General features: G+C 41.7%; 10 protein-coding genes and 1 long non-coding RNA gene across 23 annotated transcripts; 6 read left to right on the forward strand and 5 right to left on the reverse strand.

Annotated features, from left to right (window-relative positions):
• The first annotated feature begins 1,942 nt into the window (after nucleotides 1-1,942).
• On the forward strand, nucleotides 1,943-4,251 carry LOC149304917 (cytoplasmic tRNA 2-thiolation protein 1-like). The gene is made up of 2 exons (XM_089479209.1): nucleotides 1,943-2,484; nucleotides 3,218-4,251. Exons 1-2 carry the CDS (start codon nucleotides 1,980-1,982, stop codon nucleotides 3,775-3,777), a joined length of 1,065 nt encoding a protein of 354 aa, XP_089335335.1. The 5' UTR covers nucleotides 1,943-1,979; the 3' UTR covers nucleotides 3,778-4,251.
• Nucleotides 4,252-5,094: 843 nt separating this feature from the next.
• LOC149304918 (cationic trypsin-3-like) lies at nucleotides 5,095-15,050 on the reverse strand. 2 transcript variants are annotated; one of them, XM_089479093.1, is made up of 5 exons: nucleotides 14,891-15,050; nucleotides 12,126-12,282; nucleotides 9,644-9,897; nucleotides 7,580-7,716; nucleotides 5,095-5,268 (listed from the first exon to the last, which is right to left on the reverse strand). In XM_089479093.1, the coding sequence occupies exons 1-5, from the start codon at nucleotides 14,931-14,933 to the stop codon at nucleotides 5,116-5,118; spliced, it is 744 nt and encodes a 247-aa protein (XP_089335219.1). In that variant the 5' UTR covers nucleotides 14,934-15,050; the 3' UTR covers nucleotides 5,095-5,115. The 2 variants fall into 2 exon arrangements, with proteins under 2 accessions (XP_089335219.1, XP_089335220.1); XM_089479094.1 differs by lacking the exon at nucleotides 14,891-15,050 and adding an exon at nucleotides 13,214-13,291.
• A 1,830-nt stretch (nucleotides 15,051-16,880) lies between these two features.
• On the forward strand, nucleotides 16,881-43,200 carry RLF (RLF zinc finger). The gene is made up of 8 exons (XM_089478309.1): nucleotides 16,881-17,162; nucleotides 26,196-26,350; nucleotides 27,754-27,835; nucleotides 31,942-32,074; nucleotides 32,921-33,123; nucleotides 35,168-35,304; nucleotides 36,194-36,335; nucleotides 37,500-43,200. The coding sequence occupies exons 1-8, from the start codon at nucleotides 17,010-17,012 to the stop codon at nucleotides 42,270-42,272; spliced, it is 5,778 nt and encodes a 1,925-aa protein (XP_089334435.1). The 5' UTR covers nucleotides 16,881-17,009; the 3' UTR covers nucleotides 42,273-43,200.
• An 8,683-nt stretch (nucleotides 43,201-51,883) lies between these two features.
• On the forward strand, nucleotides 51,884-64,516 carry ZMPSTE24 (zinc metallopeptidase STE24). Its single transcript, XM_089478332.1, has 10 exons — nucleotides 51,884-52,093; nucleotides 55,427-55,573; nucleotides 56,549-56,635; nucleotides 58,205-58,321; nucleotides 58,714-58,866; nucleotides 59,535-59,676; nucleotides 60,127-60,314; nucleotides 60,545-60,649; nucleotides 62,261-62,404; nucleotides 63,613-64,516. The coding sequence occupies exons 1-10, from the start codon at nucleotides 51,962-51,964 to the stop codon at nucleotides 63,835-63,837; spliced, it is 1,440 nt and encodes a 479-aa protein (XP_089334458.1). The 5' UTR covers nucleotides 51,884-51,961; the 3' UTR covers nucleotides 63,838-64,516.
• A 1,764-nt stretch (nucleotides 64,517-66,280) lies between these two features.
• Nucleotides 66,281-94,740, forward strand: LOC149304921 (lysine-specific histone demethylase 1A). The gene is made up of 20 exons (XM_089479391.1): nucleotides 66,281-66,691; nucleotides 68,703-68,868; nucleotides 74,791-74,850; nucleotides 77,985-78,118; nucleotides 80,001-80,079; nucleotides 80,461-80,553; nucleotides 81,006-81,112; nucleotides 82,686-82,767; nucleotides 83,517-83,611; nucleotides 84,589-84,731; nucleotides 85,690-85,780; nucleotides 86,512-86,646; nucleotides 86,944-87,017; nucleotides 88,002-88,113; nucleotides 89,512-89,644; nucleotides 90,513-90,700; nucleotides 91,296-91,410; nucleotides 92,251-92,378; nucleotides 93,105-93,251; nucleotides 94,026-94,740. The coding sequence occupies exons 1-20, from the start codon at nucleotides 66,314-66,316 to the stop codon at nucleotides 94,209-94,211; spliced, it is 2,646 nt and encodes an 881-aa protein (XP_089335517.1). The 5' UTR covers nucleotides 66,281-66,313; the 3' UTR covers nucleotides 94,212-94,740.
• Nucleotides 94,741-96,267: 1,527 nt separating this feature from the next.
• LUZP1 (leucine zipper protein 1) lies at nucleotides 96,268-129,647 on the reverse strand. The gene is made up of 5 exons (XM_089479390.1): nucleotides 129,545-129,647; nucleotides 108,504-111,748; nucleotides 103,481-103,675; nucleotides 101,915-103,189; nucleotides 96,268-96,600 (listed from the first exon to the last, which is right to left on the reverse strand). Exons 2-3 carry the CDS (start codon nucleotides 111,660-111,662, stop codon nucleotides 103,511-103,513), a joined length of 3,324 nt encoding a protein of 1,107 aa, XP_089335516.1. The 5' UTR covers nucleotides 111,663-111,748; nucleotides 129,545-129,647; the 3' UTR covers nucleotides 96,268-96,600; nucleotides 101,915-103,189; nucleotides 103,481-103,510.
• Nucleotides 129,648-140,135: 10,488 nt separating this feature from the next.
• LOC149304923 (heterogeneous nuclear ribonucleoprotein R) lies at nucleotides 140,136-177,299 on the reverse strand. 11 transcript variants are annotated; one of them, XR_016271905.1, is made up of 16 exons: nucleotides 177,199-177,299; nucleotides 166,881-167,049; nucleotides 164,650-164,768; nucleotides 164,144-164,251; nucleotides 162,261-162,374; nucleotides 160,672-160,848; nucleotides 160,032-160,167; nucleotides 158,902-159,107; nucleotides 158,123-158,272; nucleotides 156,705-156,826; nucleotides 155,999-156,540; nucleotides 151,563-151,654; nucleotides 143,609-143,647; nucleotides 141,458-141,591; nucleotides 140,572-140,688; nucleotides 140,136-140,413 (listed from the first exon to the last, which is right to left on the reverse strand). XR_016271905.1 is itself a non-coding variant. In XM_089479396.1 (12 exons), exons 3-12 carry the CDS (start codon nucleotides 167,035-167,037, stop codon nucleotides 155,931-155,933), a joined length of 1,899 nt encoding a protein of 632 aa, XP_089335522.1. In that variant the 5' UTR covers nucleotides 167,038-167,046; nucleotides 167,433-167,545; nucleotides 177,199-177,285; the 3' UTR covers nucleotides 155,271-155,930. The 11 variants fall into 11 exon arrangements, 9 of the variants coding, with proteins under 9 accessions (XP_089335522.1, XP_089335524.1, XP_089335520.1 ...); XR_016271904.1 differs by having other exon boundaries at nucleotides 140,136-140,688; XM_089479396.1 differs by lacking the exons at nucleotides 140,136-140,413; nucleotides 140,572-140,688; nucleotides 141,458-141,591; nucleotides 143,609-143,647; nucleotides 151,563-151,654 and adding an exon at nucleotides 167,433-167,545 and having other exon boundaries at nucleotides 155,271-156,540; nucleotides 166,881-167,046; nucleotides 177,199-177,285.
• A 1,821-nt stretch (nucleotides 177,300-179,120) lies between these two features.
• On the reverse strand, nucleotides 179,121-181,263 carry LOC149304924 (uncharacterized). Its single transcript, XM_089478811.1, has 3 exons — nucleotides 181,114-181,263; nucleotides 180,915-181,000; nucleotides 179,121-179,374 (listed from the first exon to the last, which is right to left on the reverse strand). Exons 1-3 carry the CDS (start codon nucleotides 181,216-181,218, stop codon nucleotides 179,233-179,235), a joined length of 333 nt encoding a protein of 110 aa, XP_089334937.1. The 5' UTR covers nucleotides 181,219-181,263; the 3' UTR covers nucleotides 179,121-179,232.
• Nucleotides 181,264-182,529: 1,266 nt separating this feature from the next.
• On the forward strand, nucleotides 182,530-194,442 carry LOC149304925 (dnaJ homolog subfamily C member 8). The gene is made up of 9 exons (XM_089478546.1): nucleotides 182,530-182,634; nucleotides 183,614-183,715; nucleotides 185,232-185,288; nucleotides 186,521-186,587; nucleotides 186,782-186,876; nucleotides 188,602-188,673; nucleotides 190,217-190,308; nucleotides 193,185-193,260; nucleotides 193,695-194,442. Exons 1-9 carry the CDS (start codon nucleotides 182,566-182,568, stop codon nucleotides 193,815-193,817), a joined length of 753 nt encoding a protein of 250 aa, XP_089334672.1. The 5' UTR covers nucleotides 182,530-182,565; the 3' UTR covers nucleotides 193,818-194,442.
• A 6,193-nt stretch (nucleotides 194,443-200,635) lies between these two features.
• LOC149304926 (uncharacterized) lies at nucleotides 200,636-211,086 on the reverse strand. Of its 2 annotated transcripts, none has more exons than XR_016271828.1 (3): nucleotides 210,473-211,086; nucleotides 204,051-204,177; nucleotides 200,636-200,771 (listed from the first exon to the last, which is right to left on the reverse strand). It is a non-coding gene; the product is annotated as an uncharacterized LOC149304926 (long non-coding RNA). The 2 variants fall into 2 exon arrangements; XR_016271827.1 differs by lacking the exon at nucleotides 200,636-200,771 and adding an exon at nucleotides 203,681-203,943.
• Nucleotides 204,684-210,352, forward strand: LOC149304927 (platelet-activating factor receptor-like). The gene is made up of 2 exons (XM_089478984.1): nucleotides 204,684-204,803; nucleotides 208,961-210,352. Exon 2 carries the CDS (start codon nucleotides 209,005-209,007, stop codon nucleotides 210,109-210,111), a length of 1,107 nt encoding a protein of 368 aa, XP_089335110.1. The 5' UTR covers nucleotides 204,684-204,803; nucleotides 208,961-209,004; the 3' UTR covers nucleotides 210,112-210,352.
• Nucleotides 211,087-211,932: the final 846 nt, after the last annotated feature.

Consider the following 211,932-nt stretch of genomic DNA (forward strand, 5'->3'; position numbering starts at 1 on the left):
CACCAAATTAGGACAGGATCAAAATCCGTCAGATTCCAGCATAATCAAAATCCATCACGCACAAAAATTAAACAACAGCCTACCTTCCACAACCTTTTGCTCTCCAGAGGTGTTCAGCCCAGTTATAGACAGTGGTAATAGACATATGTGGGCAAAGCATCTGATCAGGTTGGAAAACTTAAAAACACTATCCAGTGCCATGCTAGCAAAAATTGGAGATGCTGGCTAGGGAATTCTGAGATTTGTAGTAACAATAAATAAATAATGGACATAAACATTGAACTGCCTTCTGTCATCTTCTCAGTTTATCATACTCTCTCAGTCCTAAAATTAAGAGTTGAGATTGCCCTCTAGTGACAGAATTCCTTTCTCTATTTTCATTAACCTTGTTGGGTCAAAGAGGATCTGTAGATGAAAGACCTTCCAGTCTCCTCTCCTGATGCATGTGTCCCACTTCTTCTCCCTGATTGTGGTGGTCTAGGCTGCTTGTAAGGATGCAGTAAATCCTAAATATTTAAATACAATATTTCAAAGCATGGGTGAGGGCAGACTTCAGGTCTTGAGCCATCCACTGGGCCAAGTGCTATTCAATGTCTTTACCAACAACTTGGATGAATGAATAGAGGGCATGCTTGTGAAATTTGTAGATGACACCAAATTAGGACAGGATCGAAATTCAAAATGATTTTAATAGATTAGAAAGCTGGGCCGAAACTCACAAACTTAATTTTAACACGGAGAAATGTAAGGTACAGTCGTCCCTTCAAATCTGCGGCGATCCATTCCGGACACCCCAGCAGACGGCAAGAAATGCAGGACCTCAACTCCCATTGTTTCCCAAGGTAGTGTGACGTGTGCACAACCACTTGTGTGGCTGCATGCACACGTCGGATAAAAACAACAGGGCTTGCCATCCGGGAAAGCTCAAATCAATGAAGGGATGTCATATTGAGGATGGAGCAAGCTTGTTTTCTGCTGCTCCAGGGAATAGGATCCAGAACAATGGGTGCAAGCTACAGGAAAAGAGATTCCACCTCAACATTAGGAAACAATTTCACAGCATGTGCAACTTCAATTGCTCTACGACAGATCACACAATGGCCAAGCGGTGTTTTGCGGCACCTTGTTTTTTTGTGTTTTTGAGAACTTATCATCTTTGTTATTGTCCCAGCCGGACCCGGGGTGCAAGCTCTCTGACGCTTGAGCTTATTTTTCTTCCTAGCTGCTGGAGTCTTCTCTGTTGGAGGTCTTTAAACAGGGACTGGATGGCCATCTGTGGCGGGTGTGTTAATAGTGAGTTCCTGCATGGAACCCTTGGGGCCTCTCCCAACTCTATGGTTCTCTGGCCCAAAACAGACCAAGCCGAAGTGAAGCCAGTACTATAATACACTTGTCCCTCCATATTGGCTAGGGTTAGGAGTACAAGACCCCTGTGAATATGGTAAATGCGCAAATAACAAAAACACCATGTTTTTAACCTGAGAGAACACCCCTCTAGGGATATCTAGGTCCTCCAGGGCAACTCTGTGGTCAACGTCTGACAAGCAGACCATAGAGTTGCACTGGAGGAGATACAAATGCCTAGTAGAGTATCCTCTCTAGGAATCTCTAGATTCTCCAGTGCAGCTCTGTGGCCATTGTTCGACAGACCCTGACCATAGAGTTGCGCTGGAGGAGCTTCAAAGGCCTAGTGGAGTGTCCTCTCTAGGAATCTTTTCAGTGCAACTCTGTGGTCAACGTCTGACAAACACTGACCATAGAGTTGCACTGGAGGACCTAGAGATTCCTAGAGAGGACATATTAATCAAAGCCCCAAATATGGAGGGATGAGTGTAATTCCCAATGCCCCGCGCCTTGGCCAGTTCCTTTCCCTCCATTCCCGCCCTTTTCCTTCCCGAGGCGTCACCCTCTTCGACCCGGAAGAACTTGGGGGCGCGAGGCATGCTGGGACAGGGATCCGAGGCCCTTCCGGCGGAGCCATGCCTGGCCCGGCGGCGCTTTGCTCCGGCTGCGGGGTCCGTCGGGCGGCGCTGCGTCGCCCCAGGAGCGGCGAGGCCTTGTGCCGCGAGTGCTTCGTGGCGGCCTTCGAGGCGGAGGCGCACGGCGGGATCGCGTCGGCGCGGCTCTTCGAGGCGGGCGAGACGGTGGCCATCGCGGCCTCGGGCGGCAAGGACTCGACGGTGCTGGCTCACCTGCTGCGGGTGCTGAACGAGCGCCACGGCTACGGCCTCCGCCTCCTGCTCCTCTCCGTCGACGAAGGCATCGCCGGCTACCGGGACGAGTCCCTGGCCGCCGTGCGACGCAACCAGGCCCGGCTGGGGCTCCCGCTCCACGTCGTCTCCTACCAGCAGCTCTACGGCTGGAGCATGGACCGCATCGCCAGGCACCTCGGCCCCAGGAACCACTGCACCTTCTGCGGCGTCTTCCGAAGGCAGGCCCTCGACCGCGGAGCCGCCTTCGTCGGGGCAGACAAGATCGCCACGGGTCGGTGGGCCATGGATTGATCTAACTCTGTCTGGCTCAAGGCTATGGAATTCTGGGAGTTGGAGTTTGTTGTGGGCCCCACAACAAACTCCAACTCCCAGAATTCCATAGCAGTGGGGCAGACAAAGAGTTAAGCCTTGAGCCAGAACAGGTGCCAAACCGGGTTATTTCTCTAGTGTAGACGCATCAGTGTAAAAAAGCTGATGGATTCACATTGTGGGGCGCTGATTATTCTATGCTTCGGAGATGGCCCTGCTCCATTCACCCCAATGGTGGCATGTGCACATGGCTGCGCCACCGCAGCAGCACAGATGGTGCGGCTCTGTGAAAAGCAATGGGGCTTGAGGTCCCACGGATTTTGGCATCTATGAGATGTGTGTGTGGGTCTGGAATGGAAGCCCTATGGATAAGAAGGGCCAATTGTATTAAGTTGAAATAAAAATTTGCTGTTGGAATATAGAAGATGAGTTTATTTAAGGGAAGGGAGTGGGCAGTTCCCGACATCTTGTCACCTTTCTATGATCCTTCGCCATTGGCCAGGCCAGGTGTGCCAGTGGGAATTAGTGTCCAACAACACTGTTCCCCATATAGATCCCGATCCACTGTTAGCTCCTTACCCATAACCCAACCTTTGATGCAAGGACTGAATTTCCTGCCTGCGCATTCTGGTGGGAAACAGGGAAGGCATGTGCTCCATATGAATCATTCTGCTGTTGTCTGATTTGCTTCCTAGGTCACAATGCAGATGATGTTGCTGAGACTGTGCTGATGAATTTCCTGCGGGGGGATGTAGGACGGCTCCGGCGCTGCACAGAGATCCTGACAGGTAGTGAGGGGACACTGCCACGCTGCAAGCCATTGAAGCATGCCTATGAAAAGGAGATTGTACTCTATGCATATTTCCAGGGCTTGGACTACTTCAGCACTGAATGCATTTATGCCCCCAACGCTTACCGTGGCCATGCCCGGAACTTGCTCAAAGACCTGGAGGCCACACGTTCCAGCACAGTGGCTGATTTGGTGCACTCGGGTGAGCGACTGGCCATCCGTGAGGACGTTCGCATGCCCATCCAGGGCACTTGCCAGCGCTGTGGCTATCTGTGCAGCCAGCCCCTCTGTAAAGCTTGTGTGCTGCTTGAAGGACTCAATCGAGGTCTTCCCAGGTTGGGTATTGGCAAGCCTAGCTACCTCCAGAAGGCTTTGTTGGTGTGTGAGAAGAAAGCAGAAGTCAGCTTACAACAAGAAGAAGGCGCTCGGCAGAGAAGCCAAGGCCCAAACACAATAGATTTCTGAGACTGACCTCTGTATAGCCTTTCCTGCTGAGAAAGGCTTGTATTCTCTTGGAAGGTAAACAGTTGCCTGTTTGATGGCTGTATTGATGAATTGTGTAGATCAGGGACGGGGAATCTGTCCTTCCAGCCATTGTTGGACTGCATCTCCCATCAGTGTCTGCTGGCATTGACATTGGTGAGGGATTCTGGGAGTTATTATCCAACAGTATCTGGAGGGACATGCTCTAGATGGTTGTTGAACTGCAGCTGCCATCATCCTTTATCTCATGTAGCCATTTAGAGACTCACATGTTACCAACACCTGCTTTATACAGAAGAAACAGTTCTCTGACCTATGAAGCTGACACATCTACAACAGATCTGAACATCTGTGTTGTATAATGGCTATTCTCAGATGTAATGGATCAGCCAGGATTTTTCTGTTTTTGAAATGATTATTTTAAATAACATTAAACCTGAGTTTTGACAACCTGTATTTTATCTTCCTTTCTTGTCTAGACACTTGAATTTAGGGAAAAGATGAAGCTGCTTTATACCAGACCAGATTGTTTATATAACTCACCCAGTATTGCCTACTCAAACTGGCAGTGGATCACCAGAGTAAAGAACTGAAGTTTGTTGGACTCTAGATCCTATTAGCCCCTGCTAGCAAGGCCACACAGTTCAGGGATAGTGAGGAGTTGTATTCAAACATCTTGAGAGGTATATGTTCCCCATCTCTTTAAATCAGCACCGGGCAATGCCTAATTCTCCAGATGTTGGCCAGATGTTCACACCAGCTATGCTTGCTGGTAAGTGGTAGGATTTTAATGTTAAAAGTTATTTTGGAGGTAATTAATTCAATTCTCTGCTCAAGGCAGGACCTCTATAGTGTAGCTACACCATCCCTAATGGATGGCTTTCTTGCTTATATCTTCACTGTGTAGTGTAGTGTCTGAGTGTTATACTTTGTTCGGGTCCCTGCTCAGCCATGGAAACCCACTGGATGACGTTGGGCAAATCACATTCTCTGAGCCTTGGAATAAGTCACTGACAAAACCTGCAAGAAATTCTACTTCCCAAAGTGCCAGCATAGTTAAACATTTCTGCATCTTGCCAAAGTAGTGGTCATCATTTTGTACTGAGCACATTTTCAAATGAGTATCTTCTGGTTCTTCATGACATCTGTAGCCATCTTCTCTTGAGAAGGGTGGAGGGTAACTGTTCCATCACCCATTGACAAGTGCTCCTGTCTCTGTCCCCATGTGAGAAAATAGGACAAAGAGGCAAACCCAGAAAATACATTGATTTTACAGATTTATTAGGTAATATCCACCCTTTGATCAATAGTACTTTTGTGTCAGTTTAGACGCATGGTTTCTTCAATCCACTTCTGGAATTTGCATATCTCTGTATAAGCAGCAGGTTTGTTCTTCTCTCCACACTTCCGAGGACCCCATGACACCAAACCATGAAGGATCTCATTGCAAACCAAAGAACTTCCAGAATCACCCTGTAAATTCACCAGAGCAAAATTGTCAGCAGGATGATTCTTACTATTATTGGTTTCTGGGGTGTGTTTGCATACAAATTGTTTCCTAAAAAATATTTTGTCAAAGAAAGCAGAGGCTTCAGAGTTGTGGTTAAGCAACGCTACTTTTATGCAGACAAAGCCCCATATATATATATAGAGAGAGAGAGAGAGTGTGTGTGTGTGTGTGTATATATATATAATTTTGGGCAAATTTTACAGCAGAAACTAAGTTTTGTATCACCTGCAAGATGAACAATTTTTATTTGGCATAAGATTTGTGAACTGAAATATACTTCTTCAGAAACTAACCCCAGAATAAAATGGGGCTTACTATCAAGTAAATTTGGATTAAATGTACCTCAAGGTTACAGCCTTAATACAGCGTTTTGCAGTGCAAAATCAAAGGAAACATATTGTACAACATGGATATATTAAGAAAAGTATTTTTCAGGGATATGGTAATGTGTGCTTTTCTCAGCCAAACGGCCATTTTACAAGCAGAATTACCTCATGAATATTTCAGGAAAAAGTGTCTCTCAGTGGTCACTTCCAACTCCTAAATGGTCTAATTTCTATCTGTGCTAATGCTTCTCAAAACTAGAGTTTGGAAAGTTATTTGTTAAAAGTATTCGTTTCAACATTCCCCAGTAGTAGTAGTAACGGTAATAATCATCGTGTTCATTATGATGTCCTGTCCTATATCATAAGACTTTAACTTCTAATCATTTAAATACATTAAAACATGTTTAAAATAGTTTGAAACCATGTACATAAGTATTTTGGAAAAAAATCAATTAGGCCCAAAGGCTTTACCTGGCCCTTAAAAACTAGTGTTGGTGTGGTTCAGGAATCCAGGGAAAGAGCATTCCATGGCTGGTGTGCCAAAGCTGTTATGTCCAGGCTTCAGCAGAAGGCTCTCCTTATCCTCAGAGCCTCTTGAATCTGCTACCACACTCCTTGTTGGAAGATTTTTGCAGTCTCTTTCCCACTCGTTAGATAGGGATTTCCTGTATGCAATCTCTCCCTCATATTCAAGCTAACCCTTGGGACTAACAGACATTCTCTCTCAAAGATTTTCAGCTTAACTGTTGGGTCCTCCATCTTCCATCTCCTTCAACTTTCTTTGGAAAGATGGTGAGATAAAGATTTCTTTTCACCTGAACTATTTGCTAGCTAGGTTAGGATATAGCCTCTATGTATATATAGATTAAAGCCATTAGTAAACTTTTGTTTAAGCTACAAGCTACTTGTGTTGTTTTTAGAATCAGTCTCAGGTCCTAGGGAAGCATAACTAGACAAAGGCACATTCTGCTACTCTGCTGTCTGTTCACTGGTCTTCTCCAAATGACTCCAAATGATGATGGTTCTCTCCCTCTGATCCTAGAGCCACCATAGCCAATGGTGAGAAATGGTGGGAGTTGTAATGCCAAATACTGCATCTGGAGAGCCCCTGCCAGCTTCTCTTTCGGATTTCTCCTAGCTGTGTGTGGTGCCACCTGGCACAGAGACAGATGAAAGGCCCTCCTCCAATCCATCTGCCACTGCCCTGTACAGAACTGTCTGTATCTGTTGGACTAGATCCCCTTCCCCGCTGCGATTCCTTTTGTTTCATGCCATGTCTTTTTTAGATTGTAAGCCTGAGGATAGCAAATTGTCTTATTAACAATTTGTAAGCTGCTCTGATAGCCTTTGTGGCACAAGGGTGAGGTATAAATACTCTAAATGAAATGCCAGGGGCCCCATATACAAGGCATGTGTGTTTGTCACTGAACTATAGATTTATATTAAGAGAGGAACCCTAACCTGCAGACCCACTGGTTGCAGGGATTACGATAAACAGAAAGTACTCCAGCACTCACAAAGAGGAATGTTTTGGTGTGTACATAAAGAGATCCCTGGTTTACCCACAAGTATAGCTCTACAAATGGCAACATTTCTACTAGCATTAGGCCATCTAATTGGGGGTGGTGGGCGGTTATGGGCATACTATTGATAGCCTTAATTTCTACTTGATCCAAAATCCCTCTGGTCACCTGCTTCATCTATGACCTTGTTACCTGTTTGACACAAAATCCCTCTTTTCCTAAAGGCCTCAAGATTTGATCATTATCCATGCCAACCTAGAATGGATGAGGGGAAGAAAGTGCCAGGGAAATCTTGGGGGATTGTTTTTAGAAGCTGGGAAGGACATCTACCACTCCGGGCTGCACCCTCCCATAGGATTGTTCTGCCTGCTATTCTTGTGTGAAAACAATTCATGTAATCTATATTCAGTGTTTTTGTCACTCACCCGACATGAATCTTTGCCTCCTTCTATTGCTCCAGCACAAATATGGTTGTCATTAAAGAGGGTTCCATATGTAGTGTTGCATATATCTTTTGACACGATGCTGATTTCTAAACACTGCAGGCGATAGGCATACTTTACTGCAAGATGAATCCTTGAGTGAGTGGATTATGCACAGGCTCTTTGGGGCTTAGCTTACTCAACTGGTTTACATGAGGTTGCTTCCTCCCAAGCACTACAGTATCAGCCATCCCCCCTAAATCTCAAAATAATTTGAATAAATTACATTGCCTTGTACAAGGGATGGGGAATGAAGACCTCCAATTATTGGACTCCCAAATCCTGGTCGCTCCGGAGCATGGTTAATAGTACTCATCAGTACTCAGGCTAGGGGTTTTCCCCCCTTTCTTTTGCTGCTTCAGCAAATCACTGATTATACCCCAAGCCACATCCTTGCTACAAACAGAATTCTTTTCCTGACAGTCTAGTCCTATTGATTCTAACTCCAGATATTTGTAATCATGCTCTCTAGGGTCCTTTTAGCAGGGAATGTCTTGAATCTGAAACCTTCTGAATGTAAAGCTTATCCTCTATTGCTGAGCAAAGAGACCTTCCTAATGGTTTCCAAAGATCTGGTTCCTTCTTTCCCTCAGGCAAGTATACCTTACAGTGTGCAGACCACTGAGCCACAGTTCTGGTGGCATGGTTGCTTCTAGTTATATTGTGTGTATGTGAATGTATGCATGCATGCATGCACATAAAAAACCCTTCCATTTCATCAGGAACCATATCTTGGAGCACACAGCAGCTGTAGGCAGAACTGAAGCCAACAGTGGGTGAAGGCTGGCAACCTCCCTGCTTTTTCTCTCACTGCCACCCTTTTCCTTCTCTCCCTCCCCATTTTTAACCACCTAGCATGCTGATTGAGATTGGACAGATTGTTCTTGCAGATGCCTGAGCTGATCAGTATGAAACCAGTATTTTTGAAGGTGTCCTCAGTCCCCTTCTACAGAGTTGAGGGACCTGTGGTCATCCATGTGTTGCTGGACTACAGCCATGCTATCATTCTTGGGCATTGGCTATGCTGACAACAATAGGAATCCAATATCACCTGGAGAGTTTGATTTTCTCCACCCAGAGGTGGGTGAGCTTTGGTGTTCCAGGCTCTAATTTCCACCCATCCCAGGACCTGCAAGAGCCATACCAAACCCCTAAAACACAACTGGGTTTTGCTGGAAGCACACTTCCACTTCTGCAAAAACCTCTTTGTGGAGCAAAATGGACAGCAAGGGAGATGAACCTTATTTTAAACCTAGTTCTGGAAGTTCCTAGAAGCAATTCTCTATTTCTTTTCTCTTTTTCCCTGATGGTTTTATTTTTCAAAGGAGAGTTCCAGAGGAAAGGGCCAGGATAGATTTTATAAAACACAAATGACACATGTAGTCCATCTGTTGCTAATTCTTAGTCTAGCCAAATATGTTTAAAACAATAACAACCTTAAGAACTTAATTAAATATTGACCTTGTAGTAATGGGAGTGTGTACTTTACACCAGTGGTGTCATTAGAGTTGGTGTCATCCAATGCAGTAACTCATGGTTCACTCCCCTATTGACGTTCTCCCATACCACACCATAGAGAACCCTTAGTAATGTTTTTGTACTAATTTACTTATAAATCATAATTTCCATATATCCCTGAATGTATAATAGTTGTGACATAAACAACTAGCAAAATTAAAAGTATACCTTTAAATTACAATATCATGCACACAGAATAAATATGCTTACATATACATAGTTTCATGTGGTTAAAGTTAAAATTTGGTAAAATGTGATGTTTTTAACAGGACTCTCCTTTCTCCTCCCACTGAGCCTCACCCCACTCACCCCATCTCTTCAACATTTTAAATAGATACAGATGTCAGAAGGAGCAGTGGTAACACTAGGGTGTCATCTAGTGCGGTATGCACCTTCCTAGTGGTGCCACTGCTTTACACCTCTCTCTCCCTCTCTCTAACACAATTTCTGCTTCAAGGTGAATGAGAAACTCTTAGTCATTTCCCTTACCTGCAGGGAAAGTAGTGGTGCCCCAGCCAGACACCACACACTTTGTTCCAACAGACACACATTCTTTAGCCACAGGAATTGTCTTAACTTTATCCCCAAGGAGGGCAGGGGAAGCCAGGCGCACAAGCATGAGATCATTTTTAAGGGTACTAGCCTCATACTTAGGGTGGCGGATGAGCTTGGCTACTTTGGAAAACTGTTCCCCGTCATCATGCTTACGCAGGTCATGCTCGCCAATATGGACTGTGAGGTCCCTGTAAAGTAGACAATAGTCAAGAGTCAGACATCTTTACAACAGACTAGGCCAGCCCTCTTCCTCCTTGCTTTTTATCACCAAGTAAAGAACTTTTTATTTGGCCAGGCTTTTGGTAAATAAGCCATATAGAAAGGTCTTTAATGGCGCTTTAAGTGTTCTTGTTATGTACCTAAACTGAATTTGCATTACTGATGTTTTAATATTGTAATATAGTGAATGTAATTAGGTTTTTAAAAACTTTTTTATTATTCATGCATCTTGTTTTAATTCACGTTCTGTTTGGCTAGGTCCCATTTTGGGGAAAGGCAGGATTAATATTAAATATTATTTTATTTTATGTATATCCCTCCTTTCCCCTCAAATAGGACTCAAGGTGGCTCATGCCTAAGTTAAAACAAGGTACGTTTATTAAAAATTGGTAGTAAAAAAATTAAAATGTAATTAAATAAGATACATATTAATACATAAATACTTCAAAACAATTTAAAATGAGGAAATCATGCCTTTGAGTGCTCTGCCATAGCAAAGGTTTTCTTGCCTCTGAAAAGCTAGTCCAAGTCAGTAGGGTTTGACCAATTATGGTTTGAAGGGTATGTTTTCTCCTCTCTAAATTAAAACAAAATAGAGTCATAGTACAAAAATGCACTATAACACTATAACTCTAAAAAAATTAAAAATAGTAGAGAAGGAATATATTTTTTCAGTATGACTTGGAATTAATAATAAACTCAATTAAAATATTGTTGCTAGTGTCACGAGGTGACAGAAAATAGTTTTAATATTTTTAATAAAGAAACTAGAACAAACTAAAACTATTAAGTTCAACCATCTGGCCCATCTGGCGGAACCCTAAATGCAATACCACTTGGGAAAGCTAGCAACATATTATTTCTCCAAAGCTTGTCTGTCATCCTGAAGAAGGCAGATTTTCCTGCTTGTAATTCTATGCATAACTGGATTTATTCCATCCCACCCTATTTGCCAGTCAGAGCAGGGTGTTCCTGGGCTGCCAGAATTGCTGGAAACATCTTGCCAATTCCTACCACGTAAGCAGGAAAAGGAGAGAAAGAGGAACGTGGTTGAAGTGGGTCTAATCATATGGCCTTAACATAGCAAGAAAAGTATTTGGTGCCACTGCTTCCCCTTCCCTCTTCCTACTATGGCCAGGAGTGTGCAGAGTTAGAGCCTGTGCAAACCGGCCATTAAGGCTGGCCTGGGGGCTGAGTCGGGGCATGGTGTCTACACGATGCATGGCCCAACTCTACGCCTATGGTGGTGTGACGCTGCATGCCACACCACACAGTGCGCGGCATCATGGTGCTCCTCTGGTGTTGCATTTAGATGAGGCAGTGCCAAAGGATCACTGTAAAGCTGCAGTGGCGGCGGCTACGGTGCAAAGGGCACTTTCTGCAGGTCCTTTTTTGCACTGCGAAAAGGCTAGATTGGGGCTGCGGTGTGCAGCTGCCATGGCCCCGATCCGGCAAAGACAGAGGCGGCTGCAGGCCATCCCTTTAGGGGCAGTCTGTACAGCCCCTTAGAGGGGGATGTATGTTTGAATATAAGTGTTCATAGTGTGTACTAAGGAGGGCCCCTTACTGGCAATTGGGACACTGGGAAAATGCAGGGAAAAGAAAGATACTGTAATGTAAATATGGAGTGAAATGGATAAGGGGAGTAGTATACAGAATTATACGTTATTTTATACTATGCAGCAATCTTGTTGAATGGAAACATTAGGCAACTGAACCAAGACAAAACGTGCAACAAAATGCACAACTAAATCTACATGCACCCCATGCACATTCAAGTGCAATAGTAATGTATGCACGACTCCCCTTCTATATCTTATTTGAATATGACTGTCCACATTAGGCAAAAATGTCCACTTGCTTCTGTAGGGGAACATGTGTGCTTTCAACCTGCTTTCCACTTATGGCAACCCTAAGGCCAAATTGTGGAGTTTTCTTTGCAAGATTTGTTCAAAGTAGGTTTGCCTTTGCCTCCTTCTGAGGCTGAGAGAATATGACTCATGGCTAAGAATATGACTCCGTGGCTAAGAAGGGATTTGAAACCTGGTTTCCAACATTATAGTCCAACACTCAAACCACTAAACCATGCTGGCTCTCTTGGGGAAACGTAACATGTGTATAAGCAGAATTCTAGCTTTTGCCTGTGGGCTCCCATAATGTTGACGCTGCCCTTTCCCTGAAGACTCCACCAACTTGCCTTCCCCAACAGTGTCCAGCTGTAAGCACCCAGAAGGTATCGATCAAGACTCCTCCGCATCGAGACAGCTTGGTGTTATACATAAAGACTTGCCAGGGCTGAGAGTGGGCTGGACATTCAGATCCACCGATGATGCGCTCACCAGTCTGAGATAACACTGTGAGACAAATGCAGTGGTGTAATGGTCCATGTCAACATGCAGATATTCACCATGAAACACATCATACTTACAACCCCAAGTTTTGTGAAACATTTAGCGCACTGTCAGAGAGCTCTGGTGTCACAATAAGCTACAACTCCCAGTATTCCCTAGCATCGAGCTAGGGCAGTTAAAGTGGTCTCAAATTGGATTATTTCTGCACTGAGTTTTGGACCAATGTCTAGGACTCCCTCTTCTCTGTCCTGGTAGTTATTGGTACAGTGGACCCTTGTTATACGCTGGGGTTTGGTTCCAAGATCTCCCGTGTATAACAAAATCCGTGTATGCTCAAGTCCCATTAAATATAATGACATAGCAAAATGGTGTCCCTTATAAAAAATGGAAAATCAAGGTAAAAGTATACTTTTTTGTAACATTTTCAAACCGTGTATGCTTGAATCCGTGTATAAAAAATCCGTGTATAAGTAGGGCCGACTGTATTGTGACCATGAGAGCTTTTGGTTAGAATGGAGGATAGCTAACTGTTCCATGCTAGTGGGTCTTGCAAATGCTCATTGGAAAAAGTTCAAAGCACAGGTGCAGGCCTGAATGTCCTGTTTTATGAGAACAAGGAGCTGCTCAAAGCCTGAAAACATTAAAACCACATATTGTCCTTTCCCTCAGGGCACAATACTGTACACATGGCTTTTCTGTGCCAGGTGTGCACTTTTTTGCACTTTTCCAGTACAGAAATAAAATTAGAACCCAGATTTTTTTCTGTCTAGCCTTATGTTCAGAAAGCAGTTCCTCAGGCTTGCTCATTTCTCCTCTCCGTCTTTTAAGCCCCTTTTTACACATATAACTACTAAAGAAGGTATACAGATCCTTCAAGCCAATACAGTGTTTACAGTTATAATATCTATTTATGGGTCATAGCACTGTTACTTACCCAAAGTAAAATAAAGCTAAAACTGTGATCATCCTAAATACATCCTGGGTAGCTTTGTTAGCCATATAGCATAGCCAGTAACATCAAAAATAAAGGGATACATTTACTGGGCCAGCCAAAATGCATAATATACATGTTGCAAGCTTTCAAAGCTCCACTAGCTTCTTCAACAGGCAAGGTGTTAAAAACCATACAGGAGAAAAAATTGACGATGTTAGTCATAGACAAGAACAAAAACAGCGACATGCAGGTCTGTGACTAACACCGTCTCCTGTTTTTAACACCTTGCCTGATGAAGAAGCCAAAGGAGCTTCGAAAGCTTGGAACATGTATATTGTGCATTTTGGTTGGGCCAATAAAGGTATCACTGTCTGGTGGATTTTTGATGTGATTGGATTCCTGAATACAATTGCAGAGCAGTTTCAACATGGTTCTCCCTGCACAGTGGCATCGCTAGGGTTAGTGTAACTCTGTTTACCTCCCCTCACTATCACACCATACAATATCCTTAATTTTGGCCCCATACAGACAGGCCAAAATAAAGCTGCTTCAGGTCACTTTGGAGGTATGGTGTTTCAATGATGCATGCGTCCTAAGAGTCTGGAAGCTGCACCAAAGCTGCACTCCAGTCCTTAGGACTGGAGCGTGGCTTTGGTGCAGCTTCCGGACTCTTAGGACGCATGTATCATTTAAACAGCATACAGTACTTGCAAAGTGACTCGAAGCAGCTTTGTTTTGGCTTGCCTGTATCAGGCCAATGTTTCGTGTACTAACGGTACTCATAAATCGTAATTTCCCATGTATCATCGAATGTAATGGTAATAATTGTGGCATAAACAGCTAGCAAAATGAAAATTAGACCTTTAAATTACAATACCATGCACGCAGTCACACATGTATTTACACGTACACAATTTCATGCGATTAAACTGAAAAGATGTGATATTTAATTTAAAAGAAGTTTAAAAATAACATTTGTAAAATTAATTAATTAATTAATTGCATTTTAAAAGGTAATTAAAAAAACCTGGGGTCTCCCCTTCCTCCTTCCACTGAGACCCATCACATTCACACTGTATCTCCAGCATTTTAGAAGTACGCTGCAAGCCTGCAAGTGAACACTGCAGCCTGTTTCTGTCAAAGGCACTGTCCTTAGGATGTCACCTCCCCTAATGATCCCCTTTCCCTACCTGGCCATTAAGGGATGACCTGCCTTCACGAAACAGAAACCATTGATCAGACACGGCAGGCAAATTTCCCATCACATTTAACTGCAATGTTGTTCATTGGAGGCAGCTCATCATGCTGTGACTGAGTTACCATGCTTTCAGTGGGTGAAGATGCACAGAAGGATGTCCAGACAACTGGACAAAAGGAAACATTAAGAGACAGGTTGGAGCACTTCAGAAACTGTTGTGTTAATAGAGTTAAAAATAAAAAAGTGTCCCAAAACTGCAACTGTAAAATAGGATCTTTTATTCAAATAAAAGCAAGTTTTAAAAAATCCTAATTGTTGCTGATTAAAACTGACCTATTCTGACAAATCTATGGCAATGTCATACTGCGAATACTCTAACACAAAAATATAGTACTGATGCTTCACTTATATGAGTGGCACATAAACATTATCTCTCTGCCCACAAGGACCTATACCTAAATAAGCAACTATTCTCTTACCTGTGGAAGCCAGAAATAGTGCCATGCTTAGGACTTGCTCCATGATTCTAAGGCAAGAGGACTAGGAGATAGATAATTTTATACTCACAGAGATAACTTAAAGTAAATAATTGACAAAGACATTAAGGTGCTCTTATGTTCACTCCCCTCCAAGGCTTCAGTTTTGCCAAAGCTTCTTAGCCAGACACCTGCTGTGAGGCTAGCTTTGAAAAATGGAGTGGGCACCGAGTGAGAGATGTTGCGGGGTGATGAGACGGAGGCTGATGTGAAAAGGACATTTAGTCAGTGCAAATAAAGAAAGCGACATCTGTTAATTTTGGTTCGGTGTGGGATTCGTGACAGAGGTGGTTAATTTTTAGACCATTTACAAAGGGTGTTTCAGTTAAAAGATACACGTGGAGCTACCTAACAGCAAAAATGGCAGATCATAAGGCAAAGAGGAGGAGAGATAGTGGATCCTTTGCAGCTATGGCTGCTAACATCAGATTGAAAGTGTAAGCACTTTAGAAATTATCACACCTGTTTGCCCTTCTGAATCGAGGGGGAATCGAATCCAAGGCAAGTCACGTGATGCGGATTCACGCAAAGCGGAGTGAGTGCAAAGTGTATTGCCACACTGGTGGGATTCGACAATTAGAATCGGCACCCTTGCGCATGCTCAGTGGGGGTCGGAACACATCGTGACTTTGTACCTTTCCGGGGTGAAAAGGGGCACATGTTCCCCGTTTCGTGTAATTGCGTGAATATTTGCCTCGTGAATATTTCTGTGTCTCCTTCATCCCCCTTTTTTATTTTCCCTTCCATTTCAGCAATTTCAACACACACATAGATAGATAGATAGATAGATAGATAGATAGATAGATAGATAGATATCTGTATATTCACATTCCCAAAAAATGAAAGTGGAATTACCACTGAAAGGAAATGGGGGGGAAATGTAGCACCGCATCATGGGAAATTTGCAACCTGGGAGGGGGTTGCGGTGGTGTTCCAGAGCAGAAGCAAAGTTGCATTCCCCGCACCAGACCAATTCGGAGTGAAACCGAAGTGAGCTTGGGAGCGAATTCTGTGAGGAGGGGTCACTTTGGATTCACTGCGGAAGCACCATGGAAGGAGCCCCCACAGAAAGGAATCGCGTGTGATAATAACACATTCACGTTATGGAGTGAATTTGCATCGTTGGACCTAAAACCTCCATGTGATAAGGCTCTAAGTCTTTCCCCAATCTATATGTCAAGTTTAGAAGGTACAGCTCTGGATTTATTTGGAATGTCTTTCTTAAAATATTCATTATAGCTGTATGTTTCGTATTCCAAAAGAGTTTCACCTTTTTTGGCGACACGGCCATTCTGCGTGTTTTGTTTTTTTACACTTCCAGCATGTCTTATTTACATTTTTTAATCAATTATAAAAGAAACTATGATTATTAAACGGAGTCAAATCATGCCACGTAATATAAATGTAAAAGAATGGGGCGGCGGGTGGTTCTAACACCATCTAAGCTAGTAAAATAATAATAATAATAATAATAATAATAATAATAATAATTTCTAACATTTAAAAACAAAACAAAAAAACAACCTCCAAAATTGTTTCCTTTCCAATAAAAAAAATACATTCAATTAAAAAAAAAGTTCTAAGGCTCAAGAGAAATTAGGGAGACTTTAGGGCTTGAAATAAATAATGATAAATAATAATATGTTTATTATTGAATAAATAATAATAATAATAAGTCGTAATAAAAACGCTAAAAATATGAGGATCGTGTGAGTCCTTGTCGCTGCAGCATCACGCCTAGAGCGCTTTTTGTTTGTTTCTCTTCAACCGTCGACGTCATCCTCCCAAAGAGGCCCCGCCCCAGCGCCCCATTGGCCCTCGCGAGGGAAAAGAGGAAGCAAGTCCCGCCCAGCGCGGTGTGTTGACGTCATCACGCCTTAAAGGGCCAGGCAACCAATAGGAGCTGCTGGAGGGAGCGGAAGTGCGCGCGGGGCGGGAGCTGAGGGAGGGAGGTCACGTGACGCCGTCCCGCTCCGATGACGTCGTCGGGCGCGCGCGGGGGGGAAAGAGAAGAGAGGTCACGTGATCCGCTGCTGCCTACGCGCGGAGGGGCCGGGTGCAGATGGCGGACGCCGAGGCTGACGCGGCCCTGCGGCCGGAGACGCCGCGCTTGGCGGCTGCCCTCCGCTCCCGCCTCGGTCAGCTGCAGGAGGAGCTGAGCGGCAGCGCCGGGGCCCAGGCCTCCTCGGGCGCCTTCTGCCGGGAGTTCTGTCAGGTGAGGAGGAGGAGGAGGAGGAGGAGGCCCAGGCCTCCGCGAGGGGAGTGGAGCGGAGCGGAGGGCCCGCGCGCTGCTTCCTTCTTGAGGGAGATGGGCGCTGCTATGGCGGGGCTGAGAGGGATCCTCCCCGGGGGACATCGGAGCCAGGCTTCTTCGATGAGGGCCGCTGTTCGTGCCGCCTTTTATGTTCGTGGCAGTTGCAGCCTCGCAACAAGGAGCCTCACGCACGCGCCGCCCCTTGAGCCTCAGGCTGCGTCCACACTGCAGAGATAACCCGGTTTGGAACCGCTTCAACTTGTTGTTTGGCTCACCGCTATGGCATTCTGGGAGTTGGAGTTTGCTGTGTGTTTGCGTGTGTGGAGGAAACAGTGCTCTCAGTAGTCCCTTGTAGGACTGACCCAGGGCAGTTAAGTGGCCTCGAACTGGGTTGTTTCGGAGCTATGGCTTTTGAGTGTGGGATCTATATGGATGGCTTAGAAGCTAGTCCCTGAAGGGTCTCTTCAGATCAGCTTACTTTGTACTGATAGAGAACTGCTTGGAAGTAGTCAAGAAACCTGCTATTAATGCCTTGTGAGGATCTGTGTGTCTTCATATCAGAGAGTATTGTTTTCCAAATGGCATGGTCACAGGTTACATGGGGCTGATATGGGAACGGCGCATGCAACCCTTTGGGCCACCCAGTTGCATCCCCTGAGGAACCCACTATCCCTATGCCTTTGGTACATGCAAGGAGACAAACTGGCCAGTCTTCTTTTCATGCTCCTTCATGTTCAACCCACCCTGAACAAAGCTGTCAATGAACCCAGAAAAGGAACCAGGAGTGACAATCTTGTCTGCTTGCCTTCAGTGATTCCAGAGCATGCTTACCCTTATGATAAGGCCATAAACATTTGAATTCTTCATCTAAATGCTGTTTTAGCGCCGTCTCCGTATTATGTGCTGTTGTTTATATTGCGTCATTTAAATCATATGATGGTTTAGAAATAGCTACATGGCAAGTTTTTGCACATATGAAGGGTTATAGTCTAGAACAGTGGTTCCCAACCTTCCTAATACCTTGACCCTTTAATACAGTTCCTCATGTTGTGGTGACCCAAACCCATGAAATTATTTTCATTGCTACTTCATAACTGTAATTAAATAGGTGTTTTCCAGTGGTCTTAGACGACCCCCATGAAAGGGTCATTTGACCCCCAAAGGGGTCCCGACCCACAGGTTGGGAACCACTGGTCCAGAACAATGATGGTGAACCTATGGCACGCGTGCCAGAGGTGGCACTCAGAGCCCTGTCTGTGGGCACATGTAGTTTGCCAGAGTATGTTACTAGAAAGCCAGAGGGATATGGCACTTTGCAATAAATAAGTGGGTTTTGGGTTCTCGTCCTCTTAAAAGGTTCACCATCACTGGTCTAGAAATAGATGTAGGATAGGGAAATGTGAGAGCCAACATGGTGTAGCGGTTGAACATTGAACTAGTGTGGCCCTTCAGTGCAACTCTGTTGTCAACATCTGCCAGTTGTGTTGGAGGAGCTATAAATGCCAAGAATGCTCTCTTCAGGAAGCTCTAGGTTCTCCATAACTTCTGGCGTAAGTTGACCATAGATTCACAGTGGAGGATCAGACATTCCTAGAGACATGTCTGTGAACATTCAAAGCCATAAATGTGGAGGGCAAGAAGGTACTACTCTGGAGATCAGGGTTCAATCTCAGCTCAGCCTTGGAAACCCAGCGAGTGACTATGGGCAAATCCCACTTGCTCAGCCTCAGAGAAAGGCACAGGCAGAAAGCCCCTCTGAACAAATCTTACCAAGAATACTTCAAGATAGAAGTTGGAAACAACTTGAAGGTACACAAATTATTTGACACAACAACGCCTTGACACAAGGAGTGGTACACAACAACAACTGGAAATGTAACTGGGGTAAGCAGGAAATGAATAGTTATTAAATAATGAGATATTTGGATACCATGGGTGGAATATAAGTAAAAATAAAATGAATGCATTCCACCTTTTAAAAAATTAATTCAAGGTGGTCTAAATGCTTTGTGGCTTTGCAAGTTTGTTTTCATAAGAGAGAACTTAGAGGTGGGTCAGGCTGAAAAGGAACGATGCAGTTCTTTTGCACTAGATTACTGGGATTAGCTTGTTCACATAGAGATTGTAGTTGTATACATAGATGCTTGGTATAGTAAAAGCACACTTTATTCATACAAAATCTGCAAATAGAATTTATTTTTAAATTTATTAAAAATCATTAAAATGGTATTGCAAGTACAATAGTAAGTAATTTATTTGGTTGTTGTGCATGTTTACGAGGCGAAGAGAAAAGATTAAAAATAAAATGAACAGAAGCTATCAGCATAAGTCAAATACATAAAATCGTTATGTCCCTATAGTCTTCCTCTGGGTCTTTAGTCCTCCATAGTGTCAAGCAGATAGAAAATACTCATGCATATAGAGAGACTTGAGAAAAGAAAATCAAGGCCACGATTGCATTGATTTAATATTGTGCATAGCCACACATAAATTTTATGTGATGATTAGGAATAGTATTGAAGGCATAAATATATGAACAACTTCAGCAATTTATTAATGCTAAAAACAAAATTATCTATAACCCATTTTTCCCAATTTGCAAGCTAGGAAGGGTTTCAGAAATATATTATTTTTTCCTGATTTTTTCCTATCTTTTTGGGGGGGTGGAGGGACTTCACATCTGTAGTTCACATGTGAACTGTCACATTGCAGATTTGCTAAAAAGAATCACTGGCCTCAGATTGCCCAAAAGGCTGATCTGGGGGCACATGATGCACACCCCCGGATCACTCGGAGGCCGCCTTGGGGCTGCCTAACATGGCCAAAAACCAACTGCAAAAGGAGTGGTTTCTTATCACTTACTTTTTGTAGCTTGTTGAGGACTGTGGCAGCGGGTGGCATCTCATTGCCACGGTCCCAGGGCTATCGGGGCTGGAGCAGCCTCTGTCCGCTTCTACTGCCCTGTCTGTTTAAGCCCATAGAATCATTGAGTAGGGCGAGACCACAAGGGCCATCGGGTCCAACCCCTTGCCATACAGCAACACAGAATCAAAGTACCCCCGACAGATGACCATCCGTCCTCTATTTCAAAACCTCCAAAGAAAGAGACTCCACCACACTTGGAGGCAGTGTGCTTCATTGCCAAACAGCTCTTACTGTCAGGAAGTTCTTCCTAATGTTGAGGTAGACTCTCTTTCCCTATATTTGGATCCATTGCTCCGGGTTGTAGTCTCTGGAGCAGCAGATAACAAGCTTCCTCAGTCTTCAATATGACACCCCTTCAAATATTTGAATAAGGCTATCATAACTCTTCTCCAGGCTAAACATCCCTAGTTTCCAATGTTGCTCTTCATAGGGCATGGTTTCCAGACATTTTGCCATTTTGGTTGCCCTCCTTGGACATGCGCCAACTTCTCAGCATGCTTTTTGGTTTGAGGACTGCGACAACGGGCGCAGCCCTGGTGACGCAGTGGTTAAATGCTTGCACTGTAGCCACTCACTCACAAACTACATGGTTGTGAGTTCAATACCAGCCAACGGCTCAAGCTCGAGTCAGGCTTTCATCCTACCAAGGTCTCTAAAATGAGTACCCAGCTTGTTGGGGGAAATTAGCTTACAATTGTAAACTGCTTAGGGAGTGCTTAAGTGCCCTGATAAGTGGTATAGAAATGTACTTGCTATTGCTATTGCTTGCTAATTGTGGTACCCAGAACTGGATGCAGTATTGCAGGTGAGGCCTGACCAAGCAGAATAGAGTGGCACTGTTATTTCCCTCAATCTAGACACTATGCTTCCAGTGATGAAGCCTAGAATTGTATTGGCTTTTTTTAGCTATCGCATCACACTATTGATTCAGGTTCAACTTGTGGTCTATAGGATTCCTAGATCTCTTTCACATGTATTCTTGTTATGCCGGGTGTCCCCCATCCTGTATTGCAGCAATTCTAGTTTAAGTTGAATTATGGTTTATTATTCCATGTCCTTTTCAGCTCTAGTGATTAAATGTAGTCTGAAGATATACATTTTACAGGCTACTTTTGATTCCCTATTTCAGTTGTTTTTGTGTGCCTTCAAGTCACTTCTAACTTATGGCAACCCAAAGGCAAACCTATAGTGGGGTTTTCTTGTCAGGATTTGTTCAGAGGAGGTTTGCCTTTTCTTTCCCTTGAGACCGAGAGCATATGACTTTCCAATGTCACCAAGTGGCTTTTGTAGCCAAGCTGAGAATTGAGCCTTGGTCTCCAGTGTCATAGTACAACACTCAAACCACTACCATTTCTGATCACATAAATTTGTTTTTATGTGATCGTTGGTACTGATTTTACATATTGCATAGTGTAAGTCTTGTTCCCTTTTCTTTTAAGATCCCAGTTCAGATTTATAGCATGTGTAGAGTTACTGAGAGAGCCAGTGTTGTGTAGTGGTTTGAGTGTTGGAAAACAACTCTGGAGACCAGGATTCGAATATTTTACCATAGTCCTATGGTGGCTTTTGGGTCATACAGATGGCTAAGGCTGATGAAGATGCAGCCAGATGGATCTGAGTGTACACCGATGTTGAGGGGTGTTCAAAAGCACACAAGGCCTGGAGAGCCTTGAGATAGGAAGAGTCATTTTTGTGGGCTTACGTTAGAATGGCCTTGCAATGTACACAAGGGGCAACATTATGAGACTCTTCTAAGCAAAGAAGGCAGGAATCTGGGATTTTGGCACCACATGTGTTGCATTTCTTAAACTAGCTAGTTGAGGACATAGCTATTCATGAAGGGAGCCTTTAAAAAAGGGCAAAGCTTACTGGGCTGTAGAAGAAGTGAAGTCAGGAAGCTGAAGTAAACCAAGGAATAGGGTTGCCTAATAGTAGTTGACTACAGCCAGAGTTCTCTACCTCTAACTCTAGGTTCTGAATGAGTGCAGGCATAGATAACCCATTTCTGTGAGTCACAGAGACCACAAAGAAGTAGCAGGAAGTTGGAATAAACGATTAGTTCTTGCAAAGAAGGGGAAAGAGCAGTGTACTGGAACCAGTGGTTTTTAGTTGGTCATAAATGATCTTGAGTTGGATAAGTAGCAAGGTGGCCAAGTATGCTCACAATGCTCAATTATTTAGAAGACTCTATTTAGATAGATTTTCCTGCATGCAGATCTTGCTTTCTCGCCTCATACAAACATCCCATGTGCTCCTACTGAACCACAGGGCAATAACTTTGTAAATTGGTGGACAAACCATGTGTTTCAGGTCAGTCCCCTTTTTGGGAAGTTCTCTCTCATACAAAGATTTTCTTCTTTACCTGAACTATTCATTAGCTAGGTTAGGATATAGCCTCTGAGCATATGTAGATTCAAGCCATTAGTAAACTTTTGTTTAAATTGCAAGCTACTTGCCTTGTTTTTGAGTCAGTCTTAGTTCATGGAGAAGCATAGTAAGACAAGGACACATTTCTACTGGTTTAAAGCTAGATCTTAACAGGCTTAGCTTTGATATTTTTGCAAATGGTGCTGAGTATGTTTCAGCAAAGGCAGCATGTTATTGTTGTTATTATTATTATTATTATTATTATTATTATTAAGCTTTATTTATATAGCGCTGTAAATTTACACAGTACTGTACATAAAATCATTTAATTAGACGTTTCCCTGCCTTCATGCTTACAATCTAAGACCCGACACAGAAGGAGAAGGGAATGGTTGAGGGGAAGGGGATCAGGTCCAGCATTCTTCTCTCCCTCTGAGTCCTGGACCAAGGCAGATGGACAGATGGAGGGATCTGTATCTTAAGGATAGGCCTGATGGCATTGGCCTACCTTCTTTCCCCCTCTGAGGCCAAGATGGAGTTGGATGCCTTCAGGGAGGGCGCAGTTCCTTTCCATTTTAAATAGCAAATAGTTATGGTCAAAGTTCTCTATTTAGCTCTTCAAAGTTCCAAGTGAAGCACTGTGCAGATGCAGATAACTCATTTGTGGGAGTTCACAGATAATCACTTGAAGAACCTGTCTTTCCCATTCTTTAACCACTTTTTGATCCATATGAGAGGTTTCTCTTCAAAATGTATCTGGTTAATTATGGGATGAAACCCAGTTGTAGCTCCATCATGTGTCGATTTTGGACTAGAAGATGTTTCTGTCAGTGTTTGTAGAAAGGTTTATTGATTAGCCCTTCGGCCATTTCAAAATAACACTAAAACAAGTAAAACACACTATAAAATCCTATAGAAATTCTATAGCAATTAGAAGAGAGCCAAAATGTAATAACACAGAATCTGAAATGTATATAGAGTACCAAATGGATGTCATATAACAAGAAGATGTTTCTGCCAGTGGAATGGGAAAGTAGTGGTAAAGGAATGTGGGGAGTGTTTATAGCAATAGCAAGTACATTTCAAAGGCTTTGAAGGCCTCTGTTATTGCTAACAATTGCAATGAGCACAACTAAGCTAAGCCTTTCGGGAAAGAAGAAGATTCAACCAAATGAGCAATTGTTTTGAGACTGATGTAATGTTTAATCTGCCAATTTTATGGGATTGTGTTAATGCCTTTCAAATGCTTTTATTAGCTATGTGTGTGTCCTTGTTTCTTCAGTTCTGTCCAAAGATGCCTTACTACCTGGTTCTTCCTTGTCTATTCATTAAAGCTTTCTGATAATCCACAGAAGCCTGGTTGAGTCTGAGACACTTTCCCTAGCTCTGACAAGTAGTTGCTTTGTGTGAGTTTGCGGATGCCCACTAGGTTTTTGACTTCAGAAAAATTCCTGAGCGGACTCATAAGTGTGGTGTGAACCCCTGGCTTGTTTGCCATGTGAAACCAAAAGTCCAGTGTCCTTTTAAATATGGAGATGTGGCAGTTAAAAACTGTTAATTACCTGTGCAGTGTTGTAATGCTTGTAGTTGTTCAGTATATAATACTGATACAGTATATGGGTATTAGAAGAAATGGGAATAGAATAGGAATAAGAAATTAGAAGAAATAGAAATAGAATATGAGTAAAGCTTGCTGAGAAGCCAAGTCATATCATCAGCATTTTGGACATTTTGGTTAGAAGCAGCCATTGGGTGGGTAGTAGAAGGAGGAGCCACTAACTTAACTGTTTTCCTAACCTAACCCCTCCCCAAGATGCAGTTAGCAACAGAAAGATGGCAAAACAGGTCTGTTACAGGTGCCACATATGTATTAGAAAGCTTGATCAACCATGTTTTAATGCTTTCTAACACTAACGCTTCAAGGTTATTAGGCTTTGATATGACTTATGTCTTTCAATAAAACACAATTTTTTACTGCTTATTATTCCTATTAAATCTGAATATTTGTAGACTATACATACCGTAATAAAGCATACTGGTGTAACAATGAACAATTGCCAATAAAGTGTTAAAGTTAAGATGTTTAAATTCATACAATCATTCTTTCAATAGGAGACTTGGAAAATAATAATAATAGCCAGACTCTTTAAAAATATGAATAATCCATTTTTAAAAACTAGGAGGGTTTTTTTTTAAGTTGTTTTGTTTTAATTAAACCAAGGTTTAAGCCCACTTTGTTTAAACCAGCCAACCCTGGGTCATTTGTATCCAACATAGGTTGGCTCTATGTTGCCTTTGCATATATACCATGTGGAGCTCAATTCTGTGGAGTCCAGCTGTGTTTGGGAGAAGCCCTGCTTAGATTGTGTCATTTGTTCTGAAAGTACAGATGCCATGTGTTCTTTCAGCAAAATTGGTCTTTTCAAACAACATGTGGGCTGGATGCAATCCTCTGCACATCATACAGCCCTGTCCTCTGTAACTGTGAAAAAAGCAACCGTTCACCTTTAGCAATGCCATTAAAAAATTAAAAACAATGCGTGTGATCTGTATGCATCTGGTTTACAAGCAAATTCATACCCCTGGAAGCCTCCCAGAAGTCTTTTTGGGAGCATGTGCCTTGTTTTAAAAGGGGGGGGGGGGAGATACGCATTAAAATTAAGACACAACCATTGTTTTGTCGCAGATCTGGCAGTATTGGGATGTGCATGTGGCCCTTGGTAGTTCAGGTGAATAAGTAGTCTTTTAGAAATTGCTCATGCCTTCTCAACAAAGTAATATCCCAATTCCCATATGGAAAAGCTTAGATGAGTGATAGAATCCACACTTTTAAAACATTACTTTATGTGAATTTTCATGGTGGATTGTAACTTTGGCCTGTAGAGATTGTTTGAGTTCAGTATTGTGGCTACAATACACTGGTAAACAGAGCTTCCAGTCCATGGCGGTATTCCATTTTTGTGGCACTAAAACCCTTTAATGAACAGTATTAATTAATATTAGTTTTTTAATAATATTAATATTAATTAATGGGGATTTCCTTTTGATAATTATTGATTTAAATGTAATCTTTTGTGTTATTCTTTGTTATTATTGAATTGTTGTGAAATTATTATTACTATTATGATTTATTATGTATTGCTATGTTATATTTTATTATTTTCATGTTTATTGTTATTGCTTTGTATTATCCCCAATGTTGTAAGCCGCCCGGATTCCCAGTGATTGGGCAGGATATAAATAAAAATCCTATTATTAATAGGGTCCAAATAGACAGGCCAAAATAATGCTGCTTCGGGTCACTTTGGAGGTATGTTGTTTAAATGATACATGCATCCTAAGAGGGCAGAAGCCATGCCAAAGCCATGCTCCAGTCCTAAGAACTAGAGCACAGCTTTGGCGCTGCTTCTGGCCTCTTAAGATGTGTGTCATTTAAACAGCATACCACCAAAGTGTCCCGAAGCAGCTTTATTTTGGCCTGTCTGTTCGGGCCCCATACAATAGTATTAATTAATATTAGTAGCTCTAATTTAGGAGGAGACACAAAGTATAAAGTGACAATCTGCTACTTAGTCTTTTCTTCTGAGACAAGCTGCAAAGTTTAATTTCCTCAGCATTTAATTATACCATTGCTTTCAATGGTTTTTCTTTTCTTTTTGGAGTTTATGAAAAAATTACCCTATTATTTGTTTCCTTTTTTAGATATTGCTGCAGTATGCTGGCAATCGGGGTGCTTCTGAGCACATTTTGCCTTTCCTGGAAGTTTATCGAGTTGCCATTCAAAGCTTTGCCAGTGCCCGACCGTACTTGACTACAGAATGTGAAGATGTTCTTCTAGTACTTGGCAGGCTAGTGCTGTAAGTATAATTTGAGCCATTCAGTTTTAATGAAGAAATGTGGCATCTAGGAGAGCTTTGAAAACTGTCATGTCTACCTGTCTCTGAGCACCAGTGTGGTGTAGAGGTGGACTATGACTCTGGAGACCAGGGTTCAAATCCCTTCTCAACCATGGAACCCACTGTGGGTGACCTTGGGCTAGTTGTAAATGATTGGAGAGCAGGGAAGGACGTGGCTGGAGTATGCAGTCCATCCTCCTCCCCAGTTTGTCCTTGGCGAACAGCTATGAAATTTATCTGGCTTTGCTTTGATTTTTTGTGGCTGATTTCACTTACAGTTTGAATGAAATAGAAGTTTGTCTAATCGCTGACATCCTTAAAATTTGCTTCACACTGATTTAGATGGGAAGTGGACCAAATCCAGCAAATTTTGGCAACTGTAAGAAAAAATGTGGGTTTAAGTAGCATGACTGATGAACACTTTACACTAGCATATATACATGATATAACTGGCAAGATTGCTAAACTTGCATAAGGGAGTTAGTTCTTTCAAACACAATATCAGCTAAAAAGATATACACAGTCAGTAATTTAAGTAACTATTATGTACCTGAGTGATTTTCTTAGGTAGAATATGTTTTTGAGAGCTTGCTGCTGTTAACATGCCATGCTGTATGCCAACATCTATCTATCTATCTGTCTATATAATTGATATGTTTCCTGCCTTTCTGCTGGCATGGAAACAGATCAGCAGACAGTGAATCCGTTTCAACAAGAGAGTTACTGTATGTGTTCCTTATAGCCAGCTTTTGTCAGTAGTCTGGCTGCAGCATCTGTATCCACTGAAGTTTCCAAGCAGTTTACAAAGGAAACCTCACTTAGAGAGTGTCACAGTAATTCATATAGGATGTAATTAAGGCATGCGTCACTCTAGTTGGATCTGACATGTGCAGCTAGCACAATAGTGTTAGCTGTGCAAATGCACTTAGCAGCTGCCAAAACATGGGCATCCTGGCTCAGATTTGTATGCCCAAGCTGCCAGCAGAATTCCAGAAGAATTCCAGAGTAATTGTAACAATACCCTGGACATGCTGAATCCTTGTTCCCCCATCTTTCATCTGATCTGGAGCTCCTATGTTTTGTCTGGATTGAGTTTCAATTTGTTTGCCCTTATCCATTCCATTAACGACAGCAGACACCTGTTTGTCATTGAACCAGCTTACTTGGATTTAGATGAAATGTAGAGAGAGAGAGTTGAGTGTCCTAAGAGGAAGCATCTGAGGACATAGGCCCAAGTCTACAAAAGCTCATTCTAATAACTTCTATCTTTCAGTTAATCAAAAAGGTGCTGCAAGATCCCTTTACATCAGAATACTAGTGAGACTGAATCCCAAAAAGTTTATTTCTGTAACTTTTTATTTCAGGAGTTGTTTTGAACTACTTCTTTCTGTGCCTGAAAGCGAAGAACAGTCTGAACCATTGTTAAAGTTGTTTCAGTCCATACAGGCAAGTATATTTCATTTCTGTTCTGCTTTCGACTTTGTTTTACCTAGAAACTCTGTCTTTTCAAATTGTAATTATAGAAACTGAGTTTTTAGAAAATACATTTGACAACTTTAATTGGTCTTTTTTATTGAAGGTAATGTGTGAAATGAATTTTGGAGAAAATATTGATAGGATTCAGGAAATTTACTCTCACCAAAAAGCAAAATGGTTAATGAATGGGACCCTCACAGAATCTAAACTAGAGACAGGCACCAGACAAGTGTGCCCTTCGTCATTGCTGTTCATTTGGCTTTGGAAATTCTAAATAGGTATATGAATAAAGAAAAGGGAATAAGGGCAATTAAAATCAGGAAAGAGGAATTTAAGCTCAAGGAATTTGCTGGTGACCTGGTTATAACTATGGAAAACTCTGGAGAAAATAAACAGATTTGGTAAATATGCCAGTTTTAAGGTAAATAATGACAAAATTTTTAATAAAGAGTATAGATTCAGTAGAAAGGGACAAATTATTTAGGCAAACTGGATTTGAAATTGTTAATAAGATAAATATTTTGGAATAATTGTATCAGATAAGAATCAACAATTATTGTTTGGATAGTGTTAGCAAAGATTTAAGAAGATGACAGAATATCGGTTTGTCCATGTTAGGTTAGGGAAAATTTCAGCAATTAAAATTATTTGGTCTTATTTCAAACCATCCCAATAATTTTTTTCCAAATGATTTATTTACAATATAGCAGAAAGCTTTTAAAGGTAACTTGAAACTGTATTTGAAGCCTCGTGTTTGTCCTAATGAAAACAGTAGATTGTATTAGAGAGGAAAAGAGAATTAGATTTGGAAGATCATGAATGGGACGGCATAGCTATTTGTGGTATGGGAAAACCAAAATAAATGCAGAATTTAAAAATTAACAACTTATATGGAGAAACTGATTTTAGCAAGATACTGGAAGACTAATAACATTTTGACTTGTGCAGAGTGGCTAGAGAAGATGATGCAGTTAGCTCATTTATACAAGTTAACAGATTTAATACCTATAGGATTTGATGGTGGTTAAATAGGGCCAACTCAGGCTAAGCCTATGTACATGAAACATAGCTAAATCATAGATAATAATCAGCTTTGACTAGGAAGAAAGTGGAGTGAAGACTCAAGGTGTAGATAGGTAATAGTTTTATGGAGACACGGGAAGCCTTTTTAATAGAGGAAAAGGAGGGTGGTGAGAATGGAAGATGTTATAAACTAAAACTGTCCATATATTTTTGTATTCTGTTTTACGTGTGTGTGTGTGTGTGTGTGTGTGTGTGACTTTCACCTCCTTTTTTTCCTTGAAACGCCAAATAAAAACTATTAAATTATAAACAGTTTGGGGTTTTGTGCATCAGAGTGCATGAAATGAAATGTGAAGACTTGTCATAGTAAGGCTTTGAGTAATGGTGAAAGCAAGAAGTTGGAAATATAATTGGAAGTAACACATTATGATGATTGAAATATCAGTTATGATCAATTATATTATCAGTTATGAAATACCAGTTATGATGGTTAATATTATAATGATTGAAAGTGCATGTTTTAACTGATTACAGTGTATGAGTATCTTTAGACAACATGGTGTCCTCCAGACTTGTTCTGTAAGACTACTGCATCTATAAAGACCAGCCAGATAGGCTCATAATAAAGATGTTGCAGTCAGAATTTCTGGAGGCATCACATTTCCCATTCCTTGTTTGCTATTTTAGTTCTTCTTCATAGTCTCTGTGATTCATGCAAATGGATTATTGTGCAGTGCCTCTTTTGGAACTTTGTGTAGCACTCTAAAGTGTTTTGGTGGTAGCTCTGCCCGCTGCTGGATGCACTTTATAAAGAGGTTCCTGCTAAAACCGCCAGTTCCTTTCATCTGTTGTTGCAGCTACTTCAAGAGGAAACGTATTTGTGTTCATCAGTTGATAGTAAGATTTGCTTTGGATTCATTCCTCATTGGCTCTGAAGTCACGTTAGTCCTCTGGGGATTCGTTTTCACTGGCAACTTCTCTTTCTGAGGCCATGGCAACAGCAGTTTGGAATGGAGAGAGAGCTTTTCTTCTACCTCTGGACTCGGCATATTGGAGCTGTGACTGCCTCCTCTTCTCTCACTCCAAGGCCAAGGCAATGGCAATTAGAATAGAGGGAGGGCCTTTCTTCTGCCTTTGGGCAAGGCATGGTGGAGCATGGTTACACTATCGAATTTGATTCATACTCTCCAACAGGCATCTTCTGTGCAACCCTTTCCTCCACCACCTTATTTGAGGAGGTGGACACTCTAGCAGAAAGGAACCATTGAGCCTGTTCCCCACTCTCAAATTCATCAAGGGTTTGTCTCCTGGTGTTTTATTGTTTCCAAGAAGTATGAACTATTACATCCACTTCCACTGCTATCCAGGATGATCATGAGGAGATACCTTTTTGTTCTTATTCTGTACATGTTTCTGTCCCTGTTCCCTCTTATGACCAGAGTGTTTGCCAAGCTTCGCCAAGACTGAGTGGAATGCATCCTACTTGTTCCATGGTGGTCCAGGTAGCTCTGGTTCACTCCCCTTCTCCATCTATCTCAAGGAATATTTGGTTTCCACACAGGCTTATCTCCTGACAATTATGGCAGACATCCCAATTTCAGCACTCTCCACCTGTCTGTGTAGAGAATCATACCTACCTAGATACAGTACCAGAGGTGGTTATTGAAGCCATCCATTGACAGTCGTCTAGGTGGACATATGACTACAAGTGGGAAAGGGTTGCTGAGTTTCTGCATCCACTATCTGCTGCTGTTACTGAGCTCAGCACTAGTCAATGTTTTGGACTTCTTACTCTCCCTTTCTTTAGGAGACTTATCTCTGTCATCTACCTAGCTGCCATTTCTACACATTTTCTACTGCTTGTTAAGCCATCTTGGTTTAGGAATATCTTCGTTAAGAAGTTTCTTTAGAATTACAAACACCTACACCCTCCAGTGTTGAAGCCTATGCCAAAGTGGAGTATGGACGCCAAAGTGGAGTATGGACGCCAAAGTGGAGTATGGACTTAGCTCTAGCCCAGCTCTTTGGGAAACATTTTGAATACACGACATCCTGTGATCTCTTACTACAATCAAGGAAAACTGCATTTCTGGATGCCATTGTGACTGTTAGATGGGCTGGTGAACTCTGTGTCCTGAGGGTAGATGACCCATATTTATGCTTTCATCCTGCCAGAGTCATTCTAAGACTGGACATCACCACCTTACCAAAGGTGGTGTCTTGCTTTCATTTGGATATTGTGCTGCCTTCCCTGCTCTAAAATCCCTTTTCGGATTTTGAGAGATGTTGGCAATGTCTTGACGTACACAGGGCATTGGTCTTATTTGTGGATACCATTTACTATTTGACATTGAGGAAGGGACTGCCTATTTCTTTGCAACACTTTTTGAAGTGGATGGTGTGGGCAGTTGCTGCTTCCTATGCTTTCCTGGCTAATGTTTTGATTGCGAGTGGACTTGAGTGGACTTGAGATCTCAAGTTGATACCACTTTTAGGAAAGCTGTACTTCATTTCTTACCTGAACGTGTCAATGTACTGTTTATTGTTTTAGGTTTTCCTTTCACTGAAACTCTGAAACTGTACTGATAGAATTATTCTCATATATGAGTAGGGGACTGTTAGGTTTATCAGTAAAATTGATTGTTTGCAATGACATTCCTGCCTCCTGCTTCTTGTAGCTTGTTAGTCTCACATTTGTGTGAGTCACAGATACCACAAAGAAGGAGGACAGGATGCATAGTTGTAAATGTAGTTCCAGTGATCGTCTGCAAACTCATACAACCCCACTCATCCTCCCCTCCTCATGTCTTGCTGGGTTCTTTGGATTGCTGCACCAGTGTCCAATGAAACGGGTGGTTTTGTCAGGAAGCCCTTTACATAGGGCAGCCAGAGGTTGTAGGGCTACCATAAACACTCTTTAAAACACTATAGAATATTCTGAAAGAGGCACTTTTTAGATTATTAAAAATAGCATTTCCTTGTACACAGTTCAGTAGCACAAATTCAATTCCAGTAGTGGTTTTAAAAATCTTTTATCTTTTAATCTCACATAGGATTCCCATAATGCTTTACTTGAATTTGGAGATAATAGCCTTGAAATTCTGGCTGATATCTGCAAGGAAGGTGTTTGGAAAAATCCTGTTTTTGTAAAGATTATATCACAGCAACGAGTAGAAGCAGAGGAAGGTAAGAGTTGAGACTGCAGCGCAGATGAAAGCTCATTGCCACACCAGTGCTATGATGTGAGCTGGACCTGTTCTTTTGCAGTGGAACAATTCTCTACTGAATAATTCAGCAAGTCTTCTTATTTCTTTATTTTATATCCCACTTTTTCCTCAGGGCTGGAATGCAAGATGGTATTCAGCATAATATAAAAGGCTTCAATTAAAAAAAATTAAAATATGAATTAAATTATACTATTTTTAAAAAAAAATAAAAGTTAAAAGCATTGTTTTAATCATAAATAAACAGAAAATGTTTAATAAACACCTGCTTCAGTGGAAAATCTGTTTGCTAATGGGAGGGTGGCTGTAGCTCACACACTAGTTTTAACTGTACATATGTCCTCCGGGGCTACACTGAGAGCTAGAAGTCATGAGTACTGTGTTCTTTTATAGAACTGTGAGCTTAGCCTACTGCAATTGCTTTACCTGGTAATTACCATTAAAACAGTGAGGTGAGATGCATGGCCTTTATCTTCTTGGGAATCTTTGCATTTCAGTAGACTGAAATCTTTTCCCTGTCATCCGTGCCCTGATCTTGCATTGTTATTCTTTTGTTTTAAACATGGCTTTTTAAGAAAAAGAAAAGAAAAAGATTGAACTATTTTTACAAATCATTGATGGCATTCAAAATGCAGTTAAATTCATCAGTAAAAGTTAACATACTGAAACTTGAAATTTGGGTCCTAAAGTTCAGAGATCCTAGGAAAATAGGCTAAGTAGTCAGGTAATTAATAGACAGGTGCATCTTACCAAAATTTTTGTGATAAATTTATGCATACTAACATGTTGCCACTTTTTCCCCCTATAGTCAGTAAGCTAATCAAACGAGAAGGGCCTGCCTTTCTTCAGATGCGAATAAAACATTTAATGAAGACAAATTGCCTTCCCCAAGCTGCTTCCTTGTCTAAGCTGTGTAAAGACTCCACAGAAATTTCAGATACATCACCTTTTCTGCAAGCCTACATCACATGCTTGTGTTCCATGCATCCAAATGAAGAGTCCTTCAAAGAGGTGAGTAGGAAGTCGCTGTAGCTTGTTCCTAACAAGACAGAATAATATTTTTCTTGGAACAGTATGACCATTGAGTGATACCTGTGGCTAAATCTTTGAATGTGACAGGCAGATCCTAGCTCCTATTCTACTATTTAGGACAAGGGTGGAATCCCACCTCAACCCCCTCCTGATGTTGGAATGCAACTCCCAGCATTTCTCACTGTTGGCTGTACTGACTGGGGCTACTGAGATTGGCAGAACCAACAGCATCTAGAGCAGCGGTTCTCAACCTCTGGTTCTCCAGATGTTTTTGGCCTCCTCTCTCAGATTCCCTCGTCATTGACAATGCTGGCAAAGGCTTCTGGGTGCTGAAGTCCAAGACAGCTGGAGGATCAAAGGTTGAGAACCTCTGATCTAGACAGATACAGTACATAATTCCTTTCCCTCAGCGTAGGACCTAAAAACTGATTCTTACAGAAGTCCTTTAATAGCAGTGCAGCTTTCATTTTGCTCTGGTTTAAGCAGTAGTTTTGCTTCTGTTTGACTTTTTGCATCATAACAAAAGCAAGAGAACCTATATGAATAGCTGTCCAGTTTAGAGACATAAACCTTTGCAATAGTCACCAGCTGTTCGGGCAGCATTGCAGTTCATTTTGGTTGTGCTTTTCTTGTTTTTCAACACTCTTCACCAACTATTTCTTGGTCAATTCTGTATTAGGTTCGTAGGGAGTGAAACATGAATGCTTCTATGTGATTTTGAGAGAACTCCAAACTGATTGTAAAGTTTTTAAGCGATTGCAAGCATAGAAGTGACAGCAAATTGCACTTCTTCCAAAACTGCAAACAGCTCGCTTGTAATATAATAATCATAATTATAATATATTTTTTTGTATTTCCCTCCTCTCCCTGCAGATTGAGGCGGGATTACAGCAAAGAATAAAAACCACAATACAATACAAAATACTGTATTATCTAAAAATATAGTCAGTAAAACAACAACATTACTACCAATCACCAAAAATGGCCAAATTGTCGTCAATTTTCCGTGCCATCAAGTCAGAATGGGAATGTTCTATAAAATCAGTTATAAAAGGTCAGGTGGATAGGCCCGCCGGAAGAGATCCATCTTAAGTGCCTTTTAAAAGGCTTCTAAGGTGATAACGAGATGGATCTCTTACGGTAAGTTCTTCCATAATTTAGGGGCCGCAGCTGTAAATGCTTTATGGGAAGTTGTAGTTAGTCCAGTTTTCATATGTTCCAATAGTTTCTTCCGTGATGTTCTAAGAGTGCGGGGTGGATTGTGTAGGGAGGAGCCATAGGTAATTAAATGTGAGGAGCCATAAGTAATTAAAAGGCATTTGTTTGCTTTGTTGTTGAAATAATTTTAGAGTAATTTTGCAAACAATAATTCATTGAGACCTCACATGATCTGGTGGGTCAATGCTTGTTCATTTGGTCAACAATCCAGATAGGTGATTACTATTCTTAGGTTGATGTGACCAACAGCAGTAGATGTGGGGGCAAGTTGTTTCGGCTCTGAGACCTTTAGGGAAATGTATAGACTGCCAAAAGTGCTGTAAGCCATAAAAACAAAACTGTTAGGAACTTCACTTCTGCTTTTGAGAAATGGGTATTTTTTATGTTAAAAAAAATTCAGTGGGGCTTTGTAAGCTGTGTACAAGGGGAATGGTTATTCCTGGAAGTTTTAAGTAAAAGCAAATTCCCTCCTCCTCCTTTTCCTTTTGGCCAGAAACTGAGTGGTCCTGTGAATATGGAGGAGTTGAGAATAATACTAATACAGTGTTGAGAGACTGGAAGGAGTGTCAAGGCCACTCTTTTTCCTCTGTTCTATAGATTAATAGAGCCAAACTGTTTTGTCATGTTTGGCTCTATCATACTATAGATGCCAGTTTATGAATGCTTTTTGGTGCACACAACAGAGCTTCTGAACTAATGTGCCAAAATAGGAATAGACTCTTCTTCAACCACTTTGTTTGTTCAAAAAGGAAGATCTCAATGAATGAATATTGACAAATTAATTATGTTACCTTTTTAAAAAAAGATTGCCAAGGTGGACTGCAAAGATATCCTCGATATGATATGTAACCTAGAAGCTGAGGGCCAAGAGAGTACTGCATTTATTCTTTGCACAACGTACCTCACTCAGCAGCTTCAAAGTGCAAGTGTATACTGCTCTTGGTAAGTGGTGAATATAAATATATTAAGTTTCCACATTTGTGGTTTTGCTGTTCTCTCACAAGTAAGCCATCTAGCTGGTGAATAATCAAATAAACAGAAGCATGATAATGTTTCATTCTGTATAAATTGTTCTTAATTTTTTTGGTAGTTTAATTACATTTTAAACTATTGTATGAAATAAAATTTTACCTATGGCTCTTTTAACTGTTATAAGGTACCTAGAGCCATGGACTGGAAAGTAGGTGGGGGTGGCAAGAAGGATATTTTGGTATATTGTTTGCTGTATTGTTAAATCTGTGACTACATATTTTCCAGTTCTCAAGAACTAACAGGCAAAATGGTGTCTACAGCATCCATAGTTGGGGTTTTGTGCTGGGGCAAAATTAGACGCTTCACCTGCTGAAGTTGCGCAGCCACATGTAGAACTTGGGGTTCATTCAAATGATCCTCTATATCATGATTGGGACATTTATAACTGAACAGTGGAGAACATCAGACTTGCATATTTTCCCCTTGTTCAATTGTGTGTTTGTGATGGGGAGGAAACTGAGAAGCATCTGCTCCTGGTTAGTATGAAAACGGTAAAAATGAGGCTTGGAGAACAAGGCTGTTTCAGAATAATTGAGTGTGTCCTCATATGGGGTCAAAAATTTTGGGAGAAAGAAGGCACTATTACATCTTCCATTGCTGAGACCAGAATCTTTATCAGTATCTGTGTTAATTGGATTATTTTCCATTGTTTTCCAGTATTCTGCAAGCCTGGAATCCTACTGTATTGTGTGCTATAGAATTCGCTGAACTGTAAAATGTCATATATCTGAACTACCTTGCATCCTCTTTCTAATCACCTGATTAGTTCAAACGCACTCTCTTCTCTCTCTTTCTCTAGGGAACTGACTTTATTTTGGAGCAAACTGCAAAGAAGAATTGACCCATCTTTAGACTCTTTTCTGGAGCGATGTCGGCAATTTGGCATTATTGCAAGAACGTTGCAGCACTTGTTCTTTCTGATAAGAGTCATACAAGCTGAAGTACGTGCTTGTTTGTGATGTGCTTACTGTTTTTAACTGTCTTTGGAAGAAAGAAAGAATCACAAAAATAACCTATATATTACACTAATAGAATAACTTGGTGATGTATTCTGCTTTGGTCATCAGGGTAGACTTCATTGGCTGAAGACTGTCATAAAATAAATTGGATTCATTTTGTGTTGGCCTTCATAAATGTTTATTTGCTGTAGACCAGAGTAGATTTTCCTTCTAGTCTCTGTGCACTATCTTGTAGTTTTTAGCCTCAGCTACAACTGTAAAGTCGAAGGCTTTCATGGCCGGCATCCATAGTTTTTTGAGGGTTTTTCGGGCTCGGTGGCCATGTTCCTGAAAAGTTTCTTCCTGACGTTTTGCCAGCATCTGTGACTTTGGCATCTTCAGAGAATGCTTTGCCTGGAAAAAATGGGTGTATATATACTCTGTGAGCCTGGGAATGCTGGGGTGATTTGCCTGTGTATTGTTCTGTGCTGATGGCTGGCCTCAGCCTGGGAGGCTAATGCAAACGAGGATTAATGTCTGCTAATTGGTGATCATTATCTGCTGGGAAAGCCCCTGACTCTGAATGGTTTCCCGTTTGCATTTGCTGAGTCCTTATTTTGCTATTCCCCAGGACTGGTAGGGATTATTTCGAAATGTGATTTTATTGTAATTTGCATTTTGTTGTTGTTTTCTGTTATGTAATCCACCTTGATTCCTTTGGGAAAGGCAGAATAATAATAATAATAATAATAATAATAATAATAATAATAATAAATTAATTCCACTGTAATAACTTCTAGTCTTACAACCTCAAGATAGAGCAGCCTGATTATTGGATATAATATCTGGATGAGTGTCTACAGATTCCCTTCCCCCAAGTATTGCCTGAACAACATAATAATAAACAATATATATAAATAAATTGTTTATTTATAGACTGTTTTTCCTATAGATCAAAGCGGTGTACAATCAGTAAGACGGCTACAATAAGAGATAAAATAGCACATTAAAACTAATTAACACACATTAATACAGTTTACAATCCAATATCATTATCTAAAAACATACAATTCAAAATATTAAAATCAAGAAATCACATGATTTCTAAGGGGAAAAGTTAAAATAACATATACTTTTTCTCTCCCCCCTCCCCTATTTTTCTATTAGGCAGAAGAAGCAGGCTTGGCTGTCTCAGTTTTATTATGTGTACGAGCCCTGCAGCTCAGATCAAATGAAAATGATGATATGAAGACCTCTGTATGCAAAACAATTGCATGCCTTCTGCCAGAAGACCTTGAGGTTAGAAGAGCATGCCAGCTCACTGAATACTTGCTTGAGCCAACAGAAGAAGGATACAATCTGCTAGAAGAGCTCTACCTGCTACCAGATCAGAAGTTTGATGAAGAAACTGCACCCGTTCCAAACTCACTCCGTTGTGAGCTCCTGTTGGCTTTGAAAGCCTATTGGCCATTTGATCCAGAATTTTGGGACTGGAAGACTTTGCGACGACATTGTCTCAAATTGTTAGGAAAAGAAGTTTCTGAGTCAGAGGATGATCTGAGTTGTAATGAGATGTCATTCAATGAAACTGAACTGCTGGATAGTCTCCTGAGTGATTGTGAAGAAGGAAAGGAAGACAACAATTTTGAAGGTCTAAATCAGCCCAAAGAGAGAGTGAGGATCAAAAAGCCAATTGGCTCCTCAGAGAGATACCAGAGATGGCTTCAGTACAAGTTCTTCTGTGTCATTTGCAAAAGGGAGTGCATAGAAGCCAGAATACTCCACCATTCTAAGATGCACATGGAAGATGGTGTTTTTACATGTCCAGTGTGTATTAAAAAGTTCAAGAAGAAGGATGTTTTTGTGAGTCATGTAATGGAGCATGTGAAAATGCCTCCTAGCAGAAAATACCGTGCAAAGAAGAAGATGCTGATAAAGAAAGAAAAACTGAAAAAGAGCAGTCTCTCAAGGCTTGCTTCTTCAGCATTTGGAAAAAATCAGCCATTGAAAATAATTCCTTGTGCAAAACCCAGAATTGATCCACAAGACTATGTTACATTTAGCAAGCTAGAAAATTGCCACCTGCAAGACAGAGACCTGTACCCATGCCCAGGCACAGATTGCTCCAAAGTTTTTAAGCAGTTCAAGTACTTAAGTGTTCACTTGAAAGCTGAGCACCAAAACAATGATGAAAATGCAAGGCATTACTTGGACATGAAAAACAGGCGTGAGAAGTGTTCGTATTGCAGGCGACATTTCATGTCAGCAGTCCATCTACAGGAACATGAGCAAGTGCACAATGGACCTCAGCCTTACATGTGTGTATCTGTGGGTTGCTATGCTAGATTTAGTTCTGTGAATGAGCTGCTACATCACAAGCAGCAGCACGATGATCTGCGTTATAAATGTGAGCTCAGTGGCTGTAATATTGTTTTCAGTGACTTGGGACAACTCTACCACCATGAAGCCCAGCATTTTAGAGATGCGTCATACACTTGTAATTTCCATGGCTGTAAAAAGTTTTACTATTCAAAAACTGAGTTTACAAATCACCTGTCAATGCATATTTCAAATGGTGAAATGAAGGAGGTGTCAGTTAAGCATGAGGATAATGTTTCTGGGGATAGTCTTGCCTGCCTTTCAGGTTCTGCAGTGGTTGAACAAAAAGATCCTCCCCATCTCCATGAGAGTCTTAGTTTGCCTTCTGGATCTACAAATACAGAAGGAATCCTGGAAATTAAACAAGAGCCTTTATCTGATGGAGAGGTTGATGGTAAAAGTAATGGTAGTGTTGGAAGCAATATTGACTCCTTAGCCAATGAGAATGAAATGATCTTACTGACTGAAACAGTTGATTGTGGCCAGGCAGATCCCCAAGTTTTATTACCCCATGAGAAAGTCTTCCATCCATCCAATTTAAAAGAGCGATATTCTAATGTGGCTGTCTACTTTGATGGGAAAAGATTTACTTGTGGATTTGAAGGCTGTGGATCAACATACAAAAATTCAAAGGGTATGCAGAAACACCTTCGAAGGGCTCATCCATACCATTTCAAACCTAAAAGGAAGTATAGCCTGAAGACTAAAGATATTAGTCAGTTCAATGAAAGTCTGCAGGACTTCTCTGCTGGAGAGATTAACTCAGAGCTCCACCATCATTCAGATACAAACACTGATTCTCCAAACATTATAGATTATAATACAAGCTCTAATAGCAAAAGCTATGTAAAGGAGGAACCTTGTCCTTCTTCCCCAGAAACATCCCTTTTTGAACATTCTAAAGCATCAAGTACAGAAGATGCAATGTTGGAGCTTCTCTTGGGCTTGAAGCATTTAAGTTTAACGAATTCTAGTGGTCATCTTGGAAGTTCTTCCAGGTTTTTGCAGTCATACTCATCAAAGTGCCCCAATTCTGAAGATGAATCTACCTCAGACCATTTCTTTGAAGAACACAAAGGCAAACTACCATATCAATATCTTACCCAGTTGGCAGCCAAGCCATTTTTCTGTGAGCATCAAGGTTGTACTTGCGAATTTGTGACCAGAGAAGCGCTATTGACACATTATGTTAGAAAACACAATTATTCAAAAGAGATGGTGCTTCAGTTGAACATGTTTCAGTATCGATATTCACCTTTTAAATGTCATATTTGCCAAAGATCATTTACAAGGAAAACACATCTTAGAGTCCATTATAGAAACAAGCATAAACTTGGCAATTTGTCAGCAACTCAGAAACTGTTAGCTAATGAAAGTTTTGAGGATGGTGATTGTACTGAGGATATGCTGAACAGCAGCGTGGCATCAATGTCATCTTTCTATGCCAATACAGAGGAAGAACTTGATGACCAAGTTAAGTTTACTGGTGAACAGCAATGTCATCTTAAGAAAGAAGAGCTCAGTTCTGAAACAGATTTGGAATCTAGTGAAGAAGCAGAGACTTGTGTAACTGGGAAACAGACAAAACTCTCTGCATTGGAAAGCCACCGAAAAGGACTAGAAGCACAAGAGGGGAGGGGAAGTAAAAGAACAGTTGCCAAAGGAAATCTATGTTACATTTTGCATAAATACCACAAGCCATTCCACTGTATTCATAAAAATTGCAGTTCTGCATTTACTAACCAGAAAGGTTTGATTCGTCACTACAGATCTGTACATCAGTATAACAAAGAGCAGCTCTGTTTAGAAAAGGACAAAGCAAGAACAAAGAGGGAACTTGCCAAATGTAAAAAAATATTTGTTTGTAAAGATAAGGCATGCAGCAAGCGGTTCTTGTGTCCTAAATCACTTGCTAAGCACTGCAGTGATTTTCACGCACTTGACCATGAAGAAGATTCAAAAGTGCTTTCTGAATCTGAATCAGTAAGATTCCCCTGTCATCACCCTCACTGCCCTGCTGCATTTTATTCCTTTCACAAATTAAAGCATCACCTGATGGAAGAACATGCTAAGGATGAAGACATAAATAAAGAAATTGAAATCCATTGTGATCTTAATGGGTGTAACAGAGTTTTCACAACTTACAGCCGTTATTCTCAGCATGTATATTTCCGGCACAGCGATTATGAAGGAGTCATGGGAGGTGCCAAAGAAAAAGGGAATCGCCTTCAAAATGAACATGAACGAAGCTGCTTGAAAGATCGATGTCTCAGGCATGATATGAGTGAGAAAAGGAGACAGATCAATGAGAAGATTGAGAAGAACAATAATAAAAATAAAGAAAAGCTATTGTATGATTTCAAAACAAGAGCAGAGGCCCTACAGATGTGCAGAGACAACTGCAACCAAACACAGTATCCATGCATGATTAAAGGGTGTCCCTCAGTAGTAAAACTGGAAAGCAGTATTGTAAGACATTATAAGCGTACCCATCAAATGGCCAGTGTTTATATAGAACAGCAGTATGAAGAGCTTGTACTTTTTGTTGAATGTGGTACTGTGATAAACGATGCTTGTTTAGAAGAGCGTCAGGGTTCAAGTAAAGAAGCAAATTGTAACTTTAAACAGGATGTGATACTGCGCTCTGCATATCAGCATGGAAGGGAAGAGCTTCTTGGCCAGACAGATTTTCATCATGAAAATGAAAGCAGTAAAAATAGATGTTCTGGGAATGACAAGACCAATGAGACTGGTGTCTTCTTGTGTACAGGCACTTTAAAACATATCCACAATCCCAAAACCAGATGTTTTGAAGGACGTAGTTTAGCGGATTCAGCTCAGCAGTGTAAAACAGATGGAGAATTTCCTGGAAGGTGCCAAGACAGAAAGGGTGATGGAAGAGAGAATAACTCATCCTGCACAAGATCAGATACACAGTTATTGAGGGAGAAAGATGGTAGTGGCTGGCAGAATAAGTCTTTGCAGCCAAATGCTAGGAAGCTTCCCTCTTTTGCTCCAAAAGACAAACTGGAGAAGCAGCCGGCACCTAAGCCCTTTGATATAAAGTCCTTCAAACCAATGGGTTTTGAGTCTTCATTTTTGAAGTTCCTTCAAGAAAGTGAGGCACGAGGAGATGATGACGACGATGATGATGACGATGATGACTCTGGGCATGAGTGGGAGCCAACTGAACAATCTGAAAGTAGTGGCATGGTAGAACAAAATAAAGACATAAAAAAGGATATGCCACAGAGCACGGCTAAATGTGAACATGTCCCAGCAGCAGCAACAACAACCATGTCAAAGAAGAACAGTGGCCCCAAAGCTGAAGGGCAGTTAAGAGGCGTACAGCCCCTCTTGTCAACAGACTCTCCCATCCCTTCTCTGGAAAACCTGAGGGCCATATTGGATAAGGCACTAACAAACTGTGGGGACCATGCCTTAAAGCAACTTCATTATTTACGACCAGTAGTTGTTCTTGAAAGATCTAAATTTTCCACGTCCCTCATAGACTTCTTTCCAACAAAAAAACCAGATCATCTTTGTGTGGGAAGTTCATAATTGTTTGTGTTTTATTTAAAAGTAATAGAGACTGCCTCCACTACTGCTGTATGGGGAAAATTCTTAATTTGGTTCTTTGCAACTGTTGCTAAGGTTAGTTTAGACTGTTCAGTCCTATGAATGTATGGAGTCTGTCTACAGCAGCCTTGGTCTGTTTGTAATCCCCCAAAGGTTGTACTGCATCTCCCACCAGCCCTACCCAGAATGGTCAATACTGAGGAATAATGAGTGTTGCAGTCCAACAAGATACAGAGGGATGCAATTGCCTACTCCATGGTCTACAGTATTGGCTAACACAGTTCCCCCTGTTAAATTAAGAGAGAGAGAATAGATATTTTGGTGCTACATAACAGAATATTGAGCGGGGGCTTCCTCTTGCAAAGTAAATGTGCATGATTGTATATGAAACAAGTACTTAGGGTACCAAGATTGGGATGGGAGGCGGGTGGGAGGATGAAGATCTTACTTGACTTGAATGTGCACCTCAGGGTGCTTTGTGTAACATATTGTACACTACAGCATCTTATATTTTTTGAGTTATGAGTTTCAATAAAATGAATTTTTCACCCATTTTGGTTGACTGTATAGTCAGGTGTACATAGTTTAAGACAAATTTGGTTTGTATGTTGCCTATAGTAATTTTGATCCTAGCACATGACTGTATTTATATCTAGGGATTCTTTGGGGGGGGTAACACTGTCTGGAAAGCATTGCTATTGAAGAGAGAATTCTAGCAAAATAATTGATAAATTATGTCAAGAAGGAAATGAGTACTAAGCTAAAGACCTAACAATTCTTGATTGTGATAATAAGTGAGGGGTGGGGTTATAACCAGCCCTAATTTGTTACAGACCTTAAGATCTCCATATGTGGAAACAGATTAAATGTAGGTGGAATTGTGGAATAAATAGGATAGCCATTTTCTTCATCTAGCTCTCTTTCTGACTTTCTGTATTCACAGTTCTGGATTTTAAGGGAAACATAGGAATACTAAGTGATGTGAATGTGTGGCATTAATGTCTAAAATTTTATCCTATACTCTACTTTCACCCCTGAAAATTAAGTCAGTCATGAAGTCGAAAGGTCAGTTTAAGTCTTCAAGCAGTCCTTTGCAGCAAGGCATATGACTTGGCAATTTAATGTATTAGTTTATTGAATTGCCAGTCTGTTGTGTTGTTTATTTTTAATCTTTCTTAATACTGATAACCATTATTAGCAGAATTTTCACAAAGCAGTTGTATCTTATCCAGAAATGTTTATGGTTAACTAGTTCTTATGACTTATAAGGCTGATCCTATTTTTTTAATTAAAAAAATCCTATTAACGTACTAAAATATGCCCTTTCCTTGAGCAATAACACATTCAGTGCTCTTGCATTATTTTTCCATAGGGTGCTGGAAGGATGATCCTCTTGGTTTCCCAGTCTAGTGTCTGCCTCAGATCTCATGGCAAGAGCTTACAGAGATTTCCTGTGCAGTGCTCTTTAGACCTTCTCTTTTTTCTATTTTTTAAAAAAGGTCTGTACTGCTGTTTTCTCCATCTGTTATCCCTCTTCAGTCTCCTCCCCTATCTAACAGAGCCTTCTCCCCCTCCCCTCTGACTGAACTATGTGGCCATGCAATGGGAGAGGAGAAGTCAAGCATGTTGGGGTTCAGGACAGGAAGAGGATGCAGGGATTGGAGTCGGGATACTAGACATCACAGGAAGAGCTCACTACCCAAGTGCCAACCCAGATGCCTTGGCAGGTTCTCCATCAAGTCTTTCTAGAGATAACTACAGCCTGAAACAGACAGGCAAAAAGTGTTGGCTTTGGGGGGCAGGCATCCAGATGACACATGCTCGTAAAACGGCTAAAAGCTGCACTGAGCAGGGAAAAGTGGCACAAAATTGGAGCGGTGAAAAGCCGCTACTCCCACGGTCCTATATGGGACCGTGGCAGCGGCCTGCTTCCAGAGGAGCCCATCTGGTCACTGTGGTCCTGCACTGATTGGCAGTACCTCTTAGAATTGTCTTTAATTCCCATTGCTAGATGAAAGAAGTTATCTCAACATCACTTTTGCATATTAAACAGGCAAGAAAACTTCTCAAAAGTCCAAGATCATTGAGTCAGCAGCATTTCTGTTTTAAGCAGTTTTTTCTTTACCAAGTTTCTTTTGTTACAGAAGTAATTCAATTCCAGTTGCCATAGCTGTCTATCATTGACATATGTGTTTATCAAAAATTGGATCAGGAGAGCTTTAATCTAAGTTACTTTGGGAAAGGAGACAGTATTCTGGAAAGCAAGAGCTGGAGATAATAGTCAAACTGGAGATAATAGTCAAACTAGAGGGAGCAAGGCAAATAGGGGGAAAACTGTACATAGGCAGCTAGGGGGGAATGTCCTATGGCAGTGATGGCGAATCTTTTAGGGACTGAGTGCTCAAATTCAAAGGCGTTCTGGCACCAGGTATTACCCAGGTGGGACTTCCAGGGGGCAGGAGCTCTGGGGACGGGACTTCCCCAGAGACAGCAAAAGGCCCAGGAGGGCGGGAGGGGGAAGAAGAGGGACAAGTGTGCATCTGTCCCTTCTCTTCCTCCTGCCCTCCTGGGTTTTCAGCTGTATCCCGAAAGGCAGCTAAAGGCATGGGAGAGCAGGGGAAGAGGAGGAACAGGCGTGCACCTGTTCCCTCGTCCTCCCTTCTCTCTGTGTGAACTCCAAATGGCTTTGTGTGCCGGAGAGGACACACATGCCATAGGTTTGCCACCATGGTCCTGTGGTCTTCGATGTCTCTAGACTAATGCACAGAGTATGGGAAATAAGATGCATTTGAACTCCTAGCACAGCAAACCAAATACAAAATAATAGGCATCACTGAAACCTGGTAGGATGAGTCTCATGATTGGAAATGTAGTGATAGAGGGGTATCATCAGGGATGTTTACACCTGTGAAGAGATCCAGGACTTAAATCCTGGAAACCAGGTGAAGAGCATATGGATAAAACTTAAAAGGGGAAGGAAACAGCAAGCATGTTATTGTGGAAGCCTACTACACACACCCCAATTCAAGACTTTGAATCACGTCTTTCTAGAACACAAACACACACATGGAGACATGTAGTAGTGCTGGGTAATTTCAACAATCCTGATATTTGCTGGAAGTCAAACTCAGCCGAAAATTTAATGTCCAGCAAATTCCTTATTTGCCTGGCAGACAGTTTAATTGTCCAAAAGGTGGAAGAGGCAACAAGGGAATCAGCTATTTTAGATTTGATCCTAACCAACAGGAATGATCTGGTTAGTGGGGTGGAAGTGGTGGGATCCTTAGGTGGGAGTGATCAGGTTCTCCTGGATTTTGTGATATAGTCGAATGGGGAAGCCAAGCATAGACATGCATTCTAGACTTTAGAAAACTTGATTTCACAAACAGGGAAATACTGGGTGTGATCCCATGGCCATGAATACTTTAAAAAAGGGAAGAATATTTAGGACAGATGGGAGTTTTTCAAAAGGGAGATATTGAAGGCACACTTGCAAACAGTTCCAGTGAGGAGGAAAAATAGGAGGTGTTTCAGGAAACACACTAAAGAACTGAGTTCATTATGGATGACTAAAGAACTAAGTTCTTTTCAACGGAGCTAAGTTTTACATGTGAGATGTATAAGAAATGGGAAAAGGGGGAAATTGCCAAAGAAGAATTCAAACAAATAGCATGTTTAGGGGTAAGGACAGAAAAGTTAAAGCACAGAATGAGCTCAGGCTTGCTAGAGAGGTTAAGAATGGTAAAAAGGGTTTTTTTAAAAAATGTCCATAGCAAAAGGAAGAAGAAGGAAAGGGTAGTGCCATTGCATTAATGAGGTGGGAAAATGCTAACAGGAGACAGAGAAAGACTGAACTGCTCAACAGCTGCTTTTCCTTGGTCTTATCTCAAAAGGGAAAGAGATGAAACTGCGGGAAATGGAGCAGAGGACACGAGAGGAAATGCAGCACAGAATAAGTGTGAAGGACTGTATCTCCCCGTATGAACCTCCGAGAACATTGAGGTGATCAGGAGAGGCCCCTCTCTCCGTCCCACTGCCCTCTCAGGCGCGTTTGTGGGAACAAGAGAAAGGGCCTTTTCAGTGGCTGCTCCCAGGGTTTGGAGCTCCCTCCCTGGGGAGGCCAGGATGGCTCCATCCCTGCTGTCCTCCTGGCGGCAGGGAAAGATGTTTCTGTGCCGCCAGGCTTTTGCATGGCAGGCATGCTGTTTTGTTTTTGTCTTAAAAGAGTTTTAAACTTTAAATTTTAATAATGTAATGTTTTTAATGGGTTTAATTGTTTTTTAAACTTGTACTTTGCATATTTTATAGTGTTTTAACTTGGACTGTTTTCGATTTGTAATCCGCCTTTAGTCCCTATATTGGGAGGAAAGTGGGATATAAACAAACACAATAATAATAATAAATAGTAAAGAGGTAGTATAGAAATACCTGGTTAATCTAAATGAATTTAAGTCTCCAGAACCAGATGAACTAGATCCAAGGTTATTAAAACCACAGGGAGAATCTTTGAGTGCTCTTGGAAAACGGGAGTAGTCCCAACAAGCTGGAGGAGGGCAAATGTCCCCATTTTTGAAGATGGGGGGGGGTCCCAAACAATTACTGCCCAGTGAGCCTGACTTCAATACCAGGCAAAATTGTAGAGCAGACCATTGAACAGAGTCTGAGAGAATTTAGGAGTGCAAAAAGTCAACATGGATTTGTCAAAAACAAGTCATGCCAGGCCAATCTCATCTCGTTTTTGGATAAAATTAGCAGCTTGGTAGATGAAGGGAATGTTGCTGATGTAGCATATTTTGATCTCAGAAGGCCTTCAACACAGTCCCCCATGATATTCTAACCAACAAGCTAGTAAAATGTGGGTTAGCCAAAGCTACTGTTAGGTGGATTTGTAATTGGTTGACCAGCTGAACTTAAAAGGGAGTGCAGTAATGTCTCCTCTTCATCCTGGAGAGAAGTGATCATTGGGTAACACAGGGTTCTGACCTGTGTCCAATGCTATTCAACATCTTTATTAGTGACTTGGATGAAGGAATAGAAGGCATGCTTACTGAATTTGCAGATGGCACCACATTAGGGGGAGTAGCTAACACGCCAGAGGACAGGATCAAAATTCAAAATGACTTTAATTGATTAGAAAGCTAGGCCAAAACTAACAAAATGAATTTCAGAAATGGTGTTGAGAAGCTGAAGCATGCCCAGAGGTGGGTAACGAAAATGGTGAAAGGTCTGGAAGCCATGCGACCTAGGAGCTGGGTATTATTAGCCTGGAGAAAAGAAGGTTAAAAGATGATATGATAGCCCCATTTAAATATTTGATGGGGTGTCATATTGAGGATGGAGCAAGCTTGTTTTTGGCCGATCCAGAGACTGGGACACGGAGCAGTGGATTCAAACTACAGGAATAGAATTTCACCCCAACCTTAGGAAGCATTTCCTGACAGAGTTGTTTGACTGTGGAATATGCTGCCACGGACTGTGGTGGAGTATCCAACCTGCACACCAAGTCCTGGCATATCTTACACAGCTTAAGCAGTGTCCCAAATTTTAAATACCCTTTTTGCCTCCAGTTCTCACCCACAGCCATGTGGTCTAACTTCAGTCTTTCCCGCTCCAAGCCACAGAAGTGATGTCCTGAGCCCAAGCCTTGCAATAATTTCCTAATTGGCACCACCACTACTAGTTAAAGATGTGGCTAAGTGAGTGAGTTCTTGCAGGCAGGCAAAGAATGGGAGACACTATCACATGAAGCTATCAGCACTGTTGTGCAATGCTTTTAAGGGCTCTTGAAAAGGAATTTAATGCAGCCCTCATCCCCACCATGGTCCTAATGGCCGCTGGTTCCCCCCCTTTTTTCCTGCGCACCCCTCCCCCCGACCCATTTCCCTCACTGCCCACTGGGTCTTTCCACTGACCCAAGGGGATGTATTGCCCACTGGGAATCAGTTCTTTAGATCTTAAACAACTTAATAAAGAGTGAAGTAAGCAGTGAGTATTTAAGATCTTGTGTCATCCATAGAATCATAGAATCATAGAGTTGGAAGAGACCACAAGGGCCATCCAGTCCAACCTCCTGCCATGCAGGAACTCTCAATCAAAGCATCCCCAACTGATGGCCATCCAGCCTCCGCTTAAAGACCTCCAAGGAAAGAGACTCCACTACACTCCCAGGGAGTGTGTTCCACTGTCGAATAGCCCTTACTGTCAGGAAGTTCCTCCTAATGTTGAGGTGGAATCGCTTTTCCTGTAGCTTGCATCTATTGATCCAGGTCCTAGTTTCTGAGCAGCAGAAAACAAGCTTGTTCCCTCCTCAATAGGGCATCCCTTTAAGTATTTAAACAGGGCTATTGTATCACCTCTTAACCTTCTCTGCTCCAGGTTAAACATCCCCAGCTCCCTGGGGCATTCCTCATAGGAGATGGTTTCCAGACCCTTCACCATTTTAGTTGCCCTCCTTTGGACATGCTCCAGTTTCTCAACATCTTTTTTGAATTGTGCCCAGAACTGGACACAATATCCCAAGTGGGGCCTGACCAAAGCAGAATAGAGTAGCACTATTACTTCCCTTGATCTAGACACTATAATTTTATTGATGCAGCCTAAAATTGCATTGGTCTTTTTAGCTGCCGCATCACACTGTTGACTCATGTTCAACTTGTGGTCTACTTGAACTCCTGGATCCCTTTCACACATATAAGTCTCTCGTTCAGCCAGGTGTCCCCCATCCTATATCTGTGCATTTTATTTTTCTGCCCTAATTGCATTACTTACATTTCTCTGTTTGGAATTTCATTTTGTTAGCTTTGGCCCAGTTTTCTAGTCTATTCAGGCAATTTTGAATTTTGATCCTGTCCTTTAGAGTATTAGCTACTCCTCCTAACTTGATGTAATTTACAAATTTGATAACTATGCCCCTAATACTGTCATCCAAGCCATTAATGATATTGAATAGCACTGGGTCCAGGACAGAGCCCTGTAGGACTCCACTGGACACTTCTCTCCAGGATAAAAAGGAACCATTGCTTAGCACCCTTTGGGTTTGGCCAGTCAACCAGTTATAAATCCATGTAACAGCTACTTTGTCTAGCCCACATTTTACATGCTTGTTTGCAAGAATGTCGTGAGGAACCTTGTCAAAGGCCTTACTGAAATCAAGATATACTATATAGCATTCCCTTCGTCTACCAAACTGGTAATTCTTGGTTAGAAGGAAGTGATTTACATGTAAATCTGTGTGCTGCTTTGTTGTTGAATGACTTGGCCTCAGGATGGGAGGATATGTGTGTCTATTTAATTAGTAATCCATTGTCTGAGGGGAACCCCCTGACCTTGGGTGGTCTTCATTTGCTTGTGCCGAGTCTTAATTTTAGTGTTGTTCAGGACTGGCAACCAAACTTTGTTTACTTTCAATGTTTCTTCTTTCCTGTTGAATTTGTCCAGCTGTTTGTAGATTTCAATGGTCATGTTTTTGTCTGAGGTGGTCAGGACTAGAGAAAGGTTAAGTTCTGTCTTAGGGGGAAACGTCTGAAATAAGCTCTGCCTGTAATAATTGTTATTGTTGATAGGATGTATGGGGAACAAAACATGAGGAAAGGTTGAAGCTGGATTTGTTCAGCTTGGTGGAGAGAAGACCAAGGGGGTGACATGACTGCACTCTTTTCAGTTCAGTTCCATTCATCTTTATTATAGTCATAGTAAGGGGATACAGAATAAAAGAAGATAATGGCAAAAACAAGGTAAAAATAGAGTAAAAACATGGGCTAAAAACAGTATTTAAAATATCCTTTTAAAATCCAGTGAAGCAAGGCAAGATTAATACTAGCCAACTGCGGAGGTCATTGCCTGACAGATTTTAACTGCAGCTGCACATAATCTGGCAACATGTTATATCTGGATTGGTGTCTGAAAGCAGCAAAGAGGTGTAAAATTGACTGGTGTGTCCTTGATGTTTATACAATAGAGGAGAGATAAGACTGAGGCAGATGTCTTTGTAGTATGAGCACTGGAGTAGTATGTTCTCTGTTGTCTCTATTTGGCCAGAGTCACATGGACGTAGTCTGAGAAGGAGGTCTTCTTATATTGGCCTTCAAGAACAGCTGAAGGGAGAACATGACATTGTACTAAAGTAAAGGCTCTCAGGTGTTTAGGCATCAAGTATTGTTGATGCCAAGTATTTGTTGAAGTCACTATGGCTGTGCATGTAATTTGTTGTGTGCTTTCAAGTTATTTCAAACCTATGGTGATACTAAGGCAACCCTGATGGCTGAGTGGGTTGCCCAAGGTCAGTTAGTGGGTTTTCACGGCCAAGCAGGGATTCGTAACCTGGTCTCCAGAGTTGTAGTCCAACGTTCAAATCACTACATCATCTTTAAACAAAGAAGATGGAGGAAGCTTGGTTTTTGTTGCCTTTTTTTTTTTACTGTTCCAGAGACTAGAACACAAACAGATTCAAATTAGAAGAGTTTTTAACCCAAACTTTAGGAAGAACGTCTTGACTGTAAGAACTGCTGGACAGCAGGACAATCTGTGTGGAAGGGTGGTGGACTCTCCTTCGTGGGAGGTTTTAAACAGAGACTGGATGCGAAGTCGAAGGCTTTCATGGCTGGCATCCATAGTTTTTTGTAGGTTTTTGGGGCTCTGTGGCCATGTTCTAGAAGGGTTTCTTCCTGACGTTTCGCCAGCATCTGTGGCTTTGGCATCTTCAGAGGATGCTTGCCTGGAAAAAGTTGTGTGTGTGTGTGTGTGTGTATAATATCCAGGCAAGCATTCTCTGAAGATGCCCATAGCCACAGATGCTGGCGAAACGTCAGGAAGAAACCCTTCTAGAACATGGCCAACCCACAACAAAACTATAGAGGCTGGATAGACATCTTCCAGGAGCGCTTGAGTTGTGTATTCATGCATGGGTGAGGGAAGGATGGCTCTTGTGGTCCCTTCAAAGCCTAAGATCCTAGAGGATGCTATCTTTGGAACCAGCCATAAGGGAGAAAAGGGGAATAGGGACACAATTATTCCCAACGTTTGACACAATCTGTCTCCTATATTCGTAGGTTTTGGACACATCTTCCTTGTATAGACTTATTAGTTTTCCAACCTCTTCCATTCTGAGGTCTGCCTACTATCATGAGGGACCAGAAGTACAGGGGTCACATTTGCTGGCCTTAGGGATGAATGACAAATGCCTAGAGAAGGATGTGAAGCCGAAGGCTTTTATGGCCAGCATCCACACTGGAGAGATAACCTGGTTTGGAACCGCTTTAACTTGTCTGGCTCACTGCTATGGAATTCTGGGAGTTGGAGTTTGTTGTGGGGCCTTAGGCCCCACAACAAACTCCAACTCCCAGAATTCCATAGCAGTGGGCCAGACAACAAGTTACAGCGATATAAAACCGGGTTATTTCTCCAGTGTGGATGCCTCTCTAGAGAACTGTTTTGTCTAGGAGTTTATTTAGCGCAACTCTATGGTCAACTTCCGGCAAGTAGAGTTGCCCTGGAGGACCTAGAGATTCCTAGAGCGGCCCTATGAAGGAAACCCGGAAGAAGCGTCAGTGTGACGCAAGGGGGCGTTACTGGGAAGGGTAACAAAGGAAGGCAACTTCCGGCGGAAGTTGTCCTCCTGGGATGGCTGGGCCGGTGTCATCGTCATAATCGTAGGCGGCAGTTGGGCCGGGAGCATGGCGTCGGCGTCGTCGGCGTCGCTGGGCGATCTCTGGGCGGAGGCTCCTCCGGAGAGGCGCATCTTCCTGGCGGTGCTCCTCTTCTCCTGGGCCGTGTATCTCTGGGAGGCGCTGCTCGCCTGGCGGCAGGTCAGGCCCTCAACACGGAGCCCTTCCTCCGGACCAAGGGAGCCTCGGTTGCCCGCGGGAGGCTCTCGCTTGCTGGCCTAAGGACCCAGGGACAGGGCTAGCTTTGGAGCCTCAGAAACGGGGACAGGACATTTAGGCTGCTTCCACACTGGAGACATAACCCGGTTTGGCACCGCTTTAACCGCCCTGGCTTAAGGCTATGGAATTCTGGGAGTCGGAGTTCGTTGTGGGCACATACTCCAACTCCCAGAATCCCATCGCCTTTTGAGCCAGGCTCTCCTCTGGACCCCACAACATGCTCCCAGAATTCCATAGCCTTGAGCCAGGGCCCGCTCTGGGCCCCACAACAAACTCCAACTCCCAGAATCCCATAGCCTTTTGAGCCGGATAAAGAGTTAAAAGCGGTGCCAAACCGGGTTATTTCTCCAGCGTGGATGCAGCCCGAGTCCCTCTTCCTTCCATTGAGTGTAAGGCAGTGTCAATGGCTCTTGTCCCTACCTCTCTTGTTTCCAAACTCTGGTCCTCCGGGGGATTTGGACTCCAGTTCCCAGAAGCCTCAGACCTCTTGGCGAACGGTCGGGATTCTGGGAGCTGGAGTCCAGAACATCCGGAAGACCGGATTGTGGGAGTCGCTGCTGTTTGTATATCTTTAGCAGCCAGAGGTGTCTTGGTAGGCAGTAAGTGCCCCCCTCTCTGAGTCCGTACTTGCTGTTAGTAGCGGAGGTCCGTGTCACGAAGCAGGAGATTCGGAGTGAGTACTTCTTCAGAGGATGGAGTATGAAAGCCATTGCCATAGACTAGCAACAGACATCAGCTAAAAGGGTTAGGAAATAGACAGATGAATGGAGCTTGTAAATGTACTTTAAAAAGGTTTTTGGGCTTAGTGGTTACTTTGAGACCCACATTTCTTCCAGCGGCAGCTCTTCTCAATAGCCTTCTAAGGTTGATATGGCTGAGAGATTTACCCAGAGACACCAGTGGTTTAGTAGAGATCAGAAGGTAGCCTCCCTTGAGTACAATACACCATCCCACGCTACTCTCTCCCAAGGTATGGCATTTGGGAGGGCTGTCCATCAGCGTTGCTGCTAATATGAGGCTGCGTTCCTGTGTATACTTAGCTGTAATGGGCCCAGCCATCCTTTCATCTGGTGCATTTCTAGGAAGAAATAACAATATAGTGTTGATACACTCCAGGATGAAAATCACAGCTATCTAGTTTAGATCATAAGTAGCCTTTTTTGATAATCTGGCCTGGGTCAAAATTTATTTAGGTCTGTCATTAAAAAAGTTTTACGCAGGGCCAAGAATGGTGTTCTCCAACTTTTGAGATCCTCCAGAAGAGTGGGTGGTCAATCAGATAAAAGCCTGGTTGCTCTCTAGTATTCTTCAGCAAGAGAGGCATATTGCAGTCAACACTGGGAACCAATACTGCTATCATGACTATTTATCACTGATAGCAATAGCAAGTACATTTCTATACCTCTTATCAGTGCACTTAAGCACTCCCTAAGCAGTTTACAAAGTGTAAGCTACAATTGCTCCCAACAATATGGGTACTCCATGGCCACAATCCAGTGGTTTACTTCCAGTGGATCCCACTACTTCTGCCAGACTTTGTCAAGCCCCATGCAACCCATGGAGCCTTTCACCAGAGAGTGCGTCTTCTTGGATAATGTATATAACTGTGCTAGACTCATAGAGTGGAAGATAGATCATGTTGGATAATGTTACGCTTTAATGAGGGACTGGTTAAATTATTAGAGATGGCGACGTTGATAAAGACCCTGTATAAGCAATAAGGATTGGAGGGGGGCTAACCCTATTGTGACCGTGGGTATATTTAGTATAGTTAATGTAAATTGATAAACGTATTAGATTCAAGGTAAACTGGGACTCTGAGAAAGTAAGACTAAGGCCTGGGAGAAGGAGGGTTTGGTAACCCATGAGAAGGTTTGTAAGAAGCAGCCAGGTGTGTTATTACTGTGAGATGAAGGACATGTCTGGACCCTTGGCTGACCATCTGGAGATATCTCATGGATAGTATAAACAATGCCTACTGGTTCTGTGAGAATGGAATGTGTTGATTAGAGCTTGTAACCCAAACAACATGATGGTGGGAAACTGGTGAGAGCAGGAGTCTCTCGAGGGAATAGCCAGTGGGATTAGCTGGGTAGCCCTTGGGTGGGACCCCAATGAAAACCCTATACAAATATCTAGTTGGACAGTTGTAATTCAGAGCTGACAAAAACTATGTCAGTGAGTTGCCTGTTATCTCCAGCTGTTCTTATTCTTCAATAAATCACTCTGTGCTACACTCCAGAATCTGGTTATTACATCTGAGAAGGAAGCTCAGCTAGCAGAGAACCAGGACAGAACTGCTAGTCTCCCCTTCCCATGCATCCTGCTCTGGAGGGCTAGGAATCACCTTGGACCATTTGTTTTCTGAAGGGATGGGCAGAGGAAGAAAGATTTATTTATACCACTGGATTTTGGCCTACTAATTTGTTTCATTCCTTCTTTAAAGCCATCTGAATTGATGTCCATTAACACATTTACCAATTCCTCAGTTATGTGCTATTTAGAGAGTCAGGGAGATGTACTGGTTTGAGTGTTCAACTATGGAGATTACTACACTATGCTCCTATTCCACTTCGAACTGCTTCAGCTGCCTTCTGTTGTATTCTGGGATTTGTAGTTCAGTGAGGCCTGAGAGTTCTCTGGCTGAGAATTTTAAATGCCCCTCCCTAAATAGCAAATCCCAGAATGCAACAGGAGGCAGCCAGAGTAATACAAATGAAATAGCAGCACTAGAAGAGTGTAGTGCATAATCGGATACTGGGAGACCAGAGTTCGGACTCTCACTTGGCCATTGAAACCTACTGAGTGAACTTGGGCATATTGCATTCTCTCAGATTCAGAGCAAGGGCATATCCCTCTGAGCAAATTCTGCCAAGAAAACCCCCTGGGGTTGCTATAGGTCTGAAATGACTAGAAGGCACACAAAAGCAGCAACAACAGATATGCTGTTCACTGTGTGCTACGTAATGAAGTACTGTCCTGAATCTCCCACCATCCAACCATGGTCTCCTGGAGTCCTTGGCCAACACTGAAATTTCCTAGTATGGCTCTATAATACTAAAATGATATCAAACTTCACAATTTCCCCATGTGTTGTTTTCATAGATATGGAATGCCTGTTGATCACCATAACATGTTTCAACTATCTTTGGATTCGCGGGCAGTGGATTTCCAGTGTCATGCGGAAGTGTCTTTTTCTTCTTAGAGGTTGCATGCTATGTTTCAAATATGACTGCTGTGTTTCCAATTTTTCAGAGGACTGTGTACAGGACAACCACCCATGTCCCACTGGAATTGGGGCCAATTATGGACTCGGAAACATTTGAAAAATCCCGCCTTTATCAATTGGATAAAAGTGCTTTCAGCTTTTGGTCAGGACTATACTCAGAGATTGAGGGCACAGTAAGTATCTTCCCTCCTTTTTGTTTTTGTGCAGTGTTCAGTGGTTCAGAATGTAAAGTAGTTTACTTTTTAATAAACTGGGAAGGCTTTTTTTTTAGCAGCAGAAGAAGCACAAGGCTGGATCTAATCCTGCAACAGATGATATAAACAATCTATCTACTGGAACTGGAGCTTGAAAACCTTAATATCTTCAACTAAAATTCCAAAAGAATCTGCCAGAATCTGTAATGTTAGTTACAGTATTTATACAGCACAGTATAAGTTCCTTGTGTTTTGTGTGATACCTAATATTAAAAGTCTTGGCCCTGTAACCTTAACTTTTTTTGGTTGTTCTGTGGGTTTTCACATTTCTAGTCAGGGGTTTCACTGTTGTTCTTTTTTATTTCATTAGCCTTTTATTTCATTTCATTTCATTTGCTTTTCTCTGGTGTCTGAGACAGAGAAAAGCAGCTGTTGTGCCCTTTCTCCAGATTCTATTGCCCATTGTTCTGACCTCCATTGTGCCTTGCCATTAGTGGCTTTTCCCTCCACTCCAGCTGCCATTGCTCTGACCTCTGAGGGAAAGAAGAGCAGCACGGACAGCTCCATCATGCCTTGGCTTCAACAGCTGGCAAGAAGCCCTACTTTCATTCTAGCTGCCACTGCTCTGACCTCTGAGAAAGAGAAAAGCAGCCTGCCACCCCCATTTCCTTGTGATCTTGCCTTATTTACATTGTTAGCCTGAGGGTAGGGAACTCTCAATTAAAGCTTATAAGCTGCTCTGAACACATTTGGGATGAAAGATGGGGTATGAACGGTTTAAATAAATAAATACATCAATACATAAATATAAAGCTGCCAAATGAGTCTGGCTCTCAAACTCAATTGTTGATACAATAGTCAAAGTCAACTCTAATTGCCAAAATGGAGGTCTAATAGTATTTTGTGGGAAATTGTATCAGCAGACTGATCCCTGCAGTGTTTTTGCTTTTATAGGTGATACTTCTGTGTGGAGGAATTCCTTTCCTTTGGTCTGTCTCTGGAGATATTTCCAGCCGTGCGGGTTTTGGGTCTGAGTATGAAGTAGGTGCATTTGTTATTTGAACACTGATATACTAACTTACTCCCTTCTTAAACTGTTGCTTTGGGCCTGATTCATCAGGGCTCTTATTAAGTTCTTATGCTCATTTAGTCTTGTATCCTGTTTTCCACAGTGGCTAGCCATATGACTCCAGCATGCCCACAAGCAGGGCAGGAAGAAAGTAGCCTTGTTTCACCTGTGCTTTGCTGTAGCTGGTATTCAGATGTGCTCTGTCTCTGAACCTGCAACTTTCATCCGGCAAATAAGCCATGTATAGATTTATCTTACATGAAACCTGGGTATGAATCATAGGGTTGGAAGAGACTGCAATGGCCTTCCCTATGCTGTGCAGAAATAAAAGCTAAAGCACTCCCAGCAATGCATATCCAGCCTTTTCTTAAAGACATATTTCATCAATGATGAAAGAGTCCATTTCTCTCTGAGGCACTCTATTCCATTGTTGAACAGTCAAGAAGTTCTTTCTAATGTTTGGATGAAATCTCTTTTCTTGCTATTTTAATCCATCGGTTAGCATCCCAGTCCCTGGGGCTGCAGAAACTAAGCTTGCTGCATCTTCTACATGGAATGGGCAAGTCCTTGATCCTGATTTTAGAGAAAATGTTTAGATCAGTGCCTAATTTTTCTATCTACCTGTCTGCAGCAGAGACAGAGGCCCACAGAGATCTCAAAGCAAATCCAACCCATGGAGGTCAGCTTGAAGGGTATCCTCACCATATCTGATAATTGGAGATAGTGGGAATTCCCCCCTCTGGTTTAACTCTGCACTCTTCTGTGCTTGGGTAAGAGAGAGGAGGCAGCAGAGGGAGTAGGCAGCAAGGATAGATATGCTCTCAACTTGGTATTCACAAGTGCCAACCAGCACTCTGCTCCTTCTCATACTTTCCAATGCAAACAAAGGGAGAAGAAAGCCATCCATGTTCTCCGCTGAAATACATAAGGTATAAAACAGGTATCACCACTGGCCCGATACTATTTGTACACCAATGCGCACAAGGCTTCATCCCATGTTATAGTAGTTAAGTTCTGTAGCGGGTCTCATCCAGTTTAAGAATTTGCACCAGCTGAAATATAAAGTTGATTTTTAGCTTCACTAGGGTCATCAGAGTTAGGTACCTATTGGGAGTTTCCTCTAGTATTTATAGACTGGGAACAAATCTCACACATCAATCTAATTTGCACTAGATGGAATTAAAAAAAAAATGAGGCTTCCTATCTCCTTTCTAAATTATGGTGTCAAGAAACCCGAGGAAAACTAGGCCTGTTTTTTATGTGACATACAGTATCTTGTGATCTCAGTTCTGTACTGAAAATAAGCTCTCATGCTGAGCATGTTCTCAGAGATAGCCACACACTGGTGCAGTGTGGACTTTGGAGTTCTAATGAAAAACAAAGTTGGTCCTCCAGAACTGAAGAGTATACTCTTTGGAATCCATTAGTGTCTCATATTTCATCAATTCCAATGAATCTGTTGTAAATATTACTAAGTCTGTGACCAGCTTTCTGTATCTAAATTGAATAATACCTATTTATATTTCCCCCCTTGTGCATAGATCGTTCAGTCATTGGTCTTCTTGCTGCTTGCTACACTCTTCAGTGCAGTCACAGGTCTGCCTTGGAGCCTCTATAATACTTTTGTCATTGAGGAAAAACATGGCTTCAATCAGCAGGTATTGTGTAGTACGTCTTTGTTGCCAAATAATATAACTTTCCTTCCACATTGTCTTTTCTAAAAAAAATAGTTCCGTGGTTTTTTTGATGACTTTTTAAACATTACATTCAAACTGAAATCTCATGTTGGTTGCTCTCCTAACAAGCCAAAACCATAAGTCCAAACAAGACATGGGTTATGTTTCTTGCTTTCTAGGAGAGTAACAAGTCAGGGTATTGATTTAGATGTAACAGATGTATCAAATAATGGAAGGTGCCTTCCTGATTGGTTTAGCCAGTCCCATTGGAAAGAGGAATTAAATAAGAATTATATATCAGCAATGGTTATATCCAAAGTAGTTTGTATACTTGGCTACAGATGCTTTGCCTTACTATCTTTCTTTACCCCCAGACTCTGGGATTCTTCTTTAAAGATGCGATCAAGAAATTCATCGTGACTCAGTGCATCCTTTTGCCAGTGACATCACTTCTACTTTACATTATCAAAATAGGCGGAGATTATTTCTTCATTTATGCATGGCTTTTCACTTTATCAGTTTCTTTGGTGAGTACATGATGACTGACTGTGTCCAGATTTATTTAATGGGTAACTATTAAATGATGATGATGAGGTTGAATTAGTCCCTAGGTTGTTTTCCCTGCTGATCCATTTGCTAGTCATGATTTTCCTTCCAGTTTTCTGTGCAAGAGTGTGACATGGTTGGCTTTCTTACGTGAGCACAGTCATTTACTAAACTAGGGTTGTGAAGACTCGTGTCCCCTGGATGTATAGGTTTCATCACCTAGCCAGTGTAGCCAATAAGGACTGTGGGATTTATTGTCCAGGAAATCTGGAAGGTGCAGAATTGCCCACTTTTGTTATTAAATTACGCTTTTGTGCTGTAAGCCACTGTAGGTATAACCAACCAAATCAAGCTTACATTCAAGTACTCACTTGTTCACCTTGACCAACAAGGAGATTTTTTTAGGTTTTGTGCCTCTGCTGACTTTTAGGTTTTGTTTTGGTGGCAGTGTAATTGACGTGATAATGGTGGCAGCAAAACCAGCTTTAAAGGGGTTTGGCCCACCCTGTTCACAGAATGTGACCTAAAATTTGTGACCAGAAAGATAAAATTACTTCTTGCAAGGGACAAATGATACTGGATAAATGGGCTTAAGGTCTCTCTCTCTCTCTCTCTCTCTCTCTCTCTCTCTCTCTGCATTCCACAATAGGTTCTTGTCACAATCTATGCAGACTACATTGCTCCATTGTTTGATAAATTCATTCCACTCCCTGAAGGAGAGCTGAAGCAGCATATTGAGGCGATGGCAAAGAACATAAATTTTCCTCTGACAAAGGTTTATGTTGTAGAAGGTGAGAGTTAACACCCTGGACTTGGCTTTGTAGTTCTCTAACATCGATCTAGGTGTGAACAGAACAGTAATTCTCTGCTTATGTGCTTCTGGGGATTGAACCTTAGCTATTGGTCATGGAAACATGGTGAACCCTTACACAAGCAACCAGGAACAATTTATTTACTAGTCAGAATAACATGTTCTTTCACGAGAATTAAAAACCCTTGAATACCCATAGTGTTTCCCTCTGGACTGTCTTTTCTCCCCATATCCTTTCTTGCTAGTGTTTCTTTCCTTTTACCCCTTACCATCCCTGGTAACCCAAAATGGAGTGGGATCAGTTGATGATTTCAGCTAGAGAATGGACTCATACAGCCTATCTCCCATAAAACTTGTTCTTGAAATTAAAGGACATGTTTTTTTACTTCTATAATGTGGCTAAACTGTCTCCTCTGCTCTCCCTCTCCAGGTTCCAAACGGTCTTCCCACAGCAATGCTTATTTCTATGGCTTCTTCAAGAATAAGCGTATAGTGCTGTTTGACACTCTCCTGGAAGATTATTCTGCCCTTAACAAAGAACGCTCTGAGGAACCTGGATCAGAGACTCAGACAGCTGAAGAAAATGAAGAAGATGCCGAAGCAAAGTCCAAAGCCAAAGTAAGGATCTCTTTTTGATTATATTTTTCTTTTAGTCTGCTTTATTTATTTTTATTTTGCTCTACTGTATTGTATTGTACCATTGATAAGGATTCATTGTGATCCAGTTACTGTTCATATTGATCTATAACTATTTCTGCTTCCTATCCTCTGCAGTCATGATTATGGCAGCAAGTGTCTTAGCCCATACAGGGATAACTACTATATCATTCCTTTCCCCTTAATTCTAGAGTAAAAAGCAAGGTTGCAAAAATGAAGAAGTCTTGGCGGTGCTGGGCCATGAGCTGGGCCACTGGAAACTTGGCCACACTATTAAAAATATTGTCATAAGCCAGGTGAGCAGAAATACTGGGACTTTCCTATGTTCTACATGTGCATTTTGTGTTTGCTTAGAAAATAAGTTGGCTCTAGTGTTCTGATAAGTCAGCTTCATCCTTCTAGTATGAAAGCAATGAAAAGAAATAAGCATAAGCTCAAGTTTTTGGATGTGAATCTAGTGGTGACTCAGAGCTCTGTGTGTATATGTGCTTTCAGGTTACCAATGGACTTATGGCGATTCCATGAATTTTGTAGGGTTCTTAGCCAATGAATACTCAGGAGTGGTTTTGCTAGTTCCTGCCTCTGAAATATAGCCTGCTCACCTAATATTCATTGGCAGTCACCCATCCAAGTACTAACCAGGACTAAACCTGCTTAGCTTCCAAGATCTGGTGCCATTAGGATATTTTGGCCTCTAACCTGAGCTACATGGCTGCTTTTAAATCTTTAATTTGTTTGTTGAATTGAAATTATTTTTGCACAGACTTTCTGTTTACAAAATGCCCCAAATAGTTTGGACATCAAAAGAACAATGAAAAAATTACGATAAGTAAAACAAACAGATAGAACACATTAAACAAATCGTTCCCATTAAAATTTAACAATCAAGAACCATGTGACTTGCTTTTTGGAAAAAGAGTAGGTCTTCAGATTTCAAACATAAGGCAATGAAATTAAGATTTACCTTTTCCATCCAGTCTAAGGAAGTGGGAATTGCAGTTCTTTAATTTCATTTGTTTTTCCTATAGGTTTATAGAATGTTTACAGCTTTTCAGTCTCAAGGGCTAGGTCCATATTGAAGTCTGGCTGCCTATTGGCTTCCAGGCACAGTACAAGGTGTTGGTTATCACCTTTAAAGCCCTACATAGCTTGTGTCCAACTTATCTAAGGAACCGCCTTCTTCCATATAATGCGCCCCTTACACTCAGGTCCTCTGGGAGGAATTTATTGCAGCCTTTAAAGACCAGGCTAGTTGCTACCTCCCAGAGGGCTTTCTCCGTAACCGCTCCCAGTTCGTGGAATCACCTGCCGGATGAAATCCGTCAGATTACCAACCTAGACACCTTTAAAAAAGTGGTCAAGACAGATCTCTTCTGGCAGGCTTTTCCAGAATAAGTCCTGGGCCACATAATGATCACTCCATATACCATGGATTTTTGCGCTATGTTATGACTCTTCCTGTGACTATCAGATTTTTATTAGATTTTAATGTGATTATGTAATTTTAATCTTAATTGTTTAATTCTTTTTTAAGAGAGGGATATTGTGTATCTTCTGTATGATTTTATATGTTGTTAGCCGCTTTGATTGCTCTTACAATAAAGCTTTTAGTTTTTTTATCCATTGTTGGAAAAGGGTGGAGAAGGATGGCAGCCACACATGTACCTGTGAGTTAGAGGTTTTGCAGTACATTTTACAGTCCCATACATGTTGGGGCTTAGATTGATGGCAATAAAAATCCAAAACATCTTGAGCATTAAAAGGTTCTCATCCCTGTTGTTGATATGTTGAAGGTCTGCTGTGCTTAGAATAAGTTGGAGTATTTTGTACTGAAAGCCATTACTTTGGTTAGCCTACAAAGTAAGTAATTAGTATTTAAGGAGATATATTCTCTTTTTTCTTCCCAGATGAACTCCTTCTTATGTTTCTTCTTGTTTGCTGTGCTGATTAGTCGAAAAGAACTCTTTGCCGCCTTTGGATTCTACGACGCACAGCCAACTCTGATAGGCCTTTTAATCATCTTTCAGTTTATTTTCTCACCTTATAACGAGGTAAAGTACCATTCAGAATTTCAAAGTTAAATAATCATTGTTGAAATGCCACTGGCTTCCTCACTGGTTTAAATCTTCATTTCCATGATGAAATTATTAGTATTCTGATTTGTGCATTTTTTGATCCTGAGTTAATTTAAATTTCAACAAAACTTGTGGCACCCTACACATGAATGAGTTTAGCTTGGCATCAGATTTTGTGGACTGCAGCTGCCTTCTTCAGATGCATGGGAAATGGTCTTCATAAAAGCGGGATGCAATTGGGCTCTACTGATGTGCATTGGCGCTCCCTAGCTGGTGTCTCAATGTGCATTGGGAGCAGTGCACCTGGATCCTGTTGCGCATTGGTCCTGATGCATATTTGTCACTTTGCCACCTCCTCTATGTAGTAATGTAACAGCAGCCCCTTACTAGATATGGATGTTACAGGACAGGATGTTACAACTCACACAGTTGAAAGTCTTCTTACAAAGATATAAATCCCTAGCAGGATTCCATCCTATAACATTGAAAGCAAGTAAAAAACAATTACATTGTCATTTTAAAACCAAGCTCTAAGTTAAAACAATTTTAAAAAATGAAACGTAAGATAAATGAACCATCAACAACAATCAGTTGGTAGATAAAATCCTGTTTCAATGAAAAGGTCTTTGCCTCCTGGAAAACTAGGGCAACCTAGATGGTGAAAAGTTTGATAACCATACCTGGGGAGCAACTTAGGGAGCTGGGTATGTTTAGCCTGGGGAAGAGAAAGTTAAGAGGTGACATGATAGCCATGTTTAAATATTTGAGGGGATGCCTGAGGATGGAGCAAGTTTGTTTTGGGCTGCTCCAGCAATAAGGACACGGAGCAATGAGTTCAAACTACAGGAAAGGAGATTCTACTACAGTAGGAAGAATAAGACTTATTCTAACAGTGGAACATGCCTTGGAGAGTGGTGTAGTCTCCTTCTTGGAGGATTTTAAACTGAAGCCGAATAGCTATCTGTCAGGAGTGCTTCAGGGGTTTGGGCTGGATGGCCCTTGTTGTCTTTTTCAAATCTGTGATCCTTTGATTCCACAATTCATGACCATTAGTCATCCTAGTTGGGTCTTTTGGGATTTGAAATCCAAAAACATCCGGAGACTCATTGGTTGAGAACCATTGGTTTTGGAGGATTCTGAAATGCATTTTGATACCTCTACTAATGTTTCTTTCCTACCTACAGGTTCTCTCCTTTTGCTTAACTGTATTAAGCAGGAGATTTGAATTTCAAGCTGATGCCTTTGCCAAGGAACTTGGAAAGGCGAAAGACTTGTATTCTGCACTGATCAAGCTGAACAAAGATAACCTTGGATTCCCCGTTTCAGACTGGTTGTTTTCAATGTGGCATTACTCTCACCCTCCGCTGTTAGAAAGACTTCAAGCTCTGAAGGAATCTAAGCAAGACTGAAAGAAAGAACTCCTGGCTCAGTGACAGACTTTCTATCCCAAATTCAAATTCCTGTTTTTAAAAAGCATCACATACACACTCCCAAGCACACCATTCTCCACAAAGACAAGCGTGTTTCACCTCGTTGGAAACTAGCTGCCAGACATCCTATTTGCAACTAAACAAAGAGAAATAACCTTGTGGGGACTGTGTTGGGAGAAATATAATGCATAAGATTGGTCTCAATCACAATAGAGCTGGAGGGGGAAATAAATTGTCAGAACCTGAAGTGTTCATGCTTGAATTTGTTGAAAGCTTTGAATGTGACTTTTGTACCTTTTAAGCACTGTGTCTGGGTGTTCTTTCACAGGAAACTTCTAGCTTTCCTACCTCATCCATGTGTGGGGGTAACAAAACTAGAAGCCTACCCTGCCTTTATCATTTGGGATTCAAACATTTGGACCAGGCTGTTTCAAGTTGGTGTCTTCCAGGTGCGTTGGACTCAAAATCTCATCATCCTGAGGTATAGTGTAGTCTGACACGTTGGGGAGCATCAGCTTGGGGAAGGTTGAAGTAATAATAAACACTTTGTTCAAGTTCATACTTGCAGTGAATAAGAAAAAGACTTTACAGAGATGAGTGAAGCCACCTTTTTTTTCCCTTAACGGGGGACTGAGAATAAATTGCAGCTGATAAACAACCTTATGTGTGTGCATTACATAAATTGTTTGTGGTAGTACTGGTTTGGAACTTGTCTCATTCTCCAGGGAAGTTGTAACTGTAACTTCAGATATTGTCTTTCATAAGTGGAGAGGAAAGGACCATTGCCCAACAGGCTGCTTATCTTACATTTTATCTCCAAAGTCAGCATTCACATCATCTTCCCTTGCTTTTAAAAATGTTATATCTTTGTAGGCAGGAATTCAGTGTATACAGGTTTCCCTACTGTGACACTGATATAGGAAAAAACACTTTGCTTGTGAACAGCTTAAGACACAGAAATCCCATGCTGAAATAGTTAATATCCTTAGGTATGCAAGATGGTACATTTGGGGTGTGTGTGTGACAACTATGTAGCTTGGTCTGAGAAGATAAAATGTTTAGCAACGTACGGGGCATTTTATGACATTCCCTTGAATTTCCAGCTTGTTTCTTTTTCTCTCTCTCTTATCTTCCCCAGTGGTTTGTTCACTGAGAACAAAGATGGGGTGGCGACTGTTATGTATTAGGTACATGTATGTGCATATTCAATTCCTAATGTCAATCCCTATCCTTAATTTTAAGCTGTTTAAGTTTATTTATTTAAGGTATTTATGCCCGAAAGGCTCTCGGAGCGGCTTACAATTATTACTGTTTTTAATTGGACAGTCCCTGCCCTCAGGCTTACAATCTAAATAGAGACGACACAAAAGGAGAAGGGAAAGCGGGTGGGGAAGGGGGTCAGCTCCAGCAGTCCTCCTCTCCCTCTGAGGCCTGGACCAAGGCGGATGGACCGGAGGGAGGGCTCTGCTTCTTAGAAGGCGCTTAGAAGGCAGAGGTCCAAGTAGCAGTAGGACCAGCAGCTTCTTGCTCTTGCTGTTCTGTATTGCTTGTCATCTGTGGAGCAAAGATGACGGCGGGGCGATGGCTCTTATCACACGAGCAAAATGTGAAGCTATCCCTGAGTCAATATGAAGGCAGCGCAGGGGCCATCATGTGGTTTCAATTAGGAGCGATATTAAGCACAATCCGGGGTCACTCCAGGGTTAGGTCAATCCTTTCCCCCTGAATTCACCTAACCCTGGAATGATCCCTGATAGTGTTTAAGAGGGCTCTTGATTGCGTTTGATGTCGCGTCATAGATAAACCTGAAGCTTTAGCTAACCCTGGAATGATCCCTGATTGTGTTTGGCGTCGTGTGATAAGCTTGAAGCCCCACGGTTGCCCCTCTGCCTTGCCTTCCCATTGACCCTGGGTCATAGGGTTGCCATGTCCCCCTTTTCCCCGGGACTTGCACGGTTTTGGGGCCTAGGGAATGTCCTGGGAGCTGGTCATCTGGAGCCCCTCTCCGTCCCTCGCTCGCTGGCCAGGCTCCTCTGAAGAAGGTGCAGCAGGGAAGGAGAAGGAGGGAGAGAGGCCAGCTCTGGGCCCTACAACAAACTCCAACTCCCAGAATTCCATAGCAGTGTGGATGCAGCCTAAGTTAACAAAGGCCTCGCTCTTGTGTGGGTTTTGTGGTAATTAACTGCAAAGCAAAGCGGGAGAGCCTTTGGCCCTTGCTCCGCTTTTGTCTCTTCACAGACTCCCACAATTGAATCCCGCGCAGGGGATTATGGGAGCCGTAGTCCGTTCAAAATGGCGAAGAGTACGGCGTCCGCCGAAGGTCAAAAGTGCACCTGGTGAAGAGGAGGAGGGCGGGGCTTCGCCGGCTCTCCTGACGTCGGTGGGCGGGGCCTTCGGTGGGCGGGGCTGCCGTCGCTTTACGGCCGGCCTTTGTCCGTCTGAGGGACTGGAGGCGATGCTGTCGGCGAGCAAGAAGCTCCTGGCGGCGGCTGCGGCCTCGGAGTCGGTGCCGGTGGGCGGCGGAGGCGGCGGAGGCGGCGGCGGCGATGGCTGCGCTGAGGCCCCGGTGCCGCCTGCGCCGCCGCCTCCCCCGCCGCCTCTCTCCGGGCCTCTGGGCCCCGCTGAGGGCGGAGGCGGCGCGGGGGCCTCGGAGCGCACGCCCCGCAAGAAGGAGCCTCCGCGGGCCTCGCCGCCCGGGGCCTTGAGCGAGCAGCTGCCCGCAGGGTCCGCCTCCGCCCCCGGGCCAGGCCCCGCCGCCTCCGCCGCCCCCGACTCCGCCGGCATCGCCGAGACGCCCGAAGGCCGCAGGACCAGCCGCCGGAAGAGGGCCAAGGTGGGTCCCCGGACCTCGTCTTCTTCCCCAGGGACAAAGCAGGGACCCCGCGGCGCTTCTGCCGCTGCTCCAGGCGTCCTCTCTCGCCACCTGGCCTTCCTTCCTTCCTTCTTTCTCATCTCACGTTGAAACAAACAGCTCCTTAGCAAAGCGTGCCACTTTCAATCCACGGATGGGGAACCCTGGGCTTATGACCTAGCTGGCCGCCATAGCGCTGCCTCTCCGCTCCCATGGCATTCTGGGAATCCCCAGCAGACAGCGCTTGGGCCTCGCCGGACTACAAGACCCAGAATGCAGCAGTCAGAGAGGAACAGCAGGGCTATCAGTGCGCAGGGCAGGAAACTCGGACCAGTCGCCAGATGTCATGGGCCTGTTACAGACTGCCAAAATAAAGCTGCTTTGGGTCTCTTTGGAGGTATGCTATTTAAGTGATGCATGGGTCCTAAGAGTCCAGAGGTCGCGCCAAAGCCAGACTCCATTCCTAAGCACTGGAGGGCAGCTTTGGTGCAGCTTCCAAATCCTTAGGACACATGCATCATTTAAACAGCATACCTCCAAAGAGACCCCAAGCAGCTTTATTTTGGCAGTCTGTAACAGGCCATAGGATCCTAGAGTTGGAAGAGACTCCAAGAAGGGCCCTGATCCAGTCCAACCCCTTTCTTCTGCCATGCAGGAACTCTCAACCAAAGCATCCCCATTGACAGATGGCCATCCAGCCTCCGTTTGAAGACTTCCAAGGAAGGAGACTCCACTGCACTCCGAGGGAGTTTGTTCCACCGTCAAACAGCCCTTACTGTCAGGAAGGCCCTCCTAATGTTGAGGTGGAATCTCTTCCTGGAGCTTGCATCCGTCGCTCTGGGTCCTAGTCTCTGGAGCAGCAGAAGCCTATTCCCTCAAGAGAGTGGCGGAGTCTCCTCCTTTGGAGGCCTTTAAACAGAGGCTGGGTGGCCATCTGTTGGGGATGCTTTGATTGAGAGTTCCTGCATGGCAGAATAAAGGGGTTGGACTGGAGGCCCTTGAGGTTTCCTCCAACTCTGTGATTCTATGCATGTATATGTTCTGAGATCCTAGAATCTCTCTCACTCCCACCAGCCAAAAGGACTCTATTACTGTTCTTTTTGGTAATTGGGAGAAATTAAACACCTGATGCTATAAAAAGGTCTTGATGGTCACTAGGGAGGTGTATGGAGCCAGCCTGGGATAGTGGTTTGAGCGTTGGACTATGACTTCATGAAGATGTACATACTCAACCACAAAGGGAGGTGTGTGTTTGTGGGAAGAGATGCAATGCAATACAGTTTGATCGGTCACAACACAGCATGCGTTGGTTGGATGGTGAGTTCTCATTGCTTTTAAAAGGTATCCTTTCCTCAAGAAGATCAAGACTTCTTCATTCGTTGGTTTTCTTATAACATCACGTTCACTTCCAATGGGCCTGTTTTAGGATTGTTCTGAATCCTGGGATGAAATTTGTGGGTTGTAAACCGTAGAATAACGTTGTACAGAGATGATTTGATGATATTCCTAATGACAAAACTCCTAAATGATAATGACCATCAAGCACAAATTAGTTTATAATATGAATTCTGCGCCAAGACTTGACCTGTTTAATTGTTATCCAATTACTAATGAAAATGATTTGTTGTTCACTAAATGAGAAAAGGAGAAAGAACAGTTTTGATGTGCCTCTCCGATCCAGTATTGTACACATGTGTAGTACACACACACACACACACACACATATATATACATGCACAGAAATTGAAGGCATTTTAACACATTTTGAAGTAGGGTCATTGTTGATGGTGATGTGTACCAACGATTGGTAGATTACTCTGTTGATAAACTGATATCTTTGCTTTATACATATGGCAATTCTCTTTAACTGTCAACTTCTCTCTCTTTGTTTTGTCCCATTTCCCCTCGCTTTTAATCCCCCCAATCTTGCTTGCATTGTGCTGCGTTAATTTACTTGTCCAGTTTGATGATCTATGGGTGGTTCTGCTTACAGGTGGAATATAGAGAGATGGATGAGAGCCTTGCCAACCTTTCCGAAGATGAGTATTATTCCGAAGAAGAGCGAAATGCTAAAGCGGAGAAAGAAAAAAAGCTGCCTCCCCCTCCTCCCCCTCCTCCTCCTGAGGAAGAGAACGAAAGTGAGCCAGAAGAACCATCCGGTGAGTAGAAGGTCCTCATCTAATGGCCCCATGTATCCACATCCTCCCAATGTTCAGCATACGTTTCATATAAAACAATGACTAGTGTGCCAGGAGGTACACTTCAGTGAAAAGCCACTCGTGAGAAGCATTGAAGTTCTCAGGGTTCTCTTAAACATCCATAACAGCTTGACTGTACTTAAGCTTTGCATGCTTACTAGCATCTCACCTTTCGTTCTCTCTGTATTCTATTGCAGCAGAATCCAGCAGATAATGACCTTTTCTGCTATTGTTATGCTGAATGACTCTTTTTTCTTTCTCTCCTTTTTTATCAGTTTGTTTTTGATGTTTGGAACTAGGTACGTTTTTGCTCTTCAGCAGTAGAGCTAGAAACTCTTGGACCGCTTTATAAAATTGGTTTATTTCTTACTTGTAATCTAAAATGAAGATTCTTTTTACTGGTTTCTTAATAAAATATTTGTTTTTACTATATATATATATTGGTATAATGTTTCCACTTCCACTATTAAATGCCAGAAATTTAGTTTCAGGAGGAAATTAACGAATGCAATTTCTGTGTGTGCCTAGAAATACAGCTTTCTAGTGGTTGTGTGACAAGCTTACATCCTAAGGCAGTTCCAGCTAAATAATAATAATAATAATAATAATAATAATAGGATTTATTTATATGCCTCCCAATCGCTGGGAATCCTCTGAGGCCTGGACCAAGGCAGATGGACCGGAAGGAGGGCTCTTCTTCTTCAAGCTAGCCCTGATGGAGCTAGCCTATCTCTCTCTCCCTCAAGATGGTGGCTGAAGGGAGGGCTTGTCTTCTTCCAGGCAGACCTAGATGGCTCAAAGTATGATGTCTGTGGTGCTGAATGACTGTGCCAAGCCTGACTGATGGCATAATGCCACACTCAAGTTTACTTCAAAATCATAATTAGCATAACTGTTTATTCTTGGCAAAGTGCATCCATTGTTATGGCATGCAGTTCTCACAACTGACATTGTTATATAGGAGTCCAAATGGACCTTTGGTAGCCTTCCAACACTTGACCTGTTGTTTAGATTAGACCCATGCCACCTATGAGTGACTTTAAGAGAACTGTTGAAATAAAATGCCATTCTTGAAAGTGCATCCAAGTGGTTACTTTAAATATATGATTCTGGTACACAACTGTACAGCAGTCTTTATGTTTCATTAATTTATTATCAAATTGCTCAACATGTTAGCATTTTAATTATCATTCTGTATTGGGAGAAGAGATTATCATCTTATGAAAGATACCTTGGCTTTTGCTACTTGATTTTTTAAAACCAACAATTAACTGTGCCATCAGTTCTTTAAAAGGTTTCACAGAAAAGAGATTGAGAATATTTTCTGCTCCATAGATTTGAGGGAAGCTAATGCTGGTATGATTCTTGTTGACAAAGAATGGAAAAGCATGTTTTCCAAAAAGAGTATTAGTGGAGAAGGTGGAAATTTAATCACATACTGTTGTAGCAAGCAATAGACCTTCTACTGTGCTTTGATTTTATATATAAGTGTTCAGGAAATGGTAAGATTTTAAATGCAGAAATAGCTGATTGTTTGGTGGTATGGGTATACCTTGTTATGGCATATCTTAAACAGAAAACAAAACCTTTAACATCAGCCTCAGTGGCTCATCTATATGTTGCATGATGCTCAGGATTATATGTACAATAAATACATAAAGCATGTAATTTGCACAACTTGGAAAGTTGCTTTTAAGATGAATATAATGACATGCTGGTACTATCTATAGCTAGGCAATGTGAGAATGATGCTCTGAATCCAAGAATATCAGCCTGTCATTGCTCTGTTGTGGATAGCTTCAGTATATCATTATACAGTGGGCCCTCCATATCCATGGGTTTGCTGTCCGCGGATTTAACCAACCGCGAACGGCAAGCCTGTGGGGGGGAGGAGGAGGAGAGAGGAAGGGACGATAGCGTGGCAGCAGGGAGGAGGAGGAGGAGGAGGAGGAGGAGGAAGGAATGGAGGTAGCAGCGGGAGAAGGGAGGGGAGGAGGAGGAAGGGACGGAGGTGGCAGTGGGAGCAGGAGGAAGAGGAGGAGGAAAGGACGGAGGTGGTGTCGGAGGAGGAAGGGACGGAGGTGGCAGGAAAAACAGGAAGGATGAAGAGGAGGCATCAGTGAAGAGGAGGACAAGAAGAAAGGAAAAGATAGAGAAAGAGGTGGAGGCAGAGGTGGTGGTGGGAACAGGAGGAGGAGAAGGCAGGAGGAAGAGGTGGCAGGGGGTAGGAGAGGAGAAGGTAGCTTCTCCAAAGTGCCATTGTCCCCAATGGTGGCACAGCCACGTGGCTGCGCCACCATTGAGGTGAATGGGATTTGAGCATCCACAGATTTTGGCATCCACAGGGGGGGTCCGTTTTGGATCTCCTGTGGATCTTGAGGACCCACTGTATTCACTCATCTTTAAAGTAATTTTCCATGCTCTTTGCACTGACAGTTTAGCTAAATAAGACTTTTCAATTAGATTTTTTTTATTTTATTACTAGAAGAAATTAGATTAATGTTGATTGATAGTGCTGCATATAAATCTGTGTTTAGTATCTGAGACCAATTTTGTTAACAATATCTGTGTCTCTACGGAGGATGGCAAAGTTAGTAGATTAGTAATAACATGATTGTACTACGATATTTCCACAGAATTTGAGCAGAAGAATGAATATTGATTTCATATTTCTGTTAAAACTAGGAGAACCCCTGTTTTCTTAAGAGGTGTAAACTGTATTTTTCATTACCTTCCTGTTGTCAGTTCAGTTAACCTATATATATGCCATCCTAAAATTTATTGGAGTGTGATGTCTTCTTTTTGAGTGCAGATAGGTTTATTTTCCCCCCATTATTCACCTCTCTTCCTTTCTCATTCTGAGCACTTGCCAGCTTTTTTACACCATTTTCCTAACTTTCTTCTTTATACTTATTCTTAGAACATGAGGGGATATATTTTGGGCTTTCCCCCCACAAGTTTGTTGGTATTTACTGTTGGAATCTTAAACCTCAATGCTTTTCATAATGAAGTGGAGATTTCATTTTTGCCATTGACAATGCAGCATAGCACCATATCATATCTATAAGGCAATAATATGATGAGAGGATTGGCCTTTTCAGTCTTTTGCAGATAACGTTATGGGCTGTTGTAATGAAGATGTTGCAGTTGTAAATGAAATACGAGTTGTATTTTGTTATGTCTTGTAATGAGAATAATACTTTTAATATTGCGCTTAGGAACTTGTTAGCACAAAAAGCATCTGTTTCAAAAAGGTTTGATTGAGAACCAGTGTGGCATCACAAACAGGAAAATGTCTAAGATTAGGTAAAGTTTGGTTCACTTACTATGAAACCATTGTGGCTCAGTGCAGATGTAATGCTGACCCCAAGCCAGAAATGGGCAAAGTATGGCCCTCCAGATGTTGTTGGACTGTAGATCCGGTCAGCTTTAGCTAAATTAGTCAGGGATGAGGGACACTTGGGGTTGTGGTCCAGTCACACCTGGAGTGCCAAACTTGACATACTCCTTATCATAGAATCATAGAGTTGGAAGAGACCATAAGGGCCATCTAGTCCACCTTTCTGCCATTCACGAACCTCATGAGTTGGGGTTATCAGGTCTGCAGACCATGGTGATAAGAGATATATCTTGTATAGGTGCATGTGTAATCTAAAAGGATGGTCCCTTTTTTGTTAAAGTACAGTGTTTACATTGACCCCTGAATGAGCAGACCCAGGATTTTTGGGCCACTTTTTAAACTAAAAATTTGAGACTTACACATGATTATATACAATAATTTATTTATTCTATCACTGTCTTCCTTACCCCCCGTAATTCCTCAAAATCATTTGCTCAAAATTAGCCAAAATTATAAGGTGTGGAGATCAGACATGGGATATGCTTGTTGCCGGATTAAAGAAGCTTCTCTGCTAGATTCCTTGAGTTCTAGAATGTTACTGTACAAATCAGAAACTGGTGGACTGCAACCCTTTTAGGATTTTGAAGTTTCCAAAGAAGTACTGTTTTGAAAGCATCTTGATAGATGTTGATGTTAGCTGTCAATGGGTATCTGAATAACGCTTGGATACTTACCAATGGGTTGCTGAATTGCAGACTCAAAGCACTATACCACACTGGCTCCTCACAATATTTGATTAATATGTTCTCTCTAGGAATATCTAGGTCTTCCACTGCTACCCATTGGTAAGTATGCAAGCTCAAATTCCCAACCTCTTTTCTTCAGGCATTATTATGTAAAGTTAGAAGCCACAAGAGTGAAGATCTGGCCAGGTTTAGATGTAAAATTACCAGCTTGATAGATGAAGGGAATGCCGTAGATATTGTATATCTTGGTTTCAGTAAGGCCTTTGACAAAGTTCCCCATGACATTCTTGCAAACAAACTAGTGGAATGTCGGCTAGACAAGGTAGCTGTTACATGGATTTGTAATTGGTTCATTGGCTGAACCCAAAGGGTGCTCAACAATGGTTCCTTTTCATCCTGGACAGAAGTGACCAGTGGGGTGCCACAGGGGTCTGTCCTGGGCCCAGTGCTATTCAGTATATGTATTAATGACTTGGATTACAGTATTGGGGGCATAGCTATCAAATTTGCAGATGACACCAAATTAGGAGTAGCTAATACCCCAGAGGACAGGATCAAAATTCAAAATGACCTGAATAGACTAGAAAGCTGGGCCAAAGCTAACAAAATGAAATTCAGAACAGAGAAATGTAAGTTACTGAACTTAGGGTGGAAAAATGAAATGCACAGATATAGGATGGGGGACACCTGGCTGAACAAGACAACATGTGAAAGGGATCTAGGAGTCCAAGTGCACCACAAGTGGAACATGAGTCAAAAATGCAAAGTGGCAGCTAAAAAGGCAGATGCATTTTTAGGCTGCATCAATAAAAGTATAGTGTCTAGATCAAGGGAAGTAATAGTGCTATTTGATTCTGCTTTGGTCAGGCCCCACCTGGAATACTGTGTCCAGTTCTGGGCACCACAATTCAAAAAGGATGTGGAGAAACTGGAGCGTGTCCAAAGGAGGGCGACTAAAATGGTGAAGGGTCTGGAAACCATGCCCTATGAGGCCTTCCACCCTGCTTTTGGTTTTGTTGAGGGAAGGAAATCTGTCAGCTGAGCTATCCCATTGGATTTTAGCCTTTGTATTACTCAGAACTTTTCTAGCTCTGAAGGTAGCTTTTGCAGAAAAGTTAGGTTAAGTACTGGCAAGATAATGAAAGAATTCATCCAGGTGTATGCTCCTCATACATCTGACTATGGATATGTTCGAAGCTTGAAGATACTGTAGGGTAGTTCAGTATTGCTTATGTGAGCGAGTCAGCCACTTTTCATGTCAGTGAAATAAATATTGGTGTTCAGGAAAAAGTTTGTCTATAATTTAGGTGACTCCAGAGTGCTTACAGAGTCCTTGCTTTTGAAAGTGTCATTATCAGAAACAAGTAAGCCAAGTTGCATGTTTTCAAGGCAGCCTCAGCTAAGACATAAGAAATCCTTGGTGTTTCAGACCCTTGGCTAGACTATGTATTCTTCCTATTGTACACAGAAAGTGCACTCTTTATTTTGCTCTGATCTGTTAATAAATTGGCTCATATTTTACCAACCAGATGCTCTGCAAAAAAAATACTGTGTGTATCTATTTTTCCTCCCATAAAAGTCTGACGAAGGGTTCCAACAACAAGGATGAAGCATCAGAAGATTGAAGAACGGGATGCTTGAAGCAGATTGCAGAAGATGCAATTCCCAGAAAATGTCATTTTCCCTACAAAGTTGGTGAACTACTAAACCAGATTCACCAACTGCCAGGCTTTCATGTCCCCAAATGACTTGAACTTGTGGAGCAAGGTCCCTGAGATCTCCTCTTTCCTTTCACAGGGCAAGCAGGAGGACTTCAAGACGACAGTTCTGGAGGGTATGGAGACTGCCAAGCATCAGGTGAGGGTGGCGTTTGATGCTTGCCACATATAGCAAGAGCCCTCAAGTCAGGGATTGATGCTTGCAAGTGGTGTGGGTGGTGAGACCTTAGCATCAGGTGCAGGAGAATTCTGTGTGCCTATTGAAAAAGGGATAACTTTGCATTATAGTTGGAGAGCATGATGTAAATTAAATGTATTTTTGAATTCTTTAGGCAGGTTTTACACATCTCCACTCTTTCTTGAGTCTAGTCAGTATAGAGTTCACTGATGCTTTGGAAGTTGGAGAGGCAGCTTCTTACATTTACAACTGTAGGAGCTTTTACATTGCACAGCAAATCATATATATGTTTCTAAGAAGTGATATGAAGAACAATGACCTACTTTCTAGTCAGTTGCTGAACATTTAATAAATTCAGTTTGCGGTTCTGAACATTTTGCCTGGGAGTAAGCCTCATGAACACAGTAGAACTTATTGTCAAATAAATATGTGTAGGATTGTTCTGTACATCATATATAAAAATCTGAGGGATACCAATGATTTTAGCTTGCTTTATTTTGAAAACTTCACAAATAGCTTTTATCAAAATAATCAGTCTGCCCTCCCAAAAATACTTTCAATTGATGCACATTGGTTTGAATGTAAGTGTCTGAAGACTCTTAATTTAAATGATAAATCCAATCCTGATAAAGTACACTTCACTTCAAATCACTTCAAAGTACAGTAGATTCAGACTACAGATGTTTTCATTTTTCTTCATCATGTTTGCAGACTTATACATCTAATTTTGGGGACTTTCCCTGTTTGAATAAGTGCTGGATTAGATCCAAGTGTTAAGAGATCAAAATTTAAATGGGTAAAAATAGATCCTTAAATGTCTTTTAAGTATCTTAGCTACTGTTTGGATAGCCTGCAGTACCTCATATTAGTTTTTTGAAAATCTGGGCAGGGAGAACCGTTAAGTGCTTTTTTTGCTGTGATTCTAATGTTATTTGGTAAGGCTGAAAAGGCCTACCTACTAAGCATTTGTATCCAAATGTACTCCAGCTACGATTGGCCTGGGACTGCTGCGACTGGATTCCTATTATCAAAGTGGGCTGCTTCAAACCCAAATGTGCCACTATCAGGAGAGGTTTTTTGCTATTTCTTTTTCCAGTGGCTTCAGGCCTCCTTTGACAGCCTCAGAGCAGCTTCCGGCCGTTTTGGAAGCATGCGTCATCTGCATGCTCCCAAAGCAACCAGAAGTGGCTCCTTTTGGCCTGTCTGTTTCAGGCCTTAATTATTATAACTTAAGAAAAGGTAGGTAGAAGGTAGTTTGGAATCTTTTGATACATTTCTGAGTGATGTCTGGTAATTTGGCAAGAACAGATGGCTTCTAGTTGTTCAGTGCTGGCAACAACAGAATGACTCTTATCTAAATTAGGTAGTCATGATGCAAGGAGTGGACTTTTTTTTGCGAGAGAGCTGAGTTCAGTTCTGTTATAGCCTGCAAATATGCTCAGAGGCATTATGTGCTTTTAATCTTGCTCTAGCTTTTGCTGATGGGTTGTGGATTCCGTTCAACACAAAACAAGGTAGTTCCTCCACTAAGTCTACAATCTGCCTGCCATGACTCGAGATATTTTTCCATATATATGTCTACTGAGTCAAAGCAATGAGAACTCTTATGTTAATACTGAAGGCTGTACAGCTTGATAATGGCCTTGCTTTTGTGCTAAAGCCTAAGAAATTCCCTTGGGAAGGATTCAGGAGCATACTTAAGCTTCACCAAGATGTGGTAGAGAGGATGAACCCTGAAATGTATATAACATGTTATGGATTTGAAGAATGTCTTTGTTGGTGTTCTGCATTAGAAAGCATAGAAAACCTGCCAAAAAGAAAATAGGACAACTCTAGAAAGCAGTTATTCGAGAGAAAAGGAAGGAGAGAAAAGCTAACTCACTCACTTGCTCACTTAAGCCTAGTATCTTGGTTACACTTTCAGATACATTACCATCATTGGTGGACATCTTGCTAGTAACATTTACAGTATTCTCCAGTATCTAAGGTTGAAGTTGCCATACTTTCCAGGGCTGAGAATGGAGACGGTTCCTGAATAAGATAGACTTGTCACCAGGAAATGTTGTATTTTGCTATTTATTCTAAAATATTACAAGCTTTCTATTTTGTCATACCCCATACGGAGAAGGGGGGAAACTGTCACTTGTTTCAAATATTACTGTACTTTCTTCCTTGTTCAGCTGATCGTCAGAATCATGTGCCATGAGTTTCTCCTTGACTTCAATTCTCTTTGAGTGCCTTTTCTTCATTGGCATGATATAAAATGCTTTGGAAATGCATTTACCATTATCTTTTGTGAATCTTAGAGCATGCCCTGTTTTCCTATTCCTGATTGTATTGACACTGATTAGTATTTTCCTAATTGTTCACTGATATAAGTTGGCACCCTTTCAATGAGGATTTTTCCAGCTCTGTAGGTATTAATAGCAAAATAGTAAAAAAATAAAATCCTATGCCTTGCCTCAAACGTTGATCAGAACAAGGACTGCAGTCAGGAAATCAGAAGAAAACTAAGCTATGAAAGAACTACAAAAAGCTCCCAAAGAACAAAGATATACAACTAAGCATGAAAATTAGAATCATACAAATGATTGTATTCCTCATTGCCATGTATGGATGCAAGAGTTGGACGGTTAAAAAATGGACAAAAGAAGAATACATTTATTTGAGGTGGTGAAGAAGCGTGCTGAGGATACCATGGACAGCAAAAAACCAAAAACAAATAAATGGGCCCTAAAGTAGGCTATCTAGCATATTAAGTGGTTTAGCGAAACGGTAAATTCTTTTTCTTTTAGGAAATTCCTTCCACTGTGTGTAATTTCTGATTTTCCCATTTCTCTTTTTATTGAGTTAATCTGCCTAACTACAGTCTAAGTGTATACACATTCAGATGCCAGCTTTTCATTAAGTGGTTGTGCCTTATTTGAAAAGCAGGCTAGGGAAATGTGAGCACAGAGAGGGAGGCATGCCAGATAATTTGCGGGAAGGCAAAAGTCTTAAGGCTCCATACTTTCTACTCATCTTAGGAAAGTTAAAGATGACTTTAGGTAGCAATCTTCTGTCATTCCAAGTGCATGTATATTCTTTCTTTATAGGTGTGGAGGGGGCAGCTTTCCAGAGCAGACTTCCACATGATCGGATGACATCACAGGAAGCAGCTTGTTTTCCAGATATTATCAGTGGACCACAACAGACTCAGAAGGTGTTTCTTTACATCAGAAATAGGACGGTAGGTGAATCAGTGGGAGCACGATACATTTTTTAATGATTTTCAGTGGTTTCTCTGAAGGCATTCTGTGTATGTGAAGATTCTTCATGCAATTCTAAACACTGGCACAACAATCAATTGTTGAATATGAAGTCAACATGTAGGCAAATCTCATTGATTCAGTGGGACTACTGTAGTCAGGAGAGTTAGCATAGTGGTTTGAGCATTGGACTGTGATTCTGGAGACAAGAGTTTGAAACCTCACCCAGCCATGGAAACCCACTGGGTGACCCTGGGTGAGTTGCACTCAGCCTCAGAGGAAGGCAAAGGCAAACACTCTGAGCAAATCTTGCTAGGAAAATCCCATGATAAGATCCTGTCATGGGAAATGACCTTTTTCCTAAAGGAAGGTGCATATTCTTGAAAGATAGGCTTTAGGATCACCATAAATTGGAAATGACTTGAAGGCACACAACAACTGTAATCCAGACTAACAACAGGCTTTAGGCTACTGTGTGAAAAACATCCACTTATAAATGGGGCTCTTCTCTTCAGAAAGATGAGACATGAGAAGAGTGGTGGAAATATGAGAAGTGTGATGGAAATGCACTACGAAGGGTATGGGTTAGCATGCTCTTGGCTTCCCAGAAAGGGTAATGTCTGATGCAACATGGCCTACTTGCCACTGTGCCATAAGTTTGATACTATAGCTACCAACCTAGATATCTGGCATCTACCAGAACCTGTACATCATATACAGTAATGTGACACAAAGATGGCTTTTTACTGTGGTAGGTAAATACTTGGCTTTCTGCAAATATTGAGAGCAAGCTTTGCTTCAGTGTACAATCTCTGCTTGTCTGGAATTTATGCACTTTCATTTAAGTCTGAACCTAGTTTCTGTGACACTGGAAATTGCTGAAATCACTGTATTTTCATCTTAACCTGCTGTGTTGTTGCCCCCCTCCAAATATTTTTATTAATTATCCAAATATACATAAAAATAAACTGTATACATACATATTTTCATAGTAGTCTATTACATTAATGTAATCATCAATATCTTCACCTCAATTTTTATCAATATTACTTCCTTTGTTTTGTCTCCAACTCTATATTTTCCATCTTAAAAGCCTCACTTTCATTTTTGAACATATCCTTCTTAATCTTAGTGTATATTTTAAATCAGTTTGCCCAGTCCATTCCATTAATTGTGCCTCCTTAAGTATTTTCATCCTCTTAACAGTTGTGTTTATATCCAGTTCCAAACACTTTAATTTTGTCATTAAACTGTTATCCAATTCAGTGGAAAAATTCCTTTGTAAAATTTCCTTTCACTTCCCTCATATAAATTATTAACAGCTCCCACACTTTATAAAAACCTCCCATTGGCTTTCTTCTAGGGAAAAAACCTTAATTTATCTATCTCCATATAGTCATATATTTTAGTCTAGAAATTTCATGGTTATTCTCCTCTTTTATTATTTTTTCAAACTCTTGTTCTCCTTTCCCTATTCCTTCTAACTTTGGATCTTGGTTGAATCTTTCTTTTATACTTCTATATAGAAACCAATTGCATCTGTATCCTGCATTAGAAAATTCCATTTCCATTTTCAATCTTCTTTGGTTTCCCTCAATCACAGTGATATCCTCATATGTTGGCCATCGTTCACATGTTAATTTTTCATTCTTAAAAAGAGCTTCATTGATAGAGACCCATTAACCTGCCATGTTGTGAAGATCCATCTATATTTCTTTGTACAATGGGGTTTTCTGAATTAAATAGTGACATCCATTAGTCCTATGTAAACCTACAATATAGGCTTTTAAAAAGTCTTCTCTAGTTATACTACCTAAGTTATAGTATCTAAATTTATTTTATATTTGTATTACTTAAATACAGTTACAGCTTTGGTTAGATAACCCAAAGGTTCAGTTGACATTTGAAGCCACACTGCAGCAGTTGGAAGCACCTTACAACAGTAAGTGACCATCCTTCTCTTATATGTAATACAGGATTCTAGAGGGTAGAGTAAAAAATAGAATCCAAATTGTTCAGGAGAGATCATAACAACAAAATCTTTAAATTATTGGATCTGAAATTGATACTTGAGTACAATTTAAGTCTCTTCTTGTTTATCCCTTTATTCTGCCATTTTGCTTTCTAACTAGGCTTATGTGTGTGGTCAGAACACTCATTCTGAGACCCTTCCTGTCTCTTATGTCCAAAGTGATATCTAGTCTGTTCTTCGTAAAAGAAGAGTAAAATTCTGTATCAAGGCAAATTAGATTCTGTACATTTTATACTCTTGATTGAGCATTGTCTGTGCTGGTTATGTTAAAATACATTTTTTATTTCGTAGGTGACACCGTGTTAGTTCACCGAGTACATAGCTATCTGGAACGGCATGGCTTAATAAATTTTGGCATCTACAAAAGAGTAAAGCCTCTTCCAAGTAAGGAGTTTATTTTTTCCCCTTTGAGTTAACCATATATGTGACTTCCTTATTTTAAGAATAACGCTTTGAACTTTAGTTAAGGGTTTTCAGAGTGTGGGATGGTTGATTTTTTTTTTCAAATATCAAACCTTGATTTTCCATTTTTTAAAAGGTACACCATTTTGCAATGTCATTATATTTAATGGAACTTGAGCATAGATGGATTTTGTTATTCACGGGGGATCTTGGACCCAAACCCCAGCGTATAACAAGGGTCCACTCTATCTATATTGTGTGTTGACAGTTAAAATTATTTTTAAAATTATGTAAACAAAACATTGAATACTCAAGGAATGTAGGAATGCAGAATGAACGTAGCTCACATTTGCTCATTTTGTCAAATCCAGTCTGCACAAAACAGTGCCATTCACTAAAAACACATCACTGTACATCATGCTTTTATGTTTTAGCTAAGAAGACTGGCAAGGTGATCATTATTGGTTCTGGAGTCTCTGGTCTGGCAGCAGCTCGCCAACTACAAAGCTTTGGGATGGATGTCACACTTCTAGAAGCAAGGGTGAGTATCTACACTATACTTTTATTGATGCAGCCTAAAATTGCATTGGCCTTTTTAGCTGCTGTATCGCACTGTTGACTCATATTCAGCTTGTGGTGTACTTGGACTCCTAGATCCCTTTCACACATAGTCTCATTCAGCCAGGTCTCCCCCATCCTATATCTGTACATTTCGTTTTTCCACCCTAAGTGCAGTACCTTACATTTCTCTGTACTGAATTTCATTTTGTTAGCTTTGGTTCAGTTTTCTAGTCTATTCAGATCATTTTGAATTTTAATCCTGTCCTCTGGGGTATTAGCTACTCCTCCTAATTTGGTGTCATCTGCAGATTTGATAAGCATCCCCTCATCATCAGAGTCATTGATAAAGATGTTGAATAGCACGGGGCCCAGGACAGAGCCCTGTGGGACTCCACTGGTCACTTCTTTCCAGGATAAAAAGAAGCCATTGCTGAGCACCCTTTGGGTTCAGCCGGTCAACTAATTGCAAATCCATGTAACAGTTACTTTGTCTAGCCCACATTTCACTAGCTTGTTTGCAAGAATGTCATGGGGAACCTTGTCAAAGGCCTTGCTGAAATCAAGATATACTACATCCACAGCATTTCTTTCATCTACCAAGCTGGTAATTTTATCCAAAAAAAAAAGGAGAGAGAGAGATCAGATTTGTCTGGCATGACTTGTTTCTCTGAAACCCGTGTTTTTGTGATTATGGAATTGCCTTCTAGGTGTTCACAGACTCTCTGGTATGGAAGTCAGACTAACTGGACAATAGTTAGCATCCTCTTTTTTCCCCATTTTGATTATGGGGACATTTGCCCTCCTCTTCCACTATATAACAAGCTCTAGGAGAACATGGTCACTCCCACCTAAGCATCCCACCACTTGCACCCCTGTAACTAGGTCTTCCTTGTTGGTTAAGATCAGATCCAAAATAGCTCATCCCCTTGTTGCCGCTTCCACCTTTTGGACAAGGAAATTGTCTTCCAGGCAAATGAGGAATTTGCTAGACCTTGAGGTTTTGGCTGAGTTTGACTTCCAGCAAATATCAGGATAGTTAAAGTCTCCCATTACTACTACATCTATTATTATTATTATTAACCTTTATTTATAAAGCGCTGTAAATTTACACAGTGCTGAACATACAATCTTTTTAATTGGACGTTTTCCTAGTGTGTGGTCATTTATTCTAGAAAGGCATCATCCAATTCCTCCGTCTGACTTTGGGGTCTGTAATCGACTCTCACCATAAGATCCCTGTTATGTCTCTCCCCTTTAATTTTTATCCAGATGCTCTCCACCTGGCTTCCAGGATTGAGGTCCTGGATCTCTTCAGTGGTGTAAATGCCCCTGGAATTTATTAGTGATATTGAAAAGTCTGCCCTCAATGTTCTTTCTGTTGTTCTACAGTCTTAAATTCAATTTATCCAACATGTCTGGAAAAATTATTTTAAAATATTTATCTGAGATCTTTTTGCATGTGTTTCACACGATTTGCTAAAATTAGTATGTAGTTTTTATGAAGGCGTTGCACTTTAAAATCTAATTCCCCCCCCCTTTTTTTTTTTTTTAAGGATCGTGTAGGGGGCAGAGTGGCTACTTTTCGCAAAGGAAACTATGTTGCAGATCTAGGAGCCATGGTAGTTACAGGACTTGGTAAGCCTTAACTTGACAACTATTTGGAGTACAAAGATGACACCTATGAACTGATGGATTATTACTCTTTTACTGATTGCAATCTCTTATTGTACATTCTTTCCTTTTTACAAGTGGCAAAGCAGCACATTTAAGTTAAGTGTGCTACTTTGCTAATTGTAAAAATTAAAGAATGTACAATAAGAGATTGCAATCAGTTTACCTCAGATGATTTTGTCTTTTGTGTGTGTGTGTGTGTGTGTGTGTGTGTGTGTGTGTGTCTAAAGTTGGATCTATATTACCAAAATAATTCTTCCTCACCTCATTTCTGCTATTTTAGGAGCAACTCCCAGAATTCCATAGCATTGAGACATGGTATTATTTCTGCAGTGCATGTTAGACCTTTGTCTCCTTTCATTCTTCCACTGGGAGCAGGAAAGAAGAAAATTGGATTCTCCCTTTTGGAAGTAAAAAAATCTACATTGGAAACTCAGATTTGTTTCTATGCTGTTTTTAGCTTGCCTATTAGAAATTAGATCAAATAGATAGAAGCAAGAAAAAGAAAAACCTGAGGAAAGGCAAAGCCCTTCCTAATTGCAAAAAGCCAAGACTAAGACCACCATATTAAACTATATAATATTTTCCAAATGGTGTGTGTGTGTGTGTGTGTGTAAAGTACTTTGCTTCTTTAATTGTACTATAGGTTACTTGTAAATGTTGATTATTTTGTCTGTTAGACAACTTTTTTCTCTGTACAAAACGTTTCACAGGAGGAAACCCAATGGCTGTGGTGAGCAAGCAAGTAAACATGGAATTAGCAAAAATAAAACAAAAATGCCCTCTTTATGAAGCCAATGGACAAGCAGTAAGTTTTAATGCTTCTTAATCTTTTTAAAGAAAATAATTTGGAACAAAATGACACGCTGGCTTGATGAAAGACAGTCCACTGTTGGCCTGGTATCATATTTTACAAGATTTGCCTATTGTTTAATTAAATTCCTCACTACAGTGTAGAGCCTAGTTCTGCTTTGCATATGGGGAGCTCTCCTAATGTTATTTCACTAGACACACAGCATAAAATACTCTGAAGGACACATTGTCATGTGAACAAAAGAAAGGTTACATGCTAGGGTTCGAGAGCGTGCAGTTTGCTCCCAAACCTAGAATTGGCACCGGCACACTGCTTCCTGCCTGTGTGTACCGGGCCTTAGTTTACATAGGTGCAAACTTAAGTCTTGTCATCATCAAGTTCACCACCATGTTGTGAGTATCAATCTTAGATAATTATGGTGCCATTTACATGGTGTAGAGGTTTGAGAGTTGAATGATGATTGTGGAGAATAGGGCTCAAATACCCTCTTGGCCACAGAAACACACTGGATGATTTTGGACAAATCACACACAGCATTAGAGGATGTAAGCCCCTTCTGAAGAAACTTGCCCCCCAAAAAACCACGATAGGGTTATAGGCCTTAGGGTCTCCATAAGTCAGAAACAACTTGAAGGCACACAACAACAACAACAACAACAACAACAACAAACAGAAGAGCCAGTGATATGTAGCGAAAAAGAAGAGCTAGAGGGTCCAGAATTCAAATTATCAAGACACAAAGATAACAGGATGGCTACAAGCAAGTTGTTAGCTTTCTGATTCCTGCAGCTCATAGAGCATTCAGATGATAAAATAGATAACTCTGTAGCCTGGGTTAACTCTGTGGCCTGGAAACCCATCTATCTTTCTTTATCATATTTGAAGATTGCAAAATACTTCCCAAATTTGAATGCCCTTGTTGATCTTTCATTTTGTTTCCACATTGTTAACTTCAGTGATATGATTTTCAGGTTCCAAAGGAAAAAGATGAAATGGTAGAGCAAGAGTTTAATCGTTTGCTGGAAGCCACTTCATATCTGAGCCACCAGCTGGACTTCAATGTCCTCAATAACAAACCTGTCTCTCTGGGTCAAGCTTTGGAAGTTGTCATACAGTAAGTGGAATTAAATTTCATAGAAACCTCAGAAAGCATCCTCGTGAAGTGGAGGATGCTTAAACTGCTAAACTATTCATATTTATAATTTTTTGTGGGTTTGAGGCCTTGGCATTCAACAATAGAACAAGACACAGATTAACATGCAAATTGCTTCCTCTTAACCAATGGTATATATACCCCACTCTTCCATGCCAGCATTCTCTGAAGATGCAAGCCACAGATGCTGGCGAAACATCAGGAAGGAACTCTTCTAGAACATGGCCACATAGCCCAAAAAACTATGGATGCCAGCCATGAAAGCTTTCAACTTCATATTCATATTTAGTTTTTGATTCTTCTGTTCACATTTCATTGTGAACACTTGAGATAGCATAAAGCTTAGGTCTAAACTCTGAGGTCTAAATTTTCTCTTCTACCTATCTATCTTGACTTCATTGTGGTTGTTCTCTCTTATAATCAGTCTTGCACCTTAACAAGGCAAAATATCAAATATCTTGAGAAGAGGAAAACGAAGTCTGTGGAAACACAGCCTTCCTAGGCTAAGATGGCGGTGGGGGGATTAGTTGAAGGGTTGGGGTCTATAGTATTAATTTTAAGCTTTAAATTGTGTAACCCCTCCTTGCCTGGGCAGTATTTAGAGTCAACACATTCCTGAATGGCTGTTACCTTGCAGACTGAGAATCTGTTCTGTGCCTATCCACTTGTTCATTTTCACTATCTAGCACTGTTCCATCTTGAAAAGATAAGAATGTGAAATAACTTGTGAACACTAGACATGTTTTGTTTTGTCAGATTTGATTGTCTCATTTATAATATGGGTTCTTTAGTTTGAAAAGGAACTATGTAAAGATACAAGCAGAAATGGCACAGGCCTTGTCATTGTCACTTAAGAATGCTGCTTGTTAGAGAGATACGGATGGTTTTTCATATTCTGGTGACGTTTTTCTTTACTTAGATTACAAGAGAAGCATGTGAAAGATGAACAGATTGAACACTGGAAGAAGATAGTTAAAACTCAAGAAGAACTTAAAGATCTCCTTAATAAGGTCAGATATTAATCTGTCCTGAAACATCAACAGCATCTTTCTTTTCAGTTGAAACTGAAATTACTCCATAGAATAGGTAGAAAATTCACAACTCAGCACTATATAAAGAGAATTGAGCCCTTCCTCAATTTGAGGGCTATTTCTGGGCAATTTTGTAGGGGCTGGATGGCAGCAGTAGGGGGAGGCACCCCACAGCTGGCATGCAGCCCTCAGCACGACTTATTAGACATCATTCCCCATCCTTCTTTCTTCCACATTGGGATAAGGCATTTAAAAAGCTTCATTTGCAACTAGTGGAGCCTTCAAAAGCCTCATTTCAGCCAGATCTTGGTGGAGATGAGGGCTTGAAGCAACAAGTAGAGTAGAATTAGCTGTTTTGTCACCAAACAGGGACCTTCTCCCTACTGAAAATGGTCCCCCATGTTGAGACAAGAGGAATGTAAAGTAGCAAGGAAACTGGCAAGCTGGGGGGTGATTAAATTTTGTAAGCCGCCTTGATCATATTTTGGAAAGGCGGGGTAAAAATAAAATTTATTATTATTATTATTATCTCCTGGGGTCAGAGGTATCTTGCTCTTAGTATTGAGAGCACTGCAGGGTATAAAGGGTGACATTCCCTTTATGGCCTTTGCAGTCCTGTTTTGAGAATATTATAGGTTAGAGCAATGGTATGCTCTCAAGTTCTGAAGTGAGTGCGATGCAGTGTGTTTTCCTCCCTCTGTCCCCAATAGATGGTGAACTTAAAAGAAAAAATAAAAGAACTCCACCAGCAATACAAGGAGGCATCCGAAGTGAAACCACCACGAGACATCACCGCAGAGTTCCTTGTGAAGAGTAAGCATAGAGATCTTACTGCTCTCTGCAAGGTATGGAGCAACAGAAAAACGGTTTTGTTTAATGTTTGATTACTTCTAAAAAGAATTCTTTCATGTTTGTTTTAAAAACTCCTTCAGTAACTGCATATTGACACCTGCTACATCTCATCAGAGAATCCAGTATTCCATCTTGGAAATTATGTATAAACAAATGATGATTTAGAGGCCAGTGTTGAAACATTGACTGTAGACTAAACTTTATGGTTTGTCTTCTTAATAAACCATTTCTTCAACATTGACCTTCAGTATTTTCCTTTGTATTTATGCCTGCGTAAATCCCCTTATCAGGAATATGATGAGTTGGCAGAAACACAAGTAAAACTGGAAGAGAAGCTCCAGGAACTAGAAGCCAATCCTCCAAGGTAAAAATATTGACCTAACCATGAGAGAAGCTGGATGTTTGTGCTTTTGATATCTTTTTTGTGCTTGTAGATTTGGTGTACTAGGTAGAGTAAAGAATAAGGTAGTGATTCTTAAATTGTGGTATGAAGGTCATCACTGGGACTTGATGTATTCACAACTGGTCCACAAACCATGATGAAAGTAAAGCACATTCTGAACAGCTGGTGATTTACTTAAAACTTGTACCACATGTTAAAGAAGAAATTCATTCAGATATAACCACTATCTGAGTTTAAATTACAACATTGAAACTGACAAATGAACTTCCTCTTCAACATGTGCTACAGTCTTTAAAGAAATTACCAGCTGTTCAGAATATGCTTTACTTTCATCATGGTTTGTGGACCATTTGTGAATACACCAAGTCCCAGTCATGGAACAGGCTCATGGAGTAGTGACTTTTGGGAAGATGGGAAGGGAGCTGGATTAGATCCATGCTTCTCTCTTACACTTTTCTTTCAGTGGCTTGTGGTTTAATGTAAGCCTGCAGATCAGGGAGCAGCCGCTTCCTTTTTATATACTGAGTCCATTGGATAATGCACACTATAATCAAAATAAAAACTCAGCACTGTCATCTATATCACAACAAAATCTGGCTAAGAATGGCCATACTTTCACATTTGATTCTCTCTTTCTTGAAAGTTCTGAGTGGCTTACACAACCATTTATTGTTGTTGCACTTGCTGGGAGGGAAGTGAAGGCCTTCCAGTAGCTCTTCCCTTGAGTTAGCGGAGCGTAGACATACTTCACAAAAATACAGAACAGCAATTAAAAACCCATTTTTGTTGCCTGTTAAGATAATGAGTGAACTGAGTGAACTTCTGATATAAATTATTGTATAAGGTATTAAATTGTTTAAATCCTGTTGAATTTAACAACAAAAGTTTGCCATTCAGCTACTAGCATCCCTTAATGATTGGTTTGATTCTTTTTTTTTTTTGTAGTGATGTTTATTTATCGTCAAGGGACAGACAGATTCTTGACTGGCATTTTGCAAACCTTGAGTTTGCAAATGCCACACCTCTTTCTACACTGTCACTGAAGCATTGGGACCAGGTAACTTGTCAGTGTTTTTCCAGACTGAAGTTGAAGTGAACCTGTTGCAAAAATAGTTTTGAATCTTTCAACATGAAATGGTGGGAGCAAATCTTCCCTGTAGAGAAATTGGAATTTTGTACCAGAGTAATATATGTTCTGTATTTTTAAAAAGCCTGATGATTTTACAGTGGGCCTTTGGTTTCCACTGGTGTTTGGTTCTAGGATCCCCCATGGATACTGAAATCCATGGATGCTCAAATCCCATTAAATACAATGGTGTAGTAAAATGGTGTCCTTTATATAAAAAGGTAAAATAATTCTTTTTAAATTTATATACATTTAAAAATATTTTCAGATCATGGATTGTTGAATCCATGGATACAGAGGGCTGATTGTATTTTGTATGATTCGGCGTTTACTAGTCATGGCATGAAGCAAAGAATTGTATATGGTACAAAAATTATTTTGATTACTGAAACTGCTTTTTGTATGCTCTTTACCTGTCACAGAGTAGACACCACCCTCACAAACTAGAGCCATATGTACTTTCAAATACAAATTGAAACCAGTGCTTCAAAATGCATTACTAGCACTTGATTGGCATCTGTTGTAAAATTAAAAAATCAAGCAAACAAGATGCTGTGTAAATGTTATGCTTAGCTTTCTACTGTTAGCTGTTTTCATTTGGACTAGATGGGATGTTTCCAGGATCATCTGCCTTATCTCTCCTCACCTACCTGGTGCATCCCCAGCATCAGTAGAGATACCATGATACCTTCTCTCCTCACTTTCCCACTATAACTAGATATCACTACATGGGTATGACATTCTTTAAAGGCATGCACACGTAAAATCTATTGCCTATAATCCCAGATTGTGTGTTTGATACTCCAGATACAATCTAGGAATTCATAGCACAGTCTGCATCTGTTCTGCATTGGCTTTTGTATGTGGTATTCCATTGCTTCCATGTGTGGGCTTTCAGAATTAGGTCAGACAACCACACTAGGTGAAAGGGAAGGGCAGGCATGCTCTTTCTTGCTTTTCCCTCTCACTCCCTTGTATGGGGAAGCAGATCTTGCTGGGGGTAATATTCTGATCAGCCCTCTTGTTTTAGAGCATTCAGAGTCTGGTATGTTGCAAACTATTTGAGACTTTGTTCTGTCTATAAATTATACAGATTAAACACTTCTAAACACACAGCTAGAGACTTTGTGTATCTGTAGATATAGATGTAGTCTGTTTTCTAGTGAACACACAGAGAAAAGCAGTAGCATTTTGTTATCGCTCTCTGTGGGAATTTATCCCCACTTCTTGACCTTAGTAAGATTGGTACAATGGATAGAGAATTCATCAGAATGAATTGTGATACAAATGCACTGATGGGATTTCCACATTTTGACTCCTCCCTTTCAGGATGATGATTTTGAATTCACAGGCAGTCATCTGACTGTGAGAAATGGCTATTCATGTGTGCCTGTGGCTCTAGCAGAAGGGTTGGACATTAAATTAAATACAGCTGTTCGGCAGGTTCGCTACACAGCATCAGGTGAGCAACACATGCAGTCTTCTTCAATTGATTTACACACTTCTGTTGCACACTATTGTACCACTGCTTAATGGTTATTTCTGTATGATACTTCCTATAAAGACTGATAATATGATGGTTGCCTGCTGGTAGCAGATTATGTAGTAGGGATGTGGTATATCTTGATTTTTCCTAGTCCAAATGGATGCTGAGAAAAATCAGATGTTTTTCATCCCATAGTTTTAAGATGCTTGGAATTCTTTTTTTCTTCCACTATAAGAAAAGACCCAGTGTAGTGTAGTGGCTTTGAGCACTGGACTACAGCTCTGGAGGCTAGGGTTCCAATCCCTATTTGGCCATGAAAACCCACTGGTTTCAGAGGAAGGCAAAGGCAAACCCCTTTGAACAAAAGTTGCCAGGTAAAGCCTGTGGTTAGTTCACCTTTGGATTTCCATAGGTTGGAAACAACCTGAAGGCACACAAGGCCAATGTGCAGTTTTGTTTTTTTACAAAAGTTGTACAGCTTCAGAAAACCACAGTTTCCTTAAAGCTATGCAGCTCTCCCTCACAACTGCAGAACTGTGATGCTGCAAAAGCTTTATTGAGCAAGCAGTGTTGCTGAGCATTTCTGAGTGTATTTAAAATATGGATTATGAAGCCATTTGTACCATAGAAAGACTAATGGGGAGCTAATAGAATTGTGAACTAGTAGAACCCAAACCTATCTAATATTCAGATGGAAGGACCTCACCATTTAGATGCTTGCCCTGCTTTAGGTTATCCATTAGCTGTTCTTCCACAACTATACATTTACTGAGCAATAATAGCAATTTGTTTACATGACAATCTCTCTCTCTCTCTTTCTATCTGTCTTTTCCAATTTTACCAGGATGCGAAGTGATAGCTGTCAACACTCGCTCCACTAGCCAGACATTTATTTATAAGTGTGATGCTGTTTTGTGTACTCTTCCTTTGGGAGTACTGAAACAGCAACCTCCTGCGGTACAGTTTGTTCCTCCTCTTCCAGAGTGGAAGACTTCTGCTGTGCAGAGAATGGGATTTGGAAACCTTAACAAGGTAACCTGAAATGGATAAAGGTGTATGTCAGCAGAACAATAAATATAATAGTTCCACCCTTGACTGCTGGTGAAATGGATGGGAATTTTCCTCCTCAATTTCGTTGCAAGTACCACAGCTGAGAGTAAAATATCAAACCTATTAAGTTTGATCAAGTGGGCCCTTTCTGGAGTTCTGTGAGAGTCTGGAGAAGAATCTCTCATCTTATAAGAATCCTGTACTTTTCCTTTTCTCTTTCATGTGCTAGCATTGACTCATCACTTCTGGAGTATTGTTTTCTTGATTGTAGTATTTTCAGACATGGCATTTACATTGCATTGCTTAATATCAAGCGTATGACAGAATTGTATAGGCTACAAACAGGATCTATGGATCTTAGATAAGAGTGAAGGAACACGTTGAAAAAGTAATGTATAATCTTTGCTTGAGTGTGTAATTTCTTTTATAATCAGAAATCAATTGGTGGCTGAAATAGTTTTTAAAAATAAAGTCATTTGTAGTTTGTGGGTATAGTTGTGTTGTGGGTTTGGCAGTATACATTGCCCGGTAATGTCAAATAGTCTTTCTTATATCTACACCTTTTCCTTATCTTTAGGTTGTGCTATGTTTTGACCGTGTGTTCTGGGACCCAAGTGTTAATTTGTTTGGTCACGTTGGCAGCACAACAGCCAGCAGAGGAGAGCTTTTCCTCTTTTGGAATCTTTACAAAGGTATTTACAGCCGAGGATGCTCTGTTTTCACAGGAGCAGCAAAACATTTCCTGAGGAGGTGTTAAAAGGTGCTTCAGGGCAGGCCCTAACATAGCACTTTTTGGCAGAAATCAAATTCCCCAGTGTATCAAGCAGTACATCCTCTTTCAATACATATTTGTTGAACTTCCTTTCAAGCATCCCTTGTTTTGTACAGTGAAGCTGTTTGAAATGGCAGCGAACAGAAGGATTGAAAATGCAATGCACCATAGTTCCACAATCTCTATAGTTCACAAAAGAGAGGAACTGGATGTGTATGAGTTCATGATACAGTCATGCATCTGGTGCCAAAGGCAGGATGCTGCCTTCTGCTATCTACATTGATGATGTGGCATATAGGCCTCAGTAGAGGCTACAGTGATAGGCTCACAGTATTAGTACATAAGACCATTTGTCAGATTTTGACTCTCAGTTAACTTGTCTGTGGATATGATTCAAAAGTGGAGTAGGTAGTACTTCCATGTCATACACCTTTGTGTGTGAACTATTAAGATTTGTAACAATACAGGCAAAATGGAGGGCAGTGTATCCATCTGGCAAGCTACCAGTGGCATCACTAGGGGGTGCAGACAACATTGGGTGCCACCTGAAAACGCATCCTTTAGTTTTTTAGTGTTTTATCCTGATGCAAAAACCGATCTATTTTTAGGGTGTCTATCAGAAAAATGAGAAAACACTGAACCAGGATAAGAAGAGCCAAAGCTCTTGCTTGGTATTTGCTAAGCAAACATGGAGTAGTAGTAGATACTTATCGCCTTTCTCCCCTGATATCCCAATAATCATTGTTTCCCTTCCACACAGCACCAATTCTTCTGGCCTTGGTGGCAGGTGAAGCAGCTGGAATCATGGAGAACATCAGTGATGATGTCATTGTTGGACGCTGCCTTGCTATTCTCAAGGGCATTTTTGGTAGCAGTGCTGTTCCTCAGGTATCATGTTCATCCTTTATAGTTCCACCCAGACAAGAGAAGTTTTAGCTAACTGTATCATCATTATCAGCACCTAGTATAGTAGGCTCATATTATGGTGGGGAATGTGTGGCCTTCCAGATGTTGGACCAAAACTGCAAGAAGCTGTCCAACTGATGTGAAATCTTTCCCATCTACCTGTTCTTCTTTTTCCTGCATTCTGTTTTCCATAAAGGGTAATCCTTGGAAACAGGAAGAATGGGCAACATCAGCTTTTGACCTGTTAGGCACTAATGTTGGTGCTTCTGCCTTGTAAGATTTCTTTCAATCTAGGCAGGTGGCATCTACGTGTTCCTATGATGAAGCATACCAACATCTGTGCTGCTGCATTGGTCTTGATTTGTAGTTGTACTTGTATACTGGATATTCAAATAATGATGATTAGCTAGTACAAATTAGGACTAGGGCAGGCCTCATTTTACTGATTGTCAAAATGCACAAGTGGCATCCTTTCAGAGTCCGTTGTGGGACTTTTTATCCCTCCTTCATGTTTGTTCATTTCTTTTAAAAAATTTTAGCCTTGCTAAAAAAAAACCAAAAATATGTTTTGTATATACACACATAGAAACTTACATGCTCTCTCTTCCAAGTGTCAGAGACTTCTTGAAGTTTCATTTTAGTGGTTCTCTTCGTGACCACAGTGCTTTAAACATGTTCATGGTTTTTCCCTTCACATTTTGTTCTTAGCCCAAGGAGACTGTGGTATCTCGTTGGCGGGCTGATCCTTGGGCCCGAGGATCGTATTCCTATGTAGCAGCTGGATCTTCAGGAAATGACTATGACTTGATGGCTCAGCCGATTACTCCAGGGCCTGCTATCCCAGGAGCTCCCCAGGTGAGAATGAGGAAAGTATAAAAATACAGTAGTAACTCAGTATCTGTGGGGATCTCTTCTGGACCTGTTCTGAGACTGTGAGAATGACTTGCCCACGATCACCCAGGGGGTTTCCATGGCCAAGTGGGGATTTGAACCATGGTTTCCAGAATCATAGTCCAGTGCACAAACCACTTTGCCATGCTAGCTCTCCTGATATTAATTAGCACCAACATAATGCTGAATGTTGTACAGGTGATAAATGTGACGTGGCGGGCTCTTGGTCAAGGATAGAGCAACAGGGAAGGAAGGACTAGACCTTGCTTTTGTAGGGTTTTCTCCAAGCTTTGGCAGGGGGATGGTTAGAATGTATATCTTGGAGGCTAGTTCTTAAGATGATGTGAGGACTGCTGCCTACAAGGGGAAACAAGCAAGCACCCAGTGTGCTTTAGGCTCAGTCATTATATCCAAGCAGATGCAGAAACTATTTATATAAGCCTATGTCAGATGAGAAGCTTTTCTTTTAGGTTTGTGGCATGTGTGACTAAGTGTTACACTACTTTCCTGTTATAGTACAGCAAAGGAAGCTGATTTGCAGTTCTTCAGAAAAGAAACCTGCCTTCGCAGAAGTTGTACATTATTACCATATTCAGATTCCAGCTCGCTTTTGGTTTTGGGGAACATATCTGAAAATATGAAAGCAATCCTTTGCTGCAGTGTTCCTTGGTTCTACAAATCTGTTATTTTCAGTAGGTTAAAAGGTAACATTGTTAATCCATAGCATCTTTTTTCCAGCCAATTCCTCGTCTGTTCTTTGCTGGAGAACACACAATTCGCAACTACCCCGCAACTGTTCATGGAGCTTTGCTGAGCGGACTGAGAGAAGCTGGGCGCATTGCAGATCAGTTTCTTGGTGCCATGTATACTCTTCCTCGCCAAACCACTCCAGTGGCATCTACACAGCAGGCTTCTACAATGTAAAGGTACAAGATGCTTGAAGTGCTGCAATGGTCTCTGAACAGTAGACCTGTGATTAGAAGCAAGTGGTCTTCATGGTCTTGTAGCACTACCAATCAGAAAACATAGATCGGAGTCAGAAGGATCACTCCTATCAAGTGACCCTCCGAAGACATCCATCATCTGAGAATGCAGTCACTCACTGCTAGCCCAACCAAATCTGCGGGAGTGGTGCTTGTGGTCCCTGGAATACAGAGTCCTTGTCTTTCTTGAGCGGAATCTATTTTGGTACAGATGTCGTTTGGGTTTAGTTTGTTTCCAGAGTTTAGAATTCCTGTAACTTAGCTGCTTTGGTAACTGAAGTGAGATTGTCTTATATAGATTTTGTTTTGGAAAACAGAAGTAAAACATGCTTTTTTAAAATTAAAAACACACACACAACAATCTAAAACATCAGAAGTGTTCCTTTTTCATTGACACTGAGGGAGACTGCCATGCTGTACCCTCTCCTTTTTACAGAAAAAATTAAAAATTTTGCCAGCTGTGAGAAAAATCTTTGTTATGTTGTTAATTTTTATTTATATACCGCTATTCCAGAGATCATAGCGGTGAACAGTAAGCTAATTTTGCAAGTAAGCTAATTAGCCCCCAACAGTCTTTCTGTGAAAGCAGTTGGAATGGGTGCTTTGGAGGTATACTTGGAGCTGTACTTGGAGGCATTGCATCTGAGCCATTTGAAATTAAGCGTTTGTTGTTGCCAAGCATCTACCATATATACTCAACTATGAGTTGAGAAATATATGCCCCAAAATTGACCCTAAAATCCTGGGTCAACTGGCCTCACTTGGAATACTGTGTCCAGTTCTTGGCACCACAGTTCAAAAAGGATGTGGAGAAACTGGAGCGTGTCCAAATGAGGGTGACTAAAATGGTGAAGGGTCTGGAAACCATGACCTATGAGGAACAACCGAGGGAGCTGGGGTCTGGAGAAGAGACGGTTGAGAGGTGATATGATAGCCCTGTTAAAATATTTGAAGGGATGTCATGTTGAGAAGGGAGCAAGCTTGTTTTCTGCTGCTCCAGAGACTAGGACCCGAAACAATGGATGCAAGCTACAGGAAAAGGGATTCCAGCTCAACATTAGGAGGAACTTCCTGACAGTAAGAACTGTTTGACAGTAGAACATATTCTTTCCTTGGAGAGTGGTGGAGTCTCCTTTGGTGGTCTTTAAACAGAGGCTGGATGGCCATCTGCCAGGTATGCTTTGCTTGTTATATCCTGCATGGCAGGGGATTGGACTGAATGGCCCTTGAGGTCCTTTTTTAGAAAGGTTCTAAAACAAGCAAGCCTGATGCCTGTGTGTGTGTCAGAAAGAGGTTCCCAGTCTGATCTGCAAGCCTTCTCTTCTCAGGGAAAACACCCCACTTAATTCCACTTGCTTCCCTTCTTGATCTGATGTTAAAACTTTTTCTCCAGCACCTGGGAATCAGAGTTAGGTAGTCAGGAGTGGTCCAGAGGAGCTGGAGGGATGGAAGTGATATTTCCTTCTTTTCCTTCTTCATTATAGCCCCTAAATTTTGCCCTCAAGTCATATCAAAATCCATTATTTTGACCCTGAAACCTTCCCTCAACTTATACATGAGGTAGACTTGTACATGAATATATACAGGAACAAGGTGTCAATATTCTTAGTGAATACATTTGATCTGTGAAGTTAAGGGAGTGGCCATACATATTTTGCTTATAATTATTAAATAACATACTATCAGAAGCCATTGCAAAAGGAGACTATCTCACTTGTGAAATTCTTCTTGCCTCCTTGTTCAGGACAAGCTGCATGCTGTACCTGATATCCATAATAACAGATTCTTTGGAAAACCTTATTGTATTGTTGGGCTTAGTTTAAGGGACAAAAATTGTGTCATGTAGAAGTCCTTCACTTGTTGACAGTGCTGGTGTCTCAATAAATCCTAGGAAATACTCAGTGTCAGACAGACTGGTGGATTGTGCGAAACTAGCTAGGTGTTTTCCTCACAGAAAGTGTAAGTGCCTTTAGCTCAAAGTAATTCACACATTTGAATAACATACAAATAGTTTTATTATGTACTGTAGAACAGACAGTATTAGTCAGAAGATAACATGCAGACAAACATTTATGTTTAAACACAGCATGCATACTTCTTGCTCTGTGTAATGGGCAGGTTAAACCCCACTTGCTGTTAAACACACAGACAAGTTTGGGAGGTGAAAGAGGAGGGCCTTCCCCCAAATGAACATGCTAGCACCACGGTGCTTCCTCTTGAGTCGGGGTGGAGTGATTGGAATAGTGCTGGTAGTTTGCTGGGTTTAAGAGGGCTGGCAAACAAGGACCTTGGGACAACACCTTGCTAAATTGCACTTGCTTTTTCTGAATCTGAAAATGAGGGAAGATAAGGCAGAAGATGTTCATCTGCTTGTAGCACACAATGTCAGTTTTTTGGCAATCCCTTTCCACCCAGTCTTAACAATAGTAAATAGAAAAAATATATTTTCACCTCTTAAAAATACATTCCACAGAATCTGAAGGATTCTTAAGCATTAACTGGCAGGAAGACCAACATGCCTCCTCCCTTGTGCAGACATGGATGGCACACTGTGCTTCCCACAGCCACTAAAGGGGTTAGCAAATCCTTTGGTCTCTAGCCAAGAGGAAAGAAAAAGAGGAGGAAGGATGGCCCTTGCACGGCAGTACCTTCACCCCTTTTCCCTCTTTGGATATCAAATTGGGATTACATCTGAAGCAGCAAAATCTTCTGTGGTTTCTTCTTCCACTGGTGCATAGGGTAGGAGGTGTGGCATCTTCTATCTTATATACATTTGCAGCAGGTGCACCAGTTCAAAGCGCAAGAGACAATATTCTGCTCCAGCATACATATGGGTCCCTTCTCACTAACCTATGGCTAAAACCTTATATGCTTGGCACTCAGACATCAATTTAATGCAAAAAAAATAAAATTCAGATCCTTGACTTTGTGGCACAAAGCTGCCTTATATACCTTTTTATCTAGCCAAGGACTACCTATTCCAACTGGCAGCAGCTGTCTCAAAGTCTCATGAACCTGGGATCTTTTACAGACAAAGCATTTACACCATGTTATAGTTTCTCCCTGGTTCTGGATAGCAGCTGTAGTTTTGGGTTTTGTAATGAAGGAAAGTGAAGTAGCAGAACTGACGAGGCAACATTGTGCAAGCTATACATGAGGACAGTTCTGACCTCCAATTGGAAGAAGTTGCAAATTTACATTTCTTGACAAGGAACAAAAACAAAACAACAAAAAAGAACTACCACATGCAGCATCCTTCTTTTTTACACATAAATTGTCAGCATTAAAAAAAGTCCCTGGGGGATTCCCTACTGTATTTATATGCTGCCGCTAAAAGCAAAGATAAACTTGCCAAACAACTGGCAAATACTTACATTTTACAGCTGTTTTCTTTTTTCTTAAGTGTGCAACTTGAGCCAAATAAGTCTCTATTTCCTGAAATTGTCACTGTCTGTTCAGTAATACAGACAGAACACTGCATTTTCAATAATCAACTCCTATTGCACTCAGGGTTATGGTTTCTAGGTTCTTTTAACAACAGTCTCATTTTTACAGGATCAGATAACCCCTAATCTATACTGTAATGCATATTTACATTCATTATTTGTACCTTGTGAAATGTAAGACTATCAACAGATCCTGGGGATGGCACATCCAGTGCCATGAGGTTGGATGGTTGGGATTGGGTTCTGCCCTGAAATTGAACATCTGGCTAAAAAGAAAGTTGGAGCAGAATTGCTTTTGTGGGCAATTGTTTTGTGAAGTACAAACACTGCCTATGTAATGGATCCTGTAACAGAGCATTGCCGAAACAAATGGGGTCAGGAATTGTGATAAAAGCTCTCAGACAGAACTTAAGGAAAAGCCACTCACTGTTCCTCTTCCGGGATATGTAAGTATATTCCGATATAAAGGCTCAAAGAACAGGCAGCTGGTTTCATGTTTGTCCCAGACTTGGTTTTTATGTTGGTCGGTTGGCATGGAAAGAGACATTGCTTTTCTTGCCGAGATAAAATCTTTACAGCTGTTGTCACCTGGGAACAAATCCAATCGCCCTGGTGTTGCTTCTCTTATCTGAATCCCTTACTTTGGGATGGGTGGGTGTTAGTGTTGGTGCTGAGGTATATTTTACTTTGCCTTGCCAGCAAGTTCCTGAGCACTGAATCCTGGGGAGAGTAGTGAATGCATGGAAGAGCACCTATGTTTGGGAATACACAGGTGAGTAGTGGTGTTGAATTTGCTATCCAGAAAATAGTCTTTTTCAATTCAGTTAGAGTTAGCAATATAGCTATATGAGCAGTTGTGTTGGAGTGGGGAGATGTATAGGTTTAGAGCTGATTGTCATAGTTCTTGGGGGGGAAAAGAATCACTTGGATTTTCCTTCTGCTCCAAACAGAGAAGGATGAGGACCCATTCGCCCACTAGCTATTTTTGACTGTAACTTTCTGCCATGATGCATCTGGCAGTTGAAAATTTCTAGATGGCCAGAGTTAGGGAATCCATTATGGTTTTGGACTTCAATTCCCAGAAGCCCCTGCCTGCATGGCCAGTGGTAAGGGAGACATAGTCTAGGACTTTTGGATTCCCCACCCTGCTCTAAGGGCGTCCAGAGCCACTGCACAATTAAAATGGCTGACATTTCACCATGCAGAAAAGAGAAACGATGCGTGGAGGATTCTATTTAAGGGTGCAGTGCAACAGCAAGTTCCAAGAGAACTAATTTCCATATATGTATGCTTTAAAAAGGTGCTATAAATTAAACATGAACAAGGCATCTTCATTGCATCAGCTGCTTCATCTTATAGGAAATAACCGGCATCTATGGTCCAGCCAATGGTGTGACTTGGACAGCAGCATAACACACACACTATGGGTGGTTTGTTTTAATTTTCAAGTAGCCCGTGATCCAATCAAATCCAACTTGAGAAAAATGAAACTACTTGTATTATGTGATAGCTGCTAAAGTGCTTTTTAAAATCAAGTGGAATGGCCTTTAAAACATTTTTAGTATGCACGCATGAAAATACACGCACACGCCTACTCCCAAGGCTCTGTTTATCACTGAATGGGCACTGTTGGTGCATGCAGGTTTTGTTCATATATAATGGCTTTCCCCAGCTAGTTAATGCTGAGATACTGAAACCTTTATATTCTACCCATCAATGGAAGCAATCTGATTCACTGTGTGATCTCATTCTCAAATCAACTAAATTGGTATGACTCAATCCTGGCAGAGGCACTGGGAAATGATTGTAGGTTGTGGATATAGTCATAAATTGGATACAAGATAGGTAGGTAAAGTGACCAGAACTTTTAATGTCTGAGCAGACTATTCAGCAGGTGTGGCTTATGTCCTTAGTATCATCCATGGCCCTTTCCAATTACAGCATGCCCTTCCGTTATGTGGGGATCCGTTCTGGACCCCCCCCCCAGCATAAGGGGAAAAACATGTATGCTCGAGCCCCATTAGAAGTAATGTGCACGTGACGTGCCCCATTACGTCTTCTGGGGTGCGAGAGGAATTTTTCCAACATGGCTTCCAGCATATGCTGGAAACCGCATATGGCGCACCCACCCATAATGTGGGCATGCTGTACCACCAAATACATATACAAATACAGTGGAGCCTTGCCTTATGCAGGGGATCAATTGCAGACCCCCCCTCGAGCCCTTCAATATAATGGGCCTCATGCTTGCAGTGGCATGGCGCACACGCGCACCATTCATTTAATGGCAACGCAGCTTCTGTGTAAACAGGAAGCCACATATAGTGCGCCTGCATATGGAGTGGGCACACTGTATATGTACATGTGGGAAATTAATATAACATGTAGAACTTTTATAAGCATAAAGCCTGGATATTTTTCACCTTTTGAAAGGCACACAGCTTTCCATGCACCTCACTATGAAATAATAAGTGGTAATAATACATTTTATTAGCCAAACTATGAATAGCTAAACTTTTTGGACCCAACATCTCCTAAGGGTCATGTTTAAATCCCTACCTACCTGGTAGTTTGCATACGCTTTCAACACCTAGTCCAACAAAAGGTATAGCAGCTTAGCAATAGCTTCATTTATATACTGCTTCATTCGGCTTCAGCAGTCTCTAAGTGGTCTACAACTGTAAGCTAATTGCCCCAAATAAGCTGGGTACTCATTTCAGTGACCTCAGAAGGATGCAAGCCTGAGTCGAGCTTGAGCCCTTGGCTGGTATTGAACTTGTAACCTTATGGTTTGTGTGAGTGGCTACAGTATAGGCATTTAACCACTGCGCCACCAGGGCTCCTCCTGGCATCAATGCCTGTGTCCTCTGCCTTATATTCAAAAAGATTAGGAACAATCCTGACTTTAAAAAAATAAACTTGCTACATAAAAATATGGATGAGAGGGACGGAACAGGATCTAGTTGATTTCTAAAGGCTCAACATATTAAAATACAAGTGAATACTGGCATTGTTCCACCTTTTAAAGGTCAGTTATGGTACTGGTATTGTAAGGAGCAGGACTGAGCTCTGCAGCAAAAGCAAGATACATCCAAAAGGTTGGGCAAGGATCTGCTTTTTCCATTGAAATTTTAAAGACTATTTAATCCTGATTCCTTTCCCCGAGGTTTACCTCCAGCGTACTTTTGCTTCGTAGGAGAGGGCAAGGCAAGTCTTAATTTAAATGCAAGAATGCTACATTTTTAGGCCATGCCATCAGTCCACTTTTCAAACAGATGGCTGGAAAGCCAGGACAGTGGGCTTCAGGCAGAGGAGAGGGGAAAGTGGTGTTTTGATTTGCTCCCTGTAAAAAGAAAAAAGTTTTTAATATGGCTTTAACTAATCTGTAGCATTAGTCAGACTGAATCTCAAGAATGAATTTAGTCAATATGTGATGTTCATTGAGATCTCAGTGTAAGACTTAGGCCGAACCTAGGTCAGGATTCCCAAACATATTTGCTTCCCAATATTAATGTCTGGGCAGGGTTGTGGTAGAGCTGTAAGGGGAGAACTGATGGAATTACGTCAGTTCCCACCCAATGACTCCCGCACCTCTCAAGTAAGCATTCTCCCCATGGTCCCAGCTGTCTTGACAAAATGAGTATGTGTGCAAGCATACATGTGGATGGCGGGTTAAGAACTAAGCCCTGCCTGCTGCTCTATCCCTGCAAACCCCCGGCACAAAGCTATCATCTGGCCATCTGCTTGCAGGAAGATTTCCATCTTGAAGGGCCATTTTGACAGATGCATACTAGTTACTTGGGGATGTTGAATGGGACCGTATGCTTTTTAACTGCCTCCCATCATGGGATCTCATGCTTTATAACTGCCTCTCATCATCTCAACAGCTAGTGTTTTTCTGCCATTACTTTACACTGACCTCAACCTGATCCTCTTTTGAGGTTTTGGACTACATTTTACATCATTTCTGACCACTGGCCATACTGGCTGGGGCCAATGGGAAGTATAGTCTGTAACATCTGAGGGCTACCAGCTTGGGGAAAGCTGATTTACAAGTTCGGCTGGTCACAAGATGAAGCAGCAGACAATTCTATGCCAAACTGCCAAGCTGGTCGCAACATGAAGGGTTAGGAAGCAGACAATTCTATGCCAAATAGGAAAAAAAAAAAAGAGGGGGAGGAGTGTAGTGAAAACTTACTGTCCAGCAGCATCTGTGCCTTATGCTCCAAACACATGGAGGAAGGCTTAGAGCAAATGGGAGAAGATGCATTGAGTATGCTGATTCTGGTATGGAAAGAGAGCATATGTCTCTGGAAGAGTCTCCACTGGTCCCTTTGCCCAAGCAAGTGAAGAGTGAGGTAGCAGAAATGTTAAAAAGTGTCCCTCCCCATCCTGCAGATGTGCTGAGGTGCTATACAAAGGAGACTTTTCTTGCCCGCCTCTTTGACCAGTTCTGTCCCAAACCCCAGCAGCCATCCCAGTGAGAAGGGGCAATAAGGCCAGCACTGAGACCTCAAGCAATTAGCTCAAGTAATGTATTGAGAGGCGTCTGACCAAGAGCTTCCAGTTGGATATAATGATTAGGCTTCTTGCACTGTCTGAACCACTGTAGCCAAAGGATGTACTTCTGGAACTTGCTAGTCTTCCTGCCCAAGGAGCAGAGGAATGTGCCTTGGGTTAAGGAAGGAAGCAACAGCAAAACTCATGGAAGCGAAGGAGGGCGGGTACTATAACAATCCTCAGAGAGCAAGTTGTGATGGTGACAAAGGTGTGTTTCAGTTAATTTGCTTGTGTGCCGGGGAGAAACTTCTTGACTAGGACCAAGCCATGGCAGTGCAGGTGAGGCGATAAGGGCAGAGAGGTAACAAGCCTGATGTGAAGCAGTGTCCTCTTTCCAAACAATCTCTTCCAGAGCTGCAGTTTAGCCAGTGCTTGGAACACCAGACCATGGAGCATCCAGGTTCAGTGTAATCTACTGTGAAGAGCAAAAATCCACACTGAGAGATTAAGATTCCTACTGGTTTAAACTTTTATGTAGATTCTGACCTCTTCAAGATCCTGCAGATAAAGATGCAATTAGGGTAGGTATCCACCTATAGTGGTTACTAAAACAGAAGAAGATCTTTGCTTCTCCAGGAAATAATCTAGCAGGCAAAGGATCCTAGATACCTCAAGATATGATCAATCTCCAGCTGTGTGGGGTCCTGCAGATTCAAGCTTGGTTAAAAAGATGAAGTGGGATTCCCCTGAGCAACATTGCTGTGGTCTCCTCCATCGGGGAGAAAGAAAATGCAAAGCCACCCTTAAAATAATTAAAAATCCACCCAAGGTTAAGGGAGAAGTCAAGGCCTTGAGTACTGAAAAGGCTGAACTGCAGGCACCATACAAGTCCCTGTGGTTGACCATTTCAGGGAAGAGCAGAGCAAAGAGAAGGATGAAGTTCAGCTTCTGGAGGCCATGCATTGGAAACACCCTGCAGAGGAGAAAGAAAAGAGGCTAAATCAAGTGTTGGACTTGTGAACAACTATTAATCACTTGCACAGCTCACCACCATCTTGCAACGTTCCCTGCTATCAACTTAATAACTGAGGATTCAACTTTTTCCTGGTCTAAAAAGGGGAGCAATTTCTCTGTGGTTGGGTGTTCACAGACAGCTGTGGCAATAACAGGGGGAGCTTTTTGTTTGCAGCAAAAGGCACAGGGCCTGGGGGTTTAGTCATATTCTGTGTCAAGACAAAAGGAGCACAAGACTGTTGTTACATACCACATCAGAATCTGCCTCACCCTTGGTCAATCAGTTGTCTTCTGAGTAGCCTTTGGACCAATGTCTCCATTCCTCTGTTTTGCTGCCTGGGATCTGGCAAGGTGAGTCCAGCTTGGTGTCTGGCCTCTTTCTCAGCATATCAGAGTTGCTGAACAGTTTTCTTCTGGAACTGGGAACAAAATCTTTGTTTTCTTCCTGTATCAAAACCAAGGAAAAAGTTAGGGGTGTTAGGAAGATGGTTGCCCATTGAAGCTGCCTGCAGCTGAGCTGTGTGGATAGTCTCACCTTCCCCCTGACATTTTCCTGATACCAAGTCCCTGTAGAAAATCCATCATCTCAGTTCTGCCCATGTGAATTTAGAAACAGGAAATTGTGAGAAATGGGATTTCCATTTGTCTCTGAATTTAGCAATACTAAAGAGCTCAAATGCTTGGGATGCCAGAGTTAAATTGTTTCATGCAGCAGTCACAAAATCAATTTGCCCAAAACAAAACAAAACATAAAACACCACAGAGACAAAAATGTGTGGTAAGAGAAGTTCACTGTACGAACCAATCTAAATCCCAGTCTCTACTCAATCATGGATGATTTTGGGCAAGTCACTCAAACCAAGCCGCTTGGAGCAAAGGTGGAATAAAAGTGGTTTGGATGGGTGAATGGGGAAAAGGGAGAGGGGAGACACAGGCAACCGTAAGGAGTCAGGGTTGTTTTACATGTACAAAATCCAGCATTGTGTCAGCTGTGAGCAAAAGGTAGAGCTCAACAAATAGACATGCTATAGAACAGCACCATTTTTTTTTATTTTTTTTTTGCTCTGAGTTTTTTGGGGGACTATGACTCTCAAAGTCTTCCAGCCAATAATGACTACTATAGGAGTTGAGGGATTGAGAGAGACCTAGTTTTAAAGAGCAACCTTTCCCATGCTCTGTAATGTCTAATAAAGGCAACAAATAAACAGCATTCTGCCCAACATCTGGTTGCTGAAAAAACACAGGAAGAGTGAACTGAGTGCAAAATGACAAGTGGTTCTCGCATCGATTTCATGTGCTCAGAGGCACTCGGTTCCTTATACTTACTGTGTATTTGGCTGCCTACTTATGCGTCTGTTTTGTACCTCAGCTTTGGCTGATGGACCATTTGTTGACTATCTTTTTGATGTCACTTCATGTTTAAATGCCTAATCATTACGGCTCACAGTAACCCTTTAATGCCTGGTTACTATTAAAATCCACATTGCACATTTTCCTTGTGACTCTATATCCCAACATGAACATGCTCAGTCCTCATTTGGCAAGGAACTCCTGAAAGGTTTATTTTTTTAAGAAATCATTTATATGCTCTCTTCAGGCACATGCCAACTCCCAATTTACAGGGAAAGTTGTGTGTATGGGGGAATGTTGTACAAGGTGGTACTGAAAAGTGATACATGCCAAAAAAAAGGGGGGGCTACACCTAAGGAACCATAGATTACATAAGCATATGTCATCAACATGAGTCCGATCTTTGAATCCCATCCCCACTCCTCAAAACCTAGTGCTACTATCCTTTTGTACACAGATGGTTTGCGCAGCCAGGTTGAGCAGGGCAGGTCAGCTGTACATCCCACAGCCTGGATATTTTGGTGACATGCTAATGTCTTATGTATTGTACACAAGATTGTGATGGTTTGGCTATAAAAGGACTGGAACTCAGAAGACTGAGACAGGGATTCATAGAATCATAGAGGTGGAAAAGACCACAAAGGCCATCCAGTCCAACCTCATGCCATGCAGGAACTCACAATCAGCACCCCTAGATGGCTATCCAGCCTCTGTTTAAAGACCATTCAAACATGTCATGTATAGCTCAATTTTTCAGTCTATGTTGGATTTCAAAGCAGCTCACTTTTAAAAATATACACGAAAGTATGTACTAGATGTGGAGGCATTTATGGCCATTTCTTCCAGACTGATGTCATCATCCGGTTTCCAGTGTGGATACACAAGGCATTGGCATGTCACCAAAATACCCAGGCTGTGGGATATACAGCTGACCTGTCCTGCTCAACCTGGCTGTGCAAACACTCCTTAAGCAACCATTCTATTGCATTTGCACATCGACCATGCCTACATTCTCAAACAGCTACGGCACATCTCTTCCAAGGGAAAGGAAACTAGCAGAGCCTGAAGAAGGTGTGAAATGCACTACTGACTTCATTAGATATTGCAATTAAACACCACATTATATGAAACAATACATATTTTACATAATATATTATCTTCATTTCTTGTACATAATGTTCCCAGTGACTCTCCTCGCCAGCCCTACCATAATGATCTATTAAAATCTCTGATATTTAATAAATCAAATGTAGATTTGGAGGTACGTAAACAGATCAACCCAGTATATGGTTCATAAAGTGCAGCAGGTTGTGACAGTTGACAAGAAATTGGGATAGTTGCTTTTTAGATTACAGTTTCCAGAATTTGCCAGCTAGTATGGTCAGTAGTATGATGTCTGGAGCATTTTAGAACGTACAGATCCCAAAAGTAACTTTCCAAGTTTACCTTTGAGCCATTACCTTTGAGCCATTATTTCACACCCAGCTGTATTTGGTAGATCTCCATACTCTAGAAGGGAAAATAAGTAACTCTCCCAAGTCTGTGGTCTGCATCTCACAGCTCTGTGTTCACCTAAAGCCCAAAGTCCAACTGAAAGGAACAGGTGTTGTAAAGAGGATTGGGCTTGAATTCTATTGTTAGTCTTAACTAGACCAAACCCACTGATTCAGAATACTGGTACTCACCATAAAGGTTCCTTTTCAGCAGTAATGGGGAGGGTTTCCTTCAAGGTGGGACCTACAATTAGGGTGGCCCAAACCTAATTTGAATCCACCACACATCTCCCAAAGGACACCTCTGACAAAACAAATCTGTCAATCTTATAATGTCTGACAAAAGAGGATGAAGAAGTCCTAGTAGCTGTTCAACAAATCTCCAATAAGGAAGCTGACCTGGAAAGGGCTGCCAAAGTGGCAGCACTATGTGTGGTGCATGCCTGAATCCGTCTTGCACTGGTATAAAGCTATGAACATTAACTCTATACCCTGACACAAACACCATGACAAAGTAGAGGAAGACACATATTGACCCTTTTGTTGTTTCCAGACATGAGATGAACATCCTCATTCTTCCTAAGTAAAACTTCAAAGCCCTACACATATCCAATCTGTGCCACGCTTTTTTATGTGGAACTTTGGGATCTGGACAAAACAAAGGCAGGACAATCTCCTGTGATGGAATGTAGATTTTACTTTCAGAACAAAGGGCAGTCCAAGCAAAGTACCATAGAAACCTGATGGAAAATGCATCACTCCTCCCTGACCAACAAAGCTCAGATACTCTGCCAAGAACAATACCTTAAAGGTAAGGAATTTCAAGTCCACTGATCTCAAAAAGAGACCTTAGCAGTGCCTTCAGACTCCACAATGCCTTCAGGATCCACAAATGAAAACTATGGCTCATATAGGATTGAGTTAGGCCACCCCCTTCAGAAAACTCTGCACAAGAGGGTGGGAAGCAAGGGGCTTAGCTTGTGTGCCTTTCAAGATCAAATCGAGAACACATTAGTATTTTTGAGAGTGTTTGTGCTAAGTCCCTTATTTAGTCCCTCCTATAAAAAGGCCCAGACCTGGTGCCTTTTGTGGGTGCACCCCCTTATGCCAACACTATCTGCAAAAGGAACTCTTAGTTGACTTGTTTAGGTCTTTGTAGAAGGCCTTCTGGCCACCAGGATGGTTTGAACAACCTCCTCCTCATAACCTTCCCTCCTCAGCCTTTCCTACTCAACCTCCAAATGTGTAACTGTAACCAGCTTGGATTAGGGTGCTGGAGACCTCTTTGCTGGAGCAGGTCTAGACAACGAGTTAGTGGCCAGTCCTTCTGTCTCTGTACACTGACTACTTTGGGGAACCAAGGCCATCAAAGCCACCTGGGGACTATCAGGATTAGCTCTGTCTTCTTCATTCTGACCTTCCTCAAGATCTTGGACAGCATCACCTTCAGAGGAAAAGTATAAACACAATGCCCTAGAGCTAGACCAATCTGTCGTGAGCCCATCAGATACTAATGCCCTCTCCATCAAAAGCCTTGGAAAAAATGGAGTAGTTTGTGATTCTCTTGGGAGGCAAAAAGATCTACCCATGGAGTACTAAATCTCTTCATTATTATTTGAAAAACTAGTGAATTTAGAGCCCACTCTCCCTGAGCCAGATTTTGTCAGCTTAACCAATGAGCCTGAAAATTTAGCTGACCTTTCAAGCTACTCTCCCTTGATAGGGAAGACATCAGCACATCAGGTGAGCTGCTTCATGCATCAATGGCCAGGACCAGGTTCCTCTTTGCTCATGTTTGTTCTACTTTCTGGGACCCCCTCCTGTTCAATCCCAGACCCTTGGCTGATGAAACTCAACCTCAGCATCATTTAAAATGGTCAGCATCAAACAATCCTCAGTTCCTCAGAGTAGGAATCCCCCTGCTGTGAATACAATTCTCCCTCTTTCTGCCTGCCATAAAACTGTGAAGCTGCAAAGCACCCTGCCTCTTCCACTAATGCAGAAGCAGCCCTATACAGCTTTGACTTCCTTTGAGCTTTTCCTCCTTGCTCCTTTCCCTCTTCCCTCTCGTGAGGAGGATGCAGGGCTCTTTCCAGCGCCTTTTCCTCCCTTTTACCATGAGAGGGCAGGTGTGCAACAGCTTCCTCAGGCTCCCCTTTTCATGCCTTTTTTCTCGGAGCCACCAGGATTCCTTGTAATTGGGCAAGCTATAAATCATCATCATCATCATCATCATCATCATCATCATCATCATCATCATCATCATCGCCGTCGTAGATAACAGGGCTAAGGTTGAGAGATATCATGACTTTTCCAAAGACAAGTGCTGACACCTCACAAAACTGTCATTCCCTCTTCTTGATTTCTAACGTCCCAAACCAAATTTCAATTTTAAAGATTTAAAATAACAAGATGGCCAAGCACACTTACTGGTAATACTGTACAACTCCACGGAGAAGCAGCCACAGGTTCATTGGCACTGTTTCTTTGTCTGGGCATCTCAGATGCACTTAAGTTACTTTTGGTCCTTCTACAGTCTAATTCTGGAGTGTTTGAAGAGTTAATACCAGCACTGGCCCTTCTGGAATTCTGCTCAATCGCATATACGCGTGTGCCAGTCCCTTCAGTTTTGGAAGGATCAGTAGATGACCTATATGGATTCCGTGGGCTTGCATTTTCATTGGCTTTAGTTGTAGAGTCTTCCAAAGAGTGCACACCACGCCTTGTTCGCCATGCACCTCTCACTGTGACATGTTTGGTCTCAGATGAGTTTGAAGACCCATGGCTCTTCCAGTTGATAGTCTCCACAGCTGGTTCACTGCTCTTCTCAACTGACTCGGAAGGTTTTATCGTAATGCTACTTTTGGAGACCACGGTTTCCAACCTGCTTCTCAAAATGGAGTCCCTATTTTTATCAGTCTCTGGTAACATTGAAGACATGTTGCTCTTGTTAATCGATATCTCACATGGCGTGCCTGCTACATTCACTCCTGTGGAAAGATCATTTGGAATTACTCTAATATTGCTGGCAGACACTTGCTGTTGGTCCTTTGTAGCTTCACTTGCGCTGATCCTTTGAATAACTGGCTCAGACGGGTAAATAGTAATGCTGCTTGTCATTTTGTGTGACACAGTCTTAAAGACAGTGGGCTGTTTTTCAAAGCTGGCTTCTGGCCCAGACCCAGAACCACCCATGACTTCCTTCATGTCCTTTTCCACAATTACAGGCTTGATGACAGCCTTAGACCTCAGAGCTTCCCTTGGACTGAACTGCCTTCTGGTTTTCAAGCCTGCCATGGCAGCAGCTGAAGATGTTCTGGATAACTTCCTAGGTTCCTCTTCACCACAAGTGCTTTTGTCATTTTCAAGGGGAGATGTCTGAATAGTTCCCCTTGAGCTCATGAATTCTCTGGAAACAGGTTCCTTCTTCGTCCCTAAATCTACTGTGGTAGGAACAACTGTGACTTTACTCTTCTCCTCGGTCATGCCACTGGGGTTGATAACTTTGGCTCTTGCAGAGGTTGATTTCAGGCCCCCATTGTTCAAGTTTACAGTAAATGTCTGATTGGTTTCTTCCTTTCGAGGAACTGGTTGACTCTGCAAGAGATCTTCCTGGCTTCTTGAAATGAGCCAGGACTTTGCTAGAGGTAAGGGCTTTGTCATTTCCATTGGAGCACCGACAGGTTCCCTTTCTTGTGGGTTAGCCACCTTTAGAGAGCTCTCGCCCAAGTGCCGTCTGTGAGGTGAAACCAATGGTGTGGTTTCCACCTTTGAGCTGGTGGGCTCAGTACCTAATATTTCTGCAGACAAATAATGTTGATAGGGTGAAGCAGCTCCATTGGTTGGCCCACAATTAGTTTTTGAGGTACGAGCCTCTGTTAAAAGAGCAGATGATTCTGTGAAATGTGTCTTAATTCCCTTTTCAGAAGATGATACAGCAGTTTCGGCTTTGCTTGTCTTGTCTTCAAGTTCGTCGGATTTACAGTGATAAGTGTCATTTAACGGCTGGGATATTTTTTCAGCTTTACTTCTCAACACACTTTCATTCTTGGGTTTTGAAGAAGCCTTCCATGATTTGTGCTCCTGTGCAGCAGGTGGGTAGCGGCTAAGCACAGATGGTTGCTCTCTAGATTTTTTTACTTCGGCTGGTGGGATGCCACTATCTCTCTGAGACGCACTGTGCCCACCCACGGTTGATTTGTTTTCTGCTTGCTTACAGTCAGTTGCTACAGTGTCTAATAATGCTGAAGTACTAGACGCTTTTGTCGTTCTCCTGCTGTTCAGATTAGGACTTGAAACCCGTTTGCTAACTTGGCCACAGCCCTCATTATTAAATGAGAATTCTCGATTGCGTATCCTCTCCCGCCGATACTGAGGTGAAAGTTCCCGAGATTTGTGTTTCAAAACAGCTGATTCACCTGTGACAGCTCTGTGTTTAGGTCTGTCGTGCTTAGTTCGGCTGGACAAATTAATTTCTTCCACTTCTGCCTCTCCGTTTTCTAGCTCTTTTTGCTTTTTCATCTGTATTTTTATTTCTTCAAGTTGCCCTGTGAGAATCTTATTTTTATTCTGCTCACTTAAATAATTGTCATGCAGGTCATTATTTTTGGCTCTCAAGGTTTTAAGTTCTTCTTCCAAGGACTCAAAATGTTTGATCTGAGTCTTCAGTTTCTCAATTTCTTGGTTTAGGTCCTTCACTTTGTTGTCTTCTTGGTTTTTATTCTTCTGGTTTTCTGAATTGTTTCGAGTTTCATTTTCCACAAGTTTCAGGTAGTCCAAGCTCCCTTTTCTTCTTGTTTCTTTTGAAGACAGTGCAGAAGTTGTCAAGTCAACTTCAATCCTCAGATCATTTCTCTCAAGGATACTATTGGATGATCGTTCCAGCAGATTTGATGTGTTTCGCGTCTGATCTACCCGGTTCAGTTTATTGTTTTGTTCTAGCTTTTGTGTTAGCTCTTGTATTAACTTCTCATTCTGCTTTTCTTTTTCAGTGAAGTGTTTTCTTTCATTAACAAAAACAACAGCTAAAGATTTCAGTTTTTCCAGCTCACTCACTAAACTCTGCTCAGTTTTATCGAGTCTGTCTTCTGATTGTTCAAGTTCTTTTACTTTGGCCCTAAGAATCTCCAATTCAGTTGAAATTTTCTTGGTCAGGTTTTTCTCCTCATTGAGACTCAGGCAGAGCTGCGTACAGTCATTCTTACTCCGGCCAAAGGCCTCCTCCAACTTTTCCAGCTCTGCCATTCGCTTCTGAAGCCGCTCAATTTCAGATTTCAGCTCCCTGGTGAGGCTTTCCTCCTCCTCTAGCTTCTCCTTCATCAGTTGGCAAAGCTCTTCTGCCTTCCTGATCTCCTCATCCTTCCCTTCTATTTTCAGAACCCTTTTCCGCAGAGTTTCCACATCAGCCAGCATGCTGGAGTTGCTGCCTTCTGCCTGGATTACTTTGTCCTGCAAGTCTAGTAGCTCATCCTCAGCTTTCTGGAGGTTTTTGGTGGCTTCCTCTAGTTCATCAAGGCGGCGACTAAGGCTCTGTAGCTTGAAACGCAAATGACGATTTGAAGTCTCTTTATAAGCAGAATAATCTGCCATGTTGTTGTCTTCAGGTAGGTAAGGTCTTTCAAAATGCTTTAGTCGTCTTGCAGTCTCATAAGTCTTCTTGGTGAGATGACCGGTAGCTGAAAAGAAAGAGTAGAAAGTGACTATAATAAAAAGAAAGGTTTTTCACCGTACTTTTCTTTTCAAGACTTGTGATTCAATTTACTCTAACTGGAATGGTTAGGGCTGTAGCATGTGCTATATCCTCTGTACTTCCAGCTAGAGCTGAGAGACAAGCTTTTGTCTGAAACTTTGGAATGATACTGTGGGTCAATGTTACAATATTAGATGGACCCCTGGTCTCAGTCCCTGATGTGTTCACATTGTAAAGATGGAGAATTGGGGTGAGGATATTCCTACCTGCAATCTTCTATAGTGTACTATATTGTACTACCATAGGTTTACGTCACCTCATTCTACTGTATATATAGGCCAAACCTGAGATAGGAAATTCAGAGTTCTTCACTATATTTAGGTCTAGTCTTGCTCATGAAACAGACTGGGATGCTAAAGTGGAATGAAGCATTTAGGGATTTCACCTGTGATTGCTTTTCTTGTTAAACAAACAGTGCAGACAGAAAATTAGTACCTCAGGATCAGCCACTATGGCCTAGCATTCTTCCTGCTATGATAATTTTCTTTTCACAGCAAGTACAACATAGAGAAGCATTCAAAAAAGTGACTCCTCTCATCTGCATTTTCTACCACCTGAACTCACAGCTAATAGCCAACATGGTGTAGTGGTTAAATTCTAATCACTAGACCATATTAAGCATAAGCAATGAGAAGAGGTACTGTACTATGAATTTCAACACTGCAGCACTAGCCAATACAGCCAGCATGGTATAGTGGTTTAAGTGTTGGACTATGACTCTGGAGCCTAGAGTTCAAATTCCAGTTCAGCCATGTAAACCCACTGTATGACCATGGGCAAGTCACACTCTCTCAGCCTCAGAGGATGACAATGGTAAACCCTCTTTGAAGAAACTTGCCAAGAAAACCTCCTGATACGTTCGCCTTAAGGTTGTCATAAGTTGGAAATGACAAGATATACAACAGCAAAGCACTAGCCTGCACTTTCTCTTTAAAATAAGGTGCATGTTCCTAAAAAGCAAGATCGAAATGAGAATTCTCAATACGTATCCTCCTATGACAATATTTTTTTTCTGCACAGCTTCACAATTATGATATAATGCCAGCACAGTAACAAAACAAGAGCACTTTTGTGTTCTGTGACCAGAAAATCTTTTGCGGTGGTATATTGTGAATGTGAAGTTTCATGCATGTGCATTGAGGAGATACATATAATCCCATTTACTGAGATCCAACTTCACCCCCCCACACACACACTTCTGGTGTGGTGTTTCGGTACAGCGGCATCTAGTGGATCTCTTGTGTTAAAAGTTTGAAAGTCTGTTGCAGGGTATTTCCCTTTTCCAAGTCTGAAATGTCAGACCTGTCCTAAAAACAATATGTCAAAGAGAGGGACCCTGTGGGAAAGGGAGGAGGTTCTTGCCCTCCTCAGGCAGTTGAGGGATTGTGGGGACATCGGGACCTTGAGGAAGTCTACTTCCATATCCATAAACTTATTTAATGAAAAATAACGAGGTGTTTGGTTCGGGAAGGCTTCCAAGGTCAGTGAAGCAGGTAAATTCAAAGTTTAAAGACCTGAAAAACCCGTTTTTCCAGGTAATGGAAATGTTTGCTGATCAATCACGAGAGGAAACGGACCCCCTTCTTTTTCCAAAAATGTTTATGATTTGGGAAGAAATGGGGAGGCCTAATGGGCAGGACAGACACCGCATTGGTAAGTGCGCATATGTAATATAATATCAATATAAATATAATGTTAATTTATTACTATAAATACAAAATAGTAAGTGCTATGATTGATTATAAATGTTGCTGAATAGTCTTGTTGTTACTTTTTAAATGTTAACAGTGTATTTGTAAGACAAATTAAGGGCCAAAACAGACAGCCCTGAAGGGGTGGCTTGAAGCCACCCCTTTCTAAGTTGAATTGGGACTGCAGCAAACACATGCCGCACCCCCAATCCGCCTTGTTGGTGGCCAAAATAGGAGGCAAACAGCTGCTCTTTTTTGGGATGGCAAAAAAGCAGATTTTCCCACTCACTGTGGCCCATGGGCAGCTTCAAACCTCTCTGGCAGTGTATGGGGTGTAAGCGCCATGTTGCCACAGCGCTTGGAAGCCGGCTCACATCTGGGCACCGGTGCAACTTCCGGGCATCTTGGGGGCATGCAATGTTTGTGGCCATTGAAATTAGACAGTTGAATTTGGAGATAACAGTAGATCGGCTGGCACTGTGGGTTGACCACTGTAGAAAAAGTGGTTCCATAGTTAAATTTTATTCTTATTAGACACTTGCTATCATACACCTGTTGAAATTTGTTGTTTAAAAATAACACATATGATAAAATATATACCAACATGGAAATCACTGTTGGCTTGGTGGCCATTTTCATAGGGTTTTTGTAGGTGAGAAATACTCAGAGGTGGTTTTGCTAGTTCCTTCCTCTAAAATAGAGCCTCCAGAACATGGTATACACTGGCAGTCTCCCAACCAAGGACTAATCAGGGCTGACCCTGCTTAACTTTCAAGATATACGGGATCTGTTGCTTTGTAAGTTCCCTGTCATCTTATGGCAACCTCATAACAATCCTCAACCAGTAAATGTGCCCTCTTTGTAAATAATGAGGAATGATGTTGAAGAAATCAAATCAGAGAACAATCTCGTAAACATTGATATGAACTCAGGAAGTACGGCTACCAAACAGCACTCTGGGAATTTGAAGAAAGGGGGTAAATGGCAATGACATCAGCTCTACAATAGCGTGAATAAATAGTTATTTACTTCCGTGCCTCGCACAATAGTGCAAATAAAGTGATACACATGCAAATCACTCCTGCATTCCCAGGCTCACACAGTATATATACACCCAACTTTTTCCAGGTAAGCATTCTCTAAAGATGCCAGCCACAGATGCTGGCAAAACGTCAGGAAGAAACTCTTCTAGAACATGGCCACATCGCCTTTCTTCATGTTATCAGTGCAATGTGGATCAGGAGTACAAACAGGATGATGCTGTTAGCCCCAGTTCTGCTTGACCAATTTGGGAACAGAATGTTGGATTAGTTTAGGCTTTGATGTGATCCAGCATGGCTCTTTTTAATTTCCTGAAAAAAAGGTTTTTTCCCCCACAGGAAGCCCAAGCTTCAGATGATTTTGTCAGGAGGCCAAAGCCACAACCAATGGTGGCAGACAGCCTGTCTGAACTTGCTATCTGCAACTAGATAATGTCCAAAGCTGAGTCACTGGAGAGCACCAAACCTTATTTTCAGCAAGGACAGAAATGGTTTCTGGGTTGAAGCAAGATAATATTGACAAAGTCAGCTACTCTTCCTTAACTTGAGGCAAGTTTGTTCTCCATGAAAGAGCAGAAAGTGGCTTAAGCTATATTTTACACCTAGAAGATATTTTATCTCCGTTTTTTAACACTCCGATTTCCTTTTCAGGCCAACCTGAAAGAACGAGATTACCTCTGAAGGGTATGGCTCCCTCACTATGTGTGTGTTATGTACTTTCAAGTCATTTTTAACTTATGGCAATCCCAAAGTGATACTATCATGGGGCTTTTGGAGGGAGGGGCAAGATTTGTTCAGTGGAAGTTTGTCACTGCCTTTCTCTGAGGCTAAAAGCATGAGACTTGCTTAAGATCACCCAATGGGTTTCAAGGCTGAGCAGGAATCAAACCCTGGTCTCCAACCATAGTCCAGTGCTCAAACCACTATGCCATGCTTGCTCTCCACTAATTATTCTACTAATTCCTCCCTTCCCAGAAGTGATGCTTTCCCCACTGGCTAGGCTAGGGCCAGTTACTACTTGCAGTTCCTCTCCAAAAATTGCCTTCATCATTTTCCCTTTCCCTCTACAGTCTTTCCCCCCTTTATATAACAACTCTGGAGACCAGGGATCAATTTCCCCCTTGGCCATGAAACCCACTTTGGGCACGTCATATGCTCTCAGCTTCAGGGGAATGCAATGGCAAGCCTCCTTTGAACAAATCCTGCCAAGAAAAACCCCATGATAGTGTCACTTTAGCATTGCCACAAGTCAAAAAACCCATGACAGGTTCACCTTAGGGTTGCCGTACGTTGGAAACAACTTGAAGTCACACAGCAACAACAACATTTCATGGATTGTAAAATCATTATTTTTAACAAAAAAGTGTCATTTCAACAGTAAAAGAGTACATTAACGTTGCAAACAAACAGTGGCCAACATGTTATAGGGTGGCACAGTATAAACCTTTGTTATGTGGCCCTCATGTTAAATGGCAACATCACAAAACCCAACAGAATACATTTTAGCTGGGGCAGATGGATATGCCTTGTTCAAGAATGCCTATCTACATGTACAATTCCACTTCGATCATCTTGAACTGAATTTAGATGCTGAAGACTGGACAAAAATAAATCAGTTTACACATACATAAGCTATCAACAGGATTTAAGCCAGTGTCTGACTGGCTAGCATACATTTCAGATAGAAGAACGTTCCCTAGACTATGGGGTTCATAAACAGATGTACCACAGCTATCCATCGCTTCCTGAATTCTATCATAACCTATCTGATCCCAGTCAGCACATCCAGAATGTAGATGATCCACTCTTAAAATGCATATATATGCTCCTGTTTAGATATAAATCCCCCCAAAACTGTAGGAAGATTACTCACAAGTAGGTTTTTGTATAGGATTACAACCAGTCATATAAAGGTGAAGCATTTTCCTAAAATATATGAATTTGTTTTCCCCCCAAAGGTAAAAATTTGGCCATTCCATTGCTACTTTGGGTGTGTTCACATGTGTGTTCATCCCTTGATTCAATGAAGGTAGTAGCTTCAAGTGATGAGTCATATGTGTAACATAGCATCTCAGATTAAACACCTATCACAAAGTAATGTTCAATGGAAGCAGTTCACATCAATGGCTGCTGCGGGACAGAAGTGATGAGATATAAGCTAATGTGCCCTTCTGCATGAATGCAATAGTATGCAAACAGAGTAGACCTATTGCTAAATGGGAACCTAGTAAGTCAATTTTTATGTACATTACACTGATTCAATGTGTTTACTTTAACTGGGATTAACAATTAGATTTAATAATAATTATTAATAATAATTAATCATTAATAATTAAGATTTAGGTTCTACAATGATACTTTATCAGTCTTCACAGACACTGACTGGGGAGAGGGTGGATTTGGCTGTTGCTTATGGACTGAAAATTGACTGCTACCATGATTTCAATTCTTTAAATTCTTCCTTATGCTTGTTAAACTTTTGTAAAACTTCTGTTTAGAGAAATGTTTTAAAGGTACAAAGATAAAGCTCATTTAAGTATTGAGCGCACATATGCCTCAATTCACAAAACTAAGGCTAAGAGGTGATATGATAGCCGGGTTTGAATATTTGAAGGGATGTCATATTGAGGAGGGAACAAGCTCCAGGAAAAGAGATTCCAGCTCAACATTAGGAGGAACTTCCTGACAGTAAGGGCTGTTTGACAGTGAAACACACCCCTTCCTTGGAGTGTAGTGGAGTCTCCTTCCTCAGAGGTCTTTAAACAGAGGCTGGATAGCCATCTGTTGGGGATGATTTGATTGAGAGTTCCTGCATGGCAAGGGGTTGCATAGGGTGGCCCTTGTGGTCTCTTCTAACACTATGATTCTATGATTAATACCCTTCACCAAGCTGGAAATTTTATCAAAACAAAAAAGGTAAGATTAGTCCAACATGACTTGTTTTTTGAAGAACCCATGCTGACTTTTTGTGATTATGGCATTCCTTTCCAAATGCTTACAGAATCTCTGTTTAATGAGCTGCTCTAGAATCTTTCCTAGTATAGATGTCATGCTAACCAGGCAGTAATAGTTTGCATAAATGCAACATATAAATTCATTAGGGAAGATAAAACTATCAGTCAACCGTTTCCACTAATTCAAGAATGCCTACTGCCTTTGCTTGATGCTGGTATGGCATCACAGTTGGCAACAGGTAAAGTGTGCTTCCCAATTCCATATCAGGAGTACCATAACTGAGAAGGCCCTTAGATTTAAGGTTTTCACCAAAATAAGTGTTTGAGCAGGGTCACGTGCTTGAAGATGGTGCTTTAAATAACCAGGTGTCATTAAAGGCTTGACAACAATGTTCTTTAATGGGTGGGGGCAGATGTGGCAGCAGATTGTTTTAAAATTGTCGGGATGTACTTTTGAATGGACTGCATTATCAGTATAATTTCGGGAGACATTAGTAGCCTGTTTGTTAACCTGTTTGATAATCCCTGGTCAAAAGAGATGTAGTCTTAAGGACTGGAGCGTAGCTTTGGCACGGCTTCCAGCCTCTTAGGATGCATGCATCATTTAACCAGCATACCTCCAAAGTGACCTGAAGTAGCTTTATTTTGGCCTGTCTGTATGGGGCCCTTGTATACAATACATGGATCAATCTAATATAGTGGTTACAAGGTCACTGTCTGCCCTAAGCTTCAGGACAGGCGAAAATTAGACAAAATGCATATACAGTGACAACTGGGTTGGGGAGAATTTTTTGCCTTATATCATCTGGAAGCCAATTTAACAGAACGATCTAAAGTAGAATTATTGTTTTCTCATCAGGAGAAACCAAACCAAACCACAGCCTGCTCAAATTATTAATGCCAAGATGGGAGCAGGGAGGAAAGATCATTCACTTTGTTCTCTCCTTTTTCCTCTGGTATGTTTCACTTAGGTACCACATGTAACAACAAGTTCACAAAGACATTTCATCACATTTTTCCTCTCTCTCTCTCCCTTTCAAGATTGCTTTGCACACTCCCAAGAGTAAGGGGAAGGGCCAACGAGATGAGCTAGCTGAAAAGTGCTGCAATGGAATCAGGTGACCTGCTTGCATTTCCAGAGTCTGCAATCACCTCTGCTGAGAAAATATGCTTCGTTCTCTATTTGTCTCCTCCTTTCTCCTGTGCTGGCATTCCTTGGCTTTTTTGAAGACAGTGTGTATTAAAGGCACCGCATTGGTGCAGTAATGGATAAAAGTGCAGACTGTTATAGGACACACAAAACCTATAGTAGAAAGGAAATCTGCTTCTCAGAATACTGAACTGTGTTGCTGAACCCAGCAGACTACAGCATGCACACAGCAATACTTGTGCAGCAGTGAAGGGATCCTGGTAATGTGCATATGTTAGCATTGATGAGCAATCGGTGATGGCTGAAAGCCTAGATTACCTGAAGTATAGTGAACTAGCTATTGTGTCAAAGCAAGACTGGAGACACTGAAGTTCAAATCCCCACAAAGCCATTTAGGTGACTGGACAACCTTGGCCAGTTGTTCTCCCTCAACCTAACTCATGTACATGACTGGGATTTGTAGTTTTATGAAACATTTCACCTTCTCTGACACAACAATCTACAAATCTTAGGATTCCATAGCATGGGGCTATGGCAGTTAACGCAGGGTCAAACTGCATTAATTCTGCAGTGCAGATGCAGCCAAATAACAGCATGATGGATAATACAGAACTATTTAGTGTAAAACCTGAGGCTGGATCAGAGGTTTGCTATAGCCCTGCAGGCTCAGAGCCAAAAAGAAATCTGTGTGAAGCCTAGAGAGAAGTTAGCTTGAGAAGCCCAGTATGGAAAAGGCACCACACTGGCTTTCTTTTTACTTTTTACACAGATGGGGGGGAAAAAGCACTGCTGAAAACAGTGATGCCCAACTAGCCTTTAATGAGATGGGGAAACAAATGGAGTTCTTAAGGTATCAAGTCATTATGATCTGCTTCACTCAAACATTGTATTAATGACCTTGTGAAAGGAAGCAGGAGGGTGCTGAAATCAACAGACAACTCCAATTTGTAGGTGGTGCTGTTGGCACAGAAGGGCATCAGGAAGTTATTAAAAAGCAAGTTAGGTGACTTCACAAATGGAACAGGAATAGAGTGAAGTACAATCTAAAATTACATGACAATTGTCAAGCCTACTGACCATTACCCCTCCCTTTTGGTTCATCTAGGAACCAACCATACTGCAAAGCACAGCCTTCAGAATATCATAAGAGATTATGAGACTCTGGGCAGGAAGGTGAAAGAGCTGGATGCACATGTTGTCATCTCATCTCCCAGTTGAAGGGCTTGGACTAGCTCAACTCAAGGGCAGTTAACAACAACATCAGTGCCTCTACAAATGAAAGCCCTTAGGTTTCAATAGGGTGCAGCTACAGCAGTTAAAGTGAATCAAAGTGATACAACTGTGTAGTGCGAAAAGGCCCCAGGTGAAATGAAAAATGTCCTCCCTGAGACTCTGGTAAGCACCTTCCAATCACAGTGGTTCTCAACCTTTGGTCCACCCAGCATTCTGGACTTCAGCTGGGGATTCCCAAGCTCCTGGGAAACCTAACAAGTGCTTATTAATAAGAAAATGTGTAATGGCCAAAAAGACCGCTTAAGAACTTGGATGTCTATCACTATCCAATGTCCAGCACAATGCAAAAATGTATAATTGAATGTATTTTAGGCCAGTGTTTCTCAGCCTTTAGTCCTTCGGATGCTTTTACTTCAACTCTTGGAAGCTTCAGCGTACTGAACTCCCAAACATCTGGAGGACCAAAAGCTGAAAAACACTTATCCATTATAGGCCAATTATAAATCCTACAGATCTCCTTGGTATCCTTATGTGTAATGAATGTGAACCCAGAATCCTTTACAATGTATAAAGCTTTGATGACACACATTCCAATGTGAAAAGTGCCCCTGAAAGCACAACATCCTTTCCCCCTAAAAGGAAAGTTCATACTACCATTCTAAACAATGATTATCCATACTCTCTTAAAGAACAAAATTTAGAAGAACAGCTGAGTTAGTATGTGTAGCAAATACAGAAGATATTTATAGCACTTTAAAGGGAAGGGGTCTGGAATAGTGCTCCTTAAGCCATCTGATATGAGGGGATGACAGGTTCTTTTTCTAATGTACTAAGGACTACTACAGTGAGGCTGCTGCACTGGCAGGCTAGCAATCTGAAGATTGAACAAGCCATGGATTGCCATACCCCATATTGTCCAATGGTGGCACGTGCCCACTGGCACACTCACATCACCTACCTATTGAATAATATGGGGCATGAGTATCTATATTTTTTACCAGCCAAGATGTGATGTATGTGTGTGGAAATGAATCCCAGTGGATGAAAAGGTCCACTGTATCATATTTGTGTCCACTGACTACAACTGCTGCTCCCCTGATCCAGAAGCTCACTGCAGACCAGCAGAACCAGTCTAGACTATGACTGATATCCTGTGTGTATGTCCTTTTGAGGGCACAACAAAGGTTCTTACTTCCTTCCTACCTCCTCAGCACCAAAACCACCTCTCAACTTACTATTAGCCAATGAAGCCCCTCCCCTTTCCACAACTATTCGATGCCTCATTGAAAACAGGCAGAATTGTAGAAACATCTGACTAAGTCTATATAGCCAGATACATAATGATTGCAGCAGACTGAGACCTCCAGAGGTCCCTGATGGATCTCAACTATCATGTCACTGACCCATACAGGTTTGAGGTTTATGTTTGTTTTATGTAATTAGTACTGAAATCAATGGCATAACGAGTGATGGTGAACCTTTTAGAGACCTAGTGCCCAAACACAAAGATGTTCCTGCACCAGATGTCACCCAGTGCCAGGGGGCGAGCTGTCAGGAGGGTGGGATATCAAGGGGCAGGACTTCTGCTTCTGGAGGCTAGACTTCCATGGGACTTCCACCTTCTGTGGGCAGGACTTCCATGAGGAGACTTCCTTGGAGACAGCTGAAGGCCTGAGAGGGTGGGGGAAAGAAAAGGAACAGGCGCATGCCTGTTCCTCCTCTTCCCTCTACCCTCATGGTCCTTCAACCACCTTCCCAGAGACAGCTGAAGGCCCAGGACGGCCAGGAAATAGAGGAACGGGTGCTCTCCTGTTCCTCCTCCTGCTTCCCCCCACCCTCCTGGGCCTTCAACTGCCTCTGGAGACAGCCAAAGGCCCATGATGGCCAGGGTGAGGAGGAACAGGCATGCACCTGCTCCTTCTCCTTCCTCCACACCTTTCCTGGGCTTTCAGCTGCCTCTCTGGAGAAAGCTGAAGGCCCAGGATGGCTGGGAAGAGAAGGAACAGGCGCATGTCTGTTCCTCCTTTTCCCCGCTCTCTGCATGCCCTCAAAAATGGTTTTGTGTGCCATCTCTGCATAAGCTGTTCACATATGTTGTTTTACTTACATTTTAGCATTTAGAGTGCCACAAGTGTTGTGCAATACTGTTGTGCATTTCCTCAGTGAATTGTATGTACATATCAGGGGTAGCAGGTAGATGCAAAAGTGACAATCCACTCTGGATCTTACCACTGGCCCTCCTGCAGCTGTTCTAAGTTGCAGCGTACTTGGCAAAGTAATGGGAGGAGCAGAATGGTTTCACTGCCCCTGTAGTGGTGGATCATCAGCTGCTCGGGTGCATGCATATGTCTGTATGGATACCGATAGTTGTATTAAAAATATCTGTACACTTCATATAACTGATCCATGCACATTGCTGTTATAATTGCTTCACCGTTCCACATACTTTGAAGACAGAAATTAACTGCTACTGACACCAACTGATTAAAATATGATCCTTGAAAAACCAGCAGCAACACCCTTGAAAGCTCATCGGGGTTTCTTTAATTTGATTTTGAAGTTCCGTTTGGCATAATAATAATAAATTCTAACCAACAGCAGAAGGATGAAATCCAAACACTATTCTAAATATAATGTTCCAAAGATTTTTAAAGAAAGTTGAGACTAAATTCTCTGTAAAACTATTGTCAGAACTGGATGGCACCTTAAACTACTTTTTGCCAGAAGACTATAGACAAGTCAGTCAAGTGAATAACAAACAACATGGGAATGGCTAGAGGGAAAGACAGATAGTGGTACGTAAACGTCTGTCAGAAAGCAATGAACCTGGGAAAGAACTATGAAAAAATATAATCTAGACCGCAAATATGCAAGAACTACTTGAAACAGATCATGGATATAGTCCTCACAGAACACTTCAGAACAGTGGGATTGGTAGTTGGAGAATCAAAGGGTTGCATTCTCTCAAAGATTCTCAGGGGAGCTAGCAAGTCAAGACAAAAGCTCCAGCCTAGCATCTTCCTTACATGTCAAGCTTCCTACATGCAGAAGCTAATGAGCGATTACAGGACCTCAACATGCAAAATTCTACTTGCTTTCTGAAATGTCTGTCATTTTGTGAACATTTAAGCAGTGCCTTAAATAGACCTTTGTCACACAGTATTGTTTCTCATTACTCTACAGAGCAGGGCTATAAAAAAAGTGCGGAGTAGGTCCAAGTATTGAAACTGTAGATCTTCCTAAAAACAGGAGCTAGAACATAGAGATTAGAATGAAAAACATATTACTTCCAGAAAAGCCTATAAGTCACTAGCTCAGCCCAATTCTCTGGAGCTCGGCTAACAGGATCCACAACAGGGGTGTTTTGCGTGGGTGTGGTGGAAAAGAGAGCATAAGGTGAGCCTGGTACGGTTTGGTTAAGCCTAACCAGCCCAGAAAGTCTTTTGGGGGTTCGTTGGGTCAAAGCTGTGGGTCTGTTGAGGTAAGGCAGTTTGGTTTGTGTGCATTGGCTGAAGGCTCCCTTGCTTGCTTGTCTGCTATTGTTCTATTGTGTTTTGGTGCGCCTCTTGGGTCAAGGCTGTTTGTTTGCACAAACTTAGTGGGGATGTGATTGCATGCTCATTGGCATTCTATTATCCTATAGCATATAACCAAAGTACATGGTCTCAGGGAGGTGGAGAATTGTCAGGTTTCAAGGTTAATAACTAAAACGTGGCAGTGATAACCAAAAATCTATCAAAGGCAGAAGAAACAACACTGCGTCAAATATCAGGCGTCAAAATAGAAAAAAGGTGAAATACTTGGGCATTGGCTGATGAAAAGAAATATAGACTTATTCGAAAACAATTATGAAACTTGGAAGAAAATTTTAAAAGAGCTGGAGTGATAACCAAAACTACAGTTTTCATCATGAGGCTGAATTTCCGCCGTTAAAATGAATTTGCTTCCAAAAATTACATTCCTTTTTCAAAACCTGCTGATCATAAATGAGAAGTGCTTTCTTAATTGGCAAAAAGAAATAATTAAGTCTTATTTGGGCCAGAGGAAAACCAAGAATAAAATTGGAAGTATTAACACGTTTCTAAAAAGAGGTGGTTTTGGACTACCAGATCTAAACATTTATTACTCTGCATCAGGAACAGTATGGATGTCAGACTGAATCATGTTAGAGAAAGAATCTTAAAATTGGAAGAAGTCAACCTAAAATTTGGCTAGCACCATTTTATTGGGTATAGCAGAGTGAAGGAAAAACAAGGAGTTTGAAAACCATTCTGTGAGAAGAGGTTTATTAAAAATCTGGCTGAAATTCAAGAAAACATCCTATATTAAAACTCCTTTGCGGCTATTGTTACATGAAGTCCTTTCTGGGCGATGAAAACTGAAAGAAGAAAATTTGACAAATCATTTGTTCTTTCACTTTTTAATCCTATAGTTTAGTTATTTTCCTCATTTGTTTTTATATTACTGTATTGTTTTCCCATTAGCATACATGGAAAGATACCCATAGTATTTTTATATGGTTCAAAAATTGGAAATGAGACTTCCTCATCTTCAAATGGGATATTGCTTTTGTAGGGGGTGCAAACATTGATCAAACATTTCCCAGGGGTATGGGGCATAGAAAAGGCTGGGAACCATTGAATTACATAAAGTGTTCTTGGAAATGACAGCAAAATTTTATAAAGTCCTATTGCAGAGAGAATTAAAACACGAAGTCCTTAAAGACTCAATGATAAAAATGGAGCCAATCTGCAAACCGTACAATAGAAACTAGAATAGAATAGAAGCGTGGAAACAACACAGAAGTTTACTCTCTGCCAAAGCTTAAAGGAAAATGACCATAAAATGCTGTGCCTTCTGGCACCTGACCCCAGCAAAATCAACAAAAATATACAAAACAAATAATAACACTTGTTGGAAATGTCAAGATACTGATTTCTACATGAGATGGAATTGCCAATTAGCCAGAAAGTATTGGAAGTAAGTACAGTCCACTATTATCAGAGGTATTAGGAATCAAACTACCTGTTGATCCAGAATTCTATCTCCTCAATATGATGCAAATAGAGACGTGGCAAATAATATTATTTCATGTATGTGTGTTTAACAACCATATTAAGCATTATTATTACTATCATCTTCATCATCATAATTTATTTGTATAGCATCGTTGATGTACATGGCGCTTTACAACATAATAAAACATTTATAACTACTTCAATATAAAAAAGTAATGGGGAGGGAGAGGAGAGAAAAGATTGCCTATCTGAGCACCTATGATTTAGTATCATAGCACCAACAGAGAAACCAGGCACAATTAATAATTAAGGAAAGCAGAAGCCTTTGTCCTGCTTCTCTTGCAGACAATAGCCCAGCCACAGCCAAAAGTGCTAAATTCCATAGAACTTTAGTGGAAACAAATGCTTTGTTTCCTTAGAAAGTAAATGATCTGGCTCCTTCCCATGCTCTGAAAACAGACTTGCTCACTCATCAAGCCCCGAATGAACAAAAATGGACTTACAAGGCAGTCAACATGCCTGCTACATTCACACCCAAAAGCTGCTCCTCTGAGCAAGAAAAATGGTTTCATTTTAGAAAAAGCTGCAAAAATTCCTCAGAGTAAATTGAGCAAAAAGCATCTCTGCCCCGGGGCTGAAGTCTGATTAAAATAAGTCTTCCTGACGCTGAAGAATTCTCAACTGGGAACTACATTGAGAGGTTCTCTGCACCACCGACCCATAGGAAGGTTTGCTATGTGCAGGCATTGGTTATAAGTCTTCACGACAGACTAATCAAAATAGAACCAACCAAATATAAAACATGAACGCTAACACGTTCCATACTGGTGAACTGCTACAGTGTCCCATTCCAGACACACTGAATGTACACCTAACCAGAAGTTGTTGGGCTACAGTTTCACAACCCTCGACTGCATCAGCTACACAGAAGAGAACTCACAGGAGAGACAGTCCAAAAACACCTCGGGGGCCACACATTTCCCTATTCTTCTCCCATCCAAATGGTCTAACATTAACATTTTTCGTTGTACAGTCAACCCTCTACATTTGTGGCTTTGACTTTGGTGGCTTTGATTATCTGCAAATTTGATTAACATGTTATCTCTAGGAATTTCTAGGTCCTCCAGTACAACTCTGTTAGAAATTGACCACAGAGTTGCACTGGAGGACTTTGAGATTACTAGAGAAAACGCTTCTCTAGGCATTTGTAGGTCCTTTAGCATGATTCTGTTTTCATCCTGTGGCAGATGTTGGCCACAGAGTTGCACTGGAGGACCTAGGGATTCCTAGAGAGGTGTTCTCTCAGGTAAAAACATAGTGGTTTTTTATTTGCAGTTTTTCCATTTTCACAGGGGTCCCCTAACCCCAGCAATATGGAGGGCCGACAGTACTACCATTCACTTCCCCACTCCATAATAACCTCCTACAGAATAATCATAGAATCATAAAATCACAGTTGGAAGAGACCACAAGGGCCATCCAGTCCAACCCCATTCTGCCATGCAGGAACTCTCAATCAAAGCATCCCCGACAGATGGCCATCCAGCCTCCGTTTGAAGACCTCAAAGGAAGGATACTCCACTACACTCTGAGGGAGTTTGTTCCACTGTCAAACAGCCATTACTATCAGGAGGTTCCTCCTAATGTTGAGGTGGAATCTCTTTTCCTGTAGCTTGCATCCATTGCTCTGGGTCCTGTTCTCTGGAGCAGCAGAAAACAAGCGTGCTCCCTCCTCAGCATGGCATCCCTTCAAATATTTAAACAGCGCTATCATATCACCTCTCAACCTTCTTTTTCTCCAGGGCAGCGAAACATCCCCAGCTCCCTAAGTCATTCCTCATAGGACATGGTTTCCATGCATTGACAAATGTTTGATTTAATGTCTCTTGAAACTGTAAATGTGAGCCCTAACACATGATGATACATTTGTTCTACAGTAGTTTAAAAAGGTGAACTATCCCATTGAGGTTAGTTTAGGAGCCAGAGGGTTTCCTTCAAGCAATCACCTCTTCCTCCTCTGTCCTTCTCCTCCTTTGCAATCCCTGATGTTCAGCTCCATTCGATGGAGCCAGATTCTGCCACTCACCCAAGATAGTGGGCTAGAACTAGGAGCAGCAGTGCAGTCCAGTCCTCCACTAAGATCAGAAAGTTCAAGGTTCAAGTCCTTCCTCAGCCCTGAAGCTCATGTGAGGATTTTTAGTCAACCGTTTTCTTTCAGCCTAGCCTGCCTTGCAAGACTGTTGTGATCATAAAAGACCGGATGAGAATAAAGTGCTCTGAGCTTCTTAGAAGGAATAAAAGAATAACAAACAAAACAAGTGTGGTTTTCACAGAAAAATAAACCATATCTTTAAATAAGAGATTCGTCACAATAGCAATGGACAGTTTATTACTACTGAACCCATCTCCCAAACACAAAATCCAGCCTGATCACAAGAGTTCAAGCTTTAAATTCCTAACCGGAAGGTTTCATTTTCTCCTTCCAGTCAGATGCTCTGTCCAAAGTTTCCTCCCATTCAAATTAAGGTTGCAAGTCCTTGTTCTAACAGCAGTGCTCCTGAATACAGTGGGCCCTTGGTATCTACTGGGATTTGGTTCTGTGCAGAACAAAATCTTTGGGTGCTCAAGTCCCATTAAATACAATGGCATAATCAAGGTTTGCTTTTTGGAATATGTATTCAAAGTCTGGATGCTCCAATCCATAGATTAAAAAAAAACCCGTGGCTCCAGAGGGCTGACTGTATTTAACAGTCGCATGACAGAAGGAAAGGCCACTGATGCAGTTTTACCGGTACAGATGTTTCAATTGGGGAGGGAACACATCTGTGGACTTTCTGCCCATCTTAGTGCCATAAAAGGCACCGAAGCCCAACAAGAAAAAAGAAATGGTGACAAACCATAAGCTATCTCACAAAGCTACCGGAGATAGTATTTCACTCCATCGCAGTCCACATTCAGCACTCATGTGAGTTAGGTCACAATCATTGCCATGTTCAAGACTGAGAAACTAAGGCCCAGAGAAAGTTTCTGGGTAGAAAACAGCTGCATCCTCATTTGAAATGGAGATTTTGTGGAAGAGCAACGCCAAAGGGAAGACTGTGTTGGGGACTGCAATTTGGAAGTCTATCCAGGACAAATTTACAGACTGCATCCACACGACTTTATCTGCCATGCCTCAAGGCTATGGAATCCTGGGAGCTGTAGGTTGTTGTGGCCCCAGAGTTCCGGGACTGCATCAAACTACAATTCCCAGAATTCCATAGCCATGACAGTTAAAGCAGCGTTGAAACCAGTTTACTCCTGCAGTGCAGATGCAGCATCTGTTTAGGGGAGCTTTCCCTCAAATCAACATGCTTAGGAGTCCCACTCAATTATGCATGACCTCTGAGAAAATATGCACAGTGTGAGGACCAGTCCATAGTACACAGCCACACTCTCTCCCTTTCTCTCTCTCAGCCCAACCAACCTCACAAGGAAGCACATGCCCCATGGACTGCTGTGGCTCAATGCTGTGCCGCTTTGGGTCCCTATCTTGGGAGAAAGGCAGGATATAAGGAAAGAAAATGCCCTCGTCCCTCCACATTCAATGGGGTTAAGGCACAGGACCCCCATGGATGTGGGAACACCACAAACAACAAAAACACCATGTTTTTCCATTAGAGAACACCTCTCTAGGAATCTCTAGGTCCTCCAGTGCAGCTCTATGGTCAACGTCCAACAGACATTGACCATAGAGTTGAATGGAGGAACTATGAAGGCCTAGCAGAGTGTCCTCTCTAGGAATCTCTAGGAGGTCCTTCAGAGCAGCTTTTGCTTCAAGTTGACCATAGAGTTGCGCTGAAGGAGCCACAAAGGCCTAGCAGAGTGTCCTCTCTAGGAATCTCTCAATGTGACATTTGGCTAAAGTTGATCATAGAGTTGAGCTGGAGGACTTAGATATTCCTAGAGAGGACAGATTAATAAAACCCGTTAATAATAATAATAAAAGCCACAGAAGTGTAATGCTAATTAAATAATAATATTAATTAGTTCCCTGCCTGGGTTCTACACAACCATCCTTGGACTTCTCCTGGAATAATACTAAGCTCCATTGGCCAGGAGAGTCTCTAGGGAGCCAGTCCCAGGAGAGAAGGAGGAGGAGGAGGAGGGCCTTGGCCAAGGAGCCTCCATCCGCCGCCCGCCGTTTTCCTGGCGGAGGAGAGGCATTTCCTGCGCAGGAAGGGCCCGGCCCTCCTCTCCTCCCAGACCCAGAGAGGGAGGCTTAGGGAGAGGGAGGCCTGGGAAGTTCCCAGCCAGGAGCAGCCGAGGGAGCCTCTTTCTCCTTGCCTCTCCAGCAGAGGCTTAAGGAGGGTTCATTAGGGCTGCGCCAAAAAGGCTGCATCCACGCTGGAGATATAACCCGGTTTGGAACCGCTTTAACTTGTTGTCTGCCTCACCGCTATGGAATTCTGGGAGTTGGAGTTTGTTGTGGGGCCCAGAGCCGAGCAAAGCAAAGCTCCGCTCTGGGCCCCACAACAAACTCCAACTCCCAGAATTCCACAGCCTTGCTCTGGCAACGGAACAAAGCGGATGCCTCGAATTCCTTCCCAGCCCTGCCTGGTTTTGGCAGCGATCGACAGGGAGCCCCGGTTCTCACCTGCCTTCTCCTCCGCCTCTAAGGAACTTCGCCCGGGATCCGAACACTTTCCTCTTCGCCCGATGCAGCAGGGCCAGACTCCGCGGCGGCAGAAGAGGAAGGAAAGGAGGAGGGAGCGGCGAAGGCGCCTGGATGCGCCTCGGCCGAGCGCTGCTGCTGCTGCTGCAGTGAGGGCTCCTGCTGACAATGAGAGGCGGGAGCAGCTCTGACGTCACGGGGAGGAAAGGGGCGGGGCGGAGAAAGGGAGGGGCGGGGCCAAGCGGAGGTGGGAGGCCCATTCGCTCTCCCCAGGAGGAAAGGGGCGGGGCGGAGGAAGGGGCGGGGCCAAGCCGAGGTGGGAGGCCCATTCGCTCTCCTCAGGAGGAAAGGGGCGGGGCGGAGGAAGGGGCGGGGCCAAGCCGAGGTGGGAGGCCCATTCGCTCTCCCCAGGAGGAAAGGGGCGGGGCGGAGGAAGGGGCGGAGCCAAGCCGAGGTGGGAGGCCCATTCGCTCTCCTCAGGAGGAAAGGGGCGGGGCGGAGGAAGGGGCGGGGCCAAGTGGCCCATTAGCTCTCTCCAGGAGGAAAGGGGCGGGGCGAAGAAAGGAAAGAGGCGGGGTAAAGCGGCGGCGACAGACCCATTTGCTCTCCTCAGGAGAAAAGGGGCGTGGCGGAGGAAGGGGCGTGACCAAGTGGAGGCGGGAGGCCCATTCGCTCTCCTCAGGAAGAAAGGGGCGTGGCGTAGGAAGGGGCGTGGCCGCCGAAAGCCCGCTCTCTCCCTCTCAGTCAGGGCTCAGGCGGAGCCAGAGTCTCCTCCGCTCTGAGCTGGCCCTTCCGGGCTAAGAGTGACTCTGCCGGGGACGGACTCTTCGCAGGAAGGGCGCCTGGGCAAAAGGGACGCGTGTCTTTCCCGCAACGTGTGAACACCCTCCGGAGCAGCGAATGCGTGGACAGAGGCGAAGAGGGAGGAGGCCGCGGGTGAGAGAGAGAGAGAGAGAGGGGAGGTAAGAACCCCGCTCCAGAAGAGCTCCCTTCCGGCTCAGAGAGTAGGAGAGGCGGCGCTTCTCCTCTCCATCGCCCCTTCGGCCCCTAAGCTCTGCTTCCAGAGGCTTCGACTAGACTCTAGAGGGGCTTTTGTGTGTAAATGTGGGGAAGGGAGAAAAATCCGCCTGGAGCCCCTGCCCTGGGAGAAAGGCGGCATAGGAATGAATGTAGCTGGAGGGGAAGCAGTGCCCTCTTTCTCCCTCTCTCTCTCCGAGTCCTTTCCTTCCCAGAGAGCCTTTCTATTCTAACCCCCGAAAGGCCTCCTGAAGCAAGACTCTCCCTGCCTTCCCTGCTCTGGGCAAACGGGGAGAGTCCACCCTTGAGATGCACCCCTTTCACCCAGGGCCTCCTCTTGTGGCGACCCCTGGCCATAAAAGGGTGGCATCTCAGTTCCTAAGACTACTGGAAATAAGGGTCTTCCGAGGGCCTTAGGCGACCCCTGTGAAAGGGCCGTTCGACCCCTAAAAGGGTGGCGACCCACAGGTTGGGAACCACTGGCCCCGATGTGCCTAGGCCATTTCCTTGGAACATCCTGAGACATCGTTGCTCAGAGGCAGAGGGGCCCCTGGGGCCAAGGTGGCTCTCGGGGGCCAGGTCTGCGCAGAGTCAATGAGCCCCTGGGAACCCACGTCTCTGCCGACTTTATCTTAAGGACTGCTAACATTGAGCCATATGATCATTATCGCTTATATCCCACCTTCCTCCCGATACAGGGACTCAAGGCGACTAACCAATCCAAAACAGTCCCAAGGTGAAACGCTAGTATAAAACATGCAAAATACCAGGTTTTAAAAAACAATGCATTACACCAATTAAAAACATGACACTCTGAGCACTTTGGAAAGGCAGCCCCACGTAGAGCGCATTGCAGGGATGTCACCAAGGCATGTGCCACTATGGTCAGGTCTGACTTAGAATCAGCCGAGTTGGAAGAGACCACAAGGGCCCTGATCCACTCCAACCCCCTTCTGCCATGCAGGAACTCCCAATCAAAGCAGGCACAGTTTTAGCCGTGCAAAGGCACTCCCGGTCATTCCTGATACCTGGGCTTCCAGGCTCAGCGCCGAATCCAGATGTACTCCCAAACTACAAACCTGAGTCTTCAGGGGAAGTGTAACCCCGTCTAACACAGGCTGAATCCCTCTTTCTGGATCTGTCTTTCAACCGACCAGGAGCACCTCTGTCTTGACTGGATTAAGCTTCATTCTGTTTGCTCTCACCCAGTCCATTACAGTGGCTAGACACCGATTTAGCACAAAAACAGCTTCCTTGGAATTAGGGGGAAACGATGGATAGAGCTGGGTATCATCAGCATACAGGTGACACCTTACTCCAAAACTCCAGATGACCTCTCCTCGCGGTTTCATGTAGATGTTAAAAAGCACAGGGGACAGGACTGAGCCTTGAGGGATCCCACAGGCCAATGGCCAAGGAGTCGAACAGGAATCCCCCAACGTCCCTCCAAGAAAGAATGGAGCCAATGTACAAGCCTCCAAGCCCCATTGCAGAGAAGCGACTCAGAAGGATACCATGGTTGATGATGGTATTGAAAGCCACTGAAAGGTCCAGTAGAACCAACAGGGACAGAGTTCCTCTGCCAGTTCCCTGTGTTGGTCATCCACCAAGCAGTTCCTTTACATCAACACACTCAAACTCTGCCGACTGAGGGATAGGACACCTGGTCAGGGGGATATTATTCCGATAGGACACTACAACTCCAACCTTGGTGAGAGAGATTCACCATCACCATCCATCCTCATCATACCAGGTCTCTGTAACACAGGCCAGGTCAGTTTGATCATCCAGGATCAAGTCCTGAACGGCTTTTACCATTCACTGACCTGGCATTAAGAAGGAGCATTTTCAACCTGGAGAGCATAGCTGCCTTGGCTATCCAGATTATTTGGGATGGGAGACAGTTTGTGGAGGACTAACACCCTATCATACATTCTGCCCCTATGATGGTGCAACCGTCTCCCATTTCCATAACTCCGGCCTGTTACAGACTGCCAAAATAAAGCTGCTTTGGGTTTCTTTGGAGGTATGCTATTTAAATGATGCATGGGTCCTAAGAGTCCGGAGGTCGCGCCAAAGCCACACTCCATTCCTAAGCACCGGAGTGCAGCTTTTGGTGCAGCTTCTGGATCCTTAGGATGCATGCATCATTTAAATAGCATACCTCCAAAGAGACCCGAAGCAGCTTTATTCTGACAGTCTGTAACAGGCCTCCCAGTCCCCTGCGTAACTTCAGTAGCTGCTCCCTGAGTAGCATTACATCCCCCCTTTCGCTGGCTGTACATCTCCCCACAGTCGCCGAACACTTCCTCCAAAGGAACTTTAGAAACAGCTTCTATAGAAAAATTTTTGAAGGAATTTCGGAACTTCTATTCCAATCTATACACTTCTGAATTGTCGCAAAACATAGAAATAGGTCGACGTGTAAAATCTTTGGAAACTGAAAAAGCTTACAGAATCTCACCAGACATTGTTAAACAAATTGATCCAATTAGATGAGATCAGAAAAAGTGGAGGCTAAACGGAAGTTGGTCAAAACCTTCGGCCTAGATGGCTTCTCCGGTGAGGTTTATAAACTACTCTACATTCAACTAACATCCCATCTTCTTAACATCTTCAATTCTATTCTTAACAATGATCCTACACTTATAAATCGGCACAGGACTCAAATAATCCCAGTCCACAATACAAATGAAGACTACAGGAGACTGTCTTGAAATTAAATCCATTTAACCAGGATGCAAAACTATTTACCTCCAGAATAAATTAGTTCATTTTAGACTATATTGATCCAGGTCAGATTAGCTTCATGCCAAGCAGACATTTGGCAGATCTAATCCATGGGGCATTTAATGCCATTCATTATTCCAACCTATCAAAGACTCCACTTGATGCCTTGAAAGCCTTCAGCAGCATCAAATGGCCATATCTTTTGCATTCTCCAAGAGATCGATTTTGGTCATAGAACACTGCCATATTTATGACCAATGGCTTGGGTCAATGAGGACTCTAAACACATTGCCATGTCCTGGAAACCATGCCCTATGAGGAGTGGCCCAAGGAGCTGGGTATGTTTAGCCTGGGGAAGAGAAGGTTGAGTGGTGACACGATAGCCATGTTTAAATATTTGAAGGGATGTCATACTGAAGATGGAGTGAACTTGTTTTCTGCTGTTAGAGACCAAGACATAGAGCAATAGGTGCAAACTATAAGGGAAAAGATTGTGCCTAAACATTAGGAAGACCTTCCTGATGGTAAGGACTGTTTGACAGTGGAATATGCTACCTCAGAATGTGGTCAAGTCTCCTTCTTGGACGTTTTAAAACAGAGGCTGGATGGGAGTGCTTTGTTTATTCCAGCTCTGATTCAATGATTCTATTAAGTAAGAGATAATGATTAAGTCCATTATTGATCTACCTCTGTGTTAATGGCGTTATTGACCATACGAACTAATACGCTCATGCATGAATGAGAATGTGAATTCTCATGTGAATGTGTGAATTCATAACCCTTAACACTACCCACTTCAGCATTTCAATGTTAGACAGGACACAATGGCCTGTTACAGACAGCCAAAGTAAAGCTGCTTCGAGTCACTTTGGAGGTATGATATTTCAATGATACATGCGTCCTAAGAGTCCAAAGGCCACACCAAAGCCATGCTCTAGTCCTAAGGACTGGAGTGCAGCTTTGGTGAAGCTTCCAGACTGTTAGGACTCATGCATCATTGAAATACCATACCTCCAAAGTGACTTGAAGCAGTTTTATTTTGGCTGTCTGTAACAGGCCAATGTTTCTAGAGAACTCAGACCATTCAGTACAATCAGTGTTGCCCCAATCCCATCACTGTCTAGTTCCCAATGTTTTAATATCTAACAGATTAGGTAAGAGAAATTCACCCATTTTCACCAAGGAAATGACAGTTTACCCAAATCTTCCATGTGGCAGCTGCTTTGATCTGCTTTTTTGAGGTGCATTAAACAGTCCTTTGCTAACTCAGCGTTATTTTTTCTTTCCAATCTATTTCCCATTCTAGTATATCCCCTTCAAACCATAATAGGTTTTAGACTACAGTGCTCCCTCGGGTTACGAATTTAATTCGTTCCGCGGCGCCGTTCGTAACCCGATACATTTCGCAACCCGAAAAGCCCCGAAAAGCCGCTAGCGGCTAGCGGCGGCTTTTGAATTTCGCGCCGAAACGCGCCGAAAAAATGTTCGTAAGCCGAAAAAATCTTTGCAACCCGGAACAGTTTTTTTAAATCTAAGATTTTCGTACCCCGGAAATTTCGTAACGCGGTGCGTTCGTATCCCGGGGTACCACTGTATACCCTTAGACTTACAGGTTAGGGTTACAGTCTCAGAGTTACAGTTATATAGCACCTTTTGCCCAAGTATTCCTAGGTTAAACTTCGGCATATTCATAATCCTTCACATCACCCACTTCAGCATTTCAAGGTTAGACTGGACAGACACTGTCCTGATAAACACTCTTTTGATTTATTAAAGTATACTATCCTGAAAAATCTCGCTTGCACACCTGTGCAGAAGAATGAAAAGCAAAATGAGCCACATCTTCTAAAGTAGCCTTGCCAAAGCTCATAGCCATACTTAAACTAAGGATTGCAGCCATCACGGATTACAGTGTACCATTCCTAAGAGCGCAAACATGTTATGCAAGTTGATCCAGAATGTATGTCCCATTGAAACCACTGTGTTCCCCCCCAAGTAAAGCAGAAAGTTCTGCTACACAAAATCCACTCAAGTGGTTTACCTTTGAGTTCAGGAGATTGTAAACTCTTTAAACATTTACTGTATTTGAAAACAACTCCCATGTTATGCCTAAGGATTCAGAATAAAATGGGTCACACTGTAGTATCCCGATCAGGCTTTCTTCTTCTGTTATCATATTATTTTCACAGCATAATGCAGTACGATTAAGCATAATAAAGAGAAATTGTACAAAACAAGACACTAAATTCTTCTACCCTGACAATAGGAAATAAATTGGGGGAGGGAGGGGGTTTGATTAAATAATACCTGAAAATAGGATGACGAAGTCTTGCTTTCAGTCATGCCGGGGCAAGCAGCTGCTTTTGTGAAATGCAGCATTGCACAATGATCCCAGTATGGAGGCAACATCTCTTGCTGCAGTGCAAAATCCTGCCAGCAGTTACTTGGTTAAATCTCTGCTCTGCCGGCTGATTATGCTTCTCAGCAGAATATCCAACTAGAAGAAACAGGGCTCCTTCTCTTGACATGCCAGCCTTTGGGACCCAGAATGGACAGAAACAAAGCTGTTCTCAATCTGATGTGGTCACAGTTCATCTATGTTCAAGCCAGAAGTGCAGGGGAGGAATGGTGTGGATGTGACATGATGGATGACTTACACTGTTTGAAAAGGAACATATCCCACCACTACCAATGTATGGAAAACAAGTTGGTATATATTGTGCTGATCCTGTAACATGGAGCAAAGGGGGAGGGTTCAAACCCCCCTAGGAATAGACTCTGGTGCCTGAGACCTATCCTGGAATAATCTGAGGTCCAAAACACAGTCTGAGACCACTTTAATTTCCCTGGCTCAATGGTAAGGAATCCTGGGAATTGTAGTTTGTTGTGGCACCAGAGCTCTCCGACAGAGAAGGCTAGATGTCTCGCAGAGCTACAGATGTCAGGATTTCCTAGCACTGAACCAGGGCAGTTAAAGCAGTTTCAAACTGTATTATTTCTGCAGTATGTTTTGGACCTAAGAAATATTAAGATGGTGGTGGTTGCGGAGCCTTCCCAGAAGTAATTAAGACTTCTTGCAAACTAGGACCAAGAACAAAAACAAAAGGGTCTCAGCATAAGATGCACAAACCAAGAAGACCATAACAGATACATAAGCAACTTCAAAACATTAATAGTAAGATGTAATAAAATATAGTGATCAGTTGAATAAAATAATTTTTTTAAAAACAGCGAGAAGTAGTGGTTGGGGAAGAAGACCCAGCACTGTCAATAATTAAAGATGCAATTCAATATACCATTTGTAAGACATGCATCCTATTAAATGTCCTGGTCTGAGTAAAGTGTAAATGCCTAAAACACTGTTGAACTGAGTTGAATTGACACCATTAAAATGGTAATATAGGAGGGCCTATACTCGGCGAGAGGCTATTGTGAGGACAGAATATGGAAACAGAATGATTTCAGTTTGCCAAGTGGGGGGTTATCACCCTATCTGTTTAACTTGTATGCCAAAAATACCATACATAAAGCAGGAGTACTTAAGAGGAAGGTACAAGCCCAGGCATATCCATGTAGTTAATGAGGCTGGGAAGATGGGGCTGGGCCCAGCAGCCCTCCAGTTACTGTTACACAGTGGGGAAAGCAGCAGGACAGACTCCTTCACCCGTTCCCCTAAGTATGCTGATGAGGGTATTACTCTACCAGGACATTATAATAATAACTTTATTACGGCCATTTGGCCAACACAATTACAAAATTCCAATTTAAAACACAACATAGGTTCATGTACAGGCAGATTGGAGAGTATAAACAAATGACAGATAAAAAGCAAGGATAGGACTGCACGATCAGGCAAACACACAACAAAGAGTAGGCTGCCATCACCTCGCAAACAACTCTATCATATTGTGTAATAGAGCACCACATTCAAGACATATTAGTTCAAAATACTGTAGTATCTTGGCCTCAACAATGGTGATGCTGGGGGACAGTTGTTCTCGCAAAAGGGAACTGACATCTGGTGTCCCTCAGTGTGCTATTCTGTCCCCCATGCTTTTTAACATTTACATGAAGCCGCTGGGAGAGATCATCTGGAGATATGGGGCGCGGTGTTATCAATATGCCGATGACACCCAAATTCACTTCTCTATGTCTCCGACTGCTGCAGTGACTAGGGATGGCATCTCTCCTCTGAATGCCTGCCTTGAGTCTGTAATGGGCTGGATGAGGGAAAACAAACTCAAGCTGAATCCAGAGAAAACAGAGGTACTCGTGATAGGCACCCCAAGTCCAGACAGGGAAATTTGCCACCCAGTCCTGGATGGGGTCACACTTCCCCTAAAGGACAAAGTTCGCAGTTTGGGAGTACTCCTGGACTCATCCCTACAGTTATCATCTCAAGTAGATGTGATGGCAAGGAGTGCTTGATACCAGCTTCGGTTGATACGCCAACTGCGCCCCTGTCTGGACCGAAAGGACCTTGAAACTGTAGTACACGCACTGGTAACCTCTCGTTTAGATTACTGTAATGCACTCTACATGGGGCTACCTTTGTACCAAGTTCGGAAGCTTCAGTTAGTCCAAAATGCCGCAGTCAGATTGGTCACTGGTACCTCAGCGTCAGACCACATAACATCTGTACTAAAATCCTTACACTGACTGCCAATTAGCTTCCGGGCCCAATACAAAATGTTGGTGATCACCTTTAAAGCCCTATATGGCATGGGCCCAAGTTACTTAAGGGAACGCCTCTCCCGACATAATCTGCCCCACACTCTCAGAACATCTGGGAAGAACCTACTTGAACACCCCAAGGTGAGATTAACATCTACTCACCAGAGAGCATTCTTGACTAGGGCCCCAACGATTTCAAACAACCTTCCAGAAGAGCTTCGACTCATTCCCACCTTGGACGCCTTCAAAAAGGTGCTGAAAACATACCTCTTCCAGCAAGCATACCCTCCTGATCTTTTATAGATTCAACAAGTTCGCTACCTCCTGATTAGGAGTCTACCTCAGGCTGTGATAAATTTTTATATTGTACCAATTGTTTTTAGATGAGATGTGTTTTATATTGTGATTTTAAATAACTGTTATTAGTATCCTTGTGTTTGTATAATTCTGTTGTAATCCTGCCTCGATCCATCGGGAGAGGCGGGACAATATAAATAAAACTTATTATTATTATTAACATATATGGATGGCTTTAGTGATTAACAATCCACTTTCAATGAGCCAAAAGCCTAAATCCCAGTGCCCCAACCCACAAAACTCCAGTGATGCCTGAAAAGCACCAAATCAATAACAGTATTTTTAAAAGGCAAAATTGCTTTTAGAAGACAGAGGCCTGTTACAGACTGCCAAAATAAAGCTGCTTCAGGGTCTCTTTGGAGGTATGCTATTTAAATGATGCATGCATCCTAAGAATCCGGAAGCTGCACCAAAGCTGCACTCCAGTGCTTAGGAATGGAGTGTGGCTTTGGTGCGACCTCTGGATTCTTAGGACCCATGCATCATTTAAATGGCATACCTCCAAAGAGACCCGAAGCAGCTTTATTTTGACAGTCTTTAACAGGCCTAAGTGAAATTTAGCTAGAACTGTAGTGCCATCTAGTGCCCCAGTATAGTGGAATGGTTAAGCAATTTTCTTTCTCATTGGGTTAGCTGTTTACCCTTTGCTGTCCTTGGTACCTTAAACCCAAGCTTATTCCCCCTTATCCTTTGAAACCATAGATTTCCCTACACATGTAGGGGTTTGTTGCCAGAGTAAGGTAGGGGTTTGTTGCCAGTTTGTTTCTGTACAAGCACTTGTTAAAGACTGGATATAGAATAATTAGCAGTTTATCTGCAACACAGATATCACTTCTCAGCCTTTTGGCTATGATCAAGTGTAGTGTGTGTGCAACATAGATGTGCTGTGCAGCCAGAGATACTAACTGGCTTACTGTGATCTCTCCCTTGTACGCACCAGCTGCATACATGTGTGCACTTTGCCTTACTGAAGAAAGTTACTCCTGCTGAGTCAAATCTCCCTTGACCTGAATATGGAGCTGAGAGAAATCCAAGCTTACGAAATCAGGAAAGCTGGGCACAGGTTAAATAAGTTTCTCATGCTAGATGTATCCTTCCCCTTATAGTTACATCATGTTAATAGAAACTTAAGCAGCAGGCCCACAGGAACCTGAAGTGAATTTTAAGTACGTAAGGTTTTAAGGAGATTTTTGTTGAGTGGAAAAAAATTTATTGTTCCCAGTCCTCAGAAATTGATTCTTTATATTCAAGATACTTATCACCTGCTCTTCTACTGTAATTTCTGTGATGAGAGGAAAGGGGAAGAATGAGAATCAATTTAGGTGCACAATGGGGGAAAAAGCCTGTGGAGGAATTGTGACAAAAGTGGGTCTCCAAAGCAGTTCATATGTAATTAATACCACACACATCAACATGTCCCTCTCCTATATTTCATGCACCTGATAAAGTGGCTTGCAATCCACCAAAGTATACGCTGTTTACCCTTCTTCATCAATTTCATCTTGAGAGTTAGAGTAGGATATTTTAAAAAAAAGCTGATGCCAGTACTTAAACCACCAGTCCAGATGAGATTGCAAGAGGAATTTCTTTTACACTCCTTGTTTCAAAAGGGCATGTATTAAAGAATGACAATTATGTATCTCACTTTTATCCCACTCTTCCTCCATGGAGTCTGATTGGCTTAGTACTTCCAGGCAGCCAACAGTATCACACCAGCTTAACTTCAGCAGCAGGTTGTGTATCTTCTTTGGGGGGGGAAAGCAAGCAGACTCATGGTGGAAAAATACACAGCATATTTACTTTGGTAAAATGTTTATTAAACAAAATGCAATTTACATGTCAAAGAAAGGAAATTTTAAGAAAGAGACAGATCTACCAATGAACTACTTTGCAGAGTAGTTCAATGTACAACCGAGAATTCAATACACAACCCAAGTGGAAGATGTTATGTTCTTCAAAATGACCAGCCACCCAAGGGAAGGTGGCATTTGACCATTACTGGGAAGAGAAGAGCCAAGTTGTACTCACTCCTGATGCCAGAGTCCATGAACAGCGGGAAGGGAGCTTCCTTTGCTACAGATTTCCCACATGTAATTAAGAACAAGGTGATCACAATGGGAAAAGCCTACAATAAGGATTTTGCTACATCTCTTAGAATTTGGGTGAGTAAAACTGCATTTTTCAATGTTGCCCTGCTTAAAAAAAAGTTCTACAAAAAAAGTTCTACTCACACAGAAGAATCTTCCAGACATATTTTTCAATAGGGTGAGGGTGCTTTATAAAACAGAATCAGATCCACAGGTTTTCAGTGCTCCATAGCCTTGTATATGTTTGCTGCTACCATAATACTGCAATGAAAGTTTCAGTTATTCTAATGAGAGACTTGGCCTGAGATAAAACAAACTGCTCAACAGCATCCAGGGACTCAGGAGCCTGGTAAAATTCAATCCTTTTAATTTCTAAATCCTAGGGCTCAGCCATGAACCTAGTCATAGTAGTTCTCAATTGTGAGAGAGAACTATGATGCACAACTGTATCTACAACAATGTGTGCATTTGAAACAAAAGAATGATAAAATCATTTCATTTTGCTATCCTATTCTCAGACACTGAAATAAGCATTCAGGAGGGGAAAGAATGCTCTGGTTCTTGGTTTTAAATGTCTGTTCTAAGCTGGAAAGAGAAGCACAACTAAGATACTCTCTTCCTATTCCAAGAAGTCAAGATGTTTCTCTTTGAATTTATTTTGGCTCACTGCTTTGTCTTTCCCCTCTGAGCCTAATCTGCATCAGCTCTAAGAAAGAAAGGGCAAGGTAAATATGAGGCTGTTGTTCCTGCTCCATGTTCCTGTCATTACACATTCACTTGAAACAACACAGTGCAACATCAAGAAGTCTCAGCATGTGTGTCGGAGGATTCTGGGAGTTGATAGCAGGCCATCTAATTGGGCTTACACCTCAACAAATGCCACCTCCTACCATAGACCCCAAGCTTTCAGGAAAAGCCATGGGTTGCCTGTGTATTTTTTCTTAGCTCTGTGCATCATGCTAACACATACTGTGCCAATGTGGGAAGGTGACCACAGCCACCAAGTACTCAACCTAGTAGGCTAACTCACCCTCTTTGTCCTTCCAGGCCTGGGTGATGTCATCGCTCTGATGTCCCCATTATTCCAGAATCACAGGAAGTGCCTTGCATCATAGCAGCATAGACCCTGAAGGGGATTTTTTCTTGCTTCCTCATATCACACTTCTGAAACATCAGGGTTGTACAGCATAAGCAATTTTCAGTATAGCTGTCATTATATAAACAAACCTGATCCACGATCCTTATCCAACTCTACAGAGAGAGCTTTACATACATCTTTGATCACTCCTAATTTTATTTTTGTTTACTCTTCAAGTATCAATTGATTCAAGTAAACATTTTTCCAGATACAGTCAAAGTTAAACAACATGCTTATGGTTTGTCTCTATAGAGGGATGAGGGGGAAAGACCAATATTTCCATCAGAGTGCTCCCCTACAAGTGTATGAGAATCATTAAAAATGGATTATTAACGAAGTTATTAAAGAAGTTTAATGGCTTTGGCGGAGAGAGCGGGAGGAAGCAATGTCAGTATTTGAGGGAAGGGTGGTTCAAGTAGGTGTTCAGTTTTCCAAAAATTTGGGTTCTTCACATTTAAGAAATATCACAGAAGGAAAGTAAGATTACCAGCATTTTCTATGGTTATTTGGCAAATGAATGTTTCGCTTAAATATAGTAACAAAGAAATCAAATGAGTTACTCCAAAAATAAATCAAGCTCAAAAGGCCTAGCAAGCTTTATTTTCCAGGCAGCCCTCTTTGTGAACTGGCAGTGGGGATGGACTGCTTGCCATCTTCATGACACATATAGTTATTAAAACTTAATTGTATTTATCATTCATTCCCTTCTGTTTTACAATGAAGAACAAATGCACCAACAGATCTCATAAGCTCAGTGGTCCTGTAATAAAGGACGTTATCCTGTAATAAAGTCAGCACTGACAAAATAAGTTGAAGCGCTATAGATTTCCAATAAGCAAATGTGAACTCAGCTATCTTTAAACAAACTATTTGGAAGAGATTGGAATATATTGTTGAAGAAAAAAGTTAATCATGGTCTCTGTGAGGAATGGTCACTTCCTTCAATTACACAAGTTTTGTGCTGGGCATGCTTTAGCAATAAATTGTAAATTCCCGCCTTTACTGATCCATTCCTGGCTATTACTGAGCACTAGAAAAATTCAACTTGAATCATGATTCCCTTAAAGGCACACTAAACAGTATAGCAAATCGAGCAACTGGATTAAGCTCTAGAAATTAAGCATGCACTTAAAACTCCCTTGGCAAAGCGGTTATGTAAAAGGACAATTTTAGCTGTAAATGTCCACATACAAAAAGAAAATGCAACCTGAATTTATGATCAAGCATCTCCCACCAGTTACAGAAAAGACGATGCATACTATGATTCCTTTCTAAAAAGAAGATATTTGCATGCTAACAGATTCAATTATTAAGAACATAATCTTAATTTTGTGTTAGAAGATGACATTCTATGTTCCAGTATCAAAAAAGCATATGGGTACCCATCCAACAAAAAACTAGAAAGCAAGATTGGGCAACCTATGGTTCTCCGCCAGCCCTAGCTGGCAGTCATAGACTGAAAGAGTTGCAGTCCAACATGTGGAAGGCCAAAATTTGCCTACCCTTGGCACCGAATTCCTGGTCATTGGAGATATCATTCAACAATCTCTCTGGATTTCTGGTATTTTATGTGATGTTGTCCACACACTTCTAAGCATATCTTCATTGTTCTAAAGTCTATAACATTTTAAAGTTTAGATTCCATAGTAGTTCAATTCCATGTTAGTAACATATTATAGGCTCCACAGAACTTATACAGCCCAGATTTTAAAAACAGTAACAGATTCCAAAGCCATCTTAATTTTCTTGGTGAACGAAATATTGGCCATTTTGTGCATTTTCCTTTTGCTCCAGTGTATGTGGACAGATAGCATAAAATGAATGCTTCTCATTTTACACAAATGGGTGCTAGATTTTGCTCAGTGCAAGAAAGCCTGTAATAAGCCTGAAGCAACAGTTGCTATCTGATCACTGCCTACTTCATCATGTTTAAATACCTATTTAACACTTAACATCTTCATACAATACAAATTTGCACCAAAGCAAGATGCAAGTTAAGATTCACAAGCAAACCTGAAAAGGCTAAAAAATCTCACCACCTACCTTCTTACCTGCAGATGTTGCTCAGGGACGTCTCTGAAGCTGAAAGACATTTACATGAGTAGTACCCTGGGGCATCTGATTTGTTGCATATTAACTGCCAGCAAAACAGAATTTGTTTTCATCTTAAAGAACATTTCTACTGCTATCAAAAAACAGGACAAAAAACAAAAACAAAACAAAACACCCAACCCGATAGTAAGGACAGAAGAAAGTGGTACTTCTTTTCCTATTAGGTTATGTAGGGAAGGTGTGGTCAACCCTAACTTCAACATAAAATCAACAGCTGAAATCCTTGCCTTCAACACAATATGCTGGAGAAAACTCCATCATGCCAACCTGCGTTTGCAATGTGTAACCAGCTGCTGACCTTTCAAACCTTTCAAATTAAAGATTTCCCCGAAACCAATCTCTTGATCTCCCTGTTATAAGATCAGGTGAAGGGGGGGGGGGGATAATTTTTTTTTGTTATGGCACCAAATCTGGGATACTCTCCCCCAGATGGTCTGCCTACCTCTGTGTTAAGGTTTAAACATCGTTTAAAAAATAATCTTTATTATAATTCCAATATGGATAAAATGAATAATACACATCACTCATAACATTATAAAACAAAGGAACAATATTTATCATTCATAAAACCTGCTATAAAACAGTATCACCTTACCCCGGTCCTGTTTCTCCTTCCCTTACCAATTATCAATCTGTTTAGTCTTGTCTTTGTCTAGTTGTCCCACCTCACTTATACCTCTCCTATACTCATCATTCTTCACCTTCAACTACTCCCTATTCCAGCGATGGCGAACCTATGGCATGCATACCAGAGGTGGCACTCAGAGCCCTTTCTGTGTGCACATGTGCCATCATTGCAGCACAGAGTTTGCCAGAGTTTGTTACTAGAAAGCCAGAGGGACATGGCACTTTGCAATAAATAAGTGGGTTTTGGGTTGCAGTTTGGGCACTCACCATCACTGCTATTCTATCCTTTCTCACATGTACTTCTCTCCCTCTTCAACTCTTCCTCTCTCACACTTTTCTTTTCATACCCCTCCTGACATCGCCATAATCAACCTTCTTCTACCTTCCTTCTAATTCTTCACACATACTCATACCTTCTAGCACTTGCAGTACAGTACCTTAATTCACATTCTCGTCCTTCCACACCTAGACTTCCTCCTTTGTCTCCATTGCTTCATACACCAGACTTCTATGACTTCTTTATTAATTCTATCTCTTATCAAATATAACCAGTACTCATATATTCCCTATAGCCATATCCTATATATCCTGTTTTCTTACCCCTTTCTTCTGGCATTAAAAAAAGAGATAGTAAGGAAAAGTAATGAAATAAACCCTATCTTATCACCTTATTTTACTTATATCGGGAACCCTATCACCGCTATCCCCCCCCCACATCTTTTCAAGAAAATCCATTACCAACCTCCATTCTCTATTAACTTCATCTATTCAGTTCTTCTTTAACAATTGTGTTGATTTATTCATTGCTATAGTCTCATATTCTTTATATAACCACTCATCTTCCTCTGGTGTTTCCTTATAATCATTTTGTCTTTTATGGCCTCATCCTCCATCTTTAAATTCAATAGTACAGTCATCCCTCCATATTTGCGGATTTGATATTTGCGGATTTGATTATTCAGGGATTTGATTAATAAGTTCTCTCTAGGAATCTCTAGGTCCTCCAGCACAACTCTGTGGTTAACTTTAACTAAAAGTTGCTGAAAAACCTAGAGATTCCTAGAGAGGATACTCTACTAGGCCTTTGTAGCTCCTCCAGTGCAGTTCTATGGTGAGTGTCTGTCGGACATTGACCACAGACTTGTGCTGGAAGACCTAGGGATTCCTAGAGAGGTGTCCTCTCAGATAAAAACATGGTGGTTTTGTTATTTGCTGTTTTTCCATATTCACAGGGGTCTTGTGCCCCTAACCCTAGCGAATATGGAGGGACAAGTGTACTTTGTATATTTACAATTTGTTTTACCAGCAGAATCACACAGTATTTTCCTCGTGGTCTATCATCCATTTTGTATCTTTCATGTATTTGTCTATGTGTGTACCATTATAACTTTATCCCTTCCTCTTCCAACTCTAATTGAGATTTTATCATATAATCTCCCTCGTGCTTCTTCAGAATGTCTTTGTATGTTATCCAATTATTTATTTGTTATGTAATGCTTCTAAAGGGTGTTTGGGGAGTTATCCTCTATATTTATATATATATATATATAGTACTGTTCCAGACACCCACCCACCCCCCGCATAAGGCTAATTCTGCGTATGCAGGAGCCCCATTCATTTGAATGTGGCTCATGCGTGGCGGCACAGGAGCACACGGGGCACCACAGGTGCGCACCCCATTCATTTGAATGGGACACACCACCCCTTGTGCCCCGCGCCTTGAATGCGTATGCTCAAGTCTACATATAACGCGGGCGCACTGTATGTAATTCTGAGCCCCTTTAAGTCTGGATATTGTTATTTCCATTACAAAAATGTCCTAACAAAGCTGATTTTTTAAAAAAACCCATTAAGTCTATATGGCCCATATAAACACATTTCTTTGCTTTTAAGGACAAAAAGCTGATTTCGTAGCAGCTTTAGAACTTCCATATGATCCAAATCTGGGACAAGAAGCAACAGCAGCAGATGATGACAGAATGGGCAAGTTGGAGAGGGGAAAGGAGGGGAAAATAAGTTCTCTTAAGCTAATCATCCGTTCTGTTCTAGCTGGTGATAAAAATTGGATTTAGCCTCAGATCAACAGCAGTAGCAAGAAGCACAAGCAATCTAGGGGTCAGAAAGACTAATCCAGTGCTAGTGAAAGTAGTAGTCCATGAGTCATCAGCTCCTCAGTCTCTGGTGCATTTTCAAGAAAGAAAGAACAATTGTAGCCAATGGTAGAAGTATGGTACCAATCCCTAACATATTAGAAGAAAAAAACCTGTTGGTCCTCCACTCAGACTCCCTAAGAAGCACTGGACTAATTTTAAGTGAGCATGTTTATTGTTGTAAACAATACCATAAAATATTAAGAATACATATATTAAATATATTAAAATGACAATTTCAAAACAGAAATAGATTAAAATCCAAAGTGGTGATATAACACCTAATTTTGTTGTAAAAATCTACATATAAAAATTAAAATGCCAAATTTGCTCAAATACATAGCTCTTTTTAATTTTTAAGAGATAACAAATAACCACTTGAAACATATGGCAGTGCATCTGCCAGTAAATAAATACATTCCTCTTCCAGCCCTGAGAATCTTGACAATAATCCTTGGAGGGGTGAGAGCCACCACATGAATACTGGACCCATGCCCATCCTGGCTGTTGATAAAGATAGTAGTGAATGCCTCAGTACAGTAAGAGATCTTTCCAGCATGTCTAAAAGAGGCTACGGTGAGGCCGCTAATGAAAAACATCTTTCCTAGTTCTTACCAGATTGGAGAAATATCGGCCAGTTTTTGGACGAGGTTTTAAAGCGTGTGGTGGCTTCCCTGCTCCAGGGGTTCTTGGACGAAATGGCTTATCTAGACCCATTTGGGTCTGACTTCAGGCTATGTGACAGAGACAGTTTTGGTCACCCTGACAGATGACCTATGTAGGGAATTGGACAGGGAGGGTCTGACCCTACTGGTTCTGCTAAACTTCTCAGCAGCTTTTAATACCATCAACCATGGTATCCTTCTGGGTCGTCTCTCTGGAGTGGGGATTGGAGCATTTACCGTGGCTCTGTTCCTTCTTGGAAGGGTGGACCAAGAAGGTTGTGCTGGGGGATGCCTGTTCAACACCATGACCTCCCCCTGAAATCTGCCAGGGTGACCAAAGCTGTCTCTGACATATAGCTGAAACAGCTTCACTGTCTACAGGTCTGTTTCAGGGTAGAATTCAAAGCGCTGCTTTTAAAGGCTTAAATGGCTTGAGTTCAGACTATCTGAAGGACTGTATCTCCCTATACAAGCCAGCTCAATTGCTAAGATTGGCAGAGGAGGGCTTTCTCTCAATTCCACCACCTTTGCAAGTGTGGTTGGTGAGGACTCGAAAGAGAGCCTTCTCCATGGCTGCTCCCAGACTGTGGAACTCCCTTCCATGGGAGGTCAGCTTGGTCCCCTCCCTGCTCTCTTTTCGTTGGCAGCTAAAGACATTTTTATTCAGGCAGGCATTTGGTGGAGGAATGTTACTTGTGCTATGTCATGTGTTATGTAAATGCTTTTTACGTTTTTTACTGGTTGTAACTATGTGCTTTATACTTAGTCTTAAAATCAATAATATTTAATTATTTTTAACTGTTGTAATCAATGTTTTTACATCTTTTCAAATTATTGTATACCACTTTGAATCCCACTGTCGGAGAAAGACGGGACATAAATCCCTGAAATAAATAAATAAATAAATAAATAAATAGTTCTGCTTTTAAAAGTGTTGTCAAATTCGAGCAGGACTTGACATTACAAGGAGATTTTACATAAAGAAGTAGAAGTTTTAAGAATGAGCAACAATCTGGATTCTGAACTATAACTTGACAGCAGTCAGCTTTCTAACTTGAGACAGTACTTCAAAAATCAGCCACTCTGTCCATGTTCTCAAGAGTCCTTTAAAATTATTTGTTGGAAATCTGAAAATTAGAGATTTTACCTAGAGATGTAAAATTTCCAGAAATTTTGAAGCCATTGAGAAAACTCCAGTTTCTTCAAGTGGATGGGCTGTTGCCAGAAGAATGCATTTTCAAAAAAATGGAGGGGGGGACGCAATATTAGCACCCTTTACAGATTGAAAGGCATTTTGTTACTTTAGGAACATAAATGTATAATTTGTATGGCACTATGTATAATTTGGCTTGGCATAAAAGTATCACAGTTAAATTGTGCAATTTATTCAGGGAATAACTATTAACTCAGGGGCTGTACAAACAGACGCCCCTTCTTCAGCTGGATCGTGGCCTCAGCATCCTCACACCATGGCCCCGATCCGGCCTTTGGAGGGTGCAAAAAGGACCTCCAAAGGGTGCCATAGGTGCGGCAGCGTAACTGATTGGCGCCCCTTTAGCACTGCATCATCTGGATGCAGCACTGGAGGCACTCCATGATGCCACACGCTGTCTGGAATGGTGCACGGCATCATGACGCCCTGGGGGCAGAGTCAGAGCATCAAGACGCTGCATCCTGACTTCGCCCACAGGCTGGGACAAGGTACCAGTCTGTACAGGACCTGAATCTGCTTCTTAAAGTATTATTGTTACAAATGGAACTACTATGTCATCTGGGATTTTGGGGTCAATTTTTGGACATAATTTTTTAGATTTTTAGACGAGTATATATGGTAATCCAGAGTCTTAGATTCATGATGCACCACATTGATGTTAAGCATGCTGGCCATCCAGATGACTTCTCTTGAAAAGGAGCAGATGTCATCAGCTGCTGAAGACTCGTGGGTCACCAGAATGCTGGAAGGGGACCTGGCACAGAGTCAGTCTGGAGAAGATGAGTTAGATTCAACTGATGCTACCGAACCTGGTGAACAGCCAAGGATTTGCGGCGAGGTGGGACAGGTGGAGCTTGAGTCTGCAAACATACCTGTTGAGGAGCCGTGGGTTGAGGTCATGACGATGGAGCCAACTGTAAAATCAACGAACCCGTAGGGGATCCCCAAGGGCCTTTAGGGAGATCGCAAGGATAATGCCTTAGATGAAAATCAGGTTCTACAGAGAGATAGTAGCGACTGGTTTCCCTGTCAAAGACACGGTCAGAAACCTGGGTGACGTGCAGCGGGGAGTAGTGATAGCATTCTCTCTGCTGCTGGTGCCGATAGTGCTCTCCATCAGTATCGAGACGGGACTGTGGGTCAGATTTGTACTGATGTTCAGATTCAAATCACAGCTCAGGTTTGTATCAGTTTTCCTGCTGGTATATTAGGGGAGGCAAATATATGGTGGCTCACTCTTATGTGAGGTGAGAGAACTCACCTGACACATATGACACATGGACAGGATGTGGCAAGGGAGACTAATGAAGCTGTCTCACCGGGGGATCTGCAAGTTCGCTTTCTGAAACTGAACTGACCAGTCTGTACCACTTGGAGAGATGGAGTAGGAAATACAGGTTTTTCAGATGGTCGAGCCTCCAATCCTTAGTGGAGGAGTGTAAAGAGTGTTTATGTTTCTTCGTCTTATCCTCTTTGTCTTTGGACTTCTTGGAGGTTGAGCGAGAGGCAGTGTTGGTTTCCACCTTTGAGGACTTCTACTTTTTTACAGGGACGTCCTCTGATTTGTGGGCCTCGAAATTGGCCCTATGCTTGGGTTTGAGCTGGCATTTGGTTGATAAAGAAACTCATGGCTCAGTTTTGAAGAGCCAGGGTGAGTGGAGTCATAGACATTGTCAAAGGCCTCATCGGGACTGGAAATGCTGGGTCAGAGGCATTCACTGTGGGAGGCACATGTGGTTTAAAGCCTTTTCATATAAGATTGCCTTGAGTCTAGAAAGGTGATTTTTCTGAGCCTTAGGGGTGAAGGCCCTATAATGTTTGCACATTGTGCCCCTTGTCCTGGTATGGAAGCTTAGCACCACATTCCTCACAACTTTTGAAAGACATGGATTGAGAGGCCGTTGTTGGATGGAAGCATCGTCAAACAGGCCAAGTGAAACCAACAACATCAAACAAGGCCCAAATCGCGATGCAGTCGAAGCAAGCCAAGTAAAAACCAGAAAAACTACGCCGATGCCAATATCCGATAAGAAGAAGAGTAGTCAAAAGGCAAATCCGTTAATTGTAAAACTGTTATATCAAAAACAAGAGTGCTTCAATGAATCAGTTCCTTAGATGTTGCTAGCACAATGGACAAAAAAGAACTGAGGGAAAAGAATGGGAACTCTAGAAATATATATATGCTGGGTGGGGCTACTGCTGAAAAGTCTTCCCTAGCAATTCTAGAAGGTTACGAATGTCTCTGCACAGGCTCAGGAAAACCCATTTGTATGATTCACAGAGACCACAAAGAAGAACTACAGTTACAGGTAAGTAACTGTTCCTCTGGTAACCATTCAGGAAAAAGCTCTCTGGTTCCTCCAAGTAGCCACTGGATATTAGAAATTCTGAGAAAAATGGAAAAGACATCACACAAAAAAAACTTCCTTCCCAGTTGCAGCATAGGGCAGCAACCCATAGGGCCCTGCCTCCTGCTTCTCTTCCCATTGCTCACACTAAGTCAGCATACAGAATGAAAGAGAGAAATGAGTAACAGGCATACAACCTACTGCTGTTCCATTGAACAACTGGGCATTACAGTCTGGCTGTAACACACAGAAAAGTGGCTCTGTTCAAGCTTGTTGTTTCAAAAACCAATTAGCTACAGAAGCAAGTTAAGAAAAATGAGTTGCTTTGTAGCTTTAATCCAGCTCAAATATTCTATTGAAATCTAGGGAGTTTTACTTTTCCAACACAGAGTAGACAGTCCTATGGTGAACAAAAGGCAGTTCATATGTGCTATTTCAGCTTCGTTTTCCAAATGCTTTTTTAAAATATTCAATAGAGCAGTGTACCATCCTTGGCTAAAGTTAGTCTGCAAGCCATTGGCTGGATGCCTGTAGGAAAGAGAGGAATACTTGTATCCAACAGTATAGGCCCCTAGCACATTAGGGGGAAAACCCACAGCCAGTTCCTCCTTACCAGATAGCTCAAGAAGCACTGCAATAAAGTCCTTTGAACAATCTTCTAATTCAGGTCTATTAACTCATTACAACCCGCAGAATCACATTCATACTCACCTGTTACAGTCAACCGGCACATCCACCATAATGAGGAAATTGTCAATGAGGAACGTCAAACAATGAAGATTAGTAAAGAGAATAGAGGGAGTAATTAACATAATCCTTCCCATCACCCAGAAGAAAGTCTTTTCATCTTATTTGTGAAAAATTAGAAAAAGTTTCTCTTACCGATAACTCCAATGGTTACTGTCCCCTGCGAACCCCACCTAGCAAGTCGACATCATGACATGTCAGGTCAGGGCAGCCTCAACCACGCTTCCCTGATAGTCAGGTAATAAAAGGAAGGAGTTAAAACAGAAGTTACACTTGCAGGTTTCTGGATAACATCAGAAAATGTAGTGCAATACATTCTGAACTGTCATTCAGAGCTTCTGGTAACCTCCTTGCAAAAATATTCCTCCAGAAAAAGAAAATTTAAGTCAGCCACAGCTAATTTTTTTGTGAGTTTCTAACCAATACCCAGATACTAATCAGATATGTGAAGCATTAACAGAACATTTCTAGTGAGTGTTTTTCCATCCCAGCAGTTGCAAAAAATTAAAGATGCACCTTGGTGAGCCAGTCTGTATCTGGAAGAATTAAGCATCAAATTTGCTATGCCAAACAGCTGAATACTAGTCCTAAGTTAACAGAAGCTCCCATTTTCACAAAAATGGGAAAATACAGCTAAAGTTCCAGTTTTTATAAAACCCTTAGAACCTGAGGTTTTAACAGTTTATTTCAGTGACATAAAGTCTAGTATTCAATAAAATACAGTGGACCCCTGTTATACGTTGGGGTTTGATTCCAAGATCCCCTGTGGATAACAAAATCCGTGGACGCTCAAGTCCCATTAGATATAATAACATAGCAAAATGGTGTTCTTTATAAAAAATGGAAAATCAAGGTTTGATATTTGAAATTTATACTTTTTTGAACATTTTCAAACTGTGGATCCTTGAATCCGTGTATAAAAAATCCATGTATAAGAAGGGCCGACTGTATCTACTCAAACAGTACAAATTTAAACCAAAGGGCTAGACGCAAGTTTTGAAAAATCTGGCTCATATGTTACAAATTACAAGAACTCAAATCATGCTTGGCCAGGCAAAAACAAAAAGCCCTAATGATGTTCCAAGATTTGCTTGCATAAGGAGTCCAATTATCAGGCCCTGAGAACTCCCTTGTACTCTCATTAAAATATAGCCATCAATTTATTTACTTTGCTCATAATAGCCTTATTACAAGCATGTTTTTTAATGTTCGAAATGCAAATGAGTTCAAATAATGGCATACAAATGTAGATAGGGTGAAAATATAATCAGGCTTTGACAAATGAGGCAGTCATTCATATAGCTGATTATTAAGCTTAAGATCTTCCAATCCTTTTGAATTTTAGTAGAATTTCTGGAGAAAAATCCTCTAAAACAGTTAAGCTACTGAAGGAATGGTATACCTAGAATATTTACTGCATCTCTATAAATTTAAACGTTTCACAAATAAGATAGTTCCCAATAAACTGGTTAATGCATAAACTGGCTTTCATTGCAATGATAGATTTACATAATTAAGAATTTGTAGAAATCTTTTGACAAAGGTTTCTTGAATACCAAAACTCTGGCATCAGTTTGTTCGAAATCACTTTCATATCAATATAGACAATGAAGCAACTGCTATAAATGAGTGATCAAATATCGAATCCCATTTCATGATTCCTCCCCAACCTTGAAGAAAAAAAGCTTTGAGATTCTTGTGTGACTGGGGTTTTCTATGCTAGAAATGTTCTGATTAACAAAAAGCCGAAACACAGATGAACAACTCTGACATTTAGTTATTGTTAAAGTGCTACTAATAAGGTCTCATAGAAAAATAATTGTCTAATTAGATTGTGCATTGTATTTATCTGGAAACATTGGGTGGGGGTGGGGGGTGGGGGGAGACTTCTGTTTTCCTGAAAGAAAATTCATGGGACTGTTATATTTGTGTAATATATGTACATTTGCTATTTGAAACCATCAAGATTTTAAGAGATGTGAATTTGAATTCCAGAATTTATAAAATTAGCTTGAATATCAACATGTCACAGGATTTCTCTTTGCAAATGTGAGTTAGGACTTCTGATACTTTGTAGACTATCAGATATGTTCACATTAACAACCCTGGCTTTTAACTCTCATGGATGCCCTTGTTTATAACACCTTGTAATTAATTTTAAGGGTCTCTCCTTCTCAAGCAAGTATTTTAACGTAAGCCCATATTTATAATACAATTTATAATACAATATTAAACTGTGGAGTTCATAGAATCAGAGTTGGAATAGACCTCAAGGGCCATCAAGTCCAACCCCCTGCCATGCAGGAATACACAATCAAAGCACCGCCGACAGATGGCCATCCAGCCTGTTTATAAACCTCCAGAGGAGGAGACTCCACCACAACTCATTGGGAGTATGTTCCACTGTCAAACAGCTCTTGTTTCAGGATGTTCTTCCTAATGTTTACTTGGAATCTCTTTTCCTGTAGTTTGCATCCATTGCTCTGTGTCCTATTCTCTGGAGCAGCAGCAAACAAGCTTGCTCCATCTTCAATATGACACTCCTTCAAATATTTAAACATGGCTATCATATCATGCCTTAACCATCGCTTCTCCAGGCTGAACATACCCAGCTCCCTAAGTTGCTCCTCATAGGGTATGGCTTCCAGACCATTCGCCAATATGGTTGCTCTCCTCTGAACATGCTCTAGCTTGTCAGCATCCTTTTTTAATTGTGGTGCCCAGAACAGTGAATTAGGACTTCTGATACTTTGTAGACTATCAGATATTTTCAAATTAACAAACCTTGCTTTTAACTCTCATGGATGCCCTTGTTAAGTAATTAATTTTAAGGGCCTCTTCTTCTCAAGGCTGAACTGAAATGTAATTTTTAAAGCAGTTCATGAGTCAGATAGAAATCCATTAATTTATTGTCTTGACTCACAACAAACCAAAATGTCAAAGACCAATGTTGACACAACAATGCAACTCTTCCAAAAAGAAAAAGGATAAACAAGGCTTGGACATACAGCTTGGTCCTACTACCCCCATGTTCAAAGGAAATGCAAACTGATAAATTTGAGATAGTTATTTTTAGAGGTGTTCAACTTGGCCAATTTATCTGTAAATATAAGATCTCTGGATTCTATTTCCTATAACAACATGTATTTCATTGCAATTTAGAACAGTGCAAAGGATGCAAACAAGTAAAACAAGTATCATGAATTGAGAAGCAAAACCATAAAAATGGTTGTGGTTTAAAGCATAGCCCATTTAAGAAGTTCTTCAGATATTTCAAGTCAAAACTAGTGATGTCCCCAATTAATGAAAATTTGAATTTAAGTATTTGTTCAGTAAGGTGTAAATCTAATGTTTTAATTAAGTTAGTAATCCTATTTCTTATCTATAACATAAAGATGTATTTACATATTTGCTATACCTTGAAAAATCATTAAAATAGAGCAGTACAATTGAGCAATATGGAATTGTGTTGGGAGTCATTAGACGTTATTCAAATTAGTAACAAAAACAAGATTAAATTTATGGATCACTTTCCTACAAACTACTTCTTACATCTAACTAATAGGGCTTGAGGCGGTTTCAGATGTACTTGAAGCTGTTAAGAATAGCAACCAGCTGAACATTAAGCACAACTAGATTAGGTTACCAATTAATAAATTTTGATTTTGATGCTATGATTAGACCTAGTTCTGACTCACATGCCACCAATGCCAGATGTTGGATATCACAAGAAAATTTGCATAAATTTGATCACTCACATAGGCAGTTTTTTTAAAAACTGTTTCTTGCAAGAATTACCAATGAAATAATGTTTTAGGACACAATTGAATTTGAAATAGGTAATGTTTTGAATAGGTTTTTGAGTTTTATTGAAATCTTACATGAACAAGAAGAAATTGGAAATACAATCACATCAAGGAACAAATTGCCACGGATTTGACGTTTAGGCCAAACAAATTTTGAAGGGCAGATTTTCAAAAAGGTGTGAAGTTATAACAATTTAAAAACACAGTTAACCTACTTCTAGGAATGCAAAACATACAGTCATGTTATTTTCAGTACAAGAAAACTTAATTTTGTTTTAATTTCTTAAAACTACGGAGACAAAATACTAGCTTTACTTTATGTACAGCATATGCCTATGTAGTCTATCCCAAATTTAAAAAAAAAAACTGTCCAAAAACAGAAGGTTTGCAAAATCATGATTTAACAATGTTGCCCATCCGGCTGATAAACTGCTAAAATGAAGCCTAAAACGATAAAAAGCACTGTATCCCAAAACTATGTTTGGGAATTCTGCAAGCTCATTAATGTCCAAGTGCATTTATGAGAAAAAGGAAAAAAAAAAAGACTTGAGTATATACACAATAGAGTGATTCTTCAGCCCAATACAAATGGCAGCCAATCACTACTGAAGGATGAAACATTAAGCCAATTTTTGGAAGGATGTACAGCTCTAGCCAATTCTATCTCGCCAATATTCCCACGCCCTCTTTATCTCTCTTACTTCCACTGTTGCCCATAAGTATCCTGATAAAATTCCTGGTTGTCATTATTGTAACCATAGTTACCGGCATAGTCACCACCTTGCTGAAGCGGCTGCTGAGCGATTGGCTGGGAGCCCCAGTTCTGCTGGTTGTTGGTCTGGCGGCGCTTGGAGTCAGGTTGGTTGTAACCATCAGCCTTTCTCTTGCCTCCCACGTTGCCCCCACGGTTGCCCCTCGCTCCGCGAGCACCACGTCCTCTCTGCTGCTGGGCAGGACCCCCTCTCCCACCCCTGGCTCCTCTTGGTGGTCCCATGGGTGCCCCCCTCTGGGAATAGCCAGCTCTACCTCTTGGCGGTGGTGCTCCCCGCCCCCTAGGTGGTGGAGGTACGCCTCGCCCACCCCTTCCTCCTCCTCTTCCTCTGATAGCATAGCCATCATCATAGCCATAGTAAGGGTCTTCATAGCCACCGCGGTAATCATGATAGTCATAGCAATAATAATCATCATAATAATCTTCATAGCCATAGTAATCTGGGGGATAGCCATAGCCGCCTCTCCCTCCACGGCCTCGGCCTCTAATAGGAGGTGGCATGCGAGGTGGAGGATAGTAATAATAATCTTCATACCTAATGAAAAAGAAAAGAAAACAAAACAAAAGAAGCATTCATCTTGTACGTTGTTGTCCTATAGTTCAAGCAGAGCTTGCCAATCCAAATTTAAGTAGATTTCTATTATGTTGCTATCGGCATGAAGTCCTATGTAACACATAAACAAAAAACTTAACACTCACGCAGTACTTCTGGAGGCTTGTCTGGCAGCCTGGCGTTCTTTCCTTTTCTTATCTGGAGGCTTGGCTAACACTATTTCAATTTCTTCCCCCTCTATCTCTTTTCCATTCATTTCATTCATGGCCTGTTTTGAAAGGAAAAAAGAAGCTTACCTTCTATAATTAACAGTTACAATTTTTCTTCAACATTTCTCACTTTTGATTTTCTCAAAACTGTAATAATCTTTTACCCAACATCTTTCATTTTACATATTAAATGTTTTAGCAGGTGGCTTGCTTAAGGTTTCCACAAATGCATTCATATTTGTCTTTGAGATTTGCAATTAGTAGGTTGCTTGAGAGAAGCCTACCTTCACACAGTGCACATTATTTCTTTTAACTCACATAACTAACATCGTTCTAAAATGGAATAGGTAAAGGCTGCCTGTTCTCCTTGGGAAGAAAACAGAGAAAAGGCAGCCATCTCCCTTACTGTCATTCCCTTTCCCTTGTATCTCTTGGTTTGACTGAAAGCCTGAAGGAAGGAAACTGTCAAATTAACAATTTGGAAGCTGCTCTGAGTCTTTGTGGCTGAATGTGTGCCACTAATCTACTTCTCCTCATTCATGACTTGACCTAGAAATTTTTTTTTTGGCAAGTATATTATCTCATTGATTCTTTTTCTTAATATGAGGATGTGCTGAAAGTGGCACCTGTCCTAAGTTTTAAACTGCTGACAGGGCTGAAACTTGTAGTTTTAAAGTGTTTGGTCTTAGGCTTTTATGCAACCCATCCAGCAAAAATTTCATAACATGTTCCACTATCTCTTTTGTCCTAAATCAACTATTAACAAATTCCAAACATATCCCGAAAAACCCACAAAAAACTATAGATGCCAGCCATGAAAACCTTCGACTTCACATTGTTCAAACGCTGAACACTTCTGCATTCAGTGTCTATTGTCCCAGATAATCTGCCTGCATATTCAGTGTCCTTCTCAACCAAACTGCAGCAATTTAGCTGAGATTCTGCTCTACCTGGCAGTAGGAATAGCCAGCTTGATTCCCCTATCAAAGGAATTGCTCATGTACCCCCCTGACTGAAAATACATGCCTATTCAGTAATGTTGTTTATTCATATCCAAACACAGATGTACAGATGTTATAAAGCTGAGTAGTGCTAAGCTCATCACCTTTAATTTTAGTAAATGTATGTTGTACCTTCTGTCTGTTACCAAAATCCTTGTGCCAATAGCTGGAGTCATTGCAGTGAGCCCTCCCCCTAAACAGTTAGATTCACATCGGAAGCAGTAACACAAGAGTCTTCTAGAAGATTGCTATTTCCCATCTCATACAGGAAAACTGCTTTCTTAAGAGGCTGGATTAAATTCTGTAAGATTCAGGCAACATAGTTTTTAGTTAATAAGAATGGTGGATACCTACCTTGACTGCTGCCCCCCTATCTTCAAAATGAACAAAAGCATAGTCTTTTAATTTCTTCACTCTTTCTAGCTTTCCAAACTCTGAAAATGATTTCTCCAGTATTTCTTCTGTCACTGTAGTGGCCAAGTTTCTCACAAACAGAACCTTTACCTGTTAAGAAAATTAGAACCTGGACATCAACTTCAGGAATACCAAATAAGAAACATTTTTTTTACTTTAGTTGAACTTTAGTAATGCTTATTATACTGTAGAACATGATGTTAGCAGGGTAACCACTAGCTGAGAGAACACAAAATAGTGCCCTAAAGAAAGATTACTGTACTTGCTATCTGCATCACAAGAAGCTCTCTAAGTTCATTTTGCCCTCAAAAATGAAGCTGGATATCAACAGCACAGACAGTTTCAGTCTGGTTTTCTCAGAGCCTCCTGGATAAATTCTTTGTCACTTTTCCATCTTAAGATGCCATTAGGAGACATAGGTTTATTTCATTTTGAAAAAGGTTCTCAGGTAAGAGAAACCATGGACCAGCTTCTAAGCCTGCTGCCAGATGGAAGTGTAATTGAGTGTACTTCAGTGGTTTTTGCTCAGAGATTAGAAAAGCAAAGCTACAGAACTGTGATGATTTTTCATTCATGTTTTGTGCCCTTTGTGCAAAGAAAACTTCCAAAGACATCACCCAATTCCCAAAGAAGGGAATACCACTTCTGTTCAAGAAATGGCCACAGAGAGAAAAAAAGTTTTAATTCAAACATTGGCCATATAGGCTAACTTTTATTACCTTCGCCATGACTTCTGGATCTGGTTCCTCTACTGGGTCAGCCCACTCCACAGTAACAACATTTCCCCAGACTTTTACTTTTCCACTCATTAACCGACGCCGAGCTTGAGCTGCTGATTTGTGATCCTCATATTCCAAGAAGCAGAATCCTCGATTCTTCTTCTTATCATCAGGTTGGTGATACAAGATTACATCAACTAATCCCTCTGAAATAATTAGATGTAACACAGATTACTAAATTCTTCTAGCTCAGAAAGCTAACTGAAACACAAGAAGCTTCTGCATAAGCAGATGAGATATTCAGCAACTGACTCATCACTTGATAGTATTATCACGAAAAATCAGCAAACTGCAGACATTAGCCCATCTATCTTTGGTATGGGATAACATTTTAGAAGCTGAACCAAGATGGAAGAATCATATAAATGGCTTAGAAGATTCTTGCCTAGATAGCAATGGTCCTATCAACAATGCTACCTAGCAGCTCTGAGGAACTCTGAATGAAGGAATATTTTTTCCAATTGCTGATAGAACTCAAAATCCAGATTTCTTTTGCCACCACCAGATCTCTCTGATTTTTATCCTATCTTAGACAATTATGCAGAAGACACACTCCCTCGGCTGGTTTTCACTGTGGAACCACTCCTCCCATTGTAGATTTATCCACTTCATTAGTCATGTATATGCTCCTCCAAATCTCTAAGATGGGCCTTTCTAAACTGTCTTGGTGGAGCACACCCTTATTCCAAACATGATGACAGGTGAAATATGCAGAATGTCATCCATTGCCAGTTTTACCATGCCCAGCTACCAAACAGGTATGTTACAAGACTGTTTCAAACTGGTATAAATATGTAAAACTAGTCTGCAACCTACTTTAAGAGCTCCATTTCGATTAGGCCACAATCTCCAACTTCTCAAATCAAAATGAATGGCAAGACCTTTTGTGCGAAGTATCTAATAGTAACATATGTTAAGAGTTAATACATTTTAGGGCCACTGCAAGCTCAGTACCACTCAGAGTTATGGTAAAGACTGTAAGAGACTTAGGGATGGCATCAGTCTGCTTGCTGAATAAATAAAATTATGTATTTGTATCAGAACCGTAGCTCCTGTTCTCCAATGCTCACCTGTGACTTTGCTGAACTCTTCTAATATGTTTTCCTTGGTCTTGTTTTTTGGAATAGAACCAACGAAGAGTCTGTTGTTTGCCACAGAAATGCATACACCAAGATGTTTACCAGGACGGATTTCATAGTTGTCACACTGATAAAATACAATTAAACTCTTAGCTCAAAGATTGAGATTACTAAAATATGGACAAAGGAAAATTTCCTAGTTGAACAAGATTTCCAACAGAGTTTAACTCATTGCCTACTATTCCCACAGTTTCAAGCCACTTAGATTTTGATTAGTATCTATAGTTTTTAAAAAGGGTTTTTTCCAGTCATAATCTCTTAGAGAACCCCAAGCAACCTTTCACAGAATACTGATTGAGAAAACGTGGCATAGACTATTAAAAAGCAGTAGCATATAATTGGCTATTTTCATTTGTTTAATCAATCATCCTATCGTTTCATTTCAAGCACAGAAAAATAAGATGAAAAGATGCACTTGTTGTTCTGCTCTTGGAGATTCTTTAGTCAAAACTTGTGAAATGTTTTTCCCCACATCTCTAAAAATACCATATATTATATCTCTTTCTGACCACATCTTAAAAAACTGTAATTCTGCTTTATCATGCTTCAAGTATTATGACAGAATACTCACCAATTTCACAGCTTCTTGTGCTGCATCTTTACCACAGAAAGTGATGAAAGCATAGCCTCTATTCTGTCCAGAAAGGGGATCCATCATGAGCCGAAGGTCCCAAATTGGCCCTGCTTTCTCAAAGAGTGGCACCAATTCATCTTCATACAAATCTCTAGGAATTTTGCCAACAAAAACCTGGAAAGAAAATTACTATGAAAAATAACAGCATTTTATTTTTCAGTCAGTTAAGAATATGAAATTATTTAGAAAGGGTGATATTCAACCAATTTGACTTTCTTTTCCAACAGAGATGTTCCCATTGTAAGCACAGAAGCTTAAATTAAAAGATGATCTCAGGGGCTAAACAGCCCACCCCTTTGAAGTGGCCTGCTGCCGCCCCTTTCAGCACCAAATCGGGGCCACGGCAACTACATGCTGTGGCCCTGATCCAGCCTTTTACCGACACTATAAGGAACAGCAAAATGTTGCTCTTTTTCGTGCCAGGGAAAAGGTGTCTTTGCTGCCACGGCAGCACTTTCTGGTGCTCCTTTTGGCACTGCATCATCTGGATGCAGCACCAAAGGAACACTATGACACCAACCGCCTTGCAGATGGGTGCACAGCCAGGAGTGCTAACTATCAGCTTCAGCTGATATACCAGCTATGCCGCTTCCTACAGCTGGAGGACCTAAACATGGTAGTGCATATGCTGGTAACCTCAAGGGTGCATTTCTGCAACACTTTGTACTTTGGGCTACCTCTGTATCAAGTTCAGAAACTTCAGCTACTTCAAAACATGGCTGCCAAGTTGATTACTGGGACATCCAGGAGTGATCACATTACACCAGTATTAAAATCACTCCACTGGTTGCCAATTAGTTTCTGGGCAAGATACAAAGTGTTGGTTATTACGTGAAGTCGAAGGCTTTCATGGCCGGCATCCATAGTTTTTTGTGGATTTTTCATGGGTTTTGTTGGTTATTACCTTTAAAGCCCTGCATAGTTACCTACAGGATCACCTTCTCCCATGTGATCCGCCCTGTACGCTCAGGTCCTCTGGCAGACATTTACTCCAGCCACCCCAGACTGTGGAATGACTTGAATACGCTGTCTGAATTCAAAACAGCATTAAAGACCAGTTTCTTCCAGCAGGCTTACCCAGATGATTTGAAATTGTGAATTTTAAATGAGGATTGTTTTACTATGTGTATATCTTGTCCTTTTTAATTGTATGCATGTCCTTTTAAATTAATGTGTATTTTTAATTGATGTGTTTTAACTGATGTTGTGCGACTGATGATTGTTGTTGATCTCCACCTCAATCCATGGTGAGGGGCAGGTAAGATGATCATGATGATTATTTAACACTGCAGTTAAATGTCATTACAGTTCAGTGCTCCATTATATAGGAACACTACTAGTTTTCCCTTAGTATCAGGATTTGATATTCTTACTTAAGCAAACATTTTAATTATTGCTAGAACTAAATAAATGTGAGATAACCTATTTATTAAATGAATAAAATCCACTAGGTTTACTAAACACAGTCCAGAATAAAGCAATCTTAAGTAACAGGATACTGATGCATATTAACAGTATACACAAACCTCTGTGCCGATGCCAGGCTGGGAACCTGAGTAGACAGTATCTGGAGGAGGGCCACCATACTTCCGCTGCCCTGTAGTCACATCCAAAGTATAACTAGTTCTCTCTAGTAAAGCCTGAAGGGGTATGGGAAAAAAGTAGAAATTTTATTTTACGTTGAATACCTCTTAGTAAGGTTTTTTTTTAAAACTAAAAATGAAGAACAAATCAGAGTAAGGGGCTGCATGTGCCTTCAATTCACTTGTTGACTTACGCATTGCCTCAGACATAGATAATAAAGCTCCTTTTTCTGCTACATTTTAGTACAGCAAAGGGAGGATATTCTTAAATGGCTGACAGGCCATCATATATGGATGACTGGTTGCATTCACTTGGTGAACCAGAGGATATTTATGCCTGTTCTAGGAAGATCCATACTCCACATAATGTATTTATAAGGAAGACAGCCACAAAATGTAATAAAAAGCTCTAGTGGACTTGAATAACGTGTTTCCATGGGCAAATCAGAGCCATAATATTCCACATAACAAAATCTCAGAAAGATTGAAAAGAGTGATGAGGCCACTGAGACAGTTAAGGTAAATACATACAGTGCAGGGAAAATGGGATTTTGTGTGTTAAATGTTGACCTCTTTTTGTTTTTTATAGGCCAAACAAAAAAGCATTTGGCAATCCATACTATGGTTGCCAACTCTTTGCCCCAGGGATGCACTGTGCAATTAACAGCAAATGACAGGAAGAAATGTCACTGCTCTCTACATTTATTTCCTCGACATACAATTTATTGACAGTACAAAGTCTTTGCCAAGGAAACAACAAACATAACAGTACTAATTTCCACTTGTTTTAAGGTAAGGTACTCGTGCTCTAGTTTAGATAAAGGCATGCCATTATTCTCCAGTACATGCAGCAAGAGCTGCACTTGTGTCTCCCCTTCCAGAGGTACATGGGCTTTTCAATCTAAGATTAGAATATATTAAAGTGTGGCCTGTCTACATTATGCAACAGCTCCACAGTATTTTTATACAATTCAGGAATGCAACTTGGAATACATGTCAGAGGCATGATTCTCTGCAATGAACAACACAGGTTTCTTTTGTCAATCTACATTTTGTAACATTAATTATTTAGTAAGAATGACAGAGAAATTTAAAATGTGATTCATTATTCAAGTACAAATCCTCAGAGCAGGGGCCATTTATTTATTTATTTATATGCCACTTTTCTACCAAAAAAGGGACCCAACACAACTCGCCAAACAAAAACATTTTTAAAAACTTTACAGTAAAAATTCAAAAACAGTTAAAATCATCTAATTAAAACAATAAAAAATTAACATTAAAAACATACAAAACATATGTTCTTCCACAGCTCTTTTTACACATATGCACAGTTGTTTTATGGAAGGAAGTGTGAACTGCCTCTCCTTAGAAGCCTCAAATACAATTCACCATTTAAACTGGTTGCAGACTCCCCACCCCTTTGTTCAAACACTATCTCCCCCAGCTTCATTACATGGCAGTCTATGCAGTCTCCAGGTGGAGTTCTCTAGCCTTCAGTTTATTGAACTTTCCAATTCCAGTCTTAGAGAAATATTGGAACTGTACAATGAGCCTCTTGAACAAAGATATTCAATAGTTTCCATTGTTGTTGTATGTCTTCAAGACATTTTTACTTACGGCAACCCTAAGGTTTTCTTGGCAACTTCGTTCAGAGGGGGGTTGCCACTGTCATCCTCTGAGGCTGAGTGAGTGTGTCTTGCCCAAGGTTACCCAGTGGGCTTTTATGCTCGAAGGAGATTTGAACTCTGGTCTTCAGAGTCACAGTCCAAAACTCAAACCATTACACCTCACTCCCTTTTAAACTCAGCAGCGGCACACATTACCTTAATCTTTGCTTCATCTGGCCCCTTTGTTGACTCTTGTACTTTGCTTCCTTGTTTCTCTCTCTGTCTGTAAGTCTTCATAACTCCACATAAAAATGCACTTTTGTTCTGCAGAAACAATTTATAAAATACTTCAACTGGAAAGTATAGAAAGCAACTTAAATCTCACTGAATACCTCACTAAAGCAATTGGCCAGAAAGACCAATGACATAAGGACACCACTTGATATAATTTATTTAACACAAACAAGCATACCATTAACTTAACCCATCAGGCTAACATAAGACACTAACACAAAAATCTTACTAGCACACATGCAGCTGCACTCTTCAAATTTAGTGTCTGTGAGATGAACAGTTATTAGAACTACTGTGTAAGAATTTCAACTGGCGTTTGAAAAAGTGTTTCTCCCTGAGGATATTTTTTGGTATTTGTTATGTTCAAGTTAGAAATGATACTACATTTGTGAACCTATAAGTTCACACCATAGGAGCTCTTACCTTACCTGTACATGCGACAGGTCACTTTCCTTAAACTGCTGTAATACAGAGAGGGCTCCTTCTTCATTAAATTCTCTAAGAGCATCTATTGCTCTTTCATCAAGATCAACATAAGCTACCAATCCTAAAAATTAAAAATAGACAAAAGTTACAGACTCCCATTTAATTATGTAAGAGAACCAGTAGTATAAAAACATTAACATACTTTGCTAAAACTGAAATAATCTGATGTATATAAATCATGCTAACTACTCTAGACAAAAAAAAAAGTTATGACCAGAAAAACAAGTGTTCCAAAAACTCTGGGAATGTTTGGCTGTACAAAGAAACACTATAAATAATGAGCTCTGGTTTCAAATAATGACCTCTGTCTCACATTCCAAATGATCTGCATTCAGAGCCTGAAGATTTTCTTTCTTTAGAAGGAGCCATTGTAAACATGTAAGGAGGAATTCTGTCTAATCTAGCCACAGTGTGCTGGAGTAGCTAACTAAGAACCTACAAAGGCAGCTTCTCCGCCCTGCTATTAAAAAAGAAGTCCAAGGGACACATTCTTTCCATAACTACATTACACCTTATGTTTTTGCAATAAAATACTACTCTGCCACAACCATCCAGCCAGTGGTATTAATAATAATAATAGTAGTAATAATAATAATAATAATAATAATAATAATAGGATTTATTTATATGCCGCCCAATCACTGGGAATCCAGGTGGCTTACAACAGAGAGGATAATAGACGGTTCCCTCCTGTTATGTACTTCAGGTACATAAATATTAGGCTTACAGGTACAGATCCACATACAGTAGGACCAGTTCTGAAGTGCATATATTGAAAGAGACACAAGCACTTTGTGTTCCATGATCTAAAGTTAGTAGCAGGTACCTGGAAACATATAAGCACTGCTAGTTTCAGCAATATTATATGGTAAAATGTTGACATGTTTAATCTAACTTCCAATAAATAACCATATTGTGAGTATTCAAAATTTTAAAGGCCACTGAAAAGGTCCTTGCTCTCAAACACATAGAACAGTAGTGCAAGACTACATTTCAGAATTGATCCTGCATATTGGAAGGCACCTGTATCATTCGTACAGGGACAAAACTCAGTAGATTAAGCTCATGAAGTTCAGCCCCAAGGTTAACTATGAAATGAAAAGTAGCCAACAACCCTAAAACATCCCAGGTTTTACACATGAAGATACAGTTTTATAAATATATTATGATTACTAGGTAACAGTTTTTTTAATATTAATTCACTTTAATTATATTTAGATAAATATCAGACTTCTTGCGACACAACCTGAGTGAAAGCCATTCTAAAATGGTATACATTCCTTTGAGACACCTAACTCAAACCACTATGTGCACATCATCATAGTACAGTGCTAGAGAAGTGTCAGTCTAAGGAAATAAAAGCTACCTGGCAGGCCCTCACTGGGACTGTCATTCAAGGCAGATCAGCCACATGAGTCAAAATATGAACATAAGGAAAGCTAATATATTCTTTAGAACTGCGTTAAAATTGCAGAACATTTACAATTGTTTAAGTAAAAAAAGACTAAATCTTGCCACTGAAATATCTGAGGTAAGGGCAGGCATGAAGCAGTTCCACTTACATGTCTAAATATGTTCACAATACGCATGCTAAAGAGGAAGAGGAAATTTCTATTTCACACTAAAATAAGTATGTGTTTCCTAAAGTAAAATTTGTGTGTTCTCTCTCTCTCTTTAGAATACACAAGAAACCACTTGCTCCACACAAAATAAAACATTGATTCGAGCAATTATTGTTGAGCTAAACACATCACTGTTATGAAATGGGACTGAGCTCCCCACTAGGAGCTAGACAAACATGGAATTCACATACTAGCAGAAATTCAAATGGAGCCCCAAGTAAGCCAAGCAAACTATTTCCCCCAATAAGCCACCTATTAAATGTTTAAATAGCCATCATAAATTGTTGATAGAAAAGCAGAAAATTATAGAGAAATTCAATAGGTTGGAATGTCTACTTTCATTTGGGAGTCTATGAAATAGTTGGTACCCTGAACACCTAAGATACTGTCAATATATGTCAAACCCAACTGATCTCAAAGGGAAAGCAGCAGTACATTCAAAGCCACACAGTGCAAAATATAGCAATTTTTTCAACTTTAAGACCTACAAATTTGAAAATTGTTTGCCTTCACTTTCATAACCAATCAGAAACAAGAAATGCATATTATACCTGTCTGAAATATTTCATCAAGTCTCTCTGCCACCTTCTGTGGGAGGCCTGCCTCTATCAGTGTCTTGTAGTGTTCTGTGTGAGTTACACTGGAAGTATCCATTGGTTCTTCCTCTTCTTTTAACTGTACCGCATTACCATTCACCTGATTAGCCATTTTATTATGCTGCTGGAAAAAATTCAGGAGCTATATTACATAAAGCCAGAAAGAACTAATTTGTAGTAATGCATTTTTTTCTAAACTAATTTGTAAACATGCTGCAAGTGACTTGCATTAAATCTATTATTTAAAGCGCAGCTCGCCTAAATGAAATAAAAAGTACAGTCCTAAACACTGTGGAATATGTACATGGAATGATGCACAATTTTAAGCACTTCATGTACACTGAATCTGCTTTTGATTAATTTCTGGGATGATCATATACTGGTGGGAAGTTATACTACAATGCACAAAACAGCTGCCATTATAAACCCAGTCTCAAAGAGATTTGAGATCATGTATTCAATACAGAAGCCTGCACAGCAGCTAAATATACAAATGTCAATACTTGCTTTCCATCTTTCCCATAGTTTTCTGGCTTACTTCCATGTCTTCCTCCAAATCCAATATTTCATTACATAAGAGAAGCAAGCCATGCTGCTTCAACACACTGGTTCCCAGAACACTTTTAAAAAAGGAACATGTCACATTAGGTTTTGTACAAAGGGAAAAGGCAACAAACAAATTGCACATCATATATCAGCAAGACACACTTGAATTGAACTCTGCATATCATATTATTATTCCAGAAAGTGTAGCTAAATTGCAGTGTCTTCACTTTTCCATATCAATAAGAAAAAAATGTGTGGAAGTCAATAAGGCAACTGGAAAGGTATATTTGAAAAAGTACCACTAACTTCTCAAACAATTCCTGAGGCCTTTTGCTGACTTATGTAAAAAAATCATCTATTTTACTAGACATCAACTGGTATTTTATTCAGTCAACCCAACAAAGGTGATCTACACCACGACTTAAGAGAAAGGGGTACAGTATTAGCAAAGGCAAAGCAGAATATTCTGTTAAGCTTAATAAATAAAGGAATGGAGACTTTTAAAGACTTCTAAGTGCTGATCACTGAAGCTAGCAGATCAAATACTAGATACAACTTGAAAATAATCATCCAATCAGTAGCATTCAATTTATTAATGCAAAAAACAGACAAACAAACCAGTAATATGCCCCACTCGTGAAATTGTCTAACTTAAAACAATGTTATTTTAAACACAAAGTACTGTTTGCTGAGCCGAGACCACACTGCGCCTTGCACAGAGTTAAGAGATGGACCACTATCCATTCTGGTAGTAGATGCCACCAACAATATGCCAGCATGCAAAACTTAAAAGTTGTGCTACTTCTTGCTTTTGGGAAGCATTGCCTGCATCTTAACAAAAATCTCATATTATTATTATTAGGGGCACCCTAATTTACTGACTGTGCTTGATACTACTATATCCATATGCAGAAAACACCACTGATTCTCTTATAAAGAAATGCATACAATTCAACAACCCACCCCAAATTAAGGCCATTAGTTTTTTATAGTACAGTGCGCCCGCGTCATACGTGGTTTTCAGCATAGAAAGACTACTAGTAGCACATTATTGAATTTGTTTAGATTTAGCTCCATATTAACTCACTATATGGGGAATCAGTTACTGGAGAAAAAAGGTCCACGGCACACAAACATGTTTTTTCAGTCAAAATAACTCGTAGTTTTACTGAACATATAAAGTTTTACTGAATATCAAGCACAAGCCTCGATAAAAATTCAACTGGCATAAGAGATACTCTTTTCTCCTATCCATCATTCCTTGTGCATCACAGGGATCAGCAATGAAATGCCGTCACTTCACATGCTTTTGGATGACACTACTGACAGAAACATGTCAACATTTGTTATTTCAAATAGGGTTTATCCAAACCTTTTTTGCTTTTCACCCCCACTGATAAAGATTTCAGTGCACTTCAATTTATATGTAAATTATGTAAATTTATATACATATAAAAATGTAATTGTACATATAAACAGTTTTGTAAAACTTTATTTCTTTAAATGTTCTACTGATACAGGTAATTCTATGTTAGTCCCAGCTTTGAATCAACAGACTATTTATTACATAAGCCTTCCCACTCATGCAACTGGTCTAATGCATCGGGGAAGTTAGGCCAATTGGATTTAGGCCTACAAGAAACACTGAATAATAAAACATTTCTATAGTTACGATTAGCCACATTATCAACGGCCCCATATAAACAGGCCAAAATAAAGCTGCTTCAGGTCACTTTGGAGGTATGCTGTTTAAATGATGCATGCGCCCTAAGAGTCCAGAAGCTGTGCCAAAGCTGCGCTCCAGTCCTTAGGACTGGATTGTGGCTTTGGCATGGCTTCCAGCCTCTTAGGACACATGCAGCATTTAAACAGCATACCTCCAAAGTGACCCAAAGCAGCTTTATTTTGGCCTGTTTATATGGGGCCAACATTACTTTAACAAAACATTAGATTCTACTCATTTCTCTACAGGCCAGAAAGTACTGTGACCAGGAACCTTCTGTACAACAAAAATCCTCTTTTGTGGATGTTGGGTGTTACTATACTTTGCTATCTGGTCACCAGAGCTACCCCTGGATATGTTTTCCGGACAGAGGTCCAAAACAGACTGCAGAAATAATCCAGTTTGAGACAGCTTTAACTACCCTGGCTCAGTGCTAGGGAATCTTGGGAATTGTAGTTGATTATGATCCCAGAGCTCTCCAACAGAAAAGGCTCAATGCCTCACAAACACTACAGTTCCCAGAATTCCCCAGCATTGAGCCAGGGCAGTTAAAGCCATCTCAAACTGGATGGTTTTCTACATTGTGTTTTGGACCAGAGTTTGCCTTTCCTAAAGACTAATATTGAGTTTATAGGATTTTCAGGGGGGAAAGGGAAACTGAACATGCAATGCAACTTCATAAAACAGTTGCTAATAGTCAGGGTGGGCTGGTTTAAACTAAGTTGGTTTAAAAGAACAATTATTTCAGTTAGTGGCCATAACATCTGAATTGCATTTTGCTACTTCATCTTCTGATTTAGTCCTACATTGATGAAATCCTGAACTCCTATACCTAGGCTACCAACTTGTCCATATTCCAAAGTTCTATTGAAAGATGTAAATCAAATCAAAACCTAATGGATTATTACCAGAACCTTTGGATTATATTAATGTTCAAAAGCATGGTTGATCAAATTTTCTAATAGATAAAATATTTCACAGTATTAATATAATAAATAGGATTCTATTTTTTCATTAAACATTAATACAAAAAAAACCTGGATTATACAAACAAACAAACAACCCCTGTTCAAACAGGGTCTTTCCAACTCTGCTAATAGTTATTAATATTACGGTAAATATGTCAATACAGCTGATATTCACAATCCTCTGTGAGCTACTTAGTTATCTTGTATCAGCTATATGAGCTTGAATAGAAGGGCAGGCTATCACAAGCCATGCCTGTGGTATCATGCCCCCGGTTCTGACCTGGGTCAGTCCCCAGGCCAGCACAGCAACAGGTGTTTACACACCCACTTGCCAACACATCACTGCCATGCACCTCTTACCTGCCACTGCTATCATGTCCACTCTGAAGGTCCTTGTCGCAGCCCATGAGGGTGCAAACAGGATGCCTTGTTACATCCATGTGGCCAAGCAGCCCTTTCTAATATCATAGCCTGTGTCAGTCACTTTCAGGATGGACACAACGGTGGCGGAAGGTAAGGTCATGGGGCCATCTCATCTGCTAGCTGTCTCAGTGGAGTTTCCAGGAAACGCAATAGCAAATAGCCAGTCTTTATGGACCAGATTAAGACCTCTTTGGACCAGGACTGGTATGGGAACTCCAGATCAGTGCCTGGACTGGCCGATCACAGCCCTTTCTACTATGGAGCCCTTGTGGTCCCTTCTAGGTCTAAGATTCTATGGCCTTTTACAGACTGCCAAAATAAAGCTGCTTCGGGTCTCTTTGGAGGTATGCTGTTTAAATGATGCATGTGTCCTAAGGATTTGGAAGCTGCACCAAAGCTGCACTCCAGTGCTTAGGAATGGAGTGTGGCTTTGGTGCGACCTCCGGACTCGTAGGACCCATGCATCATTTAAATAGCATACCTCCAAAGAGATCCGAAGCAGCTTTATTTTGGCAGTCTGTAACAGGCCTATAATTCAATCTCTCATCTCTTAGCACAGGGCAAACACTGTCATCTAAATCACACCGAATCCCCTTCCAACATGATTTCAAATCAAACAGAAAAAGTTACATACACTGAGTTTCAAACCAAGGGTCTGAGGGTACATGAACTTTGCTGAGGCTAAGTAATCTTGAACTGATGCTATTTGGCTTGGGAGACTGTGTGAGATTCCAAATGGAAAGGTGGCAAATAAATTTATTACATGCATGCTAATAGAACACTATATTGCTCAAATCACTGTGGGAAATGACCCCTTAGCTTAAATATTCATTTCTCACTAAACAAGTTTAGTGAAGAAAAATATTCATGCATCCAGCACATATCTGTGTGGAGTGCCATAAATTAGGAATAGTCAAGAATGAACTCCATAATCATGGAGCTATGCTATACTATATGTAACCATGGCATTTGTATAGGTTTTATGACAGGAGTGGGCAAAGTGTGGCCTGTGGGCCACACACAATTAAAAAGAAAATGAAACAGCACTTCCCAAACCTCTGAGACCATGGGAGCCAGTTTTGCTATGACCTAAACAAGTATCTTCTGTCAATAATTACGGATATTCTTTCATTCTTCTATAAAAATTGTTCTTTTCTTCAGAAAATATTAAGGTATGGCAAATGTCCAAATAAACTCACTCCATACAGAAGGTGGAGATGCTCATGTACCTAGTGACCCAACTGTCATTCTGAAATCACCACTGCAGAGCACAGCCTGCTCTAGAAACCAGCAGCAACTCCACCTCCCTAAGTGTCTACTTCATTTGATATCCAAAATCTATCCTATCAGCCTGAGATTCAGATGAGAAACAAATTCCTGTATCTGATTTTTCTCTGTACTGGGACCAGTGAGAAAATTTTGGAAGCACAATGCAAAGCGTCAAACCTCAAACCATGCCTTGCTTCTCACTCAGGTTCCATGTCCAATTTCTGGATATGATACCACAGTCTACCACAGAGGTGAAAACTGTGATCCTTCAAGCCACTCTGGCTTGTAATGCCCTGAAGCCATAAGCAGCATGGAGTAAGGGTAGGGGAGGTTACCTACATAAGTATACTTAGTGAGCAATTACATAGCGACATTCCAATAACATCCAGGATGCCCCATAGATAACAAAATGCTCAAGTCCCATTGTATACAATGGGGGAGTAAAATGGTGTCCCTTATAACAAATGGTAAAATCGAGGTTTGCTTTTAGGCGTTTAGATTTTGGGGAGATATTTTCAAGCTGTGGATGGTTGAAGCCATGAATAAAGAAGCCATGGATAAAGATGGCTGACCATAGGTTCTGAATGCTTTTAAAGCAGAAATGATGCACAAACAAAAAATATGAAAGCCCAGTAGGAAAAAATTAAACATTTCAGGTGGGTAATACCGGTAGTAAATCTGAGATCGATAGTAAATCAAAGGGAAATTTAAACCAGGAGTGGGGATGATCTATGACCATCAGGGAAATACATTACATGACCAAATGCAAATAAAAAGACAATGGAAACAATGCATAGAAGAACTATATAAAAGAGATGAAAGGATGACAGATTAATTCAAGGAGGAACCATATGAAGATGAACCTCCAGTTTTAGAAAGTAAAGTGGAAGCTGTAATTTGAGCGCTTGCAAGAAACAAATCACTATGAGCCGTCTCAAGCTACAGAGGCAGAATCTACTCTAGTTGTAACTAATATCTGTCAACAAATTCAGAAAACTTTTACTATATATGGAGCAAGAACCACCAGATGTCCAACTTGGGTTCAGGAAACAAAGGAAAAATCAGAATAAAAGCTGCCTGTGCTTTATAGATTATAGTCAAACCTTTGATTGTGTACAAGAGGCTACAGTCAGAACAGAATATCAAGACAGGGAATGGTTGGGGGTGAGGCTGCATTTTATCATCCTTGCAGTTTAACTTGTATACTGAACATATCATATGTAAAGCAAGATTAGATGTGGATGAGAGAGGTGTGAAAACCGAACAAAGGACACTAATAATTTAAGATATGCAGATGACACCAGACTAATAGCAGAAAATAACAAAGGCTTGGAACTATTACTATAGAAGTTAAAGATGAAAGTGAAAAAGCCAGTTTGAAATTGAACATTAAGAAAGCAAAATAATGACCACAGATTATCAGTGTGTGCCTTCTTTCCTTCTTTAGGCAAGGAATATTCAAGAAGTGGTTTTGTCAGTTCCTTTCCCTAAAATATATCCTACAGCACCTGATCTTTGTTGGGAGTCTCCCACTAAAGTACTAACCAAGGCTGACCCTGCTTAGCTTCCAAAACCAGGCAGGATCTAGTTTTAGGCCACAACAAATTAAGTCTTTTTCCCCACCTTCTTTTCAAAGGCAGATATTTTGGGGGGGGGGGGGGGGGGGGCTTTCATAAAACATTCCTCTCTTTGGAATTAATGAAATTCTTTTTAAAGGAGAGGCTTAATTCACTCAATAATCTGTATATAAGATAGTGTACAGGCCTAAATAATAGTAATTCTTGTGCATGCTCCACACATAGACAGCATTCAAATGCAAGATGCACTTTTGTCTTTAGGGATTCATGCCACTTTATGCAAATCTCAAATTTCTTGAAGACCATGATAATAAAAATGAACGTCAGATGTAGAAGTTAACCTTTTAAAAACTGATACTAATTAAAGGATTGTTTAAGCATGGTTAATTTTGTTCACAAATAACATGCCATATAGTTTGTATTATATTACTGCACAACTGAACCAGAGTTCAGTATTTTCAATGGTGAGTTAAACTTTATATCCAAATATGCTATTATCCTAGTCCTCAATATTTTGACTGAAAGAGACAGTTAACATCCAAATAGTTTCTTACAAGTTGTATATATACACTTTTGGATGACAAAAAATGTATGTTTTAGTATAACAGAACCAGTATTTCTGCTTTTCCTCATTTACTTTTTTTACTTTGCTCATTTCTAATACTTACTTTTTGCTTGCGCAAAGTCATCAATGTACTATGATGTGCTGCATTATTTGCCATCCTAGTCACCATCTCTTCTAAGGGTACCGTACTTGTTCTGTTTACACTCTTATGCCCCTTTTCAATCCTATAGTGACATCTGTTTGCTACACTAACCCATGTTTGAAGTGTGAACAATCAGCTCCACTGTTTTAATACATGGCATTTGGAGGGAGGAAAGCTAGAGAGGTACTCTATGTAAGGGAAACGCTGCTTTGAGGGGAGAAGCTGGGAAGCTATTAGTGAAGAATTTCTTGAATACACACATATTTTTGTATTTTGCATGTGCAGAAGTATGCTATTTGGCCTATGGCTGGATTGGGAAAGTTAAGGCTCCCATCTGGAGGATCAGATGGCACCAGAGGAGAAGCCTTCCCCCCACATACTCACTGATCACAGAGACAACAGTGTACCTGACTCAGCCAGTGCTTGGAAAAGCAGTTCATCCATTCACTGACTTGAGTTACACTTGCTTCCCAAGCCACTCTTCATCCTGTTAGAGACAGGAAGAAACACGTGAAAGGGAAGGACTGGCCCTTGAAGCCACTCCTCATACCAACAACAATACTGGCTTGGAAGAGGGGAAGAAAACCTCTATGGGCCAGTGAGGACCCTCTGTGATCCAGAAATAAACCTCTATGGGCCAGTGAGGACCCTCTGTGATCCAGAAATAAACCTCTATGGGCCAGTGAGGACCCTCTGTGATCCAGAAATAAACCTCTATGGGCCAGTGAGGACCCTCTGTGATCCAGAGATAAACCTCTATGGGCCAGTGAGGACCCTCTGTGATCCAGAGATAAACCTCTATGGGCCAGTGAGGACCCTCTGTGATCCAGAGATAAACCTCTATGGGCCAGTGAGGACCCTCTGATCCAGAGATATGGAACCCCACCTCACTTAATGTTATGCACTGTTAACCATTCATGTCTCTCTCTTCCTTTTTTCTCTTGCGCTGATGTCCATTACAGTTCCAAACCTGCTATTGAGGATAACTTGACTTCTCCTATAAACCTTTCTACCTACTTGGGACGGGTACCAAACAGATCTACCTTTAGTTATTGGTATCAATGCTGCTGGGTATCCCAAGTGCCCTGTTCCTGTGAAAGAATAGGGTGCCTGGTTACATATGTATGGCGACATTAAGGACAAAGATAAGCAAATCCATTATTAAAAAGTATCACAGTTTTCAGTAAGCCTTACTCACAAAGATGCTTATCTTGGATTATAGTTGTAAGTATCATCCTCACTAACCAACTCCGTTGCTTTCAGACACTACTTAGCTATGCCTAAATGAACGAAGTCCTGACCTGAGGCATAACAAGTAATAGGAAGCGTATTACGTTTTAGTGTTTCCATTTCATGCCTAGCAAGTTGCCTACTACAATATAATGTCTTAAAATTGCATCGATAATATTAAAACGGCTAAACATAGAAGCACATAGAGGCAATTCCGTTTCAGCACTGGAAATGTATATCTGACAGCAGGAAAAAATGGTGTGTCTCTTTGTGTATCTATTATTCTGAAGTAAAGATGTAATACCCAGAAGTTAAAGCATTCAAATACAGTTCCAACAGGACTGACACAACCCTATCGAAACATCCAAACGATGATGCGTGGTCCAATACTAGAATGTGTCACTGAAAACGGCTACCAATGGATACAACAGTAGAAAGATATTGTACAAGTTTTGCACAAACCCAGATGACAAAAGGTTTTACAAACTAGGGTCAATATTACAGCGTTCCATAAAAGATTCTCACCAATGACATGGTTTCACATAAAGCCCAAGGAGAAAGTAAACTTTGGCCCCATACAGACAGGCCAAAATAAAGCTGCTTGGGGTCACTTTGGAAGTACTGTATGCTGTTGAAACAATGCATGTGTCCTAAGAGTCTGGAAGCCGCACCAAAGACACAATCCAGTCCTAAGGAATGGAACACAGTTTTGGTGCGGCTTCCGGACTCTTAGGACACATGCATTATTTAAACAGCATACCTCCAAAGTGACCCCAAGCAGCTTTATTTTGGCTTGTCTGTATGGGGCCTTTGATGTAGAAAAACGATTAGGCAGCCTATGAACCACAAGGGCTATGCTATAATGTATGAAGGCAACTGCAAGGCTGTTCCAGGGAAGAAGCCACTCTTCTGAAACACCTCCATCTTCGTATAGCAACAGCTGTCAACAGCTCCAGTGGCTGTGAGTGAGCCACAACTCGCACGACACAAACCCACACTAACAACATCGTAGTTGTACAACGTTGTCAGGACTATGGAAAAATGCATTCGGTAGCCTTAAGTCAATGGTTACTTGAAACAGGGGAACGACTTGTTAAAAATATAAGGTACTTAAAAACCTTGTCTGCATCCACACTGGAGCAATAAATAACCTGGTTTGGCACCGCTTTTAACCCTTTCTGGCTCAAGGCTATGGAATTCTGGGAGCGGGAGTTTGCTGTGGGGAAGAGAGCGGATGCGGCAGCCCTTGTTTGCCTTTCTAAAGCAAATCAAGAAGGAAGAAAAGATCTAGGGCTGCATCCACACTGGAGGGTTAAACCGGTTTGGCACCGTTTTAACTTTGTCTGGCTCTAAAGCTATGGAATTCTGGGAGTTGAAGTTTGTTGTGGGCCCAGAGCGGAGCTCCGCTCCGCTCTGGGCCCACAACAAACTTCAACTCCCAGAATTCCATAGCAGTGAGCCAGACAACAAGTTAAAGCGGTTCCAAACCGGTTTAACCCTCCAGTGTGGATGCAGCCCTAGACTTGGAAACAAATCAAATCCCGCACGTTCGGCCGAAAGAGGCTTGAAACCAGGGCTCAACCCGCGACGAAAGGCCCGCTGGGGAGGTGCTACTGGATCGCGGTCCGAGGCCTAGGCCCAGGGCGGGAAACAAAAGGACCAGGGCCGCCCCTCTGCTCCAGGCCCAGCGGCGCGCCAGCGGGCCTTCCCCGGCCAGGAGCCTCGCCAGCGGGAGGCGGGCACAAAGGGCTCCCCGACCCCCCTCCTGGGCCTCTCTCTCTCTTCCTCTCTCCCCGGCGGCTGAGCCGAGCGTCTCCTGGCCAGACCTACCGGAGCGGAGCCGGCGCGGAGCGTCTCAGGGAAGCGGCTGGAAATGGCGCGCGCTCCTCCTCTTCCTCCCCTCATGGAAGGCGAGAGCGACCCCGGCAACCAGAGGGGTTTCCCGGAACTGTTTCCAGGGACTGGGACCCGGAGGACCAATCCGCGCGCGGCGTTTCGGACAGGCGGCCGGAAGCCCCAATCGGCGCAGGGAGGCGGGGCTAGAGGGAGGCTTCGTCGGCCAATCGGCGACAGGGAGCGCGTGGCCAATCAGGAGCGCGGAAAGGCCCTGGCGCGGCCGGCCCTCCGAGGAGGAGTCCGCGCGCGCGCGAGCGCCTCTGTCTCTCTCCGAAGGGCAGCTTCCGGTTCTCCGCGGCGCCTTTCTCGGCTCTTCATCTCTAAAGCGGTTCCTGGATTAGATTGCCTCCGTTTGCCATTCAGAAGGAATTGTGGGAAGTGTAGTTTCGGAGGCATTTAGGCCTCTCTTTGCCAGAGAGCTCTGGCGTCACAATAAACTACAGTTCCCAGGATTCCCTAGCGCCTCAGGCTGGTTTGGTTTCTGCAGTGTGCTTTGGACTGACGCTTGAGATACAGAGAGGAGCATGTATTACATCTTTGTCTTTCTGCAGTTGAAGAAGGGAGCAGGATGTGTATGGCACTCCTCCCTTTCCAGGTCACACTATATATATATATATATAGCCCCCACTCACTTCCATGCCAGCATTCTCTGAAGATGCCCATAGCCACAGATGCTGGCGAAACGTCAGGAAGAAACTCTCCTCGAACATGGCCACAGAGCCCCAAAACCCACTGGCAGACCTTGGGTGAACCACTCTCTGAGGGCATGCGGTGGCCACATGAAGCAGAGACCAGGCCCAGCTCCTTGCTCCCAACAAGGAGGGCCCATGTGGGGGCCTTCTGGTCAGAAGCCTGGCCTTTCTGGAGGTCTCAAGGCAGAGGGGATGGCGTTGGGGTGCCTCCTTGCTTCTTCCCGGCGATGGGAGAAGACTCTGAACCAAGGGATGGACGACAGGAGAACCCCAGGGCACTCTTTCCTTCCTGCTTGGCTTGGGTGGCTTTACATGTGTCTAAAGCCATGCCAGGGAGGGAAGGAGAGTCCCAAGGGCAACCCAGTGTTGGATGCCACTGCTCTAGCAAACCCTTTCCCTTCAGGGGGAAGGAACGCAGAGGGTGGTTGTCTCTAACTGTTGTGGGTTTCCGACTTGTTAAACTGACTTAGGTTAAACCTAAACCATGGGGTTTTCGTGGCAAGATTTCTTCAGATGAGGTTTGCCATTGCCTTCCTCTGAGGTTGAGCGAGTGTAACATGCTCAAGTTCCCATATTTGGTGTGTCCCTCCAAGTCCTTTCTAACCTATGGTGACCTTTATGTGAATCTATCATGGGTTTTTCTTGGCATGATTTCTTCAGAGGGGATTTCCCCCCCCCCCATTGCCTTCCTCTGAGGCTGAGAGAATGTGACTTGCCTTTCAGTGGGTTCATGGTTGAGTTTCTTGTAAGGAGGTTTGCTATTGCTTCTCTCTGAGGCTGAGAGAGTGTGACTTGCCCAAGGTCTCCCAGTGAGTTTCACGGCTGAACTGGGATTTGAGCCCTGGTGCTCAGAGTCGCACACTCAAACTGCTGGCTCGCTTTGTTCTTGTGCTGTGCCTTCTATGCTTTGTTATGCTTGGTGTTGTTGTTGTTGTTGTTGTGTGCCTCCAAGTTGTTTTCAACTCACGGGCCCAGAGCATCCTCCTTCCCTTCCAAGCACCGATTCCTGGCGGCCCTAAAGTGAAACTATCATGGGGCAAGCTTTGTCGGAGGGGGATTTCCATTTCCATCCTCTGAGGCTGAGAAAGCTTGCCATCGCTGCTCTATAATATATAATCGTAGCTATATATGTCATGATATTTTATAGTGAACACAGTGACTAGGTAAGAGAGTGAACCATTTATTTCAGAGCACGTTAAGAGCAAGAATCTGTATGTTCAACAACATTTCCAGAACAATGCCAGGCATATATCACATTGGTTAAGGATTCTGCTACTTAATCATCGTCGCTAAACTTTTTAATCTTTGATTTATGACGCTCAATTTCCTTCTGCAGGCGCTCAATTTCTTTCTTATGATGATGTATTTCCTCTTCATGGTGTTTTTTCATCTGTGCCAACTGTTCCTGCTGTAATTTCCTATAACACCAAGACATCAGTTAATAAAACAGGTTTCTATAGTTCATTATTAAATCTCAAACATCAAAAAAAGCACTAGCAAGTGGCTATACATTCAAGTTTTATAATTATAATTTTTCCTTGTTCAGTTTATTTTGTACATTTTTTTAAAATCCTATTGCTAGGAAGCTCACCGCAATGTAAATTATTCTCTGTTTTCTCCCTCACACTTGATTGTCACAACAGCCCTGCTTTTTAATGCAAACTGAGGCCTAGATTTGCTATATGGATCTAGACCAGACCCACTGTGTCAATGCTAGATTTTATAATTTCACAATCTGCTTAATGAGTCTACTCTAGCTGGGACTAGTAATTGGATTGAGGTCTGAGAGATCATGACCTTGGGCTAGTCACATTGAGCCCATGCAGACAGGCCAAAATAAAGCTGCTTTGGGTCACTTTGGAGGTATGCTGTTTAAATGCTGCATGCGTCCTAAGAGGCCAGAAGCCATGCCAAAGCCACACTCCAGTGCTAAGGACTGGAGTGCAGCTTTGGCTCAGCTTCTGGCCTCTTAAAATGGGTGTATATATACTGTGTGAGCTGGGAATGCAGGAGTGATTTGCCTGCTTTGTGCTGATGGCTGGCCTCAGGCAGGGAGGCTAATGCCAAAAAGGATTAATGAATGCTAATTGGTGATCATTATCTGCTGGGAAAGGCTCACACAGTATATATATGTGTGTGTGTGTGTATAGATAGATAGACCCACTTTTTCCAGGCAAGCATTCTCTGAAGATGCCAAAGCCACAGATGCTGGCGAAACGTCAGGAAGAAACCCTTCTAGAGCATGGCCACAGAGCCTGAAAAACCCACAACAAAACCATCTCTAGCCTATATCTTTTCCTCTGTCTCCATCCACTGCCGTGCTGCGAAGGGGAAAGGAAGCAGAGTCTTCCATCTGTTCCCATCCCAGCCAGTCATGGGACATCCAGGGGCAATAGACTAAACCCGGTCGCCATAAAAACCAGGTCACTAACACTTGCTGCTTGAATTGCCCCATTTCCCTCTTCTCCTGCCGCGTCATTTCTTTCCAAGCTGTAAAGAAGAAGGCAGGCCCTCTTTTATTATTAACATGCAAGCCTTTGGGGCATATTTCTCCTGAAGCGTTGGTGCAAACGCTTTAATGGCGCAACATGCGCTGCATGTGTTCCCTATGTTTCGTCTTTGCGACTCCACCAACGTTAGCCAACACTATCCTTGCTGTATCACAAATGGAGAACTGAATAGCCCAGGACATGGGTTGTTAAAAAGCCACTTATGGGGTTGGAACCAGGGGCTTTCATAGTCGCAAGAGAGCAAGACACGCTGCAGAAATAACCCAGTTTGATGCCGCTTTAACTGCGGTGGCTGAATACTAGGGGATTCTGGGAAGTGTAGTTTAGCGAGGCGCTCAGCCCTCTCTCTCTCATAAGCGACAATAGGGTTCCCTAGCGCTGAGCCAAGGCAGGGCAAGGGCTCTTCGCAGTGTCTTTGGGGCTCCTCTCAGGCGCAGGGGAGACCCACCTGAAGTAGCGCTCCTCATCGGCCGCTTCCTTCTTGCCAAAGGCGCCGCCAGCCTCACGGATCGCTCCGCTTTTGCCACTCGAGAACTGGAGCAGAAGGGAAAGAAGGACAAGAGGATGGAGCGGGACAGCAGCGCGGACCCAGGCCCGCCCCGCCTTCCTTCCCTCCCTCCGTCCGCCCGCAGCCCCGCGCTCCCTACCTGGTCCGAGCCCCCACTGGAGGCCCAGGCCCGCTGCTGGTGCTGCTGAGGGAAAGCCAGGGCTCCTCGCAAGCCGCTCCTCAGGACGGAACCCACCGCAGCCATGACTGTCCTTGGCCAGGCTTGGCAGGAAGCCTGGCCCAGAGCAAGGACGGCTTCCGGGTCACGCGGGGAAGGGAGAGCCAATCGGAGCAGAGGAAGCAGCTGCGCCAGTCGACGGCGTCCAATTAAAGGCGAGGGGGCGGGGCGATGAAACCATAGAGAAAGGGCGAAGAGAAGGAAAGGCTCTGGGCTTCTGGTGTTAGATTGGCAGCTGTTAGAGAGGGCCTTCCGGGGGAGCCTTGGCCAGAGAACTGCCAGAACCAGGCAGTGTCGCCAATGAGGGGGAAACCTGCTGCGGGGATTGTACACTCCTCCCTCCATATTCACGGCTTTGACTTATATGTTCCTCTCTAGGAATCTCTAGGTCCTCCAGTGCAACTCTATGGTCAACTGAAAGGCCTAGAGATTCCTAGAGAGAATATTCTAATAGACCATTGTAGCTCCTCCAGTGGCAACTCTATGGTCAGTGTTTGTGTCTGTCGGACGTTGACCACAGAGTTGCCCTGGAGGACCTAGAGATTCCTAGAGAGGTGTCCTCTCAGGTTTAAAACATGGTGTGTTTTTGTTATTTGCGGTTTTTCCATCTTCACAAGAGTCTTGTGTCCTAAGCCTAGCCAACATGGAGGGACAAATGTCGTTGTGAACTTGCCCATGGCAATGCGCACATGCGATGCGGGGCTGGGGGAAAAGAGTGCCGAGGAGGATCCCATGGATGGATGGCCAAAGTGACAAACAAATGGGCCCTAGAGCAGCAGATCAAGCAGAACTCTCTCTGGAAAAGCCAAGAAGGCCAGCCTGAGGCTGCCATGCTTGGGACACACCATGAGAAGGCACAGCCCAATGGAAAAGACAATAATGCAGGGGAGGGAGGGAGGGAGGCAGGAAGAGAGGGAGGCCGCATGCTAGATGGAGGCCAGGGGTATGAGTTTGCAGTTTAATATGAACAAGATTCAGATAAAGCAATTACAAATGGATAATTAATGTGATTTATTACATATTATATGTGGAATACTCTGTAAAAGACATTTTTCAGAGAGAGAGAGAGAGAGAGCGCGCTCTGGCGCCACAACAATAAACTACAGTTCCCAGGATTCCCTGGCAATTAAAGCGGCCTCAATCAGGATTATTTCCTCAGCGGGCTTTTTGGACCTCTATATTTGTGCCTTTGGACTACAGCTGTGTCTTGCCAGGGTCAAGGGACTACAGGCCTACATTTCCCAGAAGGCTGTTCGCAGGCCTTCCGGTCGCTTCCCTTAAGGCGGTGGGTCACGTGGCGCGGGCGCTAGCGGAAGTGGGCGTCCGCGTCACGTGAGAGTGGCGCGCTGGGGGGGGTCACGTGACGGGAGAGAGATGGCGGCTCCGGGCGAGCGAGAGTCGGGCGTCGGGGCGGAGGAGGCGTTCCTCACGTTCTATACGGAGGTAGCTGGCAGCCCGCGCTCTCCCTTCGTCCTCCTTCTTTCCCGAGACCCCTTTCCCTTTGTCCGCCCCTTGTTTCCCCCTTCAGCTTCTTTCGGGACGTTGAGGCCGGCTGCGGTCGCAGCCGACGGGCCCCGGGCTCTTTCGACTGTGGCGAAGGGACTCTGGGAAATGTAGTTTCGTACCTCCTTCAAGCCTTCTCTGCCAGGGAGCTCTGGTGGCACAATAAACTACAACCCCCATGGTCCCTTGGCACTGAGCCTAGATTATCCCTGCGGTGTGTTTTGGACCTAGAACATGGCAAGGATGTTGGGAATGGCCTTGGGAGGAAGGAGCACAGCCATTGGAAACGAGCCTCCCGGGTTTAAACAGAGCAGTGTGGCCTAGTGGTTATCAGCAGGTGCAGAATGGGGCGATCCAGGTTCCAGCCTCCGCTGAGCCATGAAACTCCCTGGGAAGTCGCACCAATGCCATGTTCCAGTCCTTAAGACTGAAGCATGGCTTTGACATGGCTTCCGGACTCTTAGGACGCATGCGTCATTTAAACAGCGCACCTCCAAAGTGATCCCAAGCAGCTTTATTTTGGCCTGTCTGTACGGGGCCAGCGTTAGCCTCGACTCCCATTGGTTTAGTGCGGAAGTGATAAATGTAAATTGAAGGCACTTCAGCATGGCTTCCTTATGAACAGCCAGCACTTTACCCATCCTTATTTAAGCGTTTACAGCTCACCATCCCAAAGGTGTTTCCCGGACCTAACCTATTAGCTTGTATTGCTATTTCATGTAGCTGGACCACGTCCTCAAGTTGCACAATTAAGAAGAGAAAAGGGGGGGGGGGAAATGGAAGAAGTAGAGCAAAGTGTCTCCTCATGGTTTGCAGTGAGATTGAGAGAGCTTGTATGTATGTTGTTGAGTTGCTATTCTTCACCCTTATAATTTAGTAATACACATCTCTAATTATTACCGATGCTGTGTCTCTGCAGGTGAAACAAATAGAGAAACGAGATTCTGTTTTAACTTCCAAAAATCAGATTGAGAGGCTTACTAGGCCTGGGGCGTCTTACTTCAATCTGAATCCGTTTGAGGTGAGTCCACGCAGTAGTCCTGCCACTGCAGTTCTCTCAGACCTCTTGGTTATTCGTGTATCATTTAAAATATAAGCGTACGGTGCTTATCCTGTTAATCCAAGCTCATTTATTGACAAACTTTACTTGTTATCCAGAGGAAAAGATTTAATTACTCATTTAACCATACCTTGTTAATTGTGTGGTTTATGGTTATCCTCACATAGAGCACATTGCAAAAATCGAGGTGAGAGGTTAGCAGCGCATGTACAACCGTTTCTAGGCTCCGCTGTGACCCCACCAGGAACAACGGGACCTAGAAACAGTTGTACATGTGCTGGTAACCTCGCATCTTGTTTTCTGCAGTGCGCTCTTCATGGAGCAACCCTTGTACTACACTCGGAAGCTTCAACCGGTACAAAATATGGCAGCTAGACTGGTCACAGGAAAATCCAGGTTTGACCGAATTACACCTATCTTAAAATCTTTACACTGGCTACCTATCAGTTTCTGGGCACAATACAAGGTGTTGGTTATTACCTATAAAGCCCTACATGGGTCCAGCTTACTTGGAGGAATGCCTCCTCCCATAGAATCCTTCCCGCGCACTCAAGTCCTCTGGGAAGAATTTACTGCAGTCAAGGAAAACAAGACTGGTGATGACTTCCCAGAGGACCTTCTCAATTGCCGCTCCAAAAATCTGGAATGACCTGCCAGAAGAGACTCATTAAATAACCTGCCTTGAGGCTTTCAAAAAGGCGATAACAATTCTTTTCCAGCAGGCCTTCCCAGACTGACCTTTGTCCAAACTAGAACAGGTCAGATTCTCTAATTAAATCTCACCACTGTTGCCATGTGTTCATTGATTTTAACTTGTTATTGTGATCTATATTTATATATGGTTTTATCGTGGTAGTTTTATTCAGGGAGGGAGGGTGAGGGTTGTGGGGATTCAGGGTTTTGTTTTGTTTGATTATTTTGTATTGTATTAACCTCTGTTGTTACCCGCCTCAATTCCCAAAGGGGAAGAGGTAGAATATAAATAAATACTTTATTGTTATTATTTATTACTTTATTATTTCCATCATACCTTCACAAAGGGTACAGCTGAGCACAAAGGATGGCATTTTAGATCCAGTTTAATGAGCAAAGATATAGGCCTGGAGAAGAGTGTGAGGTTTCGACAGTGACTTCTTATTACATCTCCACTGTTACGTTACTGCTGGAGAGCATTAAGGCCAGAGTCCTGTTAAGTCACTCACTATGTTGCCATAAAATACTGTACTTACAGAAGTGGTTGTGTTTTCTTATAGGGTACCTAAGTGTGGTCCCTAGTGCAACCAGTTTTTCAGCAGACACTGTCACATCTCCTTTGCTTTTGACTTGTTGCTAATTAGTCGCATAGTCCAGGGAGCAAGAGTGTATATTTAAACTCTGCTAAAAGTGTATGGGATTTTGGTTTCTGTGTAGTTGCAGTGATATAGAGAGGGCCTGAACTCGAGTTGCTTATGATTATGGCTCTTGTGGCCCCATGCAGGTGTTACAGTTGGATCCTGAGGTTACAGATGAAGAGATAAAGAAAAGATTCCGTCAGGTATGTGACTGTAGTGTTGTTTGTGATTTACTAACACGTTGGGTCCTACAGGAGAACATTATACTACTGTGGGGAGAGAAAACAAGATTATGGCTTATTGTTTCAGCATGGATGTCAAATAACGTATGGCAGATGGTGATTTCAGAAAAACCCTTCTACATACGTAGTTGAAGCTGAGAAATTTCTAAAAGAAGCTAGGTTTTGTTTTCCCTGAATATAAACTTCACAATGGTACACATTTCTACAGTGTTGAAATGTATTCTAGCTAAATGTTTTATGTTCAGTTTGATGAATGGTCCATACTTATTAGTGAGCTACTGTATTAGTTAAGAGCATGATATACAAGTGAGCTAGTCCCCACTTCAAATATCTTTTCTGCCTTAGACTTAGACTGATACTCTGCCTCAGTTCTCTATCTGTAGTTTGAAGATGATGGTGCAGGATATTCATCAGAATCTTAATCTTGAAATACTGAATGTGAGGCAGTTTAGCCACCTTGGATCCCATTCCAGGAGAAAGATGGGGTATAAATTGAATTAATAAATAAATTAACTAATTTAGGAAAACTACTATATGAAGACAATGTATTTTAACTAGGAGAAGTACAGTTTCACCTGGGTTAGATCCCTTAGTGTCTATCCCTACCTCTGATCTTCTTTCTGTATGTTTCTTCCCCACATCCTCATTGAGCCTTTCTTCACTCATCTCCCACTATGTTCCAGGTGATAACTCTATTATTTCCTTCTTTTTGAACTTTGGAAGAGTTTTGTGGTCTTTGAGCTGTGTCAGAGACAGATATATCCATTCTCTTTTATTATTACAGATTATAGACGTACTATTTTGTTGGGACATGCCCAAATGTCTCTGATTTGAGGGATCAGTACTTTGTGGTTTCAGTACCTTGAATATTTAAAGCTGGGTTTCAGGGTGGTCCATAGTGGTCCAGCCTGGGCCACCATGGGTTCAAGATTTCAGTAAATATCATAGAAGAGTAAAATGTTATGCTCTGCAGGAAATTAGTTTGCCCTGAGCAAGTTTTGTAACAAGTTTAGTATATAGGTCCACGGAGCTCTCCATTAAGAGTTAGAGTAGAAGCTGGTTTGCTGTGGCTAAGGAAGGCTGGAAACCCAGGGAAAGCATGATGTGATTTTATTAATAAAGTATACTCAAAAGATGTACACTTGAGAAATTACCATAAGTTTTGATGAAGTTGTACTTATTATATGTTACAGTTATCCATATTGGTGCATCCTGACAAAAACCAAGATGATCCTGAAAGAGCACAAAAGGCATTTGAAGGTACCTTCCTGATTTTGCTGTACTCAGAGTTCCAGATGCTACTGATGTGTGGCTTGTTTTGATCTTTGAATTGGGAAGTGATGCATATTGTTACTCTGTTATGTCTCTATAATTGGTTTTATGTTTTTTGGTGACTTAAACCATGTAGACTTGAAGCTATGTGTACATGCTGATATTAATGTTTGGTTTGTCAGCTGTCGACAAAGCATACAAGTTGTTGCTGGACCAGGAACAAAAGAAGAGGGCCTTAGATGTGATACAGGCTGGAAAGGAATATGTGGAACACATTGTAAGTACCATGTTTGTGACAGCCACAGTCTCATCTGAGAGGGAAATCAGTTATTATATATGCTGAGAGGTTCAATGTTTGCTCATTTTAGCTCAAGTTATAACACAGCATTCCTACATTTTATTCAGCTATAAGTCTGTTGAAGTTCTACTGTGACAGTAAATAGTATTTCATATTCAAGAATAAGGTAGATAAGCTAAATTTAAAAGTTGATCTCTGCAGTTGATCTCTGTTGTAATGTTTAAAATTTGATGAATACCAATTATCTGTTTAGATCTGTTGAAGATTTTTCCTTTGTCCCTATGAACACCCTATTGTAATTTAATTGACTATTCAAATTCATTTAGAAGCTTTCTCCTTTAAACTGTATGGGGGGGAAATGACTTTATTTTATTCTAATTTCTTGCATATATCATCCTAGATAAAAGCTTGATATGAATCATGTTCAGTTATTTGAATGTTCTCTTATGTCTGTGATTTCAGTTTTTCTAGATTATATTGTCTTTACGCTGCTTTTCCCCCCCAGAAGGAACATTATTTGTCTAGTACTATTCAAAGTGATGGTCTGTAAACCAGTGCTAGTTTCTGGAGAGTTGTTTAGAAAGAAAGAGTTGTATCCAATGGACACATACATGGTACCAGTCCCTGGTACAGTGAGAATAAAACCTTGATGGTCCCCACATTTGATAGCTTAAGAGGCACTGGACTAGACAACATTATTCACTTTTTTGCTGTTTAGTCAAAATTAAATGCTACAAGACTTTCTGGCTGTTTGAACTTCATGGTTGCGAAAAGTGAAAAGCTTAGTGAGTGGTCTAGAATGGTGTCATATTTTCAAGTCTTGTAAAATCCTCCATGATTGTCCTAATGTTCCCTAGTCTGCATATGTTTTTATTGATCCTAAAGGTGGGGATACTATCTGGTACCTGGAAACTGGCCTGTTTACTGAATTGGTCTTCCTAGGGTCTCACAGAACAGGGACATTGGTTGGGGCAGGAGCTGGCAGCCATTAGTTCTCTATGTAGCTGCAGCCCCAGTCCCTGCAGATCAGTGAACAGACAAGACCAACAGGTGTTTTGCGTAAGGTGAACTTTAGTCTGTTGGGTGAAACATGTTTGTACTATGACATATATATGGAGGCAGGTGGTGTTATAGTATAAATTATATATGTGTGTATTCAGCAGAAAGTGTTATTGAATTCAAATAAATTTATCCCAGGTAGTTGGGTTTCAGATTGCTTCCTTAGTCCCTTTCTATTCAGAATAAAAATAGATCTTTCTTTCTTTCTTTCTTTCTTTCTTTCTCTCTCTCTCTCTCTCTCTCTCTCTCAAGTGGAAATCATGGTCCTCCTGATATTGTTGGATTACAGTGTGCATTAACCTTTGCAGTCCTAGTCAGTGGTGAGGAATGCTGGAAATTGTAGTCCAGCATTAGGATCCCCACATAATTTCCACCCTGATACACATCTTGAAACAAGTCAAATAATTCATAATGAAGTGTGTTTTTAATATATATACACACACACACACACACACACACACACACATGTTTTAATACTAACAAGTAAACAGACCAGACAAGATTTTGCTCAATATCTGTTATAGCAGAGTCTATATCGACAAATCCTATGCCTGTTGAATGAATTGGAGGCTATATCAATCTGAGCAGTCCCGAAAGCCCTTATATTTTGTGAGGTTCTTGTTTCTTACCTGTGATACTTTTTAGGCAAAAGAGAAAAAGAAACAATTAAAGAAGGAAGGCAAGCCAATCAACATAGAAGAGGATGATCCAGAAGTAGTAAGTTGACCTACCAGGGCACAGCTTTGTTTGCAAAGTTGGAGTATACTTGGCCTGGCACATGCACCATTTCTGTGTGATTTGGGATCAGTCCATATTTTGGAATTTCTCTGGCTTGATGGGAACTGTTCCACAACCCTTCCTCTCATGCTGGGGAACAGAAGTCTTGAGATTTATAGGGGTGCCAGTCCCTCTTGCAGCATAAAGCTCAGCAGCAGGCCTAGTACCCCACAGTTGCCTTTCCTTTGTCTTTTGAACTGATGCTATTCCGGGTTTGTTTAATTGTATTTTAAATAGATCCTAGAGTATTTTAGTGAGCAGCAATAGACTATTCCAGATATCTAAATATGATTGTAAAGTTTTCATTCCCTCTCCTGTTTTTGTTGTTGTTGTCCTTTTTCTGCTGTCTACTAAGATTCCCTATATTTTACTGTGATTGTAGCAATTTGTATGGTTATTGGTGTGAATATTTGAAAGGCTGCTCAAGGATATGCTAGTCATGTCATGAAGTACAGTCCACCCTTGGTATCTGTGGGGGATCTGTTCTAACCCCTCCATACCAAAATCCATGGATGCTCAAGTTCCCTTCTCCCCAGTGGCAGTGTGTGCCTGAGGCTGTGCCACCACTGAGGACAAAGGGATGGGTGGGTGGGCTGTGTGGAGGGGGGGTCAGCATAGGACTCCCAGCTAGCTGACGGGAAGGCAGAGTGTGGGGCGGGGGAGCCCTGACCTCTGTATTCCCTTCCGGGTGACAGTGTTTCCTGGAAGCCACCTCTCTGCTCTTCCTCACTCTCCAGCAGCAACAGCAGTGACCTCATGGGTCCCCATCTCAACAGAAGGCTCCTTGGAAGGGAGAATGGAAGAAGGAAGGATTGCATCTCTGCCTGTCGCCTCCCTTGGTGACCCCCCTCCTCTGCCTCCTCCTGATCTTCTGAAGTGCGTGGCACCTTTGGCTGGAAAGCAAGAAGGCCATCCTCGGCGGAAAAGACCAGTAGGAGACGGAGGAGGGAGTTACCAAGGGAGGCGGCAGTGAGGCTGCCATCCCTTCCTCTCTTCTGAGGAGCCTTCTGCCAGTAGGGGGACCCTGCAGGCTGCCACCGCCACTGGAGAGTGAAGAGGAGCAGGGAGGTGACTTCCAGGGTGTACTGTCACCCTAAGAGGAACACAGAGGACGGGGCTCCCCCTCCCTGTGCTCACCACTGCCCTCCAGTCAGCCCCCCTGGGAGTCCTATGTCGATCCCCCTTCCACACAGCCCACCTACCCATCCCTTTTCCTCCAATGGCAGCATACGCCACCATTGGGGACTACTTGGCCTTGCCGTCCGCAGATACCAAGGGCTGACTGTAATAGCAGAGTATAATATTCCAAGTTCTATCCTTTTCTCATGATTGTTGTGTTGTATCATGTCTTGTATCCTTTTGTACAGGGTGGGGAGAGTCTGTAGCTTTTGACTTGTTCAAGCTCAGAAGTTAAGGCTAGTGAATTGACATTTTAAGTCGCAACTGGGTCTTAATGTTGTGACTAAACTTTTATTTCTTATAGTTCAAACAAGCTGTATACAAGCAGACGATGAAACTCTTCGCAGAACTTGAAATTAAAAGGAAAGAGAGAGAAGCAAAAGAAATGCATGAAAGGTTAGAATGTTTGGCTCTCGTTTTTTAAAGCTGGTAGTACTCAAAATAGCCGCCTAGCAACGCCAAAAGAGAGACTTCTAGAGTGACAGCTATGCTTCGTCTGTTGCAGCTAATAATGCAGGGAAATTCTTTTAATTCCTAAAAAAGATGAACAGGTTTTGTTGTGGTAAGATTTTGTGATGTAGAGCCCAGTTTGTCTGATTTGTGACATCTTGATCCATAGACACACACACTTCAGTGTATTTAAAGAATATGCTGCATAGTTTACCTATTTACTGTGAAGTAATAAACAGTGAAGCCCAATGGCAATGAGCAGCCGTTTGTACATTGAGTGTATACAAGGTAAGTACAGTAGTGTGATCTCCCACAACAGCAGTAATGGGTGGCAGCAAATCTTGGAAGCTTGTGTTATATTAATTATGAAAAAGTCAAGTATTAATCTCTATTAGAGTAGACCCATTCAATTATTCGATAAATGGTGTGTTAGCACTTAGGGAAATTCCTTTGACTCAGTGGCTCTACTCTAGTAGAGCGGTTTGATATTGGCTAAATATTGTGATCTCTAATTATTTATGTTGATGAGTGTCAACTGTATTAATAGAATTTAACCATTGTATAACATTGTCACAGACATAGACCTCTTCCATTTGACCTTGCTGTTCACAATATATTTTAATTTATACCCCTGTGTTTAAGACTGTGCAACAATCTTTTTTCCCCTTTAAACTGCCATGTTGTCTGCATGGCATAACTTACATTAAAGAATAAATTTATGCCTTGAGGAGCTTACTAAACTGATAATTTAGCAGGGATTTTAACATGCACATTCAGAGTCCAAAATTAGTATTTTGTCCTCTTCACCATATATTTTGAGGTACAGAGGGGGAAAAAGAGATTTGTACATACTAAATAAATTACCTTAGTGAGTTGTAATATATTTTAAATAGATCCTAGAGTATTTTAGTTGATTATATTGGGGGGAAATAAAATGATAAGAAAAAAGTACATTTGGCCCTTCACATTTGTTGGAGTTAGGGACAGAGCACCCCATGAAAGTGAGAAAACCATGAATAACTGAACCATAACTTTTGATTTTTAATGCCAGTCTCTTGCTTTTGCTTTTGGAATAAATGAGCACATGCATATTTGAAATGCTGCTGCAGCACTTGTACTCTTTCCTTCCAAAGGCAAAAGCTGTTTGCTGGCAGGCTCACTGATGGTGGGTGAAAAATCCAGAGGGTGGGTGAGAATCCCTTTCCAAAGGCAGAAACCCCACCAGCCGTGCGATTCTGCCTTTCAGAGGAGAATTAGCTTCCCTCTTTCCATAGGTAGAACTACCCTGCCATCCATGGGATTTAGCCTTTGGTATGAACAAAGTTAAGCCCCCTTTTTCCCCCTTACCCTTCTCCTTTTAGAGAAGGGGAAAGAAAGGGGGTTAATTTTCCTCCTTCCAAAGGCAGAAACTGCACCAGCTGTGGGATTTTGCCTTTGGGAGGAAAAAATAGTTAAACCCTTTTCTTTTCCCTTTCCTCCTTCCAAAGGCAAAATCCCATGGCTGCCATGGTTTCTGTCTTTGGAAGTTAAATTTATGCCCCCAAATTGACCCTAAAATCCTGGATTGTTCTTAAAATCCTGGGTCGACTGCCCTCACCTGGAATATTGTGTCCAGTTCTTGGCACCACAATTCAAAAAGGATGTGGAGAAACTGGAGCATGTCCAAAGGAAGGCGACTAAAATGGTGAAGGGTCTAGAAACCATGACCTATGAGGAATGACTTAGGGAGCTGGGGATGTTTAGCCTGGAGAAGAGAAGGTTAGGAAGTGATATGATCGCCCTGTTTAAATATTTGAAGGGATGTCATATTGAGGAGGGAACAAGCTTATTTTCTGCTGCTCCAGAGACTAGGACCCGGAACAATGGATGCAAGCTCCAGGAAAAGAGATTCCACCTCAACATGAGGAGGAACTTCCTGACAGTAAGGGCTGTTTGACAGTGGAACAAACTCCCTTGGAGTGTAGTGGAATCTCCTTCCCTGGAGGTCTTTAAACAGAGGCTGGATGGCCATCTGTTGGGGTTGCTTTGATTGAGATTTCATGCATGGCAGAATGGGGTTGAACTGGATGGCCATTGTGGTCTCTTCCAACTCTACGATTCTATGCTTTCCCTGCTCCCAAAGGTAAAATCCCATGGCTGGTAGTTTCTGCCTTTGGAAGGAGGGAAGTTAAATCCCTTTCCTTTCTCTTTGCTCCTTAGAAAGCCAAGTGAGCCCACCATCCAAGAGTTTCTTCCTTTGGGAGGGGCAAAAAGAAGAATCCCCAGATACTTCCTGCCCAGATTTTTGAACTGAAGAGTGGAATGGAGGCTGCAGTCCTTTGTTCTGTCCACACTCCTGAAGTGGGAGGTTATTGTATGCTATTCACACACCGGCCTCCATCTTTGGGAGTGGGTAGGCATGGTTGGGCAATAGCAAACTTGTGAATGATCAAAACCACGAATGTTAAACCTGAAAATGTGGACACCCAACTGTAGTATTAGTAAGAGATAGTTCAAGTTATTTGAGTTCACGTCACAGCTTCCATTTTGGAACACCAGAGGCCAGTCTTGGTCTTTCTTGTTATTACTGCCTTCCTGTTGCTTTGAACACACGATTATTCTTGTACCCAGTGAGAAGCTCTGAATGCTGCATTTTTATGGGCCCAGGATCCTGTTTGTTAGAAAAAACTTTTCTCACAATCATCTGTCTTCCAACTCCTTTACCTTTAATTCAGCCTATCCAACCCACTCACCCCTACCAAATCAGACCATTAGTTTAGTCTTTGCCCTGATCCCATATAGGAGTAAGGGATGCTAACTTTCTTTCCTGGCTTCTGCTGTAGGAAGCGTCAGCGAGAAGAAGAAATAGAGGCTCAAGAGAAAGCAAAGCGAGAACGAGAGTGGCAAAAGAACTTTGAGGTAACTGTTCCTGTACATATTGGGATGTTTTGTCAGAACTACACATGTCTAATCTTAAAATACACTTACCTTCTAGTCTCACTGAACTCAGTAGAGCTTGCATGAAAGTGATTTTTTTACTTAACACATAGACACAATCCCTGATTTTGTTTTGCCAAAGAGCAGCAAACTTCAGGTTTGAACCACAAATTCCACCATTTTGAGAGCAAAATCAATAGCTGGTGGTGAAACAGTTAAATGCCAAATGTTAAAGGGATGAATCCAATTGTATACTGGAGCTAATAAGAGATGATGGGATATATAAATCTTGAGTTACTATAGATCATGGAGTCCAACACTTTTCAAAAATTAATAGTAGGATATTGTTAGGAAATGAAAGTTACAACTCTTTAGCTGCTCTTGAACAGTTTTCTTCTCATGTTCCTCATATCTAGGAGAGTCGGGATGGACGTGTGGATAGCTGGAGGAACTTCCAAGCAAACACAAAAGGAAAGAAAGAAAAGAAAAACAGAACCTTTTTGAGACCCCCCAAAGTCAAGATGGAGCAGCGTGAATGAGCCTGTTTCTTTTAGGCTGCTGCGGACACTCCTGTATCACCAGGTTTAGCTTCTTGCTTTTCAAGTAGGATCTTTATTTTTAGTATGATTGAATCTTGGTCAAAGTATTTTCTGTCCTCTGCCTGAGGTTCATGATGTGTGGTGTGTTGTCCAGAGCCAAACTGACTGTTCTTAGAACCTGTGGCTAATTTTGGAAGACACCAACATCACATTTACTTGTAATCCCTGTAATTTAATGTTCTGTAATCCAAGGATGTCGCTGTTCATATTGTCATCAAGTCCCTAAAACTGTAGAAATAACCATCTCTAAGGCAGATGTTTAAAATGTTGCCTGGCTCCTCCTCTGCTCATCTAGGACAGTTGCCAATTTCTCCTTTGTATCTATTTCCACTTCTCAGTAGTGAGAATTGGAGCTGGAATGAAGATGTCTTGTTGGACTCAACTTGGCTACATGAAGCTGAAATTATCCCTTGGCTCTTATTGTCTGTTGGTAGCTCCTGGATTCCATGATTTGCATTGGGGTCACTGGCTTATTAGACCCGCTCTGTAAATAATTTAAAAATTCCTGCATTGGATAGTCTTAGTGGCAATGTTCTGTATGTAAAATAAATAAATTTTTATCCAATACCCTTTGCTGGTGATTTTCATTTACTTCACAAATGGAAGATAGGCCTGTTTGTAGTCTTTTATGTCCTACATATATGTTGCCTTGGCATTTCAGCCTTTCAGCTACCCTGATAAACTACATGAGATCTTTTACTAGATTAGCAGAGCTCTGACAGATGCTTAGCTGTATTTTCAAATTCTGAAATGGCAGCTCTATAGATGTTCCTTTAAAGCTACTTTCACCATGTGAAAGAAATCCAGTATGCTGGAGTAAGTGTTCCTGTCCCAGCCCTGATTTCCAAATGCCTCTTGCATGTTAGGTTCTTGTCTGTAAAGACAGCTGCTAGTCCAGGATCAAAGCAAAAATAGAATGCTAGAGGACAGTTCAACACATAAGAAGAATTTGTACATATGGAGTGTGGCGTGTTGGGAATGAACAGCTAATTCAGTTACTCACTAACATGTCATAGCATTGTAGGAAGTAATTTGCTTTTGTAAAGCAAATGTAGAAGAAGCTAGAAAATTAACTTATAAACTACTCCATGCTGTTCTCTTGCACTGGGAATGTTAATATTCTGTTAATATCAACAAGCCACATGTATGCTGTCATATGTCATGTCTATGTGATAGGGAACCAACTGTGATTGTTGTCTGTGTTGCTTCTTATTATTCCTGAGTGTGGACATGTGGTTGAGCATAAATCTTAGTTGCAAATAGTTTTTCTGCCTTGATTCCATTCACATCTTAGAATGGAACTATAGGGAGTTGCTTTACCATAGTCTTGGTCAAAAGCAGTGGAGAGCTTGGATTGTATGTGACAAATTTTTAAATCAAACTATGTCTAGTTGATCCTAGCGATCTTTTCTTTGGCATTCACGTTTCAAGGGATTGATTAATGTATATGAGGTTATAATGAATATATGCTGTATAACTGCAAAATTCAGGATTAATATCCAAGGAAGGAGGAAAATGCTACATAGCAGCATAAGGAGCAGTGTCAAAGTGACTGTACTGTCCAGTTAACTAATCTGTGGAAGCCTTATGTGAACTGGATCTAGATTGCAGTGGCAAATGCCATCTCATCATATCTGTTTTACGATATCCTCAATAGGCAAAGGAGCATAACTCCACCTTTGACATGGGAAAGGCGGGATATAAATAAATACAATAAAATAATTTCTGCTAGCATTGCCATATGGACATTCTTGATCTGCTACAGAAAGACGAGCAGCATGATTCAAAGAGAAATGAAGCTGCTATATAAAGAGACAGTTTCCTGTCTTTTTTGTAGCAAGTTGAAGTTTCTCAAGTTGTGGGACATGAACTGACTAGAATTGCAAAACTCAACTCTGCTATAATTTTGAGGAACTAGTTGTGTTTTCTACTGTCAGGAGAGCTGTTGAAATGAAACTGCTGAGCCATTTAAGGATCACTTCATATAACCCAATGATGATTACTGTATGTTCTCGACTATGTCAATGTCACGTATAAATTGAGGGCAGGTTTTGGGGCCAAAATTATGGATTTTGATGTGACCTGTGGATATGTCGAGGGTAAAAATTATGGGCAAGTAACAAAGAATCCAAAAGATGAAGCAAAGGAAAACAATACCAAAAAATTTACAAAATTCCAGCAAGCTAAACTGTTTGTGTTCATACTAAAGGCTGGATGGATGAGAGAATAAAGAGGGGGTCAGTGCTTCCAGGACAGATTACACTCTTGCCTTGCGCCAGGGCTGGTTCCCTTATAGGGACAATTTCTCTCCCTCAGATCATTGGTCATGATACTAAAAACTGATGCAATCCTATGGAGCAATGAGAACCACTAATCTCCGGGTTTAATGAGATCTAGGCCCTCTTTACCATATGCAAGATTGCAAACCACTCTGTAGGCAGAGCGCTATGCAGTGATTCACTCAAGAAACCTTTTCACTATCATATCTGCAGGTAAGTTTAGATATTGTAAGAACTTGCCTATGATAGACAAATTGATCTTGTTTTACCTTTGTTGGGAGTAAAAAGTCAGAGAGTAAGTCCCTGTTACCTTGCAGTGATGGAATATCAAATGTCTTTCCTAGACGGTTAGCAAGCAGTTTGCCTAATAAAGGTCAGGCAGTTACCACTTCCCAGAATCACAGGTAATTTGCAAAATTTGCAACCCTTCTCCCTGTTTTTTAAAACCAATATTTAATTACAGTTTCCCATTTTCTTCCCCTTCCCTGTCTACCCTTTTCCACTTTTATTTGCAGCTATATGCTTTAAGCAAAATTCTGCTGTAGGTATATTATACATGGAACAGCTTCGGATTTTAGAAGAAAGCAATAGCAACTAGACACAATCATTTTGTCATTAAACCAGTGCTACTGATGCTTTTGAATGTAGCTAAAACCACACGCTGAAGAATAACATTGGAACAATCTAACAGCATGTCTTAGGACCTCACGGTTGAGGAGCCTTACCTTATGAGCTAGAAATTCCCAGTTTGAGTCAGCCAAACAAACTGGGTAATATTAAGCATCCCTCTTTCATTTGGTGCCCCCCAAATTAGACTACAAACTCCTAATATACCTAGCCAACTTGTAGTCCAATACATTGGAAGGCATCAGTTTGGGGAAAGCTGTCTTAGGCCATGGATGGGAATTGTGTGACCTTTGAAGAGCTGTTGAATTGCAATTCCCTAATCTCTCACCATTGGTTACATTGACGAAGACTGGTGGGTTTTTTGTTCTGACACAGCTCCTTAAGTCATTCCTCATAGGGCATGGTTTCCAGACCCTTCATTTTAGTTGGATATTTTAGTTGGGATTTTTAAAATTGTTGTAAGCCACCTTGGATCCAGTTTTTTGGAGAAAGGTGAGATATAAGTGCAATAAAATAGAATAAATAAAACAAAATAAAATTTTGAAATCTATCCTGTGTTGTGGTTCATCCTCCATCCCTCAAGATTCAGGTTGACCTCTCAGCCCACCCTCTGCACAATTCATGACTTGAATGTGGATAAATGGGCTGACCTGGTAACCATGCCCTATGACAGGCAGCTTAGGGAGCTGGATATGTTTAGCCTGGAGAAGAGAAAGTTAAGAGGTGACAATAACCATGTTTAAACCTTTGAAGGCATGTCTTATTGAAGGTCAAGCAAGCTCATTTTCTGCTGCTCCACAGACTGACACGGAGCAGTGGATTCAAGCTGCAGGGAAAGTGGTTCTTCCAAAACATTAGAAAGAACCTCCTAACAGTAACAGCTGTTTGACAGTGGAATATGCTGTCTTGGAGAGTGGTGGAGTCTCCTTTGGAGGTTTTTAAACAGAAGCTGGATGGCCATGTGTTGAGGGTGCTTTGCATATTCCTGCATGTCAGCAGGCTTGATGGCCCTTGTGGCTTGATGGACTTGATGGCCCTAGTGGCTTCTTCCAATTCTATAATTCTATTAAACACTTCTGTTCTGCTCTTGTACCCTGATAATATTTCAAACGAGGGTTCATTAAACTTTCTGACAAATCATATGCTGTTGTGCTTTTTGAAAAACAGCAGAGTTTGTACGATTGTTAACGAATTATCCAGAATTGTGCAAACGGAATAACTTCAGAGCCCATCTGAGCTGTTGTTGCAACATCCTGGGTTTGTAGCAAGAGTCCCTCCACCCTTTTGCCAAACTTCTGCAATCTACTTATAGCACATAGAAAATCTGAAAGCAAGACTAATCTCTCTCTCTCAAATACAGAACTTTTGTATGTGCCTCTACCGTAATTTCATTCCCTAAAATAATAATAATACTAATGTGATCCAGCATTACACTCTGCTTCAAAAGATGGTGGCAGACTCCTACATTGTTATTTTATTTCATTTTTGTAATTTTAAATAAATTTCCAGACCATGTCTTTATTTAATGTTCCTACAGCAGTAAAGAAGTAGATTTACAGAAAAACTTCGACAGCTAACATCAAAACAATGACAGCTGGCCAACTACCAGCACTAAAACAAAATATAGCAGAAGGAGAAACAAAGTCAGTTAAAAAGCATTATAAAATTGCTACTTCCAGTTGCCTTGCACACTACCTTTGAATGTAATCTAGATTAGAGCATATGGACCTTCAGATGCCATTGGATTACAGCTCCCAACATCTGTAGCTACATATCCAATGGTAAAGAATAATGGGAGTTGCAGTCTGTTGGTATCTGGAGGACCATATTTTCCTTGTCCTTGCTGTAGAACATCTGGGAAACATGGTTTTTAGATATTCACATGGAGTCTGACGTATTCCATGGATTATGCCAGAGTCAGGGTGATCTGACTGATTAATATGCATAAACATGGATGACCATGCTTATAAACACAGTGTTCGGGAACGTCTGCAACATTTTTATTGCAAAAGTAACACGTTCACACAAAATGCCAAAAAAGGAAGAAACAAATGTCATGTATGTACAAACACATAAAACCAGAAAACTATATAAACAAATGTCTCCAAGGAATTGATTTCCTTCTAAAGTATTCTACTGGATGGACATGGACAATAAACAGTATTTGTGCACATTCTCGTTCAAGCTTACATTAATCACAGATTGATCTGCGTGTAACAGCTTTGGCTGAATGTACGATTAAAGCAAGAATAGAGTGTAAGAGAGTAGGACCAAAGATATCTCCATTCATTAGCCTAGGATCAGAATCCTCACACTAGCCTTAGGCTCCTAAGAAGAGGCAGAGTCTGGCAAGGGTCACCCTCTCCACAGATGTGTTATCATCCCACATTCTCTGAGGATTCACATTCTCGCCACGACTGTGTTAATGAAGAGAAGTGTATATGTATTGGTTTGGGAGCACTCTCTGCTACATGTCCCTCCAGCAGCATGACTGGGCTGTAGTTGGAACAATGGCACCTCATGCTCTCTTCTGTCCTTGTCCTTAACCCTACCACTCTGCACAGCATGCCTTGTGTTTGTGTGGTTTTTTTAAAAAAAGTGTTTGTTTTTTAAAATGCAATTATGGAGTTATGCTACTGCAGTTTAAAGACCAAAAACCAAAACAAAAAAGGTGGTGGTGGTGGTGGTGGGAGAAAGCAAAAAACCAAAACCAAAAAAGACTGTTCTGGAATAGCAAAGGTGAGCAGGAAGCACGAGAAGAGAAGACACTGACAGCACATGACTGCGCAATACTGGAACTGCTGTGGGAACAATTTACTGCACTTAAGGGCTTGTGCTATACCAACACTATTGAGGTCTTATTGATGTTTTCCCCCCTCGTCAATTGTTAATTACACTTAAGGCAGCAATGGGATCAATGAGTATCACAGCTACATGGACTCAAGGACTACGAGGTAAAGTGAGGCACCTTCCTTAGGAAGCAGATTGTGGATGTCATTAAAGGGCAGCAAATAGCTTTTTATTTACTTTGTTATTGTTAGATTTATACTATGGGAGAGAATTTTGTGTAAGTTTTCTGTCTCAAATATCATAGAATCATAGAGTTGGAAGAGACCACAAGGGCCATCCAGTCCAACCCCCTGCCATGCAGGAACTCACAATCAAAGCATCCCCAAGAGATGGCCATCCAGCCTCTGTTTAAAGATCTCTAAGGAAGGAGACTCCACCACACTCCAAGGGAGTGTGTCCTACTATCAAATAGCCCTTACTGTCAGGAAGTTCTTCCTAATGTTTAGGCGGAAACTCTTTTCCTGTAGCTTGCATCCATTGCCCCATTGGGTCCTATTCCCTGGAGCAACAGAAAACAAACTTGCTCCTTCCTCATTATGACACCCTTGAAATACTTAAACAGGGGTATCATATCAAAATAATTTGGCTTTGGGTACTATGTAGCTTAACTTTTGGGTGCTTTGTGAGAGCTCAGTTTACTACTCTGCCTCAGTAACATGTCCTAGGTGTGTTCTGACAGGTAATCTTTGAGATTAGCTGATTGCTCTGAGATCCAAACTTCCTGTCTGAATCCCCTAAGAATGGGCCCCAAGTATCAAGACTGAAATTTGAAATGTAGCAACTATAGCTGTCATCTCACAACTTGTTGGGAGGAGAAGGGTTAGTATCTGGTAAGACAAGGAGCAGAAACTAGATGAAGTGTGCCCAGGGACTGTGAGTCACCCACATGAGAGTCTACTCCCTCCTTCCTCATTGTTATTTTTTGCTTCCTGAAATTACTATTGGGAAATGAATACGGATGCACAAATATACCTGACTTACTGGGATTTCCCAGTGCTTATCTTGGGAATAGTTTTCTGGTGTTCACACTCTTCCGGTCTCCTCCCAGAGGTAAGATATGTCTTCCTTTTGATGCTCCACACCTGGCACCTCTGAGAAAGTCTCTTTAAAGTCATCCAAGCTGCCTGGGAAGTAGTTCCTGCAGAAAGATGGTAAAGAATGGAATGAAACTAGCCTCTGTTTTTCTGTCTCTGCTAGTGAGTGGGATTAACCTGTAGAAAAAGGTAAGTACAAGATTTCAGTTTGTCTCACTGTGGCCTGCTATGTAGAGTTTGTGGTATGAATGTGTTCTGAGCTTTTTGTCCTGTTCTTGCTACACTGACATGTTGGAACTGGTAGTTGAATGGGGGGGGGGCATGGTGAAATTAGTAGGCAATAATGAAATGTGAAAAAGCTTCAACCTCTGATTCCACATACCTGCTATAAAGTGATGCTGCTGTTGATTTCAGTTGGTTTCTGGTAATTCTTGACCTTCACTGCTACTAACACAGAAAGGAAAAAACCCCACTATGTCTATTTTTCAAAATACAAATTTAAAGTAGCACACTCCCTCAGAGAGTGGTGGAGTCTCCTTCTTTGGAGGTCTTTAAACAGAGGCTGGATGGCCATCTGTCAGGGGTGCTTTGATTGTGAGTTCCTGAATGGCACAGGGTTGGACTGGATGGCCCTTGTGGTCTCTTCCAAATCTATGATTATTTATAGATGGAAAGCCATTTCAATCTGGATTCAGACCTGGCGATGGGACAGAGACAGCTTTGGTCACCTTGGTGGATGATCTATGCAGGGAACTGGACAGGTGGAGTGTGTCCTTGTTGGTCCTGCTGGATCTCTCCATGGCTTTCAATACTATTGACCATGGTATCCTTCTGGGCTGCCTCTCTGAGGTGGGGATACTGTTATGCAATGGTTCCAGTCTTTCTTTGAGGGCCAAACTCAGGTGGTGGTGTTGGGGGACTCCTGTTTGATCCCCTGGCCATTGACCTGTGGGATCCCTCAGGGTTCTATTTTGTCCCCCATGTCATTTAATATCTACATAAAACTGCTGGGAGAGGTCATCTGGAGTTTGGGGTGTGATGTTACCAGTATGTGGATGACACCCAATTCTATCTCTCCTTTTCATCTGACTCCAAGGAACCTGTCTCTGCTATGGACTGGAGGAGGGAAAATAAATTGAAACTTAATCCAGACAAGGTAGAGGTGCTCCTGGTCAGTTGTAAGGCAGATCAGGGAATAGGGACTCTGCCTGTACTGAATGGAGTTAAAGCTTTGATACATATCCTCTCATGATCTTTGTTCTTTTTTGCACTTCCTTCCATCTATGATCATTATACTTGCTTGCACCACCTTTTTACATGGTGTAGTGAATGCCTTGTCAATTGTAGGTCTTTTTCTCATGTGAATGAGAGATGTGGTGCAATACATTGGTGATTAACTCAAGATGGAAGGGATGGCGTGAACTGGTTCTTTGCAATCAAGGAAATTGCACTGACAAGGTCCCCTGATGATTCACCAGCCAGTTCAACATGTACATACATATTGGGCATGTCTTGAAAATATTACAATGGTGTCAGGTTTTTATCTGCATCCTTACACTGCTGCTAAGGTACAGACAAATCCAGCTGAAGCTCATTATGGTCATTCCCACAAAGACAAATAATTTTAGATTTTGACCTTAATGATCTATGGAGGTGTGTGTGTGCTGTTTAGATAGTGACTTCAATTTGGTAAATTATTATTTGAGGACCTCCTAACTATTATATTAAGTAGAACAAGTTGGGGAAAGTATGGCTGGTTCACATGCAGCTCCAGGACCATTTGTTTGGCCCCACAGGATCTCCTAATTTTTGCCCTAAAATGCTTCCAAACACTCCAGGGTATGATTTCCAGTTCACTACAGGTCTGTAGAGTAATTGTGTATTCCTGCATGGCAAGGGGTTGGACCTGATGGCCCTAGAGGTCTCTTTCAGCTCTATGATTCTATGATTCTATCCTGGGGTTTTTTCTGCTTCTCATAGAGTGGTGTAATTGACACAAACAACCCCCATGGAGCACTTGATGGATATTTTTTCAGGATGGCAAGACAGGAGGTTTGGCCATCCGAAGTTCCCTGGGGACCAATGCAGCCCCAGCCCATGACACTTGCCCAATCTGTTTGTACCTTTGTCTTAGTATTGTGTCTTGATGATCATAGAATCACTGTTAGCATTTCTCCCATGTACAAAAATGACTGTTCGGATTATAACACCAATTGGCTGCCATAGTGGCTGGAGCATTCTGGCAGAGATAGGAGAGATGGCCATTTCACTGGTAGCAACCAGTTTATAGAACAGCCCTTCTGTTGATCAAGATTTACTTGATTGCAGTCAATCTTTAAATAATGTAGTATTATGGCTGCTGTTCACTGTAATTCATTTATTATGGCTTCTTTATTATATGTATATTATATACACATGGCCAGTGATCAACAATTGCAAAGCCCATTTGGCTTGCTGTGGCCAGAATGAGAGGTGCGAGGTATTGGGGGAGGTCATTGGTTACCCTAAAAGTCTTATTTTCTTGTGTTTTCCTTCCTCTTCAAATCAGTGGGAGGGAATTAAACTACTGATTGGTGTAGTTAAGCAGCCAGATCCCTGGGTATGTTGTTAAACCATGGAGACTTGGGCTCTGGGACATCCAAGGATGCTGCCAATAACATTCTCTTTTTGGACCCCAACCATCAATGAAAACACCAGGTAACAAACCCCACCTATCCCTACAGAACGTTTCACTGGTCTACTGAGAACCTCTGGGATGGTATATAGTCCCACTGACAACATTGCACTTTATCCTTACTTTCTTAAGCCAGAGGAAGTTAGCTATTTCTTAAATTGATTTTCTTTACTGTCTTGTTTAATTTTGTATTCCAACTTGAGTACTAAATACTAAATATAATAAAACTTTTATTTGAACCCTGCTTTTGTTAAAACAGTGTAAAAATGATACAGCAATATATACAAAGTATCCCCCCCTTAAAAAAAGAATTAAACGATTTAGGATTAAAATTACATACATAATACATAAAACAGTTAAAGCAATAATGGTGGGCAGAGTCATTATTTGGGAGAGTCATTACATGGCCGAGTAGTTTATTCTGGGAAGGCCTGCCGGAAGAGATCTGTCCTGACAGCTTTCTTGAAGCTGTCTAGGTTGGTAATTTGACGGATCTCGTCCGGCAAGCCATTCCACAGGCTGGGAGCGGTTGCAGAGAATGTCCTCTTGGAGGTCACAGTCAATCTGGTCTTTATAGGCTGGTGTAAATACTACATACATATCTACAGAAAGGGGGGAAAGAAAATTTAAAATGCATAATTAAATAAATCTGCCAGTTTAAGTAGTACACAACATTGGCAACATCCACATTAGCACAGCATTCTCCTACCTGGTGTCCTTCCATTGTGTCGGATTACAGCTTTCATTCTCACACTTTCTAACAGCCCCATTTTCCATTGGGTTGTCCAGTACGGTCTATCTGATTCTTGGATGACTCTTTCTCCTTGGGAAAAATCCTGAAATGATTCAACAAAACTCTAAGAACTCTAAATTTGTTTAAAAAAAAATAAGGGTTCCTAAAGTGGCAGGAGATTCATTAAAAGGTAACATTCCTAAAGGAGATCAAACATCCAGCAAGCCCACAATGGAAAGGTGCTAACTACCAAGAGTCTGGGCGCAACAACAGTGCCAGAGCTCAGCTCTTGACTGGGAGCCAATGGCTTTTTGTGACTACATAATTTCTGCTCTCTTGGAAGGAAATCACAAAGCATCAATAATACATTTATGCTTTAATAGCACAGCAGGCTGAGGCTCAGTAAGGCATTACTGACACATCCATAGCTTTTAAAAACCCATTATTGTCTTCTTTATAACCTTTTGCTTAATTTTACATTTCCTTCTTTGAACTCTCCTTACAAAGATGATGGCAATGATGATGATGATGACACAGTCTGTTTCCTCATTTCCATGCTTTGCGCAGGGGGTTCTTTTGAGTCCTTCTCACTTCTCGTTTGCGGGGGAACCTGGCAGGCAACAAAGAACCTCCAGCTACAGGTCTGTGGAGATATTCCTTGCAACAATCCATGACAGGACTTCCCAAAACGTGGATATAGCAGAGAACATCCAGCCTCTAGAGATTCTGGTAAGTGGATGGAAGTGTTCTTTACAGATGTATCTCCTCTGATGCCTTTGTCAACCCAGCATTCTCCAAATGCCATGGACTACAAGCCCTATCATCCCCAGATGGGGGGTGACTGTAGTATATTATATCTGGGAAGGCTGTTTTATGGTATTTGCTGTGGCTGTATTCACATTTTCCCAGAAAGTTCAAAGACGCTTATTTGCTCATAGAATGTGTCAGTGATTCAGTACAAAGATGCTCCACTCTGCAAGATATGGCTGGGTGGTTTATAACAGATCTTGAGGAAAGGGAACAAGAATATACTGCCAGCAGTGCCAGTTCTATGTTTTAGGAAGTGCTTGGGCAAAAATTCCCTCCTGTACCTGAGTAAACCTCTTTTCCCTCTCACTCTCAGATTTTGTTCATTCATTATTTCATTAAATTGTATTCCATTTTTTCTCCAATAAATGAAAGGCAACATGTATTGCTCTTCTTTCCACCCCTTCATTTTCTACTCACCATAACAACCCAGTGATGCAAGTTAGTCTCAAAGTCATCCTATCAATTTAACAGCTTAGTGCATAATGGAATTTGGACCTCTTCTGTCCTAGTACAACACTCTAACTGCTATAGCACTGATTCTTCAATGGCAGGGTCTGAAGAGCTGCCTGGAGATAAAGGGTGTGGTTAGTGGAGAGAGTTGTTTCTTCCTTTATGCTCCTATCACTGCTTACTAATTCACACACTGAAATGCCGACCAAGGGACTCTAGAGCTTGGCAGCAAATATGAGGTGTCATCTAATCCCACAAAGAGCAAGTTTAGATTCAGAAGGAGGAGTGAAGATAAGAGGAAGGAACATCAACAATCTAAGATATGCAAATGGGGTTTGGGTAAGGTAGAGGCACAAGGGACCACATTGCAAACATGAAATGCTTAATGGAGCATACCAAAGAATTCCAGAAGAAAATCAGTATGGGTTTTATAGACTATAGCAAAGCCTTCGACTGCACAGATCATGAAATGCTATGAAATGCTCTTAAAACATGGGAGTACCACTACATTTGATAGTCCTGATGAGGAATCTGTACTTAGGACAAGAGGCTATTGTTAGAACAGAATATGGATAAACAGAATGGTTCCCAATTGGCAAAGGGGCCAGGCAAGCCTTCATCCTTTCACCCTTTCTATTCAACTTGTGTGCATAAAATATCATACATAGAGCAGACTTGGAAACAGAGGAAGGAGGAGTGAAGATAGGAGGAAGGAATATCAACAATCTAAGATATGCAGATGACATCATACTACTAGCAGAAAACATTACAGACCTGGAACATCTGCTAAGGAAAGTCAAAGAAGAAAGTGCAAAGATAGAGTTAATGTTGAACATTATGAAAAAATAATAATAACCATGGAGGAGCGACATAAATTGTTGCTTAAACAGTAGCATCAAATCCCGCTGTCATTTCTGTATCAAGATGGAGAGCACTTAAACCACTGACAGCAAAAGAAACCCATAGGTTCTTCTTCACCTATCAGACAGTAAAATGCAATAATATCCTTTCATGCTACCCAAATCTGCACCTTCAGAAGCCTGCCTTGGGTTTGAATCTCTTTGTTCAACCCTCAGGGGTTCTGGCTTCCTTTTAGTGTACTAGGCAAGCTGTTGTCACAGGGATGGTTGGCTTTAGGAGGAACTGAACCTTGAGAAGTACAACAGGCTGTTCCCCTGAATGTTCAGATTTCCTTGAAAAGCAAAAGGAAGGAGGAAAGTGTCTAGCTTTTATACTTATGGAGATACAAGAAGCCTGCAAGTAATATTCTGTCCAACTGCTCCTTCAGAAGTGATATAGCTTTAAACATATTAGCCCACCCATATTTATGTTCTGACTGTTCCACAGTAACCCTCATTTTCTGAAGCCCTCTCCCCATATTTCTTTCTATTTAGTTGGCACACTGTATGGAAACAGATGTTGCCTCCTCCTGTCCCTTTTGACTTGGAAAATGGGAAATGAGAACCAATATAACATTGTGGCTCACATCCTGTTTAATATTTAGCATTCAAAATAATTTATTTCCTCTTTCTGGAAATAAACAGAGAAGTGTGGCATGTCCAGGAATGGATGTTACATATTCTTCAGTTAAAGGTAAACTGTTGAATGATCCTCAGAATACTGGGTGATCCTCAGAATAAAGGATTTAACACCTACAGATGAGATGTCAAATGCAGCTGTGAAGATTAACTAAAGGAAAAGAGATTCCACCTCAACTCAGAAAGAACATCCTGACAGTAAGAGCTGTTTGTAGTGGACTCTCCTTCTTTGGAAATTTCTAAATAGAGGCTGGATGGCCATCTGTCAGGGATGCTTTGATTGTGTGTTTTGGCATGGCAGGGAGTTGGATTGAGTGGCCCTTGTAGTCTCTTCCAACTCTAGGATTCTATGATTATCCAAATTATGAATGTGCAAACTAGCTATTTTGTGGCATGTCTAACTATGCAAAGAGCAGAACAACATTTCCTATTGCACCTGAGGGCAGCATAGAGTTTAGGCCTTGGGCCCTCAGGCATGATGCAATTGCCGTCTGTCCTTTCCTAAAGCAGCTCCGAATAGTAGAGCTGATCCTGTAAGCAAACCACATGGGCCATAGAATGGAAGCAGAGTAGGTAGGGAAAGCAAAACTACCCAGGAGGGGACTTCCCCACCTCCCTCAGGCACAACCTGAGTGCACTTAGGGTCCTTCCAGAAGAAGACAAAACTTGACATGGTGATAAAGATTTTGGTGGCTTCCTTTAGATTACTGCAATGTGTTTTACACCTGGCTGCCTTTGTGGTATGTTTGAAAATTGCAGCTGCTCAGCATAGCACACAACTTGCTTTTTATTAATTTACATTTTCCAGATCATGTAATACTAGTCTTATATCATACATCAACTGCACTGGCTTCTGACTTGTTTCTAGCCCCAGTTCTTATCTCACTGGTGCTTATCCCACTGAGGCTGAGAATCTGCCAGGCCCTTTACCCATTAAACTCAGTTGAATGAGGGGTTCTCCCAAATAAGTGTAAGGATAGCAGTTTGATTTTAAAATGTTTTGTCAGAAAAGTGTTGTATTTAATGTAATACAGACATTCTTTCTGATAATGTAAAAAGAGGGAACTTGAACAAATTCAGTTATGTTACCACACCGCATATTGACATATTACTCAAATCATTGTGTGGTTTACGTGGACTACATACAGTTGCTGAAGTCTCTTCAGCATGACTTCAGTTCAACCTTTTTTTTCCTTTCAGATTTCTCACTTCCTTATAGTGAAAGCAGTTAAGGTCTTTCACTGCTTTGGGAAGTACCAGTGAAACCGCATGGCATAAAAGCTGTATGGCTTGAAAAAGGAAATGACACTATTTGTCCAACAAACTGCCCCAGGAGGAGGCAGCAGTAATGGACAAGGAATGGGAATATACAAAAACCAGATGCAGAACAATTCAGTCTTGTTGGGCATTCCATTTTGAACAAAAAGACTAACAGGGAAGACTGGAAAGAGAAACAGTTCATCAATGGGGGGTTAAAGAGAGATGAGGGTTTCCTGACACACTACACACATTGTAACACTAGCTAAACCCCCAGCTTCACCGGAGCTCTTTTGGCTAGTTCATCACATCTTCTTTTTCCCCTAGTACATCCCAATACTCATTCTAACTAACCTTGGCTTTAGGCAACATCCTTGCCTTGTCTCCCAGTGCCCATAGTTAAAACTGAGCTTGTCACCTCATAGAGGGAATCCTTATCAAGTTTGTGGATGATTCAAACTGGAAAGGGTAGCTAACACATTGTAAGATAGGAACAGAATTCAAAGGGACCTTGATAAACTAGAAAACTATTCTGCAACTAATAGAATGAAACAAGGACAAACGCAAATTCTACATTTATGCCACACACAAAAATGTACATGAAAAGGGCCTTGGGATTGTTGTTTACCATGACCCCACATTGTGATGCTGCAGTAAAGAAAGCAAATATTTTAGCGTGAATTAACAGAAACCTAGCTTCTTCCGGATCCCCCCACATAAGGGGAAATTTGCCTATGCTTGAGCCCCATAGGAAATAGTTGAACAAGATTTTCTGCATTATACTTTTTCATTGGCCCCATCCTGTATTAACTATTTCTTTCTTCTTTTTAGAATACGAAATCAGAGAACAACAAATTCCACAGTAAAACAGCACCATGACCACTGCAGCAATAGCTGAAAAGGACAAAGGTGGAAATGTCTCATCTCTCAGTGTCCAGACTTTGCCATGCCACATAGATTCTGAGTTCAGATATACTCTGTTTACTGTCTACTACAGCATCATCTTCATTATGGGCTTTATTGCTAATGTATATGTACTGTGGCTTTTCACTCGATTTTATGCTACAAAGAAATTGAATGAAATCAAAATATTCATGGTGAACTTGACAACAGCTGATCTCCTCTTCCTGGTCACATTGCCTATGTGGATTGTATATTACCACAACAGAGGTGACTGGATAATGCCCAGCTTTTTGTGTAATGTGGCTGGCTACTTATTCTTTGTGAACACATACTGCTCCGTTGCTTTCCTGGGAGTCATAACATACAATCGGTTCCAAGCAGTCACAAGGCCCATATCAACAGCTCAGTCCAGCACACGAAGAAGGGGCATTTATGTGACTGTAGCCATCTGGGTCCTGATAGCTGGCCCCTCCATGTACTTCCTATACGATGAGGGCACTACCAAGGAAGTAGTGCCTTCCTCAAGAACTTTTACCCGCTGTTTTGAGCGCTACAACCCCCAAAATGATACTACTCCTGTTTTAGTATTTCACGTGATCATTTGCGTGTGTTTCTTTATTACTTTTCTAATTGTCATGGTGTGCAACGCATCCATTATCCGGGTATTGCTGTCCCAACCAATGCAAGAGCGGCAGAGCAGCATCAAGCAAAGAGCTCTCTGGTTGGTGTGCACCGTCTTGACTGTCTTCATTTTGTGTTTTGTTCCTCACCACATTGTGGATTTACCCTGGACCCTGATGGTGCTGGACAAATGGCAGATAAGCTGCCAGAACAAAAAGTTGTTGAATGATATGCACCAAGTGACCCTTTTCCTCCTGGGTGCCAACTGTGTTCTGGATCCTATAATTTACTGCTTTCTCACAAAAAAATTCAGGAAGCACCTTTCTGAGAATTTGAAAACAATAAAGGACAGCCGTAAGTGTTCCAGGCACACAACTGAGACAACTATAGAGGGGATGATGCCTTTGCAAGAATGCCTTCATCCCTCCCTGAAATTTCAGCAGCCTGCAGAGCAGTAAATTTTCTATTGTGTGTATTTAAACTCCAATATCAGATTGGGTGCAGGCAAGAACCCCCACATTTCACCACAAGTCTGGCAGATTCATTCACATTTCCAGCAGATCTTTGTTACAGATGCAGGAACTGGACTGATTAAATATCACATCTCAAAAAGAAGGAGGAATGCCTCAGCCAAATTGGCCTTGCTATTGTTGTGAAAGGAAAATACCTGAAATATTGTATGGCATCTTTTCTATATAAAAAAAGGGGGACATTACATTCAGAGTTTAATTGCGCCAATATTAGGTGTCTGATGCTCTCCTTACACTTTGTCATGTAGTTAATTCACAATTTTTGGATTAGGGTGGGCATTGGAATTACCTGATGGTTATGTCTCATCTCTCAGGCTGAGTAGTGACAAATGTGAGAAGGAACAGCAACCTCTGTCCATCTTACTTTCTACGTCTGGTTGGCTGTTAGACAGTGCTTGGTAGAAGCTTTTCAGATTGCATCTGGGAAAAGAATGACAACAAAGTGGAAGTAAGTCCAGCCAGGGAAGTGGCATTTTTTTCAAAGCAAAGCAACACCCACACCCACATCCACACACCGCAGACCTTGTTTTGTATTACAGTTTGACCATTTTCAGCTGTGTTAAGGAATTCATAGGCTAGGAATTCCTACAGTCTGAGTCTTTGCATATGTTTACATACAAAGACCAGGTGTGGATTCAGCTGTCCATATGATAAAGGTAGCCCTATCACAAGAGCTGTGTGAAGAAAAAATATATTTTTGTGGTAGAGCATAAAGAAAGTCCAAAGTTTAGTTGCTGGTATTTTCAGTTAAATGAATCAGGGACCATGTGATTGTAGAGACCTCTGGTTTGAGGCCCTGCAGAGCCACTGCCAGTTAGAAAAGACAACTTTGGGGAAGGTCGAAAAACAGTGCAAGTTGGTAGAAAGAGGCTGCCTGTGTGCCTAGTATTTGCACATTACTGGTTTGTGATGAGATGCAGATGGGCTCAAAGCTGTTGGCCAAGGGGGCTTGTCTACATGCTTTCTTGACTAGGAAGATCATCCTCCTTTTTGGATGGCAAACTTCAGGGAGTGAGGTGAGAATCTATTTTCATTCAACAGAAACTAGTGGTGTTATGATATGGTGGAAAATAAGAAAACTATGTAGCTTGCTCACTCTTTTTATGAACAAAAGTTTCAGCTTTGGGCCCATTATAGTTACATAAAACTGTCAGATTTAAGTTCAGTGGGAATGTCTGTAAATGCTTTGGTGTTTGGATTAGAAGCAGGATTTTTTAGGATTATGTCCAAGACTACAGGATGGTGAGGATCCCAGCAGATGTCCATATGACATTCTAGGGCAGAGGTGGACAATGTGCACATTTGAAGCCAAATTATGGCCTCCCTTCCAGAATTTCCCAGCTCCAAACAAAAATCAAACAAACAATGACTTGTCTTTCCAAGAAGCTTCCAGGAGCAGCATTTTGTTTAACTGGTCTAATGAGGGAGAAACATGACTCACCCATGGAGAAAGAAAAGTGAAAATGGTGGGGAGGGCGATACTTCTTTCAGGTTGAAACAGGCATGTTTTAACACTCTTACTGGCATGTCACTGAAACAGCCCCCCTCCAGCTGTATCCCACCTATTTGCTATATTTGCCTATTTTACAACAACCTACAACAATCCCTAAAGTAGGAATCAACACTTTGTAACACAGCTCAGGAGCTGCAGCATGTGAAACTATAGCAGGCATCTGTTTAAAGAAATGTATGATGCCTTAGTGCTAATGAACATACATGCATTCACTCCCATGTGAGCTAAAGATAAGC

This window comes from Sceloporus occidentalis, unplaced genomic scaffold (assembly GCF_023333645.1).
Source record: "Sceloporus occidentalis isolate IW3139 unplaced genomic scaffold, rSceOcc1.0.p SCAF_13, whole genome shotgun sequence".
NCBI classification, from domain to species: Eukaryota; Metazoa; Chordata; class Lepidosauria; order Squamata; family Phrynosomatidae; genus Sceloporus; species Sceloporus occidentalis.

Coding starts and splice junctions, on each gene's coding strand:
- LOC149304923 (XM_089479392.1), bottom strand. CDS start 177,273: ATGAGGGGAGGAAGAGGAGGAGCGCGCGCCATTTCCAGCCGCTTCCCT. Junction 160,168..160,671: donor CACAAGAAGCTGTGAAATTG/GTGAGTATTCTG, acceptor GTATTTTATCAG/TGTGACAACTATGAAATCCG. Junction 159,108..160,031: donor AGAGTTCAGCAAAGTCACAG/GTGAGCATTGGA, acceptor TAATTATTTCAG/AGGGATTAGTTGATGTAATC.
- LOC149304918 (XM_089479093.1), bottom strand. CDS start 14,933: ATGGAGCAAGTCCTAAGCATGGCACTATTTCTGGCTTCCACAG. Junction 7,717..9,643: donor CACCACTACTTTCCCTGCAG/GTAAGGGAAATG, acceptor TTCATCTTGCAG/TAAAGTATGCCTATCGCCTG. Junction 5,269..7,579: donor GAGGCAAAGATTCATGTCGG/GTGAGTGACAAA, acceptor GTGAATTTACAG/GGTGATTCTGGAAGTTCTTT.
- LOC149304927 (XM_089478984.1), top strand. CDS start 209,005: ATGACCACTGCAGCAATAGCTGAAAAGGACAAAGGTGGAAATGTCTCA.
- LOC149304917 (XM_089479209.1), top strand. CDS start 1,980: ATGCCTGGCCCGGCGGCGCTTTGCTCCGGCTGCGGGGTCCGTCGGGCG. Junction 2,485..3,217: donor GGCAGACAAGATCGCCACGG/GTCGGTGGGCCA, acceptor TTTGCTTCCTAG/GTCACAATGCAGATGATGTT.
- LOC149304925 (XM_089478546.1), top strand. CDS start 182,566: ATGGCGGCTCCGGGCGAGCGAGAGTCGGGCGTCGGGGCGGAGGAGGCG. Junction 186,588..186,781: donor AGCACAAAAGGCATTTGAAG/GTACCTTCCTGA, acceptor TTGGTTTGTCAG/CTGTCGACAAAGCATACAAG. Junction 186,877..188,601: donor AGGAATATGTGGAACACATT/GTAAGTACCATG, acceptor GATACTTTTTAG/GCAAAAGAGAAAAAGAAACA.
- LOC149304924 (XM_089478811.1), bottom strand. CDS start 181,218: ATGGCTGCGGTGGGTTCCGTCCTGAGGAGCGGCTTGCGAGGAGCCCTG. Junction 181,001..181,113: donor CCAGTGGGGGCTCGGACCAG/GTAGGGAGCGCG, acceptor CTTCTGCTCCAG/TTCTCGAGTGGCAAAAGCGG. Junction 179,375..180,914: donor GATGAGGAGCGCTACTTCAG/GTGGGTCTCCCC, acceptor TTGGTGTTATAG/GAAATTACAGCAGGAACAGT.
- LUZP1 (XM_089479390.1), bottom strand. CDS start 111,662: ATGGCAGATTATTCTGCTTATAAAGAGACTTCAAATCGTCATTTGCGT. Junction 103,676..108,503: donor GGAGTTGTACAGTATTACCA/GTAAGTGTGCTT, acceptor GTTTTGATACAG/GAAGAAAACAAAGATTTTGT.
- ZMPSTE24 (XM_089478332.1), top strand. CDS start 51,962: ATGGCGTCGGCGTCGTCGGCGTCGCTGGGCGATCTCTGGGCGGAGGCT. Junction 58,867..59,534: donor TCACTTTATCAGTTTCTTTG/GTGAGTACATGA, acceptor ATTCCACAATAG/GTTCTTGTCACAATCTATGC. Junction 60,315..60,544: donor AAGCAAAGTCCAAAGCCAAA/GTAAGGATCTCT, acceptor CCTTAATTCTAG/AGTAAAAAGCAAGGTTGCAA.
- RLF (XM_089478309.1), top strand. CDS start 17,010: ATGGCGGACGCCGAGGCTGACGCGGCCCTGCGGCCGGAGACGCCGCGC. Junction 33,124..35,167: donor ATGAAGAGTCCTTCAAAGAG/GTGAGTAGGAAG, acceptor TTTTAAAAAAAG/ATTGCCAAGGTGGACTGCAA. Junction 35,305..36,193: donor GCAAGTGTATACTGCTCTTG/GTAAGTGGTGAA, acceptor CTCTTTCTCTAG/GGAACTGACTTTATTTTGGA.
- LOC149304921 (XM_089479391.1), top strand. CDS start 66,314: ATGCTGTCGGCGAGCAAGAAGCTCCTGGCGGCGGCTGCGGCCTCGGAG. Junction 90,701..91,295: donor GATTTGGAAACCTTAACAAG/GTAACCTGAAAT, acceptor CCTTATCTTTAG/GTTGTGCTATGTTTTGACCG. Junction 92,379..93,104: donor GTAGCAGTGCTGTTCCTCAG/GTATCATGTTCA, acceptor TTTTGTTCTTAG/CCCAAGGAGACTGTGGTATC.